This window comes from Thunnus maccoyii, chromosome 1 (assembly GCF_910596095.1).
Source record: "Thunnus maccoyii chromosome 1, fThuMac1.1, whole genome shotgun sequence".
NCBI classification, from domain to species: domain Eukaryota; kingdom Metazoa; phylum Chordata; class Actinopteri; order Scombriformes; family Scombridae; genus Thunnus; species Thunnus maccoyii.
The window spans coordinates 14,552,905-14,841,262 of NC_056533.1; the positions used below are offsets into that span (position 1 = coordinate 14,552,905).

Consider the following 288,358-nt stretch of genomic DNA (forward strand, 5'->3'; position numbering starts at 1 on the left):
AACAGTTGCTATATCAAGGAACACTTTCTGTGCTTTTCTACAGGGCTGAAGTGCTGTCCCTCAGTGTGAGGAGCAGAGACTGCAAAATAATCCTAACTGTATCCCTCAGTGAATAAGAGAGGGGTCAAGAGACTGCCAATGTAAGCTGTCATGCTGGATCTGAAATGAAATACATACATATATACATAAATACATATCAAAGATACCCCACATGACCAGGGATACAACACTTAACATGTGATTGCACTATTCTGGGTGTCTTCAGTGAGCTGAATTTACTAAACCATGTTTGATCCAGTGTCTAATTAATTCCTTAAGTTCTTGTGTTTATTGCAGGGGAGGGGAGAGAGGGTATATGGTATGTAAGGAGAGGGGATCTGACTTTGAAGTGGTGTTCTGCAAATCTCTAGAGGACAACCAAGCCCGAGGCTGGACTCAGGCTGTGGGGAGGGAAGCAACAACCACTTTTCTATTGAGAGGCCCAAAGTGAGGCTTTCAGTGGCCCTGTTTGCTACACTGAATGACCATTGTTATTTGTTAACTTGAAACAGTACATCCCATTGGAAATAGAATGTCAAAATGTCAATAGGAAAAGACTTAAAGTTTGCTTTTATTCGACTGAGAGGTAAATAACAACTAAGCCTTTGCTAGCATTGTTTGGCTCTGCACAGGAATATGGGCTCTTAAGCCTTTTTCACACATACTTCCTGGTAAATTACTGAGATAACCTTTCAGGCACTGCTAGTGATTTTCACAACACAGCTGAACCAGCACTTTTCATGAAATATTACTAAGTCTTGAGAGGGGAAATTGGTGGTACAGATTTCCCGGAATATTGATCCCTGCTCCCATTCACACATGACCCCATGCAGGAAATGTTCCTGAACATTTCAGAGATAGACTGCATGTGTGAAAGGCGCTTTAGCAACCCTGAGAAGATTCTTCAATCCTCTGTGGTATCCCCCTCCCTGTGCCTAACTAGCTAATGAACTATCAGCCATCTATCTTCATTCCACCAAGGGCCCACTCGTCCTTCCCTGCAGACAGAAGCTCCTTCTTGGCAGGTTTTGCTGAGGGGAAACCAAACCTCCTGACAGTGAAGTGAAGTCCTGCATTTTCCTGAAAGTCATTTTGAGATGATAAAGAGAATTCAGTGATCCTATTTCTGTTGTTGTAGACAGCACCAGGTATATGTGAAGCACATCTGTGATGTCATCAAAATACTAAATCCTGGATGTCTTCAGTCGTAGAAAATTGCAGACTGGTTTTGTGGACTAAATGTGTGCTCGAGATTGATCTCACATATAGTCTTGAATTAACTTTAGAGCGGCATAAACCTGTTGACTCTAGTTTTGGTTGAGTTGTTTTACTCATTCTGTTTATGCCCACCTTTCAAAATCAACAAGATACACTATTAATGACACAATGTATGTAAACAACTCTGTGAAAAAAATGACATTTAATAAGTGTATCAAAGGAAACAAATGGCATCCTAGGACATCATCAATATGGAAGCCATCCATAAACATACACTAGACAAAGGTCTTGTCTTATGGGTGGATTCAATGTTTGAAAAATATAGACCCATTTCACGTTTTCACATTAGATGTGGAGTAAATTGTACTAAATACCTGGGAGGTGGGTGTGGGGAGCCTAACTGAGTGTAAGGGGTGCACACTTTTCCCTCTGTCTTATAAGAAAAACAATGTCTCTAGCTGTAAGGCTCATGCTAATGTGCTGACATCAGCATGAAGATTAACATACCGACAGTTAGTATGTTAACAAGCATGATAACAACTAACAGCAGGTACTTTGACTTGTCATAAGAGAAAAAGATAACAAAAAACACCTGTGCTTTTTCACAGGTCATGTAGGTGTTGTAGTAAGTCATGTCAGTGTGCCAGGATGCACAATACAAGGGCCCTGGAACTACCACATGCACCTCAAATGAATGCAGCCATTATTGTCTAGTGAGAAAGGCGTATTGGATGTTACCTGCTGACTATTAACATGTAATGTTTTGCATGTTAGCAGGCTGTTAGCGTCAATATAACAGTACAGAGGCTGAATATAATTGGATCATTAGTTTTAGATTTATGTTGTCATAAACTGTGTTGGATAAGTAGTAATTCTGACCTATTTATATTGGTGCTGGATGGTTTATTCAACAAAAAGCACAAAAATGGTTGAGCAGTGGTTCAGCTAGTGCTGCCAATCAATCTAAGGGGAAAACTGCATTTAATAAGTTACTTGCAAGAATAGGCCTTCATTTGAGCGTGTCATTCTGTCAGATACTGTAGAACATGACAATCGTTTGTTTTTTTTCTCACTACACACATTTTGACAAATTGACTTAGTTGTGCTTTTTGTTACAATGCCCAATCTGACAAATATCTATTAGGTATGCAGGTCAGGTCACAATGTTGTACATTTCTGGATAATCAGCCTATTGCACACCTGTTACTTCAGAAAGAACAGTTTAGAGTTATTGCATAGTTTCTACATATAGAAAGGTGATAAAACTGATTAAATATGTTTCAAATATATTTAAAAAAAACATGTTTTCATAATTTTGTCTTCTTAGTGTCCACTTTGTTACTTAAAATATGCCTGCATGTTGTCAGTGTTGTGGCTTCCTCCAGTAGTTGTAGGATAGCATGGATCATACCATGTTAACTCAAACTCATGAAGTCCTCAAAATCTAATATTTATACCCAATCACGTATTGAGTTTAAATGACGTTTTACTAAAAACACTGTTTGAAATGATTACAAGTGTAGTTTTCTATCACCTTTTATTCAGCACAAAGACATCAGTATAACTTCTGGCTGCCCAGGTCGCTCTACACCCCCCTCCTGTCTGTCAGTGGTTTGTTCCTCACTCCAGCTGATCGGCCCAGGATCCCCCCGGTGACTCTGTCCGTCTGTGGCTGTGACAGCTCCAATGTCTCAAAGTCGACTTAAACTGTTTTAATTCTCCGCACTTTAGTGGCCGCTCGTGTCGGCAAATCGTTCCTCGTCCGGTGAAACTTTACAGGATTATCCGGCCGGGGCATTGAAGCTCTACTTGTCAAAGGCAGGAAAAATCTAAACGCAAATACGAGGCCCTCACTCCGTCCCCGGATTCACCTGCTACGCGGAGAGCCTCACACGGGAGAGCCGACATGGGGGACACGGGGAGCGAGGGCAGCAAGCCTCCGAGCAACGTTAACGTGATACCCCCGCGCTGCCCCTGCGGTTTCTGGGGGTAAGACCAAAAACAAATGTCAAACGTCTCTCCTGTAGATGCTTTCTTTCTCTGCCAACAGCTAGCCGAGTCGGTAGCCACTAGCGTTAGCAGCTCAAGCAGGGATGAGCTGCTCTCCTTGTTATTACCCCCTCCCCATTGTTTTGTAGCATTTAGCTGCGAGCTAACACCAGCTGGCCTCGGTAACCTGCTTGTAGAGGCAGGGAACAGGTAAAGGGGTGTGGGATAAAGCCGACGAGGTAATGTGACAGGTGTGAAACCACAATCAAAAATGGCTGGTTCAAGAATGCAGGTATTATGAATCAGAATCATGTTTATTGGCCAAGTATGTTTACAGATGCAAGGACTTTGACTCCGGTTTAGTGGCTCTCAGTGTACTGACACAGAATAACAACACAAGAGTCTTCAGATATATACTCAAGGAATGACTATATGCACGTGAAACCGTTTCTGTGGACTGTAAACAGGATATAAATAGTGCAAAGAGGTGAAGAGTGCAAGGAGTGATGAAATAAAGCCTGTTCAGATATACAGAAGTGAGTGAAATGTATTGCACATTTTGTATTTTAGACTAAATAAATGTATATATAATTTTTAGGCACAGTGGGTGAATGAAGCAGTTGTTCAGAGATATCACACTGAAATAATGTTCAACCATTAACTGAACTTCGAGGCACTGAAGACTTTATCAGTTATAGTTTGCTGACAGTCGGGTTACATGGTAAGATATTGGCTTTATTAGTTGCACAAAATGACAGCTCAACTGTTGGAACACATTGACACTGCATTGTTAGTACAGAATTGAGCTTAAACTGTACAGGACAGTTTTTCCCTTGGAAGGAGGAAAAATGAATGATTTGGAAGTAATCTCAAAATCTACTGATAGGATTGTGCAACAAGTACATTTTAATGTGTTATTGGGGCTTAACTTTTGCTTAACGTCTGCTTTAAGTGACTATATATGGTCCTGTACAGTATGTTTCTAGTGATAATTATTCAAAATGTCACGTGGGCTGTACATGCATCTGTCAAAACAGGAAGAACATGCAGTGACACGCAGTGGAGTCAAAAAGATATTCATAACAGATGTATCACTGCCCTCGTGTTGACATGTGTGCATTTAGTTGTCATCTAAATGAACACTTAAAGCTCAATATATTAAAAAAAAACGAAAATAAAGAAGGAAATGTAGAGATCTACAGTAGCAGTCAAAAGTTAAAAAGTAAATGGATATAAATCATAGTGCATTTAGTTTGAGATTAACTTAGATCTAGTTTACTATTTGAATTTGGTGGGCCAAATCAAATGTTGTCATCCCTCTTTAGATGGGCCTTACTGTACTATGTTGTAAATGTTGGGGGCACAGCATGGCTGATTTGTTGAAATTTATGAATGATATTGGAGGTCAAAGTTGAGGTGAACGCTCATCAGCATAGTTGTAAAAGAGTGAATGAAACTTGGAACCCAAATTGAAATATTTGTTTTTACCATTATTATTCATATAAGCTGTGAGAGCTGTTTTAATACTTCAAAGTAACACCTTCACTGTTCACATATTTAAAAAGTGATATGCTCTGTGGTGACAAGCCACCCACTGAATGGTTGGATAAGCATTAGAAAAGTGCAATCTGTCACCAGATCACAACAAATTTGATTTTATCAAATCCTTTATTGAATCTTATCAAGAATTCTTAACAAGTTTACCTCTCAACATTTGCAGATAAGTAAAAGCTAAAATAATAAGGCTACAACTCAAAGATATCTAATCACTTCTTGTTGGCTGTGAAGGCAGAAAGTCTTCGGTTTTTGTGGCAGCCTAATTAATGTTCATAACCCTTTCTCTGCAACCTGAAAATAAGATGAGCAGCGTAATATATGAAATGTTATTTACATATATGACTCATTTAGTTTAAACAGCTGAAGCCCACTGTGATTCAGGAGCTACTTACTCTAATTACTGAAGATCCTGATTCAGAACTATGAAACGGATCAGATTAAAATGTTGACATGATATAAAAGTTTAACTGGATGATTCTTAAATTGACGTGATGTGGTCAGCTGATCATTTCTTTAGAAAAAAGTTGTCACTCTGTGAAACTACAGAAACACACAGTCCTCTTGCTGTCGTACAGTGGTGTTAAAGAGTGATGTGTCTTTTCACTCAAACAATCTTCAGCTGAATACAGACACAAGCTGCAGAGAGCACATTAACCAGAGAACAGACAAACTTTTCAGTTTAGCTGTTGAGGAATTAATGTTAATTAGCTACAGCTGATCTAATGTGCTGCTGGTGATGTCTGTCATTTTAGGCAGAGATGGTCGGCTAAAAATAAGAAGCATGCTATGTTTTCTATTGCTCCTTGCAAATGAAAAAGAGTGGGGAAAGATAAAAGGTTTGATAAGAGACTCGCTAGTGTGGAAACTGACCGAAGTATTTTGCAGATAGAGATCTGGATCTAAAATGGAACCAGCTATCAGAACTAGGGCTGAACAATTAATCGAAATATTATCAAAATTGCAATAAAGCAAAGTGCATTATCCAAATCGCAGGAGCTGCAATTTTTTGATAAAGGTAAAATGTGTTACAACATACCATTATTAATGAAGCATTGTGGTGCTACAGAGATGCCCTGACTTAAAAATCATATCCTCCAGACTTAAGGGACCATGCTTGTTTGGTACAGACCCCAGCAAAAGATCACATTGTCGTCATTTGTATAGTTTTTTCAGTGAAAATGAAATGCAGAAATGACCATTTACACTAAAATTACTTACGTTGCTCATTGCAATCGCAATATGACTTTATTGCATATTGTTCAGCCCTAATCAGAACCCATCCCTAGCAGAGATGGTATTTTCTACAACCATTTAAAATTCAAAAAATGCTTTTGTCATGATGGACTGATGATCAGAGTTCAGCGAGGTTCCAGACATGTGTGCAATCGGCACCAAATATCATGGTATCTTTATGTCAGGTGAAGCCATAAAATGTTACAGTATCAAAACAAAGCACTAAGACATCCATATTTGCTCATATAGGTACATTATTCTCTGCATTGAATAGAGATTTGTGCCAATTTTTCTTTGAGCAGGTCCACAATTCCTTGGTACATTTTAGACAGGATGTCACAGTGGAGCTGCCACGGTATTGAATTTTTTTTGTTACCGCACAAATTAGCAAAGCCATTCAAACCGTCTCAGTAACCGCCATATATAAAAATAATTTAAACCTCAGATGTCAGAAAATAAATGGTTCCTAAGCACTGTATTGGCCCGAATATAAGGCGACCCCGATGATAACACGATCCCTCCTTTTCCAACAGCTGTTTTTGGAAAAGTACTTTTTGAATATAACTTGCATCATAGTATAGTTACACACTCTCACACTCTCCTTACAGGCTTTTGGAAGCAGTCAAAAATTATTTTCTCTGGCAGTTAGCCTTTATAAGACTGACTGTCTTTTTGAGCTCCTTATCATCTGTGACCGTGGTATTTGGCAGCTTGACATATTCCGTTTCTGCAGTAGAGACATCGGAAGACACTTTGGACTTGTCTTCACTCGTCATGAATTTATTTCCTCCATGGCAGAAAAACACGTTACACCAGCCTTCAGAAACTCCTGCATGTTAAACTGGACTAACCAAACACTTTTAGTGCTGACTGACTCTGACACATTTACTATACACAGACTTTAGGACAGTCGCTAGCCTAGCAACATTAAGGCTACAAATAACCCATAATACAACACTCAAAGTAGGAGTCGGTTTTACACTAGCACTTTATACATTCAAAAAGAATGGACCCCACTTTTTTAGAGGTATTTCCAGGAAAAAAAAACCTTTCTTATATTTAGACCAATACGCTAAACTTTTCTAATGCATTTATTCCTGTAGTAGTCTATTCTTTGTAGCCTCTATAGTTTCAATGTCTATCTTTATGTCTTATGTCTCTAAATGTCTTAGCATGTCATTCGTCATGTCATTCTTTATGTCAAGCCTCAGAGAATAACTAATATCTCATCACTTGAGTTGCTCAGTCAGTGGTAAAGCGGTGTGATCAGCTTGATTGTGCGGTGGGTGTGACGTGATTGCGTCACCTCAGTGACCGTGGCAGCTCTATGTCACACTGATTACTCATTTTTCTTTCACTACTGTTAATACTGTAGTATCAGTCTATCTGTCCTCAGTGTGACAAATTATTGCTGCTGAATTTTGTATTGGAACTACTTTTTACGCTATTCTTACTTAGAATTCATATGCAGTAGGGTTGAGTAATGTGATTGAATTGTCAGAGACGACATGTGACTGACATTGAAGATGATGTTTGGACATTGTGATGTGAGAGCTGACTTTTAAATCACTATTTTTTTTTAAACCTAATTAATCATAACTGCTGTCAGTCACAATATTGGCCCGAATATGAGTCAACATTTGAAACACAAGTATCTTCAGGTTTCTTTGCACTCACTTCTCATGTATCTCTTTCTTCCTGTTTGTCTCCCACATGTGTCTTTCTGCTCAAATGTGTTTGAAGAGACACATTCAGTTGGACCATGTATGGTTGTGATTGGTGCTCTGTGGCTCATTATCCATAATTGCGTCTGGCATGTAGTAAAAGATGTCAAATTAATTTTTTTTTTGTCCTTTTGTTATGTCCCCCTGAGAGTAGCAAATTTGATTTTCTGAAAGTGATCTTCAACAGGGGAGGTAAAGAAAGAAGGGAAAAGGACAGGTTTATTCCCCCCTTTTGTTCACGTTTTCTCAATACGGCATCAGATTGGTGTCTCTGGGCCTCTTAATGATAATCTTGCACAGAGCATGCTTCAATAAAATAGAATTTTAGATGAGTCCTTGTCCAGCTTCATTAAGTTGTTGACAATAGTTGACAATAGTCATGTTGTATCTCATGCGCACATTGTTCTTTCCCTAGACCGACACCTATTAACTGCTAACTAACCGGTTAATTTTTAAGAAAAGTTGTGATGTAGCTTTCGTTTGTGAGAGCTGTGGCAGTAGGCACAGCTATGTTAACAATGCTAGCCATCCTAACTAGCTGCTAGCCGCTGTGCTGATTGTCTCTTTGTATCTGCGGGGTGGTGCTCCTGTCAGTGTCAGAGCCTCTGCGTGAGACATTCAGGTCGGTAAATGTGTGTTTTTAAAACACACATTTACTGTACTCACTCTCAGTCCTGCAAGTTACCAAAATTTGGCACTGATTGAGCTAAGGTGAATAATGTGAAGTAACAAGTTCAGTACCCAAGCCTAGTATGCAAATTAACCTATAGACCGGCATGCATAACCGGTCAAAAATATTCTCTGTGGCTAACCATTGAACCATTGAATTCCAGTACATATGATAGCCTTGTATCATAAACTTTGCATAGATGTATGCAAAGTTTCAGAAATATAAGTTGAGAAAGGGATAAAAAGCAGATGGAAATCATTGCTGTTGGCTGAGGGATTTAAGAACTCTGACAAATGAAGGTGTAAATCTAGATTGCCTTAAATTGGTCCCGCCCACTCATGTATGTCTTTGTCCAGAGATATTAAAAGGATAGTTACCCCAGTAGAAATGATATAGCAAATTCTCTATAAGCTGACAAACGCTGTCACAGTATTGTTATATTTGCCGACCCTATGATAAGGTGTGTCAACTAAGGGACCAGACCTTTGATGTGCAGATGTGTGCACACTCCTCATGCTGTGTTTCTTGTTTTAAGTGAACTGTGTTGGACACATGAGAAACAAAAATTGAACACTGAATACTTAAAAATACCTTAAGAGTAAACTTTCTGTGCCAGAAAGATCCACCAAAAACCCCATCGCCTAGCCCCAAAGTTTGTTCACTGCGCTGTGTTGCCTTTGTGAAATCTTAATAAGCTAGTTGTTTTAAAACTATTCAGATCAGTGTTCTTCCCAGACATTTTTCTTTCCAGGTAGAAAAGAATCTTGCATATTTATGCCGCTAAATGCCACTTACAAAGCAATACAGTTAAAAGCTGATTCTGCCACATGGGTTGTTGACAAACTGTCTGAAGTTATTTTTCCATTTTACTGCTTATGTCAGTAGCATTTATATTTTCCTCAAAATGTGTATCAACCGTTCAAGCCTTCACTCCTTTGTGTCACTCAAACTGAATCACCAAGGTGACAGAGCCCATCTTCCTGTCTCTTCCAATCAGATATTCTCATTAGTAGCAGCAGTGGGCCAACTATGAAATTGACTGATTGTGTGCACTCTGCTCAAACTTCACTCAGCTTAACAAGCATGCAGTCATTTCTTTCCTGCATGTTTTTTCTCACCCCTTTTAGTTTCCTTAATTACTCTGTGATTTGATTACCTCTGATTTGTAAGGTTGGCAACGGGAAATAAATTGTTGTTGTTTACTCTGTATTGGCTTCCTCCCTGCCCGTGTCTCATGATGAGGTTTGTCTTCTATCCATACTTCCTGCTTCCTCCTTTTTCTTTTATACTCAAGACAATGCACCAGCGGACTGACAGACAGCCCTCAGCTTGACTGCAGCTGACCCTACATTTAGAAATGGGGACAAAGGTGTACACTGAACGCCCAAAATAAATAGAATATGACTGATAGCGGCGACCGTCACGCTCAGTGCGCAGACAGTAAGGACGAGGGCTAGAGAGGAAATGAGAGGAGCCCTCTGAGAGGAAAGCCAAAGCCATCTGTTGTGAAAGAGGTGTGCCACTGAAATCAGCAAGGCTTCACTGATTAACCCCATAACAACAGCTTTTTGGATCAAAGATCTTTATCCCTGATTTGGACAGGGAAGGTATGTTGCCAACATACAGGCTAGGGGTCTTCACATTTTTGATTGGAAAAACAACTGTTTGATTGCAGTAATGAGCTGGTTACTTCCACCAGGAGCAGTGTTTGTTAGCTGGAGTTGACAACATTGACCTTGACAATTGACCATTGACCTTGACCATTATATATTGACAGTGACTGATGGTACCATGGTCACTGCATGCTACAGACAGACAGGAAACAACAGATGTGCTGCATCTAGTTAGTCTTAAAGCTGCATGAAATATGATGAATATTAGTTCAGTATTACCTGCTTTTACCTCTGGTTGGTCAACAAACTCATGAGAACAATATCTAGTAGAGATGCTTGACTTTCCTCCTCAGCCACTAGTCCATTACATTACAGCTCTCTGTAGGTTTGCAATTAGCACACAGTCAGCTTGTGTGAGTGACTGACTCTTTAAATTATGCAGTCATTTGAATGAATGTGAACAAAATAATTGTATGATGCAGGTTCAAAATTAAAAAAAAAAAGATCAGTTTTATTTTTGATAAATCATGTGTATAAATAGTCATTTTTCTTTCCATTTAAAAATTTTGAATTTCTGTTTGTTCTGCAAGATTTACAGAGATCAAGCAAGGGATCAAAATAAAAAATCACATCTCAGTTGATACAGTCTTTGCTATACAGACTTTAAAAGTCTTATAGCATGGCAGCTTTTGATTTAACTGAATAATTTAAAACTGTAGTCTGGATCACACTCTGCATTTTGAACTTTTCTTCATATCAGAATCCCAAATGAGAAATTAAGTCGGAGTCTGAGACTTGGAGGTCATGGAGATGTGTTGTTACTCTTGCCATGTAGATGTCCACCAGCAAACGGCTCATTACACTTTTGCATCCTTCTCCACCTTTTTTTTGGGAACCCTCATACAAGCACATGACTTATTTTATTAATATGTTTTCTTTCCTCTCTGCTCTTTTCCCAGGTCGAGCAAAACTATGAATCTGTGCTCAAAATGTTTTGCAGGTAAGTTCTTGTTCTGCTGTGTGCTTGTTTGGTTTGCTGATCTTGTGTCTAACATTGACCTTTGTGAGTCGGGGGGTGAGAGACTGCCTCCGCTGCTGTAGCTGTCCTGGACAGGCCTTGAAGTGACTGAGGGTGGAAAAAGAAGTCTGAGAAAGAAAAGAGGGGTAAAGTGAGTAAAGTGTTACCGTCACCCCTAACTCTGTTACTGTACAAATTGTTATAATTTTAAGAAATTATACTAAATTTCAAACTATATTTTTGAAATTATCTGGGAAATAATTTGTATCCTATAGCTATGTCCAACTGGAAGTTTACATTTCTGTTGGTATTTGCAACCATGAGGCAGTTACTATTTTTGCTGCCTCTTTTCACCAATAAGGTGAGAGATTTTCTTTCTTAATTCAGTACTCTAAAGAAACTGTCAACCAGGGGACATGGGCAATCTCCACTATTTATATGCAAATCCTCTCACTTAATCCCCTTTTGGATCTGACTATGGGAAAACTTGTGGGTTCAAGACTTGCGGGAAGAAGTTTTGGAGGTATGGGACACAGCTTTCTCTAAATTTCTCAAGTTTTAGGGTGATTCAGTACGTGTAGCCAGTAAGTCAGTAACAGTAAGTCTCATCAGAGTATTTGGTCCCTTCTCATTTAGGCTATAGTTCATTCTCCAACAAAACCAGTGACAGAAATTTGAATAGAAAATTATGTCCATTTCCATAAGTTTTGAGCAGAATGGTGTCAGTGTGCCACAGTCACTTAAGGTAAAATCCAGTTAATTTGAACACCTGAGTTCCCTCTATGCCACACCGAGTTAACAACCGCTTGATCCTGTAAGTGCAGTCAAACACGTACGCACAGATGCTCAAAATGTTTCACCATTTGACTTCTTTTTCAAAGACATACAGAAGAAACAGCCAGACAATGATTGTGCCCCAAAAGCCTCCTCAAGCTCCAGCAACAGCCAAGCAGACATCTTCTGTAATGAATCAAACAGCAGCATCAGTCAGTCCCTCATGTCGATGTCTAACACATCAGAAGAGCCTTTGCCAGGAGAGACAGGAGTGACATCTCTACCTGCTCAAGATGGTAAGACAGCTGTAAATTGCTGAGAAATTAATTATATTGGGTTTTCTTTTCAGCTCAAATGGTGAGGCCCTCTTAATTATTTCACATCAGTGAATGACTGGCTCCTTCCTCGGTTCATAGTTCATTGAAAGATACATTTTTGCTCCCTTTTTCTTTGAACTCATGGAGTGTGGAGCACTCCCACTCTAAAAGGGGAAGATGTTTGAAGTATTGAACTTAAAGGTGATGGTAATATGGTCTGTCTGGTTTGTAATGCTTGTCCTAACTATTGAAGTAACGTACTGTATGTCTGCAAATTTAGAATGTACAAGCCTTAAATGTGCTGATCAAAACCAGAGTATTGTAGTTTTTAGTCTAGGGCATCTTTCTGTAAAGGACTGCCACTAGTTTCTGCCAACTGAGGCAGCAGCTGCAGTGCCCCTGTCCTGGCTATATTTGTCCTCATGGCACAGATAGAGGGAATGATAGGAAAGGGTATCTATTCAGAAGTGAAGGTCTTAAGAGGACACCTGCAATTGCCAGGGCATCCGTCATCGCTATACAGTGACAAGGTTATTTGTGGAGGCCGATGCAGGACACAATAAAGTGGCTACCAAATGGATGTGCGGAACATGTGAAAAAATTTCCACACTACCCTGGTGCCTCTGTTACAGCAGGAGTTATTTTAGTAATTTACACAATCACATGATTAGTGCAGATTTTTTTTTCTTTTATACAAAGCACATCATGGAACCAGCTTGTAATTTACTCACAAACTGGCAAAAAAAAGTATCAACTGAATATGTATCAACTCAACTGTTCTTTATGACTGATGCTAAAATATAACTTGTTACATGAAATGTGTTTGTTTAGGCTTGTGACGAGTCCTTTGCCTGATAGTCTGAACACAGCACTCCCAGCTGGATTTAATATGCATTACCATACATTAATATTACTAACAGTGAATAAATAAAACCACCTGAATACCTCAGGAAAGGTCAAGGGGGCATGACATATGAGTTATAATAAACAGGGTTGCACTGTAAATATTTAGAAAGTGAAATTAGTGCAATTGCATTTCTAACATTAAACTTTTTTAAGCAACTTTTAAAACATCAGGTGGATGATGTATATATTTTATTTTCCACCCACAGTAAGACGTCTCTTGGCTGGCTTCAGTCGGCATGCGAACACGCTGCCATCTGCCCTTTACAGACATCTATTATATTCGCTGTGAAAAGAAAAAAAAAAGCACATAGCATAATAAAGGATTACACACACCCAAGTCATGGTCTTTTCATCCAGCTATAGTGTGGAAAACGTTACCGGAGTATCTGAGCAACCACCAGAAGATTTCGCAACAGCTTCTGTCTTCAGGCTGTTACCATTATAAACTCTGTTTACCATTATAAACTATGCAAGACAAGGTTACCTTATGCGTGACCCAATCTGTCAGTCAGTTGCAGTTTACCATTTTTTACACAGTTGTTTGGCTTCCATATTTTCCTCTATATTTTCAAAGTGTGTATGTGCTTGATTATGTTAGAGTGGGTGAATGATTTTTTGGACTTTTTACACAGTTTACAGTTGTCTGCTCTATATTTATTGTTGAATTATTTATTGCTCTATTTTTATTTTCATCATAGCCAAGAGACATTTTATTTGGTTGCTGTTGTACACCTGTGTGATTTTTATTATTGAAATAAAATCTTCAAGTCTTGAGGTCTATCAGGGAGAATATAACTTGAACTGCAGTGTTCTCATCCTGTTTTCTCATTCTGTCCTCCTGTGTTTTCTTCTATTTTCCTTCTCATCTTCACTGTCTTTCTCTTTTTCAGAAGTATCCAGCACAGACACAGTCTTCAGTTCACTCTCCACTCCCACAAAACGCTCTTTTGACTCAGGTATGCCTCAGCTAAACCACAACAGTGTTCATCGTTGGGTTTTGCACTGTGTGCTTGTCATGTCCACCGGGCCCAGCAGCACCAACCATGTAGGATTGATCCAAATTGGCCAGGTTAATTGTTCTTGTAGGGGAAACAGCAGATGGAAGGATATTGGAGACAAACTAGAGCATGTCTGCAAGAGGGTGCAAATGTAAAGCCAATCAAGTGGTTACTAGAGTGAATGCTTGCTATGCATACATGTGTGTCTCAGAAGGATGCTCTACTTGTGTCTGTATGTGTGATAGAGATATGATGAGCTTCTGAACTATCTCTCCCTATGTTTGCTGGGAGCTTTATAGTTTAAAAAATTTCCTTAAAGATCCCCTCCAGACATATTTTAAGACATATAAATATATTCTGCTTTGAATAATTATTTATGTCTGGTAAAGTTTTTCCACCAAAATTTAGTTACCTATTTAGAAATTCTTAATATTACATCTCCTCCTTCTCCCTGATTAAAAATTCAGAATCTCTGAATATGTAAATATCTTTGTAAAAAAAATATAGACTGCTAGACACAAGATGTGTTCATTCTCTGTGTTTGTGTTTTGGATGGCTTCATGTTTCCACATTGATTTGTGTAAGTTGCATATTGCACCAGGATCGGCTTCCAAAATAGCTGTGATGTGCCAAACCCTGCTTGTAGGACGGCCCCTTTAACTTTAATTTTCAGTGACCACAAAGACACTTTCCCCCTTCAGCAGATGAATGTGAAAACAGCCTTTAAGTGTCAAACTCTGCGCATACATCGTTCTGCACAGTGAAGAACGACTGAGCTGAAAAATTGAAGGAACAAGAAAAACACATTTCTGAGTGGAGTGGTACTTTAAAGTATCGAAACAGCTGCTGTAAACAGAAGCATTACTGTCAGAATTAATTAAAAATGAGTTAAATGAGGTCGACATCTAAAATACCAGTAAACCTCTTCTAGTGTAACTGTCCCTTCATTGTGTTTTCACTGTTAGGTGATATCTAACTGATGTACTGTATGTGACACACAGCTGGCTGCAGTCACACACCTGCACACTCACACATGACTTAAGACAACAGCAGAGTAGGCAAGGCTCAGAAATGGTGAGTGAACATGTTGATCCCTTGTCTGATGCTGTGGGATCAAGTAAGCACCATGCCATAACACACACACACACACACACACACACACACAGCATCATTTAAACACTGAGGTGTGGCTGAGAAAACAATTTCTCTAAATGTGTCCCTCTGTATTTCAGTGTAAAGCCTACCTACACTAGGTCTTTTGAGCAAGCCATTACACGCCTAAATTAATTTGCAGTGCAAATGTCTTGGCTTCAGATGTCTTTTTTTTTTTTATAGAAAATCTAATTTGAGAGTTGTTGACTCACATTTAAATTTGGTATTTCAGTTTAAATTGGCAGCAGAGATTTATGAGGATAACAAAAGGCAGGTGATGAGGAAGCAGTCTTTTTTTTTCCTCAACATGCACTTGCACATGTACAGCTAACACACATACTCACAGACGTATAGGGATCGATGGGGCAAGCAAAGGGGATCTGGCTGCTCAGCTTGGCCTAGTTCTCAGAGATTTATTGAGCGCTGATCTGCATTCGGCTGGGCCAGGAAAAAGTCTGCAGGATTGATGAGAAAAGCTGAGTTGAAATTCCAGCTGACCAGTGAAACTCTCTACAGGTGCATGCTCTTCCTGTCTCAGGTGTTGGCTTGAATGTAATCTAACGTAGGGGAACTATTCATCTCTAAAATGCCTTTTATTAACACAAAGAGGTGTTTTTTTTTGTTCCAGTTTGCCATCATCAGTTCTCTCCCACTCACAGACCTCACTAAATCAGAGGTGATGTCTTTATATATTAAATGGAAGTTGTTATGGAGCCTATTATCGGAGGTATTAAGTTTTCTCTTGAAATTCTGGTAAAAGCTGCAGTCCTGGACACACGCTAGATGAATTCTTTTAGGATTATTTTGTGGGTAGGAAAGTAATAAGAAGTGGGGAAGTTTTGGCTGCAAGAATATTGGTAGATTAATTATTTAAATGCATTTCTAGCAGGTCGATTAACCTTCACTTGTTTTTATATCTGTCCGCAGCAGAAGGTCTATTTGCCTGCTGTAATTCTGTATAACTGATTTGACTGTTTCAATTTCTGCTACATGATGATCATTAAATAATATAAAAGTATTATTTTGCTTGATATCATCATTACAGGTCTTATTTATAATTAGTAGTCTTGAATATGCGAGACTTATAATACACATTTTGGATCTTACAACCTTATATTGTCTGCTTCAGGTGAGAACGGTCAGTCTGCTGAAAAGGAACATTTTAAATTGCCATTAATCACCTCATTTTCAGTAAAGAAATACCTTTTGTTGAACAGTATAGTATAAACATGGGATGTAGATGTGTAATTGCGTAGTAAAGACAGGTTCGAGCCCAATAGAAATGAAATAAAGATGTCTAGTACACACTGTTGAGCTATTAAAGGTTTTACTATTCACTTTCTTACTTTTTTGTGAAAAACCACAAAATGTTAAACTCAGAGGTGAAATCATTTTTTCCCTTTCTGTTTGTGTGTGTGTGTGTGTCTCCAGCCTCGGAGTCAGAAAGTGACGTTTCTCCCGACAAGCGAGCGAGAGTGGGCGAGCTGCCAGAGGGTGAGGAGTCGTCATCATCATCTTTGTCCGCATCATCATCCTCGTCTCGCAGTGGCTCCAAACAGCGGAGTCGCAAACGTTGCCATCGCTGCCAAACCAAACTGGAGCTGGTTCAGCAAGAGCTGGGTTCCTGTCGCTGTGGTACGAAGATACAACTGTGTTCACATAAACATATACACTATAACCCCTGAACAGACATACATAGATACATGGACCATACACACACACACAAAAGAGGATACACATGCAGCAGCGGCACTTACTATTAAAGACCACAATCATGTGTCTTTCATCTACCCTCCAGTACTAATGCCCAGAGTTAAACATTGAAAAATTTAAACCTTTAACAAAATATTCATGTCACCAGACACCAAATTTAACATTTTATAGTTTTTCTCTTTTTGGATTCAGTTTAACAGTGAAACACAAAGGTAATAAATGGCTTTTACAATAGCTAATACTGGCCTCATAAATACATGAATATATATTAGTTAACTTGTTTAAGCTTTGTTAATTTTACATCCAGTGCAGTGGAGCACATCTACTACCTGCACGTGTGTTTGTGTGTTGACGGAAATGTCGATGACCAAACTGCTTTGCTAGCCTTAGGGGACCAATACAGAAAGCCTTAATGTTTCACGTTGCACATAAAACATGAGCCAATTACCACGAACACTAATGCAGTTTAAACCAATACTTGGCTTGCTAATCAACTTGTTTGCATACATATTAAAGTACTTAAAAAGTCACAGCTCTTCACTGCTTAAAGACCATCCGCTTAAACCCACGCAGTAATTTCTAAAGTGGAAATTGACTTTTTTTTTCTCCACCATGCGCTACTTAATGCATGGGGCATCCATCCTTAATAGGCCAATGCTTACTATGAAAACATACTTTTTACAGATGGAAGGGGAATGGGTGCAATTATAGTGATTTCTGACTATTGCAGTAATTGTAGATTACTTTGCTAATGGTTCTGCAGAATGTTTCACAGTATAAGCCAAGAAGGTCTGATAATGAGTTGGAAACATGAATGCTTTTCAGATTGTAAATGGGGAAGAAAAGATAGCTCCAGCTGAGTATCTGATCCAATGTTGTCACACTCAGTAGAGTGCTGCTGGTACACAGTGCCTTTAATATTTGCCTTACTAGGTGTTAGAATGACACAGAGTAAAGGCACTGAGACTTAAAAAGCTAATTAAAGCGTATGTATCCTCCTCTGATGTGGAGATTCAACAGAAGTACTTTATTTTGTCTTTTACTTTGCAAGCAGTGGTCCTAAAATCTTTGATTTGAGAAACACTCCTATACCTTTTCCATAACCAGTAACCTGTAATAAAATTGCCTGTATGGCTGTATTTTGTGTTTTGTTCTAAATCGGAGTGGGGAACCAGTGGATTTGGACGATCTGAGCTGAACCTCTCTTAGCTGTTGGCCTACTGATCTGGCTGTACTGTAGGTTGAGCTAATTTGACATAATGTATTCACTCATAGAGTACATTATAATCACATAATGGCTGCAATCCATCTGCATCCACCTTGCCAGAGTGCTGCATGTTGTGCAGTGGCAGTGATGGTGAAAACAACAAAAATAATTAGCCTATTAATTAATGTCCTTACTACAGTAACTGGTTATATATAAAGCATTTCTGTGTGTACCTTTTAAGTGAAATAAATATTTAAGACAGGTTGCATTTAATGTCATAAAACCTTTTGAAAGTTTGAAACTTCCAGTACACATACTGATTTAATTATTTTTCCCAAAAGCGTTCTCAAATTCCTTTATTTCCTCTGAGTATATTGACGTTATAAAATTTAACCCAATCCAAATTTAGATATATATAATTAAAATGTCAGCAATGTGCTGGTGGAAATGTTTGATTTAGGGTTGCTCATGGGAGAATAACAAAATATCTTTATATTATCAATAACTTTTGGAAATGGTGTGGTAAAAGATATATCTTATATCTTATAAGAAATATATCTTAATATATTACTTATCTGTAGGTCCAATCAAGTTTGAAGACCAATGGATGAATGGAAATCTATCTTCATCTATACAGATGATTTTTAGGCAGCTAAACTCGCTTACACATGAATCTTCTTCTTTAGGGAATCATGTAGAGCAGTGGCTCCCAACCTTTTTGGCCTGTGACCCCTTAAAATAAAGCAAAGTCTACCTGGGATTCCTTGTCACATGTTGCATTGTCTACCAATGAAAAATAAGTTCCCCACAGTCCAAGGTTACATCTTCAAATGTCTAGTTTTGTCAGACCAACAGTCCAAAACCCAAAGATGCTAAGTTCATCATCATGTTGGACAAAGAAAAGCAATTAATCATCATCATCACAATAAGCTGAAACTAGCTTATTTTTTCATTTTTGCTTAAATAATGACTATTATTAAACGATTATTCAATTATCAAAATAGTTGCTGACTAATCTTCTGTCGAACAACTAATCGATTAATCGACTAACCTTGCAGCTCTAGAAAGAGGACTTATTTTGTTTTATTTGAATCGCTTTTAGAAGCTTGAGGAAGTAAAACACAGTAATCCACAAGAAATAAAACAAAAATTAGAAGAAAGCTTGACAAAGAAAAATCACAATTTTTTTCTTTATCCTATTCTGTCCTATCATCTCGTGACCCCTTTGATTAATCCAGCAACCTGGAAACCACTGATGTAGAGTGTTACTGTACAGCACATAGCAAATATTGAATGGCTCTATACCCTAGAAGTACACGTCTTTTGTACTTGTATTACACTAAGCGAATGGAAGTAGTTTGATTTCCACTGTTGCCCCATGGTTTGGGGAAATATCTAACAGCTGGTCCCTTTGAAAGGCTCCAATGTTGCACAACTTTTTCTCTTCCACTTCATTGGTGTGCACTGCAATCGCATAGGTTTTAATTGCATAGCAACCAGCTGTCAAACTGGGCTTTTAATCACTGCTCATTGAATGCCAGCAGTGTTATTATGTGTATTAATGAAAGAATTTAAGACGATGAGAGCTAACGAGCTTCTCTGAGCTTAACGAGCCTCCTACAGTGGCAGGGCCTTTTGTTGAGAGTGCTACAGTAGAGACAGAGAGTCAATGAGAAATATTGGTTGTCTTGCTTTGTTGAATGGAGTCAAAAGAGGAAGCTATCAACTAGAATGCTTTCTCTGGTAAAAAACAAAACAAAAAACAAAACAAAAGGTAGTGTAGGTAGGTGAAGGAGATCATGGTATTTAAGGTATTACAACACACACTATCTGTAACTATCTCTAACTACACCACATATAATACTCATCTTCCTTCTGAGGGGGGGGGGGTGTTTTTGAAAATAAATCAGAACCACAGTAGGCTTGTAGAAACCATGAAGCCTATTAGGCTATTTCTTGCAGCTGTTACAGTAACATTCATAAGATAATTATGAACTTATTATGAAACAATTACGAAATTTGAAGTAGATCACTGCATTCGCAGGGATGTTTTAATCCATTTTATAAAATTTAATTCATCAAGTAGGACAAAATTTTCACTCAAAGGCAACGTGATATCAAGTTCACGCATTGTCCTATCCTCATCTAGACACATAGGAGATGTGATCATATACAAAAAAACAAAAGGTTAAAAGTTAATTTTACATGCCAGAATTAAATCCCCCAACGCTCCTTTCAGTACTGTGGCTAGCGCAACTCCGTGAGACGTGACAATACACTTAATGTCGTTCTTGCAAGTCACTGTTTAATTCAGCTCTATGTGCAGCAAACTTCAATATTGAATAGAAAATAATCACAACATGCAACAGCACAGCGTGCTGCCATCATAAAAATAAATAGGCTACATTATGTGCCTACTTGTCAGACCAGTCTTTTTATGGTTTCTTGTGGAGGGGTCATCCACCGTGTGTCGCCCCAGTTTTACCCACATCTCTGCAGGTCCATTTACGTAGCATCACGTAGCCTAGATGCGGTATCATCTATGTTGTCATCTCATTGTTAAGTCCATTTCTGATTTTATTGTTGTTTGCACTATAAAACGTTGTCACGTTGCAGCCTTTAGATTTTTTTTCCCTCACTATGAGGGGGATACATTTTTGTCCCCTCCGGGGATAAAAATAACTCAGCAGAGGCAGGGATATTTAGACCAGAGGAAGGGAAATCCCCACCATCCCCCCCTGGCAAATCACACCCTGGTCTTATGTCTTTCCTTTTTACTTTTGTATAAATTGTAATGGTTTGAAAACATGTCTTCCAGTAATATGTGCATTTGTTGAACTTAGCAAATTAACCACTCCCCCTCTCTTGCACCCACATCCCCACCCCTCCTCTAGGCTACGTCTTCTGTATGCTTCATCGGCTCCCGGAGCAACATGAGTGCCTGTTTGACCACCTGGGCCGTGGTCGGCAGGAGGCCGTCCTCAAGATGGTCAAGCTCGACCGCAAGGTGGGCCGCTCTTGCCAGCGCATCGGGGAGGAGTGCTCCTGAACAACCGTTCCCACAAAAAGAATCTCGGTGTTCAGACGGTGTCTTAGCACTAACAGGGATTTGATTTTCTTTGCTTTCTTTTTTTTTTCTTATTTTGTTTTTCAGGATTTTTGCAGGTTTTTTTGGATACAAACCTGCTCTCATTTATTTTAAATTATGCTTACTTTTTTTCAATCCCACTGTTACCCATATCCAAGTTGTTTTCTGCTTCTGTTGGCTTGATCATATCCCTGCTGCTAAGACGCCTTTTGGAAAATCCAAACCCAGGAATAAGAGAACAAGAAAGAGCAAAGGAAATATATTCTCTTTTCTTCACTTTTTTGCAAGGCCCTGACTACAACAGTGTGAGTGGAGTAAAAATGGATAAATGGATGAGGAGAAGAAATACTAGGCTTTATACAAATATTTCTCCAGGAAGCCAGTTTAAGACTATATTCTTTACCTCAAAAAGAAAAAAAAATTTTAAAAAAAGAATGATGAGGAGGCGGAAGGGATGGTTACCCTTTGTGTTCACTTTTGCTTTGGCAATGTTTATAGACTGTGCTCTTTACCTCAAAATCAGACAGAGCTGCTTTCTACTCTGCGCCAAGCATGGACTTAGTGAAGCGAACCCAGCTAGCCAGCGTCAGTTGAAGTCGGTGTCTTACCCCCAGGCCGTCCACCACCTGTAATCCCGAATCTTTAGAAACACAGACACCTGGTAATCATCCACCTCAGGATATCAAAGCCCAATGTTAACCCTTCCTCCCTCCAACTTACATCCTTCTCTTTTCCGCTACAGGACACTTTTTTTGCCCCTTTGGTTTAAACATTGTTTTGAAGGTGTTTCTGCTTTACCGAGGACACCGCTGTGGACGATGAAACTGGCATACTACTGTAAGCTCAAGTTGAGAATTTGCAGTGTGAGCCAGACTCAAACACATATTGTGCTGGTGGGAACAGTGAGCTGGTTCTTGGACTGCAGCACGGATCTGTCTTTAACGTGGGCGTGTGGTTGATCAAAACTTAATATGTTGAAAATTCTCTCTGTCTTCCTCTTTTTGTCTCAGTCTTTATCTCCTTATTTTTGCCAGCCCTACCACAAGGAGGCATTTCCATTGTCTCTCAGAAACATGTGGATTATGTGTGTTGGATGTGACGAGACGGATATTAAAACGTGCTTATGATTTGTAAGTCTGAATTGTACACATTACAATACCTTTGAAAATACACAAACACTCGCTCTTTTATGTTGTGTATGTGCTCAGCTGTTCATATCGAGCACAAGCAGGTAAAAATCAAACATTGCTGTACACTTGGAGTCACTCAGAGGTTCCTGTTTGGGATGGTGATGGTTTTTATGGTTCGGGTCTTTCACAATGTCTTAGGCCTTCATTTCAGTTATCCATATTTTTAAAGGTAATTCTTGGCACTAGCTGTGAAACAAGAATTTGTGTTCTTGGGTTTTTCATTCCTCTGTCCAGTACTTAAATAGTCCTCCACACTTCACCACCCCATGTTTTGATTTCCAGATAGCGTGATGAGCTCACATGCACCCTCCTCCTGCCTTTCACTCCCCTTTTCTCATCTGTCCCCTTATTGATTGCTCTATTTTTCTTCCTTATTTCACCCTCTCTGTCTTCCCTCCTCCCTTTTTTCTTGTTGTAGATGAGGGGAAGAGGGCTGGGGTGAGCGGAGCCTTGAAAGTTAAAATCAGCAAATAATTACTTTCCAAACGTTTTCCTGGTGGACTATGGGAGACATGAACAGAAAATGCATAATGAATGAGTATTCTGTATCTTAAAGAAAACCTTATTTAACCTTTTTGCTTTTCAGATTTACTTACACTTTAGTGTAGAGCTGCATTTTTTTTGGTTGTTAAGATGGTATAAAATGGGAAGATGAACCTGGAAAATGCTATATTTTGTTTCCATTACTTAACATTTTGTTTTTCCTCCAACTTTTTCTTTTACCAAGAAAGAATAAACTGGATTAGACAAAACGTGAACATGTCTGCTGTACTTATTGATGAATGGAACGATGATAGATTGTTTGAAAGAAAGACTGTTATAGTCTTTGTTAACATAAACTGACTTGATCAGTTTTATTTCATTTTTTTCATCCACTCTGGTTTGTTGTTGCATGTTTGAGATCAACGTACATACCTATAAACACGATGTGTGGCTCAATGCATGTAGATGTGAAGTGAGGTTATGTATGCGTGTGTGAGTCAACAGTCGACGCCTTCTTGCAGCATGTTGCTGGCTCTGTGCCACGTCCTGCCATTTTTTTTATAGTGATGTAAATGTCTGTTTACTGCTCACAGAGGGCTGCTATAAAGCTACTCTCATTTACTTAACAAATCTGTTTGAGTGTGTTGATGCGTGCCTATGTGTGAGCATGTGTGTTTGCTAATGGACAATTTTAACTAAAGAGGCTTCTGATGGCAGCGATGAGTCTTGTGGGCCGGCTGCACTAATTAATGCTGTGAAAGAAGAAAACATATGTAGCCCTGATCAAAAGGCATCTTCAAATGTTGAAGTTGGCTGGCTTCCAGCACAAACGTAATCTCTCACCCTTCTCTGCCCAAACTGAGCTAAAGCTATCGAAGTAAATGTGAAGTAGTTGTAATCAAAGTTTCTCCTCTGTCAAGGTGGTTGAAACCTTGAACTACGTTGGGTAACAGACTGAATTTAGATCCTTTAAGAACTGCCCTGTGTGTTCTGTGTAATTAGTTTGCATCGTTTTTAAGTTTGACATTCAGACAGCGTTACAGGAGATCTCTAGATGTGTTATTGTTAATGTTAAAAAATACTGATTAACAGTATTTTTTTAATTGGGAAAAACAAGACTTGAAATATATTTTTTCTACTTTATCAATTTGGGTGTCTCTATGTTCTTGTATGTACAAAAGCATGCCACATGTTGACATATAGGACATCAGCATACAGTATATGACAATTCTTTAAATTCAGAGGTCACTACGTCCATATTTTCCTGCTTTGTATTCTTTTAAATTGAATCACAATAGACAGGGGTTTCATTTAATCTTTTAAGTTCCCCTGAGGCTTTTTGGAGCCTCCTTTCTTTTTGATTGCCAGAGTCTGTCCTCTCTATTGTGTATTATGTTGTCTTGATTATATCTTGACACACAGGATGAAGCACAGTGCCAGGATTGGGTGGCAACAGGGAACATGAGATCTGTATTTGCTGGAGGCTGACTAGTGTTAGGAAGGGATTTGGAGGATAAGATGTTGTGGCCAGTGGTAAGTAATCTGCTTACAACTCTATGAACAAGGTGGCTTCCCATTCTCAGTGCCTTGATTGGCTGACATCAGTTATGTACACCACATTTGTATTAGATATTGCCTTTGTCTCTTTTGCTACTCCACATCTCCACTGTTATCACTTTTTCTCTCCTCTTTCCAAATCTCAAGTTTGTGTTGCATGAGTGTAGAAAACGCTGATGCGTTAGTTCCTACTTCAAAAGGCAGGCACCAGTATGATTCAGAGGTTAGAGAAAGAATGATCTCAGATATACAGTAAATGCAAGGTTATGATGTCCAAAGTAAGTGCAGGATCATTCTCTAATGCGTCACAGGCTGTGTTCTATGCAGGTGTTACCCAATCGCACGGTAAACTTATCACTTATCAGTCTTATTAAATACAATGAGCACTTCCCTGCATGTCTGTAATTACATCTGATGCATTACAGTACATCCACTTACGCACAGATGATGCTGCTCCTTCATTTATGGTGCAAATAGATGACACGTACATGGACAGCTGACATCAGATTTCGATATATAACAAAAGATTTTTAATGGAAGTATAATGCTTCCAATTCTTAAAAAAATGCATTTAGTTGTGAATAAGAAATGTTTCCTAGATGTGAGGGTACTTTAGTATGACATTACGTGAAGTTTCAGGAAACCTTTCAAAGTTGTCTTACTCACCAAAGCAGCCATAATCAATATTTTTATAATAACAATGGATCAAGTGACAGTATTGTTTCCAGATGCAGCTGGCAGCTGTTTTCAGTAAGAAAAAAAAAAAAAATCTGATAAATCGACTGCAAGCTACCGGCCCAGAATGAATTGGCAGACAGACAAGATTAGCAACTAGCTGGTAACAGTGGAGCATTAGTCAGATATGTCCCTTGGAAGTTAGTGGAGACAAAAATGCAGAGTTAAAAGGAAAGATAATGGGCTTATCTTCATCAGATGGACACAAACATGACTCCTAATGAATGTTAAAGGTGCAGTGTGTAGGTGTAGGTGCAGTGGCATCTAGCAGAATGGACTTGGAAGAAATGGAATAAAATATTCATAAGTATGTTTTAATTAGTGTATAATCACCTGAAAATAAGAATTGTTATATTTTTGTTACCTTGGAATGAGAGCCTGCAATGTTGTACCACCATGTTTTGGACAAACCAACACTGACTCTAGAGAAGGCCTTTCACAAGTTTTGCGGCCACCGTAGGTTCTCCTACATGCTTGGAAAGGGTGGGGCGGGATATTCAGTTGGTTCACCTGGTCAACCTCACTGCCTCCTTCAATTCTGGTCTGTATCTCATGGATGTGCAAACAGGCAACTACGGTGGCCCCCAAGGAAAAGGCACATACAAATGTGAAAGCACAAAATTTGATCTAAATAAAGAAATTCTACAAATACCAACACATAAAAACACATGCAAAAAAAAAAAAAAAAAAAATGCTGCAACACCAATTGCGATTGCAACACCATAAGTGCTCCTGGCTACATAGGGGGATGTGTTTTGGTATTTGTTGCATTTCTGGATCTTTGAGTGTGTTTTTCTTAATATTTGTGCCTTCACTCTTGTGTGTGTTTTGTCCTTAGGGGCCACCGTAGGCAACTGACCAACAAAATCACCATCTCAGGCTGATAATACGTCAGCATTGTGTTTACAGCTGGTCCAAAAAAAACCAAAAACATTGCAGGTTCAATCAATAAACACTCCAAACACAAATGCACTTCATTCAGGAGTAACATATTAAGTGTGGTAAACTCTCCTTTTTTGTCTTAGCTCACCCAAAACAAAAGTGTCATCAGATGGGTCAACCACGTGCATCTGGTGTCCCATTTAATTAGTCATTCTTGACTTCTCTTTACATTCCTGTTAACTGCTAGAACTTTTCCTGGAGAAGAAATATAAACTAAGCTATCATTAAATTATGACTTTCGGATGCATTCACCAGCTTGCATTTCTGCTGATGTTGTATGTTATTATCATGCATCATGTGTGGAGATATATTATTTAATATTCTGTGAGTGTAACTCCTCACCCAGAGACGTGTGAGGCATAATCCCCTCTCATACCATAGCTAATGACTTCAGCACCATTCATTACCATCAGTACCATCTTTGACCACCACAAACTGACACTATACTGCAGGAGCCTCAGACAGGCGCACTGCTGACATTTGGTGAGGTTTAAGAGGAAATTAGCAGCGACTGCGGAAGATCCAATCCCAGCGTGGCCATTATTGTCGGTTGAACATTTTTCCCCCCATCTGACCTTTAAGGAAGAAGCTGAGTGCACACTTTGCTTCAGTTACTGGCTGACTTCAACAGAGTGAGATAAACCAGTGAAAAGGACTTTAATGAAGAATTACTGATGAATTGGGAGCTTTGTATTACAGTGAAATGGCTTGAAATGGATGACAAGAAGGGAGGTTTCAGATTTCAAAATGATGAGCTCAGTGTCACTAAGCTATATTAATCTTTGAAAAACATGCCTGCCTGAAATCACATTAAGTATTTCTAAATGTTTACTCCTTGAAGTATGTGAGTTACCTTCGGTCCTTAACATCATTTTCTGCTTTGATTTTGTATCACTTCTAACTGATGGATTTCGCAATTAAACCTTTAGTGTAGATTGATATTGTGCTACAATCATTAGCTGTTATTTACCCGAGATTATGTTGTAGTTTGAACAAACACAAAGACGGAAAGCAGAACAGTCCCCACACTCAATAACATATTCAGAGCAACTCCCAATAGTTTAATCTAATACAACCTTTTAAAAACATGTCTCAAGACTGAAGAATGAGAAGATGTACAGTCTTGATTCAATCTCGAGTTTTACATGAGACCCTGATCATGATGTAAAGCCATCTTATTGTCATGTTTTAAGTAACTAACCATCATCAACATGAGCTATTAACATTTTTACAGCGAGGATGCTTGCATTTCATATTTTAGCAGAACCCATTTTATGTTGATTTCTCATTCTACAATGATTCCTCATTTTCTTTTTTTCCCCCTTATTTATGTGTAGTCATCATTTTCCACTGTAAAGCCACCATTATTTGGCCGCCTAGCAGGTCGCCACTATTGATTTGCTGTTTCTCAATTCTCTTAACGGAAGCCAAACTGGGCAGCGCGTTTGGATCTCTCCCCTTCTGTCCAACTTTTCTCTCAGTTTTCTCTCTGTTTCTCTTTCCTCTCTCTTCTCTTCTCTTCCTCTTTGTCTTCTTCACCTTTACCTCTAAGCTGGCCCCTCTCTGCTTTCCCCTGTTTCTTACTCATTGGTGTAATGTTCTGCTCTACTTCTGTCACTGGCATGCTTGGTCTGTTTCTGAGACCCAGAGGTTAAAAAAAGTTGAATCCAGTTTGGACTGAAGAAGGAGCTTTGACAGCTGCAGCATAATAAGCAGCAAAACATCCTGCCCACTTAATGCTTCAGTGGATTTAAAAGACCACATTGGTTTTTTTGGCAGGCCAGATTCCCCCTCTTATCAGCTCTCTGTCATCTGACCAGAACATTGGTAGATTAAAGCCATAATATGTAACTATTCCACATTAAAACATCTAAAAACTAGAACTATGTTTTATATTTTGTTGAGTTGTGTACTTAGATTATCCCAAATGTTTCCAACAATCTTCAAACCCAAAGAAATCTGTAATTTTAATCAAGGTAACGGACCATTTCATTTGGTCGCCTGTCAATGGTGTCATACCCCTCTATCAAAGAGTATACACACACAAGATTCATGCATCGACATGGTGTCTACCAAAGAGTACACACTTACAACGTAATACATTGGCATTGTGGCTGCTGTGTACAAGATAATATGTAGGCGTTGTGGTTGTTTGACAGAAACTGTGATGAATGTACTTTTATTCAGTTTTAAGCCACATTTTTATGATAAACTTTTTAGATCTTGGTTGTTTTTAATTATATCTTCTAACCGGATGACGGTTATGAGATTTTAGTCATCAGACGTCTGGATCTTAAGTTATCAGAGAAACAAGCTGAACGTTAGCAGCAGCTTGGTTAGCAGCTCCACCTGGAAGTCCGGTGCTTGCCGAACATCGTCGGAGAAACACTGATTTTTTATATGAAACTGCTTTATTCAGTGTTTTTACCTGTTGTAATCACTGGGTCTGTTTCTTTTAGAGAGGAGGGGACCTCTGTGGATAATTCGGCTCCTGGTAAAAACATCCTGAACAATGAACACTGGAGTAATCTTAACCCAAAGACTCTGGTTGTTTACTAATGAAGACAACAACTCCCATGATCCCACGCTATTTCACAACATCATCACACTTTTGTTATTGTTTTGATTGAGCGACCCCTAGAGGCTGAAATTACATATCGTGTGTTTAAATGCTTCCCTGTTGTTAGTATTTATTTCAACATGACTCTTCATGTACTGAAGTGTTTGCATGCATTGCAAAGCACATTAACAGAGAATGACATCTATTCCTGTGTTATGAGTTGTAAAATGTCATTTTTCACTGATATGATTGAGGTGTGTGGTGAGACAAATGCAAAGGCATAAGTCTGTGTTAGCATAAGGCTTATACTACCACTGTATATGATAGGTCGAATACCAATCCCTTCCCATCCTGTTTTCATTTTCAGGATAACATGTAACATGACACCCATATATTTATATTGCATTATATACAGAACATTTAAGAGTACAAGCACAATGAATCATAGTTGCTTTAAGCCTTCATAATGCATTATGCGTCAGCCATTGCCGTTCTTAAAGCATTTATAAGGTTTTACAAGGTCTTGTTTCGCAATTGCTTAATCACTTAACCCAGTTTGCATGAAAGGTTATAGGGTCTTACAAACATCAGGGGGCTTTCTGTAAACATAACAGATGAAGAATGTGGTTATGACAGCTGGGTCACTATCTACTTTGCTGGAGGACTCTGACAGGGACAGGATACAGCCCACAAGCTTTTTGTTGATCCCAACATGAGAGTCCACATTCGCATCCTTGAGAGAGCATGGCAGACATTCAAAGTGGAAGTGTGACGGTGCAAGCAGAGCCACAGCCTTGTTAGAGGAACATCACAGACTGGGTAAACGCGCTTTGCATGACACAAAGACATCGCATTCTTGGATGTCTAAAAAATAACATCAGAAAATACAAAGAAGTATGAATGTCAATGAATTGAAGAACGTCTCATACTACACCTCGTTTTCTAAGTCCGTTTTACTCATGCTGGAGTTTTTACAGCCAACTGGAAATCTTACAAATCTTACAAAAATATTTTAATTATATCAACCAGACTGACTATTAAGCAAAATAAAGCAAATATAGGCAATTCATAGTAATGGGAATGTTTATACTTGTAATGCCTTATGACTGCTTAGACATCACAATGCATTGACAGTTTATATTCATGCAAAGTATATTTTGCATGCCACATTATCTAAGTCTCTGTGGTGTCATTATCTGAGTCTGTGGTGTAGACACAGACCTGTAATACTATTAGCAAAAATGGTGGATAATGTTTATATCCAACCCTATTTGGGTACAGGTGAAGGACACAGAGCAGCAACAAAGGAAAAATAGAGGCTGTCCACACACTGCAATTTGCAAGCTCCCAGGTTGTTATAAACCCAGTGTTTGGACCTTCAAGATTTTAGTCTGCCAAGATTTAGCAGGTTCTTTTCCTGTAATACTATTAATCATTTAATAAAGTTTTGCTTCCTTGAGTGATGAGTATGTAATTTTAGAATTAGTTCATGTTGACTTGCTATGATCAATACCTATATAGATCTAAATCACACATGTACTGTGTTAAAGAAGATAGAACCTCAAATTGGACTCAATTTGATAAATTAACCTTTTTCCATCTAATTAGAGAGTATTTTTTATACAAGGCTTGATTCCTGACATACTGCCCAGTATGTGTGAGCTTCCATCTGTTATTTACAGGAGGATTTGTCTGTCTGTCGGTCTGTCTGTCTGTCTGTCTGTCTGTCTGTCCGTCCATCAGGTTGGCCACTGGCTCTGATGTTAAATGGTCTGGTAAGCACCAGATGCATTATTATCACTGAACTGAGCACAGTTAGTGTGTTTAGTGGCAGTGGCTGCAAAATACCTGCAGCTTTATTTTATTATATGTCTATTTGTTGTGCACTTTTTGTCTTACTCGTCTTACTTTAATGTTTCCACCGCGGGATACTGAGAAACATTTTCTCAATTCTTCTGTATGTTTGGCGCATGTAGAGAATTGACAAATAAAAATCTTGAATCTTGAATCTTGAATCTTGTATCTTGTATCTTGTGTAGTGCATATCCTGTATTACCCTGCTAACAGGATCAGGCTAAACATCTAAAAAAATATATTTCTTTATATTTGTAGGAATGTGGGAGTATTGCATGTCTTGAAATACACTTCAATCACAAGCTTCAATCAGTGTGTCTGGGCAAAAAACACAACAAAAAAACAAACTGTATTTTACCATGTCTGTCCACGCAGTCCTTTCCAGACTGTGCTTGTGATCCATTCCCATAAATGTCAAGCATATCGACATCCAAAACTCAATGTTTCCTCAAGGCCAGAACCTTTCTCTTTTTCTTTCTTTCTTTCTTTCTTTCTTTCTTTCTTTCTTTCTTTCTTTCTTTCTTTCTTTCTGTCTTTCTCTCTTTATTTTCTTATTCTCTCTTTTTATGTGGGTGGGGTATTTTTACTTTTAAGCATATTAACATTAAATCAAAATCATTTTTTGTACTAAGATGAGGACAGTGCCAGTTATTGCTCCACTGGCATTTTATTGGCTCGTGTCAAGTCACAAGTGACAAAGCTGTGTGTTTGTGATGTGTGATCTATGAGAAACTACCCGCTGAGAGGGAAGCAAACTAAAACTAGATATCTGTGTTTGACATGCAAGACACAACAAATTGGCATTCCTAATTTTATTCCCTCTTTAGACAGAAGAAGGCCATTTAGAGCTGAATGGAAGAAGCATATAAACCCACACAGCTATGCACAAAGACACACATCTCGGTCTCTCTCTCTCCTCTGCTTTCTCTTCTGCTGTCTCCCTCCCTCTCTGTCTCTTTACCCTTGCTGACCTTTCATATTCACCATAATCTATATAACCTCATGACACACAACTCTTCTGGTCTGCTGCTGATCTAGCAACTTTATATGATAGAGAAACAGTCACTGTGTGTATCTGAATTTGTGTTAGGGTCACTTTATACTCGATATGAACTACTTCGTATGACATGTTGCCCAACCACAACATCCAAAGTGTTTAAAGTGGAGTGGGCCATCATAGAGAGAGGGAAGGGATGTGTAATATTGTTTAAATATGGCGATAATAGCACAAATTTTGTCTGACCTGGAAGACATTCAAAGTATAAAAACCTCACGGTGTAAAGTAGGTGTGAATGTTGAATTGTTGGTTTTGGAAGTTACAGAAAAGTTTCTGCACAGCCCCCTCTAATCCGGCATCACTGGCCCCTTAAGACCCTGTCCACACTACGACAGATAAATTCGAAAACCAAACCTTTTTTTTTTTTACATTTCATCCACACTTTGCTGGCATTTCTAACCATCATGCTTTTTTTGAAAACTCCCAAGTAGATGGATTTGTAAAGGCCGGTCTCCTGCTGTAGTGTGGAAGTCAGACAACATAGCTTTTGGGAAAAGATGATGAATGCTCATCAAAAATAAGAAACAGTGCATACTTCTTTACCATGTTTAAGAGCCAAGTTCCTGTCGCCTCTGACATTCTGTAATGTCTTTTTTGTGTTTCACTGAAGCTGATCATTTAATACATGTGTTGACATATTTTTTCAGCTTCCTACACAAGTATTTAAAAATGATTGAGGGTCACAAATAATAACACCCCAGTAATCACCCCAGGAATTACTCAGCCCTGCTGAGCAGGTAGCATTTATGACCCTTGATTATTGCCAAAGTACATAATAATGTGCTTCAGCAATAAGGCTGTTGTTTTCAGTGCAGATTTTACTGAGGGATATTTTGGATGCCCTTTTGCTCATTGTTTCTGATGTGGACATGGCTCAAATGATGGGGACAGAGGTGTAGACTGACAGGGGTAGAAGGGGTATATGGATCAAAGTCAGAGATAGAGGGACTGTATGTGAGAAAGACAGGAGATGATAAGAGAGGGAGACATTATGAGTAGGTTGGGATGGCCTTTATAGATACAAATGTGGATCATTTATTAGTTAGATTTAGGTAAGATTGCTCTTTGCATAGTCTTTTGACACATGCTTTGTATTAAAGATTAGACAAACATATCACAGCAAAGTTCATACATTAAGTGTTGATTCCTCAGTGGCAGTTATTAACTGTTGAACATTTTCAATTATTACTCAAGGCAAATATCAGTATCATTTAAGTAAAATTATTATTATTCCAGTGCAACCTTTTGTGCCCACAAAATGAGGTAGAAACAGAAGAACATTTTAGACACCACTGTAGCATACTGTAGGCTATATGACGAGAAAATAATGAAAGTTCTTTAGCAGAAGAATATATAAATGCAAAGAATTTATAATTCAATACTTCCTTGGAGAGAAAACTTCCAGTACCCCGGAGGCAGAAAAATATATCAGCCCATACCAGAGCCAGAGAGAAATCCCTCTGATCAACACATGAAAACTGTTCTTATTCCTCTCATCATCTGACCATTTGTTTCATCTTCATGAGTTGCTGTGATTATTTTATTGTCTTTTTTTTCAAACTCAATTGCTCCCTTACACACACACACATCCAAAAGCATGCACTCAGAAGGTCTCATCATTATCTGAATTAAATGTCAGTTGTATGTAATTGCCTTGGCAATATTGTTTGTGAACTTTCATACCAATAACTCTCATTAAATTGTAGGGTGAGGGTGGGAAGGGTCTGCAAGGAAAAGCTCCGCTCGTCTTTCAGGAAGCCTTGACAACACAATCTCTCAGACCCCTCCTACCTCGCTCCCCGATTCCATTACCCAAGCAGTGATAAAATTTCCCAATGACACCGAGCACCATCGCATCTGCAGACAGAAACATAAATTCAATGTACCAGTGCTGTATAGTGTCTAATTGCTAATTGTTGTAATATCACATTACAGGCAGCGGGTGCTAACAATTTGCAGAGGCCTGTGGTGTGTGTGTGTGGAGACAGGATTGAGTGGGGAGGAAGTGGGAAGGCAAATTTATTTATCTAGAGTGATGCATGATATTGCAAAACCCGATCCAGGTTAGGTTTCAGTGAGGCAGCAGCTGTATTTGTGTGTGTCTGTGTGTGTGTGTGTATTTGTGTGTGAGTGAATGAGGGAGGGAGACCTCTTTTTCCGAAGTAAACCATAAACGGCAGTCCAAAAATATGACCTTGCTTTAAGTAGTTTGGAACTGAAAACATGGTGAAATACCTGTAAAGAAAATATCAACTATCATCATCACATGTAAAAAATATCATGAAACCAAACAGTGTTCACAGTATGTAATCAAATTAAACTACTTCTCATAAACTCATAAACCGTTATTGAACTTGGGAAGATTCCCGAGCACACATGTGTTTTGTTGACTTCCCACACATCCACCAGTAAAAACAACTGGGAGGTCCTCTGTCTGCCCACAGCTTTCTGTTGTTGTCCACTGCAGCAGTGCCTCCCTAGTGCCCGTGGGACTGACAGCAAGAACAAAAGGTAAAGTAATTTAGACCTGTAACTTGACACGCCAGATGATTGGTTACACAGAACCATCTGAAAAGTCGTCCATGGAAACTGTTTGGAAAAGGGCAGGCACTTTCAAAAAACACTTGGCAGGTGATTGGATGAATCATCTGTCTATCATTGTCTTACCTTGTGAGGCAGCTGGATTCGAACCACTAGTGTTTCGGACACAAGCGCGTAACTTGAAGCCTGACAAGATGGATTCTCACGTGGTCTTGTGACAAGCCAATCACCAGAACAAAACGTTGGCACTGAATGTTTCTCCAAACCACAGAAACGTTGAATATATACGTTTCAACATGTGCGATACATATTTCAACATTTCTACAACCGTAGCATATTAACATTTCTGCCCCTCGAATAATGATGTTTTATGGTGTGACAATGCTGTGGTTAAGGTCTGGTTAGGTTTAGGCACAAAGACCACTTGGTTAACAGGAAAGCGGGCATCGATTTTGAGGTGGTCTCGAACTGCTCTCTGCTGATTTCCAACTTGCTGCCAAGAAACTTACTAACCAACCACTAACCCCCCCTCCTCCTAATAGGAAAATCAGCTCTTATAGATCGCATGTGAACTACGTCACTTTGGAAATGTTGATATGATACGTATTGTAGAAATGTTGAGATGATATGTTTTGTTGACATTTTGATATGATACGTTTTGTTGAAATTTTAATATACTGTGTATTACAAGTGTTGAAACGTAGATATTCAACGTCTCTGTAGTTTGCAGAAACGTACAATGCCAATGTTTTATTCTGGCGACCAGGCTGCTTGTGATGTCATGATCTCGCGAATCCAATTACCTTGCAAGAAAAACAACAGTATAGGTCGTAAATTCAACTACCTACAGTTGCCTTTGAGTGACAGATGCCATATAATGGCCGTAGCAAGTATGACCCGGAGAAGTTCAGATGATTTCCATATTCGGAGGTGGCGGGTTGGGTGGATGGCTAGATGGAATGGAAAGTGAATGGAGGTGCTGGAGACTGCTATTCACTTCTCATTTCCAATCGTGAGTGTCACATTTCCAACTGCATGTCGGGACAATTTTTTAAAAACCGTAATTACCACTGCCGAGGTGTTTACTGTTACCATGATGACGAAGTTTGCCTAACTTTAAGGAAGTAGTAACTTTAACCCACACTATATTTCAAGTGATCATTCTAACCCTAACCAAGTGTTTTTTTTTAGAATAAACCTAACCAGACCTTAACCTCACAAAACATAATTATTTCTTTTAACAGTGATTTGTAATGGTTTTGGAAAGCACTGATAGAGGCGGCAGCATATTAGAAAACGCTCCTATGCGTCATTCTGCAGTGCAGTGTACAATCGTATGAGGATGTGTTGAATTCAGAAGCTTTCAGGCAAAGAGACAAAGTATTACCTAATGGGTGCTTTCCTATAACACAGCTGTTGCAATGAATTTGATGGCCTTTTGCCATAAAGGAATTGTATGTGAAGAAGCTGATGTTGAAATAGTGGCAATAGTTTGGCATGTTGATTTCTTAATACCTAGCTATGTTACTGCTCAAGTTTGTAACTAGGTCTATTGTCATGCAAAACGCCAGGAAGCTTTGATGATGAACAACAGCAGCTGCCGATTTTTACCAGACAATTTATTTGGTTACTGCTACAAATTGAAAAAAACCTACAGCATCACAAACACTGTCTGTCTATTGTATGTTTTACTAATCAGTTATATCTCAAGCCTCTTTGCTTCCTGTCTCCAGCAGCCAATTTACAGTACAATACAGCAGCTAGAATTGATCTTGGTGTACTCCGATTCCCTCCCACAGCCAAAAAACATGCAGGTTAGGTTAATTGGTCACTTGAAATTGCCCGTAGGTGTGAAAGTGAGTGTGAATGGTTGTCTGTCTCTATACTATATATTAGCCCTGTGATTGATTGGTAACCTGTCCAGGGTGAACCCCACCTCTTGCCCAATGTCACCTGAGATTGGCTCCAGCTCCCCTGCAACCCTCTAGACGATAAGTGGTAAAGACAATGGATGGATGGATGAAATTTCTGCTCTCAACATTAGCTTTGCATTAGTTAAGGCAGAGCACTGAAGTTACGCTCCGTCAGCTGTTCAGCACCAGCTGTCTTATTCATGCTCAGTTTCACTGTGTTATTCTGTTCAGCTACCAGCTGACTAGTAACATCCAATCACATTCATGTAACTTTATAAACTATCAGTTCTCAATATTACTCTCTCAAATCCTAATGCCAACATTACTTCCTCCATCACTCCAACCTCTTCCTTATGTGATTAAAGCTTTGGTATTATTGTCTTACTAAGCTGTAATGTTCACGTATTTGTACAGCTTTCTCTGATTTTGTACCCTTAATAATCCCAGCAGAATCCTTGTTACTGCTTGGATTCTTTGAGAGCCCCCTCAAAGAGCAGAGCTTTTAATACCAAATAACTGTATAACCATTTGCTATACTAAGTGGTAAATTTCTTGTCTGACTGAACTGTATCTTTGACATCATAACCCTCACAAGTCAGAGTGTAACTTCGATCCCCCATCAGCAACCCTCTTGTTTTTCTTAAACCTGGATTTGTGACTGAAAAAGCATAGAAATATATATATATATATATATATATATATATATATATATATATATATATATATATATATATATATATATATATATATTTTCCACTCAGAGCTCAGTGTGTCTGACTAAACCCCATTTGTAATCATGATTAGTTTCCCACAACTGTTTGTACTGTTCACTCTGTGAAGTAGTGACATAAGGCCAAGGGATGATTCATTTAGATTCCAGCAAATCTTTTTGTTTTGATTGTGACGCACTTTGTCATTTGTCTTAAATGGAAACAAGCTGTACCAATAAACATATGTCTGAAGTGCTACATTTTCTGCAGTTTTCTGTAAGCCTGTTCAGAGATCTGTGTGGACTAATAACCCTTGCTGCCCATTAAGGCACCGATGGATGATGTCTGCCTGGATTTTAGAGAAAGCATGTTTTAAGTTACCTTGGAAACTAAATGGCTGCCCAAAAAGGAAAACAGGATTTCTACCTGCTGCCATGACCTGCAGCTCTCTGTATTACTGCTCTGTCCCCTCTGCCTTCCCAGGCCACACACACACACACACACACACACACACACACACACACACACACGCCTCCATGTTACTACATGAGTGTACAGTCAGCAGGGAGTGAGAGGCTGCTTTTTAACCACTAATGGAACACACCTGACAACACTCTCTGCTGCCTTTTACTTTAGATAGAGGAGTGGAGTGGACAGTCCAGTCTTCGTTAGTTTTTAATAGATCTTTCAGGTGGGAGTGAGGACAGTGGGGAAGAGAAGTTGATGTTATATGCTGTGGTTTAATGCACAGTGCTGCAGAATAGAATAGAGAACGTGTGCAGTCTGCTGCTCTCACTGTCTATATACACTCTGAAAAAACACATTAAAACATATTATAACTTTATATAATGATAATCGCATCAGTGTTGCATAATGTATTAATTTAGATGATTGTCACTGCCAGTTGCAGTACCTGGTATCTGCCATAAAACAATAATACTGGATGTTACTTTGCTTTGTTTACAGTGTTATACTGTGCACTGTGGATACATTTAACCATTAGCGATCACAACACATCGTGTGACCTTAAACACATCTCCAGCAGTAATCACGAAACAATGTTAATTAATCTAAACTGCTGAATGTGTCCTTAAACATATATTGTCTACCGCCCTCATCCTTCTCATTCCTCTACGGCTTTATTTACCCTAACAGCATTACCATAGTTTTACTGTATTTTGTCATTTTAAGCATCTTCTTCTCACAATTTCCACCACACTATGATTTGTTAAGATTTAGATTATCATATCACTTTGTGTTTTGTAACTGTGTGACTAAACACAGAACTCAAGCAGTTACATACTACCTCTTTCCAATGGGAAATATGTTATTTAATCACGTAGACACCTATGGCTCTTCATAGTGGTTGTTTAAACACTTGCTGCTATGTGCTATAGCTATGATATATAAAGCAATATTTCACTTTGGTAAAAGGTGTTAATATTTTTACTATTACTTTTGGGTACAACTTTGTCACCGGTGTTTCTTTCTTACTAATTGGGTAAGTTTCTTTTGCTTTTTCTCTTTTGGTGGATCAACCGAAATTGCTACTGCAGGTCATGAAAGTATCATTTAAATATACATGTCTTTCACTTCAATAAATGTAAATGTTTGTGAAGTACATGTAAATCAGTGCTATTTACACTGTTGTTAGTACAAAATGTCTGTATAAATAATTGCAGAGGTATCACTTAAAACACCAAATGTTTTGTCAGTAATAATAGTTTCTCATTGTTTTTTTATTTATACAGTCATTCTCTTTTGCACTGGCATGGTCCGTATGCAGGACAATACAAGTAGAAATATTCCATTTTAAAATTAAGATAAGAAACAAATATTAAAACCAACAAAACCGCAACAGAAAATTATAAAAAAAGTTAAAAAATTTTTTTTTAACCAAAAGTTAGAATCCACTGTAGAAGTCAAATGGTGCACATAACCACCTGGGGAGTCACAAAATTGCCAAGTCGAGACATGCTTTTGCCACTGAATATCTAACATTTTCTTGGTGGCATCCTGCATAGTCTCTGTGGTTACCATGAATCTACATGTTTAATGAAATTTTCCTGTCATGCTTTTATGCAGTTAAAGGGACCTAACCACTTGCAAGTATATTAACGTCGATCTAAACTTATTTTAGCTGCACACAGATGCCACAGAGCTGCAAATCATTGTCATCTTACTTGCATATTTCGTATGATCATTTGAGTCCAGGTCTCTAAGTCATTTTTAAACACAAAGCCGCCTTCAACAAAACACACTCAGCCTTTGTGGATGACTTACACTCTCCATTAAGCCACATTGTTTACAGTTCAAGTCAAACAAATGGAAGAGTTGTTTCAAAGTATCACTATATGTGGTATGTAATTCACCCAGCAGCAGGCAATAGCTGCTGGCAGAATGTGTTCATGGGCTCAACAGTGGCCGCATCATTTACAGGTCAGAGAGAGAAAGGGAGAGACTATTAAAGCAGACAGCAACTTATTCAAAGCAACACCAGCTCCCACTGGATTCATCTTTCCTTCTCTACAGTCCTAATTGGGGAAAGAGATGTCACACTGTGATTGCTATTGGAAATTGAGACTCTCAGTCGATTCTCATCACTCCCATAGCTGATCAACGACTGAATGGGAAGGTCTCATCTGACGCGTGCTTATTTATTGTAGCGCTCAATTAACACATGTGAGCTACAATCTCCTGGGTGGTTTTAGATGAGCTGTATTCATATTGTCTCTCCACCCTTCTCTCCTATCCAGCTAGTTATCCTCTTTGTTTTAGTCTAAATTTATTTTCTTTAAATAATTGCTTTACAAATAGCATTTGGTCACACACAGCAATACACTAAGTAACACTGGATCACAAAATGAGACAACAGTTCAGTTAAAGAAAACAGGTTATTAGCTTGCAAGTGAATTAATATTAAGAGAAAGCCATTGAGGCTATAGCAAAACACATGACATACACTCAACAGCTCAATCAGCTAATCAGAGTTCAAAAGGATAAAGAAAAGATAAAAAACAGTTTACTTGGAATTTTGAGGAAGATGCCAAATGTTGTAGGCAATCATCGAGTCATAATAGACTTCAAAAGTGTAAAACATGAATCATGTAGGTTCATTTTTATCACCGATCATTCCGTTCTGAAATATGTGAGTGGACAACGTGAACAGCCCGTGGAACAACCCTTGCAACAACCTTAGCAACAAAGGCTACCAATAGACGGACGTTTGTGGGCATGTGCAAACACTGTGATGTCATCATGAGGAGGAAGTAGAGGTAACATTGCAAACGAAGCATTCAGGGCAGTCTGAAGACCTGGCTTTTGACTTTCAGGGGAGCATTTTACATACATTCACCTCAAGTTTGGTAACTTTGACCATGTTTAGCATTGACATCTGATATCATAACAGTATAGAAATAACAGAAAATCACAAAAACCCTGATATAGTATCCCCTTTAAAAGTAATGTGATTATTTTTTTAGTAACAACATGTGGAAGTGATTACAAATTGAAATTCAGTAATTACATTATAGTTAATCCCACTAATTCTGCATTACTTCAAAATGTTTCGGGGGCTGGCTTGTTCACTCTGTTAACAGGAGTAAGATGAGAGGGTTGATGAAGTTTGTGTCTGTGTGTAAAAATTGTAGAGACTAGTCCGGTAGACTACCTATTAGAGGTAGGGTGAGGTGCCTAGCAAATTCACCAACAAAGAAAGAGTACACCTTCAGGTTACTCCAAAGATGTTTATTTACATGTTTTATCTTTCTATCTAGCTAGCTAACAAGTGGTAAGCCTATATACTCCAATACTTAATGAACCAGGGTAAGATCAAAAACTCATTTGGAGCTCTAGTCAACCCCTTGGATGTAATATCAACTGGACATGGTGGGATTAAAGTCCATGTCTCTAACCTGCCTCCACCGATTCCTAAAATAATCACTCATGGGATAATTGTTAGGAGATAAACCTAAATAGTAGTTAGGTTTGGGATTTAATCTTGTCCAGGCACAAAATGAAAACTGTTCCCCTCACTTGACCTCAGTTTCTCTGTATATTCCAGTGTCATTTACAGCAAGGCCCAATATTTGAATTCCTATTATTCGCTAAAAAGGAGCCATTTCAAGAAAGACATTCATGCCTAACAGACACTCTGGGCAAACTGCCAACTCTAGCTCCGACTATCTAGGAGATAACCCGCCTTTCTGTGAGGTAATTGACTGTGTGGATGACTATTGCAAGGATGCCATTGACTTGACTACCATCAATAGAGGCATTTTGTGGAAAGTATGTCTCCACTAGTAACCACACACACATGCATGCACACACACAGAGAGGGTGATGGCGACTGCACATCTAAGAAATGGGGATGCAGAGACCTAGACAGACTCTTTGTGGCAAATCATTATTTATTCATGCCCAAGTCTGATTCACACACATTTGATGTAGAAGCAGCCATGTCGCTTTGGGGGCCATGATAGCTTTCCAGGCCACGACTGAGTTGATACAGCTGGTGGTTTATCTGTGGGGTCAAAAGACGAGGACCGACATGTCTCTCTGCTGATGATTTTCTGTGTGCAATCTGCTTTGTGGACACTGCCCTTTAGCTAGCTGCTAGCTTATCTCAGGATCTGCTGGCTGGCTGATCAGGCTTTGTGCGAGCATGTGTGTATGTGTGGATGGCAGCGTTGCACTGAGTTAGATGGATGGAAGAATGCATAGCTAATCAGAATAATCAGGCTCTCTTCTCTGTCTTTCTCATGCTTTGCTTGTTACTATGCTGGATGCAAAGAGCTGACCCTTAACATGCCACAGAACAGGGATTATCCCCTTAGGGGTCGCCCTCTCTAATTTACTGCCTTTTCTCCTCCCTCTCTGCCCTGCTGACAGGCCTGTATGGGGATAGCAAGCATCAGAATGGACCCGTAATTGAAAGGGAGTGGAGAGTGTCGACTGCTTGTTTGTTGTCAGCGAACAAGGGCAGAGTGAGAGGGCATCAGAACGAAGGCAGGGGTGAAGACATGGGCAGGGAGAGAAGTGACATTTCTGCTGTCAGCATTTGGAGAAAAAGTAGAAATACCATTTAAGGAGTTGAGGCTGTTGTGGTTTCTTTAATGCCTTTTATCCAGGCAAAAACAGACATTATTTTTATGTCAGAGCAATCCTTATAAAAATCCCCCATTTTGCTCTCAACAACATTCTAGTCCTCTACTGCAAAGATTATCTGATTAGATAAGTTCAATTTACTCATTTCTTTTTGACATAAGGAATCACAATAGTTGGTACGGCAACCAGCTGCGGAGAGACATGCTGAGTTTTTTCAGTGTGCTTTCTCCTTGTCATGGTTACATGGCTAATGCAGAGTAAATGATCTAATACAAAATAGGAGAGTTCACCAATAACTGCTAGTTAGTGTTGTACAGCTGATGAATTAGAATAATTTAAGGAAAAAAGCATGGAGAACACATATGATTCTGGTACAGATTTAATGATCAAAGGATGCATTAATCCTGGAAAGTGCATAAACATAGACACACAGGCATGCACACAATCTACTGAATCCCTTGATATAGTGTTGGATCTCTTTGGTAATTCCACAACAAATTTTAGTGAGATAGTCTCTCATATAATTCAAGATTGAAAAAAAAATAACCCAAAAACTTCAGTTAGGTGGTTCAGACAGGTTGGGGCCTATTTCAGAATAGCGTTTTGTGAGCACTGCTCACATATAGATCTCAAATGGTGCCAGTGTCCTGTTTCATAAATAATCAACACTCACAAATTGCAGATATATTGTAGATTTGTGAGTCCTACAGTTCTCTTGCATGCTAATGCATGTTATGGTGTTTCTTTTGATAAGTTAAACATGTCAGGATTAACACGAGAGGACTGAATGTTGGACCATTATGAAGGGTAATGTCATGGTCATATTATGTCATGGTCCCATTGATTGGTTGCCGTCAAAAAGGCAGGTTTTTGAGAAACAACTTCTCAAACTTTCTGGCACAGTTACCGTCCTCTGCAATGTCTGTTTTTGCCTGGATAAAATATAATCTTAAACAAACCACAATATAAGCCTGTTAGAAGCAGACGCAGAGAAGGAGGAAGGAAACAAATTCAAGAAAGCTGGTGTGCTGCAGGGATAGCGAGTAACTTTCTTGCTGAGACTGTGATGGGCAATATCCCTCATACTTGAAGTGTTATGATTTTGTTTTTAAAAGCAGGAAAAAAGTGTCGCACACTCTGGCTCCATATGTATTTCTCTTATATTTTCACCCTCAGGCCTTCTTCAAGATCAACAACCATAGTAGGACACAGGCACTGGTATGTTGTATAGGCCATACCCTAGTAGCACAGCTGATGGTGATTAGATAATCATGTTCTACCATTAGGGTGAGAAAAACAATCAAAAGACCTTCAGCCGATCAAGACTTTTAACAAATAGTGACAGGACTACAGACAATCAATGCCCTTTAAATATGGTGAGAAAAAAACATAATGTTTGATATCATATATAAAGATATGTTAGATGATGTGTTAACCTAAATGAACAGAAATCAAGCTCTGAGTACTGTGTTTTTGAGAATGCACCCGAGGACTCTGGGCCTGGCTCCCTCCACCTAGCTAGAATGGAGTGACACTGTGAGTGACGATTTGTACTCTGTGGTTCAGGTAAGGCCTGCATTCTCTCTTTGGCACCAGCAAAATGTGAACAGCACACAATACCAGTCCCAACTGTTAGAGTAGCACTCAGTATATGTTATGGCCTGTAAGTAGCTGATATTGCCACAAGGCTTAGTGTTAATTTATTCCCCTAGATGCTACAACATATGACTCCCTGTGCTGTGACAGTACTGTGAAACAAAAGTGCAAGTTGGAATAAACACTTATTATAGAGTTGTGTGTAACCAAGTGGAAACTATAATGGCTTGAGGCTGAAGCCAGTGCCAAAGCACCTTAAAATGCAATGCACTAGACAGTCGAGGCATGTTTCCAGAGTATGAGAGGCAACACATCGCACTCCTTATTTGGAAGGTCCTGGCTCCAAATGGAAAAGATGGCGCCGACCGTAAGCTACACCACTGGGATTCAAACTGGCTCCAATGCGAACATCTCACCACCGTCCATCTTTATATACAGTCTATATGCAAGAGTATATGCTACACACTCAAAGATGAATTAACACTGACATTGTTACTGTGTTGTAAATAGTTTTCAATAATAACCTGCCTCCAAGAAGCTTGGAGAGATTTAACTTAGTGAACAAAGAAAACAATCAAGCGATACAGTATTTACCATTTACAATATACAGTATTTGCAACAGTACATTACTGCAAGGCCTGATGCCTAATCCATGAAATGCATTTTAATTAACATTGTTGAAACAAATAAATAAGTGGCTTTTGGTAGTTCTGGTACATGGATTAGTATAAACCCAAACATTCAAGTTTGAATTCAATGTAACAGAAATGGACCACACAATTTTGGAACCATCTGGGGGATGATACTAACAGTAACTACAGAAACTGTTCTGTGAAGAGCATAAATGGCATTTTAGTATGAAGTTATTATAGCCATCTCACACACAGTAGGATTTTAATGTTGATAGCAAAAGGCTAACATCTCTAGCTATTTTAAGATTCAGGTAGCAGGAAAAACCTGATATTTACAGTATATTAATAATTAGCCCAGGTGCCTTTTTCATCAGGAAACTCATTAAACTAAAGAAATAACTAACATTTGTACTTCAAATTGAATGGTATTTTCAATGTATGCAAAGACTTTGTGTATAATGGAGAACCCCACCAAAGACACACACAGAACCATGCACATAAACTCCATCCAAGAGGCATCTCACCACTGGACTAATGAGTCAAATGGACATGACTGGCTAAAAAGAAAAAAAACAAAACAAACAAAATTAGCCCTAATATCAGCCAACACAGCCTTAGAAGGGAATGAAATATTTGATCCCCCAGTTGTGAGTGTGGAGTAATTTGAGCTGGCAAATTACCTCCTTCTAATAAAAACTCAAATTTGGAAAGAGTCAAGGAGAGAGTAAGGAGAGAGAGAGAAACATTAGAGTTGGTCTCATACCACTGTTGCAGTAATGATAGTGTTTGCCCGTGGCCAAACACACAGAGAGAGCTGTGTCTTAACAGCAAAGAGAGGATAATAGCACAGAGAATTATTAGACAGATCTTAGCAGTCTGTGTTTGAGTCAATTCTTTAGCCTTATTACACACTGCAGGGGGTAGGAGGAGAGGGGGAGGGAGGGGAAGAGATTTAAACAAGTAATACTGCATTAAAGGCATTACAGGGTGACAGTAATTACTTATACCACTCAAACCGAGGCATTAAGACAGCAAAATACAAGCTGTGCACCCACTTCCTTCCTTTTCTTCCTTTGATTGTTTCCTGCTTTTCACCTTCTGTCTCTGTCTTTCCTTCCTTCTCACTTCTTTTCCCTAATGCTGTTTTTTCACCTTCCTCTCCTCTCCCCTTCCTTTTCCTCTCCTCACTCTCTCTTCGCCTCTCTGTCTCTTTCCTCTCTTCCTTATCAGGACAGTGGCGGCTGCCTGGGTAATGAGGATCAGTGTTGTTTTAAATATGAAATAGTGAGGGGGGCCCGGCGGGGCGGAATCAATAAGAGCCATTACCTCTCCTCTCTAATGATGCAACCACCCCCTCCTCTCCTCTCTGCTCACACCACCCCTTGTCTCAGCCCATTTCTACCCGCTATCCGATATCGGACGGGAGGAGGTTATGTATTAACGAATCCCAAGGGCAATGTGCCTTGCCGCCAATTACCCAGTGAAAAATGACCCTTCCTTGGACATATGTGTGTGTGTGTGTGTTTGCGTGCAGATGTGTGTGAATGGGCTGGGTGGAGTAGTTGACATGGACCAGCTGGTGTCACACAGTCATGGACAGCTATGCTTCCTCTATCTGTCTGTCTGCCCTACACATACACACACACACAAGCATGCACGCATGCACTCGCACTTCCTTAACTATGGCTGTTCATTGTGACCAATTATGACCTTTTTTTTTCTTTGTTTACTCAGTTTTTTGGAGTCTGTGTGGGTGCAGAGAATTATTCAGCTTAAGAGAACTGCAGGATTTCTGTTGTTACCACACACAAGGGAAAGTCTGTCTTGCTGGTGGTGATCAGTTTTGCATAATAGGCTACACCATAACTACATAACTACAGCAAAAGATGTTATATCAAAGTGAAAGAGCACACTTCACAAACATCAATTAGCCATCTGTCAATAGTTGCATTTCTATAATACTGCAACCAGTCTGTTATTAATTTCTTCTAATTATGCTACCCTTTATAGTTTTGCTCCGTCAGTCATCTTCAAAATAATTGTTCTTAGAAACTGCCAATGAGAGAGGACTCTTAGTCTGTCACATTGCCTCCAAAGAAGGCAGTGTACTGGAGGAGGAAACTGTGGACAAAATGTGAAAAAGACACAATATCAGTCTCCTGCAAATTATGTTCTCAGTGGACAATTATGCACTAGTGATTGCATCAAATGCCAACATTCAGTGCCAGTTATGGATATAATTTGCCATTTGTTTAGCTCAATGAAGTATAACAGTGTAAAGGGTCCCTAACATTCCTAACCTTAAAGGGGACATAACATTCTTTTTGTGATTTTCTGTCACTTATATGTTATAATTTCGGATGTATGTGTTAAACATGGTCAAAGTTCCAATACTTGAGGTGAACGTATATAAAAATGTTGCCTTCAAGGGGAAAGGCTCAGGCTCCAGCCTGCTCTGCATTTGAAAAGTTACCTCTACTTCCCCATTGAACTGATGTCAAATCATTCACGCATGCCCACAAATGGTGGTCTGTTCCGTTGCTTTTGTTGCTAAGGTTGTTCCATGGGTTGTCCACAATGTCCACTTGCATATTTCAGATGAGATTTGGACTCAAACATGTACAGATGTATCTGAGAAGTTTATATTTCGAGTCAAGAATGGAAAAAGAAACTAAATCCAATTACTATTGTCTGTTTACGTAGCCTCTGGAGCTGGCCTATCATAACAGAGTGGGCACATCGAGAGGGGGACAGAGGCTGAACTGAGGGGCTGCAGTATAAAGGGCCAGTATAAGATAAATAAGGTAGTTTTTTTGACTGTAAATAATGCAAATACATACAAATATATTCTCAACCATTCTTTAGTTGAAGAATGGATAAGATTTTCATACATTGGCACTGAAAGTAAAAATGTTGTCAGTGAATGTAATCTGGGGTTAGCAGAAACATCCACTGGCAACATTTTGTAAGGTGAATGACTTTACTTATCAGTCCAAACAGAAAATACACAGACTCAAGATTATGCTTTGTAACCCTTGGTCTATGAGAACAGATAGCTCCTACTGAGGGCCTTTGAAGGATATTGCTGGCAATTTTCTATATTTTCCTTATTGTCAACCAATCTCATGAGCAACAATGAATTGATCCGACTTACAAGTGTTGTATGTGTATCCAAAGCCTGACATATCTTATTCCTCTGTGCTGTAAACCACTGTTGTTGCCCAAAAACTATTTAAAAAATGTCAGTGAGTCACAATGCTGCACTGGGTGACATGTTCTTTCACCCCTGAAGAGTGATTACGGTAATTTGTTTAGAAACAGCTCCAAAGACTAATAACAGCGATTACATTTTCATCTCTCTCAGAGAGCATTACCTGTAGGGCAGACACCACTGTACATATGCAGAACAGCGGAGGTCTACGGCACAGAGGAATATGAAATGTCAGGCTTTGGATACACGCACAATATTTGTAAGTAGGATTAGTTCATTGTTGGTTTGGCTGTGCACATGACATTTGTGGACAATAAGAAAAATCTAGAAAATCATCCTTTAAGTTGCTTTCAGACAGTGAGCAGCTGCCGCTGCTGCCTCCATTGATTTCAATGTAAACACAAAAGCAGCTGTGCTGCAGAGGTCAGTGCAACGGCAAGAAGACAGAGAGCACCTGCTGCGCTCATGAACATGCATGGCTAACACAACGGTGCATTCTCTTTATTTGTGTATTTATAAAAAAAACACTCTCAGCTCTTGGACCACCTCAAACTATCTAACATCAGATGTCAGTCATAAATCTCTCTCAAGGTTTTAGAATACTCTCAACTCTTTGGTCCATTCTTCCACGTCTGCGTGTTGATGAGTTGAGTTGTCAACTTGAGATGCCTGTTATCACATCTCTGTTTAATAGAGTTACATTGCCTCTCTAACTGTCCAGCATCTCTGCCACACACACACGCACACTCATGCACACTCACACATGCACACATACTCACACACACACACAAACACACACACAATGAAATTATTGCCAGTCTCAAGTGTATCTTTTCTGTCCATTTAGCTGTTTCCATGTGGGAAGTGCTTGGTGCTGATATACAGCACTTTGAGCTCTGATTGAATTACACTGATGGGAACACCAATTACAGAGCATGGTACCAGAAAAAAAATTTAACCAAGCACCTCAGATCACATCACAGTCTGCGGTGCTCTGATGGCTTCCCAAAATAAAACAGGTCTGGGCTGGAATCATAGCACATTTACACGTAAAAAGACCAACAGGCATTTTTCATACAGTAGTGGCTGAAAACACAGGTTTGTGTTACTCTCATAGATTTATGTATTACCTACAAAAATCTTGCTTTATGTCATTTCCATATAGTCTTTATCTTTATATCATATATAGCATCTAATCCTTCCATTGTTTTGCTCCTCAGTAATAATACAAGTGTATAAGTATACATATTTAAAAACTTGCAGTACAATCGTTTCTTACTCTAGTTTACCCTTCCAAATTTATATATACAGTATATCGTTATTTTTCAAATATATTATACCATAAGTACCTAAGAACATCAATAGCGTTCCCCTATTTTTTTTTTTTACCATGCCAGAAGCATTGCTCTAGGGATGCAACATCATCATGTATCTTGACAATCATGGATTGCTATGGAATTTTGTAAAGATATTTATGGTCCCCAGAGGATAAATCCTACTGATGTTGGGAACCCTGACTTTTCCTCTGGTACATTAGTAGTTCTGAGTGAAATATCTCAACTATACTACTGGAATGCCATAAATTTTACAACAAATATTCAAGGTCCTTAGAAGATACATTCTAGTGACTTTCTCTGACTTTTCCTCTAGCACCACCAGCAGGTCAAAGTTTTCACTTATGTTGTAATATAACTTAACATCTGCTTGATGGATTGGCAAAAAAATCTTCATTGGCTGGTTACCAATAATTGCACTCACCTAATGCATCTTGTGTTTCCTCAGCTCAGATGTCTGCAAAGAAATTATATTGCCGCATAGACCTTTGATAATCAATTACAAAACCAATGCAGTTTCTTGTGAGGATTCTTTTTTCCAGGTTTACACAATTAATTAAATTATGTTGCATTTTGAAAAATTCCTGATTGGAATATCCGAGTTCAATGTTGTAATGAAAGTTGCTTAAATCTTCAAATCTTAATATTACTCTTCATGTCATGTCATGTAGAAGCCAAACATACATGCCTACATTGATGTTGCTGGTTTTCTCAGTGAAAGTTTCTTTATGTGAGCTGAATGACTCAGACTTTGTTTTGTTTTGATTATAATTAATCACAGATATGAAGGTGATATAATGAACCATTGTGTAAAAATAGTTGGATGTACTCTCCAGATGTATGTAATATGAACTTTCAGGCTGATTTGTTTGATTTTTTAACCAAAAAGGCAATGAAAGGATCTTGTTTCTCTAAAATCATACAGTTGGGCTTTGAGTAATAATTACTTATTTTACTATTTTAATCAGAAACATGAGCATGTCCATAAGTGAATAATTGATTTGTGAAATATATATGTGTGTGAAAATAGTAATACTGTGAATTTATAATAATTAAATACAATACTACACAGGTAAACTCACTGCAAGAGGAAGTGATAGTCCCAACCAGCACAAGTTATGCACAAGACAATAGAGCACTTATTGGAAATTATTATATGACATCTGCACCCGTAACACATGTATGGATGATGTACTTGTCACAGTGACTATGCAGCTCCACCAAGTTTCTGACAGGTAGGTAGTGCATCTTTGTGTGCAGAGTCAAAATAGTGAATTTGGCAGGTGTAGGATTTTGTTTCTGACTGTGTTCATTTCATTGTTGGCTCACTACACCCACTGCAATTATTGCTTTTCTCTGAGGTCTTCTGCAATTCATGGTTTCATGTATAGTGGGATGAATGTGTGTGTGTGTGTGTGTGTGTGTGTGTGTGTGTGTGTGTGTGTGTGTGTGTGTGCTTGTGTGGCTGCCACCCAAGGTTGTTCCTACAACATGTTGTCTTTTGAGATTCATTGCCTTAAGCAGCGATGATACGCTCTCAGCAAGACATGCCAAGACTGCTGGCTGTAGCCCAAGATGAGGGGCGAAAAAAGAAGGGAAGGAACAGAAAGAGACAGATACTTGAGCCAGATCCCATGATTTTGTTTACTCCAAGTAAAAGATTAATTTGAATCGAGAGTGCTAAGTAATTAGTGAGCGTCTTGATTCTGTTTAAGAATATCAGATGAAAATCTAGGATGTTTACCTCTCACTGTTGCCCAGAAATGATTGAAGGGTTACAAATGTTACCAATGTGTTATAACAATTTGTGTCTCCTCTAAAAACTTTGTTCCCAGAAATCATGATTATGATTCAGTTGCAAAAACAAAACAATTTACTTAAAAGACCTCCACTCTTTCTGGTTGTAAGGACAAGAATGAAGAACAGATTCACCTCCAAAAAATGATCAAATTAAATTTCTTTTGTTGCTGAAAGCATCAGCAACATCCCATTTTCTAGACCTTACTTAAGAAGCCTTTTAGCCTCAAATAGTTAACTCAAAGTTTTCAGGATGATGCCATCGTACAAGTAACGGTTTTACAAGTGCACTGATGCAATAGAAATTATTTGGAAATTTTTAATTCAACATATTCAAACTATCATGTGGGATTAATTAACACTGCTTGTATCAGCAGTATTAATCACTCTGTGTTGAAGGCATTCAGAGTACAGTTACACAAACCACTTTGAAGTTTAACATCAGAGGCTTTGATGGTCTGCACATGAGACAGACGGACATACTGTATTTGACCGGGGGTTGCTGGTTCTAATTCCTCACAGACAATCCAGGAAATTGAGGAGAAAAATGAATGTTCTCTAATACCTCAGCTACTAATGTGCCCCTGAGCAAAGCACACAACCTGCAGAATCAAGTGCAGACAAGACCAAACAGAAGCTTACCAAAGGCAATGATTAATGCAGAACTTAAGTTGTTGAAAAAACACAGGACGCATAACAGGTCACACAGATTTTATATTTGATGTCAGAAAAATGCAAACATAAACAAAATGGATTACAACAACATGGTAATTAGTAATATGCGACAGTAACTTTTAAATACACCCATCATCTTGAAACTGCAAAATCCACCAACTCAGTGCTACAAGCTGATTGAAGCAGACATTAACCAAACAAATATTCATCTGCAATTGATGTAAGGTTAACAAGTGGATTTGTTTCATGGTCACACTGATTTTTTTTTAATAAGCAGAGCTAATCACATAATAAATGATTTGGAAAAAATGGAAACTGGACAATTCAACGTCTATCTGTCTCTGTTAAATTCTGCCACATACAAGAGGCAATTTGTTTAACGACTTATACATAAATACATATTGCCATCACCACCATCACTGCATCATTAAATGAATAATAAACTTTATTTGAATATTTATGCAAAAGATGGGAAGTCAAACATAACCGCATTATAAAGGCAGTGAAATGGTTTACTCCTTTTCTTCAGTGACAACAGCTGTCTGATATTTTAAGCGTCTGTTTCATTCTGTGTTGCACACATGGAGCCACTGCTTTGTGATAAGCCAACATCTCTCATGCAGAAGGCAGAAATACAAGAGCCCTTTACACAGGGCAGACCCCATTACCACGCACAGTACATGCACTATACACACGCGCACTCTTATAGTGGTGATAAGCTGAAACACGCCCCCTTGTGGCCACACTGTAAAGAGAAAACCCGGCGGCCCAACTGTGGAGAAAGAGGGGGGGACAGTGTATGTGTGTGTGCGTGTTAGTGTGTGTGTGTGTGAGAGAGAGAAAGACAGAGAGAGAGAGAGAGACAATGTGTATGCGGGGTTGTTAAACAGTCAGTCTGTTTTTGCTGTCATAAATAATTGGTCCACGGGGAGGGGTGCTGGTAGTGGTGTTAAGGGCTCCTCCATTAGGCCCAAAAACTTTCGGAGCGCCTTTCATTTCTAATTGGCACCGACGATTGGTGGCACAGCAGCTGGCGAACTCCACCAAAGAGTCGACAACAGAGAAAAACACGAAAACCACTGCTGCCCCTTTGGTTCTTAAAGACATCCTGTGGCCCCCAAATGAGTAAAAAACCTATTTCAATGCAGGCGCAGAGTGAATGGGAGAGCGAGAGGGGGGTGGGGAGGAGAGGGGGGAGCAATGCTGTTCTTTTGACAACCTGTTCAGTGTGGAGCTGTGAGGCTTGGCCTGAGCGCATCTATGTGTAAGCCTCTGTCCTCCCTCCCCTCCTTCTCTCCGGCGCTCCATCCCTCTCTCTCTCTCTGTCTCTCTCTCTCCTCACAGACAGGGGCGGTCGTTCTCAGTCTGCGCACATATTCCACTTGGCCAGCATCACTTGGAGTCCACAGACACAGCGCTGATTGAACGAGCGGAGGGGAGCTCATTTTCAGAGCGCATGATTGTGTTATAGGGGCTTCACTAGACTGTCATGGTCAGAGGCAGATAGGGAGAGAGAGAGACATAGAGAAAGAGACAGTAAAGCCATTTCAACCACGCCTTTAAATAGTAAATAATCAAAAAAAGAAGAAACAGGTTCTGTTGGATTTTGCCCAACTAACCTTGCTTGAGTTTTTTTTTCAGAGGGAAAGTGTTTTATTTTCATCTTGGGGAAGAATAGACTCTGTGGAATCCAGCAGCGGTGAGATTCAGCTGCCCGCGTCTCCGTGCGTAAAATAAAAGTTTAACACACCAAGGAGATTATTTGAGAGAACTGGGAGCCCGGAAAACTCTCCATCATACTCTCCGGGAATTGTAAAGCTGATACCGGACGCCCAGTGAAGGAGGATATATAACTTTTCAACACATCTGTGGAAAGACACGGAGGCAGGTTGTTCCAGGAGAGCGGTGGAATTCTCTTCGCGGAGCCGGGAGGAGTGCGCGCAGCGCCGGGTAGCAGACTGACCCAAAGGACGGCACTTCGGAGACAAGGTAGGATAGACAGGCAGCGGGGATTACACGCCTGCACAGAGACTACATTTTTATGATTCATATTTACTTTATATCTTTTATTTGTGCGTTTTTAAGAATAAATGTGCACAATTGGGAATGTCTAAAAAGACAGACAGTGTTTAATTGTCCGCCGCTCTCAGAATCAAAGTTGATCACTTTTTGTTCTAATTACAGTTAATATTCCCCATTTGTGACACTCACATTTTGGCTCTACCCACCTGCCAGTCTTTAATTTGCATCAGTGATATCTCGTTTCATCCAGCCAATATAACGATCTGCCAGACTACATGTCAGTATGAGCAAGTCTCATGCAGCGCATCCTGACATTAACGCAGGGTATTAACTCACATGCCTGGTATAATGAAACTTTGATCACGGCCGCGCTGTATAATGCAACCTGTCAATGCAACCGACCCAGTCATTACAGAAATGTGAGGGCATGCGTCGGAAATGGAAATCCTCATTCGATGAGAGTCCATTAGCCCCCTTGAATCCAGCTGCTTTTCATCCTTTTCCTTCAGGTTTTCCACAGGTTATGGATTCACAAATACATCTTACAACAGCAACCCTGTGGTGTATTTTAAAGAGGATGCTACAGATAGCAAATAAAAAGTGTTTTTTTTTTTTTCTACTGGACCTTTCACCCTAATAATTATATTGATCTGAAGCAAAGGCGGTGTGTGTGTCTGTGTGTGGGTGTTTGAGGTGTCAAGTGCATGACCCCACTTGTTGTAGCTAATCCTCCAAGAATAGGCTACTGCAGTCTCAGTTCTCACTGGTCCTGACTCTCTGTACCCTTCACTCTCTCTACTGCCTCGGTGAGGAGAGGACAGTGGAAGTTTAGTCAGGCTAAACAGCGGGCAACTACAATCCTGTCAATCTCCAATCCTCTAACACACACGCACGCACGCACGCACACACACACACACACACACACACACACACACACACACACACACACACACAGTCCTGCTTGTAAGATTCCTATAATCCATGATTTGTGATTGAATTACCCTTTAAATTGAATGAAACGATGTAGGGTGTGCAGCGGGGGCTAAATTGTTCTGTAATATTATTTTCACGGCTTAAGAGGACATAGCCAAACAAAAAAAAAGAAAGAATAAAAACAATTGAAACACACACAAAGGCTTAAAGTACCTCTCCTTCCTTTTTGATAATAATCATTCAGCTGTCGCCTCTTATTTATCACAGGAATTTGCAGGCTGTTCCCCTCTGTGCGCCCTGTTTTCACCCCCCTCTCCTCTTCCTCATCCTCTCTCTCTCTCTCTCTCTCTTTCTCTCTCTTAGGTTATGACGGAACTGAGCTGAACATGGAGCTTTTCTGGATTTTGTTATTTTCTAGCGCTTATCCTCTTACCTGGGGCCAAGGAGTTTACGGTAAGAGCGTGATATTTACAAATGCATCGCTGTTATTACATCAATACAATTCTTTATTAGTGCAGGCTGACTGAGCTCCACTGCAGCAGCTTCATGTTAATTTGTTATATTATTAGTCTATAACCCTAATTAAGGAGTATCTCCGTGCCACATAGTGTCCGCGTTTCAGTACGCACTAATGGGAGGCAGTATAATAACTGGTGTTTAAACTACTGCGAGAATAGCTTCAGGGAGATCGACAGCAAATTAACTTGAAGGGGAGATATTACCTCTTAGAAGTCACAAGAGGCAGCTGGGAAAACCTCCAGCCAATGCATTGGAGGGGAAACCCACCTAGTGTAAATCCAACCTAATTCCATTTTTAGGCTGACATAAATCTCTTATAGTGAAAATTCACATCATGCATCACAAGAAATAGCTGGATTAGTGTGATTAAACTTAAAATTATTGTTCAAGGGGTTAGGTTAAAAACTGAATGGGGTTCATATTTGGCCACAGTCAAACTTACAGTGCCACTACAGTATGTTCCATGCTTACTGAATGAACCGCACACACAGACACACAACAGGTTTCCGCAGGACGAGGATGAGAGACCTCTAAAATGTAGCTCTTCTTTGTCGGGTTAAACAGGACAGTCACACTGTGCTTTTGAGGATAAAGCGGAGATTTGTCCCCTCTTAAGGCTGTCTCACTGTACTACAGAGGCTCAGTTTCTTCGGCTACAGGCGCCCGGCCAGATATGCGTCATGTCCCTTAGGGCAAGGCAAACACACAAGCCGATCTGTCAGCTTTGATACTTTAGATTTTGATGTTTGAAGGCATGTGGCAGCCATTGAAAACAAGGTCTGTTTAGTCATAGTAGTATAGAGTGCTGTTGTCATAAGCAATCCTGCAGTCTGCCATCACACACACAGAAAATAAAGACAATCTGTTATTTGCTGAAGCATATAGACCCATGCAGGGGTCCTTGCTAACTAATCTGGCTTATACCACTCTTTTACCTAAGACTGCTGCTGAAGTATTAATGTAAAAGATTATAACCAACTTACACGGCAATTCTCAAATTGTATAGCCAATAATATTGTATGTATTTTTTTGCGACCTTACTATACAATACACAAGCTTTATGACACCCACAGCTGCAGACAGAGCAGTGTCTATGTACTGTGACAGTGCTGGATGAGGTCACAAAGTACAGACATTTTTTTTCCACTATCTGTTTATAGGAAATGTCAAACTAGGTCTTACAATGAAAAAGGATGTATGTGAGTTTTAGTAATATCACATATACTTATCTGGGGTCATTTTTCTATATGCGGGTGAAGGCCTCACCGGTTTTGATAAAGCCAAGATTTACAGTATATCTGTTTTGAACACTGTTATGTTTGTTCTAAAATGTTTCCAAGGGACACATATTAGATATTTGGAATGCAATATTTTAAAAATATAAAATATGATACAAGAAGAGTAATTTATGAGTTGCCAGCAATCATTTTGTAGGTGTTTTTTCATTCAGTTGTCTCCTGATGTAGTGTCTTCGAATCTATTTGCGTTGTCCTGCAGAAGGCTCACATCTCTGGTTTGCCCTTCTTCATTTTTGTCCTAATTTTTTTTTTTCATAATAACTGTATGAAACAGTTTTGGGTTCTCTACAGGGTGATGCGCTGATTGTCATGAAAAATTTGTGCTTCAGTGCCTCATGGGCTCTGTCACAAATATGCAGCGGGTCGAAGCAGATGTAATGCCAGTGGTAGAGTCGGCAATTTGGAGTGATTCAGTGACAAAAAAAAGATATTTTGTTGTCTTTTTCCCCCTGGTGTTGTGGAGTATTTGTCTTATGTGCAGCCTTTCAGACTCTGCTAAGGGAGGAGAAGTCTTAAAGCTTTGTGGGAATTGTACTGGCCAGCATTCACAGGGCCCCATATTCCCGGGTGGCTTGTGTGGTGGTGGTGCTCAGCTGTGTGTACCTGTATAACAACTGTTTCGTGTAGACAAACCATTATCACTAAAAAGAGTCATTCAGAAAGAACAGATCGTTTCACAATTTGCACAATTGCAGTAAACAACACAAGGAGGGAATATCGGGAAAAGAGCCAATGAGTTTGGCACGCTCGCTCGCTGTGTATGCAGATATGCATAAAATGGTTTCTCTCACTTTGGAATTGTTTAGCACTTGCTCTAGCAGACAGATGCGACTTGCTGTCCATCGGGAGACGAACAGTGTAAGCGTGCCTGATTGATGTCAGCGCTTTGGACGGCTGTGAGGTTCATTTGTGTTTGGATGCGTGCATTTTTGTCAGCGCATGGCTGTGAGTCTGTGCGTGCAGGTGTTTGTGCTCGTGTCTGTGTGTGAGATCATGTGTTTGAGCTCGCAAACCTGGGAATTTGTGTGTTTCTGTGTGTGTATGTGTGTGTGTGTGTGTGTGAGTGGGATGTGTTTGTGCGGCAGACACACTTTTCTTCCCACTGCAACAGTTTGCTGTCTCAGCAGGGACTTGTGGATCAGTCACTGTTTCTCTTGCAGCAGTGTGGTATTGATTGTGCTTCTGTGAATTTTGATAGGTTGTCATAAAGCTTGTAACACCTGTCCATCAAATAGCAGCTGGACAGACAAGTGCACCAAGGAAATGCAGCGAGGAAAAAGAAAATCTGCACACCAAATGTTTTTCTCCCTGTGAGCTTTGCTCTACAAGTTTATTAAGATAGTTTTATAATATATCTTGTTTATTTGACAGTACATAATTAGAGTGCTCTCCTCTTCTCTGGTTTTATTTTGGATATGCTTTTTTATATGCATCTCCACACACTGATCACAAACATCCCTGCATACATATGTAGTTATTTTCAACTTTCATTTAATCTGGATATACTGTAATCCCAGGCATTACAGGCATGATGTGGCATTCAAATGCGCCAACTCTCAGCATATTTAAGGATTAGGGGAGGTTTCAGACAACTTCAAGACGGTCTCGCAGGATGTGACTCCTCATCTGAAGGATGACAGTTACAGCATCAATACAGACTTAGTGTACCAGAAATGTGTCTCTCCATCTTTGTGGTGCTGCATCACACTCTGTGAAGCAACAGAATTCACAGGGACACCAAATTATTGATTGCTTGACAAAGTCACACTAAACCATTAGCTGCCAATGTAGTTGGAATCCAGACCGCATTAGACTGCAATATGATGCTTCATTATGTGCTTGTTAACAGGACATTTAATAAACTAAAATCAATAATTTTGCGTAACGTTTTTTATTTTATTTTTTTTTAATTTGAGCAAGTCTCTTGCAGCACCAGGCGAGTTGAGGCCTTGCCACTGGCCATAGAACAAAGCACTACAAGAGATGCAGAAAGTGAAAAAGTTTAATATGCCTCAATTGCGCACAAATTTAAAATCACTTTGAAGATGTTGCCCAAGGAAGAATGAAAGGTTTGAAATACATTGCTAGTTTTTTGTTTGCAGTGTGTGTAGACGAGCCCCCAACATTTGAGCATTGTCTGAACATCAAGCTTTACTCTCTCCAGTACTTTAGCAATGGCACATGGGTTGAAAGCCAGTGACCTAGAAAGAGATCATTCCAGGTTTACTGGCCTGGCCACTCACTCCCCAGTGACTTTAACTCTTCCTCTCCCCACATCAGCACTTTTGTTTGTGTCTCTTTTATGTCTCCCGCTCCCGAGTTTATTTGGGATGCTGAATATTGCCCTTTTCTAATAAGCATCCATAATTTATTGGTGGCTCTGAGGCAGTGGAGAAGGGAAGGGGAGGGGATGGGAGATGGTGATAGGAAGAGACCGAAGCATTAAGCTAGAGATGATGATAATCTTTTTACCTCCCACAATCTGACACCTACTATCGTCCTCCTACTCTTTACCTCTGCTTTATTCTGTTCTCTCTCTCTGTCTCTCACTCTCCCTCACTTATGCACGCACACACACACACACACACACACACACACACACACACACACACACACACACACACACACACACACACACACACACACACACTCAGTGACCTCTCTGCTTCAGATTGCTCCCTCTCTGTGATCAGTAATGTCAGCAATTGTTGAGTGACCTTTCTTTCTGTATAATGTTTAATTAAAATCCTTGGAATTTAATTAATGGTGCTCAAACTGTTTTTCCAACTGTCCAAATTAAAAGGAGAAAATGAGAAATGAAGATAGATAAATAGATAGATAGATAGATAGATAGATAGATAGATAGATAGATAGATATCATCATTTCATCAGTGTTTACTACAAGTAACTATTTAAATTTAAGTGTAAACTACTTCTACTACTTGTCAGAAGGGGGAGGGAGGGTATCTGCCTGCACATTATCCAGTTTTACTCTCCTCCTTTTTGTCTCCTCTCCTTCCTTTTCTTCATGTCTGTCTCCACTCATCTCTGTCAGTCTCTCTGATCTTATTCCTTCTGCTAAAAATTTTAGTGCACATGGGGCTTTAATTATGTCCTCTTGCTCCCATTTTTCTCCCTCGCTAACTGGGTTCATTGTGTCACAGTGTAGTCTATTGTTGCCTTAATATTGAAAGGGTCATACTTTGAAGACACTTGTACTCCTTGTGTAAGCTCCTTGTTTTGATGCCTACCCAGCTCATTCTTTGCCATGCCACATTTTTGTCCTTGATCCTGTCCTCTCCTCTCCTCTCCTCTCCTCCTCTCCTCTCCTCTCCTCTCCTCTCCTCTCCTCTCCTCTCCTCTCCTCTCATCTCCTCTCATCTTTCCTATCTTTTTTTTCCTGTGTGGTTGACTGGATATTAAAGCCTGACAACATTTCTATTAACCCACAGGTCAGCAGCAGAGCCGTAGGCCTATGGCCAAAGTGATATGTTGACTGTGGTTTACACTAGCCTTGCTACCTGGGGCTAAAGGATAAGAGTGTTCAGACGACATCTCGGGAGGTCTGATTTATCACCTTGTCTCCCACCAGTTACACTCTGAGCTCAGGGTGGGCATAAGGCAGCAGGTAGAGGTGGGCAGTCTGGTATACTGGGACCCTGAGTGAGGTGAGATAGTAATATATCTCCTTAAAAAGGCATAGTCTGGCAAGTCTACATGTAATATATGTATATATATGTGTTTGCACCAAGGTGTAAGCTGTCTGCCTGCCTCTCGCATTCAATGTAGTGGGAAGGTGGCTGACCAGGTACACAAACTGGTTTAAAGGACAGTTAATTTTGCTTTTTTGTGCAGACAATAGGGAGGCAGAGATGAATAAAGACTTGAGGGTACACAGGACAGAAGGCGTTGCTCAATTTTTAAACACAGCAAGGAATATAATTTGTGATTTGAGAGGTGAAATTTCATTAAAATATAAACAGAAATCTGGTGGATGACATTGTTTATGACATTTCTTTTACTTCTTCTGTCTCCCCTTTCCTAAGAAGCTCCTTTTAGTCCACACTGTGAGCAACTTTTCGAGCGTGTATATATAATATGACAGACTACTTATGAAGATTTCACTGTATCATCTACATTCCCTGAAAATGTTTCCGTTTTTCCAAGTCAGTCTGGAAGAAATCAAAGATAGAAGTTTGATGAGTAGGAGTGAAGTCTTGACTGCAGGCTCTGCGTTGCGTCTGTGCAAAGTGCCGAGGACTTCTCTACTTTGTAGCACCAACAGAATTATTAACATTTTTGTTCACATATCATCATGTAACCCTCCTTCCATCTGTTCATTTGTATTTCTTTCTTCCTGACTTTGTAGTTCACTCACTCCCTCTCTCTTGGATGATGATGTTCCTTTTCATGTAGATCTCATCCACACAAGATCACACACGTAAGAGCCTACACACAATTTCCACACGCACACACAGATATGCACATATACAAACATCTCTCACTGCATTTACCTTTCACTGAACTCATAGATCATTACCTCACTCTCACCCACTGTCATTTCTTTACACTGGGATGTTAGTGATGTCCACGCACCACACACACACACACACACACACACACGCACACCTTTTTGGATGAGAGTGGTCCAAAATATACAGTAACAGGACGACGTGGGTGCCCTGTGGATAGGAGATACTGTCAAAGAAACTTCACTTTTCTCCTCTGTACTCCTGTCACTCTGTCAGACGTTATCAAGCACCTCTTACCGACTCAGCTTCAGGAGAGAATATACATACATGTGTCTGTGCTTGTGTCTTTGTGCACAGTTTTAGGGAAAGCAGAGCATCTTAGTATTTAAATACAGTATACTGTAGTAGAGGCTAAAATAACAAACATGTTGGAGAGTAGCTGTGTTTTGTTATCTTTGCATTAGGTTTACTGTGGGCATGATGCCTGATCCCAGTATCTTGAGAGTGAAGAAATAAGGGCTATAGTGTGTGTGTGTGTGTGTGTGTGTGTGTGTGCATATAAGCGTGCGTTAGCATGCATGGACGTGAGAAGGAGGGAACATTTGGCATCTAACTTATTCATGAAGGCGACAGGACGGTTGTGAACAGCAGTGAGAACATGCCTTACATCAGAGACCGTCTGCCTCCTCCTGCACTTCTCTCACACTGTCACTCTCTTTCTTCTTCACTTCCTTTATTTTCACCTTCCTTTTCTTTGTCTTCAGCAGTTCGTTCCTTCTTCGTTCTTTTTACCTAGCTTAATTTTGCAACTCTACTCTAACAAGTTAAACCTAAAATATAAACAATATAAACATCTTTCAAACTGCTCCGGTGGAACTTTTGCTTATAGAAAAATGAGACAATTCCAGTGAAAATAGATGCAGTTTATGTTGTTGACTTCAGCATTGCATTGCTATGTGCCACAGTGTGTTTTTTTCATCCCACCACTGGGGGATACTGAAGTTGGAACAGTCCTACAGCAGTGCCTTTAAAGATCGCCTCCACAAAGTGCCATGCATACAGGCGGGTGTTCTCGGCACCTCTTGCGTCTTTGGCTGACACCTATTGATCTGTCACCTCACAGAAAACCTGCACAAAGCCACTGACTGCCTGGGAAAACCTTATCATAAAGATTTGCTCTGACTTGAAGAGTGACGGGAAGCACACACTGCTAAAACCACACTTTTCAAGGCTGCTCCTCCCACATATGTTCTTCCTTTCCCTGTGGTATGTGCCGAAAACCTCCGAACAACAACAAAACAACCACAAGTGCTGGAGTTGGTCGTGTCCAACTAAACTTTCTGACAGCAGGAAGGGATCAACCCTGGAAATCTATCTTCTGCTCCTACACACGTCTAGCCTCAATAATTCAGCGATGCGTGCTGCTTGGAGATCTCGCCCTCTCCCTCTCTCGTTCTCACTCTCTCAAACTTACTCTCCCTCAATGTCAACCTACCCTCCCCCTCCTCCCCCTCCTCCCCTACTTTAGTAAAATTTTCCGGCACTTTAAATATTTGAAATTATAACCTGCTACCCTCACACTTTCCTGTTTTTTTCCATGCATCTCAGCTGATGTCAGTTTAGCAATTTACCTTCCACTAGCTACACATCCTGATCCCTCTCCTCCTCTTCCTTCTCATCTGTCTTTCTCAATCTACTAAACATTACATGTCAAGAAAGATGTTCCCGTCGTCTTCCTCTCTTCATCTCTCCTCTCTATGATCCTCTTTTCCTTCACAGCCACCCATATAGCTACCATCAACATGTCGAATAAAATTTGTCCATTCTCCACTTTCCATCCTCTTTCCATCCTAATACTCTCCCTTCATCCAAGCGTTAACCCTTCCCCTTTAAAAAGATACATCCCTTTAACTCTCCTCATCTTCACTTCTCCCCCCCCCCTCCTCTCCCCTCACCACCCTCCTCTTTCTTTACACCCAGTACCTCTCTCCTCCAAAGCCCTGTCATCTTCTCGCTATCATCCTGCGATTCAGTGGCAAGCATCCACCCACCTCTCCACTTACTGCATATATAGGACATAGCACACACTGTCATTGAAGGCTGCAGTCAGGCTTTGGGAAGCAGGGTGGCTGACACTAGGGAGCAAGGAGACAGCCGGGTTAGCAACAACCTCAGGAAATGAGGGCAGTGGGAAAGGTGAGGGTTTTATTTGTGGTGAAAGTAGCCAAAACAATCAGGAGACTGAAATGTAGCAATCATTTTGATTGTGAATGAAATTAAATGTTTGTTACAGTATATTATTTAAATACACGTGCAGTTTCAACCCCAGCAGGAATTTGTTATCAAAAGAAGAATAAGAATAAATTGACTGTATTTATATGCAAACAGATAGCTAAACCATGCTAGCTAGTTTGCATAGAGTCTAGATGAGTGTGCATGACACAGAAGTTCCCAACCTTTTTTTGACTGATGTACCCCACAGGCCAACAATATCAATAATGGTCTCTTTTTTTCAGGAGAATTTGGTCAAGTTCTCATTCTTATGCCAGGTTCAGACTACACAATATCAGCCTGATAATAGCCCGACCCAACAGACATAGGGTGTTGGGACCCAAAATGTGCATCGGGCATGACAGTTGATCATTTTATCCCATGTAGTGTATCAGAGCGGAAACCAACCGATGCTACATCTTGGACGCCTCACAACATCCCTACAAAAAGACTAATGTGTCAGAATTTTTATTACCTTCTCTCACGAAGTACGACAACTTCCACAATGTGTTCCATGATGTTGACCATTAGGTGCACAGAGCGCTCTCCCACACAGGACTGTAAATATGCCAAAGCGAAAGGGGAATGATGTTGTTTGTGCGGCTCATGCTGCTAAGTGCAACTGTGAAACAGAGGAGAGGTTTGTGGTGCTATGGCAACCAGACAGCCAGTATCATACACACTGCTTTGGACCCCATTGTTTGTTTACGCCCTTGTTCCTGGAAGTTGGTCCCTGGCACCTCCTTCCGATGCAAGCTACGATTGGTCAGATACCAACGTGTAGTCTGTCATGTTTCTCTGCCAAGTCATGGTCAATGAATTCATGACTCTATAATCACCTAATCTGATGCAGTGGCATCTTATCAGACAAATATTGTGTAGTCTGAACCTGACATTACATTTAACACTTGTAGTGGTAGAACTTTTCAACTATCTATTTTGACTTCTCTGCATGCTTGTTAACTAGTTTTCATGCACTCTCAACCACAGCGCATGGTGTTAACTCACTCAGTTCGGCCTATTGCAGCTGGTAATTGGTGGCAGTAAAGCGAAAGCTCTGCCTCCAGTTTGTAATCATATTTATGTGTTTATTTTCCACCTAAACACTAATATGTGGGCATACTTTTTTTTAACCATGTCATAATTTCTGTTTTTACACTTTAGCTAATTTATTACCCTCTGGGGGCTGCAAAAGCAAACCTTTGGTTGGGAATCCTTATTGTAGTTGATGAATGTCACTGCAGTACCTGGAAATATCAGGACAACACATTGTTCTAATACATTGTAAGGGAGCCTTTTCTAATCAAAATCTTGTGCGATGGAACTGATCAGATTCTTAATTCTTTGAAAATGTAAAAAAAAGGAGCTCACAAGCTCGTGGAAACTTGTTCTATGGGGAGAGATAAAAACAACTGAGAGCTGCTGTTTCCAGGTGCGTGTATGAGAATATTATTTAGAACTTAATTACTACGATGCCTGTGGCTCAGGACACGTTATACCACATAAAAATGAATTTCTCCAGACATTCTTTATTTGAGATGGAGGTGTTGTTAAGCAAGATAATGCTTCAGGTAATTTCGGGCAAATTTCACACTTTTATTCAAATTCTGTTTGCAGGGATCGCTTTGACCACCTGCTGCGTCATCCTAGATGTATTTAACCAAGGAACGTATTCCTTCATTTGTACACACTGACAAAGGCCGGATGGCTGAAAGCCTTCTGTGACAGATGAACAATTAAATCAAGTGAATGATATATTTCACCATCTTTTCACAAAACGCTCTCATTCAAAGAAATCAGTGATACACATGGTAGTATTTTGATATGTCAGCCGATATTATAAACATGTAGACACGAAACAGACAGAAGCAACAGAAGGTTTTGACAGTTCTGCAGCTGTGATGTACATATTTTACACACATTTGAGGATCTGAGGTGATTTGAAGTTACATCATTTCGTGTATGTGAAACTGAAGATGACAGTTTCTCTGAAATAGATCACCTAATTTATTTATCAGCAACATCACCTTCCCACCTCAGGCACCTTAATGCTGCTGATGCTGATGAAATGTTGGAATGTTGACATTCAATAGAAATGACTTGGATCTGGAGACGGGAGAAAAAGCACACGGCAGAGCGAAAGGCACATATTAAAAAACTGGGAGAGACACAGCGAGAGTGACATTGAAAAGGGCAGGGCCAGAGACAGAGCAGCTAAAAGAAGAAAGGCTTCCCTAGAGACAGAGAGCTAGACTGACAAGGGGCTCAGAAAATGAGAAAGAAACAGAAGGAACAAGTCAGTGTGAGAAAGCGAGAGAAAACGGAAATGAGGGTGCGACCTAAAAGTTATTTGCTTTAACCCAAACCATATTCGAAAAGTTTACTTTGCAGCATTTTTACATTTGTTTTTTTGTTTTTTTCATGTGTGTGTGTGGATCCCATTGTGCAGTTACAAGAGATGTTCAATCACACGGACTCACAAGTAGCTTGTTTTTTCTGGACAGAGGAATTGAAACCGGCCACCCAAGAAATGTTGGTGATGAAACAAATCTGGTTTCCTTTTCTACAAGTTTGGCTAAGCTGAACAGACTTATCCATATTCTTTGTTGCAATTTGCCACCAAACCTGGAAAGAATTCATGAAAAAAAACATACATACATGATAGTTCAGCTTGCATATCTATTATTTTATTATTGATTAATCTGCTGATTATTTTCTTGATTAATCCATGAATCATTTGGTCCATAAAATGGGCAAGAAGAATGTACATCACAATGTCCCACAGCTCAAAGTGACATCTCCAACACCTAAAAATATTCAATTTATCTTAGAAACCTAAGAAAACCAGCAAACATTCACCTTGAACGCGTCTTGAATTGGTGTTTTTTCTGAAATAGTTTGTTACTCCTTTTGGCCACTGTGGTTAATCAGTGTCATCTAAGTTTGAGTAGCTTTGGTCTCATCTGCCTAAACAAGCCAAGCTTAAGGATTAAATGTCCAAATACTTCAAATATTGCACACACTAACACACCACTTTGGACCTAAAAGGGCTTGCAGAGTTGGAGGAAGAGACTTCTGAGACTTAGCTGTGAGATATTCATAGGTTGCAGCATGAAAATATATCAGTGATCGGTGATGGCTTAGCTTTTATCAGACTCTAACCATCCTCATCCCCTGGTTTTTTAGCTTTCTGCACCAGGAGCTTTTCTCAATATATTCCTGTTCTCTCTTTCATTATACTCTTTCTCACCTTTTAGGACATACAAGTGCATGTGGCAGCACAGATGGGGCTGACTTGTCCCCCTAAAAACATTTCCTTCTGCTTTTTTTCTTTTCTTTGTTTTTCCACATCATGATTACTCACAACTGGTTTTCTCCCGTGCTGTATTTTTTTTTTACTTTCATGCTGTCTTTCTATTCAAAGCCTTCATCCATTTCAACTTCATTCTTCATTCCTCCTTGTTTTTTAATCTTTTTTCCTCGCCTTCTCTATTCTCTCCTGCAGCACCCTGCAATGCAAACACAACCTGTTCTGAGGGGAAGTGAATTATTGAAGCCGCTGCTGCCATTCCCTCTGTGCAGAAGTGGGCCCCAGAGGAAAGAAGGAGAGAAAAGAGGGAGGAATGAGGGTGGATGAAAGAAATGGAGAGGATGGATTTGTAAGGGCAAAGGCAGGGAGGGTTCAGGGTGCAGACAATCAGATAAACTTGTTTACACCTTGTCTACATGGAACTGTGTTTACATTGGGACAAAACAGTGAGGTGTGTGTGTTTGAGGTTCTTCCTTGTCTTCTGTCAATTATGAATTTTAGATAAGAAACATTTGCAAATAATGCTTTGGGGAATTGTGATGCTGCTCATGATACAAACTGAATACCTACTTTTGTACAGTTCCCTTGAAAAAGTGTGGCTATGGACCAGACGTCATTACACATTCAACAGTCTCTGTCTGTCTTTCTGACACTTTGGTGCCTTAATTCTCTCTGCTTTCTGCACTCTCCTCGTCTCTCTCTCTTTTTTGTCTTGCACCCATACGGTACATTTTTCTTCAGCGTATCAGACATTAGACATCTGGCAAACTGGATTGGAACTTCTTCAAGGGGCAAGCAAAGTATTTAATTAATCTTTCCCTAACCTTAACCATCTGGCTTTTTTTTTCATTTACAGCCATTATTTTATATGCTGTGCACATAGTTCAGTTTAGCCAGAATTACTGTTGACCAGCTAACATAATGACACAGCTACACCACGACCCATTGTTCTGATACGATAGAAGGTTTTAGTAATGGAAATACACATGACCAAAGTCACTAGCAGGGAGATTGGGGGCAGTTTCCTAAAATGCGATGAACTTGGTTACTCATCTTGTTTATGAAAGTAGGACCTGTGACACTTCATCAAGATTCAAGTGGCGAGTATTTCTGCTTTTAAATGTGTTCAGCATACAAAATAGCAAGCGAAAGCACCTGAGAACACAAAACAGCTTTGAGAACCTTGAAAGGCACATATTGGTATTTGATCAATTGTTTCTGTTGTAATCACATACTATATACAGTATGTTCTAACATTATTTAAGTTCATGCAACAATTTATACCTTATGTATAGTTTGAATATATTTAGTTTTGAAGAGTATTCTAGGTGGACTTAGCTTTTGGATGTTTTCCCTTCCTCCTGCAGATTTGTGAAAATTGTATTTAATTCAGTGGATCAGCAGTCAAAACGAAGATACTTTGCAGGCTAAGTGGCTGAGGAACATGGTAAAACAGCTGTAAGCTGGAAGTCTTTCTCACATGAGTAAAGCTGGTCCGTCCCTCTCGCTGGCCCACTTGAGACCTGTCCAGATACTTTACAATATGGCTACAGGGGCTTAGGGTTTATTCACAGATTATGCATAACAGATGTGTATGATCAGTGTATCCCAGTTGCCAATAGTTATGGACTATCGTTAGAGTGAACCACAGAGCGGAGGTGTGCATGCAGCTCATGCATTTACAGCAGTTGTTGCATCATCTACTCTATTTTCTCTTTGCACAGCCTGGACTTCTAAAGTGCACTTGATGTTAACACAATGACATGAGAGAAATGGATAAATCCTATGCTTGTCCAAACATAGTTCAGAAATAATGAACAGAAGCACCAGCTGAAAAAGAACACTGAACAAATGAACAAAGCTGTTGATGTGTGAGACAGTTTATGTGGAGAGTGAACGACATAAAAGTCATTTTAATGATATAGATACAGTATACATTAACATTATTATTAGGACAGTGAAATAGGTGAAGTTGTTGCTTCAGCTTGATGCTCTTTTGTGTTGAGTATTTCATTTTATTTGAGACTGCAGCTATGACATTGCATTGAATTAGACTTCTGGACTGAACATCTGAGCTGAACAAGTGGTGATGCATATTGTAAAGATGTCTATCAGATGGAAAATGAGAGTCGTCATGCTTCTTTCTACCACAATGTGTGTAAACTTGAGTGTGTTGTCTTCTCTGCATTGCCAGAATACTACAGAGGTCTGCTGTATAGTCTACTGTTTACTGTAATAATTTGGTAAGATCATGCGCTTTCAACTGTGTTTCAGCATATCAACCTATTGATTAACCAACAGGAAAATATTGTATGTACACTTTAACACTATAGGTATTTAAAAATAAAAACTTCACAAGGTCAGTTGATGTCACCTGCCTATTTTTAGCTAATTATGTTTTCTTCTACCTGATGCACTTTGATTTTATTTTATTTTTTTGTATCTATGATGAGGCATACCAAATATAGCCCCTATTATGCTTTTATTTCGACTTTTCAGAGGTAAAAAGTCTCCCCCAGAAGTCGATGCTACCGCACTTGAACTTCCATGTTCATGCTGGAGACAAGGAGAGGCTGTCCAAAGAGGCTGTTCCTGCCACAACACATTCAGAGACACTAACAGGCGTTCATGAATATTAGACAAAACACTATGTGCACCTGTATTATGTAGGAAAACATAAATAAATCATTATTTGTGGCAAAAGCTAAAAAATAATAAAAGAACTTGACTGGGATATCTGGTAAGACTGAAAGTGTAACTTTGATAATACACCTTTTTTTTTCTTTTAATCAGTTGTTTATTAAGATAATGTAAAACAAAACTGTAGATCACCAAGCACATAGAGAACGTCTCTCTGGGAACAGGAGTTAGTCAGCAGGAATGAAAAAGTATCAACTGTAGCCCCCTTTAATTCTTGCAATGAACCTTTAAAGTTTACAATTATCTGAAAAAAAGTTGGCCAGGTTCTCTTCATGACAATAGTGGGTTCAAAACCATTCTTAATAATGGTTTTCCTATGTGATTAGAAACAAATTAAGAAAAACAACAACAAAAAAACCCCAACAAAAACGCACATTTTTGCATGGTTTATGTCTGAGTTATTGAGAAACCTGACCAGACTGAGGATAGTTCACCCACAACAGATATAAATCTTGTAATTGGTAACCGGAGGGATTTCATGCACTTTCATCTTCTCTTAAGATGCCCACTTCTCTAATTGCTGCTTTTTGTTTGGCAGTGAAAGCTTTGAATCCATGGCCAAGAAAATATGTTTTTATTGGTGCCAAATTGAATTGAAAATTGTTGATGCAATATAGATGTGCTTCACCATGGTTTCAGCTCTCTGCCAGAGTGCTGATGAATGTACTTTGGCTTGGTTTTAGAGCAGATAGTATCCCGGGTTAACTTTTAGTTTTTGCTGTTGTTCTCGAGCTTTACAATTGATTTTCAAATGAAGTTTTATTGAAGCTAATGAAGGCAAGAGAATGATTGAAAACGTAGAGGAGGGGTAGAATGTGTGGATTCAATAAATCTCATTTTAAAGGGTGATTATTTCATCGGTCAAATCTTACATTTTATTAGTAAATTCTCATTTCACATATCTATCCAAGATACATAAACATACGGTAGCCCTTTCAACTGTCACCCTGCAGAAGTGTCCATGTGACGTGTTATGTTATTTGAAGGGGTGCTGTGTTTGTAGCCACTCCTTATCATGCACCTTGCCGTGCATGTGTGTGTGGGTGGGTGGGTGAACATCTTTAAGTGAAGTCAATTGAGAAAGAGAGACAAAGCATATCCGTGGGTATTTATTTTAAGGGTATTTATTTTATTACAAATCCTTTTTTTATCTACAAGTCTGTCACATTCATCTCCCCTGTTTCTTGTTTTACTTATTCAGTGTGCAGATGTCTTCCTTTATTAGTTAGTATACAACCTTGTTTATTGATAGATTATTAGTAGTCTGTGTTCCTGGCTAGATTTGTCCCTATTAAAGCCTTACCTTGCTCACCACTTACTGTAACTTATGTGTGTTTGTTCGGTGTAAATTTGTGAACTATGTGCAGTTGCATTTAGACATATTAACCTCCATATATTGTACACACACTCACATGGGCACGTGTGTTTCCCTTCTTCTCTGTGTAAATCATTTTGGCTGACCTGTCTGGAGTACAGATGCTGAGTGATCAATGTGATTGTTTCTTTAATCTTGCTTGTACAGTAAATGGGGTTAGATTTCATGTTGTAGCTGAGATGCTCACAGTAGTATCTGTATATCTGTGAACTGAGGATCAGAACACAGTTAAGTCAGTTTCTGTAACTTTTAGACAGGAAAAAAAATCACACACCCTACAAGCTGATGTGAACAATAGGTCGCAAGGCCAAGACAGGAGAATGAAAAGCCTTCATGCAAAATTTTCTTTCCTTAGCTGAACGTCCTTTGTCCATTCTAGTATACAACCTTTGTACTATGGTAAAAAGAGAGAAACCAGTCTGACACTTTGAGTGAGGTGACTTTGCTCATGAGTTGGGAATTTAACATCAGAATTTAATGACAGACTACACACTTTGCATTACTCACCAACCACAGTGGCTATCACTAATCATTATTCTTTTCTTTATTCAAATTGCTGGTTTTGCCTTCACACGCTGCTCAGAGCTGAACTGGGTCAGATGAAAAGCCGACCACTGAGGAGGTGAAAAGATGTCTTTACACAGGGGGACTGATCACAGAGCAGCCATTATCAGAAGCTGCAGGAGGTGACAAGGTCAGGAGGTGAAGCGTTGTCTTCTTGGCTGGCTGTCTTACAACCAAACACACTTCAAGAAGCATTGTAAAGGATTTTTTTCCCTTGGACACACATTTTCAAATTTGTTTCCTTTCTGACGATTCAAAACTAATGTAACTAATGTAACTAACTCAGTTAATTAATAAAAATAATTCCATTATGCAATTACTTTAACTGTGCATTTTCTTCTTTCTTTCTTTTTATTTTCCAAAAAGTGTTACACTTTTGAAATATTTGACCAAAAACATTTTGACCGTAGCTCCGTTAATGTGACTTCTGAAACTCTATAAATTAAATAAAAGTGTATCTTGACCGGAGTAAAGTTTCTATTCCTCACTGAAAAAAATTTATCTTTTTGAATCTTTTTTATTTTACACTATTACACTTTGAAAATGCTTTACAGATTCTGTCAAAAAACACAAATTAGCTATATGTTTATATTTGAGCAACAGCACAGTGTACTGAGACAAGGGTTAAAAAAAATGCATCATCTGTTATGAAATATGCAACAGACTAATAGCTCTAAAAAAGCCTAAAAATTAACTGTCTGTTACTCTCTTTTCTTCCTGGCATATGTGGCATTTGGCAGTAATATTATCAGAAGGGTGAGGAGTAGATGGTGCTGTAATCCTGCAGCTTTTTAATGACCCAGATGAAGGACTGCAAAGGTTAACACCTGATTCTCTTTCACTCTGAAGGACACTAGTGTGCTGTGTGTATATGAAGTCAGTACAGGGCATTGCCTCTTTCTATTTCTTACTTTGATTGCTATTGCTATAGGTCTTGACATCCTCACAGATAGGGCTGTACTTTAAAAAATGACTCAACCGGGGCATTGTTGCTGGTCCTCTAGAGGGGAGGAAATATTTTAAATTATGGGATGAGGTTACAAATAGGATTCAGGGAAGATGAGGCCAAGTGTGAGGTGTTGTATCTGTAAGTTAATTTTAAGTAAAGAGCTTTCAGAATGGAGGAGAGTCAATAAAATGCTCTCAAACATATGTGTGTTTATTTTTTAAATATCATCACACACACACACACACACACACACACACACACACACACACACACACACACACACACACACCAATTCTCCACAGGACTCATTCTATAAACTGAATATTGAATTACCCGAGATGCGAGTGTTTCATAGAAAGAATATATAGAGCAAGGCATCAGGCATATTGACTAAAAGGATAACACACTTATAACACACACACATACTGTACACACAGGTACACACACACACACACACATTATTGAATGAGACCAGGCGGTGCTCTATGGTCTGCTGTGGTTGTAATAGCCTCATTATTCATCGGTGTGCTCTGCTTATACACGCAGCGAAGCCAAAAGGAGTAAAACCAGAACCTATTATACACACATGCACAAGCACACAAATAAACACACATACTATACACACAAACAGCCATACACACATTTGTTATACATATCCTTTCGCACCACATATATATCACCAACATTCATCACCTACAGTACATGTTGGAAAAATATGAAGCTGTGGCCAACAGGTTAGCTTAGTTTAGCTCAAGGGAGGAAACAACTAGATTGGAGTCTTATCATCATTGTGAGGTTGCAAGGCAACCAGCAAAGACTTCAGGAACGCCCAGCTAAGACAAAACTTCTAGTAAACCCACAAATTGTAGTTTTTACACTTTTGTTTTTGTATGGATCAAACAAACAAGATACAATGTGTTTATTAGGGAGGTTCAGAGGTGCTGGTGGGCAGAATTTGTTACCTTCTGACAGCTGGCTGCTGGCTATAGCCGCATGCATTTAACATGCAGACATCTAACTCTTGGCCAAAAAACAAATTAAACACAAGTCCCAGTCCTAAAACAGACCCAAAGAGAAAGGATTGCTTGAAATCTCATCTGTTTGCAAAATTGGTCTTGTTCTGAAGGCCTTAAATTCCCACATTGACTCTCACAGACATAGAAGTACAGAACACACACACACACACACACACACACACACACACACACACACACACACACACACACACACACACACACACAACACACAAACACACACATACATCCCTCTTTTTCTAAAGAAATAATATAAGCTGTTTGAGAAAATGTAGAATTGCATCCAACATGGACTGTTGGCGAGGAGCTTTTGTTTCTCTTGGATCAGGGGAAATAATACAACCAAGGCTTTCAGGGTAAAAGTAAGCCTGAGCTTTAATTAATCCATTTGTCAGTTGAGTGATCTCTCTGTGTGAAAGTCATAAGCCTCTTGTCTCTGTGACTTTGATATTCACAAGTCTTGTTAATTGCCATGGCAACACAGGCCACTGTTACAGTGAGTTTTGATAGTACGGCTGAGGGAGACTCTAGACTGAAACAGATATCACACAGAGTAAATTGGATGTCAGGAGATTATGTTGTCTCACACAAACAAATACTTTAAATTTTGGATACTCTCAAAGTGTTTTATGTCATTAATCATCAGGTTCTTTTTCATGTTTTTCTTCCAGAACTCCTTTTGATACTTTCTACTGTGAACACATGGAATTGTTCAATTCAATATGTGCAGGTTGGGAAACCAATACTGAATAGTAAATTATCACAACAGTGAGCTTTTCCGGTCTATAAAAGGCGGGTATGTTAGAGCTGTGTTGTGTTTTAGTCTTCTGAGGCTGCTGCCAGGAGAGACACTGGTGTCTTTGCTTCCTCTGCTGAGATTTTTCCCAGCAGTTGTTGAACATCTGTGCAAAATGTTGCCTGCAAAGAAGCCATGTCTTTTTTATTATTCTGAAGGGATGACACCGAAACAAAACAGTTGTGTTATGCATCATTGAAAAAGTTTCTTTTTTTAGACTCCATTTTAACTGCACGGGAAACATTTTGACATGAAGCCGTGTCATCTACTGTCCCTGACCTGCGAAAAACATGTAAGTTACGTTAACAGTGAAAATAATTGGCCAGTTATCTAGATGAGTTAATTAAATCAGAGTACTTTGGAAAGAAGAGCAAAAAAGTATGTTGGGATCAAAGAAAATGACATAAATTGTTGGTAGGGGATGGGACATGACCCATGGTCACTTGAGCCAAGGTTATGTGCATCATATGCCCAACCATCCACCCAACAACTTCCCTCCCTTTTTGCAGCTGTGCAACACTGTTGTGACACTTTGCTGCAGAGAGCAGACAGTTTTTATTCACAAGACTACAAGAGGTCAATAGAGGACAATAAGCAGGTCTGTTGACACAAAAGAACGTGCAATTCTGCCACTTTTCTGCTGAGGATGGTCCTGTGAGAAAAGGGCTCAGAACATTGGATGAATTCAATTGCTTTTATGCAAGTTGCCTCTTTTTTTCTACCACTATTTGTGTTAGAATCACAAAACATTGACTTGTCCCATGTAAAAAGGTCTGTATTGTCACAACACTGAACTTTTGAGTTGTTCTCAAAGAAACCTGATGGTTTTGTCATTGTTGTCCTGACCTTATTCAGTGTACAGACAGTTGGAGCAAAGCAGCTCAGCTAATTAACACTCCAAATAGGACTTAATCAGATTCCAAGTGCTCTAATAAAAATGAAAGTCGTTGGGAAAAAGGCAGGCTCCGCAGGGGGATAGGGAGGGATATTTGAAGAGAAACTAGCGTGTGTGCGTGCTAGTCCATGTGTGTATATGTAAAGGATTGAATCTAAATTGCTATTTCCTCAACGAAAGTAAGGTATAGAATGTCTGTCTGGTCACACATTAAGTGAGGAAGATGCCACAGTATATGACACAGTATATCTGTTGTGACATTAAATCTGTTGGTACTCATGAGCTCAAATGAACAGGAATTTCTAATAAAAAAGGAAATATCAAATGATTTTGATGATCTGATGATTGTTTGTCAAAGGCGCTGAAGCAATACTTTGAGTGGCCATCGGGACTACTTGGAGGCATCCTGTTGGGCCGCTGCACAAATCGGCTGATGCATTGAAATAAAGTGAGAGACAGAAAGACAGACAGGGTGAGAACTGTACTGTGGTGATTGGCCCAGGCGAGTGGGCTGCCTGGCCCAATGTGCTTCTTTGGCTCCCTCACGTCTGTCTCTCTCCCACAGCCAGCTGCGTTCGGCTATTAGCTGGGTCTCACAGCTCAGCCCAACCCTTTACTGTTTCTGTGTAAGTACCTTTTAGCATCATTTTAACAGCTACCAACTGACTGCTGCTGTTGCTTTACATGAATAGCAAAGCTAAAATATGTAAAGGTGGGGCTGAAAAGCTCTTTAAAAAGTTAAAATCCTGAAAAATAAAAGCAGTCAAATGCATCTAATAAGAGAGAGGAGGAGCAGAGCAGCGGAGTGGATTCAGGTTCCAGTCAAGGTTTTACAGCTGAAGCTGTAGACAGAGGACAACAGGAATAAGGTAGTCTGAGTTAAGTTGGCAAGATAACATTGTTTAGCTCTGTTTTCTGCTATAGTTTAATCCGAGGATCTAATATACTAATTTAACTAAAAGTGTTTTGGTATGTTGTGAAACTGCGATATCGTAATGCATGTGTAATTTATGGTAACAGATGCATGGCATGCATTTTCCTTTTACATCACAATCTACTTATTGAACACTGATGTAAAAAATGTAAATGAGTAACAAAAGGAAATAGTCAAGCATACTTTGGCACAGTGCAGAGTATTACTAAATGCTGATAGATGGGCTTTCAGCTGTTGAGACATTAAGCATTATCACACTGCAACTGAATTCTACCTTGACCAATTTAAATGGCCACAAAAGGCGCACAGCTTATGGACAAGGTTGTTGTAGCTCCAAGCAGCGCTAAGAACTGCATTTTATCCAAAAAGTAATGACCATTCATTGAGAGACAATGAGTCATGAGTCAATGAGTCTATGTTTTCTAGATGAGTTGGGAAAGAAACAAGCTGGAGAATGAGCTGATTATGAGGAGGGAGAGAGAGAGAAAGTGTGAGACCCAAACTGAAACAGTGAGAGTAAGTGAGGGAATGTGGAGGTGTAATAACTCTAGGCTATGGCTCAGTGCCTGTAAGGATTCATGGAAAATATATGCTTGGGTAAGTAGATTGTGTGTGCATGTAATTATCTCTCTCTCTTTCTCTTTGTATGTGAATATTTAATCATTTCATGGCGTGTGATGCAGAGTTGGAATAAGTGTTTTTAAAATGTAAGCAGTGACAGTGGTGACTGTGCTTTATGCTGCATTGTCTAGTTTTATTTCAACTCTTCTCATATTCATTCTGCACAGTGTTTGCCATCAAAAAACACCTGAAATATCTGTATGTGCAGTATGAATGCAGTATGAATCTTTACTGAGCGGTGCAGGTCTGAGCTCTCATTAGGGTTAGCAAAGTTGGTCAACTCTCTGATTTTCTGTCAAAGTTTGCTACTATTCTTTAAAATGTTTGTTTGTGTCATTGAAATTAATAATGCATATCTCTCTTTTTTTTTTCTTTTTTTTTTTAGCAAAATGTAATGTAAACACAGCAGTTGAGCAAAATTGCCTTTTCCTTTTGGTCGTCTCCATGGTGATTTACAACAAGTTGAAGCCGGTAGAGTACAAGACTTTTCTCTACTGCTATTTCAAAATCTGCTATTAGCAACAGTAAAAAAGTCTCCCTCCTTCTGTCTTTTCTCCTTACTGTTTCTTCTCTCCTCCTTGTCTTTTCCCTCCTTATCTGCCTCTCTTCCCTTCATCTCCATCTCCATTCATCTCCCTCTTCTCTGTCTCTCTGCATCCCCATTCTGCAGCCGCACACCTCCTCATTCTGTCCATGTCTTCCTGCTCCTACTCTGCCTGTTTCACGATTCCCTCATCTCCTTCTCTATCAGCATCCTGTGTCTCTGTCTCCACAATTCCTTCCTTGCTTTTTGTACCTGTTGTACCCGGTGATGCATATTTACTGTCTTCTACGGTCTTACCTCATCTGGCATGTGCGGCATGCAGGAGTAAATCTTCTCCCTCCCTGGACTAGCATACAGCCTTGTCTACTGTCGCAGGCAACACAAACACCTATTATTTACTGTGTGATTTATTTATGAATTAAGTCTTTTAACTTTTTGCTTACATCCATTTCCCAGGGAGGGGAGGATGGCAGGGTTGATTAATTGGGAAGAGGATTGCCGTGCCCAGCTGACACACACACAAACACACACTTATTTGCATAGACACTCGTTCACACATGTATGCATGCACTGGGCTACAGTACATTTCCTTAAGGACACACAGAGACCACACAATGTGAACATAAAAACACATTCACTTGAAAGACAATGCCATTATTGCTTCAACCTTTTTTTATTCTATTCTGTGTGTATGTTTGTGTATGTCTGTATATGTGTGCACTTACAATATATAACCAAGGTTGTGTTTTTATAGGACAATTTGTCTGTAAATATCTACGCACATGTACGTACTGTATCTGCAAATCTGCACAGCAAAATGTGGCAAATATTTGTGTGCATAAAGTATGCACTAATGAGTGTGTGATATATTTTCTTGTGACAGCACACACCAGGTCAGCCCTGATAAAGGAACATCATACTGGAGGACCGGTTCAAGTGAAGTGTGGCATTTAAACTTCCCCCCTGTGCAGAATGATGTATGTGCAGCATTTGACACTACAAGGCTGTTTTCACATTCATCTGCTGAAAGTGGAAAGTTTCTCTGTGTACCTAGAAGCAGGATTTGTAACATCACAACTGGTTTGGAACCAGTTGTTTTCCAATATGCAACTCATGTGTATGTGTGATGTGGAAACTTGAAGCCTCCACTGCACACAGATTCAGGATTTTTCAATAAGGGAGAAGATGGAGACGTCATCTCAAGAATTTTTAACTAGTTAATTGAACTTTTTTTGTGAAAAAACCACATCAGACAAATTATTATTCAAAGCACAGTAATTTTATGTCTTAAAACTGTCTGGAGGTGATCCTTAATCATCCTAAACTTCTATAAATAAGTCATGTCAAGTCAAGTCAATTTTATCTGTATAGCCCTGTTTAGTTTAGCCCCAACTTGAGTGGAAGCTCACCTTCTCCTAGGGTTTCATATTTTAAACATTCATTTGATGCAGAACTTTATTAACATAAAATGCAATAGATGGGTTCTTCACTCAAGTCGCCATCCAGGAACTTGTTAGTGTGACAGTCCAGCATCAGAGCTAACACCAGAGTCGCTTGCAAAGGAGGACAAATTTAAAAAGACAGCCTTATTGTATCTGTCTTGTTTTAACTCAAATACTTTTCAGTTCTGTGTAAGCATTATACACATAAAAGGTTTTCACCTTGGAGCCCTAATACATATGCATAAATACATCAAGTGTGAGTGAAACACACAAACACACACAAAGACTTCTCAAGGGTCTGTATTCTTAAATGTATTTACTGTAGATGCAATAGTAACACACACACACACGCACGTACATGCACATGCACATGCACGCATACACACACATACAGATGCTCTGAATAGACTCTAACTCTGAGTGCAGGAGAACTCAACTTTCCTCCTTGAGGTTCCCTTTGGAATTTCATTACCTGTGCTTGGTGCTTATTGATCCTGTTATATACACTAGGCCAAGCAGCTGCTAAATTATTCAGTCTGGTTAAATAGGGCTGTTCCATTATTCAGAAGGGTGGCACAGTGTAATTAATATTGTAGAGATATGTGACAGGCTGGGTGGCATTTCACTCAGTGACAGCACACCGCTCGCTCCCTACTTTCACTTTCTCTACTCTCTCCTTGTCTTTGTCATTGTCTTTTCCTTCTTTAATCTGCTGTGTCTGTGTTCCTCCATTTTCTTTCTTTCTTTCCTCTCTCTGGCTCTTTAACTTTTTTTGTCTCTCTTTTTCTCATTCAGCATCTGTTTCCCTTCTGTTTCACAATTGCCTCTGCCTCCTCCACTCTTACTGTAGCTTCATGTGTGTAATGGTTCTGGTGAAAAGTTGGATGTGAGATTGCACCATCATCTGGGGATTTGCTCAGTGATTTGTGTTGTGTGTGTGCATGTGTGCACATAATGGAGTGTCTTGTCGCTTTATTGTGGCATATATTTTTCCTCTCTTCTCCTTCCACAATGACCCACATTGTGCTGCAGATGTTATGATGAGACAGAATACTCAGTTTGGCAGAACATTCAGAACAGTTAATCCCCCAGCACTTACAGTATATGAGAAAAGCAGAAGAAAAGCCTCATTCATACTGTATCTTATACAATGGTGTCCTTGAGTGAGATGTTGCCACATACTTGTGAGCAATAGTAACAGCTGTTAAATAAATCCCATATCCTACTCCTATCCTCAGCATGTCATTACTACTGCAATGGATTCCAGCATTATGACAGCAATAAAATAATGCGTTAACGCTGCGTTTTCAGTTGTAGAAGTGAAACACATACACATGGTTTGTACAAAAAGGCCACTTGAAGATCATCATCACAGAACATCATGACAACAACATAAACCAAGTTCTCCATTGTTTTTCTTACACTACTGCAAAATGAAACTTGTGTTACAGGCTCACACCTAAACATAATTTACTATAACTAACCAGGATCTTTTTCTTAGTGAGACTGTTGTTTGTGTGTATTGTGAAGGACTATTATTTGTGTGTGTGTAGTGACCATGCACACACGCGCGCACTGTCACTCACTTGTCTGAGTTGTATCGGGAAACCTCCTTGGCCTTGTCCTCCTCTTCTTCATGCAGCCAATTAGGAGCCATCTCCTCTTGCTCTCATCAGCGCTCCTCCTCCACTCTTGTCAAAGTTCTTTGACAAAACAGGGGAGAGAAGACTTCAAAAGACTCTGTTGTGTTGTTTTTCCCCCCCGCTTCTTTCCTTCTGAAGCCCAGAGTGAAACTACAGAGGTGTCGGGATGACAACTCAAAGGGTCTGATACTTTGTGTTTGTGTTTGTTTGTGTGTGCGTGTGAGAGTGTGTGTGTGTACGTGTGTGTGTTTGTGTGTGTGTGTGTGTGTGTGTGTGTGTGGTCTGTGTCACCGTGACATCACCCATTGGTTTATGGACTCCCATTTTGAAGCCTCGAGTTTGCATTTTGATTGTCGCCATCTTGGATTTTTGGAGCCAGAAGTGACCGTATTTGGATGACAGGGTGGACCCTAGAGCTAGCTACTAGCTTAGTTAGCACAATGCATTAACAGTCTATGGTTAAATGTGATAATGCTAATGCTAATGCTAATTTTTGCAAGCAAAAAACAGGCTTAAAACCATTAAAACAAAATGTATTTAAAACTGAACACCCGACTCCTTAGAGGGTCTTTTAATACAACCAAACACTGAACAAGAGTTTTTTAGACGACCAACATGTTACAGTTAGCTTTAACATGAACTGAAAACACACTGAAATAGCGACATCTACATATATTCTGTGAATCTGGGGTTACACTGTGGTTACGTTACCTAACCAATGTTGTCGCTGTGGTAGCGACTTCCCTGTGACGGCACCCACCTGTCGCTCAAAGCGGCCACGGCCTTAATCATGCATAACTTTAAGCCTTAATAAAATTTAAATGGGTGAGTTATATAAAAATTCACCCCCGTACAGTTGTCATGAACAGGGAAATTTGCTATAGAGACCAAAACTGTTTCATTTATTTCTGCTGTAAAGTTGGGCTTTTTATTATGGTGGTCTGTGGGGATTGACTCGCTTTTGGAGGCAGCCTCAAGTGGCCATTTGAGGAACTTTTTGGCACTTCCACATTCATTTCCACATTCATTCTTCAGCCCTGAAGGTTGCCGCTTGGTCAAAACCCACTGTATGGCTTGACCGTGTATGAAACACGAGAGGGCTTTTAATTTGAAGCAGATACAGGAAGTGGCGGCATTCGGCTGATCAATGGTGTAGCTCCCTCAAACCACAAAATTACTAAATGGACTGCTGTTAAATGTCTTGATTAAATACTATAGCTTTGTTTTGGAGTTGCAAAATTACTCACCTATGACAAATTTCATACATTTTTTAATTCTTTACTTTCCTCAGGAAGTATCCAGAGTGGGACTCAGCACGTGATTTTCCCTTCAGTGAAGCATTCTCTGTTCCCCTCTCATATTTGAGGAGTTTTAAGAACATGATGCTATGATTGTCTTTGCTAAGCTTTTGTGAGAGTACCGTTTTAGCTAATGAAATCTAATAATCAACGATCTGTTAGACTTTAGAGTATTGAGTGTTGTAACAGTGGGGTTTAGTCATATGCTTTCCATAAACAGGACAGCACATTATGTGGTTGTCAGTGAAAGAAAGCAAATATCTATTTGTCTTTTTGTCTCCCTTTGTCTCATTTTTCTCTGTCTTTCTTTTTGTCTATACCATTTGTCCTTTTAATGTCTTTCTCTGACTTCCTTATTTTCTCTCTGCCTCCCTCGTTATCGCTCTCTCTTTCCTCTCTCTCTCTTCGTCAATCTGTTATTGTCTTACTATCCACCCTCCTCAGGGGTTTTGAGTCTGACTGTTCTCAGCTGCTGGTTAATATTTAATCTGCTGTTAAATAACACATTGTTGAAGAGTCACTGTCTGCCTTTCAAATACATTTAGTCACAGAGTGTATTTGTTTTTTTTTTTACGGTTTATATTGCAAATGTGGGAAATATTGTCTTTCATCCTGTAAAAAATGCCTCAGAAAAAACATGTCAGCAGCCTTTTCAAGCCACAAGGATCCTCCAGGCACAGATTCCACAACATCGCTGGGTTCATGGAACATAGTTTTAAAAAATACACCAGAACACCACGACTGCTGCAATATTTGGTGCTGTTCTTCTTGTACTTTGTTGATAATGGACACTCTGTTCTTCAGTGTGTGCAAAGGTAAAGAGACAGACAAAGACGACTCAAAAGAGACTCAAATATTTTACTGTTGCATTAAAGTCAGCACTCCTTGTGGAGAATGTTATTTCCAGAGTTACCTTGGAGAGAAGGAATGCACGAGCACGCTGTCACATTTTGAGACTGACTGTGTGCTCAACATCGTACAGTCAATTATGAAGTGTAGATGTCCATTTTTACTTTGTGTTTCAACTGGCTGTGTTTCTTCTCTATAAGTCCTGTTTGGACGTGACACTTCTTTCTGGCAACGAATTCTGGGGCTTACCATTCATTCTTGTCAGCTAAGTTGGTATCTTATGTGTCCCCAACTGGTAAATAATCCATTTGGATCTTTATCCACCCTCAGTGTTCTTAGCTCTGTGTGAGATTGGAGTTTATCTGAAAGATATTACATCAAATGTGTCGTGGAGGACAGAAGCATAATGATATATGAGATTTGATACACCAACAGCAGACAGACAGAGACAGACAGAGTGAAATAAATGAGTGTGAGACTGTGAAACTTTCAGTACAGGTACTTTCCTCAGAGTTTTTATTCTGTTCAGGTTCTTCTCTCTGTTGCACACACTTTTTCTGTCTGAAGTAATTTTAAGGTATTCCCACCTATATCATTTTTCAAAATGTAAAAAAAATAAAGTTAAGTTTTTTCTCAGTTTTATTATGCTGCTATTTGTACAACATATGGAGACCTTGTGTAACCCAAACAAACACAGAACGATCACTGTATTTATTTAGAAATGTCTACTTCCTATTTTAGCAAAAGCAGAACATTTTAGTTTGTGGTAAAACGACATTCCAACTCCTAAGGTTGGGATTCCACAATGACCTTTATTCCACATATATACAGTATATATAAATAATAATTCCCCTCATTTACACATTTTTGCCATTACCTTTATGACCTTACCTTTCACTGTGGTTTCAATATAGCTTTTTTGCACAATCAAGTGCTATAGTGGGATGGCACTTGCGTTAACAAGCTCCAGCTAATTAAAGTCTTATTAATATGTTCAACACCAGTGGTTTTGACAAAGTTGTTATAGTTCTTTTCTTTCTAGAAAAATAAATGATGCTGGTTAGCTTGTGTAGCCCAGCAGGTGTTCTATAGGTTGCTAGGTTACAGGTAGGTGTTATGACGTAAATAAAGCAGAATCATAATTGTAGAGATGTGTGGGAGATATTTGCACTCGTTACGAAGCCTGTCATCTAGTCACAATGTGAGGTCAAAACTCAATGTTGTCTAATATTGCTTTGTCTCTCTGATATCCAAATCCAAAGATTAGGTTTGCTGCTTTTGCTCCTAACAACTAATTTTCCACAATTGGATCAAGGTTAATATTGATTATTATTATTATTATTATTATTATTATTATTATTATTATTATCATCAACAACAACAACAACAACAACAACAACAACAAAAATAATAATAATAATAATAATAATAATAATAATAATAATAATAATAACTTTGGGAGTTTGCATGTTCTCCCTGTCTGTGTGCATTTTCTCCCACAGTCCAAATCCAGTTATGTGAACTGGAAATGATCTGTAAGTGTGAATGTCAGTGTAAATGTGTTTGTCTTTGTATGTGTTAGCCCCATGATAGAAAGATGACCTGTCTAGGGTGTACCCTGCCTCTTGCCCAGTGCATGCTGGGATAAGCTTCAGCCCCCTGTGACTCTATAAAGGATAAACAGTTTAGAAAACAGAAGGATGGATAGAGAATAATGTTATTTGCACAGCTGTAGTCTCCAGTCAAAATAGCCACATGCTTATAACGATTGACGGATTTTAACATGTTTCTGTAGTAGCATATTTTAACTTTTCACAACAACAAACATTTTTATTTACAGTACATTTTAAAAAAGAGTTTCCTATCAGATTAACCTGTACACCTGCTTCTTTTTTTCATTGACCCATCTTTGGCTTTCAAGCCAAACAGCTGCATCAAGGTTATCCTCAGCCAGCTGTCCCCATCAGGTTTAGAGAGCAGTGCTCCAATTTCATCTATTTCATAGCTGATGATTCTGGGTACGACACACACACACATGCACATTTTAGTTGAAACCAAGTCATACGCCAGACCAACGGAGATTGTTTCACTGAAATGGAGATATTTAGCACTTACGAAGTCAGGCAGGGTGCATGTGTATCTGGATGTGAGGGTTCACTGCTCGATAAAAAACCCAAACCCATCTTTTCCTCTTACTCACCCAGAATGCAAATTGTGAAGCACAGCAAATTGAATTAAACGTCTCTCTAAAACTCTTTCAAATCACTTACTCCAGAAGTCCCCATTTACCATTATCCTTTAAACCTTTCCCACCCTGCCTCTCCTCCGTCCTCTTCCTTTCCCAACATTACGTAACTTTAGACATTGTTCACACTGGACATCATGAAGTGGGGTGACTACAGGGGTTATGTTTGTTGTGTATTAAACTCGACCAAGTGGTGATTTCTATAACAGTTTCGCTAATCAGACGTACCAGCTTGTATGAAGGGAAGATATTTTGTAAGCTCATGATCAACCTGAGTTTTCAAATGAGACAGATTTATAGTTTTATGAAACAGTTGTTAACATGCAGTGTATCTTATTATTTCTTTCTTTGTCCTCTTTTCCACACACACTTTCCCTAACAGTAATTATCATGGCTTGTTATTTGCCAAAATGCACCAGATGTTAGCCCCCTGTATACCTGAACAGTCTTCCACACCTCTCTTACTCTGAATGATAAACAGTTAGCAGTTTGGCAGGGAGGGAAAATAGCATTGCATTACACTCCTCTGCAAATAGCCTCATTCTCCTGAGGTAAAAAACTACATATCTATCAATTTACCTGGTAGGTATCATTAACACCAGATACAAAACTCAGGTAGCTTTTTCTGGTATGTTTTTGATATAGTTTTACAGTGTAGATAGGTTTAATTTTGATGCATTTCAGATATTGTGATTTTTATGTCCCCTGTCAATTGGTTTCTACTTGATCAGAGAAATCATATTTGTTTTTAATGGTTGCATTTGGTTCCTCTTCTGAGTGAGTGAGTGAGTGAACTGCTTAACCTTTGTTTCATATGAAGTACATTTTCTTGTCCTTCATAATTACAAACATACCTATTTGAGAAAACGTTTGTCTTAGTCTTTAGAGGACAACCACATGTCATCCAAAGTATTTTCTTAATCATATTAATAATAATGAATACAATTAATACCTTGTAACTTGAATTTAAAGTTAGAAGTTTGGTGACCAGATATATTCACTTATCTCTTGCTTGCGGTAGATAAATGAATACTGAGATGTTAAACCACTTATATACAGTGACAGATGGCAAAAATAGATGAAAAAACTTGAATAAAAGAGTGAAGAAACATAATAAATGCGAATGCTTCCAAACAGCATTAGGAGTTCCTGAATGGTTTGATGATATGGGAGGTTTTGAAGCGATGTGGTAGACACAGCTCTCCACCGCTATCATCAAAACCTCAAATGAGAGAATATGTTTTTGAAAACACGGTGTTCATCTCTCCAGTCGAGTTTCACAGACTTTTAGAATCTAGCGCACTGAAGCTGATGTGGCGGCTTGTATAGGGGCTCAACACCTTACTGGAACACTTGTTTTCTTCCCTTTGTCAACTCTTTATATCTTGTTTTCAGTCACTCTATTTTAGCCTTTAAAAAAGTAGTATTTTACTTCCCATGGGGATTTGATAGTCTATCAATATAAGACACATAGGGGATGCAGTTGCTGAAGAAGATATACCTTATCATCTTTTACTGTGTTATTTAAAAATTACTGATATGTTTCAGTGTAATATAATTTCTGTTTGTTTATTTTTTGATTGTACCTGACTTATATTTTTCTGTGGAATCTGAGAGGGCAGTATACTAAGAATGTCCTCCTATAATACTATTCATTTCCTTAATGCATTTGACAATAAAGCTTTCTTGAGCCTTGACTTAAGAATAGGAATAAAGCAGCTCAATATTATGTCCTAGCTTTTCAATAACATTGCTTAGGAACACACAGTGGAAATATATACTGTATATTGTAGAACAAAATCCCAGAAATATTACTTACCTTTGCCTCTCTATAATTTAAAATTATTAAACCATTTTGATTAAAAGCCGCTTTTATTAGCTTACCTCTGAGATCATAATAGCCGACTATTATGCTGTTTATGCTGTAGTGTTATCAGGAAGTAACAGAGACAATGGAACTACAATAATGCCATCTGTCTCTTTGTATCCATCCATCCATCCATCCTCAGACCTCTCCGTCCATCATGATAAACATGATGAAATGATGATCGTTACGGCCCAGTACTTCATCAAATCCTGATAGCAGCTGAAAAGGGCCTGTGTGAAATGAAGTGTGACACAATAATGAAGTATTATTTATCAATTAGTAAAATGGCTCCAGTGGTTCTGTGTGAGAATATCAATATACAAAGTCTGGCTGTTTTGACACTCTCAAGCAGTTCCAGTCTAGATTTAAAGTGCCTTTCTTGCTTTTCCTCTCTGTCTCTCGCTCTCTGTGGTTTCACCATTTACTCTGTAGCTCCACCTGCTCTTAATTCTCTGTCCTTTCACTTTTTCTTAATCACCCTCTCTCCATGATTTACACATCGTGCTTGTTAGGACTGTCTCATTTCTGCCTTTCTTCTTCTCCTTGCAACTTTGTCTCTACTGCAGTCTGCCTCAGCATTTCTGTGTCTGCGACCCTTTGTCCATGTCACTCTCTCCTCTCCTGTGTCAATTTCAATTTTTCAATTTCAGTCACTTTATTGGCATGACTGTTAAAACAGATGGTGTACATTATATCTTGCCTCCCTTCCACATCTCATCTTCATTCTGCTTGCGAGGATCTTTTCCTTTCCTTTCCTTTTCCCCCTCCGTACACCCGCTTGCCTCCCTCCTCACCTCCAGCTCTTACTCTGACCTTTATTCAAGCGTTTCTTCTTGCTCTCCTCTTTATCGACATCCTTTCTTAGTACCTCCTTCCTTCCTACCACTTCACCCAGACTGGCCGCTACGCATTGTCGGGTGTTCTGCTGCAGTTTCCCTGGAAGTGCACACGCACAAGAATTCTTTCTTTTGCTCATATGCACTGCCACTGTGTGTCAAGTCAAGTGTGTCTCTTGTTATTTGGTGCTGTGTGTGTGTGTGTGTTTGTGTGTGAGCATTGCACATGTTTGTGTGACTTCAAAGTGAGTTGGAGCATTATGGTTGAATAGAATAAGGTCAGGTTGACAGTCAGGCAGACAGATGATGCAGGGCACATGACCTCCACGCCACACCACCTTGTCTTCACCGCTCTTCTCTTTCCTCTGAAATACAGGGAGAAGCAAAACCTTTGCTGCAATTTTGAAGCCTCACCAGCTGTTACTGTCCTCTGCCTGTTTTTCACTTTCTCTCATTGCTGTCTCTTATTTTAACAGATGCTTGGGTTGCTTTGAGAGACCCAGAGGTTGGTGGGAATGATGTAGAAAGTGTGAAGAGCAAATCTCAAATATCACTTACACTCCTAATTTCTCTAAAAGGAGGAGTGACTTGTGAATCAGCGGCGGCTCCGTCTAATCTCTCTTCTAAATCCCCCCCTTTGTTTCTCCCATCCCCTCTTAGATGAATTCCTTTATTTTAATATTTATGACGATATTAAACACCACAGAGAGTGTCCAATGGAGTGTAACAGGACAGTAGGCATTGAAGTGGTAGAAACAGTCAAGAGATGTGCTTCAACATTTGATAGTATGGGTTCATAGTTTGCCCAGCAGGGTGCCCCATTAAGCTCAGTCTCTGAAAATCCTCCACAGGGGGTTTGTACTTTAAGGGGAGAAATTAATGTGTGTCTGTAAGACTGGTTTGATATGATCTGAGACATTTAGGCTACATTCAACAGAAAACATCTTATTTCATGGAGATTTTGTCTGGCTAAGATCCTGTGTTGCACACTTTAAGAAGATCAGAATTTAAGTTTCACATTGTGTTTTTTTTTTATTGATGTCAAAACACCCAAACTTAGAACATAATACTTGTGATGATGGTAACTTTATACCTAATTAGTTCAAGGAATCTGCGCAAAACCATGATGTGTTTACCCACCCTCGGGCAGAAAGCTACTGTTGTTTTTAGCAGCACTAAGCTCCACTTAGAGTGATGTATGAGTGTGTGTGTGTGTGTGTGTGTGTGTGTGTGTGTGTGTGTGTGTGTGTGTGTGTGTGTGTTTGTCTGTGTGCAACTTTGTCTAAACACTTTAAAATCTAATCAGGATATCAACATGTGTTGTTGTATTGTGCAGTTTAAAAATAGAAGTGATTGTTCCTTTTACTTTAGGGTGAATTACACCGACTACTCCAACAACCAGCAACAAATTTGAACATATATTTTTAAACATGTATACACAAATAAGCAAATGCTCCTAAAGGACAATCTGGTCTTTATACGACCTGAGTCATATTGTTGTAATGTTGTTCTGTGACTGTGAACACTCTAAATCCAATGGGGCCTAGGAAGTACAAACATTAACCATGAACTTTAGCAACTGTGAACAGAAGCAGAAAATCATTTTTCAAGCAAAAGGTCAAAAATTTTCAGAAAATTGTGAAAGAGAGTGTTTCCTCCCTCCACAGTTTTCATTGTTATGTTATTATTTTGCTAAGATATTACTTACATGTACCACTGGAACAACTTCGGTGTGATGATGTATAAATGTTCAAGACTTTCCCACCTCTGTGACTGTTTCCATTTCATCCCACCAGAGAGTTTGCTTCTTAAGATTGTCCTATAATAACTATTAGTCTATTTTACTGATGTGGTACTGTAAACATTTTCCCTCTGAAATGACACTACTGGGAAACAGTGGAAATCTACCAGATAAACTAAAATCCCATTAATACCCCAACAGTACTATCTGATGTTTTTTCAGGCCCAATTGGTCAGATGAAGATAAGCAGATACCAATAAAAACATTACGTGTGCAGAAGAGTTGGATTCAAAACAAACTGTTAGATGGTGTGAAATAAACTCTTCTCTTCTCTTCTCTTCTCTTCTCTTCTCTTCTCTTCTCTTCTCTTCTCTTCTCTTCTCTTCTCTTCTTCTCTTTTCTCTTCCTCTCCTCTCCTCTCCTCTCCTCTCCTCTCCTCTCCTCTCAGCATGCCTCAGTGTATATTGGATACGACAGGCTTTGTGAATGGAGCACTCACAAAGAGAATGCCAGTCTTTATTTTCTCTCCTTCTCCGTCCTTCCCTCCCTTCCTCCTCCCGCGCCTCGCTCTCCTCTCGTCTCCCCCTCTGCCCGTCTGTGCCAAAGATCTAAGCGGTTTTCATCTCTTTGTCGGAACTCTCTCTCTCGCTCTCTCTCCCCTCTTCATCTTCTAACCCTGAGAAAGCTCAAGTGCTGCAAACACAGTCCTATACAGTGGAGTATGAGTCATGTTTGACCGCGCTCTACAAACCCCTGATCACTTCACATCACTCCATTCCTCCACCACAGACACAACCCCTGCTCCTCCAACTGTGACTTGTTGTCTTTCCCGTCTTCCTTTTCACCTCTTTCTGTCTACAGTTCACAAAGCAACTGTCATTTCATTCACATATTACAGTTATTTGTTTATGTGGACACAACTGTTTCCTGACAAGAATTGTCTAATAGGTTTGCAGACTTAATTAGACTCCTACAGAGAGAGATTTGATACACTATATTTAAAGATCTCCTCCAGACATGTTTTAAGATGTACACTCTACTTGACTAATAATTTGTATCTAATATAGTTTTTCCGTAAAAAAAACTCAATTTTCTTGTTAAAATCCTTAACATGACATCAACTCCTTCTACCTCATTAAAAATTCCGACATCTCTGAATATTCACATATTTTTCATTTCAAAGGTTTATCTGCTGTACACAAGATGTCTCCTGCTTCACTGTAAGGTATATTCTCAGTGTATGATGCTTCAAGTCCACATCACACTTGTGTAAGTCGAATACTTGTCCAGGATTGGCTCCAAACTAGTTGTGATGTCACACATCATGCTCAAAAGTACACAACTTAAACTGAGATTTTTGGTGAGCTCAGAGACACTTTTCACTTTCAGCAGATTAACGCGAAAACAGCCTTCTAGTATCAAACTTTGTAGGCACATCATTCTGAACAATGAAGCTCAAACATGCAAGTGGATTCAAGGCACACTAAACAAAACACATACTGGAGTGGAAGGGGACTTTACAAACTATTAATAAACATTTCCTTCCTCACAAACTATCTCTTCTATTAATGTAATGCTGGGATTTTCACTTTCTCTGTATAGTCCTATGTTTTTTTTATATTTTGTAAAGGCAAGTGCACAAATTTCTGTGCTTGTTTTTGGACCCTTTTCAGTTTTTTTTTCCAGTTTTTCTTACAGACCAAAACTAGAACATTTTTTGGACCTACATTAGGATGAGAGGTATAATTCTCAGGAACTGAAAAGTATGAGAAAATAGACAAAATCTTGCACTGATGTTAAAAGAAACTCAGTTACTTCTTGAAGAAACTGGCTGGACAAAGTGGAGATTGTTTGAATTTCCATCTTTCCTCCTTTTCCTCTGGGGTTGTATGCTCCATGTGTGCCCATAATCTATATTGAACAATATTTCAAAGAGAAGATTCACTTTCCTTGGATATGAAGCCTGCAGTGCTACCAGGAAACTGCTGCTGCTCTTTCTCTCTCTTTTTCTCTCTTTCTTTTCCATTACAGTCCTTTTTTTCGTCTCTCCACCCCTCCTCCCCTCCAATCTACCCTCTGCTCTCCAATGATCGCCCTTTATTAGCTTCTGCTGTCATCTGACACTTTTGTTGATCACACAATCTCTTTCTCCTCTTACGGTGATTGTGGTGGAAAACACACAGTCACTCACTTACCAGCACATACACTCAATATCACAGTATGATCTCACACCATCAAACACACACGCTGCTGACATGCTGATTTCATTATCTATTTCTATTATCTATCGTCTAATTCTTTCCTTGAATATCTATTTTGTCACTGGTTCTTCTCTTTGAACTCCTGCATTAAGCTCCCCTCGAGGCAGTGATGATTAGTGTTTGTGTGTGTGTGTGTGTGTGTGTGTGTGTAATTAATTCACATGCTACTGTTGGCTTGTTGTCTCCTCCTCCACCATGGTCATTTAATCAATACCTCTCACCATGGTGTAAGAGCAGGTGATATCTGTGTTTTTCACTGTCCTGACCAGGCTACTTCCCTTTTCCCTCTTCTATCACTCGTTGACAGTCTATTTAAGAACCGCAGAGTCACTTTGCTTTTTTATGCTTTAACCGTGATTCTCAGTTTACATTTATTACATAACAATCAGGCTTTCTGCACATACGCAACATTTAAAGCAAGTTGTCCAAGGTTTGACAGACGTGTCAGTGTAGCATTATAAATACAGTATGGTTCAGTTTGTTTGATCCACTGATTGATAATTACCATGTTCTAAATGCTATTTCAGATCTTTTTCCCACCTTGCCAAAAACAATTAATTCACTAATCTTTTTAATTTTACATAAACATATAAATTCAAAGATTGTGCATAACAGCACAAAATCTGATATATTAGTTCTTTCACTCCAAAAAGTTTGTCAAACTCTATGGAAGCTAACACAGAATTATAATCAGCTTAAGTCATGACACTAAAACAAAAATATTCTTGTGTTTGAATATCTGTCTCTATTTATAGTGAGGTTATGTGACTGGACTTCAGTATTAGAATGTACTGTACATGCAAATAGAGATCAGTAATATTAGTTTTTCTGCCATTTCCTTGTTTAACCTTTGAATCCGCCTGAAGGAAAAAGGGCAAGATTATATTCAGATGTCGATGGCCCCAAAACCAGAATCACATTAGAAGACAAAAACTGGCAGCTTGCTGATGTTCGTCCAATCACAGCCTGGATTTGGAAACCTGCCACTGAATTCATGACCAGTGAAATTCATATTTGTATGGAAGACAGAGCTCTGGTTTGAAGAAGACTCTGTTTACTGTATCTATACGCCTGGTACAGGGAAACATTAAATGTAACATTTAGATGACTTAAAAAACTGGATTATAAAATGAAAACATTAGTGACTCTTTCAAGAATATGAAGAAAAAAGAGCTACTGCACTTAAAAATATATATTTATTTATTCATGGTGTGTGTGTGTGTGAGAGCAGGGAAACAACAATTTACAGTTGATTGAAAGTCCCAAAGAGGTTACTGAAGGTTAGTCCTTTCATTTATAACAGCCATTTAACGGTCAGGTCAAAAGTTAAATCAATGTCCCAGACACATTTTGATATCTAGAGCTCCAATCGAGCCAAAATGAAAAGGATGGGGTCATGACATCAACCATTTGATCTCCTTCCATCCTGTCTGCGGAGAAAAATCCTGATAAAATGCTGAGGCAATGTGAGTCACCCAGACTTTTGCTCATAAGACTGCTTTTTGTGTTGAAGTTGTGTGTGTGTGTGTGTGTGTGTGTGTGTGTGTATGTGTCTGTCTGGATCTCTGTGTGTGTGTGTGTGTGTGTGTGTGTGTGTGATTAGTCTTTCTCTGGGTCAGATGAATACTTCCACCTATTGCAGTTAATCGATGAAGTCTGTGACTTTTCCCTTGGGTACCTACTCTCTACTGCTCTTATCCTCTTTCCTTTCCTTTCCTTTCCTTTCCTCTCCTCTCCTTCTCTCCTCTCCTCTCCTCTCCTCTCCTCCCATCCTCTCTATTTGTGATGGCAGGGGAAAGGCAAAAGCATCTAAACAGTCTCTTGTGAATGAAGTGAATTGAGACAGAGCTCATCGGCATGCATGAGCAGCTCCCATAAAGTAACTACGCATATCAATCATGCTCTGCGTGACTTTCGTGTTCGACAGGATTCATGACCTTCTGTGGGATTCCTCCGGCAAAATACAGTATAACGCACAAGGAAACACACACACACACACACTCACGCAGACATCGACTCATGCATGTATGTACACTCACGTTTTAGCAGCACACACTTATTCACTCCTTCAACCACAATCACACACACATACTGCTCAGCACTCTGTCAAGCTGTCACTGTGGTTTGACACCAGCCCCACTGTCTCATCATTAGTTTTAGTGAGAGATGTCCTGTCCCCTCAACAAAAACAAACATGGCAGGCGGCGACAAATCAATTAATCAGACGAGGCATTTGCCGATAGTTATATTTCACTTACAACTGATGTGCATTGAATGTTTCAGAAAGTTTCCAATAATGCATGGACAACACTTTCAATCAGCATCCACCGGAGCATTTTTGATCGATGAATCATCAGTTAGACGGATTGCTGTCAAAACAGCAGCTCACTATGACTGATGATCATCTTTCATACTAACCGAATTGATGCCCCTCTGAGCAGGACAGAACACCGAGCCAGTTTGTGTTAATAGCTTCTTCCCATATTTTTTTTTCTCCAGTGCCTTTGGCCTGATTTAGGCAATTGATTCCTGTAATAATATGTTGTCTTTTTAGGATTCTGTTGTTTTGCTGATGATATCCTACTTACTATATACAATGTGCAAAAATTGTCACATGATATAAATATATTTTGATGTTCTGTATCTTGAAGGAGTCTTCCAAAAGTACATGGCTACCACTTAAACAACATGAAAATATGAAATATCTTGTGAAATAACCGTGTAAGCAATTTTATGTACCTCATTTCAGTGTTGTGAAAAAAGGTCAATTTTGACAAAAGTATAAATGCTCGTGCTAGTGCTACGGCATGAAGTAGACAATTTTGCTACCTCACTATAAGTAAATCAAAATGTGTGTCAACTAATTTGTAACGCTCCTTTTTTTGTTGCTAAGCAACAAAGCAGTGGATAGCCATCATCCAGAAGTGCGGTTGTGGGATGCAACACCTCTATAACTCGATAAGTTGTAAAACACCATGTTCATTTTGCTTCAGCGAATATTTGCTAAAGTTACACAAACAGGTTAAATGACAGTTAGTTGGGTTGTTAGCGAAGAAGACTGGAAGACTAGAGGAGAAAGGGGACATCTCTGTAGTGTAACAGGTTCATTCCCTCTTGTTTTGTTTTCATCATTCTTTTGTTTTGCTTTTGTCTGCTTTGCCCTGTTGAGGAACCTCTGCCCTCCTAACCTTTCCTCCCTATGGCCTGCCTGTCAGTCTCTCTTCCTCGGCTGACTACATCCATCTCACCTTTTCTCTGTCTTATGCTTTATTACCATCAACTTACATTTTCTTTCACCTTAAGAAACCCTTTCCCATTGATCTCTTTTCAATTGCCTCATCAAATCCCTGGTCACATTGATTTGTTTGTCTGTTGCTACTTCCCAATCTCATTCTTTCTGACTCTCTCTTTGCTGTTGTGTTGTTCGCGAACGATTCGTTGAAAAGAACAAATCTTTTGGGTGAATAAATTGAACTGAATCACTTCCTGAAATGATCTGTTCATTTCTCAGTCAGTTCAGTTGAGCTCTCAGTCAGTTGCGAGTGAATGTGTTTTGTTTGCAAGAATACACTCGCTCACTGAGTGAGTAATTCAAGTCACTTGTTCATAGGAGGAACGGGGTGTGTTCAAGACAGCAAATATACAGCTGATTTGGTTAGATGAATTACTTACGTTACTGTTTTGAAAAGAGGACAGCTATAAGGATACACTCATTGAATGGAGTGTGTGTATGTGTGTGTGTGTGTGTGGCTGCTAATCTGATATAATAAACAAAAAACATAAACAAAATGGGTGGTCTTAAGGTTACAATCAATATCAGGGTGATAAGTTCACATAGCCTAAAGCGGAAAAATGACCATGTTGAGACTGGCTAGTCATATACGTCCAAGTTCGAGACTCCCTTGTATTCTGAAAATATCCCATACTGTTTATGTTTTCTGTTTATTATATACAGATTAGCAGCCACACAAACACACACACACACACAAACTTCCACTGACATTTGTCAAAATCTGCAAACAATCATACCCATAAAAATGCATTTTGACCGTAAACTTGAAGTCGCTCCTAGAGTGATATATTTGATCAGTTTCCCCTACTGTCTCCCTCCAGAAACCCCCCCTGTTACTTGGTATGTTCCCCTGATCACCATGTACCTATCAATAAACATCCTACCTCCAAAGTTATCAAAGAGAGCAGTCTGGCTAAACTTTGTGAACCAAAATTTAATGTAACAGTCCCCTCTAGTGGAGGCTCTTGTTGACCTTGTGCCAATGTTACAGTTTGTTACAAACTGTTTAAATAAACCTTTAAAAATCTTGTATAATAAACAGACATTAGCCATGAACAAAAAAAAAAAAAAAAAAATTCAAAAGTCAAGTAAAGTCAAATAAATCAATGGTGGTAGAGATCAGGGTGTTTATCCAGTACTTTCAGTGTTTGTTTATAGAATTTATGGAGGTGTTGCATAGATGTGTTGCTTGCCTGAGACCGAGCTGTGACACAATATGAGAGATAGAATAGTATCATACAGTGCATAAACAAAATTGCTGTATCTGTAGTCATTAGATTTTGAATAAATTTAAAATGACCTAGGTCACATTTGACAATCCCTGAATTGTTTTAAATCCCTCCACCTTTGGTAGTTTACAAGGTGTGGTGAAACTTGCAAAATGAAGGTGTAATATGAACGGGTGGCTGAGAGTGTCTCAGATCCTCTCACTGCGAGAGAACGGTGCATGTTCAGAGTGATAGACAATTGCTGAGTTGCTCAACCCTGCCCCAGGTACCACATATTTTATTTAATAATTAGGTGTCGCGAAAATATACATGCTGTACATAATAGGCTAGGACTGTGTTATAGCAGCCTCCAGTTAGTAAACGGTATATTTACACAGCTAAAATGGCTAAAAAAAGGCTTTTCCTTCATGAACGACCGTTCTTAGTTCATTAGTTAGCAAGCTGAACTGAATGTTCGGCCGTGTTTCAGTTCAGTGTGTGGGACTACGCAGTCGGAGCTTTGGTCAAGCACTTAACGATTCGGTGAACAAATCTTTTGAACGAATCTTTTTAATTAATTGATTCTAATGATTCAGTACGCTGAAAAGAACTGCTTTGCCCATCACTACTCCATACCCCTGCTTACCACCTTCAACATTGCTTTATTCTTCCCTCCCAGTTTTCTGTCTTCTCTCTTTCAATTTAGTTTTTTCCTTCTTCATATTCATCTATCCTTTTTGTTCTCTCCTTTTCTTGCCGCCTTCTCTCCTCCTTCCTCCCTTCTTTGGTCATCCTCTCTCCCTCTCTTGCCTTTCTCTCCTTCTCCTCTCTCTCTCGCCTTTCTTTCCTCCTCTATCTCTTGCCTCTCTCTCAACCTCCCTCTCTCTAGTCGATCAGACAGTTGAGGCAGCCAAGCTGCCGGAGGCGCGAGCAGACAGAGGAGCCGCTCTGTCCGACCTCCCTCCCTCTCCGGAGAGAGGCAAACTAATGCCGACACGCCAATAAGCTGTAAGGAGACAATTATTCACCATTTATATCAGCTCTCTGTCTTCCTGAGTTAGCCCATCACACCTCTGGAACCAAGCTCAGTTACACCACATAATGTTTTTAATACTTTTATCCTTTCATGGGTTATACTTTCACTGATTGATTGGTAGAGATTTGCACAGGGGAAGCTGTAGCCTAGAGGTTATACAGTTTGCTTGTTATTGGAAGATTCTTGGCCAGAAGTGAGCTAAATGGGAAACCTGGAAGAAAGGAACGTAAATAAGGCATGAACCTCCCTCCCACAGCAACTGCTATCAATGTGCCCTTCAGCAAGGCACTTAACCTCCAACTGCTTCACTGGATCTGCTCAGTGTCCAGCAGATAAAGACTGTAATTATACTGGGCAGGTCTGTGTAAATGTAGGAATCTGAAGCAGAGCTTTTGCTGAAAAGAAACACGTATGCTCAGACAACCAGCTTTGCGGTTAAATGTAAGTTACATTCATCTTCCATATTTTGGAGAGCAGTATCTCAATGAGAACAACTTTTGCATGTGGTCTTGAGTACTCCTGAACTTTTTCCACTTTACTTTTTCTTTTCATTCCAGTCAGATCCCAGTCTGCCACAGAGACGGAGAGACACTGAGGTTAAGACAAAGGATAGAGAAGGGCATCAGAGCAAGAAGGAGTGAACTTAACAAGCAGCCTGTTTAAGTGTAGAGAGCTGCTGCAAAAGTAGTGTAGCATGCTCTATGTTGATGCGTGTGTGTGTGTGTATGCTTTGTGATATTTGAGAGTATATATGTATGTATTTGCATTTGCATGCCTGTATGTGTTTGAAGGAAAAATGATGGCGGTATGCTAAAAAAGTCTTTGGAAGACTAATGAAAAGACTGAAAGAGTGAATGATTGACTGCTCTGCTGATGAGCTCCTCAAACACAACAGTGCAGAGCATTAAATCTCATATTCAAAAAGACATTCACACACACATTTTTACAGCACACACTCTGAAGCAGATACAAACTCATTCAAATTCACACAAGAGGAATAAGTAGTAGGCATTGTGGAAGTGCTATCACAATCACTCTCTTTTCTGTCTTCTCCAAAACATCCACTTTCAGAAAATAAGAACAGTAAAAAAAACGTTGATCGCTGAGGAGACCTATTGAGTGTGAGTGTTTTCAGTTGCCAGTGACGGTAAGGTGCAGATTTGGAGTGGTGTTTTCTTAAGATCTTCAAAAATACCCACTTTTTCATTTCATATTTGGACAGCCAGTGGAAGAGATCGTTTTAAGTGATAGGGTTTTTTGTGGCATTTATGCATTTGTCTTGGTTTAGAAGAACACCCAAAAGACAATGACACAGGTTTAGAATATGGTTGCAAAAGGGACTGAATCTGAACTACAGTCCTTTCCCTTTTCTGTTTTTCCTTTACTGTTTCTTGAGAGAAAAAAGAGAAAAATCCCTATTTAGTAAAGCAGGAATGTCATTAAAATGTACAAATTTAAGTGGACTGGCACACTAGCTGTGTCCCAATACCTTAAGCAATGAACAGCTGCCACTTGTTCCATATAAGAGAACATGCAGAAACAGACTCAGAGCCTTCTTTTATGTTGAACTTGAGATCAAGCTATGGGTTGTTATGTCTGATCGAGTTGAAGTTTAAGGTGAACAGGCCGCCCACTTCCTTCCTGTCTGTTCGATGATAACAGTTGTAGAGCACAGTGAAGATTTGTTCTCCCTGTGAATCGATGCTAATCACATCATTGTGCTCCCGCGTCCCCCACGTCTCTCTCTGGGGTTTCACACTCCTCTTTGGCCTTTTCCTCCTCGCCCGCTGTTTCTCTTGCTCTGTCTCTGTCTCTCCCCTCCTCCCTCCTGTCTCCCCTCATCATCAGGGAGGTGAAGCCATCTGAGGCTATTTGCACGCAAGCCAGCCCTCCTGATGGGTCAGTGCTTAGCAGACGCAGATATTTTAGTTGTCGTCATCACAGAGACCTCCCATCATGCATCTATCATCCATTATTTCTGCAGCTGCTGTCACAGCCTGCGGTCTACAGTGTTGTAAATTAGACTTGAAGCTTGGCAATATATTGGTAAAATATCAGTATGATGATTTGAGACACAATCTCACCAGGGATTTGGGTTACAATGATGTCATAATATTGTCTTTTTCAGTGTACAGTCACATGAGCAATGAATTTCACTTCCTGCTTAACCATCACTATAGTAATGATTGTTCTTGGCTGTTTTCTTTCTGAATTCTTTCTGAAGGCACCAACAAGCATCCTCAAAATATTGTCACATTATTAATATAAAGGTGTTTGGTGTCCCAGATGAACATTTTATTTATTTAAGTTTTTATAAAGTTACCATTTGTCAGAGAAACTGGGTAAAATTGCACTGTGAGTCAAGTACACCGATGGCAAATTTAGAAAGGCATCAGAACTCTGACAGTGTCAGAAATTTAGGACATGAAATGAAACAGAATAATTTGGCGAGTATTTTGAAAAAAAAAAAAACATGTTGCCCTCCTTGCCCTGGCCATGACTGGCTTCAGATCTCCTCTTCCTCCTCTTTTGAGGTTTTACGATGCATTGAAGTGTGAGCGATGTGGCCAAATTTTAAAAGTTGTGAGCAGTGCAGACAGATGATGCAAGTCGACGACAGGTCTCCTCTTGCACCTGTTTTTCTAGCACTACTATTCACCAGGCGTCCATCGCATCATCTGACATGCTTCAAAGTTGATATTGTTGAGAATCAGTCCCTTTACACCCTGCATTAAAATGCCTCTGATATCCAGATTTTATCTAGACATGATTTAACCTGATTACATTTACACCTGGTTTTAATATGTTGCTCCAGTGTCCACATCTGATTGAGATGCTAGTCATGCATGAAGCTGTGCTATTTTAGGGACTTCTGCTTGCTTTACGAAGTGGGATAGGAAGCTGTCTTCAGCAACTGGAATCCATGAGTGTCCATGAATATCCATAGCTTTCTTGCCGCTTTCTTGCTAGTAGCTTAGCTCGCTATCTGGCTAATGGCTGTTACTTGGTTGGTTTGTAACAGTCATGTACAATTGCATATGTCTACCCACATAGTAACGCAATTGCATTTACACTTGTGTTCAATGTGGTCACAATGCGTCCCTGACCACCTCCAAAGGTGGTTTGCCCAATCGGATCACAATCTGTCCTCAATTCATCTTGGGTGCATTTATACCTGGACTTTCATGTGGTCAAGCACTATCTGATTGCAGTCCAATCACCCAGAACAAATTTTATTGCAAGGTGTTAAGGGGGCCTCTGACACAGATTGCAGTCAAGACTTCATTAGACCCATCTCGCACAGTGTGAAATGCAATGGACTTGTAAGATTCTTGACATTACTCAGTCTGTATAAGACAAAGCCTCCCAGAGTAAAGAATCAGCCTTTTGACCCTCTAATGGAAATCAGAGTTTCAGTTTTCCAATAAATGTCTGCAGCTCTTTCCAAACACTGACACACCTAACACTCCAGCATTTTTGTAAAATGCTTTGTTCATGCAGATGTAAGAGTAACGCGATATATTTATTTATCTGAGTCATCGATACTAATACTAGTGTTACAAATGCAGTCAAAAGAGAATGACCTTTTTTTTCTGCTGCAGAGATGTTATTGAATATGTAATGTGGTTTCTCTCCCTGTGTTTGTGTGTGTCTGTGTGTATACGTGTATGTCTGCATGGGTACATGCCTGTCTCTCTGTGCATGTGTGTCCATGCGTTCACTCACAGCTCCAGCCAACGCCCAGATCGTGCACTCAGGCGCAGCATGTAACGTCAAGGATGATAACATCAGCGAGAGAATCTACACCATCAAAGAAGGAGACACCCTAGTGCTTCAGTGTATCGTTAAAGGACACCCAAGACCACAGGTAAGCTCTTTCACCACCTGCTGAGCATGTGTGGTAGGTGGGTTTTGTTCAAGGACACCGGGACAAAAGTGTTTCTAGTGGTTCTGAACACAACCAGCAGCAATCAAACAGCCTACACTCTGTCATATCAGTGTTCATTTGATCAACATGGCAACTGATGAATAAAGACATTGTTAAGGTTTGGATGTGGTAGACTGATGGATGGATTTCAAGTGACTGATCAAGTTATACACACGTAGATATGATTATATACCTTTGATGATGAAATTATAGTGCAATGGTTTGTCCAAATATAACTTAATATAAGACATAAGAGCTGTGAGGTTATCTGAAAATTATAACCATCCTCCAGCCAATCAAAGTTGAGTGCTTTTTGTGAGAACAGTGTAATCAGGGAGTCTTGATCAGAGTTGCTCCCTCATGCCCGCTTCCATCTTCACAAAATTCCAGATTTGCAGATTTTCAGTGTGGGGTCTAATATATAAGCTAATATCTCCGTCTTCACGTTAGTGTTATTTTTGTAACACAGTCATAGCAAAGCCCAAGGTCTTATCAGGCTTTTGATGTTGTTATAATGCATGAACACCTTCTTAAATCTGGCAGAATTTAACTTTATTTACCTGGTGGTTCTGTTTTCACAAATGCATGTTTGGTCAAATCACGCCGACGACAGAAAAGACCGCAGGGGATGTGCACATATTCTATGATTAACATCAGTTACAAAACATGCCCTGCCCTGGCTAGCATAAATAATATGATATGTCCATGAGTCATTAGTCATGTTTATAGTGTCAATGTGCTTCTATTTGTGTTGCGTCACACAATCTCCTCTTCTCCTTGCCTTACAGTGGCACTAAAACAGTGCCCTGCTTCAGGGTTATTAAGTGGACACTGATGTCAGTTGGCTCTAGCCTGAGTCCTCTGTCTCATTAGTTACACATTCAGTATGTTTGGTTTAACAGTATACAAATTATTTTTAGGAATAAGGGCAGTAGTTCAAGATTTAGAGAATATGACTGATTAAACAGCAAGTGCCCAGGTGCCTTTTATGTTTTATTAAGTGATAAAATAAATATATACAATATTATAAATCACAGTATGAGATTCTATTCCACTTCACCACTCCACTGAATTTCCCTTTTTTTCCTTTTTAGCTAAGTTGGAAATAAGTGTAGAGGAACAAATACTATTACACAACAGTTAAACAGATTTATTGGGGCGCAGATGCAGAGTGCAGCCTGGGTAGAGATTAGAGTTAAATGGGTTAAAAAAGAGCGTTGCCTTTATTCTTTCATAAAGACACATTCTATATACATGTGAGCATATAAACACACACACACTTGCCTGAAAACACACACAAACACACACAGGCAATAGAAAAAACACTGAAACAAACACACACAGAGGGAGAGAGAGACTCAGCCAACACTGGACACATCTGGTTTCCTGGGTTGAACTCCAGCAAAATATTTTGGACCAGGGTCTGTGTGTGTGTGTGTATGTGTGTGTGTGTGTGTGTGTGTGTGTGTGTGTGTGTGTGTGTGTGTGTGTGTGTGTGTGTGTGTGTGTGTCTGTGTGTGAGATTATGGAGCTAGATGTAAAATGAACTGAGGGGACTGCAGAGGGGTTGTGTGTTTTGTGTGTATTTGTGTGGGTGTGTGAGGTGAGAAAAGCAGTGTTCCTTGCGGGTGCATGTCCACTAGCATCACATCAACATGAATAAAACAGTGCCTGTGTGTCTAGCCCTTGATTTCTTCTGTATGTGTTTATGTGTCTATCGACTATGTGTGCGTGTGTGTGTGTGTGTTTGAAGAGGCAGCCTGTTTGTGTGACTCTGTAGATGCAAACGAATCATTTGTATGTAGCTGCAATATCTGATTACGCACTGAACTGTTGACCTAACCTGCCTATACTGTCATTTCTCTCTCATTTGATCCATCCATCCCTCTCTGTCTCTATCCCTCTCCCCCGCACAAACACATGAACACGACATTTACGGCCTGTGTGCCTAAAAACAAATACAGACCAACTTTTAATAAAACTTTTATTCTCCATAGCGTTGGAATGATAATCATTACAAAAATGCACTCTGAAAAACACATACTACACAAGTTCATTCCCCTGGAGCAGTTCAAAGACGCAGGAAATTGCGTCAGTGATTGCTTGTTCTCTGGGTCGGAGGTGGTAGTGTATTTTGAATAATGATCGCATTGGTCACATTGTCAGAATGTAAAATATATATTGTATGTGCAGAAAAGCTACACTGCCTCTGGCGAAGAGGCATTGGTGTGTGAGTGTGTATGTAGATAAAAGCTAACAAACAAAGGCAGGCAGAGACAAAGAAACAGATAACTGACTACGGCAAGGAGTTGCGACTGTGAAAACATTTTCACAGCCTAATGTCCTTGCACAGAAAAAACTGAGGTAGAGAGCACATATCTTGATTAAATCACCAAAATGTCATCTTGAAGAGCAAGACATGTTTGTAAGGCTGAACTCAAAATTGGATCACAATGTAAGAAAAATATTGAACTGAGGGTGTGAGGTGCATATAAGGTGATGATATGATGATCACGAGAGTTGCACACAGAGGCGAGATTCATCGTGGAGACCTACTACTGCTAACTGCATCGGCTACTGTCAGCACAACAAACAGAATTGCAAAGACCGAAATCACGGACATACATTAACCAAAATCACTCAAACTGTTATCGTCACATACCCGCACCTGTTCATCGAGAGAGTGGATCATATAATGGACCTGGAAAACTTTATCGATCACCACTACCTACAGTGCAACATGCCAGATACCTCCATAGCCACTCCAGCCAACCCCTCAGACGACAAAACAAACCCAGCCAAAAGGAAAAAAACAGACTCTGCCACAGTCACAGACGATCTGCTCACGTCTGAAACTGAGGGCAGTGTTTTACAATCCATTAACCAAAAATTTGACCTGCTCATTACACTTCACTCCCAAATAAAAGACATGCAATCTAGCTTAGATTTTGCTCACAACCAGATTGAACACATCCAAAGAGAAAACAACTCCCTCCAAACCACGGTGGAAATCCTCACCAAACAAATGGACATTCTGACAAACGAAAATAAACACATTAAGGAAATCATGCTGGACATTCAGACACTGTAAAAGTGGACTAACAATTAATACATTTTGGGTTTATCATTCTTAATTCTGGTTCTATTTCTTTACTGTAAAGACTACATGACTATATACATAATTATACATTAACCCCCATTAGACTGCATATAACTAGAGAGAGAAGGTAATCTCAGGTAATGCTCTCTCAAATGTAATGTACATTGCATTTTATAATTATACTTCAATTCTTGTCAAAAGTGTTCTGTGTGTGTTTGTGTGTTTCGTTTCCTGAGAGTCCAGAGTGCTTACAGGCAAATTTCCATGTCAACATGGAGTATGCACGACACCCTGATATTTTCTGGCAAAACAACACATATGACAAGCCAGAAACTCTGCTCAAAACCTTCATGCACTTCCAGCTCAAAATTTCCTCAGATACTGCAAACAACAGTCACGTTTACAGACTCAGTAACCGCACCAATAAAGACTTCTGACCCATCATTGTAAAACTGGAATACTACAAATACAAAGAACTCAAAGAATAAAAAGGAAGACCAAACAAAATTTTGCATCAATGATCATTTTCCCCGAGAAATAAACAAACAGAGAAAAATCCTGTGCCCCATCATGAAAGAATACCAAATGAAAAATATAAGAGCACACATAGTGGTGGACAAACTCTAAATATATTGACAGCTGTACTGCAACTCTACAACCACACCATGATTATTCTAAGCAGTATAACATGAAAGACTCTTCAATGAATCCTCCTTCAACACCAAAAGTCCTACTAAAGAGCTCCATTAGAACCCTCCAAACCCAAGCACAGACACTTGTCAAAGCCACACGCAATTTGCTGGTGTGTCTGTGAGTTATTGTTGTATATTTTGTTTCCTTGTCTCATGTCTCTTTATCTGTCTTTGTTCTGTTTTCTGAATCTCTTTGTCTTGTACTACCCATCCAGGTACATACCATATTTACATACATATGCATGCAAACACATAACTCATATACTCACTGTGTACACACACTGCATGTCAACCCTACATATCTCATGGAGTCACTAATGTCATTCTTTTTGTCCTTTTTCTCTTTTCTATGCAACCCATAACTTCTATTTCATGGAATGTTTGTGGCATTTGCTCACAGGCAAAAAGAATAAAAATCATAAATCATCTACTCAAATTGAAAAAAGACATATGCCTAAGAAACTCACCTAAATAATTCAGAACAACATATTCTAACAGGCTCACATACAATCTAGTATATTCAGCTACCTACAATAATAAACAGAGAGGTGTCTCCGTTCTGATCCCTAAAAGAATGCACTTTACTCACAATAACTCAATATTAGACCCAGAAGGAAGATATGTTATAATTGGTGCCTCAATCAACAACAAACCATTTACAATTACAACAAACCTGTATGGCCCCAACAATGATGACCCTTCATTCTATCACACATTTTTCTCACAAATAACCAACCACACCTCTAACTCAATAACCATAATTGGAGGTGATTTCAACACTGTACTCAGTGCATCAATAGACAGATTATCACAGTCAGGCAATTCAAGAATTTCTCAGTCCTCAACAATAAATTATAAGCAATAAAAAAGTACATGGATGACCTTAGCCTTGGTGATAGCTGGAGGCTTAAAACTTAACTACAAGTAAATATTCCTACTTTTTCCCCCAACACTAGTCATTTTTACATATAGACTTTTTCCTATCTAGAAATTCTATCACTCCAAATATCCTAGGCACCAAAATCAGCTCAATCACAATTAGTGATCATTCACCTGTAACACTCACCCTGAAGAGTGAATCATCTGCTACATCCCTGGTGCTTTAATACTTCACTACTTAAATATCCTTAGTTTGACATCTTAATCAGGGAGGAGTGGGTATCCTTTTTGGAAATGAATGACTCTCCAAATACCTATAATAACACTACCATGAGAAACAGGTAAGGCGGTAATTAGTGGGAAAATTATTTCATACTTCTCTCATAAGACAAAACAAGAACAAAAACTACAAAGAAACTACAAAGAAAGAAACAAAATAAAATACATAACATAACTATTACAAACCCTCGAATTTCAATTTCAATTTTAAATAGTATACTGCCAAAAAAACTCTGAATTTCTCAGAACAGCTGAAATACAAGAAATACGAATATAATAATAAATAAAGCAAATTTCTCTCAAATCTCTCAAATGATACTTTCTGAACTTTTTATAGCAATCTATACTCCCCTGAAAATAACCCCAACCCAACAACTATTTACTGGTTTCATCTGCTATTACCACAAATATCCACAGATCAAGCAGACATTTTAGATGCTCCATTAACACTTTCTGAACTACACAATGGGCCTCATTCACCAACCATTCCTAAGAAGAAAGTTCTTCTTAAAACCCAGTTACACCGTTTTCACAAAGATTCTGACACTACCAATGTTTCATTTGGGATTTGTTCTTTGAACAGAATCTACGCACAGTCAAGAGCACACTTACGCACATTTGAGTGCTGACATGTTGAATGATGAATAATTGGTTACTGCATTTTCTTCAGTTATATAGTTATAAAATATTATGGGATTTAAATTACAATAATATTTGTATAATTTATAATATTTGTAATAATTATTTTCATTATTTGACAAAGTATTTTGGTCTTTTCAAACAACAAGAAGATGTGTGTCCTCATCAACTCCTGGGACAATAGACTTGCTGTCCAAGTTCGACAGCAATTAATTGTTCGTTTGTAAATAAAAGCTTTAAAATTAATTTAACTTTTATTGTGTGATTATTTATAGCTTACAATTAATCTCAAGAAAGAAAAATATCACTTTAAAAAATCAATTAGATTTCAGTGAATATCTTTATTTATATTATTATTTGTATTAATTTGTGTCTCAGAGATTGTCCTGATTGACCTTTGACCCATTTTTGGTGGTTTCAATTATGCAATTTTGGTCTATACTGCAAAAGCAAATGTTTAAATTTTGAATACAAACTGAACCCTTGTTGAAGAACAGAACACTTCTTCACAGAAATAATCACCTGCCTTTAGGTTTTACACACATGTGTTTACATGTTAAATGTGTCACATGTTTCAGGGTTTTACAGCTACAGCTTTTACATAAAATGTACCATCAAATTGTATTAATTCTGAAAAACCGAGATAGGAGATGGCCTAGGAGATGAAACCACTGACAGATCTGTGTACAAATGCTCATCTGATGGCACACCTGACAGTGCTGTCTCTCTAGTAATGGCCCCTATGCACTGGTCTAGCTCAGATTACTGTTTTTTTGGCCTCAGATTTGAGATCAAGCCATTTTTTTTTACTTCATCAGCTGTGTGCCCATCTCCGGATACAGTGTTCACTGAATGAGTAATAGCATCCCATGCATACTTTTTTCTGTTATGTTATATCCACTCATTTGGTGTTCACTTCCTGCAGCAGTTCCTCCACTTCAGAACTACTGAGGGTTCTTTACCTTTGGAGTCCAGTGCTCCACCCTCTTTCTTGACTCCTCTCTTCAACTTCTGTGCGTGGTTTCTGTGTGTGCAAGCGGCTCTGCAGTCTCATGCCCTTTTATGGGGATTACTGGGGCATTTACCTATGCTAATTAGGATCACCTGGCATACACTTTCAATGCATCCCAACTTTCAATGGGATTCATCATTACAAGAACATATGTGCCAACAATTATGCGGTTTAAGAACACGTAATGAACCTGACGTAGACTTTTCTGAGGACCTTTCTTAAGAACAGATTTAAGAAAAAACTTTGGAAGATATTAGTGAATGAGGCCTGGACCAGATGGATTTCCTGCTAAACTCCTTAAACACTCCTTGCAGACACTGAACCTGCTTTTCTTTAAAATGGTAGCTGAAATGAAAGACAAAGGTCAACCCCCCCAACCCCAGATGCTGCTATAAAAATCTTTAAATTAAAAAGGATCCAACTCCTCTCTCTAGTTACTGCCCCATATCGTTAGTCAACACAGACATTAAAATCATTTCCAAGGCACTAGCATCCCAGTTAGAAACAATACTTCCATCCTTAATCCATAATGACCAAACCGGCTTAATCAAGGGACTACATTCCACTAACAATATCAGAAGACTTAAATTTAATCAACATTTCACAATGCAACAAAGCAAAGACAGTTGTAGTTTCACTAGATGCAGAGAAAGCATTTGATAGAGTAAACTGGATTTTCCCTTTCACTGTTTTACAAAAGCTTGGTTTCATTCACTGGATAGAAATACTATATAATACACCCACGGCCACTGTCACCACTAATGAGATCACATCACAAAGGTTCACACTGCACATGGGCACCAGATTGCCCACTCTATCCTCATCAATCAATCAAGTTTATTTGTCACATATAATCATATAAGCTACAATCACAGTGAAATGTAATCCTGTCAGTTCTTTCAATTTGTGCATTAAAAAGAGTTTAAATAGAATAGGAGCAGTAATAAATATATGTGTATGATTGGAGGGGATGGGTGGGTGGTGCTGTCTTAGGCAATGACCTCATTTAGGATCCTAGTGGCCTGAGGGTAGAAGTTCTTCCTGAGTCTCTCAGTGCTGGCCTGATGTATCTGTTGCCACCTTCCCAACAGCAGCCAGGAGAAAGGGCCGTTGGGATCCTTAATGATTCTCCTAGCATTATTCTTGCAGTGCCTGGTGTAAATATCCTTTAGGCAAGGTAAAGCACCACCTATTTTATTTTCATCCGAAGAACCACTCTTTGCAGGGCCTTGCGGTCCTGTTTGGTGCTGTTTCCGTACCAGTTAATGATGTTCCCCACCAGGACGCTCTCAATGGTGCAGGAGTCAAAATTCCTCAGTATTAGAGGGGACACCCAGAATTTTCTCAAGCGTCTGAGGTGATGATATCTTATTCTGTCCTCAAGATCCAAAACTCACTGCAGGAAGTAATTCTCATTGACAACTTCTCACAAATCTCAGACTACACCATATACTGGTCCAAATCAACTATTCTTCCTATCTCAGTGAACTCCTGGAATCCTGCAACCCAAGATGTAAAACATTCCTTCATCTTTCATTTTCATCTTTCATCCTTTTGGTAATATTATACATCTTAACTCAGTTAACTCAGCTCAATTTTACCCCACTATTAGAAAAAATCAGCAATGATCTAATGTGATGGTCTAACCTTCCACTCTGATCTGGCTGAGAGGAAGCACTACTATCTGGCAAACAACATTATATCATTAAATGGATCCACTCTAACCCGGCTCATATATCTTGGATTCAATCAGAACAAGCATAATACAGCAACATAACAATGTCTGATTTACTCTTCATTAGCTCAAACATCACAATAGCTTCAAAAACCCACTAATTTCCTCAACTCCGACAACCTGATGGAAAACACTCGAAATTAGCAAATCACAATTGACTCCTTGCATGTACACCCCTCTCCAGCACAACCTGGACTTTCAGCTAAAAAAATCTCCCGTTCACGTCAACACATGGGAACAAAAAGGAATCACACATCTCTACCATCTATTTCAAGACAACTCATTTATGTCATGTAAAGTCCTGATCCAGAGGTATGGGTTTGGAGGGGAAAACTTTCTCCAATACCTACAAATTAAATCAGACATTAAAAAAATATAGCAAGTAATTTTTCAGTTTATATATATATATATATATATATATATATATATATATATATATATATATAAACTAAATTGTATTTATATAGCACTTTGCTTAACAAAGTTACAAAGTGCTTAACAGAAAACAGAATTAAAAAACAGCAACTGAAAACAAAAGAAAAGCAAACAGGGATCATAAAACAAAGGGGAGTAAAATGAAGTTACACAAAAATATAGACTGGCAAAAGTGTGATAATAAAACATAACAACATATCAAGCATTCATAAAAGCTTTCCGATGAAAAGAATAAAAGATAGAAGAAGAGATTTAAAAGGCACTAAAGATGTTGCCTGTCTGATCTCAATAGGCAGACTGTTCCACAGTTCAGGAGCTCAAACAACAAAGGCTCACTCACCTTTATTCACTAGCTGAGACCTGGGAATAACCAGCAGAGCCCCATCCACCAATCTAAGTTAGCACCCAGACACATAGTGGGTTAATAAGTCTTTGATGTAATTTGGAGCAAGGCCATTTCATGATTTAAAAGTGATAATATAATTTTAAAATTAATGTGGAATGTAACAGACAGCCAGTTTAAGTTGGAAATTACTGGAGTAATATGTTCATGACTCTTAGTGCCACTTAAAATCCAGACTTCAGCTCTCTGTACCAGTTGGAGTTGCTGAAGGAAGCTCTGACCACTCTAATGCCAACCACCAACTCTGATGCTGGCATAAAGTTCATTGCAGTAGTTGAGGCGGAAGAAAATAAATGCATATATGACCTTAATAACTCCAAGATTTCTAGCAGATTGCTTAATGTTTTTGGTCAGGGAACCAAGTTTACTGTGAAGCAGGCTGGTAAACTTTGTGGGACCAATGAATATGACCTTAAACTTATCATCATTGAATTTTAAAAAGTTTTTGGACAATCAACATTTAACATCACTGAGGCAGGCAAACAGATTATCAAGGCTACCGGGTTGTTGGTTTGAAGAGGGACGTATAACTGCATGTCATCTGCATAAGGGAGATACCATGGTTCTGAATGATCTGGCTGAGAGGAAGCATGTATATTGAAAACAGCAGTGGTCCAAGCTATGAGAGGATTCTATTGAAGAGGTATGAACATAGTGGATGTAGAGCAGTTCCCTTAAGACCAACCCAGGTTTCTAGATGGTACAGCAGAAAGAAGTGATTGATTGTGTCAAAGGCAGTGCTCAAATCTAAAAGCACCAGGACTGTGAAGTCATCTATATTGGCTGTTAGAAGTAGATCATTAGAAACCTTCATTGGGGCTGTCTCTGTGCTATGGTGAGCTCTAAAACCTGACTGGAAACTATCAAAAATCATTACTATTCCTAAAGGATATTAATTGAGTTGAAATGACTTTCTCAAGCACCTTAGATAAAAATGATAATTTAGAGATTGGTCTGTAATTATTGAGTAATAGGGGATCCAAATTAAGCTTTATCAGTAATAGTTGAATGATTTCATGTTTAAAACAAATGGGAAAATTACCAGAAGTTAGATAACTATTAATAATTAAAGGGGAAAAAAAAGACAAACAGAGGGCAATATCTCTACAAAAAAATTTGGTTGGGATAACATCTATACCACAGGTAAAGGATTTCATTTGAGAAATTATTTTATCTAGTGCTGAGATGTTAATGGTTTGAAACTGGGAGAGTGAAGCAAGATTGTTGTTTGTTTATTTATATATACATATGTATTGTCTGTCACAATTATATTATTGTTATTATTGTCATTATCATTATTATCATAGAATTAGTTATCATGAAATCTATTACACAGGCCATTATTGACATCAGGAGAAGCATGATGTTGTATATTAATATTATGATTATATTATTATTAATATTACTACACATGTTTATAGAATGATGATTATGATGTTGATTACTGAGATTATCATTAGGATGATTATTGTTATTATTATTGTCATTGTTGTCATTATTATTATACATATTAATAGGATGATGATGATGACAGTGTCATTTATCAGTACTATATTAAAATTTGATGGTTATTATTATTACTAATATGGATATTAATATTCATTTTGATATCACTCTAAGAATTAAGAACAATTTAGTATTTGGTGACAAGATTAATTTCAGTCTCTGAAGTTCAGTTCAGTTACTGAATTGAACTTTTTTCATTTCTACAATTCACAAGCATTTTCATGTTCAGAGCATACACAGACATACAGTTAACAATTACACTGAATCTCCTCACCCAACAACCCACTCTTTTCACCTACATGTTCTCTTTTCTTTCTGTTCTCACTTTCTTGCTGTTATTTTTTACATTTTTTAATTTATCATTATTATTTAATTTATTTTTATTAACATGCTTGCATACTAATTTATCTACTTTTTGTTATGTTTTATTCTGTTATGTTTTATTCATCCCTTCATCCCATCCATATCTGAATGATGGGACCACCTTGGACTGGGTGACTGTGGGGGCTTGGGGGCTGGATTAGTTTGGGACAGCTTGGAAATAGAGGACCTGATCCCCGCTAAGCCCCTCTCCAAATAGAAAGCTGCTACTCAGACCCAGTGAAACAGACCCCTCTTGTTGGGACAGGAGCTGTTTTAAAGGGAATCTGACCTTTAACAGGCCAGCCACCTCCTATGGGCCTGATGGCGGCCTAAAGCAGGAGAGAGCAAAGAAAGCAAGGAATAGGAGAAAGAGAAAGAGCTAAAAATTAAGAATAAAAAAAGGACAAAAACAAAAAAATAAGGAAAAAAAGGGAAAGGAAAATAAAGATAAAATAATAAATATATAAAATTCTGTCCTGACCTGACCCGCCCCAGATCCACCCTGGCGCCTCTCTGTCCTCAGAGCCTAACCAGAGATGCCCTCCCAGAGCATTTTGTTTTCTTTTTCTCTTTCTTTCGTCCTTTGGTTAATACTGTCTCCTTTTGCTCACTCTCCCCTCTATATCTTTCACACAGAAAACCCACCCACCCATATAAACACACACACACACACACACACACACACACACACACCTACCTACACACATGCGTACTACAATAAGAAAATCTAAGCCAAACATTATGCTTCTTTTTTGTTTGTTTGCTTTTTGTTGTTCTTCTTCTTGTTGCTGCTGTTCTGCTTTCTTTCCTTTTGTTTCAGTTTATTTGAGTCTGGTTCTCCCTCTTGTCTTGTGCTGTGTCATATGTGTCTTCATGTTGGTCACTTGTATTGCACTATAAATAAAATTTTTTAAAAACTGGAGGATATATTTATCTAATTTGATCAAAATTCAAGAAAACCAAGATGGACTGATCTTAAAAGGGTTCAGAGCAGATCATATTAAGGGAACATCTTCAACACGACAATCTTGTTGTAGATTTTGTAGGAATTTCATGGCTTATTATGATCATCACGTACAAGAGGAGTGCACTAAAAGTGAGACAGACATTTTCAAATTCAAATTAAATAAATCAATTTTATATATTAGAGCATGGACGTTTATTCTTATTCTACCACTTACTTTTTTTCCTGAGCTTTTATCTGCATCTCAAGGTTTTTCATCAGCAAATTGAAGTGGCTCAGGTTATGTCATGATGTCAGATGACACTTGAGCCACTTTGATTTGCTGATAAAGACAGTGGAATGTGGATGGGAGCTTCATGTTAAACAACTAGTAAGTGGACCTTGAGTGAGGATAATTTTGTAACTTTTTTTTCCTGTTATTAATTTTGCCACAGAAATAATTCCTCGACCAATGTCAACTGTGATGGATGTAAGGAAAACAACCAACACTATAATGCAAACACATTTTATTGAACAACATAATTAGTACCTCTAACCATGGTGACTGTCTGACAAAAAATGTTCGTTTCTGATCAATTCCATCTCACTTCATGTTTTTACTCATTGTATGAATTCATAATTATTAAATAGCCTGAGGTTTAGTTTCTTACATCCACAACACATCAAATATAAAAGCTAGTAAGGATTTAACACCCTGGAAATAATACCCACCACAGCAACTGACCTGTGTCAGCACATTCAGTATGTAAGTATAGGTTTAAACAACATGTAGCATTTTGTAATATGTCATGTTCTTTTTGAATGCAGCACATATCGATGGCAATATGTGCCAATTTGAAACACAAACACTATCATCAGCATCAAGTAGAAGGCAGCTGCATACACACACACACACACACACACAAGCACAGACACATATACTGATGTAGGAAGAGAGAGAGGGAGAGACAGAGATCAGATAATTACAGGATGAAACAGTGTAAGGACAATAAAAGGGAAATCGAATGATAAAAGATTATGGTGGCACCAGAAGAATGAAGAAAGATACAGCGATAAGAGATAAGAGCTAAAAAGGGTAATGCTTATTGTGATAAAGAGGAAAAAAAACGATTCAAATTTAAGATAATCATGTCTGCATGTCTGTGTAGGTTTGCGTGTACGTTCATTTATCTCAACTTGTACTACACACGCTATTACTATGCAACGTAATTACCAAAATCAACACAACACATATGTATCAGCATTATAGAGGAGAAGAGTAGAGAATTAATAAAAGGATTGTACGTCTTACAAGCTAATGTGTGCTAACAACAAGGGTCTGACTGCATGACCTTTGTCACACGTCATCCTCCATCTGTCTCCAATCTCTGTTGTCACCCTCTATTGCAGGGTGCTTCCCTATGAATATAAAAAGGCACAAATTATCTAAATCTTCCAAACACAAGTAAATAAAAATGATCCCAAATCACAAAGATCAGATAATAAGCATATGTCTTCTTAGCTTCAAAGCATAGAATAGAAACGAGGTAAACAACCAGTGTGCTGACCTCTGTCCCAGTGTGTTCTGCTGGAGTAGCACACTGCAGCACTCTGCACTGGGTCCCTTTGGGCTTACAGAGTTTCCACTGCGCTCCATTGGCAGTATTGATAATCTGATCCCTGTCACCCCAGCTCTCCTTCATCCATCCTTACAGCTTTCCATACCTCCTCTTCTTTACACACATGGATTCCCAGTTCTGTCATTGCACAAAGTTGCTGCTTCTGAGTTTGTTTTTTTGTATCATATTTTTGGTCTTTTTGAGCAAAAATGAAAGCTTTACTTCTGTTAGTGTGTGTTTTACAGCTATTTGCTTCACATTCAGAATAGAGACAAAATACCCTAACCAGAAAAGCTCAGGGGATGAAAATAATCCATGACATTGACCTAGAGGAGCTTACAGCAATTCAAGCCTCAAAAGCATATATTCATAACTTAGAATAAGGCGGTTCGTTTGTGTTTGGCAGAGTAGTGTGGTGTTTTCTTGTGCTGACCAAATGCATTGTATGTTGTATGCATTTGATTTACATCTATGCAATAATATTCAATCTGCAGTGAGGCAAAGGTTCAAGATATTTTTACAATTAGCAATGATCAGACAAATATATTGTGCACATAAAAGGTCTCATTCTAGCATCATATCCAGCAGCATATCCAAGGCAATGTTGTAAAAAAAAATATTGCCCAAAGCAGATTTGTCAGTATTTTTAAAGCACAGGAATATCAATGCAAAGTATTACTCTAGCCAAAACCTTAAGAAAGCTATGATGCTTACTGTCATACTAGCAATGATTTTGTAAGTTGTGATAGTTTTCATCTTCATTCTTTGGAGTATTTATGGATTCACCTCATGAAGACAAAAAAAAAAAAGAAATACAACAGTTGAACAGCCAACAAAGTGAACCATGTCTTCTGTTTTTCATGCCCACTGAGAAGTTTGCAGTGGCCTCTAGGTGTTGGCAGACACTGAAGACATTCAGGTCTTCTGGCTGCTTGGTTGTCTTTATTTATGGATGTATTTTGTGAATGTCCTCATAATGTTCTCTGTACTCCCTCTTCAGAGAAACAATACACTCCAAAATTTGGGCTGACAACATTTGAATATACGTATTGATACACAGCATCACTGTAGAGCAGACCAAACTGAGTCTAAAAACATTAGAGCTGTATATTTTATTAATTGGATGAGCTGTTTCATTGCATTTCAGAATCATTTATCTGCATCTGTTTTTTTAGCTTTGGGATAAAGTTGCTTCTGTCCCACATTTTGATGTATCTATTTAAGATCATAGGAATATGATGCATGAGATCTGATTGGCAGTGGATTTTTTTGTATTTTCAGTCTAGATGTATTACCAGCAAAGACTTTTATATTGTGTATTATTTTTTAATGGGGGGACCATATTGCTGGCAAAACTTTAATCTGTGCCTCCTCTGACTGAGATGATGTAGACTTTCTCATCTTTCACTCTTTCTCTCTTCACCTCTCTCAGAATGAGGATCCAATTTAGCCATGTGAGGGCAGCCCAATAAATAGCTGCTTTACCGAGAATGACTCTGATTGAGGATTTATCCAATCCTTTATCAAGACTGATTGTTTACCTTTGCCTGAGCTAGATTGGATTGAAAAGGGAGCTCTCACTCGGATCCATACAGAGGAGAGAGAAATCTAATAATTTCTCTCTGTGTCTGCCTCTCTTTGTCTATGTCTTTCTTTCTTCCTCTTTTTGTTTCAACCTTTTTCCCTCATATTGTGCCTATCTCTTTGTCAATCCTTCACGGCAAATCGTTCCCTCTTCACAAGTCTTTGTTTTCACTGCTCTTCTTTTATCCTTGTCTCATTTCTCTCCTCCTCCGAACTGGTCTTTTTTTCTTCATTCCGTCTCTTTCCAGCTCCCCTAATGTCTCCATCCCTTGCCTCTTTCTCTATTTCTTTCAGACTTTCTCTTTCCTCTGTCTTCTCTGCACTTCAGACCAACTGCAACAAACCATACATCAAATCAGTAACAGTTAGTTCACCTGATAAAGCAGCTTTGTTTGGGAAAAGTACATTGTGTGTGCATATTTTGGTGGAAAGAACAGAATAAAGGAGATGAAGAGGTATTTTTTTTCTCTCTTTACAACAAATATGACCTTAGACAATTTTAAGAAATTTGATGCATTATAAGTCAGTTTTAAGACAGTTTTAAGGCAACAGAGTGAGGAAGTGATATGTAATATTTTTTTTTCCTGTAAAGAAGAAAGAAAGCATGAAAGAAAGAACGAAAGGTACCCACAACCAAAGAAAAAACCTTAGTGTTAGAGGTCACCTAGAAGGTGCTTGTTGCATCACTGAAGTTAACTCCAGGGACAGCGGGGCTTTTAGTTAACAAAGCACTGTAGTCTCGCTCACAAAGCTTTTCTTGTTACGCATACACACACATAGGCACACACACACACACACACACACACACAGCTTCTTCAAGAACACAATAGAAGAGTAAATGGTTTTTCTGAAAGTGATTCCTACCTCCTTATTATTTATTCATGGGTCTGCTGGTCATTGCAACCTTGAGACTGGTGTGTGTGTGTGTGTGTGTGTGGGGGTGCTGAATTCTGTAAGAGAGGAAAGGTGGAGCGAACTGTAGAAGAAAAAAGTGGAGAGGCAGAGAAAAGAAAGAAGTAAGAGGGGGGAGGGGGCGATGGAAGGAGGGAGATGAGGGCTGCGGTCTGGAATATGGGTTTGGATTTCCGTCCTTGAGGGGTGAGTGGAAGGCGATCGATAGTGAGGCTGAAAGCAAGGCTGATCGGGTGGCAGCACGAGGCTACACAGGCACTCAGTGGGAACATGACTTAGACACAAACAAGGTCACTGCTTGACCCCTAACTGGACGGAGAGATGGAGAGAAAAAGGTAGAGAAGGAATATCAAGATGGGTAGAAGTTAAAGAGAAGGTGTTCACAGGATAGGTGGGGAGCAAAGGCACTGAGAGTCTGTCTTAAACTATTTTTCAACAATGAGAAATCAAACATGGCAGCAAAAATGAAAGAGAAACAATGGGGAGGATAAAAATAGAGGGAAGACATACATGATAAAGGAGATGGGACAGGAATACAGTGTGTGGCGATGGGGTAAACTGAGAAGCATCTGGTTGACATAGAAATCTGTAACATTTATAGTAAGGCATATTCCAGGAAGAGAAAAAGGCTGAATACCGGTGATGAGTACTGCACTGTGTAAAGGACATACTGACTCACTAATAAAAGAGAAAGACATGAGGATGAGCTGGCACATTCATTGTGTTCACTGTTGCATGTCTGACAACAAGAGTGTTTACCAAACTCAAGAACTGATGGAAATAAAACTATGGGGGACCCTCCAGGATTTTTTGTTTCCAATAGAAACAATTCATTTAGAGGAAACATCTGCTTCATATCTTTGGGCAATTCTGCATCTTTTGCACTCGGTGTTCAACACACAAAAAGATTTGTTTGGTGTTCATTTAACATTTCGGGGGCCATTCTGTTATTAAGCTGCATACAGATCATTTAGTATATGCAAACAAAGCAAATTGTGACACAGACTGATATAAAACTGGTGACACTTTCTATGATGTGGCTTATAGTAGAGCAAATCGCTGCTTTGTTGCACCTCAGGCTTCATGAAGAAGTGTTTGGATGAATTCAGTAGGCCAATCAACCATTTTCTACTGCAATCACTTATCCAACACTTGATGAAGGCTTATGTGCCGCATCTGCGTATCACTTTACTTCACACTTCAGTTCAAACAGAAACTAGGGGCACAACGAGACCAAACTACTTAAGATGTGTCTGTGGGAGTGTGTGTGGCTGGTCTTTGCAACTGTGTCACTAGGTGCATCTCAAGTCCCTTATTCGATCATTCCTTGCTCCTCGCTTGAACTGGAAGTTGTTCTGGTCCGCCATCATGAAGGCCGTCTCAAAGCTCTTATTTCTGCTTTGAGGAGCGAGGAAGGATCTCTGAGGAGCAAAGAGCGAGGATACATGAGAGCAGCCTTCATGGAAGACTTTTCCCAGCCGACATGCCCCTTTATTGGATATCAGTTATTGATTGGACGCTGCAGTTGATCACTGCTCTGATACATCACAACACGAGTGGAGACAGATTACAGATTAAACTAAAGTGTATCACTCCCAAGTTATATTTTATTTATTTTCTGATTCACCATCTAGTTAAAAATCTGTGTTAATTGTCGATCTGATCAACAAAAGAACCATAAACAATTTTCTTCATTTATTAAAAAGATTTTTCTTTTCATGATCTGTTATTTACCCCATTAACTTTCATTATGAATAAGTCGAGAGAAGGAGAGTCTGTCTGTCAGCAAGAAACACAGTTTAAACACAATAATGTTTTACATAATTCATTATAATTTCCTTTCAGTCTAACGTGAGGCTGAAAATTCCTGAGCTGGTTTGATATGAGTCACATGATTTCAATTTTCCCTGAAACATTTAGCCTAATAGATAATTTAGTTGTGTTGTGTTCTGACCATATTATGGGTTATTAAATTATTAATTCATGATCAGAATATCAATAAATACAGATTCAAATAATGAATAAATAATACAAACACATTCTGCTAGTAGAAATGGTTCATGTGCCTCTGAGCAGGACACAGTACACAGTATAAAAACAGATACAGGTTTTTATTCATGTGTTCAGGTGTTTGTCAAACAGGTAACAGGCTACTCTGCTCTGGCAGTGATAACTGTTCACCTTTATTAGTATTAGCACAGCGCACATGTGTGCAGACACAAACTCCATCAAAAGTCTCTACAGCTGTTAAAGCTGACTGACAGATGATCCAGCTGCGATCAGCTGCCACCATCATCAGAAAAAGGATGTTGCTTCACATGACGCTTCGGAGGAAAGGACGTCTCATTTCTCTAAAAACATGTTTCCTCATTTCTTCTCTCCTGGTATGGTTTCCTAGTGTCTCTCCATGCATCCTTGGTGGGAGAGACTAAGACCCAAGGAAAGGATGCAAGTTAGGGAAACGTGGATGTAATTTAAGGGAATTGAGACTCACCTCTTGACTACTTGAGACAGTGAGAGAGAGATAGATAGAGAGAGAGAGAGAGAGAGAGAGAGAGAGAGAGAGAGAGAGAGAGATGAGAGAAGAAAGACAAAATGAAATTAGATCTTGGAGCAAAAACAAAAAACAGTGCAATGTAATATTGCAGGTGATGAGTCTGGGGGTACAGCTCTGTACAGTACCGGGCTCCTCTATACCTTGTCTGTATGTTTGAGTGTCTCTGGTGTGTCTGCTGCTGTGGTAACACACTTCACAGCCAAGCCTCTGTCTAAGGCTAAAAATAATTGTCTATATGTCTGTGCTCACGAAATTAAATGAAAATGTGGGGAAAAAGCAGACTCTATAGTGAATAGCAGTTAGCTAGCTAGCTAGCTAGATATGTATCTCATTTCTCAGCAACCTGGCATCATGATGCCACTCAGCAATGACATCATCTGCTTTACACGCACACACACACTCACACTCACAATAAGAAAACAAGAGCTCAGATTTCTCCATCCCATGCCATGCTTGTGCTAATTAGGCATTGCTCATTACAACTAACACATCCAACATGGGCGGAGCGTGTAAGGTAGCGGCTGACACTGCTGCCGTTCGGAGTGAGTTGCTTATGTCTGCTGCTTCTGTCTATCTCTGTTTGTTCCACTCCAACTCAAGCCATCTGATGGACGAGCACAGTTTAAGCAAGTGTCTGCAAAATGTGAACTGTATACTTTTTTCACACAAGAAAAGGCGAAAGAGCTGATTTTCTCAAAATTTATCAACAATTTATTGAGCTTTAGTGTATAATTTATGTTTACAAGCAAAGTGTGCAACACCACCACCAGTCTCAATGACTTCAATAAATGCCCATTTTATACATGCTGTATATTTTTTTTCCAAGGTTCTTGACATTATCGCAAATGCTGATGATTCCTCTGCTTCCTGTAATTTCATCACAGCCTTGGTCTCACATTACAGCAGCAGAAAGAGCAGAAGGCATTCATATTGTATGACAAGGTTAGAGAGAGGGATGGCGTGTTCAATATCAATGAGTCAGTTTTATTGAACCTTTTGCTGTGTGATCTCTGCACCAAAGGGTGGAAGGTGTTTCAAACTGATATATTAAAAAAAACATACTGATGGCAACTGTTGCACAGTTTTATTCAAATACATAAGATACAGATACATTAATTGCTATGCTGTGTGTTTATTGATGTGAAATCAATGTTCATAATGACAAAAATCCAGTTACACTGTTTGCTTAAAGGCATACTATGCAGGATTTTCCTAAAAAAAACAATATATGGACTCATACAAAAATAATCCCTCTCAGTCATCACTTATGACCCACAAGTGTGTGGTGGTGTACATATCTGCAGAGACTCTGCCCTCTGCCTGTATTTTCTTATTTTCCTATTATTTTGCTGTGTTTGGGACGTTTCTGGGCATCAACCTTTGGGCAGTTGGTGTGTAGCCCCCAGCCAATAACAGCATGCAGGGTGTGAGGTTGGGACTCATAGTAGCGACCAGGTTACATCGCTGCTTCAGTGTTTCCCCCTGCCTCTCTGTCTCTCTCCTTTGCTGTGTGCTGTGTGCTGCTCCTCTGCTATCTGTGTGTTTGACCGAGGGCCGGGCTGAGCTCCACACACACACATGCAGAGCAGAGAGGCCAAAGCGGACAGGATAAGCGTGCGCTACGGCTGCATTCACACAAAATCCGGCAATGCGGCACCTTCCTGCAGGGTTGTGCGGAGGTGTGGGTGTGTTTGCTTGTGCTTTAGGACGTGCAGTGAACATTAAACAATCAGAAAATATTGTTTTATTTATCTGATTCACGGCTTTGTTCTAGCTACTGCCAAATCCTGCATAGTATGTGTTAACGTAGTCCTGTCAGTTACTGCGGCAATCGTTAATAAATGGAGATTCCGCAATGTAAGTGCCATTTAACTCACGTTATGAATAAACATCTCATATTTCTCTATACACTCCCAAATTTTTACATATTGACCCTTTTTTATGTCCTTGTTTCATCCCTGCCTTGTCCTCTCTCCTTTTACATCTATTTCTTTCTCCCCTCTTTTCTGTCTCAACATCCCTACACCTGATGCTATAAATCAGTAGAGTAGCACTCGGTGATGCTTGAAATTGTATTTACTGTACTCTCTCACTCTTTCGATTTACTTTTTTACCCTTGCCTGCTTAATTCCATCCCTTCATCTCTTTTCCTGATGACAGATAATTACAATAGACGCAGAAGTTAGTTTTAGCTTTGTACTGTATTTCATCCACACCTTGTCACTTTAAGTCATTCAATTTAGCCGTTGTTTGTAAAGCTAAATGGGGACAATTACTGCTCATTGTCTGTTCATCATTTTAAGCTACTATTACCAACCTGCTTCTCTTTTTGTCACTGTCATTTTTATTATTTCTTCCCACACTCTCTCGTAGACGATGCATCCAGTGTGCTTATGTGTGTGTTTGTGGTTGTCTGTGCCTGTGTGTGTGTGTGTGTGTGTTTGGGTCTGCATCTGTGCCAAGTAGTATTCCCCGATAACAGGATTACCATCTTAAGCCTATTCACGGTAAGTGAGCCAGTTGGATGGATAAATCACTGTATCGTCGACTCCACTGGCGCTACATCAAGAAAAGAGTAAGGAAAAATTGTAAAAGGCAGGCCTGGCAAGCTCTTGGTGAGTTACTGAAAGGGAATATTGAGGATTCAAACTTGTAACACCCCAGGAAGCAGCAGTGGCATATAGAGGCAACAGCTTTGCAAGCTAAGCATTGCTTGCCGTGATGTCAAACAAGGAGGGTTTTAAGTTTTCACAGTAGTATTTTATTCAGTGCTCATGCTTTGTGCTTATTTTGATGGTGAATTACATTGAATATGAACAGTGCCAGCGTCCAGAATATAACATGAAATCAGATGTACAACATGCATAGGGTCAGAGAGTAGTGGTGGTCAGTTCTGGGTTTGCTTCCTGACCCTGGTACTTCTGATTGGACATTTTCTGTAGAAATAAATTGTCTCCTGTGGTGCAATTATTTGCAAAGCTGCTGAATTATTGCCTCTTAATTGCTCAGGCAGAAATGTAAATGTGAGTATCTGATGGGATCGACAGGCGACCTGTCCAGTTTGCAGGCTGCATCCTAATAATTCAGGATCAGATCAAAGCAGTTTGTCTGTATTATTTTTATTATTTGTGACAGCTGCAGAGAATATTTATAACACATTAACACAGAGAACAAGATGTAAACAACAGTCCCAACTAGAGATAGAATGACAAGAAACAGAGACAGAGAGAAAGAGAAAGAGAAAGATGAGAAGAGGGGTAGGAGATGGAGGTAACTACACACCTGCACACACACGCACACACACACACACAAGAGGGAGGGAGAGCAATGTTTAGACAGACAGCTGCAGGCCACTGACCTGTCAGCATAGTTGACACACATTAGTCTTCTTGTCCCTCACCACCTTAAGAAGCACACACCTTTCTCTCCTTCTCTTCTCTTCTCTTCTCTTCTCTTCTCTTCTCTTCTCTTCTCTTCTCTTCTCTTCTCTTCTCTTCTCTTCTCTTCTCCCTTTGTCCATATGTCCATGATCCATATTCAACATGCATAAATGGTATCTACTGTCCTTCTCTCTTTCTCTGCAAGTCAAGACTTGATCTACTGATTTAAAGATAGGGTCTGATCTGACGTCAGTTTATTAGGTATTTATTAGAATGTGACTAAATCAAAAGCATATCAATGTAACACCTCTGCAATAAATCCCGCCTTTATCAAGCTCATAATGTTCAGTTTTTGTTGACAATGTGTCAGAGAGGTGGTGATTCAACTCTCATCATTTTTGAGACTGAGCATTGAAAAATGTATCTAATATTTTGTCCATAACTGAACTTTATAAGCTTCATAAAATTAGGTTTGTTGCAGGGTTGTTGTATTGGATTGCAGTGGATTTTGCAAGGTGTGTGCACCTAACAAACACGCACCGAGGTGTGTCTATATCATGGAATACAGTGCATCTACTGTGGCTGGAGAAACGTTCTGTGAGCTAATGTTAAATTAATCTTGATTTACATGCATAGACTGTATAAAAAGATGGATGTAGCAAGGCTTGACGTCACCCATTGGTTTGTTGTTGCTGCTTACGGTCGGTGCCATCTTTTCCATTTGGAGCCAGGACCTTCCAAATAAGAGTCTGGAAACATGCCCCATTACCTCAGACTGAAGCTAACTCTAACTTACCAGGAAAACTGAGCAGTGCAGACTTGTGCTAACATTAGCTAACTAACATGGCAGGTATCGTTATCAAGTAACATTAAACTTACTGAAATATTGTAACAATAATCTGACTCGAGTACGAGTCCCAGAGCCAGGGAGAGCAGCAAGTGAGCCAACTGTCAATCACAGCTGTCAATGAATGCCCACACGGCAGACATCAAAGCTACTATTTGTCTTTATATCTTATTGATGGAGCAATTATTTCCAAAAATGACCACCAGCACACTTATTAGAGGGCCCTCATTTAGCAATTGAGACCATAATGAGTCCTTGAAAAAATGTATTGACTCAATATTTCATGAGAGAAGTAGACGTTCATCCAAAACCTCTTTGCTGTAGTGGGAACTCTGCAGGAGAGGATGACAATGTGCAAAAAGTTACGTATTTCAGCTTTAAGCCTTAAATGGGAAGACTTGTGTTTCACCCAATAATATTGACTTTACTTTCTGGGTTTGAACATTGAAACTTCAAAGACAACTGAATAACATCAAATCTCAAAATATATTTTAAAATGAATGGAATAACAGATGATAGGGGGTACTACACTCTAGACTGTTTTACCAAACATGACTGTAAGACTCAACCATCTATACTTTACTGACTTCTCTCCTGTGGTAACGAGGCAGTGTGATATTATTCAAGGGACAAGTTATTACTGTTTATAGTTCTCTTAGTGCAGATAGTGCAATGCATTGGTTGGAAACAAATGTTGTGTAAAAGGGAATTACTGTGAGTGATGATCACACAACATGTGACCACTAATGGAAATTTTACAAGCCTGCTTGGTTTCTGGTCGGTATTTTTAGTGCATTCCTCAATAACCACAGTTTGAATAGGGCCTAATTGCACCATCCACTTACCCTCCCATAAAAATACAACCACAAAGTGGTCCCTAACTTCCTTCCACAATATTTTGACAAGGCTGTTCTTCTTTTCCCTGCACTGTTTCTGTTCTCCCGTTGAAACATCTGTGTCCTAAACAGCATACAGCTCCCCAGCTGAATACAGAAAGATTGAACAAAACCTGCTGCATTTCATGTTGAGCTGGATCCCAGGGGATCCCATACCTTCTCTTCACATTACACTTCTTACCAAATGTAAGAGCTAATATTACAGAAGGCACTGACTCAACAAATGCATCTTCATCTCCCCACACGCGTGTGTGTGTCTGCGTGGGGAGAAAGTCTGGGGGAATGTGTATGTTTTTTTAAATGGAAGTGCATTTAGACACAAGATCTGATGACAAGCGAGTGTTTGGCTTTGCTGTACTGTGTAAAGTAATAAAGTAAGTAAGTAAAAGAAAAACGCCCAGACAAAAAAAAGATGAGGGAGAGAAAAACATATCCAGACCAATCCATTGGGACCTGAATAGGGGAAAAAAAAGGAGCAGCGTCACACGAGTATTGAAGGAAGAGAAAAGGAGGAGGTGTGGAGGGAGAGCGAAGGAAGTCAGAGAAAGAGAGCGCAGGTGATGGTTTTAAGCTGCTGGTGTCACAGGCAGATAAAGGCTCCTCTGCCGCCTGGCTGTCATCTGCATCGCACACAATATCCCCTTTATTCGCAATATCACCTCTCTCTATTTTGCTTCATCTGCCTCCCCAGTGTAGCAAGTCCCAGTGTGATGCACTTTTTCTCTCCCCATCACACAGCTGCCAGCGATACTGTATATATCATTCCCTCTCATTCTCTTTCTTACTCACTCTCACTTGCAGGGAAAAAAAAAAAAAAAATCTCACTTACACATGCTCTCTTTTTTTTCCTCACACACATACCCGCTTCTTATTTACTGTATTCCTCACCAACTTGCACTGTTTTTCCTCTCTCCTTCCACCATTCTTGTCTCCTTACATACTTTTCTCATGCATTTTACCACAGGATCTTCTTATCTAACATTACTCTCAGCAGCATTATTGTAAGCTCATATGCTGCTTCCATCTCCACTGACTGTAATCTTTTGAGTGCAATACAGCATTCTGTTTTCATTCTATTGCCTGTTTCAAAAAAATTACACACACACGCACATACACAAACACACTGAAATACAGTATTTTTTTTTTCTCCCCCAAACCCACCTATCACATAATCTTGTCATTTGAATTCATCTAAACTTCAGTCTAATCTTAATATTCCTGAACTCTAATCCTATGAATAACTCCAGAATGCTTCCTTTCCAAAGCTAGAACAAACAAAACGTCCATAATTTGTAAAATTTTTATCCATCTTTTAATCCTTCAAGAGAAAGGATAAAAGCAGAGGATCACAGATGCACACTTCATGCTCACTTTCACTCCCTCCCTTGCTCTGACTCTCGCAAAGGTCCACACAAACACACACACACACACACACTCATGCATGCAAACTGGAGTCACTAAACCATGGAGAGACAGGGTTCGGTTCATTGCTCACCTTGGCTGGTTTGATCAATGGCAGTCTGCCTCCTCCAAATCCCTCCCACAAACAGAGCTGAATAAACAGACAGGGAGCGTTTACACAGGCCCTGATAATCCGCTAATCCATATAACCTGCTTTCTAACCAACACACACACAAGCAGGAGTGAATATGTACACCGATACTGTGTACACATCCAGGAACACAAGCAGGCAAGTGTGCATGAAAGCAGGAACACACACGTTTGCATGCACACACACCATATCGGTGACTTTTGCCCATTATCCTCTCCGACCTCCTCAACAGGACATGGTTGATAGTCTCGTTGAGGTTGATAACAGACAGAAGGGTTAATAGGGATTAATGGAATGTACACACACAGTTGCACACACGGACACACACACACACACAACACGAGTGAGAATAATGTTCCAGTTGATGAGTTTTCAGGCTTTCATGTATCTCTCAAATGTGAGTGTATGTTTGTGCATTTGATTAAGCGAGTGAAAATATCATGTAGCTGTCTGCCGAGTAGCGTTCCCACGGCTTGATGAGATAATTGAAGCGTGAAAAAGCCATATAGAGTTTGTCAAAACTCTTAATGGTCTGAGTTTTTAGCATCATGGACACCACGACTACAGCGCTCAGTGTCATTAACTTCCACTCTGTAGCGCAGAGACAGATTTTATCTCAAGGAGGAAAAATATAACTGCATTTATAATTTTAATCAGATATTCAGACAATTTAATGACCTTTCCAGTGAAATTAAGACCCGTCCTGTCTGTCTTACTCATGCACTCTCCCTTTATTTTTTTTGTCATTTAATTTGCTTTATGTAGACGTGCATTTCTACAGCTCAAGGACTCAGTGATTCAGTGCCTTGACTTATGTTTTAAAGCTACACTTTGATAAAATCCTGTTGGGCTGTCCATCATATGCTATTAATTGGATTTTTTTTTTTTTTTTTACAAACAACCCACATTTCGCTAGAACACGCATAGAGGCACAAACAACACTGAACTTTAGTTTTTTAGGCAATCAAGTTTAGAGAAGTTTGTTGTAACCTTTGCCGCAGTGATTTACAAGTGTACTTCAAGGTGTGTCAGTACACTGTGACATCACTGTTGGGTGTAGTTACAGGTGCAAAAGAGCACACGTATGACCATACCACTCAGTGATGCTAGGTGTTGAAGTATGATTTTTCAAATTTTTTGCCCATACAGTATTTTAAAATACTATCATAATCTATCTCTGTTTCTATCTCAACTTTCTTCCATTACTCTTTGACCTATTCTGTCCTTCAGTACACCTTGCTTTCACTGACAGCATCTTTGCCTCCCCTCCCCCGCTCTCTTTAGGTACGGTGGACGAAGACGGCAGGCAGCGCATCAGACAAGTTCCAGGAAACATCCATCTACAATGAGACACTGCGCATCGAGGGCATCCAGAGGGTGCAGGGGGGTCGCTACTACTGCAAGGCCGACAACGGGGTGGGGGTGGCTGCCATCAAGTCCATCCGCGTAGATGTGCAGTGTAAGTGGGCCGGGAGAAAGAGGAAAAACACTCCTTCCACTTCTAGACCACGGCTGACTATCACTACAGCTATTCCCACTGTTAGAGAAGACTGAGATGGGGAGAGATGGAAAGATTGGAGAAGGAAAGATGAAAGACAGATTGGGGGGATGATGAGATTTAAGGTGGGAATGGCTTCCAGGAGTATCTGATGACTTATGGTGGAGAGGATGAAAATCATGGTTGGTGGATTAGAGGGAGAGAGGATAGACCAAATATAATTGTATTGTGTTTGGGAAGGGTATAGATAAGAAGGTGCAACTCATTCAAAACTAATATCTCAATTCCAACGCATTATGTGTATAGAGGACTGTTGGTTCAATGTGTGGATAATGTAGTTGTCTACTCCACCAATGAGGTTAATTACAGATGAAAAGCTGTTTTGTCAGATACTCCTGGAAAAAAGTGAAGTCTGTGGGACCTATTGAGAGTTTTATAACAGTTAGTCCAGGTGGTACGGGCTCCCTAACCCACTGTTTCTCAACTAACCCATGTCCCTCTAATGAAATCTATGCTGTACCAAACAATTACACCAAAGAAAACCCACTTATGACAGGCTGGTTATCAGCTTTTTTTATCTGTATTGAGACATACTTTATGTTTCTTGCTGTTCAGCCCTTTTACATCCTCTGACTTGCCACTGCCTGCTACAATTGGTATGTAAATGACTAATCAGCTGATAATTAAGATATTACTTCTCCTTTCCAGACTTTGTTACATATCCATTTAACTGTTCCTGCAGTCCGGGGCTGTATAGTGGGTCTGTTATTATTGCTTGTAATAAGAAAAGCACAATATACTAGATTATGTTACAAAGGCCCTTTTATCTTGGATGGCAATAATTATCCAGCAGCAGTAATTTTCCAGAGTGACACTCTACAGTGAAGAGTTTTAACCTGCAACAATGTCAGCACATGGCACTGTGGTGGAGAGATAAACAACATTTTGAGAATCCACTGCAATCAAATTAAGAGCTACTTCTAATGACATTGGAGAAGGATTAACAAGACAAAAAAGTGAAGTGCACATCTGTTGTGCTCTGTAACGCCAGAACTGCTTCATCATTGTATTTGTGCTGCCACAGTAATTGATTACATAGCCTGAATATCTTGAAAAAAGAAATAGTTTTGGTGTCCTTGGTTCATGTTCCATTACCAATTCTTTTCAAAGATGCTTTCAGAATCTGTTCATGTATGCAGTCAAGGGTAGTGTTGTTTTTGTAAATTATTTATTGTGCTGCCCAACGTATGTTGTACCATTCATTCCAAAAACTCAAATGTCATCATGGGTGATATCATGAAAATATAGAAAATAGATTCATTCTACTGACAACCTGTGCAACACCTTCAGATTGGACCCACATTGCTAAACATGTGACAGTTGAGAAGCAGTGTTGTGTCGTAGGGGCCCCGTGCTGCTGCTTGTTTCACTGCCCCACTGTCCCTATGAGTCAGGGGCCAGGTCATGGCAACAGGCTGGTTCATATACAACTACATCCTGAAAACATCAATAGTATTATACAGTTTTATTTCATTCCCAGCACCCTAAAATCCTTGTCCATTCACTATATCCATTTATTGCCTACATGGTTCCTTCCTTGATTGATTCAATCATTTTAAGGGTCGATTTATAGACTAATAGAAAAAGGCAGATTTTCCAAGGGCCCTATAACACTAAACCTCCATTACTTGCCTTTACATTTGCCAAATTCCTCCCTTCCTCTACCCTGCTTTGTGCATGGTACAACACCATGGCCTTCCACCCCTCCTTTAGCATCAAATCTCTCTCCCAACCATACACACATCTACACACACACACACATAATCTCAGCATGCTTGTCCCTCTAGGATTTGTCACTTATCCACCACCCTGCCTCTTAATGGGGCTCTCCCTCCCTCCTTCTTCCTCCTCCCTTTCTGCTGATAGTGTTAGTTCTCCCCAGGCGCTAGCTTGGCCCCTGCTGGGGAGCTGGTAATTGCAGGGGGCCTGGGTAGTAAACAGGTTGTATTGTGATTGTAGTTGTGACAGGAGCTCTGTGAGGCTAACCAGCTCTGACGGCCAATGCTTGTTCAATTCCCCATCCCCCGTGCTGTGTTAGACCCGGCGGCGATCAGCCACGCTTCCTACACAGGGTGACTTTAGTGCTAGAACGATGTAACAATTAGTCCAGGCTACCAGGGAAAAAAGACAGAGAGAGAGAGAGGGAGGGATACATGAACGTGGAGGGAAGGATGGATGGGAGAGTAGAGAAAGAGGAGTCGAAAGCAGTGAGGCAGAAGTAGGGAAGGAACAAGCAGCAGAGTGATAAGGTAATGGTAAGCATCCCTGAAGATGTGGTTTTATGAGTATGGAAGACAAATTAAAAGAAAAACCAACATGAAGTGTCTTACTAACTTGTTGGCCCTCTATGAGCCTCCAGAACAGCTACAGCTTGGCTTAGACACTATAGATCTCCACTTGTTCCAAATCAGGTGTTCAATTGGGTTGATATCTGGTGACTGTGAAGGCCATAGTATATGATTCACATTTTCACATTTTATACACTATATTAAAGTTATAATCTCCAAGATCTCTGTTTGGTCTTCTTTGGCGGCACCATATGGTGATAAGCGGTAATTGCAGGTGTGTCTTTTGCACAGATAACGTCAATAAATTACTCTTATTGGCTTTTTACTCACGAAGCATTGGTTGCACTTACAGTAACGTAATGAGTGTAGTTGTCGTCAGCTCAAGTACTTCACCTGGTTCACTGTCCTCTGCTCTGCTGTGTGTGCAGCACACACACACAGAGCCCTCGCTGAAACACGAGTGGAGCGGAGAAGAGAGCATATAGCGCGACCATAAATGACAGCAATATGCAGCAGAGACTGATTATTTATGTGATTTACCTAATTTATGTGCACTCGTTGTATTTCAGCTTAGTGTGAGAGTCTCTACTGTGTTTTGCCGTCATTTATGGCTGCGCTACTTTATCTCCTCTCCTTTGCTCTGAGGAGCACTGAGGGGCGGGGCTCAGCTCACAGTGCTACACAGGAGAGACAGTTACTGTGCGTGCAATAAAAGCTTTGTGAGTAAAAAGACAATAAGAAAAAGCTTTTAAAAGATAAAGCTGCCTCACACACAAGCTTATGAAGAGCAAGTCTTTTACGTCAGCTCCGCTAATTTGAATGCATGGCGGGAAAGTCGCCACCGACACCTGGTTTGTCATAATCATAATATTGCAAATGCAAGGGCTCTCATCAGCGGACCACAGGCTCAATCACCAGGCGATAGATAGTGACTTAACAGACATTTATTTAAATGAAATCTTCAAAATTATAACTTTAAACCATTCAGTGACCCCTTGTGCCCTATATGGAAGCTAGAGCTAGACTGATAAAATGGTCAAGCAGATATATCGGCCAATATAAGTATTATACAGTATATGTCTGCCGATAAGAAGAAATTGTGTAGAATGTATAGAAATGCCAACAATATGTTTAAAGTCATTTAGCATTGGGAAGTTTATTTTTCAACTGCAAACCCAGCACATGATTTTTAAAAATAAAAACAAATTAAAGGAATTCCTATGAAAAATGTTTGTCTTGATCATATGAAAAATATTGAATTATTCAGTGAATTTAAGTATCTATTTTGGTATTGGCCTAAAAAACACACAACACAAAATTTATTCAGGTTTTTCCTTAAATTCTCATTTAATTAAGACCCCAATCCCTTACAATATGTATCTTGGTAGCTAAAAAACATCGTTCCATCAATGTCTTAAATAATTTTGTTTTCATGATTGACAGGTATCTGTCAGGCCTCAGTACTTAATCATGATTGCTGCTAGCTCAGTCAACCTCAGCTCCACCCAAGTTTCGTTCTCTTTTGAAATATGGCTTGTCCAGATTTAAACAACTGACAAGATGCCAGCTAGCAGTAAACACAAGCTCCAGGCTCCAAAAAGCCCTGTCAGAAACCAATGGGAGACATCAGAGATGATACGTCCATATTTTTATACAAAGATAGTACAGGGGAAACAGGAGAAATTCTGATTTTTATTTGGTACACAGTACAATATATGAAGCTCAAGCAGGAAAAGTGAGAAGAAAAGAAAATTAAAATGTTACCACTCATTTCCATGAACACAGCCACACAGAATGAGGGAAAATGAATACAGGTTGACCCTGATCCAATCTATTTTCTGCGCAGGTTATACTGTGGTGAACTAAAGAGTACTCAACCTTTCCAGGAAAATCTGAACAGCGTGTAAAGAAAAAAGCTGAAATATAAAAGAATAGTGATTGATTAGATTGTATTATTGAGGAAATAGTGATTGTCCGGCTCTAAAAAGGGAAGGATGGAGGGAGGAGGAAGAAGAATAAAACATATATAGGGAACGGCAGAGAGAAAAATGAAGAAAAATGGAATTTAGGAAGGGAAAAGAGAGAAAGAGGGAGAGAGAGATGCACATAATAAGGTAGATGCACTCATATGCTTTTCAATTTGGATGCATCCAACAGGCCAGTTATTGGACTGGAGGGCAGAACATGCTGTTACCTGCACAGGGTACAAACAAGAGCTTAAGCTCTCCCTCTGTTTCTCTCAATAACACATTCTCTTTCTTTTCCACGTCAGCTATTTTAAGTGAAATGACCAAACATCGCACTTTCTATTCACTCTCTACTCTTTATTTTCCCCTTCTCCTACTTCCGTCTCTCATTCCTCCTTCTTTCATGTTGTCCTCTCACCCTCCACATTTTCCCTCCGTCCTTCTTTCTTTTGCTTCCTGCCTTCCCCTCTGAACCACACACTAGTGCGTGATAAAACTCTGGTCTCTCTCTTCCCATGTGTGGCTCAACCAAACACAGCAATGTCTGACTTTGGGTTATCTACCCTGCACGCGGCTTTACCTCACCTTCATACAATCACAAGAAGGCATGCAAGTGCGCCCACCTTCACTCATTTATATGAAGCACGCACACATCATTTGCATTTACGACTTACATGCACATGTACACTGATGCATACTGTAACGCGTACACTTTCAAGCATGCATGTACATATATACTCAAGCATGTCCAAAAGCACTCACACAACAGAGGACATACACTCACTTCAAAGGGTAGTGTGAGAGAGCGAGAGGAACAGTAGGGGAGAATGAGGATGGGAGAGAGTGAATGACAGATGGAAACTGAAAAGAGAGCAGAAAATGAGTGGAGAGTTTCAAGATTGGAGAAAAGGCACATATTCAATATTCTGTTTTGAATAGCGTGCACATGAAGTAAAAGTCATTCGTATATTTCTGTAGTCGACACCCCGTCTCTCTCTCAGTCACTCATTCCCTTCCTTTTTTTCTTTTTGTCCTTTCTTCCCGCATCTGAACATTTCTTCCTTCTGTTTATTTGTGCCACAACTCGTGCACAGTGAGACCTTTCCTCCCTCATTTTCACATCCTTTACACTCTCCTCCTTTTATTTCTATACTCTGAGTCCAGCCTGTGAATCAGTTATTAATTCAGCATATATTTACTTATTAACCACAGGGCTATTTTGAATAAATCAGTTAGTACAGAATGGCTGATGCCTGCCAGCTTGTCTTCCTTTCTTTGATGAATCTTCTTGTAGAACCTTCAATCGACATATTAGAAAGTCTATGTACTTAATGAGCATATACAGGTGGAGCTGGATTCAGCATCAACCCTGTCAATCTTCCCTTTTCAATTCCACCAAAAGCGCATACAACAACCTTACTGTCAATCTTAGACTGGCATCACTAATGCGCTCAACTCAGCAACACCTCACCCACCCATCAGCCATTACTGAAAACATCCTTTTCCTTTAGACCTCCATCACACGGGGTCACCTGTATCAACCAGCTGACCACTGACCTGGCACCCTAACCACTGAGACAGTGGGACAGTGAGCAAGCGGGGTTTAACTTTAAGTAGCCTCTACTGATGGGATGGACTTGGTTCAGAAACCCGACCAGTGATACAAATATAGATCAGAAGAAATACTGTATGAGGAAAAAAAACAAAACAAAAAACCTCAGCTCAGCTTAGTTACAGTCATGTCCTCTCTGTGGATTCACTATTCTCTTCAGGACACAAGCAGGTAAGTGGAGAACTGTTAGGGGGGATACTGATGATGAAGATGATGATTATGATGATGATGATGATATTGATGCTGATTATGTTGATGATGGGAATGTTGATGGCAGTGGTGTGACAGTGAGGATGCTGATATTGATGTTGCAGTTTTCTTTTGTTGTTATATCTCTGTGAAAATGTTGTGAAAACGGACAGCAAAAACAGACCATTTCATCCACATCACAAATAATACCCCAAAACACCTCTCACTTGCCCTTAGTAGTATCTAGCCATGCAGATAGTTTCAGTTGAATGTCTAGGTTTCCTAACATCCTAAAGAATTCCTTCAGATTTATGTAGTTCCGATTAAATCTGATGTAGCTATTGTAGTGGTCACAGTGGCAATCAACAGTTCAACCAACAGTTATGTTCTTACTTCTCAGCTGGTACACCATTCTGTCAAAGTGTATCTAGGCAGCTGTCTATCATGATTTTCAGAATAGTTACAGAGTTAGAGAAATTGTTCACTGTGATAAGTAGAGAATGTAGGATTTCCATGATAACTATGGATAACACAAATCTAAGCACATACATATGTACATATACATACAGTATACCATATACATGACTGGCGATTTTCTATATTTCTCTTATTGACAACAAATCTCATATGCAGAGCCAAACCAACATTAATTGATCCTACTTGTAAGTATTATGTGTGTATCCAAAGCCTGATATATCTTATTCCTCTGTGCTGTTGACCTCTATTGTTGTCCAAAACCTTTAAAAAACACATCAGTGAGCGAGACCACTGGACTGGATGACATGTTCCTTTTAAAACACTGTAGTTTGTTTAAACAAGGCTCCAAAAACTAATAACAGTGATCACGTTTCCAGTCTCCAGAGAGTAGTTCTGTATAACGCAGATGCCACAGTGCATGCCCAGTTCCGTTTACAGTGCTACACAAGCTTGTTGTGCTACATATTGCAACCTCTTTACTTTTTACTTAAGTTCTTTGAGAAACTTACAATGTACATTGTAATAGAACATTCTGTAGGATAACAATGGAGGTCTACGGCACAGAGGAATAAGATATATAAGGCTTTGGATCTGCACCCAATACTTGTAAGTAGGATCAATTCATTGTTTGTTTGGCTCTGCACATGAGATTTATTGACAATAAGAAACACATAGAAAATTAATAGCCTCATCCTTTGAGGTGTTTTAGAACCAAATCCAGTTGAAAAAATAACCCCCCCTTTTCAGCTGATTTTACAGCTACACTCAAAGAAACTGTCTCTAACTGCCTGTGGCATTGTCAGTAATGACAGTATAAGTCAATGGACTATAAGACCATGAATCTCCGATTATACACAAGCCCTTTCACAGTTTTGGCAGTTATCGCCTTAACTGTTATCGGTGAAGGGAGTCAATAGAAGAATGTGTAATTTATTATTCCAGCACTGTGGTTTCAGAAATTGTCCCAGCGCAGTAATACAAGTGGTCTAGAATTGGTGTTTTTTAAAAATTGCATGCATGCACGAGTGCACACAAACACACAAAAACACACACACACACACACACACACACGTACTTTCACACCCATAAACAGCAGGCTAGGTGGCATTTAGTCTGTCCCTGTTGGCTAGAGTCTTCTGTCACAACTCAGGCTCTGTGCTTCAGGGTGACACTAGTCCTGGCTGGAGCATGAGGAATGGGCAATAGCACTGCTGCCACTGAGGGAACAAAGCACACACATACGCACACACACACATTCATGCTGCACACACATGCAAGCAAAGCAAGCAAACTATGGTATATGGAAACCTATAGGGGACTATATTAAAATGATAATGTAAACTTGAAAATGAAAATGTAATCCCACCATAGCATTATAATTTTCCACATATGTATGTGTTATTTGAGTAAAAACTAAAATGAAAATGCAATACTCCAATTTGCATTTTCATTTTCACATACTCATATGGACATTCTATGACCATATTAAAATGAAAATGGAAAAGCTGTTTGACATTTAATTTTCAAAGTCATGTACAGTAGATGGTGTAAAATCAAATTTGAAAATTAAAATGCAATATAAACAATGTAGTCTAATTTTCCATTTGTGCAAGCATGATTTAAAGGTACAGTGTGCAGACTTTAGTGGCATTTAGTGGAACGGACATGGCAGAAATGGAATATGATATTCATAACTATGTTTTAATTAGTGTATAATCATCTGAAAATAAAAATCATTTTGTTTTCGTTACCTTAGAATGATATATATCTACATAGGGATCCTCTTCCATGGAGCCCGCTATGTTGCACCACCATTTTCTACAGTAGCCCAGAATGGACAAACCAAACACTGGTTCTAGAGAGGGCCTTTTGCATTTTTCGTGAGTTTTATGACCATTGTCAATTTAAAAATTAAATGAATGCATGAATTAATTAAATTTTTGAACAATTTTCTAACAATTTGAAAATGAAAACGACATTTGACATTTCATTAACAAAGACTTAACCTTATTGCATTTTCATTTTAGTTTTTACTCAAATAACATACATATGTGGAAAATTATAATGCTATTGTGGAATTACATTTTCATTTTCAAGTTTACATCAAAATTTTAATATAGTCCCCTATAGGCTTCCACAGTAGTATATACAGGGAGCAAAAGGCAGAGGTGGTAACAGTTAGTTTAAAAGAAGCCATGACCTTTCAGTGGAATAGACGCTGAAACCACAGTGTGAATCACTAGACCACTGCCCTACTCTCTTAGCCACTCACCTTTGCAAACTTTATTCCATTTGCTCATCATCTCACTCACATCCCTCTCCATGTGTCTCTCCCTTCTTAACTTTTTTTGTTTATCTTGTTCTCCGTGGCACTCTATGCCCTTCTCTCTGTGTGTGTGTTACTTGTTATTACTCCTGGTTGCTCTTTCAATATATATTTCTGTTTGTGCATGCTTCTTTCATGATTTCATTAGTTTGTTTGTGCTTCTTCCATCACTCAGCCTCGTCTCCATAGGGTATGTTTCTCCTACTTTTTTCGTTAGTTTCATCCCCTGTCCACTTTTCTTATTCTCTCTCTCTCTGTCTGAAGGAGCGGTCATCGTTTCCATGCTGGGCTGTTATTGAAGAGATGCATTTTGATGTATAGTTTATATGGATGTTCATTTTTGATTTCTTTATTCTTACTGTCTTCTATGATTTGAACATGTCTGCAGCACATACAGTAGCTAGAACAAGTACATTAGAGATGTACCTGATCAGGTCAAATCTGTAATCTGGAAAAAAATGAAAATGAAATGAAAAAGAAACATGTTCTGCTGATATTCCCATACAGTCAAAATACATTTTTTATGCAACTGTGTGCAATGTGTGTTTCAGCACTATATAGTATACTTTCCACTTTCCTCTTTCTCACAGATCAAATCGTGTGCATTTGGTGCTGCTGGACAAACCTTTTCTAGTTTATCAGAGTAATTTTCAGAAAGCATTCTTTTTGGCCCCATTTACAAAAAAAGAAATAGATCCCAGAGAGTACAGCTTGTAATAGGATCTTCTCATGGCGTGTCATGTCATGGCAGCAAAGGCACAGGTGTAACTAATAACATTAATGCAGCCATTATTAGTTCCATGTGTTCGACAGATGAAAATGTCTGCCACAAGAAACGTTTATTACAGTACACAATGAAACCACAAGTCATAAAAAATGCATATCTTCACTCTTTTGTGTGAGTTAAAGTGCAGTGACACTTGCCTTAAGCAGTCCCCTGTTTTTTTCTGGCTGCTCTGCTCTGCCATGACACCATGTTCTTTTATGCCACTCGCAGAGTAACTGTGCGTATCGGCTGTGTGCGTGTACGTTTGTGTGTGTGTGACAATATCGTGACAGTAAAACTGACATAAAAATTCCTCTTATTCCAGATCATACAGGAAACAGGATAACCAAGCCAGGCCATTCTTATTATTTTTAGCTCTCAGGTGATGCTTTGGTGGCAAAAATTGTGAAACTGGTGCTTGATTTATTGATTTACATCAGATTTACGTCATTCCCTTAGCATGGTGTTTGACGTCATGTCTCCTGAAAGAAAACATTGGACTTGTCTGAAGTCCTTGTTTTGTAGAGCCTCAGACTGTGAAACGATTTTTGCCCTCTTATCAAATGCATTTGAAAAGAGAGATCACTTTTGCATTTCTGTACAACACCCCACCACCCTCAAGTCTCCAGAACCTGGAAATCCAATGTGTACACACACGCTGCTACACACAATGAGTAGGAGAGGGCTGCTGGTATGTTATCAAATTTGCAAAGATTTCTTTCTCCTCATTTTTTTCCTGGTATTAACTGCAGTATTTGAACTATACTGAGTTTTGTCGATCAAGTATAAAAATACCCAATTGTTATAATTACAATAACATTCTGCATTTAGTTAACTCAAGAAGATACATCTTGCTCATCATGAATGGATGGTTATATTGAATAGATGGAAGCTTTGTATATGCTTCATGGTTTCTCTTTCATGGACAAGGAAAAGTCATGGTGCGGCAGATTGACAGCGCTCTGACTCACTGAGTATGGAGCAGGCACCAAAGGTAGTGGAGGTGGTGGTTAACTGCCTTTTAGCATAAGGGATTGCCACCCTTTGCCACTGCAGTTTAAAGGGAAGTGGCATGGAGCTCTACAGTCATTGCCGGAAAATGACGTACCGGTACCTTTATGCTACATGTACTCTCTCACCCTCACAACAAAAACAGGTTTCTGTATATACTGTCTTTTGACATATACAATACAGATACAATATGCCAGCAAATTAGCACTCACAAATACATGTTGACAGGCACAGATACACCTTACAAGGTTTAAATACACAGACACAGTGATTGCAAGGTGACATTTTCATTTAACGCTGAATTTGGGAGGCTTATGAACAAGTCAAATTGTCACTTTAATGTTTCACTTTTCATTAATGCACACAGGTTGAGAACATGCTGTTTCCTCTTAACATGAGTTGACATACATTTGTATATGTTACACGCATACAGGAATACATGCAGGCACTCACACTCCTGAAAAAGAACACAGTTAACTTGCACACAAACACTCACACAGTACAATGCTTCAGCTTGCATACAGAACATTCATCATTGTCCTCATTGCCAGCATTCTGATATCCTTGCTGTTGCTGGGACAGAGGGGAGTACTTTAGTCAACCATAATAATTTCATTACAGTGTGTAATAAATAAGGATGGCAGTGACTCACTGGTTGGCATTGTCACCTCACAGCAATAGAGCTGTGGATTTGAACCCAGCTGGAGTTCTTGTGTCCTTCCTATGGTCATGTGGCTTCACTCCATAGTCCACAGACCTGCAAGTCAGGCGAATTCACTAAAGTGTGAATGTGTTTGTCTGTCGCAATAAACTGGTGACTTGCTTTACTTGGCTTGCACTCACTGCATGTTAAGTTAGACTCTAGCCTTTGTGCATATAGAGAATAGATGGTCTGTATAAAATAAACAAAGTTGTAGTGTCATTACATTGTTAAAATCTCATGTCCCAAAACTTGTGTCTCAAATCTTTTATCAGCATATGCATGATTTGAAATTGGTAGCATGAAGTATTGCATTTTGTATGCCGTTTTGTCCAAACTGACATAATATAGCAAAAAGATGGAGCAAAATGAAACAGACATGAAAGAGTGGAGGGATAGTGTCACAAACTGGCTCAGAGTCAGTGACAAAAAAGGGTATCCAGGCCAGGAAACAAAACCAATTTCACAAACATAAGGCAGAGAGAGAGGGATGTCACCCCTCCCCCACAAGTTCCCTCCCCAGCTTCCAGGTCCACCACATTATTTAGACAACCTAACAAATATACACATTACACCATTATTAACGTCAACTGTTAATCATTTTAAATCTTACATTTACAAAGTTAATTTTTACCCTTTTTTGATGACACTCATGTTTTCTTAGACTTACATTTGCCAAACTGTATTCCCATAACAAATATATGTGCACAAATAACAATGGAAACAAACCATCTCGGCCCAGTACTGTACTAGTGACATCCTCTACACTCCGTCACCAAGCCTCAGCAGCCTCGGATCCTTAGGAGCAAATTGCCTTTACAAAATCCCAGCTATCAAAACCTCAAAACTGGAATTGAAGATGCTGCACCAAAGTAGCAAAATAAGGTTCCTCAAACCAAAAGCACCAAAGCTTACAAGCCATCAAAATATCCTTATGTGCCAAAACAAAGAGGACCTTGCTACAGTAACAAACCAAAGCTAATCAAATCCATAAGCTATAGCACCTCCTACCAAAGCCGCTAGACTTAAAGGTGAGGTAAACGACCTCAATTTAAAACAAATCCTAGCTCCCCACTTCAGAAAACCGAATTGGGCACCAACACCAAACCATGTTCAAGAATAGGCCAGTTCCTTGAATTTACCATTTTTTAATACTAAAAATGTATTATTGTCCTCTTCATTGATTGTGGAAAGCAGATGTAAATTTCTGGTAAAAAGCAACAGTCTGTTGATGAGCAGTAGGGAAACCAGGAATATGGACTATACATTCTACTGACACAGTACAGGCCATTATTAACCCCTATAGGCAACAAATACAAATTTCCCCATAACACTTTACACACTAGTGCTGGTACCATAAGTACAACACAAGGTATGAGACAGCCACCATCAAAACCAGACCCTCCCTGACCTCGTCTATCCATCGCAAAACTATCTAACTCCACCAAACCCTAGTCTACGTGCCACTACTTATGGGGGGTTCTTATGCACTGCAAACCGCTTATTCAGATTCAGATTCAGATTCAGATTCAGATTCAGATCAACTTTATTATCCCACACAGGGGAAATTCGTTTGGTCCAATGCTCCAGACATAAAAGTGAGATAGAAACCATAGTAAAAGCAATTGAATACCCAGTAAGATCATAACATAATCATAATAAATAAAACACATTTGATCACACTGAGACAGAATAAAAACAATAGATCAAATAAGAACAATTGAAACAAATCAATCCAAAAACAGTAAAATGCAATTTGATATAAAAGTGTAAAAGTGCAAATGACCAGCTAAGAGACGTGTTAATTAAACTTGCATGTTATACAGGCTGATAGCTTGAGGAATAAGAGTTCTTGTATCTACTTGTTTTGAATTTTCTTTGTAGAACTCTCTTTCCCCGGGTCAGATTGTTGCTGTGACTGAACTTGGAGAGAAGGGGATGGGTACTATCCTGTAAGATTTTTTCTAGTTTTTGGAGGATGAGTTTGGTGTACAGGGGCTGAGGGCTGTTTCTTGGTCAATGCCTAGGATTTTTCCTGCTGTCCCGATTTGTCGTTGCAGCCTTACTTGGTCCTGTTTTCACATGCTACCAAGCACACAGATGAGACCAAAAGACAGAACACTCTGGTTTACATTAAAATGGATAGGTTTGCGTAAGACGTACATTCTGCTCAGACAGAAAATCAACTGGAAAACTAGCGACTCCTCTACAGCCAGCAACGTGCTGCCAAGACAACTGCTCTCTCCACATTTGCACCCACACTAAACATTTAGATGACAAATCTCCTATTGGGAAAAAGCCATCCAAACCTAACAGGGGATTAATGAGTTTACAACACAAATACCAACCCCTACCAAGGTGTTGTAATCCACATGGCCTAACACCTAACTGATTTAAAGTACCTCAACTAAAACAGGCAAAACAAAGTTAGATAAATAAAATCAAAACAGGGGACAAGTCTACTCTCAACCCCCACCAAAACAATTCTCTCCCTAAAACCTGAATCTAGGGAAGAAATGAATAAACTATTTCACATGTGAAACCCCTCAATATTGGCAACAAAAAGTATATTGCCAAGGCCTACACAAATGCCGTGTGGACACCTCAACATACCCAAGGTACTAAACAAGACAGGCCAACAAATAATCCTACAGAAACCCAATTTGACTCAAATTTACAAAGGATTACATTTACCAAAGAACAAGCCATCATTCGTCACACTGAGACAAGGCTTTAACCTAACCAAAAAGTTTGGACAAATCCCATTTGTCATGAAGTGGCTCAGAGTCAGTGACAAAAAATGGAATCACTCATGAATAAAGTTTCTAAAATTACATTTATTGTCAACTTAAGGTAAAATAATGTAATAATGAATAGGTTGAGGCCAAAACTACTCAGGTATAGGTAGTTTCCTGATGTTATCCAACTCTGTGTATTGGCTCCTGAACTAGTAAGTCAAACCAATTTCACAAGCAGAAGGCAGAAGAGAGGGACATCACAATAGAGACAAAGTTTTTAAAAAATGACCGTAAGATGAGTAGGTACATTTTTGTGGGATAAATATGTGTGTAGATAAATAATTATTTGTCTCTTAAGAAAAAAATTCTCAGGATGACCTCTTCAAAGTAGAAAAGGGCATAAAAGACAACGAATAGATATCAAATGTGTGTTCTATGCATGTGCTGTCCTCGTTTCAAAACACTTTTCAAAAATCCATTCATGTAGACCTTTCACTGTCTCTATATCAAAAGGTTTTGAAAAGGGTACATGAAGGTTGCTCTCAGATGTTGGGTATTTTCTCCCTTTGTGAGTGGTTCTATTTAATTAAAATATATCAGTTTAAAGTCCCTGAAGATCAAAAATTGCTCATTTGTATTTATTTGTCTTGTGGTCTACAGGTTTTTCAGTATTCACTTTTCAGTCTGGTATTTTTCCAAAATGTATTTTTTAAATGATTTCTACAGTTCAGGTTTGCCATTTTGGTGTCTCTTGGAGGTTTGATTAACTCCTTTACAGTAGTTACAGGGTGGTCTAGGTTTTGTTGACTTTCACACCAATAGCAGCCAGGACCTAAAAATACTAAAGTTAAGGAATTATGGGGGTAGGGTATGATGAAACTTGGAATTTTTTAGCCTGTAAATTCGGAATGCAATGTGTGTCCGTAGAATGAGCCAAATATTCAAAAGTTTAGAAAGACCATTCATTCCATCTCAACTGAAGTGTAACATTGTATAAAAATAAGATAGAAGATTAATAAAAATACCATGGACATGGTGGTTGTTGGCGCTCTGGTTGCTTAAAAATCCTGCACATACTGAAATACACAAATCCCTGCCTTTGACCTCATATTATTGGTTAATTTCTTAATCTATTTCCAGGTTAAAGCAGTATCAAGTGCTCACTTGAATAACTAGACTGAGCCTCCACATTGTAATTTGCACATTGTGAACTGTCAAAACATACAGTATCTGGGGCAGTCAGTACCAAGGGCTACATGCTTAAAAGTAAAAATGTTCCACTTAAGTGATGGCGGTGCTTTACAGTAGCTCAGTGAGTTTAATATGGTACTAACACTGTCAGGGCTAGGGGTCTAGTTCCCACTGGGCCGATCTGCCAAAAATGTAAACACTCATACAGCAGTTAGGTACTTTGGATTCAACTATCTACCAAACTGTATGTAGTGCAATGGTGGTATATTGAGTATGTTGTTGCAGCTCAGAATAATCCATCTTTAATTGAAATGAGAACATACAGATGTAGTCTATATCACATTCTTCCTCATCTAATTTGTGGTGGATGAATAATTAATCTATGGTTGTAGGTTGCTGATCTCAAATTGAGTCACACTGTTTATGTAGAAAAAAAATATGGAACAGTAGTGTACATGCAGAATGGATGCAAGACGGGTTTGAGATAAGATAGACTTTATTGTCCCAGTGGGAGGTTTTCCTTGTACATCACAGTGTCTGCAGTATAAAATTACAGCAAAACAACAATAAAAAAAACAACAAATACATTCATCTATCAATTTCACATGCCCACCTACATCAGAAAAATCACACACATAGTACAATATATAACAGTGATCAATGACAAGCACAGCTATGGCATATTTCAGCCTAGGTGGTGTTAAGGGCTTTGATGGACAGAGGGACAAAGGAATTGTTAGGTTTATGTCAATTATTTCCAATAAATTCACATCCTTTTACTTGTGAAAGTGTAATCCTTGCCATGGTGCAGTAACATTTTCACAATAGTTAGTTAAGTCAATTTAAGAGGTCTTCCCATGATAACAACCAAGCATTGCATTCAGTGCAAGGGGAGGTGCTTGTGTGAAGCTGAAAAATCTTTGAAGCACACATCGCACGGCTTTTGAAAACATTAGCAGATCCTACTTAATAAAGCCATGGTTACATTTAATGTAGCGATGTACTTGAACCTATACATAAACAGCACTGGCAATGGCTCTCTCTGTTTCTGGCAGAAAGCAAAGGTATTCAAGTCACGTTGTAAAGCTCAGGGCGTTCAAATGCAAGCACAAATAATTCCTGTTGCTTCGGACATACAAAGCTCCTGTTTGACTTCACTGGACACTGAAAGGACATCATCAAACAGTTTTACTTGAACTCTGAGGTTCACGGCTCAGCATATAAATTCTAAGCAGTGTATTTAAGTTAGGAACCACTTCCATTCCTGTGTCACTGCTGTCTCCATCAGAAAAAATATGGCTTGATGCTACTGTATATTGAGTACTTAACTGTTGATGATGTGAAAACATCCTTTTGCTTCTCTCAACAGGACACTGTTGTGTAGGAGGTGTAGAGTCACACAGTGTGAATATACAACACCACAAATACACACTGCCAAGGCCAAAGGATGTACTTTTTAATATTGCATGTTTCTTATGTGAATTGGTGCAATATAATGCAGACAACAACCACATAAAAGATGGTTTGTGTGTCATTTTGTTGGTTACATTTCATTTTACTGAATGGAAGTGATTATAAAACTCATTCATTATAACAAAGTGAACCATAGAGTAGCAAACATGACAAAGGAAAACAAGTGGTCTATGTGCACGTCAGCCTTTGTCTACTAAATAGCAACACAGCATATGTCTGAGAAAGCAAAGGTGCATACATATTTCTGATACCAAAATTGCACTGTAACACCCGATATGCAATGACTATCACCAGCTGTGTGTTCCAAACATTTTGGTGCAAGCAGCAGCTCAGTAATCCGAAAACTGAATGTCTCTGCTCAAAAGGTTTTTTGAATTCAGTTTTCTTATGTCTTCTTAGTTGTAACAGCTAAAAATAAACCCATGGTATAACTGTACATGAACTTAGCATGACAGTTAATAAAAAAGTTGATGTAGCAACAGCCAAGGAAGAGCTGCACAGCTTTTATTCAGTATTAAGTGGAAGAATATGCAGGGAAATAGACAGGCCTATCAGTCATGTTCTTTGCTCTCTCTGTGCATCTGAAATTTCTCATTACCACTATCTCACCTCCAGTCAAATATGTAAATTAAAATAATTTGATTCACAATATGAAGTAAAAATATACCTGTATAAAGCGCCAGCCTAGTAGACTGCAGAAGCTTAGAAACTGAGCTCTTATTGGATCTTTGTGAGGAGAATGTGATTATTATCACCTCCACTGCTACCAGATTATCATCATATCGTTGTCAGCTCCACTTCAGAACTAATATGATGGAATACTAAGGTGGATTTCATTACCAATCACATATATTCACACAGTCTCTTTTGAATGAATGGGCTTGAAGATACAGAATGTGTGTATGTTTGTGTGTGTCCCTGCGTGTTTGTGTGTGCATGTGTCGATCTATGTTTTTGAGAAAAAGGAGACAGCGTGTCCATCTGCATTTCAGAGAAAAAGTTAATTTGTACAGTATGTGTGCAAGCAGGTGTATGTGCTTGACAGTGTGTATGCTAAGCAGCAACAGGAGTATTGTCATAGGAAAATAATACATCTCCCTTTCTATCAAATCTAATTTAGTCCCACAGTGCATCCTATTTTTTTTTTTGACTGAACAGGCAAAAGATGCTCTATAGATATGGGAAAGCAGGGGATATGAAAAGGTGAGCTAGCTATTGTCCTTGTGAATACATATTTTTGATTAAGTTCATATTTCTGATATTTAAAGTGGTTTGGATAAAAGCAGCAGAGAGAGATTTTGTTCACCCACAACAATCAGCATGTATGGGGGGTTTTAAGAGCTGAAAATACATATATAAATAATGATATAATTAAATGCTTAAATAAATGAAAAAATGCATAATAGAATGGTTAAATAAATGAATACATAAATAATTATGTAATTTAATGCTTAATTGTCACCACAAATAAATAAATCACAAATTAAATGAGACATTAAATATATAAATGTGAAATTTATTTGGCTGACATGATGTTTCGTGCAAAAAATATTTGCTATTGCAATGTAGTGTGTAATTTCAAGGAGACAGAGTCACACCAAAATGATTTGTGTGTATCCTTGAGGTCTAACAAATATGTTGAATGCATTTCCTTCCTTAAAAAATATTTGCAAACTTTTTAAAATACTTTCAATTGTGCATTGTTTTCATCCATGTTTTTACCGGCTATCAGGATTGCATCCATGTGTGTCCTTATGCACATACAAAATTCAAACAAAACATGGCCCATCATTGCTTCATAATGCTACTAGTGGTCAAAAATACCATAAGGTACCTTAAAGGCTTTAAAGGTTTCCTGAAATGAAGCACTGATGTCTTTGCTTTACTTGTTCACATTACTGCTGCCCATTTTCCAAAAAAAAAAGAATAATTTAGATTTTTGAATGTATTTTGCAGGCATCCTATTCTCATTTATTTGTATTTCTTTCACTATCGTGAACTTGGAGATTTGAAACCTCAGATATGTTATCCATCCAGTATTAGTTCAAGTTATATTTTTTTCATATGGTAATTCATCATTATTGCAGGATTATCACACAACATAAATTTGACAGAAAAACAGAGATAAAGTAGATAAACTCCATTCAAAAATCTAAAACAAAGCAGCATGATTTGAAAAAACTGGCAGTAATGTAAAGCACAAATGATTTGTAGCACTGTGAATGGACTAAACATGCAGGAACACTGAAATTGTTCTTTAATGGACTAGCTGTCAAACGCCATCTGTGTAATGATCACACATACTTCTCCACCAGCCAGGTGTCCATTAATGGAGAGATTACAGTCTTCACCTGAGAATATGACTCAACTAGAGCTAAATTGCTTCGGCTGCCATGTCTACAAGTTTATATTTCTACATCACCTCCCCTATCAGCCATCTACGTAAGGCATTTAACCCCTGAAGGCTCCAGTACAGCTACTCAGCACTAATGTGGTTTCATGGCCATGTGTAGTAGGGTATTGCTGAAAAAGAGCATGCATAGTCAGCAAAGCTTGCTGTCTAAATTACAGTAAAAAAACAGGGTTTCATTTGACCCAAAATAGCCTGCAAAAGACCAGCAGTGCATTGCATTGTATCTCATACAAGGGAAAGTACCAGCAATCCGACCATTGTCTCACATTAGGCCTAATTAATTAGCACTTTGCTATGGTATAAATCCCTAATGGAAGCTCATTGACCTTGGAGTTATTTTCAGTTCTCAGAAGGCAAAGCCAGCCCTCTCCTGAGTGTGTTTATAATAAGAATATCTTCTCTATTTTGTTTAGCACTGTTCTTTCTGTGTGTGTGTGTGTGTGTGTGTGTGTGTGTGTGTGTGTGTGTGTGTGTGTGTGTGTGTGTGTGTGTGTGTGTGTGTGTTTGCATGCAGTCACACGTTAGCACTGTATCGGTAGATTGATTCTGCAATGGGTTGAGTGATGAATGGAGACTAATGGAAGATATAGTTCAGATAATACATACCATATGTAAAACACCACTGACATATTCAAATTGCAAATTGTGATTTAATCATTGTGAATGATGTGGCACAGGTGATTGTTTGGCATCACCAGCACTGTCTTTATATAGTTTTAAACTGTCTACAACAGTGTATTTAATGTTCACATTTCACAACAAAGGTATCTAATGGGTCACTAACAATCATAGTGTTATATTCCACATGAAAATAACAAATATATTTGTTTTTGTTTTACTTGGTCCTCATTTGAGCGCAGAATGTTAAATTGAATTTATTTTAATGTTATTACTGAGTGTGACATCTTTTGATCAGAAGGTTTTTTCGATACAAATGTTTTAATCAGCATTTTTCTTTGCCATACTATATGCCAGGATACCTTTCTGTTTACCAGGTTTGTTTCATTAAACATTAGCAGAATACAAATACAAATTATTACAAATTCCACAGTGTTGTGTAACATAACAATATGGCAAAATAAACCAATCACAGAAAGCATCACGTTCCCCATCATGTCATGACACGCTGAAATTTTCATTGTATATATATAGTTAACATATTGCTAATGTGCAGAATTTTGGCATAGCACTTTCGAAAATCCACCCTGATTCAGCGCTTCTTGGTAATTGTTAGCAGGTGTGTAGATTCTGAAAGTAGAAACTCATGAGTCCTGAAAAAGGAACCCATCCTTTTGTAAAAAAAAAAAAAAAAATACCTGAATACTTCAATGGTAATTTGTATCTTTGAGGTATTTGTTAAACATGTTTTTGTAATTAAAGAGGAATATATGCTAACATGTATAGACACTATTAGCAGTCCTCTGTGTTAGGTTACAGTAATTACAGTGTAGGTGAAAGAGGAGAATGTTCCTGTGATGATTTTAAGAACCTGCATATCTGTGGTTTCTCTTTGCCCTACTCATCAGTCCCCAGGTACCTTTGTAAAAACAGCCTGTAATGCATAAAGATCTGTTACTAATGGATCTTTATGCTTCAGACAGTCACCCTGGCCTAATTATTTTCTCTTTCTGCCAGACACTGTGTGTGAGCATACAGGAGAGAGAGAGAGAGAGAGAGGGAGAGGGTTTGATTGAGCGTTTAGCAGAATTCTTGCCTTTGAGCAAAAAAAGCATCTTTTACTATCTGACATGTGCATTCCCTGACAAGTGTGTTGGTGTCACGTTGATGGAGGAACATACGGCGACATCAAGGAAGTCAAAACAGCAGATAATGGCTTCTCTGTGTCCAAGAGAATACGGATCAAACCAAACAGAGAAAGGCACTTCAATGTGTCCCACAATTCTCTTGATCAAAAAAGTGGACTGAGTAACAGTCCTCTTTGCTTTTAAAACCTCAAAAGGTTGATCTTGTGTGAGAGATATTTTCTTGCTCCTTATATTACACAAGTACTGTCATGTTACTGATGGTAACATTCACATAAAATACGTATGACTGAAGCTCTTGTACTACTGTAAGTTCCTCTTGAGAGCAACATTTAGCTTAGTGCTTCTTATGTAAAATATTAAATACCGAAGATGCGTGAGAAAGGGGAAGCTTCCACTCAGACAATAAGCCATCTTCAGCATTTAGAGACATTTATACAGATGTAGCAGATGTGAGGATTCCTCAACTATGATCCTCCATCAATGCCTGCTTTAGCTTTTTAGAGTTTTTTTTATTGCTCTTCAGTAATATTCTGAAATCAGTGGTAGCACATGTTTAAAATGTGATAGGTAAGGCAATATCTCAGACATCACATTTCTATTTTTTAATAGAATTATGCATATTTGTATCATGTTCTAGTTGTAAAAACACACTAATTTGTCTGATAGCAGTGATATAATTACAGGTCAGAATTTAATCTTTTAAAGGTACTAATTGTAAATGTGGTTAACATAAAACTTGCTACTCACATAAAGCTATGCTTACAAATTATACTGATTTGCATAATGGGGCTGCTATAGGTCAAACCTTTAAAGCTACGCTGTCAATTTTCAGCCTCATTTCCATGTGGGCTGCGCTTATCTCTAAAAATGGTCTCACTTCACTCCAGCAACAAACTCTGTTTGTTTGTTAATTTTTTGTTATCATTCCTTAATAGCTCTGCATATTTTTTAATTTAGTCCATTAAGCACTTAACATGCTTTGGATTTGTACCTCACTTTCTGTACTGGACTGAGCAAACTATAAATATTAGGAAGCAGTACTTCAATTTGGATATAAAGTTTTGTATCAGTTAAGATGCATTAGTTAGCAACTTAAACCAAAGTGTTGTTGGCTTCAAAAGTGGAATTTAATTTTTAGCAGTCAATTAGTGAACTGGTCCCAAGTCTATTCACTACTTTTGAACAGCCTAAAGGAACTTTCCCTGTTTGCTCGCTTTAAAAAACCTCCCAGAGAATGTCCTCGCATTGACCTACTGTGTAATGTCTGTAACATCATCTATCTGTGGCGTCAACCCTTAAACGTCATGCTCTAACAGTGATGTTGCTTTGGATGCATTACTTAGTTCATTATGCAAGAATTATGTTCTCTCTCCTACTCTAGCTCTAGCCTCTCTGTTGTGAGAGGTCATTTGGTTTCCCTGGAGGACCATTCAGCTGGGACAATAGCAGTAAGTCACACAGGGCCTCAGGAAGGGATAGGCATGGGATAGGAAGTCCCAAGGGAGCAGCCACCCCACATGGCAGTTTGCTGACTTTTAGAGAGGTGTGGATGGTTGCAAGCTGCAATGTTTGTTATTGCGTTGGTTGTATTGATGTTGGGGAGGAGCTAATGGGTGAATTCATCCAGAGACTCTTCAGCATGAATGGTAAAAACCATATTGAAAGTAGCAAGTGGCATTAAGATTGTATCCTAAGATGTCAAATACAAAAATATTGTACTAGTGTTTAAAGAGATTTAAATATTGACATGCTGCCTTTATTGTAACTACAGTACAACCTAGGTTATATCACCCCTGTGTGTATTGAACAGTATTGATTCACCTTTGACAGGCTTGGTGTGAGCACCTTGAAAAACAACTTGTGACAGTCATGCAGACACTGTTGTAATTAGCTTGGTGCCATTTCCTCGATAAACTGACATAAAGTGTTAATAGTAACACTAGCTCCTATTAAGAATATTGAAGTGCATCAGCTCCCGGGTGAAAGTGTCATACAACATCACGTGTAGTGTTGTGACTGGTCATTGTACTGCATATGCAAATGTTCACTCTGCTATCATGCAAGTAGAGGTTCTGGCTGCCGCAAGAAAACTGATTCAAATTGCTGTTTGAAAGAGTTCTTTTAGTTTTAGAGCACTGATTGATTTTCAAAATCAATCAAACAGTTTGTCGCTGGGGTTCAAATCCCTTCCTGCCTTATGCTGAAAGCAGATTTACTGTAAGCAAATGCTCAAATTAGGCAAAAGATCTTTAATCAATAATACAGTTCAAACAGTCCAAGTATTGCTGCTTTCGTGCAGCACTTCAGATATAAACAAAATAAAATGCAATGAGGACAAATATTCCTTAAAGCCTTAGGTGATCCCTGAACTGTATGTTTATCCAGTTGCTGTTGACGTCCATCACTCTAAATCTGTGCGATGTTACTACCAAATAAGAAGTGCATTATCAATGAAGTAAGCATTTATAAACAGAAACTGCTACCATGGTTAATATGTTTATATGAATTAAGCCTATAGTAAATATAGAATTATAGAATACAATCAGAATTATATCACAGTATTAATTGGGTCATTTTAACATTTTAACACAGTCTGATCAAAGGTCCCCAATTAGTGCGCCTTGAGAAGTTTCATAGTTTGCTTGCAAATCATCTATATTTGTCAAGACAGATGGATGAGCAGATGGAAGTGATGAGCACAAACCACAATCAGCTTGCTATTACTTCCCAGACATATGCTTAATATGACATGTTACAATTACACTGTCACAATGGACCGTCATTTATCCAAATTTCAGGCACCATCTAGTTGTGTCAGTTTTGCTTAGACACAGTGGAATCCAACTAATCCAAATTTTAGATATCGGTTAAATTTCTCTAACAGCCTCTCTTAATAGCACTTAAGAATTTGTAATCACAGTCACTGAAGTCTCTCAAGGATTTTCTTGCAAATACCACAAGTATCGTCTTTAACGATCCGTGATGATAAAAGCATATCTCAATTTCCACTGTGGCAGAAACCCTGAACCAGAGTCACACATCATGTTGTAGGAAGTATTTGAAATGCGTTATGTTATTTATTTTTAAACAAAGGTCAGTCAATATACGTGATCATCTCTGTGACACGTTAAACTACATTCCATATGCTGAAATAAGCTATTCCTTTAGAGGTTTGTCTTTCCTCTAAAGTACTGCTGTGCAATTGCTGTATTTTACTCATCATATTGGTGCAGACTTATATCCTCCTATGGGGAGTTTACTCAAAAGGGGATCAACACATAAGGTATTTTTTTCTGAAATACCTTGGAGATTCATGTCAAAATATACCAGTCCATATCATAAATACATCTCCAAGGGATTACACTCTTGCAGTTAGAACAAAAGCAAGATGGTTGTTTTGTGAGTGCAGTGAATAGGTGACCTACTCTTACTGTAGTGTCAGGTGTGTGTAAGTGTGCGTCCATGTGTGTTTACATCTCTACTTGAATGTGTAAACTTATGAGGGTTTGATAGAATGAGTTTAAGTGACTGTCTGTATGCATGCATGCACACACAACACTGTGTGCTTCCCACTGCAGTCCCCCTACAGTTCCCTTACCCCAGGTTCCCAGTGGTTGAGGGTGGTGAGTCACTGATAACATGTGACATGGGTTTCCATGACAGTTTGGGGCCGCCTATGTCCCCACTCCTCCACAGTGAGGTACTACATCACGGTTAACTCCTTTAAAAGCAAGAGCTGTTTGAAGGCTTGGTTAAACATAAAGTATGTTTGACAAAGAGAAGGGTAGGGAGTGGGAAGGAAGGAGAAATGCAACACAGTAAGGAGGGAAGGTTGATATAGTGGGAAGAAGAGAGAAGAAGGCAGGTGTGGAAGGAGAGAAGAAGAGGGCTACGAAGCATGAGAGGGTGGAGAGGGGAAAGGAGAAAAGAGGAAGAACAGCAACACAGTGTAATGTAGAGCACAGCTGGTGAAACCAAACAACAAAGAAAAACAGCCAAATTCTAAAGAAAATGTGTGTGTTTGAAAAATTATGTGAGCCAATCTGATGTTGCAAGCACCACACCATAGCTTTAGATATTTTAAATGGCCAGGAGGAGTGTGGATTTTTATGGCAGTTCACAGTGTCTCATACATAATCAAGTAAGGTGAGGCTTTTATATCATTTTGCAGGGTGGATACAAGATAAGAAAACTGTGTTTTACTGATCAAAAAAGCTGACTGTCAGACATTGATAGAGAAACAGGAAGAGGAAGAGAGACATAAAAGAATGTATGAGTGGGAGATATCCTGACAGACAGAAATAACCATGTGTAAATCCAATGGTTTAGACAAAGAACAAAATACAGGAAGGTTCAGAACCTTGCAATATTTTTTCATGTGTTGATGTTTTTCATTTTTAAATCTACTTTTCTTTTTTTTAACACATGAATTATCTTTACTGAATGAAATCACCCAAAAATTAATGAAACATTTAGTAGCAAGACCATCATAGAAGACACACAGTAATCGGACAAGTGAACACACAGACACACACCAGAGTGAAGCATGTTTTGGTTATAAGGTGTCCTGCACCATAAGGGGAGATAAGACCACTCTACTTGTCCCCATCGTTTGGCCGACGTTATCTAAAATGTGTTTTTTTTTCTCCTTTGCTTTTCCATCCCTTATTTATTGACTCCCTTTTCTCTATGAAGGTTATACAATGCAGTGTAGGCTTGAAATTATCTTGACCTTACCACAGGCTCACACTGACGTTTTTCAGGGAAAATAACCATTACACTGAAATGAAGCATAAATCAAGTGGTTCACGGTGGGTTTCCTGTGGTGCTGACATTGTCAGAGAAAGACAGGCAATCGTAAAAAAAAAAAGGAACTGAAAGAATAAAATGTGTAAGAGAAGAAACATTTTACTAAGTATATGTAATGTGCTATTCAGGCTGCAACATGTAGATTTTGATGTGGAAGAGAATTTTTATTTTATATGTTCAATATATTAAAAAAATGTTGTTGGCAGTGGTGCAGAGATACTGTAATGTGACTTAAAAAGTAACATTACACGTGCAGATTTTCAGTATAAACCTTGTAAAGCAACAATAGCACCATTAGAATTACATAGATAAGATTACACACTGTATATGAGTGGTGTCTTCCTGCGCCATAATTTATCTACTATTGACGGCCTTGGTACCATTGATCTTTGTTGAAAGGTATTGAAGAGAGTAATTTTCATTTCACCACTTCCCATGTGATCAGAATGATCTTATGGTTTGCTGATGGCCTTAAAACCAATTCAAATGTGATAAAATGGCATCATGTTGCAGTAATTAAGACGTCCAGCTGTCTTTTCAATATCCTCCAGTCAATATAGCTGATCAGATATCAGTCAGTCCCTCTTCACTCAGCTGTCATCAATTTGCCGGTATTCATGGCCCCTCTGGACTAAATATAAACAATGTGTTGGAGTGGGATGAGGGCAAAATAAGCTCTAATTTCAGTATGCAAGGTTGAGAGTAGGTTTGATTCTTGCCGTATGTCATATTTGTGTAAAGCTGCAGTGGGTCCATTTCTGCTCTGGTTTGAAGTTCATTTTAGGGATATTAGCAATAAATCTTGCTCCCCTACTGGTAGCTATTCTTAGTGAGTGGATCTTCTGTCTGACAGCTAAACCGCAATGAGATGGAAATGTGGGGCCATAAACTAAACAACTGACAGTGAACCTTTAATTTCATTTCCTTTAATATTTTTTTACCGCCCTCACAGGTAGGGTGGCTGTTCAAATTAGCCAGCTCCCTCCAGCCAAAGACCCCGCTGGGTGGCATCTGTATTCATCAACGCCATAAGGCTAGACCAATTCTAATATTATTTTATGGTGATGGCATTTTTCATCCACCCAGTCTCCAATAACTTCCAACTTAGATTTTATGGCTTTGCTCCTCCTCTCTTTTTTCTCCTTTTCAGTCTGTCTCTTTATATTGTACCTCCTGCCCCCTCTCACACTCACTCACTCGCAGTCTATTGCTCCAGCTCCACCCTCACTATCTCTTTTACAATTGACTCATTCTATGGATTTTGACCCCCTTTCCTCTCCTTTCCTTTCCTTCCTTCCTTCCTTTTTTCCAACCTTCCCTCCTCCCACATCTTCAGTTTTTCATTTATGGCCGGCTGCAGCGGGCTGGGTAATGAAGGCAGTGTTATAAAGTATGGGAGGTGCCTCGGGGCAGGCTCACAGCCTGTGTATCGGCAGATAGAAAAATTGAAATAGGATGAGGATGGAGACAGGGGGGCAGAGACTGGAGGATTAGATTAGACGGCCATGAAACATAGAAAAGATTCAAGATTAGAAAAATGTAGAAAAATATTACGAGAACAAAGAAAGTCATTGCTGGTATGTGAATAGTGTCCTTATGAGACTGTCAGCCTTTGTGTAGCCTAATACCTACTGTAAGTGCAGAGGGGAAAGGAGCAAGAAAACTGTCAGATATGTCAACAGATAATACCTTATTAATGGAGCAAATAAACCAATATCGCTGTCACCTGAGGAAGACATTATTTTTTTGCATGTTTTTTATTTTTTTATTTTTATCAATTGCAAGCAGGAGTTGTGTCTTCCAGTTTGAGAAAAGATCCAGCCCGGGGAGAAGGATTTGAAATAGTGATGGGATTCAGAGTTAGCAGAGAGTAATAACATGAAATGCGATGCAGAGCTACTCACTGGCTTTTATTTATTGCAGCTTAAAGCACTTTACTTGTCTATTTTATGACATGTTATATACATACACACATACATGACTATTTATTAAATTATACAGACATCAACATATTGTCTGAATCTATTCATTTTATTGTACTGAATTTGACAATCTATTTCCTCAAACTACTGAAAACATCCCTTGACTTTTTAAATAAAAATACTTTTATTTGAAAAACAAAAAGCATAGAAAACATGTTTTTCCTCATGCTGGAGATTTATTTCTGAAAACATTTACTGAATAATATAAAGGTTTGAACTTAAGTCCAAAATGAATTAGATCAAGTGAATAATATGGCACTGTTACTACCTTGCCAAAAATCAGTTCAAAATAGGTCTGTAAAACTTTTGCAAGCTTTCCAGCCTGGAGAAATCTGTCTCTGTAGAAAAAGTAGGGAAGGACAAAAAAGCGGAAGAGACAAATAGATAAAAAATGTAAAGACAGCTGAAAAAAAAGAAAAGCAGAAAATAAACCCAGCAAAATCACAGAAATGGGGATACGGGGGGTGCACTACCACAAAGCCAAGGTGTTAAATTTTGTTAAGAGTGGGCTGGCTCAGTAACTTGTGCAGGCAGAGTTGGTAGTGGTGAGTGCCACACAAATCAGCTTTGTGAGTCAGCAATAACCAGCGCAGCCACAGGCAGGTGGGGTTATTCTCTTTCAAAGCGTTGCCTAATAAGCACCGTGAGAGTCTCACTATGGGGTAGTTTCGAAAATAATGCTTAAAGCTAACACTTGTTGGTTGTCTGAAAAGCAATATTTTGGTTTAGAGTAGATCCTTTATGGTTGAGTTTGACTTCAGGACTTAGCTTCTTCCTTTCTGCAATGTCACAGACACATCTTCTTCCCAAACTCTCTCTTTTGATATTGTGGTCTTACCGGGTTGCACAAACTAGTTAACGACGTATTGACTGAGGTGTAGCAAAATATGTGTCCGATTTGTAGATGTTTCTTTCCAAAAAAGACATGCAATACCTTTAAATGAGACTATATTGGCTACCAGACATTGACAAAGATGAAGGTGTTTCAGTAGCTTTTCATTTTATCTGAGGAGTGTCCTTGTTGTATATTGCACCAATTTATACATAGTATTTCACAAGTATTTGTCAAGTAAATTGAAATGTGCTCTGACACAAGCATCCACAGCTGAGCTCATAATATTGCATTACTGCAGACTTCCCTGTGACCTTTGACCCCATAAAGCCTTGTGAAGGTCATAAAGGCTATATGGTAAATTCCCTAATGTCCAGGGTCGATAAATGGTTAATGTGACTGCCATATAGCCAAAAGACATAACGAGACATTTATTCGAATGCCTACACACAGAGAAAGGTCCCCTAATGGTACATGTGGGGGCTGCTGGGATTAGTCAGGCCACAAATAAGTTATTGTGTTTGTCCTGAAACCAACCCAGTCTCACATCAAAATGTGTAATAGCTATGTTGGTCCACAGTGCAAAACGTTATAGTGAGATGCCTGTGTTTTGTTTTGTTTTTTTTTGCCCGTTCTTTTCTATTGGCCTGCATCCACATCATGTGACTGTCAAGTTTCTGTCAGCAAAAACAAAACAAACCAAAAAAAAAGGCTCACATTCATTTTATTCTCAGTGGGAAATGCAATATTTTAAGATAGTTTCACCATTAAAATGTGTTTTGATAATAATTCTACCAAGAAATGTGCATTTTATTTTCATAATGTCAGTTTAGTGAATGTATCTGATGTTTAGTTTGTCAGTTATTACGAAGATTTTTTCATGCTTTCTATCGTTGCTATGGTGGTTGCTATGGTGGTTGCTATGGTGGTTGCTATGGACGCTGTCATAGCTGAAACCACATAGTTGCATGTTGTTTGAATCATTGTCTTTGCGTTGTGTGGTTATCTGAGCTGTTATGTTAGTGTTATTTTATGTAACTGTTTGATTTTGTTCTTTCAATAAAAAACGTAGATTTTAGAGCCCCAGGGGTGAATTGAATTTGAAATCCAGAATTTGAAGCTTTGTGATCGGCTGACCAGAGGACCCGCCGCCCGGAAGTATTTTTCTCATTGTCATTGAATTAAAGTTTCCTTTTAATGATATCTTTAACATATCTCAACACAAAAACACTAAAGTGTCCTTGATAACTCAACAATGTGATAGGTTAATGTTCTGTAGCCCTCCACTATCAAAAAATGACAAAAAAAAAACTTAATTTCTCAGAATAGAAGGAGAAATAACTAAGATTGGTGGCCTTAACATTAACTTATCGTATTGTTGAGTTATCAAGGACACTTTCGTGTTTTGTTATTAGCTCTTGCTGAGAACTGCTGAACCTTTGACCTGTCAGTTATGAGATGGTAGTGATATCTAGTGATTCTCTCTCTCTCGGTCTTGAAGAACTAATAGAGAGGGAATGACAGCATTGGATATTGAGTTAAATTTACAGCAAAGCTTGTGGCTCAGTATTTTCACACTTGCAACTCTAACATCTCGGCTTATTATCACAACCTCAATACTTTTGGTATTCACACGCTATGTAGTATGATTTGCACAGACCTGTCATTATATTTTCCAATCGCTGTGGCATAATACCAGATTGAGTGAAATGTAAAACCAATACACAAATGTTATTACTTTGGTTAGATTTACCTCAGAATGGAGCTCCGGGAGCTGATCTTTCGCTCAGTGTTTCAAATTTGACCTCTAAAATATAATATTACTCCCAGAAACAGCACAACACAGATTTGGCATGAGATCTGGCAAATGCAGTCGTTCTGCTGTATCTAAAACCATATACATTATAAATGTGTGTGAAACACTAACTCACTAAGTGGAACATGAGATAATGCATGTAACGTATGGAAGATTAGTAAACGGATGGCATCAGAGAAGAGGATGTGGTTTCTCGACAAACCACAAGTCCACTGACTGACTACCTGAAAGTCAACAGCAGCTGAGTGTCCTTATCCTGCTAGAGTGACCCTGCACAAATTTGTAAGGTCGTCTTATGTCTCTGTGAAGCTAGAAAGAACCAAAATACAATACAATAGAACACAAGACAATATCACAAGTATGTAAAAGCAACATTAACCTTCTAGTATTAAAGACAATTACCACTTTTTGAAGGTCGGTAGCTTATGTTTCATCTGTTCATCCCTGATACAGAAGAAATCAGAAATCAGAAAAAAACTTAATTGTTCAATGGTAATTTGTCTTTCACAAGGAACACAATTTATATAATTTAGCATGTGTGTAATGCTTTATTTAGTTTTACAGTTTCTAAAACTTCCCATCCTCTACATTGGATGCCAAAAACCAAGTAAGTCACCAAAATGACCCCAGCTTCTTGCTGACACTGATGATGAAACTGGTGTAGTCTGTGTTTTCAGGCCCTTCATTATCTTGGGAATCTCCTCTCTCTTATTTATTTATTTGTTCACTGTCTCATCTTAACCAGGAGGCAATGAAAGTGAAGTTGTGTGCCAGAATACCACTTTAGTATCTGAACAGGAATCCACAGAAGTGGTCGAGAGTTGTTTTAATACAGGCTTTGTGAAGATTGCCCCTGAGTGCAGTGTTTGTCTCACAGCACAACACAATAAAACACAAGCAATTTAATAATTTTAAGAGCAGCAAAAGCCTGTATTACTGTGTGGGTGTATGTGTGTGTGTGTATATGTGTTCTCCATATGCTCTATTGCTGTGATCCACTGTGCCCTGCATGTCACAAGGCTAATTAAATATACAAGAAGCCATGGGGTTGGAAACTACATATCTTTTGTCTGGTTGTACCTTTACATCAGTGTATATATGTGTATGTGTGCGTGTGGATGAGAGAGAATTGTCTAAGTGTGTGTGTGTGCATGAGCATGACTGCTGCATGTTTCTTTCACCACCTGTAGGGAGCAGCTATACATGACTTAAACCTGGCTGGAATCAAAACAGCAGCTACAGAGTAATGTATGGATTCCTGCTGTTACACTGTGACACAGAAGTCCATATGACCACAGACGGAGTTGGAAGGGCATCCTTTATTCACTCTGCTCCCCATAGATAACTTCAGAAGGCACTTACAGGGACACGGAAGGACTTTCTTGTTTTTGCCCTCTGGGGCTGAAGCAAAGGAACTGAGATTCATGTGTTATTTTGCCCCTTAGGAGTTTGTGTGTGTGTATTTGTTGGTGAGTGCATACTTGTGTGTAGGCATATGAATGTCTGGATGTGTGTGTGCACATGATTGCATAACTGTGTATGCCTTTGTGCATGTTTTTGTGTGTGTCTCTGTGTGTGTGTGTTTTCATTTCTGTGTGTGTTATTTTAGCCTGGAGGCTGAGTGAGTGAACTATGCCTCTTTGTCCCTTAACACCCTCTTTGCTGTCACCACCACTGTGCAGCTACTGTCACACTCACGGTAAATAACCATGCCCAAATTAGTCTCTGGCCTAAAATAATAGAGTCACACCATCATGAATGTTTAATACCATTTCCCAGGCTCTTTGCTGACAAAAGCATAATTAAGGCTTGTACATAACACGCTGGCTCGACGAAAATGCACCATTTTCAGCAAATTCATGATTGTTAGTTTGGGAGAAGACTCACTGTAATTCTTCTTAACACAATCTCCTATGCTTTACTGGTAAAGGTAGCAATATACTATGTAACTTAAGATGCTACACTGCGGGGTTCTTGGCATTGTTTGTAATTATCAGGAAGGTTAAAGGATGATTGAAGCCAAAAGTGAACAGTCATGCGCTCAAGGAAGTTTTACAGGTGCTCCACAATGAAGCAAACACAACAGGGATCCTGTTTTCTTTTTTTTCTCAATATTTAACGCCAAGCAGCTTCTCACCATGGATAATTGTGCTCTCTCACTAGAGATCTTTAAATGATCTTAAAAACACAAGAACATTTTCTGCGAAGTAGCTCACCGCTTGTTTTTATGATTGTGTTAACCTTTTCCCTTTGGTTTGCTTTGAATGAAAGAGGTATAGTAATACCATATTGGTCCAAATATAAGACAGGATTTTTTTCCTGGAAATATGTCTGAAAAAAGTGAGGTCGTCTTATATTCGGGGTCTAGACTTTTAAATGTCGGAGTGTTACATTCACAACAATAGATGGTGCTAAAAATCTGTAAAACGAGCACTCCCCTCCTGACCGAAGCGAGCCACTGTCTCTCACAACTAGCCTACAGTGCCAGAAGCCTGAAAGATGGAGAGACACAGTGATCATCTCGAACAAAGTGGCTCAAAAGTAGGCAAACAACTGAGTAACAGTAATGTAACGAGTGTTTTCATCAACTCGACTACTTCACTGTCTCTCCTCTGCTCCGTGGAGCTCCATGTGTGAGTGGAGCATCAGCTCCATCCGTGGTGAAACAGAGGAGAGAAGAGCAACTCAGTGCGACCATAACTGACAGCAAAATGCAGTACAGTGTCACACTGTGCTGAAATGAAACGAGTGCACAATAAATAGGAAAATAACATGAATGAACATAGTCTCCACTGCATTTTGCTGTCATTTATGGTTGCACTGAGTCTCTCTCCTCTCCTCTGTTTCACTGCGGGCGGGGCTGAGCGCTCCACACACGGAGCTCAACGTAGATGACAGTGAACCAGGTGAAGTACTCGAGTTGACAACTACACCCGTTTCGTTACTATAAGTGCAAAAAAAGTTTTGCAAGTAAAAACGAAATAAAGGTAATTTAGTCCAAATTCTGAGTCTTTTTCCAAAAGTGAGTCTTGAAAAAGGGGGAGTCATCCTATAATCACGGTCGTCTTATATTTGGACCAATACGGTAACTTTATGCAGTACTTTACAGTACTTTATTGACAAGTGAGCACTTATTTTTTTATGGATCAGTACATCTCTCATCTCTCAGGCTAATTTGGTTTCTATATACTGCGATAATATAAACAATATATTAATATGGGGCTAATGGAAGGTACTGTTGTGTTATTTTATTGAGCTAATAAATTGGATTTTCAGAATACATTTTTCTGACCACTTGTTCGATCTGCTTCCTCCCTCTTAATTTCTTGTCCTTCGCTATGTATCTATAATCACATGTCACCTCACCTCACCTCACCACCTCTGTCTATTCATGTTTGTCTCCATCTTCTTCTGTTTCTCTTCTTTAACAACCTCCTTCTGTGTCTTCCTCTGTTTAAGGACTCTGCTGATTATGGTATCTTTAGTTTTTACACTGTAGAAGGGCCCAGTTCATGATGAGGCATATCAAGTTGTTGTCCACGTCTCCTGGAATATATATATCTCATGCCTCTGATTTTATATAAAGATAGAAATAATACAAATGTCTCACCATGTTTGTGTCATCTGTCCTCTCCTCCATCATTTCTTCCAGACTAATGTCTGAGGCGTCACTGAGGAGAGGAGGAGAGATACAGACTTGATTTGTGGGGTTAAAGAAGCAAAAAGCTGAATTTTTTGATATTATACAAAAAAACTGAGCAGAGAAAATCATCCTAAATCAATCTTTACTTCTCAACATTGCATTTTAAACACAGGCAATGTTCTCGTTATTTCCAAATGTGGGCCTCGTGCATGTTTTATGCCCTCTTTAAGGCGATGTCTATGAGCAGAATGCTGAATAATTGATGAGACACGAAGCTGGATCAAACAGCAAGTCTGCCTCTGTTTGTGCCTCTGTATGCACAGGCTTTTCTCACTCTGCATTTGGCTGTGTGGGCACATGTGTGTTTGTGATAGTGTTTCTTTGCGTGTGTGTGGTCAATTGCCCATAAGAATGTGTTCTCAATTTGTGTTAGTGTACATGTGTGTGTTCAAGAGAAAAAGAGAGACAGACAGACAGAGCTGGTGCTTTTTCTTATTTTGCAGACTGAAATATGTTTGGACTCTGTTGTCTATAGAGATAGTGATTCCGTGGACCACTGTTTTATACCTGAGAGATTCTTTTTTTTTTTTTTCTTTCTCAGCTGTCACGCATCAGTTATGATTACATCCAAATGTCCATCACTAAAGAAAAAGCTGCCTTTGTTTTCTTTGCCACAAAAGCTGGATTCATCTTCAATGAGTGACATTAATTTAATTGTTTTTATGAATTCACTTAATAGATTTAAGCTTTTGTTTCAAACATTGTGAGGATACAAACCATCCATCATATCCTTATTACCCAAAAAACATGCATATCCTCAAACAGTCCATACAGTCCTTGGGCAACTTTGGATATGTTATTACATAAAGTCAGTTACTGACAGTGGATAATGATGATATTGGGTATTGGATATTGGGCTATACAAATAAAAATTGACTTGACTTGACCAGGGTAAGCTATAGAAACAGAGCAAGCAGCAATTAGGTTTGAGGCTGAGACTTCACATCCTCAGTTTATCAACTTAATTATCCTTGTGCTCAGTGTCAGTAAAGCAACGCACTTATTACCTGCTTATTCTGTGCAGAATAGAAAATGCTCATTGTATCACATCTGTTAAGCATTAACACAGTGTGCCACTTCTTCCTTTTCTCTTCACTTCACATATGCACAGTTTATTTCCAACTTATTATATTGTAATTTGATAATGGATTCTGCAGTGGCCTTTAGTGAATTACAATGTTTTGTGTACAGTGAACAATATTCTGTTTATTGGGGATAATACACTTGGGGCCCTATTTTCCCAAAATACGGTGCAGGCGCAGATCCAAGTCTTAATTCTTGGTGTGTAGATGCAGCCAACACATTTTTGCAATTTTCCCGACCATCAGCACGGGCGCACTCTTGGCTCAATCAGATGCAATGTGGGGAAGAGACTGAATTATGCGCACGTGGAGTCGGGGCGAGCTTCAGTAATGAACAATCACATGAGCTCCTCTCATTCCCTTTAAATGCAGCAACAGTTGAAACAGAGGAGAGAGTCTGTGAGAGAGAGAAATTTATTCACCTTTGTCAAGCCCCTAAAGCTCTAAAGTACACATTCAGGACACCCCAAATATTAATATACATCAAATATGCTTACAATGGTAGAATGAAAATAAAGCTGATGTGTTCTCATGTGTGCTGCAGCTGGCATACCGGTGCTGCTGCTTATTTTGCACAAACAATTAATAAAGGATAATTAATACAATTAAATTCCACGGTTCTACTCCTCCTCTGCATATTTGAAAGTCCTCATTTATGCTTTAAGTATATAAAATATCATTAAACAAACAGATAGGCCTACGGGTTTGGAAATTTGCTGGTTAGTGTTTGAAAAGCGTGAAAGTTCTACCACTGTTTTGTCAAAATATTCATATGATGAATGAAGGTATCCACGCTGCCAGCTGGGTGTAAAGTAGGTAGGGCGGTGTTTAAACCTGTTTTAAAATGTTTTCACAAACATGTTTTTTATTTATTCACAGTATATAGGATGTTGATGTATGTCTACTCTGTTTAGGAAGGAGTGTGCATGGCACAGGACATCCAGTTGTTAGAGGCTATTTTACACACTGATTATATGCATATACGTCCATGCTCAGAACTGACTACTACACATATTTTGAGACTTTGGGTGGCTTTGGCTCAGGAGGCAGAGCGGGTTGTCCACTAATCGCAAGGCTGGCGGTTCCGCATGTCGAAATGTCCTTGGGCAAGATACTGAACCCCAAATAGCTCTCGAAGGCTGTGCCATCAGTTTTTGAGTGTTAATGATTAGAAAACTCCTCCTGATGAGCAGGTTGGCACCTTGCATGAAAGCCTGTGACATCAGCATATGAATGTGTGTGTGTGAATAGGTGAATGTGGCATGTAGTGTAAAAGCACTTTGAGTGGTTGGAAGACTAGAAAGGCACTATACAAATGTCCATTTACCTTTTACTTGACTGTAAGTGGCATAACTGAAAACTCACTGTAATGATCCTCATGATATGACAGAAAACCTGAGTTTGAACTGTTATCCAATAAAAATGTCTGGAGAGATTTGATGAAGCTCAGGACGTGGCCTTGTGCCTGCAGGAAAATAGGGCCCTTGCTGTTTTATGTTGTACAATAGATACTGAACATAGCTATCTTTACTCACAGAATCACTTTCCCTCACTCAACCACCCACACACACGTACCACACACACTACACCTTATTCACCTCCATTGCACGCTCACACTCAATTGAACCTGTCATCTTCTCTTTGGTCCCCTAATGGCCGTCTACTCCTAGAGAGCTATTAGAGTACAGGACATGTTATTGGAAATCAAAGAGGATTTGGAGTCCGGGGCATCCTCCTGCAGGGGAAAGCACCCAGCAGAGGTCAACTTGTTACAAAAACACACTCAGTCAACCCTGACCGCATGGATGAATTGCTTCTGAGCAAATCTCTGTTTTCGTCATTTCCATGGTTACTCTGGTTGTTTTGGAGAGAATTTTGAGGTATGATTGTAAAGAAGTGATGGCATGAACACTTTTCTGTGAGTCTATAAAAGATACATACATATGAAATTAAAGCAATGCCTTTATTTCTACAACATTGTCATGCAAGACTTAATCTTCTGTTGGTTACATTAAGATGTTTTGAACAGGGTATGAAACTCTTTTAAAAACAGCGGACAAACTCTTCAAAAGGTTTTGTAGTCAACATAGAAAAAAAAACTGTGTATTTGTTGCTCTCATACATTGTCTCCGCTGGCTTGATTTCATTTTCAAGTAGTCCATGTCTAGAGTTTGTAATTCTGATCACAATTTTTAATCATCTGACTCCTCAGATTACAAGCAAACAAAGTCTTTCTGCTCGTCAGTTCGCCCTGAAATTTTTTATTAAAGCAACAAACATAATTTTCAAGAGCAAACATAATTGGAATACTTGACAAAAATGCGCTTCGTCTAAACCTTTGGGGAATGCCATGAACAAGTAATTTTGAAGCACATGTTGGAGGAGTGTTTCCTGCTTCAGTTTTTAGAAAAAACTGAGATGAATTGGGACTAGAGAGTATTCTGAGCAAATAGAAATGAAATGCTTGACAGTGTTTTGTGAATGATAAAAGAATTTCATTAACAGGCAGCTGGTCTAACAGGATCTGGTTGCCTGATCAAGACTGTGGGAACCACTGAATTGTTGAATTGTCCTTCTGGAATTAATTTGTGTCAACCAGATAAGAAAGTGTGCTGGAAATTTGTTTTTTTTTCTTCTTATTTTCTTTACAAAAAAAAAAGTCAAATTAAGTGAAGTCAACTTTATTCATGAAGTGTGACTGTTGGTGTTTGTTATTACACACACGTTAAACAGCAAATATAGTGGCACACTTAAGAAATATTGTTAAAAGCTACTGTAGGTCAGATAAATAAGGTGAACACAATGATTTTTCTTTCTTTCCGTTATCAAACTACAATAATGATAATAATAAATAAAATAATAAAATAAATAATAAAATAATGTAACTAAATAAAATATTATTCAAAGACTTTGACTCACTTTGAGTTAAAGACAACACAACACAAACATTATAAATATGTCCAAATGGGATTTTGTGATTTATCCATATATAATTGTCTACGTTAAGGGCCACACTCCAAGGGAGGACTTAAATGTCTTTGTGTCAGCATCATTGTGTGGTGTCTAAGCGAAAAACAATGCCAAACCCCCACTGCAGCTTGAAATTTGGAAACGTGGCTGCACTGTACATTAAGAGCTGTGGTTAAGAAAAGCAGTGCAGTGCAATTGATCTAAGCTGTGTGCAAAGGGAGGGCTTTGGGGAAATCAAAATCTTCATTAAAGTTTCATATTGTATTTCTGTACACTTGCAGTTTCAGCTTGTGTCTCTATTTACTTAAGGGCCCAAACTGAGCAAAGTTAGACTCACCTTGGGAGCTCGGATAAAAACACATCAACATGTGAGAAAAAATGTTTAAAATATTATCGCCGTAAGATCATTTTGAACATGTAAGGCCAGCAGGGACATTTTTTTGTGTTCCAGAGGGATAAGTTTGTTCAATATTAGTTGTGTTTTCTTTTATCCACAGATTACCTGAAGTCATTGTAAAAAACTGTTCAGTATTTCAATATAAAGCCAAAACATGCCATAATACATGTGCACACTAGGCAGAATCCTCTTGGCTGTTATATTTCAGTGTTTGTGATTGAATATACAATATTTGAACCTCTGAGCAACTGAATGGTGTTTGTCCATTTATAGTTATGTGGTGTTCTTGAGAATCTACCTGTCTATATCTGTCTGTGTCAATCTGTCACTTCCACTTTCTCCACATTCAGCCACAGTGTCACGAAACAGACAGAATGACAGCAGATAGTCACACTCACTCACTCTCTGACACACATACATACACTACCGTGGCATTAGTCAACCAGGTCTCCCCCTGTGCTGCAAATGAACTGTGAAAATCATACAGAAATCCTGTGCCGGTCAGGGACAAACACACATGTATGCATGTACATATTCACACATTCAATTGTTCAAAGGTGCATGCACTCATACTTGCTCTTTTGCCAGATCTCTTTCACACACACATGCACACAAGACAGAGCCAAGACAAGGAAGGCAGATATCTTTGATAGCTGCCCAGGTTTGAAGTCCTGTTGCTGGCAAAGCTTTTTAGAGAGACTGGTGGTACCTCACTGTCTTGTTCCCTGCTGGGCTTTTGTCCCAATCAGTGGGTTGTCGTTTTATAGATGAGGGTGTCCACGGGGAGATGAAAGGAGTGGAAACAGGTGAGCACTTCACAGAGTGCGGATTTGAAACACTGAGAAAATCTCAACTAACAGATCTAGAGGAATACACAAGTACATATTTTTACTTCTACTTTTAGTTTTTTAAAATGCTGAATTATTAATCTGACACAAAGAATGACTGCTGCGCACATTCTGTTAATAAACATACAGTACTGCTGAATCACAACGCTGCATTGTGCCACCATGGTAACAGAACACTGTCTTCATCCTTTAAAATAGCAGATTTCAAAGCAAGTATGTGCAAACCAATCACATCAAATACAGTTAGAATACTTCAATAGAAAATAAAAATGAAAAGTTAAAGATATTCAGCAATTCCTTGATTATTCTTATTTTTTTGACACTAATGTGAACATATTTTGATCAAACATCTGTGGTGCTCACATGACAGTTTCAGTGTTATACCCTCTCTGACTCATGCTTCTTTTCCTTGACATTTAGGCAACATTTCTGCACACTGTATTGAGCTTTAAACCATGCAAGGTTATCACATACTGAGACTAGGTAAATCTGCCCATGACTATGAGACTCACTTTTTATTCGAAAAAAAAAAAATCTGTAGTTTCATGCCGTGGCTCGTGTGTTTGAAGCCACAAAATCACTTTAACAAGTTCAAGTTGCTTCTGTGTGTTTATGTGCCAGTCTGTCCCAGAGCTCTAACCTTCAAACCACTGAAGTGCTCTGATGCTCTGATGCTATGCTGAGGCTACACACACTTTGATGTGGGTCCAGATGTGTGTGTGTGTGCGTGTGTGTGTGTGTGTGTGTGCGTGCGTGTGCACATGTGCCTGTGTGTGTGTGTGTGTGATACAACCCTTGTGTGACAGTTGTGCCCTTTTCAACAGCACACTCAAAAATCAAACATCTTTTTCCTCACATTGTTTCTCTTAAATGTCTCAAACCAAAAATACAATAAATTCAAATACTTCCCTCCTTTCCCCCAACACATGGGCCCTTCTATACTCACATCTAAAGGTGTCAAGGAACGCAGTAGCTACACTGCCATCTCACATCCTTTCTGCAGCCTGCACCAAGCCTTCTTGATAAGTATACAGCAGGTGAAATGGTTGACACAGGAGAAAAGAAGTGAAGGAGAAGAGCAGAGAAGAGAAAAGAGGAGGCAAGGAGAGAGGTAAAAAAAATAAAGGCAGGAAGCGGCAGGAAAAGACTACCCTGGTGTTGGCTAAAATTGTTTCCATGATGTTTGAAGTCCGCAACATTCCAATTAGGCTGCAAAGAATCAGGATTACACACACACAGACAATTCGGCCCTGTAAGAGATAGAGGCAAGGAGCGAGGAGGAGGGGATCGAGAGGGAGGGATGGTGATGAGGAGTGAAAATGGCAGAGAGTTTTGGGAGAGATGGCAGAAACCAGGGGAGAGCAGCCTCCATGCTTGTGACAGCAGCTGAAATCCTATCCACTGGAGGAAAGGGAGATGACACTCCCATGAAGGAAATGCACAGGGAAACTAGGCAAGTGAGGGAAAGAGATAAAAACGACAGAAAAAAAAATATATATATATAAATACTCTGTGTGCAAGAGTCACAGCTAGAAAGGGAAATGGCAGAAACACACAGACTGTTTGGACATTTGTGCTTGTTAGAAGCTATGATCAATAGGCAACTGTTTGGACGGTTTTGGTCACTGTGGGTTGGCAATTCAGCCAACAAACAGCACTTGTTTGCCCTTATTTACAGTTGTGCCCCAGTTATCAATTCCCATCCCTGCCACACATATTACTGCCAATGTTTTGCACAAAAAGGGTGAAAGCATCAACGACAGAAAACTAAAGGTTATTTTAACTACACATACTCTGAACAATGTGTGCCTTTTATTACAGCTGCTTTATAGTTTTCTTCATGTTCCTTTTTGCGTGTTGCACAATATACAAGAATTCATGTTTTATTTTTTTCATTCGTTCCTTTTCAGACCTCGACACACCAGTGTTGACAGTGCACCAGACCATCAGCGATGTGCGTGGCAGTTACTACCAGGAGAAGACGGTGTTCCTGCGCTGCACTGTCAACTCCAACCCTCCTGCACGATTCATCTGGAAACGTGGGAACATGCTCATCGAACAGAGCAAGGACAACGGAGTGGACATCTACGAGCCGCTTTACACTCAGGTACACATTGGACACGTACACATAGGACACGTACACATCGTGCACACACACACACGCGCTGCCACGTGTGCAGTCGCTTCCTGCTTTTAGCTCCTCTCTTCAAGAAGTGCCTCACAAAGTCTCTCCCTGCTGAATTGTATCCTCCTTTATAAGGCTTCACAGATTTTACTCAAAATATTTCACTCTGATCTCTCTTGTTTTTTTTTTTAGTTTTTATTCTAATTTTGGCACTATTTCCTACCTACACTTCAGGGTCATAATTGAATTCAACAATTAATGAGCGTATATGCAGACACCTACAGTAGGTAACTATTTGTTTGATATCTGGATTGTTATTTATTGCAGAGTCATATGATTCTGTCAACAGTGACAAAGTCAAACAAGCTTTCAATCAGGTAGAAACTAGCTAGTCAGTCAGTCAGCCAATCAGTCAGTCAGTTACCCAGTCAGTTACAGTAAACAAATAACCAACAGTACCCCAGCCTGATCTCCCAGTCTGAGCACACAAACACAATTGCTCCCTTTTTTCTCCACTTATCAAAGCATCAGTCAGCCACAAAGCAGATTCCCTAGAGTTCAATTATCCAGGCAGCAGAGCTCTTCCCAAGACTGCCTATAAGACTGTTAGCCCAGCACCTACTGTAGCAGACAGTTATACAGTATCAAACAAATTCCTATTCCTGATCTGAAAAATCATCAGTGGTGTTGAAAGAGAGTGCTTCTGTGCGTCTGAGACATCGTGTGTATCTACACTAGAAGCACAGAGAAAGCTGTTGAGATAGTAAGAGATGTGTGGGTTTTATGAATTGGCAGGGAGAGGATATGTGGATTTAGTCTTTATTATAGCAATGGCGTTCAGATCAGTTTCATTTTCCTGATGGTCTCGTGCGAAATCCATTTGAAATTCAACATTCATTTTACTTCACATGCAGATCTGAGATGCTTCAGTAGATAATCAGGACATATCAGACATTCAAGCACATGCACGTGTGTGTGTGTGTGTGTGTATGCGCGTGTGCCTGTATGTGTGTTTATCTCAGTGTGTCTTTGACTCTGTTTATTGTACTGCAGCTCATCAAAGATTGAAGTGACTTTCATGCAAGATTACAACCCAGTTTAGAAAAGAGTAACATAAAAAGCTTTGAGCATTCTCATTCATATAATGTCACATGCTATGCAATAGGAATGTGGTGACATCAGGTTTATGTTTATTAAAAAAACAAACAAACAAAAAAAACCATATAAAACACAAAATAGTGTTTTATATGTATAATAATGGTAAAATACTACTTCAACATGTCATTGTGTGTGTTTTGTCCCATCTAGGGTGAGACCAAGGTGCTGAAGCTGAAAAACCTAAGACCCAAGGACTTTGCTGATTACACCTGCCAGGTGTCTGTCCGCAATGTGTGTAACATTGAAGATAAGTCGGTCACCTTCAGGCTCACAAATGCCACCAGTAAGTTGTTTTTTGTGATTGCGTTTTGAAAGGACCAACACACAGAGATGCTTGTGTGTGCACAGACACACACATGCCTTCACAAAGCCAACATCTTTCCCTCCACTATCAATTCCTTGCAATGACTTTTTTGCGTTCTCTTCCTTTGATTCTCTCATCTCATCTGACTTTTCTCTGTATGCTTGCTATGTCTTGGTGTCAGGAATGTCTTGCAGTCTGTTTCTTTTTCTCACTGTTAAAATGTCTCCCATCTTTATTTGTGCGGGAAATAGTAGTCCCCTTTCACCGTCTCCTTTTCTCACTCTCTTCACTCTTTCTCTCCCTCAGTCTTTTTGTTCCTTTCCTTGTTCTTTTCCCATGTGTTTTTCCTCTGCCCTTTGACTTTCCACTCAAATTTGCTCCTGCTCTCTCTCGTCTTGCCTGCCTCCCAGCGTGCCGTATTGTCTATCTGTCTTGTTTTTCTGTTGCTGAGAGCTCATCTCAGGGCTGTCAGCTGTAATTCAGTTGTCACACTCCTTGTTATCTCCAATTCACTCTCCACCTCTCTGTCCATCTCCACACCACCGCCCGGCAACTCTTTTACTTACGACAACATTGTCGTTGTTGACAACCCTGTCAGGTTTGTTACTGTCAGACTGATACACCACAAGGGAAAGCCCAGATGCTTCGCAGTATTTTTGGATTCTTTTTAAAGTGTGTTTCTTTTCTCTCTTTCTCTGCCTCTCTTCTTGCCTAATTTTCTAAATGCCAGTTCTTTCTTTTAAAGAATCATTGTCAGTTATAGTTCATTCGTTTCAGTTGTGGTAATTTGGATGGCTCTTGTTGTCAAATTTAATGAAACGTGCTTCCTATAATGGTACATCATGACCTGAATGAGAGTACTGCATTTGTTTTCTACATGCTCAAGAGCCGCTTGAGGACTGTTCAGGGCTTCTTGTCTTAATCCTGTCAGTCTCATGGTCAGTAGGTCTGTATAAATATGCACTGAAAATGTGTAAACAGTGAGGTTGTAATGATTGCTTTAGCTGAATAGAGGCTACAGGTCAGAGAAGCAGCCTTGTGACCAAACATAGCTGTTTTTTTTAAAAATATATATCTCACAACTGGTTTTGGAAGTAAATGATTAATGTTACCTTGACACTTATGTGCTCTTGAACAAGGCAGTAAACTCCACTTGTTAAAGACGGTTGATGTTCTGTGCAGTTCAGGTCCCATAACTCTGTGACTGTGATGCAGAAAAAGAAAGCAACAAGATAGCAACTACAGCAAAGAGTCTGATCAATACTTATATCTAGCAGTGTCATTTAAGTTTGAATTCTCAGTAGTTCAGTCAGCCAACTGACGTGATGTAGATTATAATTTAAAGAGCAGGTCTTTTTTTTGTTGAGGTTTCTATATCATGCTGTAGCTTCACATTAGAGTTCCATGTGTGTTTAAATCTGAAAATTCAATTTTTGGTTGAAGTACGCAGGTAAGTAAGTTTTAGTGTCCTTCTTAAAACTTTTCCTTGACATAAGTTTCTGCATGATGACGTTGTTACATATAAACTCACTTACTGTTGCTGCTGCTCAGTGTTTAAAAAAATGAACTCCTCCCGTCAGTAAACGGCTCCGGATCAGAGCAGAATCCGGTGTGACTCGCGGGTGTTTTTTGTCCCGAAGCTCCGGCTCTGCTCCCGGCTCTCTCCTCCAGAGCTCCCGGCACTCAGCAGCTGTCTGGTGCATTTATAAACATCTCACACACTCAGACTCAGCACTGTGACATCGCTCTTAGTATATCTGGACAAATTTCGTGCTCTAACATACAGTGAGCGAGTATGTTAGGAAGACACTGTCAGCAAACTGCGTGTGTGTGTGTTTTGGACAACCCAGAAAAACAACACAGATGGAGTCATCCTTAAAATGTATAGAATATGTACAGTATTAGTGTATGGTGCCTAGGCTTTGACCTTGTCACGTCCCACAAAGAAACACTGATCTCACCCAACAGGGAGTAAGGAGTGACAATACTAACCTGCCCCCTAGGGGAAGACAGACTGAGAGTCTACAGGTGGATGCTGGGGTGGAGGTGGGGCTTTTGAAATGCTATATGAATAGCAGCAGCAGCAAATGGCAGCAAGCAAGCATGTCAACAATGTGGCAGCAGGTATGCAGCAAAGTGTGAGCAGAGCACTGACAGCTTATATACGCCGCCATGATTATAAGGGTGCGTTGGATATACGATACAGCGAGGGGAATATGGCATGTGAGTGGAGCAATGACAGTAAAAAAATAAAGGAAAATCTCAAACGATGCAATATCTTGTTAACTGCATCAGTTTTATGTTTTTATAATCATAATGTTGCCTCAGTGTGACATCCCAGTCACACATTAAAGACTAAAGAGACCTTTTTTGCTACAAGTGCTCAAGATTTTTGATTTTATTGATTTTTGATTTCAGACTTTGTACTGAAGGAGAGGTTATCAATAGAGCAATACGACCTCTTTCAGATAAGAGATAAAGTTTCCCAATAGTCCTCTAAAGTAAGCTGAAGGTAGGGAAGATAAAAGAAAAACTCCGAGAACAAACTCTGTGATGAAGTGCGGAGAGGAAATAGAGTTAGGCATCGCTGTGAAAGAAGAAAGAGGTGGTCACAGACAGACAGCAGGAAATGAAAGACTGAGAATGAATCAGACAGAAAATGAGAGACAAGGCTTGCAGAAATGTTATGGAAAACAGAGTGACACAAATGAATCAGGCTCAGGTGAATGTACTGTAGCCCAAATTAGAGCTATGAGCACATAGGACCAGAGATGATAAATGATGGGTTATGATTAAAGAGAAATGCTTTTAATTGTGTGTGACAAAAAAAGAACTTTAAAACAAGAAAGGAGGCTAAAACATCTTTGAGCTTTGAAACCTAAAGCAGAATAAGGGTGACCAACTTTGTCATGGTTCTGTCATTTTCTTTGTCAATATATAGTATATATTATTAATAATACTCAAAGATGTAAAGCTTCCAGCAGTGATATCCCACCTGCAAGTCAGCATTAGTTGTAACTTATCTTACGTGTTGTTCAAAATCAACAGAAAACAAACTGGACTTAATGCTCCTGTTGTATGTAATAGGTGGTCTTCACTCTCATCCCCTCTGTCTTTCTCTCCTCTTCTCTTGGACTCCTGTGGCTGAGATCAATTGTATCCCCCTGGCTCAATCAACACACATTCACACATGCACACACAGACACAGATACACAACAACCACAACAATAAGTGTCCGTCTGGTGCTGGCATAAGGGTTCAGACACTTGCCAAAACAGCCAATCTGTCTGGACCTCACAGCCTCACAGAGTGACAGAAAACACACTGCTTAATGTGTGTGTGTGTGTGTGTGTGTGTACTTCTGTCTCAACTGCCTAACCTGCTCCCCTGAGCTCTGCTACCTGATGGGATAAACACACAGCCAATTGAGTAAATGATGGAGTTAGTCACATTTAGGAGGGAGTCACAATGCAATGTATTGTGTACTATGTGTAATATGTATTGTTTTTTATAGTCTTGCTCCATTGCAAGTTACTAACTGCATTAACATGTTTCTTTGAACTATACATCCATTTCACTACACTCACATTTTTCCACTAAAATGCAGCATCGGTAATAATACAGTAAAGACACCTTCCAAAAACTTTAGACACTCTTACCAAAATCTAAAACAGCTACACACTAACCACAACCTAACACACACTTGCTGTCATGGTATACTGCCATGAAACCACATACACACCTCCAGTCCAATTTTTGTCAAAAAAAACTTGTAACCCGGTAATTTTTTGGTGGATACACACTCACAGTCAGCAGCATTTAAAAATACAAATGCATGTAGAATAGAATAAGGTGACAAACAAGAACAAATTGAAGGAAAAAACAGAAATACTCTACCACTCTCTCCTCTTTGTAGACCTTCCATAGTTTCCCTATTGCATGCGTAAACCTGCAGCTGGTTTTTAAAACTTTTTCTTGCTAACATTCATCTGTAAATGCAGATAAAGGATTCAAAAAACTTAAATTTTATTCTTAATGTGATGATGTATTCAAGGTTAGCCAGTTTGTTAGTGGTGACCCTGAACACATTTCAGCCACATCACACTCTGAGACAATATACAGAGATAAAGAGACAAAGAGGGAATAACGTGATACAGGGTCATAAAATAAATAACAACACTTTTTAGACAGGTGCAAACATAATGATGTTATCTCAGAAAATCACATGTCTAGACTCAGACCCCAAAAAAAGAAAAAAAAAAACACTGAAATGATGAGAGTGACAGACAGGGAAATGCTGAAAAACAGTAAATTACAAAAGAGATAGAGAACAAAGAAAATTAAAAAAAGATACATAGATGGCAAAGAGAGAGAGAGAAATAAATAGATGGACATAGAGACAGAGATAGAGAGATTGTAAAAGAGGAAAACAAACAGTGAGTTGTTGCTTTGTATTTATCCTCTATAATATTTATCTAACGAGCGTATTTTGTTATTCCCCACTGAGCTCCCTTTTGTCCTTGTGGCGTCAGTCACTGCTTAGATTAGATTCATCCAACTAGGTCATGCCATCACCACTGATTCACCGCGCTGGGACAAGGGGATTGATTGATTTTTATATCATAATCCCAGCCTGGGATTTGAGTACGGGGCTTGTGCCCTCCACTTACTGACGACAGCGGCCAAATCCTCTTCCCCTGCCTTTCATAAAAAGAACATGGGGGCAGTGCTCCTGGGGCTTGTCACGTTATTTAAAGTGGTGAAGTACAGTGAGTAATGGAAAAAGACCAGGATGTGTAGAGGGATGGAACAAAACATTAGATTGAATTACAATGACTTCCACTATAACTGAAATTTGACTTTTGGATTTTCCCACACTTTACTTTATTAATAATATTATATTATATTAATAATTAAATTCCAGAGAATGCAGTTGCAGTGCAGTGACATAAATCTCCGAAAATAAAAAATAAAAATGTCAATAATTAACCAGTGATGTTCCTCACAAGAGATGAATTCCTGCAGGCTGTCAACACTGAGTATATTAGATGACAATTTTTCATTTTACTAAAAGATTAAAATTCAGGGCAATCATTTCTTTCACTAAGTTTATTTGAAGCTAAAATGTGTACAATAAGGTACATCATTAATCTGGCCCAAAATCTTTCTAGCAGTAGTCTCCTGCAAATGACTAATATTAAACTAAAATCACAAAATAGCCAGGTGTCTGAACAATACATTTGTATGCATAATCACTATACTACTGAATGTGTTTGCTGAAGATTTTTAAAAAAAGGAAGATATGCACAACTGGCTTTTCATAACTACCGCATTGCAAGCAGTTGTTGGATTAGTGAAACGATTTAAAGGTAATATTCATCAGAGAAAGCCAGACAGTTTCTAAGTGCTTGTACTTGTTCATTGTGGTGCACAGAGTGTCAAACTAAGTGATACTTTGGAAATGCAAAGACTTTTTTCTGCTTTTATCATAAATGAAACAAAAAGAAAACGAAAACTAATCAATGCTACAAAAAATGTCCATTCCTGAATAATATAGATAACAGGTATGCTGGATAAAATACACATAAACAAACACACACTCACGCATGCACAGTGATTTACAGCTGCTGACAAAATTCGAGCAGACCGAGTAAGCCAGTAAATCTGAACGATGGGAGAGTTGATTCAGTCCTTTATTGATTACTGTAACTCTTACTGCAGGACACTTGTACAAGTGTGTAATATACTGTATATGATTAGATCAATAGGTGGCAAATCCTATTGCGTATGAATTCCCCCTTGAAAAGTTGAGGATCAATGGGCAATCTACAATAATCCTTAGTACTGTAAAACATCTGTGGTAGGACATTGTATGGCATCTGTGCAGTCAGTTTTATGCAAGGTTATAATCCTTGTATGAAAGTGGTTCTGTGAAAGAGAGATAATCTGAAAGAGTGAAAAGAGAGCGACAGAGAAATAGACCCATACCTTCTAGCTGTAAAGCTTTGAAACTGCCAACTGTTTATCCATCACAAAACTTTGCTGAATTTATTTCTATACACAATTACAAGTAGTTATTTAACCAAGAGAATGTATGTGTTTTGGCTGTACGGTTATAGGTTAAAGGCCTCACACAGGAATTACTACACTGTTCATTTCCTGAATTTCTCAGGCATTTCTTCAGCAGTCCGTATATCCCCTCCCTGATCCCCTGACTGGACTGGATTTCAGCCACACCACTGGCAAGAATCAATTTGCTTGTAAGGCTGCTTTGATCATTTTTTGTGAAGTCATTGGAAGGAGCTGTAAGAATCTCAGAATTTCAGTTCTGTGCCCTCTGGGTTTGACCTTTCCTGTCTTAAAATATATTGCAATAATTATCCAAGGACATTTGAGTGAGCATGCAGCTTCTTTTCATCAGTGCTCTGATTCACAGAATTACACACGTTTACAACAGTTGTTTCACTGGACCACATTTTCCAAACACGTTTTTGAGTTTACTGAAAATTGGCAACATTCAGGTCACAACCTGCATCTTTAAAATCTGAATGAAGTTCAGTTTGTTTTAGCTTCAGATTAACTATGTGAACCTGTTCAAACTCACAACTAACATTGTATTTAGCTATCAAAACTATTGTATTTGTGTACCTGGACACTAAAAAGAAAATTCTAAATCAAGCAGTAGTTGCTTTCATCCTGATGTAGTAAGTTTTTAGCGACAATACTGCAATTGCTTGTCCTTTTAAATTAAAGTGGGTGATATGCACATAAACTACTATTCATGGGGCGCTCTGTTGGCCTAACAGCTGAAATACACCAGGCATGGACGTGATGCATCACTTAGGCGAGGTTTTTTACCTTCTACACAAGCTCTGTCTTTGTAGCGTGTCGTTGCATGCCAGCCATTGAGTTTTGAGTAATGGTTAAGGCGCATACCATAAAACTGAAACATCCACGGTCCAATTCCCGGCCGGGGGACCCTTGTTGCATATGATAGTCCTCTCTCTTCCCCCGTTTCCTGTCTTTCAACACTGATTCTCAAATAAAGGCAAAATGCCAAAAATCTTGGCAAATCTTAAAAAAACAACAACTAATATTCATATAAACCAAAAAGTCCTCCAAATTAAATGACAAAATACGCTGCTAGTTCATGCACTCCAGAATGACAGATAGGAGCGTTTTTTTACACCCCTACAGGCAGGACAACATCATTTGTCCGTGCCTTCCAAAACCGTTACAAATCACTGTTGAAAAATGATGAATAGAAAAGTACATGTTTTGGCTTTTATTTCAGGGTGAAATTAACATCAGATTGGTGTCTTTAATTGTCTATATTCTCAGGCCAGTTGAACATAAACTACATATTGTTGCTAAATTAACACATAGCATAGTCATTGCCAGAGTATTGGGCTGGGCCCAGTGCAGTGCCCTTGAAATACTTTGGGGTTCATCTCCTCGTCTTACTTCAGGGTATTATGTCTGTGCTGTGGCCACTATAAAGGTAATCCCACCAAGCCTCCATTTTCCGAATTACACCTGGAACATTTCCTCCTGTTGGCACAGAGGATCAAACCATTGAACAGCAACTTTCTGGTTTTTAGTCGGCCTCCTGACCTCTAGGCCAACCTGCCATCCCTTCAGGTTTTTTTGACTGACATTGTATCGGTGACAACTACTATTGGCACAAAACACAAACTAGCCTACAGCACAGATCATTATGCTGTTGCTGCCTCATACATCTCCATCTACACTATATTTGTAGGTGATTACCCCTAATAACCCCTCTGCCCTTACCTCAAGGATGAATTAAGTCTGACACAGATAACACAGCATAATAGTGAGAGAGGAAGCCACAGAGAGAAAATTCAGTGAAGAAAAAAAAATGCAGAAAGAGGGTATAATGAGAACCAGGTATAGTGACAGAGACAGGAGAAGGGAAAAAGACAGACATTAAAGATACAGCGGTAACAAACTGACAGAGAGAAAAAGGAGTGAGAGAGTGAAAAAAGTATAAGCGTGGAAGAGGGAGGCATTTGTTACCTGGTTGTAAACCGCTGTGCTGCACATAAATCCCATTACTTTAGGAAGAGCGCTGGCTGATCCCACCGTTACCATCACCCACGCATCCCCAGGAAATTGAAGCTATAATTCTCAAATCCTCAGTTCCTCCACCCCTTGCTTCATTTTTTGTGTTCCCTCTTTTTTTCCCCCTAGACTTTCTCTTCACCGTAATTTAAACCTTTCTTGTTCTTGGAATTACATATTTGTTTGTTTAGTCGTTTATTTATTAAATTATTATTTGTTGGGCAAATTAGTGCTACAGCCATTCAACAGCATGCAGAAATTTATGAAATAGAATATAAAGCATGTGGTGAGCGTTCACGTGACGGAGTGTGTAATGGAGACAAAACTAGGAGGATAATTGGATCCGAGAGTCTATGCACTTGACCTTGTGAAGAAAGACATTTTTAAGGAAACCATTCCCACAGGTGCTTCTTTTTAGTGTGCTTCCTCTTATGTGACATGGGATTTGATTGGGCAGCTTGAGAGTGTGAGACAGAGTCATGGGACACCTGAAAGTCAGTGTCCCTCGCCAGAAGTGATAAATGTCTTCTTCATCCTCTTATTCTTCTTCAAACTGAATGTAACAAGCCAAAGGTGTTTGGTACCCTCTATTTGCAGGAAGGAGGCAAAATAGGATTTCAGATTGAGAGCATAAATTAAGTAATTTGTGTGCACAAATTATTAAATAGAGAGTCTGAATTATTAAATTGAGCCCACAAAATAATTTATTTTTTTCTCCATGACACCAGATAATACAGTTTCCATTGTGAAAAATATCTTTGACAATGTACTGACTTTATTCTTGTAAGGCCATGGGGGGGATTGATTACTTTAGCATATAGATTGGGCAGAGAGCAGGGAGAGACCTTTAACAGGTCCATCACAAGGCTAAAACAAATAGACACATACTAACGTCAACCTATAGTCAATCTCCAATCTACCTGACTTGCATGGCTTTCAAATATAATACAAGAGTTCACTCCACATGAGCAGCATGTAGACTCTTTTTGATTTATCAGGTCTGAAAACGAACAATATAATAAGTTAAGACAACATCCAGTCCTGTGCCACAATTTATTCCCAATTACCTCCATACTTTATTTAATTGTAACTGTATTTAACAAACAGACAAATTACCAACCAAAACAGTTTCCATGGAGGCTAGTTTAATACTTAGAAAGCTCTTCAGGCCCACAGGGGTTTAGTCTCCCAGTGTTGTGATTTGATACAATGGGAGTGGACAGTGCTATTTATGTGCTGATTGCAGTTGTTACACCAGTGAAATTTCTTGTCAGCTTGAGAACCATCACCAGTGAAGTTAGCTAAAGAGATATCCCATTAGTGTGTGTGTTTTTGCATGCACATTTTTGTCACCCATTTAAGAGAGTACGAGCATGTCTGCGTGTGTGCACGGCTTTGTGCGCGTTCTTGTATTAGTGGAAACATGCATCTGTAAACTAGTTTGCTGAGCCTCTGTGCACCTCTTTCATTACGGCGATTGCAATCTGTTAAAAAAGAGATTAGATGAGAGGATGTACTGCGTAAAGTCTATTAGAGGAATGAATTGCTTCCTGTACTCTGTGGAGTCAGCCTCTCACTGAGGATTAACTCTCTCTCAGGTTGATAAAAGCCTGGATTCTCCTCCTCCTTGTCCTCTAGAGCCCATTTAAAGGACCCAGTTGGGAGTATACTCCTTCAAAATGCTGAAAAATAACCATTGAAACCTTAAAATGCATCCTCAGAATGTTCAACAGCTCAATATGTTTCAAGGTAAACATTTTTTTTGTTTGAAAAATGAAAATAAAACTTTGTAATAAAGGTACAAATACATGCTTTAATAAGACATAACTAATGCATGACACAAAAAGATCTTTTGAAATATTGTATTAATCTGAGGTAGGTTCACTGAGCACAAATTGTTCACCATGTTTTTCAGTAACACATAGTCACACGTGGAAGCTGCCCAGTACTGTACATCTACAGTCTGATCTGTTGGCCACTAAGCAACTTTAGTGTGAGGATTAAATGTCTTGAGTTTTCACACCACAGAAAAACCACCCAGCCAAATTTGACTGATTAAAAAAATCACCCAGTATATAAATTAGGTCTCAAAATCATGGAAAAACAAGCTGTATTCTGAGCCCTGAAATGCGCTGAAGGCATTGAAACTGTGCCCCCAATTGAACATTGTCTGAACCTCTGAACTCCCTTGAAAAAATATACAATTAAAAATAGGCCTTGTTTGTAGGTGTAAGATAAGCAACATGGATGATATTTCAAAAGCAAAGTAAGTAGGAGCCACTGTTTAATTCAGCACCTATTCTGTATGTAAATGTGCGTGTGTGTCAATGTTGCTCGCTTCTTTGAAAAGCGCTAGCGAGGGGCTGGGTGTAACGTTAGCAGCCACAGGAGTACGTCTGTAGTGATGGTGAAGGCACCGGAGTAGCATCTGCAACACAGCCCGAGACAGCAAGGGTGAGACTGGACAGAGAGGCAGAGCCACACTGGCAGCGGGACATGATGGATATATTCTCTCAATGGACCAGAGCTTTAACACCGACCCTACCCATCAATGGATGATTCCTCTAGGTTTTAAATAACTCCTTGAGCACTACTGTAGACCAAAAAAGGCCCCATTCACCATTAACAGCTAATACTATGAGATGAGTGTCTATCAGCCCGGCTCTGGCAGCCAGGAGAGAGCATAAGCAATTAAGAGAAGAGAGGAGCGCTAACAGCTAAGCTAAGGCTAACTCCTCATCGGCTATCTCTACCCAGCATTTTCCTCGCCAATGTACAGTCTCTGGTGAACTGCGACTGTGGATCATCACCCATAAAAGAATTATGGTTTAACAGTGGTATCCTGATAGCGCCATTGAGCTACCAGCCTGCTACATCCTCAGGGCACAGCTAAAGACAACAGCTCATGACTCCAGTAATACCAGCGGGGCGTAGGGGATTTTATGTTAACAAAGCTTGGTGCACGGACAATGCCATTATTGAGAGGCGCTGCTGTTAACCTATCTCATAGTTAAGTGTAGACCTTTCTATCTGCCCAGAGAGTTTACATCTACTGGTGTGACTGCAGCATACATCAGGATGCTAATGCTAAGCTCACAATGAAAGTATTGCATGCTGCCACTAGCAAACAACAGACTAAACACCCAGCCAATGCAAAGGTGCTCTAGTTCTTATATAGTGTTGGGGGGTGGGAGTCGAGGTCATGCTAGTCACCCCTCTGCGTCATGGTGCAGCAAATCCTGAAAACAGAATTGGTCAGTAGTTTAACAGTCTAACTCAACAATTCAGTACTACACAGTCTTTTCATGTTTTCAGCAATTACTTTCTAATGTGTATAATATGTTTCAGAAGACGTTTATTCAGCCTGATCACAATTGACATTTTACAGCTAATATGAAAACAACTAAATGTATAATACATTCATAACATTCATAAATCAACACTCAAAAAGTATCGCATTGAATAAAAGTGACATAATTATCTATGAAACAAAACTGACAACTTGAATTAACACTGTCACAGGCCCACTTTGAATTTTCCACCTCAAGAGTCAGTGTACAATATTATCAAGACGCCTTTATTTTCCTAGGCACCATATCAGAAGAATTGCTAATGGTAGAAGGAGGTAACTGGTCCAGATGACAGACGGCACATGTTGCTGCCGATAATTCTTAACTGAGGTTACTGTAGGTTCACCTTGTTTCCGTCTCTGAGGTTGGATTTGTTTATTTTCTTCAAGCATCTAAACCTTTTAAACAGTGTATGACTCTTTCATCTTTCTTCATCCATTGAATTGGCAAATAAAAAAAGTGTTTACCCCTGTAGCTCCTTTTTTGCTGTTTATGTGTTTTTTGGTCTGTCTTGTTTAGTTTTTGTGCCAGAAGAGGGATATTTTCTAAATAAGAAGAATATTGTATAATAAATTAATATATGCAATGATTGGGAGAAAATTGTGCAACCAGTTCAGTTGCCAAGATTTATTCTAAAACCAAAAACACCCTGGAAACATTTCCATAACAGAGAAATGTGACACAATACACAATACAGAGTTATCAGTTGCTGCATGATGTCTTACAGTGTTGTTTTAGGAATATAAAAACAAATTTCCCTTGTGTCATGGCAGCTTAATGAAAAAAATACATACATAATTCAAAGAGGCAGGTTGAGTGAGCACATTTCAAACTAAATACAGTTTTCTTCTTTTTTTGCCGCTACAACTTGGCCAAATCGTTACAGGTAGAGTTACGCACACATGCACAAATTCACACCACAGAGCTCTACAGTACAACCACAGATTAGTAACTCATGACTAGTGAACCAGTTCCAGCGGAGAAACTGGGGCCTTGCTGCTGTGCCCCAGGGTGTTTTCACTGTAGTTGATGAGAGTGGAAACCTGTCTGTTTCTCCTCACCAAAAAGAATTTTGCAGCCACTCGAGGGATTGAAACAAGTGACATTTTGGCCACAAGCTCATTTCTCACAATGTCACACTCCTGTCACCTCATTTATGCCCTGTGGCAAGATATGCAAAAACCTTTTGCATGATGTTGCAGATAGGATTGCCACCTATGTTTTAAAGGATTTTAAATGCTTCAAAAAGTCCTCACATTTACATTGAACTGTAAAATGTAGCTACACATTGGGTTGTCATGATCATTAGGCTATAGGGAAGCCAGGTCTTTGATGAGCAATAAACACAGTGCAATAGGAGACCTTAATGTAGGTTTTTAACCGAACACTTTTATTTGCTAGAACAATTAGGGCCAGAGTAACCATTGGTTGTTCAGTGGTTTCTCTGAATAACTATTGGTCATTGGTTGTTTTGCATAAGCCACAATTCCAAGCGGCTACTTGACTCACAAACCAAGAATATTGCTAGGTTCTGTTGAAAATTCATGTAACTGAGCTCAGCCAGACTTAAACTGGCAAAGTAATCAAGAGTTACGAATGTAAGTAAGGTTCCATGAATTCTGGATGACCACCAGAGGCGGTATGAAATACCTGAAGATGCATCACGTGCATGCGCAAGAGGTTGAGACATAATACCAACAAAGTCACACATGTGACTTGGGTGATGCAAGCAACCTGAAAAAGGGGCCTGGCACCCAGCAGTCATCTCCTTTTATCTTCTCGCCTAAACGCACAGGTCCTGTGTATTGTCATTATCCAGTGTCAGTGCTTCACCACCTATGCCAGTAGCCTCGTAACCTATCGGTTGGTGCTGCGATTCTATCCTCCAGAAGCCACATAGCTGGTGCTCATCCCTGCCGCGAATTTTACCAAAAAGTCCAACCACAAAGCATTGGACTTTTCCAGCTAAGTAGCCAACTCATTTCCCTGGTGGACGTGCATTGCTTACTTACCCGCTTAGCGCCTCCACTCATTGTGGGTAAATTGCTTTCATGTGCTGTATTAGTTTGTGGGTTTCATACTTAACCAACCAGTCTCACTGAGGTGTTTCCACCTGTCACGACAGCTGTGTCGATGGTTGAAGAACTGTAGCAGAGGGTGTTTTGTTTTGCTCCTTGACTACTGACTTAACGCTGTTACAGTAATTACATGCATTTACACCTACCAGGGTGTCAGAGTCTGGATTTGTAACTGAGTGTTTCTTGCTCTACTGCTACATCACTAACCTTACGGCAATATAGATGCTGGTTTAATTGGATTTGTAGCCGAGTGTTTCTCACTCTACTGATACATTGCTAGCCTCACAGTGATAAAGGTGCTGGTTTAATTGGATTTGTAGCCAATTGTTTCTTGCTCTACTGCTACATCGCTAGCCATACGCATGGCCATGACAGATGTCCATCTGGCATCAAACACCTTAGGCAGGCACTGATAGATAATGCTTGCATTAATTGCAGGTACTGGATTGATGACAAAGGGAATAACATAATATACAGACTCTTTAACACTGAACAGACCATATCAGATGAAGATACAAGCTTAGAATGGAATCTGTGCACCATATTTCATTAACAAAATGAAAAATAAAAATGTTTACACAGACAGTTAAGGCTTGTGACAACATCAGCCTAACTGACTGATATATTAGCTGTTGTTTCCTGAGTGATTACTTTTATATTTTTAGATCTTTTGCTTTATGAGTATCCAACTATGAAAATAATCTCAGCATTTCATTTTCACCTTCCATTCGGTAATTGTGTATACATTACACACTGTATGAGCCTATGAGTCATCATTGTGTGTGTGTACATGCTGGTTTTACTGTCAATGTGGGTGTGTTTCTTTTTTCCCTCCCTCTGAACCTCCTCTTAGATCATTAATATCTTTTTCTCTTTGTGCCCTTTTCCCCTTTGCTGCTTCACCTCTTTCTTTTATTCTCTCCATCCACGTCAGTTTTTGGTACCGTGTGTGTTCTCCCTCGCTCACACTGCTATACACTTTTCTGTATTTTGAAACTGTTGGGGTCCAATCAATCTCTGTCTGGCAACAGTGCTTTTTTCCCATCTGCAGTTGCATTTTGGGTCATCCTGTACTTTTCCTGTTAGGTCAGTCATAGGAAATGGACACAGTGGCTTGGGGAAGATATAGGCGATGAGAGCCGGAAAACAAGGACATGAATTACCTTTGGTTTAGTGACTAGCGTGTACTCAGAAAAGGCTGAAAATGAAAACACCCTCACATGAATGCACAATGGTTCACAGGCACACACATACATTACACACACACACACACACACACACACACACACAGACACTCAGTGAGAAACAAATACACCCAGGCACATATTTACACACATCATATTTGCAGTCAGAACAAAATTATAAACGTCTGCTGTGCTCTGATTTGGTTGGATGTTAGGTTGCCTGGGTGTCTTGGGGTTTACACACTGAAGTGGTGACCCTCCACAGACAACTGATTCTCAATCTCAACTGAAATATCCATAAGTAGTTCTGAATATTTAGGAGTTCATTGTTGCTCAAGATGCATTTATATATACCAGTGTGTTGCCGGTCTTCAAGTACCAAAATCTCCCTCCTTTTTACTTTCCATTAATGTAAATCCATTTAACTTGCCGATAAAATAGAAAACCAGTAGCTGTGGTACTTTTATAACATTTTCTAGTGAAGTACAGACTCTCATATTCAATGAGTTAGTGCGAAAAGTGTGTTTCCTTTGTAGGATTATGTATTCATGCACACACTTTTATATGCACATTTAGAGGTATTAAAACACACACAGAAACACACACGCACACACATTATCATTACACATATTCCCATTCTCACTTTTAAGTAATGTCACCACTGTGCAAAATCATGTGACCATCATGCAACCTCACTGGGAAACATCAAGACTTTATTACATGTAGATTTCAACAGCTGTAACTTCCTGTCCTGTAAAACAACTGCAAGGCATTGTGTATTCAAGAAAAACAACTGAGTTCTGTTCCATGTAAACAGAGAAAGTGATTTGCAAACCCTCTCTTCTCTCTTCTTCCCCTGCATCTCTCTCTAGCTCCTCCAATGATCCGGTTGTCAGTCAACGACACAGTGGTGGTGGATCCTGGGCAGGATGTGCTCATAACCTGTGAGGTGACCGCAGGGTTCCCCCCACCCACAGTGATGTGGTCGCGATACCCAGGCCCCCTTCCCCTCAGCGCCCAAGTTCGCGGGGCCACTCTCAACCTGAGGGCCGTCACACCGGTGGATGCAGGTTTCTACAACTGCACGGCGGTCAATAATGTGGGCAACCCTGCTCGCAAGAACGTCAATCTCGTTGTCAGGAGTAAGTAATACTTGCGAATGTTTGTTGCAACATAACAGAAGATGGGAGATTTTGAGGTTGATAGCATATAGGTGTGTGTATTTGTATCTTATTGCTGGTTTGGGTGCAAAATGCTTGGTCCAAACTTGACATAATTTATGCTGTGTTCATCTGGCAAAAAAATTAAGGTCCTCACTTAATAGCTTCGGGGCTGGACATGGTGTGTGCAATGGTTTATTTATTTATTTTGCAGTCATTTCATATGTTTTTTTCTTACTGTTCTTTTTTTCTTTCTGGAAAACAGTAGCTCAACAGAAATTTGTCACTAAAGTCATGAGATTTTTTACTATCATTATTTTGAAAAAGGAAATAAATGTGAACAATTGCTAAACATCCATTATTCTGTAATACATTAGTTGAAACATACTGTATTTTTCATTTACATCTCCTCAGTCCAAGCCTATTTCAATCAAATGCTCGAAGCATAAATTATTTTCCTCACTGAAAATGAAAAAAGACTATTTCTTGTCAGTTTTATGAGTTGACTGTCATGTGTAATTTGTGCTATTGTAGAGTGTTTTCCTGTGTGAATTTGTGTGTGTGGTGTGTGACACGCGAGCAGTTGATCCTTGATCATTACAGAGAGCTGATGTGAATCATGTCAGAATAGACGGGTTAAGTATCGCTCTTTTTCTAATTCCCCTGCCGTTAAAACAGAAACCTTCCATTCTCCCTCCCCTCCGGCTATTTTTAGCCCCTTTAATCATCTTTATTCACTCCAATTAGTTAGACTGGAGTGGAAGCAATTAGCGGCAGTCTCTTCTGTTAGTTAACACTGTAGAGAGCGTATGCTGGATGGGTTTCTCCTGTTAGCTTAATGGGCCTGAACGCATCGTCACACCAGCACAGGTGACAAGACGGCAGATGACACACACACACACACACACAAACACACACACACACACACACATATTCAGTGAGTGCAGAGAGACATTCGTAGGTACATAAGTGACACAGCTGCACATACACATGGATACACACACACGCTCCCACATCATGCACACACACACACACACACTTTCAGTTGGTGCAGAGAGACGTTTGTAGGTACATAAGCGACACAGCTGCACATACACATGGATACACACACAGCCACACACTCCCACATCATGCACACACACACACACACACACACATATTAGACTCACAGCATTGACTCCACACTAACCAGGTAAAGTTGCAGGATCATGTTAACCATATGGTCACTGCTTCATATCCATGGCTCCACCCAAGCCGCTTGTTAACAAGCTCGAAAGGAGTTTAAATCAAGCTCTCCTCTCCTCCTCGCCGCCTGTCTCTCCCCTAAGTAGGGAAACAGAGAGCTGTTTTGTATTCAACATGGAAATCTGTTGGGGAAACGCAGCCTTTGAAACTGAAAATTAAATGTGACAGTGTGAGAGTTACTCTTTGTCCTTGATTTTGTTTCCCCCCTCCTCCTTATCCCCCTGTTATTTTATTCTGTATCTGGCTCCTTTTTTTCTCTCCCTCCTTCACAATTTGCTTCTTCCTCTCTCACTCTTTCTTTCTTCTTCAATTTCCTTTTTCCTTTGGTTTCTTTTTGTCATGCTGCCTCCTCCGTATGCCTCACACACTTTGTCCCACACTCATCTGCCATTCTGTATTAACGATCTTCCCCCTCCGCAACCCACTTTTTTCTTTTTAATTGCTTTTTTACTCTCTCCTTATCCCTCACCCGCATTACTATATCAATTCATTCTTTTTTGATTTCATTCTTAAACTTATTTTCCATTTCTTTTGTCAAATTTACATTTTTATTTACTTCGACAAACTTTATTGGCGTGTCATACATAAATATTTGCTTCCAAAGTAGAATTTTAAAATCAAACAAAGGTTACACAGCAGGTAAGAGATAAATATCACTGAGATGAAGTGTCAGTATGTCAGGAGTAGAAATTATCCCCCCAAAATTGTGTTTTTCTTTACAAAATAATTTTGCTCATTTCTAAGACATGACATTTAAAATATCCTTCCCCCATTCACTGGTTTAAGACTTCACCACAGCCAACTCCTCACCCTGTGCTATCTATTTAACCCCTTCTTCTCTCTTCTTGTCCCCACTGCCACCACACACAGCGATGAGCAACCTGACCTTCCAAATTACACCAGACTCCAACAAGGACAGCGAGACCATCCAGATGGGTCGGGACCTCAAGCTGTCCTGCCACGTCGATGCCACCCCACAGGATAAAGTCAACTACACCTGGTACAAGAACGGCGCACCAGTCTTCAACTCAGACAGCCTTATCTTGCTGCGCAGTGACCCAGACATGGCACCTGGCACCAGTAGCTTGGAGATTGTGGACATGAAGTTTAGAGACTTGGCTACCTACAGCTGTGTGGCTAACTTCCCAGGCAGCAGGGTGCCAGACCTCCGTGTGGACGTCAACATCTCTCAGAACAGTGGTGAGATCTTCCTTTTCTTTTTTTTATTATTTGATATCACTGTCAGACTGAGACAAATTTCCATGACTTTCTATGCGTCTGTCAGCTGTAGTGAAATAGCAAACTCACTCTGACAGAAGAGAAAAAATCCCTTTGATGGGCCAGTACATTTATCTGTATTCAGACCACAAGCGATCACAAAGCCAAATGTGCCAAAGGACTGTAAATCAATGCATGCACTTAAATGCTGATCAGTAGCATCACTCAAAAGTGTGTATGTGGTGGGAAATATACAGATGAGTGACAAATTAAAGGAAAAACTGGTAGAGACCTGAATGCTTGATCCTACAGTGAGGGGATCTGGTGGCTCTGTTAAGCTTTGGGGGGCATTTTTCTGGCATGGTTTGGGTCCACATGTCTCCTTAGAGGGAAGGGTCACTGCAAATCAATACAAAGTTGTTCTGAGTCATCACCTTTATCCTATGATGAAACATTTCCATCCTGACGGTAGTGGTTTTTTCCAGGATGACAATGCCCCCAATCCATAGGGTACGAGGGGTCACTGAATGGTTTGATGAGTATGTAAATGATGTGAATCATATGCTATGGCCTTCGCAGTAACCGGATCTCAACCCAATCGAACACCTACGGGAGATTTTGGACTGACATGTTAGGCCATATTTAGATGGGTACAGTGAAAACACAAGTCCTCCCATTCATTTAGGGGTAGTGCGTTTAGGCTGCGGGGATTTTGGCTGCAGTGGCGCCGTAACAGCCAGTGACAAGAAAGTTGATCCAGAGTCAACTTTTGGAGAAACGCAACCTGATGTCACACTGCGGTGGCCAATCACAGCCGGTGATCAGCCTGATCAGGGCTGTACAACCCTGCCAGGAGGGAGTACAAAGACATTACCAGGAGGAGGGGAGGACATTTCTTTTCATTTGATAACATTAAAAGTAAAGTTAGACTTTGCTGTTGGCTCTCAACTCATTTTTTAAAAAATGAGAGAAAAAGAGAGAGAGATAGAGCTGAGAGCACCAGCGAGCGAGAGAGAGAGCAGCTTTGGTCAAGCAAGCTACAGAGTGAATTAAGAGAGGGAGTGGTGATAGCGAGAGCACAAACTAAGCACAAACACGCCTGCACCTCCGCTCAGCCCTGCGGCCATGCAACGATATGTCTCATTTGGTCTGAATATGGCCTTTGACAGCACTCCCCACCACCAGCATCAAAACACCAAATGAAGGAATATCTTTTGGAAGAATGGTGTTCATCCCTCCAGTAGAGACTTGTAGAGTCATTGCCAAGGCACATTGAAGCTGTTCTGGAGACACATGTTGGCCCAACACCCAACTAAGACACTTTATGTTGGTTTTTCCTTTAATTTGGCACCCGTCTGTAGATATTGATTGATTGAGTAGATGTTGATCAGATGCTATTGGATAAAGAAGCAAATATGTCTTCACCTAAAAAAGTAATATCTCCTCTCTTAATATTCCTCTTAGAGTAAATGCATACAATACACATTAGACATACAGTATTTCCCACTATTCTCCAAATGTAGTGCAAACTTGAACCAAATTTCAAGAAAATAGTCAAAAGGCAAATGAATGCGTGTTTCCATCCACCACTGTTATGCAAAATGAGGAGTTTGGCTCACCAAGATTGGAGGAAGAATCAGTCGCATTTATTCTGCAGCCCAGTGCCATTAAACCATTGGGAAACCATGTGGAAAATATGATCGAAATGTGGCATTTAATGTTTGTTTTATGAATTAATTTAAGGATTGTTAGTCACCTCATCGGTCCAGACAAATCTGATGTTTTCATCTGCCGCTTTTTATTTGTGTCTGCAGTAGAACGAAAGCTTTAAGTTTAAGCCACACATATCAAATATGTCATGATTTATTCTCAAAGTCTATTTCCATTGCACTTTGTCACATTTTCTTTTTATCGATACACCAAACTTTCCCCCTCAGCAAAGCATAATAGTTCTTTTCAGTATTTCAACTTTTTTTCTAATTGCTGGGGTTTGCACTCAGGGTTTTTATACACAAATTGAAAATATGCACTTAAACTGGGGGATGGAAATGCACTCACACACTGACAATACCGATTCCTTTTCTCCCTGTCTCTGTCTGCCCCTCATTCTCTTGTTGCTCAGGTTTTACCTAGAGAATATTTTAGAGGTGTATAAGTGTGCGTCTGCGTGTGTCTTTGTGTGTGCATGTGAATTCTCATGTGTAGTTAACCACAATGTTAGCATTAAATGCTGAGCAGCAATCTTTTTTTATGTTCCCTCATTGCATTGAAACTGTGTTATTGTCCAATAAAATTAGACTTGTAAATGTCAGTGTCTTTCATACCTTTTTATTCTCCGTCTGTCTCTGTTACCCAGTTTCTCTGTTCACACCATCTGTAATTTTTAATTCATGTCCACCTTCTGACTTTTTAACATACCCTTATTTCCCATTCCATTGTACTTCTCCTTACGAGTTTCTAAGGTTAAGGTTGCGCTTAACCTTAGGAAGATAAAGTGATACCAGATTATCTCAGAAAACTTTTATCAAGGTTTAGCTTACTTGTATTTTTTCACTTACTTGTTTTCATGTTTTGTTATCATTATTATCATGAAATGGCATTACACATATCCACAGTAGCTTTTATTGGGCAGTTACAAGCTGCAATATATATATAGATAGAAAATCAAATCAGATTTTCTGTTAGCTGATAGTATTGCAAGTTTTGTATTAAGATTGTTTTCATTTATTGCAGCAGTTTGTAACATTGTACAAAAAAAATTAACTTAACGTTTAAGTTAAATCCTTTTTTTTAATACTATTCTTCTCCATCTATCTTCCCTCCAGTCTCTCCTCCAATGCTGTCGGTTCCACCAGGAGGTCAGGTGGTCAGCGTGCGAGAGGGAGGCAGTGCTGACCTAGTGTGCTTGGTGGCAGATGGGAAACCACGTCCACCCATACTCTGGTCACGGACAGAAAAGGACCTACTAATGCCATCAGGGAAGTCCATAGTGGAGACACCTGATGGCCGTCTGAGGCTAAAGAATGTGAGTCGGGACATGATGGGGGCATACCGGTGCCAGACTGCTCCATACAATGGGCTTAACATCAAACGCCGTGAAGCACAGGTCCAACTCAACGTGCAGTGTAAGTGGTGATCAGATTATTTTCACTTGACTCAACAACATACATCACTATTGTTTAGATCAAGCAGCAGAAAGTCGGAGTTACACATTGAGAGTACCTGTACCACCTCTTGCCACTGCTGTTTGGTGTAAAGTCCAAAAAAAGTCGGTTACTTTCAAATACTATTATTTTAGTACAGTACTACTGCAATAATACAGGATAATGTCAAACTTCAATGATCCCTTGGCAACAGTAGCAGCAATCAGTCATAATAGTAGTAATGTCAGCAGTACAAAGAAAAATGCATTATAAATGAAAATAAAACAAATTGAAACATTGAAATATACAAAACAGATTTAAGATCATAGCAGGTAGAATGGTAGTAATGGTAGAAAATTAGTCATCATTTTCAGTGAAATTTTGAAAGCCCTCTGTGAAAGTCATTCAGTTTTTAAGTGAAGTTCTTTCTAATGGTACCTTAGCATAGACCTCCATAGGCTATAAATGGCCTCCAAAAGTCACTCTTTGTTCCAATGGTAATATTAAAGATCCAGCACTTTTTTGCCCCGCCCTCAATAATGTCATAATCTTCACACTTTGCTCAAAACTATGTACCCTAAAGACAGATAAGGAAATATATGGTAATGTAAAGAGTGTAAAGAGGGAGTCAAAAGAAGTAAGGACACACCTCTACCGCTTAAAGGTTGTTTTCCCTAATATCTATCCTTTCCCCTCTACCCCTCCTCTACCCCTTTGTGAGCACTACAGAGTGGTCTATCATTATAAAACTCCCAGAGGATGAACTCTGAGAAAGGAATAGGATCTGTCTTGCCAAAGTAACACATAATTTCGATACATTTTCCCTTCCCATGAGGTTACCCTCTTTTATATACTTCTGCAATGCTTGAATTGTGCCGGTACTCACTAGGCTCTTTTATACAGAGATCCCGCATTATAGCCGTAAAAAAGATCCATCATTAAGCCGCCTTTTCTTTCTTAAACTGAACCAAACGAAGCCAGCATAATGCTGCCCCCATGTGTGCTTTTACATAGCATGCCAATGTTCTGGATTCAGAGGAGTGACGTGTAAGACAAAAGTGTCACCTCCCTGTCCCGCCGTGCCGGCTGTCCTTTTTACACACACAGTCAATCCGGCTCTGTGACTACCTCTGTAGCCAGCGTACTGGCGCAGCAACTTGGACCCCCGACTCAATGTCCGTACCTTTTATACAGAACAGCGAGGTGGAATAAAGGCACAGCATTCCCGCCTTGAGCAGGCTGTGTAAAAGGGGCTATGGATACCAAGGAATGGCACTTCTGGTTTTGAGAACTGCCACCCTGAGATGTCAACTCTTGTTGCCCCCTCTTTATAATAACACCGGATGTTCTCCATTTGTGAGTGTCAGTGCTGTCATTCATGTAACATATTGTAACCAGAGGGTACATCTAATGTAATAATTCAAAAAAATCCTTACAGAGGGTAATTGGTTGAGCCATCAGTTCATTCAGAACAATTAAGGAGACCAAAATGTAAGTCTCAAAGTTATTTTGGCACTCATCCAAGCAGTTAAAACAACTTAATTAATAACAACCAGATTTATGACTGAGTTTAATCATTAACTCAGTGTTAACTTTGTGCATAAAAACATACATTATTGAATGAATGGTTAGATAGTTCAGTAAATGTATGTTAACAAAAATTCATTATTCAATTTAAACCTTTCAACACTCCCAGTGTGCCCCTGACTACAAGGTCAAGTTAAAATCGAAGTGATAACAGTGACAACAAAATATTAGAAAAATAGTAGAACACAAAAACAAGAACAGTACGTGTAAAACACTCATAAACCCCTAATGGCTCACAAACAAGAAAAAAAAAAAATACTTGCATTTATCAAGCATCTCGGTGCAGAAAATGTATCCTACTTGGACAAAAAAAATCTTAAGTTGACATACAGTGTATTTTAATGCTCCTTTTAGACTAAAAGCACTATATTGCATTTCTTGCCCTGGGACTGTACTTTTTTCAAATATTTAAATATGCAGTAAGCAGTATCACAGTTGTGAGGCACCATAGTCAGTGATAATGTAGCTGCATGCATTTGTTGCTAATTACTGTAAGCAAACCTGAGGTGACAATTTATTTAAAAGTACACTTTGAAAAAAAAATCTCTCACTAAATCCAAGGTGAAGTAAAAAGGTAGTGAAATGTTTTGCCTGCTGTGCTTAAAAGCAGGATCGACTATGCATCTGTATGACAGTATAGGGCCGTTTCCCACTCTGGTTGTGTAAGGAGATGTACTCAGTGCAAAATGAAGGAGTAAATATAAATGAATCCTCTCCTCTTCTCTCCTCTTCTCTTCTCTCCTCTTCTTTCCTCTCCTCTCCTCTCCTCTCCTCTCCTCTCTTGAAGAAGGATTTACAGGGCTTGCTAATGCAGCAGGGTGGAAGGGCAACACTGTGTGAGCTCTGCTGTCCACACTGGCCAAGTCTGATTAATGGACCAGGTGGCCACCGCACTCTGGACATAGAGAGAAACAGAGAGATGAGACAGATACATGAGCAAGACTGAGAGAAAGACAAACAGGGTTAAGAGAAAACTTAAAACAGGAATGTAGCATTAGGGATGGTGGTGAGAGGGAGGAGGGAATGGTGAGATGCTGAGAAACAATGTGTGATTGGGAGGTTTAAAAGATGGAAAGAAGAAAAATAAAGAGACCAGTTGGCATATAGAGAGGAGATATCCTTGATAAACAAGGAGATATCGCTGTCGCTACAGCCAACAAAAGTGTGGAAAAACAGTTCTATCTCACGCAGGCTCTGCCCTCCACTGGACTCTATGGGTACTACTCTCAGTGTGCCTGCTGTCCAACATCCCTTTCTTTTCAGCGAACGGAGAGTTTGCCCACTGATAGCTCCAGGTCACCACTCAGCACCATGGTATGCAGAGATGACTCAAATGCTGGCAGCCCAGCCCTGGAGAATCCCCCAGTTTTGGGGGACTCTGTCCCAGGAGGCAGGGGCGATAGGCACGCTGCCCATTATGGGCAAGCCCCTCCAGGCTTGGCTTTTGAAAGGGACAGGCTTTACTGTCTGTATGTGTCATGAAGACCATTCAAGTGGCGAGGGCGGGATCCACCATTACCTGTTATAGGGCAAAGTGGTTGGGATTCCAACACTGGTGCAAGGAAAGAAGGTTAGATCCCCTGACGCATGCAGTCAGTTCTAATGACTGCACACGTCTACTAATGCCACTAATAAAGTGTATGCAGCAGCTGTCTCTTCCTGTCACGAGCGTTTTGGCAAACAGACTGGTCTTTAGCCACCCTCTTGTAAAATGTTTCTTGCAGGAGGTCAGGAGACAATGCCCGGTGATGCGTGCCTCTACCTTAAAATGGGAACTGCCTCTGATGCTCGAAGCTCTGGTGAAGGATCCTTATGAGCCTCTTGAGTGCTACTCTCTGAAGGCATTGTCACTCAAGACAGCTTTGCTGCTTGCTCTGACCTCAGCTAAGAGAGTGTGTGAGCTAAACACCCTGTCGGTTCACCCTAGCTGTTTGCTGCTTCATGGTGACCGCAATGGAGCTACTCTCAGGCCAAATCCCTCCTTTGTTCCGAAAAACATACAGAGTTTTTTCAGGTCGAGGGTTATTCAGCTGGATGCATTTTACCCCCCTCCCCATGTGGTGGACAGGGGGGTGAAATTGCACCTGCTTTGCCCAGTTCATACATTAGCATATTATGTTGAACGCACAGCTCCCATCAGACGCACAGAGCAGCTGTTCGTGTACTACGGGGATGGTGTGGCTGGAGAAGCCCTATCCAAGAAACACTTTGATAGGTGGCTTTGTGAGTGCATCTCCCAAACCTATAGGAAGGCAGAAAGAGACCTTGTCACGGTGGTATGCGTACACTCTACATGCAGCATGGCAGTGTGGGCAGCCTTGTTTAGTGGGATGAGTGTCAAGGACATGCACAGCAGCATCGTGGTCTATGCCCTGTCCGTTCATATGTTTCTATCTCTTGGACATGTTGGGCTCCTTTTTACAGTCTGTGCTCACTGGACCGTCTGTTGCAACAGTAGACCCCTGTGAGTTATTCCATGGCCTCACCCAGTTCATTGGTATACTCTCTGGGTTGGCTGGGGCCCCTTACTTCTCTGCTATGGCAGCCTCCGCTATAAGAAGTAGGCTGTGGGTTGTAGTGACGAACCTTCAGCCAGTCATTGGGCTCCACCCACTGTACCCACAGTGTCAAGTGGAGGGCAGAGCCTGTCTAAGATAGAACGAAGGTTACAATATTGTAACCCTAGTTCTGTTAGCACAGGCGGAGCCCTCCACCTAGGGGCCCTGCCATTCCTACACCATTCGCTGAAGAGGTTGTTGGAGGTTGGACGGCAGGCACACTGCTTTATGTACTGTGGGCTCTGCACGTGTTCTGGTGGGCACGTCTTGATTGGTCAGCAACGTTTACGCAAAGTTCAGTGGGCAAGTGTGCACATGTGATTGGAGGAGAGTAGTACCCATAGAGACCAGTGGAGGGCTCCACCTGTGCTAATAGAACTAGGGTTATGATATTGTAACTTTCGATCTTTCCTCTCTTCTTCTCCCACTGCCCTTCTTTATACCCTGGTCCAATTTTACTTAATTTATTTATTTTATCAGGTTTGTTTTGCCTTCTTCTTTTTAGCACTACTGATTGATGTGAGGGAAGGATGCCATTATTTTTTATGGCAGGTATAATTAAGGGCATACGCAGATTCTTGCCAGTCTTGCCTCTCCCACTTCCTCTTTTTTTCTTTGTATCCCTTCGTTACTCATCCACTCCTCTTCTTTCCATCCAAGAGAGGTGGCTGTTCTTCCTCATTGCCATTCTCATCATCATCAATCAGCTAACTGCTGGCCATGAGAGGGGACCTCTCTCTGTCTTGTCATTCCCTTTCTGCATCCTGCATTCTCTCATTCTCTCCCCCATACTCAATCATCGACTTCTCTCACTTTCACACCACACTTTCCTTATCATTTGTCTTCCTCATTGTCTCTTTCTTTAAAAGCTGTTTCTCTCTCCCCTCATCCCACCTTACTCACCACACACCACCTCCCTCTCTGTCTCGTGTAAATTGATTTTCACTTTGTGTACTGTAAATGTTTGGCTTGGTTAGTGTTGCATTCCCGGATGGAATCCGTTTTGCATTCAATAAGACAGATAGCGATGGTGTGTTTACATGGATTATGGTCTTCTGACTATGAAACATTGCAGTGTGGTGCTGTGAGCCCTAAATGAAAAGCAAATAAATATAAAAAAAGACACTCCAGAGCATTTGAAAAATTGAATTAGAAATTGAAGTAACCCCTCGACTTTAAAATAGGAAACCTTCTGCTAAGAAAGTTATAATTGTTGAGATGAATACTTTAGGTCTGGTAAAGGATTGTAATATCTTGTCTACCAAAGTCTGCTGGGGATGGAATGATTTATAAACTGCTCACAAACCAGCTCAAGACTCAATACCTCCTCTCTAACCCCCTTCTCCCTACAGTTTGCCTGCTTTTCTTCACCCTTGCCACCTGTTTCCAAAGTCAAATAGCATAGTATGTATGCATGTGTGTGTGTGTCCATAAGCCGCAGCGGAGTATGTGACCATACACTAATCAGTTCATAGGATTACAGCATGACCCTTGACCACTCATCTATCCTTCAGCTCTATTGCGTGGTTCTAATAGGTCAATAAGTAATAATAATAATGACTAGACACCCAGCAGTAAATGACAATTTAGATTCTACAAATCAGAAAGTGGGGAGCTGTATGGATGTGGCACGGACAGGTGAAGAGTCTAGACATTAATAACAGTAAAAACATGCATCATGGAAGCTGTCAAGTTAGATGGCGGTTTCCAGCCTTTTTAGCATGCAAGAGCATACTCATGTTCCTCTGACTGGATACAAGCACAGAATGGTAAACTGTGATTCCAAGCAAGGCTTTGGTTTGGCTCTGTATAATATCTATACCCATGGCAAAAAAATAAAGTGTAAAAGCTTTACTCACAGAGAGAATAGATGCATTTTTTCAGGAGATACAGACATTTTTAGAAAGCATGGATTAAAATAATCTTGACAGAGGTAAATTGGTACTGTGTTACCGGTAACAAATCCTGCAAATTCAGTACCAAAATACGTTATTTGTAACTGTCCATTTGAACGACACATAAAAGCATTTTCCAATCTCACAACCCTATTGGCACTATCGGCAGGACAGCATCATTTTGTCTGTGCCTTACAAAACCATTACAAATCACTGATGAAAAATAAATCAGCTTTATGATCTGACAACACTATAGTTAAAGTTTGGTTAGGATCACAGGCATGACTAAAAGAACGTTGATGTAAAGTCCAATGTTTTGTTGTCCCATTGCTCCACCCCGACCACCTCCCTCTGCCATCTTTGTCTCTCTATGATATTACCCAACTTCCTTCTTTGCTCCCAATGGACAGGAGTCATATTTACTACAGCTGCTAAAGGGCTCTGTCCCTTCAACGTAAACATATGTCATTTTGGGGCATTTGCTGAAACAACTGATTCAGGGAGGATAGTCTCATTATGGATTATCGTTGTTGGGTTTTATTATGTAAAAACGTGGAGGCCACAAAACTTGGTTGTCTCCCAAAATTAAAATGGCAACACCTGTAAATTATAGGTAGTCTACACTAAATGTGCATAATTCCATTGACACTTGTTGAAACTGTAGCTCATGTTGTATCCCTGTTCATCTAAATTATAGGTATAACATAGACTAGACTATAATTACATCTGTGTCTGATAAAGTTGATTCATGAGAGTCTGTAGTCATGCTGCCTCACTTCTTGGGGACTTAACACCAGATCTCATCACCGTTATATGGCAATACCACCATTAGCATTTCATCTATTATCGACATGATTAGCCAGGGGTGAACTAGCTGACTGGTGATTTGCGGCAGAGTAATTTGGCTGTGTTGTGTCTTCGTTCACCCCGGGGCAACAGCAGCTAGTCAGTCATTAGTCAGTCATTAACCACAAAACCAAACATGGCTGCTGACAGGTTAATTACAGCTGGTTAGGATAGGTTAGCAGTAGGGATAGGATTGTGCCTGATCCCTTGTGGCAATATCATTTCTTCATGTCAGATGGTTTGTCAAAAGTGATGTTTTCTGGTTGTGTGAGGAAATTTACACTACAGAGAACAAAGAGATGACTAGGCAGAGAAAAATGTGACATGGATGATGGCGATGTATGTCCACTCAATATATGAAATATGAATCTAAACAGTAACATTGAGTTATAGTCCAAAACCTAAAATGATCTCTAAGTCATAAGCTTCAGTTTATCTCCATCTCCCCCTTTATGAGGGGAATAGATTTTAACATGGAAACCAATTAGGGGTAATGAGTTTTACATGGATTCACCCCATCACTATGCTTAATCAAAAAGAGTCCCTAATATTGTGTATGTTCAGTGTATATGAGCATGTGGGAAAAGCTATAATAATTTTTAAAGTAAAAAAGTGGATAATGTGCTGAAACTTAGAAACCTGATGTAAAAATGGTTCTTATATGTTTAGTACTGAACAAGTATTGACACCACTGAGTAGAAAACAGATTCTGGGTGTTTGGCTTAGCAATTCCACAGCAGAGTAAGAATCCTATAATGGAAATATATGATTTACTGTACTACTTTATTACACTGTTTAGCAAGACATTTTTTTAGATGAGAAGTTATTTAATTTACCTTGAAAATAAATTAAAAAAAACACATACTGTATGTATTGATTGTTACATTTTTATACTAAAACGTTTCATTTAACTGTTGCCTCCAACTGAGATGGCTTGTAATAGATGGACAAATGCTAAATAAAGTTACAGTAAAACAAACACAAAATGAAAAAAGTGGACATGTCAAGTTAAACAGTCAAGTCACTGTCTGTTGTATTTGCAGATTCTCCTATACTGGACCCGGTCTTTCAGGATGTGCGCTCCAGAAACTATCAGATGGTGACCCTGAGGTGTACGATCTTGCGGTCCAACCCGCCACGCTTGACAGACATCCGTTGGTTCCGTAATGGTGATTTAATCCGTATGCCCATGCCTGACCTGAAAGAGACGCCGGAGCTAAAGTTCAAACTGGAACCCAGCAACAACGGCTCCTATGAGTGCCGAGTCAGCAATAGTGCAGGAACGTCAACATGCACATTTAATGTTTCTGGTAAGTGGACAGAAATTAGACCATGATTTGTTCTCACTGTCTATCTATCTATATATGGATCTCACTACATTATATTCATATTAAACATGGGGCAATTATCTTCCTACGTATGATTTATCAATGACATTTTGCTCAGAAAAAAATCCTTTCTCTCTCTCTCTTTCTCCCTGTCTCACAGCACAACCCTACAATGCTGAGTTCTACTTTGACACACCCAACCCAGTCCGGATTCTGAAAGCAAATAACTATTCCTACAACCTGCAGTGGACACAGAAAGACCCTGAAGCCACAGATCGTATCATAGGCTACTGGATTAATGTCCGAAAGGTAAAGCACTTCTACACAAAAAGTACACTTGAAGACATGCATCCACAGACACAGACTCACACACACAAACTTATACACACATATTAGCTCAAAGCTCATATAGACAGTTCAGGCATAAATATTCTACTCACGCTCCCATACCTGCATACGTGTATGCGTACCCACTCGTGCTTTACTCATGCTTCAATATGTGCAGGTGATCTAGAGTATCAGGAGGTTTGAGGCTTGACAAACAGGAACTCGCTGACTTTATCAAACACTCATGAGATTGACATTGATCGGTCTGACTTAAACCAAGGTAAACTTTGGTCACCTGCCTTTGTTTGTAAGTTTGGTATCACCTTGACTGAATAGGCTCATAATTTGTGTAGACAAGAACACATATACGCACAAGTCTATATGTAGTGAAGTGTGCATGCTAAGTAAACATGGGGCTTTATGAGCTTGGGGAGTGTCAGGCGTGTACAGTCAATCAATGAAGACCTGCACTGAATGAACAATGCCACAGTCTCTTCGCTTCTCTTCTTTTTTCTCTTGAAAAGCTCATGAGCTTCAGTTCCTCACCAATTTTCACTGAAAACTCACATTTTTTAAGTGACAGATGCATTTAAAAAGAAAGTGAATACAAAATGTATGGAGAAAACACATATTAAGTCTAAAATTAAATTAAATTTTGTATGTTCATCATCTCATTTTCACTTGGATATCTCATTTTTTTATCCAATTGTCACCTGTTTCTTAATATTCCTCAGTTTTCTTCCTCTCCACTTCTCATTTTCCACTTTCCTATGATGAGATGTGAAAATGAGTGGTCAGCTCTAAAAAAAAAACGTATTAGAGGGCTGTGTCTGTGTTCACAGAACCAAGATTATATTGTGTAACCATCACTTCAGACTTTCCACATACAATTACTTCACTGTCATGGCAGGCTTTTAGCTTTGAATGCCAGACAGACAATAATGTGTTTACTTCTGATGTTTTAAGCACAAATTAACAAGACCAGTCCATCACTGCCAACAACTTTCATTTTAGCCAGAATTCAATCCTGACACTGTTAAGACAGTACATTTTTTAATGATATTTTCATGTTTTAGCTTGCTTTGATATGTCGTCGTTTCGCCACCCTTGTGAGAGGTGTTTAATTAGTCTTGCAGTCATAAACTTGTATTTAGAATAAACATGTATTGGAATAACGTCTTGAACCTTAATCCCTGTTCTGTGTGGTAGATTTTATGCAGAAAACTGCTGCAGTAAATGCTCAAGGAGATATTATGTATAATTTTCTTTAGCATGCTCATATAGCTATACCATTATAGACGTGTCCTTGAGCTGAAGTTAGGAACCTCTGCCCACTATAGGAGAGAACCTCAGGCCATCTTCTTGTTTTGTTTTAACCATCTATTCATAGATTACTGGCCTTGAGTCAGAAGACAGGAAGGATAATAGTGAATTATACACAACTGGCTGGGAGTTGGTGTGTATTAGTGTGTGTGTATGACACCGAAACAGAGGGAATGAAGGGTCTGCCAGCTTGCTTTTGTGCGGATGAATAGCTGATTCCCCCCCCTACTTTAAGACTTGGCCTGCTTACCGTATTAAGTAAGAGTCTTCATAGAGACAGAATGAGCACTGGCCTTCCTAAGATGCACATTAGATTGCATGCCCAAGCTCTCTGAAAACTAGTACAACTCTTTATTTCACACACATCTCTTTACCCGTTTCTTCCCATTTCTTCCCTTTTCTTTGCCATCTCTCAGACTGCTTTACTTCCACTTGTGCTCCTCTCTCTCTCCATTTTGTTTTATCCTGCTCTGAGGTGCTGTGTTATAAGCACAGACTTAATGGCATTTAATGTTGGATGAACCGTGGTAACTTAAATAGCGCAGCTAAATAGTTGCTGCAAGTTGTTATGCTGACAGTGTTAAAATAACAACTTGCATTAAGTGGTAGTTTAGGACTTCTTAAATCTCGTTAAACTCAAATTTAATTTCAAGGTTTTACCTGCATGTTTTTATGTGCACATTAGAGATCGACAAAAAATAGACATAAAAAAAAAGAAAAGCAGAGTGTGAGAGTGAGCACAGAAGTGAATGAAAGGGTGCGAAAGAGAGAAATAAGATGCAAATTAAAGAAAAACAGAAAATCTCACTGGCCCTCTCGACTATTAAATAGAGTACGAGAACATTTGAATGTAATACCATCTCAATTTCACAACCCATCTATTTCTGCAACACTTTCTCCAGCTCATCCTTTTAACGCCTTGACACTCTATCTTTTTAGCACATACCAAATGATGTGGGGGTCTCGGGGGAGACATCCAGACACAGAGGGGGAATACAAGAGGACTCAGATCAGTTCATGTAGAGCAGTGCTATTTACTGTACAGTACTAGTCTGAGCATATGGTCTAAGCTTTTTGCTTTTGTTCATTTGCTTTAACTTTAATTTGTTGTTGTGTCAGTGGGTATGTAAGTTTGTTTATGTTTGTAGCGCTTTGTGCCTATATGTGAATGCATTTGTATGTGCGTATGTCTATTCCTGTGTGGCAGACAGTACATGGGTTGCTCTATGACCCGTTGCCAGGCTGAGAAATCCCTGTTTACACCTCTTAATTTGGTTTCCTTCTCCCAGCAGGGGGTTTCCCTGTGTAGAAATTGACATTCCCTGTGTAGAGCTGACAGACCCTCTTTGTTTCATCAAGTTGTCATTATAAACCTCTCCCTCGCACCACAACCTCCACCCCTATGGTTTCTAAACGAGCACTTTGATTGGTGAGAAATCATTAATATGTGATAATTTTACCTTTTTGCAACAAGAGAGATTTTGTGAGCCTTTTGTGGCTCATTTCAGACACTTTCTTTTCTCTAACTGTGTTGACATTGGAAGCTCAGGTTGTCTGCCATCAGAGTCACACCTTAATAATGAATGCACTGCTCCTCTCTCAAGCATATGCGTTGAAGGGAGGATCATGCAAATGTAAATTTAGATTAAAATTTGTGTAGAAATTCTCCTCTAAAAAGCAGCTGCAGATTTGTTCACGTATACAAAAGAGGGTTGTATATAGGGAGGAGGAACTTTAAGTAACTTTTATATAAATCTCATTAACAGCAGGCAAACACTACCTTAATGAGCCACAAAAAAGTAGGCCAGTTAGCTGTACTGTATCATCTCATAAACAAAAAGATGACAGCTTCTTTAAAAGTAAAAAGAGTCCAGTGGCCAAATATAAATGAGCACAGAATCTGATCATTTTACAGACACACTAGCCATGGTTTCAGCTGCCCTTCATTTACATAAACCTGCATAAAAGTGCTAATCTGGTGATGACAATAAAGATTAGGTTCTTCAGTAATTTCTGTTACAATATTGTGCGTCTGAAATGATACAAACATTTAAACCTTACATACAAACGACATGTGCCACATTGAGTACACATTCTATATACTGTACATATACTACAGAGACAATCAGATCAGAGAATTTACTCAACCAAATATACGTATGTGTCTGTGTTCCCTCGAATACTAAATTCCTCACTGTTTCTTCAGTTTGTATTCTTCATCCTAATTGTATCCTCCCTATTTCTTTTCTCCCTTCTCCCATCTTTCAATCTTTCCACCTCATCTCTCTATCGATCGGTCTTCCGCCCGCAGCTATGGACGTGTGTGTTTTGTGTATCTCTGAAGTTGTGCAGCTAGCAGCTGTCCTGACTTCAGATCATAACTACGCCCAGTTTCTCTCAGCAAAGACACACAGTCGCACAAACACACCCGTGCAAACAAACGTCCCCATTATCATATATATGAGAAATTAAAAGTATTCATGATGAATTAGAGTCATACATTAAATCAAATACATGAATAATTTATGTACATCACCTACTCCACTATATGCAGATATACATGTATATTCATACATAAAGACATAGTGCATGCATGCACATAATAACAACTTGTTCACATACACACAGCTAATATCATAACTGCTGGATCAGTTATGAAAGAGATCCATTAATAGAAGATAATAGAAAAATTAACCTCACACTCCTTAGTGTTTGAAGAGGCTGCCTCCTCTCACGCTGTCAGTCCAAATTTCTCCTACACTCACATCACTGTGTGTCTGTGTTTTTATCTCATGGTTGCTCCCTCTCTCTCACCCTCTTTCACACATTCTTTGTCTTCTTGTCTCTTTGTTGACAGTCTGATGGAGACACAGCTGAAAACACTGTCTGGCTGAAAATCCTGAAAGTGTATGTGTAGCACAAACATACACATGGGCCCACAGTCACACACACACACACACACACACACACACACACACACACATATACACACATGTCACGAGAGGTAGATGGACTTCCATATCAGTCTATCAACCAACCACCTCTCTGCCTCTTTAAATATGTCAGTCACTCAGTCCTGTCACTCTGGCTGCCTCCCTCTGTCGGTCCTCTCTCTACATGTTGTATGTCTCTCTCACTCACCCCCCGTCACCTTCTCTGTCACTTAAGTTCTCTCTTTCTCTCACACACATACACACACACACAGGCAGACACACACATTATGTCCACTGACATAGTGAGGGAAGCAGACACAGACAGACGCAGGGACCCAGAGACTTTCACCTGCAGTGGGAGCAGCTGAATTCCTCTGAGTCACACTTCAGCACCTCATTGATCCATCGTAGGTTTCAGGCTCTGCACAGTGTATGTGTTTGTGCATGCTTTTAGTCTAGTCATTTTTTTCTGTCGTCTACCTCCCACACACTGCAAAAAGGACCAAAACAAGTGTGCGTGTGTGTGTGTCTGTGTGTGTGTGTGTACACAGACCCTGTCTGCTCAAGAAAACACATTCCACTTACTTCTAAAGCTCATATTCCTCAGCATTATTAACTCATCGCTCCCTGCTAACTCATACTCTGCATATTACATGAGCATAGCTTTCCTGCTATATTCCACATAATTATGCATATGCTGTATGAGCAGTGTGTAAATGTTTATATGGATGAATGTGAGTGTAAGTGGGTGTTAAAAGGACACAATACATTTTACTATGTGACTGCTACCATATAAAATATTATAACCGTATGATGATGTATGAGTCTATATAGTCAGCTATGGTGGCAACTGAATAAATATCCTATGCTGCAGATACACTGTAAGTTTATTATAGTATGCTGTATTTGTCAACAAGTAAAAAAACTGCTGAGCAAAGCACTATGAATTAAGGAGTGACTCAGAACCTTCAAAAATGGAGCTCCAGTTAGAAAATTAACAGCAATTAATCCAACACTGGGATACAGAACTATTACACTCTCCATTTTGCTTTCTTCCAATGGCTCTCTGCTGTATGGAAGCCCATAGGGGACGTTATTAAAATGATAATGTAAATAATAAATATTGCTTGCATAAATGGAAAATGAGGGTATATTTTTTATATTGCATTTTAATTTTCAAACTTGAATTAACATTTAAATATTATGCTTTGTACATCGGGTATGACTTTAAAAATTAAATGTCAGACAGCTTTTCCAGTTTCATTTTAATATAGTCATGGAACGCACATGCAAATCGGATTATTGCATTTTCATTTTAATTGTTACTCAGATAGCACATACATATGTGGAAAATGATAATGCTGTTGTGAAATTACATTTTCATTTTAAAATTTACATTATTATTTTCAAAAAGTACCCTATGGGCTTCCATACTGCTGTGTAATGGATGTGACGTGATATACCAGCCTTCATGCTTACCATCATAATTACAATGAGAAAAAGCATGGGCACACAGAAACTGACAGACAACACGTCCTTTATGTTTTACTCAGTTTATTTTTTCTCATAAATATCTCTTTCCTCTTTCCCCGTCTCTCCTTTCTCCTCTCAGTCACAGATTCAACAAAGTCAAATCACAAATTCACAGTGACCTCTAAACAACTTCCCACGCAAATTTTTATTTGATCAAAAGCTCAATTTTGCAGGAATACTACACATTTACCTGATAACTCAGGATTTAAAACAAGTCAACAAGTACGGGTGCAGCACCTTACTCATGAAAACTTCAACAAGACACATTGCTGTTTGTGAAATCAAAACCTTTGACCTTTCCTTGCTGCAACGGTCTCTTAAACAAAAGGTCTCTTTGCTGCCTTTACATTAAAAGAGGAAGTATCCTGTTATTTTACATCCTGCTCCTAAGTTCTTTGTTAAATCTCCTCTTTCTGAATTCCTGCCAAATACAATATTATTTTAGGTTTTTGCTGATTATTCTTACCAGAGTAATGATAGTAGATTAATTTAAAATTTCTAGGTCACTCCAAATCCAAAAAGCAAACAGAAGATCAGGGTGCAAAGGCCTTTACTGCCCTCTAATATTTTTGTGCTCAAAGCACCACTTTAAAAAAAGAGTTTTCTAGGTAAAGATGTAATGATAGCTAAGCAGATGAGAGGAAAGTAAACTAGAAGAAAAGACATGTTGTTCATTTGGAGGAAATGTGGTTTATGTTTGGGAAAACAATAATTAAGTCAACTTAGAAAGATATCTGGTGTACAAGAAGTGAGAACAACAGTATGTCCCATGACTGGCAAGATAGGGTGAAAAGTTGGATCAAGTCAAATGGAAAAGACCAGAATGGCACAGAAAAAATAAAAATTTAACAGCCATTAGTGGCATAGTGCCTGGTGAGGAGGGAAGGATTTGATTCCAAGTATGTTGCTGAGCACAAACTTGCAGGGATCGGGCTGTGGCTGCCATGTGGCACTCACACAATAATTGGAGTCATACCAAATTCTTGGCAGCCTGGGCAGGAGTCACCATGCTCTTGTCAATAGAAATGATCAGTTCAGCCTAGTTGAGTTTGAATTTTAGGTGGGGAGCGTACAACTCTGGGGAATTGCAAACCTCAGCTTGAGTGTCACAGGACAGGAGGAAAAGCAGATTTCAGTGTGGTAATGTCAGAGCATACAGTGCTGTCGCAATTATAGGGAAAGTTATGGGATGCATCAGTGCCTCTATGACTCACCAAACTGTTAACTTTGGGGTAGAGGCTCAGTGTAGAAGCAGTACAGCAAGCATGCACATCTTGGTTTTTCTTGTCATATCAGATTTCATTCATCAAAATTTAAATAGACAAGAGATTGTGATAAGATGATTGATAAGATGATGAAAAACTTCAGGATAACTGACATTGAAATAGGTAGTAAATTCAATAAATCAATCAACCTATACTGTAGATCCTATAGATTATTCTAAATCCACATCGGACAACAAAGAATCTGTCTTTCGTGTATTACAGTATGTGCTCAAACTTGTGCAATCAGCTTGCTCACCATGCAAAAGCTCTGCACTATAGACATTTACCATACACACACAAGTGTGCACCCACATCACACACATAGATACACACACCTCTGCTGCATGCATTACCTGATAATGGCATGCTGTGGGTGTACTAAGGTGTTATGGTGGAGTGGCTGACCTAATGCATTAGATTGAGCTCACTGTCAGGTCTTTAAGTAGCTGGGATCAGAGGCAGATACACAGCTAATGGATCCTTCTCTCCGTGGGTGGAATAACACAGTGATGTCGCTATTAAAAATGGTACTGACAAAAAAAAAAAAAAAAAAAAAACGTCTAACTTAACTTTAAAAAAATGAGAAGAGAACAGTTGGACTGGATTAACCTCATAACCATTTTTATTTTTCATTGTCACACGTGGACTGTGCACCCAATTCAATTTAATCAAGAATGTTTGGGATTTAATGTCAGTTGGTTATATAATGCTTTATCATCAATGAATGGACAAGGAGAGGTGAAAGAAATAGGTCTTTGATATCATTAAAGTAACATTTATTGAGTTTTGGCATCGGTTGGCAGCAGTACATTGTAGTGGATATCAACACAGCTTACATAAAACGAAAATACATGATGTACCTGGATGTACTAATATATGTACTAATATGTGCTAATATAGCCTGTGCTGACCATCAAAGCAATTAGTGAGAAGAGATTGTAACAAATTATTCTTCTGACAGGTTTGTTTTCACTAAAAGATGAGATTGAAAACGTAATGCAATCCCTGATAGATACTATCCAAATCCAAGTTGGCTGGCTATATGCCCAGAGCTGGCTTTATGCCCATACCTAATGTTACATACCATTAATGGAAACGTGAGGAAACATTCAAACATATGCAAAAGTAAAATAGTATGATGTTATGGTGACTCATAGGCTGTACATCGATAAATGGTTATTGCCACTACAAGACAAAGCACATTTCTGTGGAACTCTGATCAATGGTCGAGGACATGCTTAAATTTCACTTGAGCTGACAGTATTTTTATCAGGAAAAAAATATGAGCTGATCTTTAACCCTAAGTTTGATCTTTAGCCCTAAGTTTACTGTATACCAGTTTTATACTGTAAGAGTAATCAATATGGTCTCCAGATATTAGTTGCGCTGGAGCTTTGTGTTCTTACTGAAAGTGAATTTCCTGTCACTTGGTTGACTTCTGCTCAGTAAAAATCCTGAAATCAGAGCATTTCAATGTAAAGGGATAAAGATGAGGGTTGGGATGGTCTGATAAATCCAAAGGATGGATAGGAAAGAGACAGCAGGTGAGGAAAGGGGAAAAGATGGAAAGTATTCCTGGCAGTATTGACACCTCCTCGTGTGTCTCTTACTATATCTGCTTCTCAAGCAGATTTGTTGTATTTTATAACAATTTTTCTTGTGTACTGTGTGTCTGTATATGTACTGTTTTTTGCACACGCATGCATATTTGTGAGTATACATCTTAACATGTCCGCATCTCCTTGTACCTGTGTGTGTGTATTCACCTGAACAAATCTAGAACAAGCAGAACCTGCTGTCGAAGCAGATAGATCTCAGGGGGAAGGATCCAGAGAAGGGTGTGCTGATGTCTCACACCATATCAGACCTGAGAATCCCTCTGTCCTATGAGGTCCGACTGGCCCCCATCACCACCTACAGCACTGGGGACTACGTCAGTCGTATCATCCAGTACTCAGAACGTGAGTCTCATTTAAACCCATCAAACATCTTTTTCTGAAGTCAATATCCTTTATATCCATACAAGTACTTTACACAAAACATAGATGATAGATGCCTGTGTATCTGAGTGTTAATCAATATTACTGTAATTTTCTTACAGCCTACACCTACCCAAGACCTTCAGGTGAGACTTCTCTCTAAACGACCATCTTCTGCTCCTCCACATTTCCACTTTCCATAATCTTGAGCTTGTTGTTGTGACCTGATTGATGACAGGGTGGTGAATTTCGGAAGGCACGTTGAATTTTGATGCAGGCTAATTTAGCTTGTACGCTGCAAGCGATGTCAGCACAAGTTTGTCAAGGCAAAGTTTTCCATGACTTAGCCTTGGCCTTTATTAAATCTTGTTGCGAGGGAGGAGGGTGGCGTAACAGTAGGATGTGAGAAGCATCTGATGGCTGGAAGCAGCTCCATGACATTTTAAATGTCATGAAAGAGTGGCCATGATTGGAGGACACAAGGCTGGTTAGGTCGACGTGATTCGTCTAAGGCTTTGAAAATATTGTATGTGGGCTAAGTACGTGTTCAAAGTCTTTTTAATATTTGAAACCCGCGTGCTGAAACTACATAAACACTATGTTACATCTCATCTTACATTTGTGCCTCCTTTCCCGTTCTGTGAATCCCATCTATCTCCCTCACTCTCTTGCACTAACTCCTGCTCTCTCCCTGCCTCTCATCCTCTCTCCTATCTTGCCATCCCTCTCTCTTTCTCAGTCAATTGCATCTTGTCTATTTTCTTCATTAAGAGACATGCAGCATTTTTCTGGCAGGAGCGGCAGTTGGCTCCACCAGGATGAGGCAATTAAAACAACAGCAGATTGGAACAGACTGCGAGAACAACAGTGCAAATTGAAAGGAGCGCATGTAGTGGAGCAGGGTGTGAACAGTAATAGATTAGCTCCCTGAAACAAAGAAACACACACAAGCCATCCCCATGGGGAGCATGAGCCATATGCATCTGCAGCAGACTGTGTGTGTCCAGGAAGCTTTCACTGAATCTGTCAGCTTCGACAGTTTTAGATAGCCTTTGCTACTCACTTGCCTTGATTTTCATTTATTTAGTGAGTCTCTGATAATGGCAAAGCCCTCCAGATGGGCTGATCAAGGTGACAACAACATAGAGAGAATCCCTTCTATCAGGTTAAACAAGAAATGTCAGTATCAAGGATACTGTCCAGTTAAATCATAAGATATAACTAGAGGTCTGTATGTTTTTGTTCCTTATGTCTGTAGGAATATCAAAAGACCAAAATGTGCCTCCAAAATGTATGAATGGGAATACATAAAAAGGATCCTATACAATTATTTATCAGGAGAATGCATCTGATCATAGCTTCCCCTAAAAAGTGTTAACAGCCAGTTGAGGCAGAAGGGAAATATAGACCTGTAAATTTAAATTTCTTGCATGCACAACATACACATACACACTCCCTTCTAAACTGGACGAATGAGTCTCTGCAGTCACATTTTTAAAAGGTCGATTATTTTGGAAAATTTTGGAAAAACATGCTTTCTGCAATAATCCATTGCATTCTTAAGGCATTTTCAAACCTATGGCTTGTTTGCTGTGGGCCAAATCAGTGGATGAGTTGGTAAACTTGTTGTTTTTCCCTTGGCTCAGTTTCTACACTTTTCTGCTTTTCACTCAGAAAAAAAAATCAAGCACCCCAGGCTACGGGAGCCTTTTAGCTCAAACTTGCAGAGTATGCCTTGTAATTGGGTCAGATCAAGGTTGGACCATGTTCCCACCACAAACAAACAGCTCCAGAATTAGTTTGTGACCGGATCAGGACCACCACGTGTGCTTTGGAACTTTCTTCCTGTGTTAACGCTCTTGCTCTCGCCTCAGAAACATCTGACCAATGAGTGGACATTTTCATGTGGCTTTTAATGATGCTTTTAGGTTTGCTTGATTTTTTTGTCCTTTCTGTGTCAAAAGAAACAAAACTAAGGTTTGCCAACTTATCCAAGGATTTATACAAGAGCAAACAAACTACAGTATAGGTGTGAAAACACCCTACGTTCTCTGTATTTCTTTTTTGTTTTTGTTTTTGGTTTGCACCTGAGTACGATTGCCCAAATGAATCATACCAAGGGTAAAAACAAACCACAGTGCAATTCAACCAGACTGAACAATGCGGGTTTAAAAATTCCCTCAGACTTGACATGTTTGCAGGGTTTCTTACAGATGCTTCTTAATAAAAAATAACCAGACCTTCCATACACCTCTCATACTTTACTACACTTTTACAGCCAGCTGAAAGTGTCTCCCTGTTAGAGAGAAGACGAAGCTCCCTACACAGAAGATTCTTCTTTATTTTTTATTTTATCAATTATTTTTAGTAGTAGAAGTGTGTTTTTCTTTATTGAGTGAAATGTGTCAAGAAGGGTTCAGTAGGTCAACTGTTCTCCCTTTAATAATCGTGTTGCACTGTTTTTCTCTTATATATCCAGGCTATATACTTTGATTTGACAGAAATCTTGTGTATTCAAACAGTAAATGTTTTCATAAGTGAGTTTTTTAATGGCATGTCTTTCATTTTTTTGTTATCTTTTGTTTTTAACCTGACCTAATCATAGTTGCCTTTAAATTTTTCCGCATGTCAATCATCAGGTAATGTGTAACATGCAGAATCTACATTACAGTATATACACTGCTGCCTTCATTGTGCCTATCACTTAGTCAGTAATTGCCTGGTTGTTTGATCTTCATATTTCAAGTGCATATTGTAGAGATTATGGATGAATGTGGATGTAATGTCACCTGCCTGATATGTCACTGATCTAATGTGTTTTACTTTCTTGTTTTTCCCACACATACGCCTCAGACCACGTGTGCGGTTTTGAGGATGAGCGGATCTGTGGTTTCTCACAAGACCGGAGTGATGTCTTTGACTGGACAAGACAGAATCACCTCACCCAGAATCCCAAGCGATCTGCCAATACTGGCCCAGAGACTGACCGCAGTGGAACCAAGGAGGGTGAGGAAACGGGGGAATTATTTTAATATACAGGTTCAGTTTTGTGTATACAGTCTTGTAGTGGTGTAGTACAGAGACCAAACTGTACACTGCACCATGTGAAAATAATTGAAATTTTCATATTGCCACTTGACATTATATAGTGATATCGTGATAAAAAAAAAAATTAAAAATTAAAATAGAGTACATGTGAATTCTTTATCTGGCCATACAACCTTACATTTTGTAGATTCTGCCTTCTTTTACTTCAGTCAGTACATACTGGTATTTAACTTTTGGTCGCATTTCACAGTCTGGACATAAGAATGTTGTCTTGTTGGTTTCAGGCTACTACATGTACATTGAAGCATCGCGGCCGCGTGTTCAGGGGGACAAGGCTCGTCTGCTGTCCCCTCTTTTTAATGTGACCTCAATCAGGGGCCCCAAGGGCTCCGGCAGAGTCCCATACTGCGTCTCCTTCTACTACCACATGAAGGGCAAACACATTGGTGAGTATAGTAGAGAGGAGAATAGTTAGCTCATGAACATACATTGTCTTCTACCACTCAAGAGCATCCATAGAAACACAGTGGCACACATGGATCTACAGTAGAGAGTACGCTGACACTCGGTTCTATTGGGGTTCTTATATCTCTGGGCTTCTGTCAAAAGTTGAACTCTGCGCCTGACCCGTGCTTGTAGAGCTTGTCAGATGCAATGTTGTAAGTGTGTGTCTGTGCTTGTGTGTCAGGAGAGGTTGTTACAAAAGTTCTGTTTGTATGTTTCTACTTGAGCCTCAGAGTGTGTGTGCTAGGTGGTTGAAGGGGCCACTGGGTGTGTGATTTATGGCAGTGGCAAGACACAATCAGTCATTTGAGGGAGCTGTTCATCATAATATGCTCTGTCACACAGCTAGAATGCATACATCTTGTAGCCTACACACTGGCACACACACCTGCACACACACACACACACACACACACACGCACGCACACACACACATGCACAGACATGGGGAAAAAAACATATGGTAAGACTTGCAAAAACATGCACATGGAAGTACACATGTACACAATGTTGATTTATGTGTCATAGCCAAGCATACAGGCTTCACTGTAAAATTTGTTCCCTGTCTGACCTCCCTTCTCTCCTACGAATGTTGCAAGGTATAGAAGGGAACAATATTTGTGCATGCATGTGTGTGTGAACCCAGTTATTGCTATGTAATAATTCAATCATTTATAACTGTATGACTGAGTAACAAGGCATTTTGGTTTTAAAATGTCTTGTTGTAAGTTAAAATATAATCATTCACTTTCGCCTTGTTTTTGTCTGAATCTTCTGGCTGAATCTTTGTCCAGGGTTTGTTTCCCTTTCTCATATGCTGCCTTCACACATTCCCCCCAGTTGATTGCAGCACTGATTAGAGTGTGAAATGCATAATCAGTATTCTGTAATAAATCAAACACATTACAATGTTGAATGTAACCATCTCACCCATAGCCAAGAAGTGGCATTATTTAGTGAGACTATTGCACTGACATAGATTTGCACACGTTTGAAAGTCTACCCACATAAGCGCACAGAACCGTAACCTCCATATAAAACTGTCGGAAGACATTTTCAAGCAAATTATCTTAGACAAGCCAACAGGACACTGCCCGACCAGAAAAGACAACAGAATCCCCAAATAATCTCCTAAAACCTGCATATTTAGCTTAAGTGGAGATGCTGGATTGAACTAGAGCTAAAAGTTGTGTGTACAAGAGTTTTTCCACCCTCTAGTGGTAAAGAAAAAACACTTCTTAAGGCTTCAAAATTAAAAGACTATTACATGACCGCTGGTTACCTATTACTTTTGAAATTATTTTGATGAATATAGATTATTTAACCTTTGATATACAACCAGCAAAGTAGCTTATTTTCTTTGTTCCTTATCAATACTCTCTATCTTCTCTTACAACAGATTTCTGCATATATAATTATAAAGCACATTATGAGTAATCTTTAATATATCCTGCAGCACTGACTTGAACCCTTTACGTGTTTTCTGCAGTTTGTTGAAAGGTCTTGTACGTGTTCCCCAGCAAAGCAATGAGACAAGACAATGCAACATCAGTCACACAGCGCTTGCTTACGATTAGTACAATCTGTTACTAGTTACGCCCAGCTCTGCTACAAGCCCTCCCTCAATTTACTCTGTTGTTCTCCGAGTCTGTTCCAATCTGTTGTTGCTTTAATTGCCTTACCCTGGCAGAGCTCACACTCCTGCCACAGAGACACGGTGTGACTTGATGACGAAAAGAGACAAGATGAGGATAAGACAGAGGGGGTCAGTGAGAGGAGAGATGAGACGAAAATAGTGAGGAGAAGGGGAGGAGGAGGAGGGTCGGCCAGTGTTGAAAAAAAAAAAACGCAGAGGGTAGATGAAGAGAGTGAGAGAGAGCAAAGAGGATAGGAGAAAGAGACGAACTGAGAAAAATGAAATGTGACAAGAAAGGAAGGGTGAGCAAACAAGTATGAGGAGGCACAAAAGTGAGGTGAAAAGGCCAGAACAGAGAGCTGCAGGAGAGGCCATCATGTTGTTAATGTTCAGAGTGAGTGAGAGGATGCAAGAGGAGTTGTTTATGTTGAAGTACTGTAACTAGTGTTAATGCACTCGATTTTATAAAGCGCAAGTCAGTAAAGTTTTAAAAGGGCTGCATATGTGATATAAAGCACTTTTTAAAAATGCTATTGAAATGCTGCTCTTTCACACCCCGCATTTACTGTATGTGGTGTTTTGTAGTCCTGAAGTTATTTGGTTATAAAACAGGAGGAAAGTATATTTTAAGGATCTTGCGAAGTGAGGAAAGTTGAATGCCCTATGACTAGTTTGGATTTTAGGTTTGAAATGAGCCAGCACTGCAAACGAAGACCTCCCCCCATGTGATGAGTTCTGTTGTTCACCTTAATGCGTTTCTCTTTGGGCTAGCTGGCAGCAACAATAAACAACATTTAATTAGTTTTGTTTGGCATTGGGTTGTATTTTAGAGTGGCTCAGGTTTGCAGAGTGCCACTGGCAAGCTTACTTGAAATCACTGGATTATTTCACCTCAGAGTGACAGAAGACAAATTAGAGTTTTAGGTTATTTAAATGCTCTACTTCTTGCACAGTGTTTTGGATAACGCTATTATTTAGTAAGACGTTTAATTGAAGTTTCTTGTATGAATGTTTACAGGTTTTTGTGGAAGAGTGATGGAGTGCCAAGCTGACAGGTTCACTGGGTTAGCATGACATTTACAGACTGTATGTAGTGTTATCTTTGTTTTTAGTGATACATACTTTTTCTAGACACAAGTGTCTTCTTATAACATTTTAGATTTAGATTCTCATTTTGAGGGAAACATGATCAGCTCATTGTGTAGCAAGGTTTGATAAAAAAGGATTTAGCTAAGCCTAGATTTGTCCTTTTTCTCATGCTCCTGAATTGGTTATTTACTCAGTGCTTTATAGCATGCTTTGGTTGTTGTTTACACTGACTGTAATTCTCAGTTTTGTGTGCATAGTTTATACTGTAGCTATGGCTCAGAGGCTAAACAGCACTAGAAGCAGACAAACAGAAGACACATACCTTATTTAAACACTGAAACTTTTTAGTTAAGCAGTGTGTGTGTGTGTGTGTGTGTGACTATGCTGTCTTCCCTGCTCGTGATTCTGCAGACAAGTAGCCCTGATAGAGCTGTACCTTCTCCTCTGCCTCGCTGACACTCACCAAAAGACTCTGCTTTACCTCAGTCCAATCAATAGACTGCTTATCAGAGTCCTCTCTCTTCTTCACTCTGCCGTGCGTGCGCGAGGAGGAGAGAGAGGCGATGGGTGGTGAGTGCGGAAGGAGACAATGAGGCTCAGACATGTGGAGGTGGAACGAGAGTTATGTTTGTATCTGCATGGAACACAATCTAAGCTTTAGAGAACCATGCGCAATAATTTTGATTAAAGAAATGGTTTGACACTTTGAGTTAGATGAGAGGAGCAGTACCACATGAAACTGGAGCCAGCAGCTGGTTAGCTTAGCTCAGCATAAAGAATGGAAACACAGAGAAATGGCTGAACAGGCTCTGTCCAAAGGTTACAAAATCCAACTACAGGCACCTCTAAAGTTCACTATCTCATTTGGTCAATCCACACAAAAACTGAAGTATAAAAACAACAAGTTGTGGTTTTACACGTATAAATATTTTATGATTATTATATGTGCAGGACTTTCTCTTGTCCAGGTGCTTTGATTTCATGGAAGCACCACTGGTTGCTGGGCAACCTCACAGTGCAGAGAAGCCATCTCCAGTTTTTACGCTAAGCTAGGCTAACCGGTTGCTGGCTTCATACAGCTTCTCATTGAATGGACAGATATGTTATCGATTTTCTCATCTAATGCTCAACAACAAAGTGAATAAGCATAATGTCAAACAGTTCCTTTAAGATTTTATGGGCACTCCAACAAAGAGAAGCCTGAAATCCACTGGTTTTGACTAATCAGATCAATTTAGATCAGCAGCACACCAGCACATCTTTGCATTGATTATGTTTAGCTTCAGTCATGTTCCATTAAACCAATAAGCATGTACATTGGACACTGGGGCTGTCAAATCTATTATTTGAGGATTACTAGATGGTCATGGGCTAATTAAACATTGCACTTGCTATCAGAGATCAGAGTGATGACTGGAACGCTTGCTTTCCCCTGCCTCTTTTTCTGTATCACACACAGACACTCACGGTGTCATTTAACTTCCCTGTTTGCCCCTATAAACAGCACACTTGCACTTGTCAAACGTCTCTTAATTACTGACAGCCTGCTGCTTATTTGAAGGCTTGAGAAACATTAGCTCAAAGATCCACATACACGCATGAGAGTGATAAACATTTGTGCACATACACAGGCATAAATCTACATGCAAACTTACACTGTATGTGCACACACACACTTTATATGCAGTATTTAGCACATGGATGACATTTTGCCCCCTGCTTGCGTATTTGTTTAAGAGACTGGTGGTTGGTTAATGTTCCAATTAGGAGCTGGCTGGGGATCGTTAAGAAGATGAATGATCCTCTCACACTTTCGAGACCTGAGAGAGCGACAGAGAGAGTGAGAGAGAGAGACTATTTGGATCAGTTCTCCTTGGCTTGGATGGTGTCATTCTTTTTAGACTCAGGACAACAGAGTTTATGTTTTGTTTCCACAGACGTTATAAATGCCTTCCTTACATAAACCAAACATCACATGGCTGTAATATTAAAGTAACAAAAGTTATTAACAAAGGTCAATTAATCAACAAATCTTTCTATCAGATCTTTCTTTTCTAGCCACCTCTCGCATCTTTTTTCCACCTTCACCTCTGTCTGACTTTCTCTCTCTCTCCTTACTGCTGTGCATTTGCTCCACTGCTATGTCAGAGTGAAATAAAACTATACGCTGGACTGTATCTGTGGAGTTCAAGACATATCACCACTCATCCGTCAGGTTTCACACATTTTAATTTTCATTCACATAAAATATTTGACATTGGAGTTTCCCTCTATTGCACATACAGTATCCAATGCATGTCTTTCCACTTCCCGTATGTATAAATTAGGTGAGCCCATAGCATATGTTTTACCAATAGAAATGAGGGCAATTTGAAGTATGTGGTGCTCAAACAGAAGTCTAGCAGTGCGCACCCCTGGATTTTGTGGAGAAAATCCTTCCAGAAAGCCGCTAGATATTTTGTGATTGTGTCAGTCAGTCAGAGCAGAGCTTACTCCTTTCAAACAATCATTTTTGTTTGTGTATATGGTGTTATGGAATTTTCCATCTTTAGGGGTTACAAATTGGATTACATTGGGTCAAGCCTGGGCCTTGAGGTCACACTGTAAATCTTATGCAGGGAGGAGACATTCTCTCCTCTCCTTGAGACTCCAGCTGTCTGTGATGTTTTGGGGAAAGCAGAAACCTCTCTGATAAAGGGTAAATCAGCATTGCCATGGTCACCAAGGTCGGAGGAGGTTTTCCTAGACAACACAGATACGTGAATGCGTAGATTCTATTGACACAATCAGACATTCAAACCAGAATGTGCTGACAGTGACCTGAAGTTCCATGAAACGTGACCTGAACTGACACAGGTAAAATGCAGTTCCTTGTTTAGAGACTAGTGAACCAATTAGACTAATTTTTCATATTGTAGGCTGTTCTGCTGAGGTTAAAGACTAAGGGTCAGACCCTCAGGAGGCAGAACGGAAAGAGACAGCATCCAAGTTGCAGATGACTTTGATGTTCGCTATTTCAGTTCTCCTTGATCAAGTGCTTCAATAAACATTTTCAGCTTTAAGACATCAAAGGCTCATGTGCACTTTTCTCCACTGAGGTGCTGACCATCGCTCAAAATATCCACAACATATGGTAGTCACTTATCTTAATGTGGTTGGTAAAATGGTTTACACACATTACAATTGTTAGGCCAATTATATTATATATTATTATGTTGGTGAAAATAAGTCATTATATGTGGGTTGGTATGTTTAAGATGTTTTGCCTTTGTACACTACAATAATCTTCGCAGATTAAAATAATTCAGTCTTTGATAGTTCATTGACATTTTCTAATGTTCATGTCTGTGTATGTGTGTGTGTGTGTGTCTGCATGTGTATGCACGTTTGCATGCTTTTTCACAGGCATTCTTAATGTGCTTCTGAGAGTGAGAAGCATTGCCTCTGTGGACTCAGTGGTGTGGTCGAAGTCTGGTCATCAGGGCCCGGACTGGAAGAAAGCGTTCTTTGACATCAGCCCCAGTGGACCCTTCCAGGTAAGGGCTTGGTGATCCCTTCTCTCCCCAACATGATTAGAGAAAAATCAGCAATACAACAATGAAGACAGCTTGTAATGTTTTAGGAAAATTGGTGTGTTTAAAGAAAAACATACATACAACAGACCAGATGATGCAACTTAGGAGTTTGTGTTTCTTAGAGACAGCAGTGACCCTCTCGCTGCCCCTGCAGTCCCACACTAAGCAGCTGAGGTGTGTTGAATGCAGAAACATTACCTGACCTAAAGGTATGATTAGGTCATCTGTTGACAGCCAAAAGTGTGGTGTGCTATGAACTGGTTGCTCTATGTTAAACGAACACAATCTCTGAATTGAAATCAGCTCCTTGTGCTTGTCCCTTGAGGGTTAATTTCTACCCAGTGCCAACATCATTGTCAGGTCTGCTTCGGTTTGCCCTAAGAATAAAAAAAGAATTATATGCTTTTATTTTCACTGCACTCCTTTTTTTTTGTCTTCTCTCTCGTCTCTGAGAGATTTCCTCTGCCGCAGAGCTCCTCACTTCTGTGTCTTTCCCAAGAGGAAGGCCTCCACTGCAGCCTAGATAGAACAGGGGGATATTATATACTCTGGCGGCTTTTAGGAATCAAGGGAATTCCACAAAGAATTGGGCTTCAAACTTTTCCTGGAATCTGATAGATTTTTCACAGGAAATTCTCCACAGTGATACGTTGAAGCTCCAAAGAGAAAAAGAAAAAGTCATAGTATGTCACAGTTATGCCAGAATTAACACATAATCAAAATCTCTTATATCTTCCTTGCAGGAGAAAAAATATAAGCAGCTATTAATAAAGGTCATGGTGAAAAGGTTATGCAAAGTCTTCTAAACAAACTAGAACCTGAACTCAAGCTCTCTGTTGGCAAACATTTGCCTTGTTAGTACCCCTGCCAGAACCTGAACTGATCACAGTCTCAGTTTGCCCACTGGAATCAATATAGTATATTATTATAGTTATTATTTATCAAGCCACACAAGTTTGTGCAAAAAGTAGTACTAATGAAGGCAATGAAAAATATGCTAAATACAAATTAACCCCAAGCTTTTAAATGAGAGACTGGTGAGCTTTTTTTTCCCATTTATTAAATAAATGTGGGTGCAGCATTTTGACATTTTAGTACTGAGGGGAGTATTGATAAATGAGGGCCTTTGAGTGAACATTCAGCTCATTTTCTGCTGAATGTCAGCAGCAAGTCTATCCACACAGTAACCAGAGGATTATTCGCTTAATCAAGAATGTGCTGATCTCAGGGTGGAGAACAAGGTTTCACACTGATTTAAAAGATCCAAATAGCATGCATATGGACCTACTCACTGCCATGACCTCTAAATAGAAAATAAAAAAATAATAAGTTAGTGAGGCACAGTTTTGGTATCAGCACAGATACTTACATATTGACATTGAATGGGTATCCGCCAGATGTGACCAATACACAATAAAAAAAAATGTTGCCATATAAATACAAAAATGACAATTCACAGATTGTCATATTTGATTTGCTGCTACAGTATAATGATATTTACTTACTTAAAAACTATATCTAATTTGATACATTAACTTAAAATGTGAACTATGTCTAAAAACTCTGAGCAGGACACTAACTTGAGCTGTATAATAATTTGACTTTGTGTTAGTTCACCTGAAGTTTAAGCTTACTGTTCACATTCAGTCAATAGGGAGACATAACAGAAGACGTGCTTATGTTTGAGTACTGTCTGTTGACACATCATCGAGGTCCCTTCGGCTCTCTGGCAGCTGCGCTTGCAGTTAGCTCTTCCCTGTTGGGATGTGGCCGAGTAAACTAGATGACTCAGTCCTCCTTTCCGACTGGACGTTATGCTCCATCTCTCACTCATTTTTCCAGCATTTATTACTCACCGCGTGTCTGTGCGTGTGGATGAATGTCTAGCTCAGTAAGTTTACAACCTAACAGAGAGAAAAAGCAGTGAGGGCAAAAAAATGATGATGGTTTTATTTTGCGTGCCTCTATCCTCTTGTGTGTGTTTCTCAATCTCTTTCTATTTTTGTTATTTTCTCTATTGCCCTCTGCTTATCTTTCTCTCCGGCCCTGTGCAGGGATAGACAGAGCAGTTAGGTCGATTTTTGCCCTGGTCTGCTTCACACCTTCTTGTCTCAAGGCTTATGACTAATGGCTCTAACATCAACACACTCAGGATAGAGAGTCTTCAACTATCGAACTGTTCATACACTCGCTGACTGACACACACACATTCTCTCTCTGTATATCTATCTAACCGCAGTATTTTTACGCAAAAACACAAGCACATACATGTATAAACAACGTGTTGGATTCAAACACATGCACACAACTCTTTTTTAAACACATACACACACCAGTCTCCTAACCCCTGCAGCAATTAGCTATGACAGGTCAATTAACAGGCTTATTTATGAGCAGGGGATGCCTGCTAGTTGTGTTGTAATGATTCCAGATACTCTCTGTAAGTGCATGGGGGAAATTGAATCCATGATGAATGTGGGCTGAAGGCCTGAGCTGGGAGCTGCATTTGCTCTTCATTAACTATGCCTCTGCAACACCATGTTTCTTTCAGCATTAAAGGGAAAATTAAGTCTGAAACAGTACGCATGCTGTATGTTATAGCGCTCCTCTGTGAGGTTGAACAGTATCAGGACTTTCTGGTTTTGCATGCTAACAAATCTTTTAGACAAAAGTTTTAAACTCATGCACACACACATAAATGCATACATAATGGCTCATTTGTTTCTCTATACAGTACATGTGACTAACTTGGTGTCATCTCTCATTCTCTCTGACTCATCCTCGTTTGTTCAGTACACTTTGCAGCAGAGAAAGCAGAATAGTTGGTCACATGGCACCTTCTTTCAGATCTCATATCATTTTTTTGCTCATGCTCAGACAGACATGACAACCAAGTTCAGGTCAGTTGAATCAAGATATGATGTGTTTGCTGTAAAATAAGAAAATGGCTTTTAGTGTGACATGATGCACTCTCAGCAGTATTTACGGTATAGGGGAAAACAACATTTTAAGATACCATCTATGTACATCACAGCTTTACTTTCTGTCGTTGGATGTACTGCATACTGCCTACTAAATGAATGATTAAGTATGTCATTACCAGCAGATTGATCACACTGAAGTATACTAAAGAAAGACGTGACTGTATCACATGACCGACAGCCGTCTCACCCAGTGTTACACCGTATTTGTTGACCCATCAGATTCTGTGAACTGCCGTGTTGGAAGAAGTACTCAGATCCTTTGCTCAAGTAAAAGTAGCCTACCAATACCACAATGTAGAAATGATTAATTACAAGTAAAAATCCTGCATTTAAAGTCAAGCTAATTTTACTCAAAGTACTAAAGTAAAAGTACTAATTTTGCAGAAAATCAGGCTGTGAGTAATTTATTAAAATGCAGCCAAATGGTGCACTGCCAAAATGTTGCGAGTGGAACTCAAGTGCTAGAATTAATTGTTCCACACATCAGAGTACGTGGATTAGCAGTAATGCAGTAACAAAAATTTCACAAAGCAAACAGAAGCAGATCAGAAAATAAGGAGGCTTCATACTAAAATTTGAGCAAATATACTTATCAGACAGAAGGAAGTAGAAATAAAGGCCTCTCTCTAATATAAATCTGCTTCCAATAAAGGCCTGGTACCCTCTGCAGTTGAGGTAAATAAAGGCCCTGGCCACTATTTGAGGAAATACAGTAATTATAGGCTTGTAATATGGAACTGTTGGCCTGTTAAACAGTGTGTTAACAGCATTTATTTATATCCACACTCCAAGGCAACTTGAAGTGTTTGTGTGTTTCAGTTTATGTGTTTGTGAGTGTGTGAAACGATGGGATGGGAAACAGGGGACTGCATCACCAGCGCAGATCAAGGTCAATGAAATGGTAAAACTGGTAAAAATGTAGATGGACCATTAAAGGTCTGAAGGTATCTCCTAAGAGCTGGAAACAGAACCACATTTTGCTCACTCACAGTGCAGTTCAGAGACATATGTGCTGATAGACACACACAAACACGGTACAGATGAAAATGCATGCAGAGACACCACTCACACACACAACAAACACACAGTTTATACACACACACACTGCGCCAGGAGAGGCAGACACCAGGGACAGCCTTGTCCTTTCCACACTGTGTCTATGCAGTGTTAAAGCAGTCAGCTTAATTGGTCCAGACACCATAACCTGCTGGTAATGAATAGGAATTATACAGTACAGAAGAAGACAGCAAGGAGAACCATGTATGTGTGTTTATGAGCAAAGTAGGAGGTGTTTTAGAGACAGAGAGAGGGTGCGTGAACAAGGAGGAGAGAAACGTGATTGCATGTTTGTATCATCAATAAAGCAATTAATGCATCTTAAATATTCATTGCATCGTGACTCAGGCGAGGGTAGGTGAGGCAGGGTGGATGAATGAGAAAATATGCATGCAAGAGAAGCGTTGTCTATGTTAAGACCATTTTTCCCTTGTCTTTCTCTTCTTTGTGTGTATTTTTCATGTGTACATGCATATACTGTACTACATGTTTGTCCACTCCATCAACTGGGTGTGTGCCCTTACTTTTCACTCACATTTGTGAGTGCATACATTTGTCCAATCGATCACGAGTATTTGTGTCCTTGACCACGCATGTTTTGAAAATTTTACTACTCCGTCAATTATGTACAACCACTACAAACAATGTAGTGGTTGTCAGTCATGATCCATTGAGGTCCATGAATGTGCAGGCTATCACAAGTTCTCTTGTTCGGTAAACATGCTGATTAGAGAAATCAGCTGCTATAATTTGGTATTTAGCTCACAGTGGTGCTCACTGGTGACTGAGAGTGCTGTTATCAGCTTACCTGTGATTCACACCATGTTACTTCCTCATTATAACATATTAGAAGGCCATGGAAAGTGCAGAAACAATCATAATCTGATGTAAATAATAGGTTGCTGAGCTATTAACCTAATGTGCTAGTTTTTTACTGGACTGAGAATGACAGCTTGGACTAGCAACAGACTGAATAGACTACTGAACTGACAGCACTGAATGTCAGGCCATATGAACAGTGATGCATTCACTTACTAACATACATACTGATGGCGACTGTGGAAACAACTGTGTTAAGCATACTGGAGGCTAAGCAGGGAAAAAGAAGGATCATGTACTCAGTATGTAATTTGTTCAGATATGACTTCCACACCCAACCTGTATGATCTAATAGAAAATATTTTGTGACAGTTGTTTGTATCCTATGTTGAGAGGTTAAGCATCAGACTGATTCATAGCAGTGCTGAGCTGACTGTAGGAGTATTAATACTTTATTAATGAATTACCTCGTCATTAGGGCACCACCTCCTTTTTGGTTAGGATTTGTTAGTGCCAGGAGGGAGCACTAACCCTTGTTCAATTTAATCAATGACTCAGTCTCACGATCATAAGTTCTTGTCCCAAACAGTGACCTCTGTTTACTGCAGCTCAAAGAAACAACTAAACACTTTTTGGATAAATGAAGACATTTATTAATAGCTAAACGTCTTGAGGATTCATGATAAAGCATAGATAATATAATATAAGCATAGATAATATAAATATAACTTCTCTAAATAAATTCTTTGATTTTAACGTTATTCGACATCAACCCTTGATCACAAAGCCATGTTATGCCTTACTGTTGAGGTGTGTTGTCCTGGTAGAGGTGTCATCTTGGCAGGTCCAGCGTTGTTTGACGCAGCATCACCAGCGGTGTTGCAGTGGAAGAGCCCGTATCAGCCGTGGGCTGTGGTGCATCTCAGTGGATGCAGAGGCGTTGAATGCCGTTAAAGAATCAAGCTGTTTCAGGCTGTTCTGGCAGAGTCTTCAGGCCGGCTTCACTTCTGGGTTGCAGTCTTGCTCTCAGAGAGCAGTTTCAAGCGTTCTTCTTTTTCTTCTTCTTCTTTTCTTCTTCTTCTTTAAGGGTTTAAATTGCAGATTCAGGCTTTTGGTTGGCTTGTAGTAACTTAAGTTGAGTGTCGAATAAAGTTTAGTCTGACTACGCTCAAGTCTTCAGTGGCGTCTACTTCAAAATATAATACTGTACGTGTTTACTTCAAATTAAATTACTATACGTGGAAATACGAGACTTAATGTTACTAATAAAACAAAACCAATTAACTTGTTGCAATAAAAGGTTAAGCACGGAAATATTTGGTTGGAAAACAAATAAAAGAGAGGTCTTAAGAGCTTTCTTGAGTTCTTGGAGGCCAGCTCAAAGAGGAATCTCTTTGAGGCTGTTTTTATAAGTTAGAATAAAACGGAAGGCATTGGGGTGTGTTCTAAAGGGTTTCATGTCGAATTATTGATGAATATTCAATTTCTTTGTTCTAGGGGCTTTAGGTGTGGCTGGTGCTTTGCAGCCTGCGTCTCCTAAAGTAAAGGAATTTGGTGAAATTTTTTTTTTTTACATGCAAAAACTCACACTTCGAGTCATTGTTGCCTATTATTTCACATTAAAGCTGTAAACACATTCTTTTCATAGTGTCCAAACATTCATGATATTTCTGGTTAATAACGGTCCTGTCAGCTTGTATCATATTTGTAAAGCCATTCAAAAACAGTTCAGCAATTTACATGATTCATGATAAGTCAGTTCTTCTAATAACAAACATTAACCTTCATATTAACACTTCACGATGTCTAAGCATACAACCCTCACTAGTTCAACTTTCTCAAACTATCTACACATCTTAAACCGTTGACTGAAATAAAGTTTAATACTATAGTGAAAGGAAATAGAGTTAGGCAACACTTATGTGATTAGATTACTTCCAGAAACATATTTAATATAAGTTGACATAACTTACTTCATAATATAAAAGCATTCAACGTGACTATTGTTTAACAATAAAAGAAACTTTAAACTCAAATCCTTCAAATATTATCTTTACATTCCTTTTATTTTAGAAACTTCATTCTTTCAATCAAACTACTTGTCTAATTTAACTACTAAAATATGATTGTTTATGAGGTAAATGGATCACAAGTTAAACACTTAAAATACAGATACATGGTTATTAAACATTCATTAACTCTTCACATAAGAGAATTTAACTCTTGTCAATAGAGGAGCAGTATTGTTACCTGTTAGTATAAAAGGATGATACAATCTAAGTCTTATATCTCTTTAGTAGATAGTCATACACCTATGAAAGTTATACTGTTCTTCTTGTATTTACATGACAAATAACATGATATAAGTTACATGATGGTTAGACATTTAATTTACATGAATTTCAGGTTTGTCTCAGATTTGAAATGGGCTTCACGAAGTCCTCAGGAATGTGGATTAGTTTATGGCTTTGACGATAAGAGCCTGTCTTCCATCTATAAGGTGGGAGTTGTTTTTCTGCGATCCAAGTGGCCTTTAGGGTCATTTTATGCTTTTAGTTCGTGTCATAATTCAACTTATTGAAATGGTTTCCAGGAGGTCTTTCTGAGTCTGTTGAGCATCACTGATCGAACCCCCACTTGGAGGGTTACAAAGGTCAGTTCTGCAGGCCGAGGGTCTGCTCTTACAAACTTAGGAATCCAGGGAGTCTGTCTCTTTCCTTAAGAATCAAAGATTAGTTAACAGAATTAAAGAACGAGCGGTTGTCCTCCTACATGACTAATCAGCTGATCGTTAATTCAGGTTGATCGCCAACATACTGTACATTAGGCTTCTTTTTGACATCAGCAAGAAAATAAATTAAATATACTTTTTGTTTAATCACTCAAATTCAAATAGCATGATTTCTTGTGCTGTCATTCAATTGCAAAAACTTTTTTTAACCTTTAGAACAACTTTATCCCACATCTCAGTTCTTCCATTTGCTCTGTCTGTTTAACACACACACACACACACACACAAACCTCTGCCGTGTTACAAATAGAGTTGTTAAATAATGTAGAGTGCATGCAGCCTTGATCCCAGCACCAGCCAGAGAAGGCAAGCTGATAAACATACTTTGTTACTCTCTCTCTCTCCTTTTCACACTTTTCCTCCTTTCTTACTACTTTCTCTTACGTACCAAGCTTCCCAAGGGTCTGATGAAATGAAATGAGAAGGATGAACCCCATTTCTCTCTCTACCCTATACCTGTCTGTCTCTCTTGAGTTTTTTCTTCAGCCTGCTCTCTCTTCTCTCCTTCAGCTTTTACTGCCTTTCTTACCACCTCCAGCTGCCATGTTTTCACCCGTCTCTATCTCTCTCTCATTCTCCCCCTCTGTTTCTCTCTGTCTCTGGGGACTGCTGGTTTCGTTACAATCAATAATAATAATTGAGCTGTCTGCTATTGACAATTGGAATTACCTGACACAATTGGTGTTGTTGTGTTCTGGTGTTTGGTTTTTTTTCTACGTGTTGAATTTGCAATGGATGGCTCTATTAAGTTCATTTTGCCAATTGCTATGGCTCGCTGCATCTACAACTCTTGATAGTCATGTCTGTGAAGGGCTGTTGACCAGGGATTGAGTTTTGGCTGCTGGGAGGCTGAGGATATGGTTGGGCATTGCTGTGTTTTTACAAATGTGTGATGCAAGGACTGGCAACCTATGGCAACTATGTGCTATCCAAACAGTGTCCGTGCTATCCAGTATCCAAACAGTATCCAGTACTGCAGTGCACTACCACACACTTTTATATCATACACAGAATAATATTGCAACAAAATACAGTAAGACAAATTCCCCTCTGTATTGCACTTTCATAAATTTGTGCTAGATAAGAGATTTAAATGAGAAGCCAGAATATCCAGACTGTCAGTCTCTAGTATGGCTCTGGGTGTGCCTCAAAAATCATTGGATCCTACACTTCCCATAAAGCAACTCAGTAGTATCTTTCATTAAACCTTTCTTGTCTGGTTATTATCCATGTCGTTCAAATTCTACACCCCCAGTTTGTATGTCCAAGCATAAGTCAAGATAACCGTCATGACATCATCAGGGTTATTTTTTCAAAATTGACGAAGCTGCCTCCAAAGAAAAAGTAAACCTTATGCAACTGTTTTCGTGGGTTTAATAGTGCTTAGCATGTTGAGTAAATTGGTATTAACATGTAAAATATGAGTGCCCCTTTAAGTTTCAGTTTCAGCCTCCACATGTTCTATCACGGTCTCAGTTTGCAGTATCAGCCACTATTACTGTAATTGGCCTGGAGTTGAATACTCCAGGTATTGTAGAGTACACTAATGGCTGTGTCTGTTGCTTTGCAGTTTAATGTAGAATCTTTTTCTCTACAAGTGAAGAAACCATTAACCTAAATTCTAAAGAAAAACAAACAGTGAGTAGCCTTGCCATGTCCGTTATCTCTTATCTCAAATTGCCCTTCTGAACAAAAATCACATGGTTTTCTAATTCAGTTGAATTCCTGCAGGATTTTTGTGTTGAAGTAACTGTTATTTGGTGCCACAGAGTGCAGGAGTGACTGCATATTGATGCTTGTTTCATGTCTGCTTCATGCTGCTTGCATGTCCGTGGAGAGAACAAACTTTATAGTCCTGTGCACAGCTCACTGACTGCATACACCGAAGGCCTTTGAGGTGCTGCCACTCGTCTCTGCAGCTCCCCTCTCTTTGTGCTCCGTCCAACAAAAGTAATGATGTATTTGAGAATGTATTTGAGTATTCCCTTCCTGCCTCTCTGAAACAAGAGCTGTAGCCCAGCCAATGGCTTGCATTAATACATGGCTTTTATTGTAAACAGTGGTAGAGCCAACCGATAAGGAGGCATTAGAATTTAAATTGTTTACTGCCTGCTGGCCGTGATTACTGCATACAGTGTGTTTATATTCAAGTTGTAAATTCATGAAATGTGAACTGCCACTTTATGAGCTTCTCTGCTCTTGATTTGGGTTCATTGCTCCTCTGGGAAAAACTGAATATTTTTGTTTGAGCTGTTTTACACACTGAAAAAACAGGTTTTCACTATTGCTTGTCAAGTAGTGACAATCAGTTGTTCTTGCTTAATGTTTTTATCGTTGTATCCATTTTGCAAGAAAAACGATTGGCCTTGATACTTGTTGTTCATTGAGATCAATTTATAAAGCAGAAATTACTCATTCACACATAAAATCAATGGAGTTTCAAAAAAAGAGTTAGCATGTGGTAGATTATTTGTGTCCCTACTCGCTCCTCTGTGGATTACCCAGAGGCCATCTGTGTTCCTCACAGTGTTTTGTACCTGGGGGGCTTGTTGGAAACCAGGCCAACCCATATTTGTGTGCCTTGTACTGCACCGTCTCTCTCTCTCTCTCTCTCTCTCTCTCTCTCTCTCTCTCTCTCTCTCTCTTTCACGTCTGTGTCCTCTCTGGTATGTGGACAGTACATCAATGGGAACATTAAAGGTTACAAGGCTCGACAAAACGACACATTCGCAACTCCAACCTGACACTTTACTGTACACCGTTTGATCCTGCCGTCAAACACACAAGCTGTCTATTTCACTCAGGCTTCTTCAGATACACTCTCTGTGTCACACACTGTGCACTTTTATGGAGAAAACTGGGGATTGAGAGAATTTTTACTCATAATTTTTGAAAACGAGATTTTGTAGTCTACCTTCTCCAACAGTGTGATGTTTTTTTTTTTTTGAGTATTCAATTACTGCTAAATGTCAAAGTTAAATATCAGGCACATTTGATATAACAGCAACCTTCTGTGGCCTCATGACCCCATTTTTACATCCCACAACCTCATAACCACAGTAAGATTTGTTCAAGTTGTCATGTGAATTTTAGAAAGGCATCCTTTGGTGATCTACTTTTAAGAACACAGGTGGATTGTACAGGAATAATACAATATTGCAATCTTAACAGTATTTTTCATCTTTACCAAATTATCAATAGTCATTATCAGTCTTCCATGACCCTTTATTAAACACCCTCACCACTTCCAAAGTTGAGGAATGTGTGCACTGCTGGGATGGTTGAGTACGAGGCACTGTTGGCCCAGGAGACTCACACTTCAGCTTGATCTGTCAGCAGTGCACATTAAGTGAAAGGGCAAAGGCTTGTTTTCCTGCGCCTTTCCAGAAAAATAAACACATATAATTATGATTTTGCTACACTGAATGGCAGGATATTGCATTGCTTTGTGTAGTGCCAGTTGGTTTAATATCTTTGAGGAAATTATTATGCCCAGTGTGATTGTGTTGTTATGTGGCTTAAAGAAGATGGTTATTTGGTGCTTTTGTTCTGGGTTTTTGTGTGTCAAGGCCAGTGTTAGTCTCTGGGCTTCCTTCTCCCAATTATTTTTCTCATCGTGTCTAATTATACAACAATCTGGTGTCTTTGCTTCGACTTGTTTAATGCAGCCGTGCTTGCAGGTGTACAGAGGCAGGCATGCGTAGCTCTAATGTCAGCGCATGAGTGTTTCTGTGTATGTGTGTATGCTAAGTTGTCTGTAGGGATGCTGTATAGTGTGCTGTGCTGGTTCTATTAACAACAGAAATTTACACAACGGATAGGACCAGAGGACAAAAGTGCATAAATAAAACAAAATGTTAACCAAAGCCACACAGTAAAGAAACAGTTTCTTAACATTTATAAATTAGATGACCATGGCCTTTTGACCAATTAGCCTCCTCTGTATTACCCCTGAATTTCCCTCGCAGCTACCCTCTGCCTAACCTTTTGCACAAATGAGCCAAGCAACTATAACCATCCAGCCTGTGGTGCTGCACTTCTTTTCCCCCCACCGCCCAATCATTTCAAGGTTCCTCTAATTATTTTATTTATTCATTCAAAGAAGATCTCTCGTTCTGGGACTAAATTAGAAAGCAAGTGGAGAAGAGGTGGTACTGCTCTTATGTTTGCCTCCCCTTTACCAATATAATTGAATGGGCACTCTATTTGGAGAGGATAAACAGACAGAGAAACAGAAGAAAAAATTTTTAGGTTGTGTCTTGTCTTGTGAAGGTTGGAGGTGCTGAAGAAGAGTCATGCCTGCAGTGTGTGCTCATACACTGGTCAGTATGGTAGAATTCAAATAGGCATCAGTTGACTTAGGCTAAGAAAGGAAAAAAAAAATTCAGCAGTTCTCAAACAAAAGCCATTGTATCTGAGCCAGAAGCTGAACAAACTACATTTACAAAAATATAAATTTCCACTGACTTTCTTTATTCACATTTAACCTGGCTTTTCATGAGTACACTGCAGAGGTGAACCAGAGGAATTGCCCCACACATACACAGCAATGCCGGTCCTTGTCTATGGCAATGAATAGGTTATTGGTATCTTCCCCATGAATTTCTATTTGATACTTCAAATTGACATTGCTGTTAGGCACTAACAGGCCAGCACTTGCAGAATGGAGTGTCACAGCAGTGAGAGTTGGTTACCATGGATTTTGCCTCTTCATTCTCCGCCTTTCATTTACTCAGAACATATAAGTAATCAGATCATGCTTTTCTCTTCGATGGGTCAGAGCTGGGTTAATTGAACCCACCCCTGCTCTGATATAGTATGTACACACAAATTGACGACAGGTTTGCTCTGCCTGTTTCCTGAGTTAAATACTCTGTTAAAGACTCTGTTAATACTCTACCACAGCACATCAGTGTGAGGCCAGTCATGCATATCAGCCACCCTTCCATGCATGCACGTGCTCACTCTCTCGTTAACCTGTATGTATACAGACATGTTATATAGGCAGTTTTTCCATTCACACTGCCTTGCTCAAGTGTTTATTGAAGAATAGGGGAACCATATATGTAGAAGCCCATGAATCATTTTGTGCATGGACTGTATTTCTGTAGAAACCATTTAACAGATCAAATAGGCCATTATTACTGTAGGACTGAAAATCAGACATGATTACACAGCAAGAACTTTGGCTATCATGTTTAAAATTAAACATTATAAAGGACCAAAGTCTGTACTTGAAGCCAATAACAACTTCAGCTGTGAAACTCGCTTTTGTTGTTATTTCGGAGCAACAAAGTTTCCTTGTTTGTTTGCTTTTCTTCCCCACATATTCCAGACAGAATACACTTGGTTTTTGATTAGCTGGGTGCGATGGGCTTTTGGTGCCTTGGCACACCACAGTAATTAGACTGTCAGTCAAAACCAGATGGCTGGTGGCTAAAATGGGGAAGTCGCCTGGAAGTTTTCAGATGTGTCTCCTCTTTTGTTTTGATGATGTAGGCTCCACAAATAATTAAGGGACAATAATGTAACTTCTTAATACTTCATACTGAATGGTACTACTTGCACTTTGATTTCTGTGCTGTTTGTTTAATTAGTGTTTTAGCATATATTGTCTTTTTAAAATGCGGTGCCTGTGAATTAATTATTTGACCAGTTTGAGACCTTATGTTCAAGGTGAAGTGAAATGCGTTTTATCATCACACCTTTTTTTCATTCAGATGTAAATTAATGGGAAAAAACAACAACTTTATTACTATTTGCTGTAAGAATTTTATTTAAACAAAAATCCTCATTGGTTTAAGTGAAGTTTGTCCTACTATAGCTGTGTCTGTTTTTTTGACTCAATATAAATAGATAGTACTGTATCAGACATACTCACCTAGCATGTATCTGTCTCTCTCTGTCTCTTCCCTAAACAGATTGTGTTTGAAGGAATTCGAGGCCCGAATTTTGAGGGGGATATTGCCATTGACGACGTGTCCATCACTACAGGGAAATGCAAGCAGGAGAACACTGTAGCCAGCGCAGGTAAGACAGGTAAGATAGAATGTGACATTTTGAATGCAGAGATGATCATAAACCCCTGGAAAAACTAAAAGAAGCTTGTGTTTGCGTTTGGTTGTGTTTGTTTTCAACAGACATACCAATAAAGCATGTGCTAAGAAACTAAACGGAGCAAAATTAAACCGAGTTGAACTGAATTGATTTCTACTGAAAATAAATGAATTGAGGGGTAGCAGAGAAGGGAATTAGAGACAGAACTTTCAGAGAAAGAGAACATGACATCGTCTTTAATGTTTGAGAGGTGTGGAAATATGGCGCAGAGAAAAATATTGTCAGTGTGGAGGCTGTACGGAGACAAGTGGGAACCACAGGGCACCAGCATGTAGGCGAGTTGGAAGCCTCAGCTTCATTTGTGGTCCTTCCTCTGCCTGTACCTTTTTACTTACTCCACATTCCCCTCTATCTTTTCATCCTCTAACTTTCCCTGCTGCCTTCTCCACACCCACCTTCGTTAAATCTTGTCTCTTTTACCTCTTACCTTCTGTTCTCCATTAGTGATCTACCCTTTATTATCTGTACACCTCTGCACACTGCTCTTCATCTTTAAAAACCCTTGATATTTACCCTTGATATTTATTGAGAAAGAGAGAAATCGTGGTAAGAGAGTCTTTGTACTGATAAGGCTTTAAAGAAAAAGAGCATGGGTGAAGAAGAATGAGAAAGTACAGTATATAGCTACAGTATATCTGTAGAGTTAGAGAAAGAGAGAGGCACTTGGATCCAACAACGCTGAGGCATCACCAGGACTGTTTTCACTCCATAAACTGACCACAGTTTCTCCTTTCATGCCAACAAGATAGATAAGTCAAACCAAGCTATCTGCCTATAAAAAGCATACCAGAATACAATTTTTCTACTTATAAATATTGTTTGTGAAGGCCATTTTGCCTTAACGGTGAACCAGAAATAAAATGCAGTGAATTAAAGGGAAGAGAGAGAGAGAGAGACTCCCATAGCCTAGGGGGTGGGCTGTGGAGAAGAGACACGGGAAGAGACAGAGAAAAGGTCAAAGAAAGAGAATGACTGAAAGTATGTGTGGATGGGTGTGTCTGTGTGTGTAGAGTGAGAAAAAGAAAAAGGGACTAGAGGAAGAAAGAGAATATAAAGGTAAAACCTGCCAGCAGTTTAGCTATAGTAAGAGCATACAAAGACACAAACACACAGGCACATAAACATCATAAAATTCTCATAACAGACTTCTTTGCATTCTTTCTCTTTTTCTACAAACATGCACAACAACAGCTAGTTGGCCGTTATTTTATTATGCACTGCCATCACTGTTAGGAGAAATGGAGATCTTCTGAAACAATAACTACATAACAATCAAACATGTGAGTCACTAATACGATACTGATCTTTTAAATGTTATTCAGCCAATTTGTTTGACTTCACATTTTCTGGTATAATGGTATAATGGAATGGCTTTTACAGAAATCTCACCATTTACAGTTTTTCTTAGTTGCCTTCGTTGAATGAAAATCATGATTTTCAAAACAATGCAATTCTCAAATGATTTTCTCATAACAGTATTTATATTTTTGTTGCTTTGTCCTTTTGCAGGACAAAGCAACAAAATGATAAGGTGACTCCTCTCAGTGTTCTGAGAACTGCAACAGAAAATGAACTTAAGCAATTGAGAAAAAAAAGTGCATTTTTAGTGACTTATTTTAATATAATAAGCTAGACAGTATGCAGTGAGAAAAAAGCAACCTTGCTCACATTTTATTGTCAAGACCTACTGCAAGCGAAACATTAGAGCCCTGGAAAAAAAAACAGAAAACAGCAAAAATGAGAAAGTGAATTATTAACAACCTGCTTTTACCCCCTCAAACCTTAGTGTGAGATGCCTGCATATGAGTGTGTGTTTGGATGTGTGCAAACTCGCACATATGTGCATGTAAAGACACTGGCGGATGCAGTAAATAATGGATGAAGGTGTAAACAGGAAGAGGAAAGCTCTTGAGCTCTCTGAGTTTGCGCGTGTGCGTGTGCATGTGTGTCCTGCAGGTTTTGTGCAGGCAAAGACATACAGTGCAGACAGATGGGTAATTATCAGGCAGGCGACTGATGAAGTTTTGTCACTGTAAGAAACACAAATGCATCTATCTTGGGTACAGATTTTGCCACCATGGAGTTGATGAAATAAAATGAGAATTAGAGAAGGATTAAATTCAACTCATGTTTGCCAGGTATGAAATTGAAAAGGAATATCACTTAGAGGAAAATGTAAACTCATTGACAACATACCACCAGTTACACAATATGCACAATATCTCATACAGTGTAGGATAGATAGATGACAAATAGCTTAAAACACACATGCATGGTGAGATAGTGCTTTTGAAAGCACAAGTATAAAGCAGTACATAACATCAATTGAAGCTTTGATCAGCAAACTGTCATAAATTGTGTGGTGTGTGTATGTGTGTGTGAGTGAGAGAGAGAGAGAGAGAGAGAGAGGGAGAGAGAGATGCTTTTGAGTCAGAGTGCACTTCTCCATTGGCACTGTATTTCTGCTCCCTGCATCTCACAGGATGCGGAGGGAGAAAAGGTGAGCCTGAAAGCATCACCCAGCTGATACATCGCACCTGTGTCACACACACACACACACACACACACACACACACACACACACAAACACACACTGCATGCACATTGCACACATGCTGATACACATACATGACATGTGCATCCACCTACAAGTGGAATTATACATGTAAGACTTGTATATATAGACTCACAGGGATGGACATAAGCTCACAAATACACACATCTGACAAATGTAGTACACACATTCTTACACAAGTATGCACACACATTTACGTCAGGTTAAGTATGTGCACACACAGGGCACTGTTAAACTACAATCCTCCGCAAAAGAAGGATGATTTCTTCTGACATGTTTGGTGCAACTCCACCTACATAAATCACAGAGCTCCACCTGGCTCAGATGTGTGTGTTAGCAAGAGAAGAGGTGGTGAGAAGCGAGCTTGTATCTTTACTATGTTAATGTTTGGCTTATTTTCTCTTTTTTTCCGTTGAAGGAGTTTCCTCCCTTATTTCTCCATTGCTCTTCTTCTTTATTATTTTTTTTATATTTATGTATCATCCTCTATTTTCAGAAATGTAAACTTTCTAAATAGGTGTAGCAATAGTGCACTCTGAACTCTGAAATTGCTTAACATTTTTTATTTACACATAAGTAAGAGTAACTGATCTGAAATAGCTAGTTAGCTAGCTGAGGAAAATTGTCCAGTTACAGTTCAGTCAGTGAAGTTCACAGTCAGTGGCTAGAAATTATATGTCTGCTTTTGTCTACCTCTTCCTGAAATCAAGGATCCATTGTTTGAAAAATTAATGAGAATTCCAAGTGGTAAATCTGCCACCGTTATGTGACGTGCAAGCATGGAAGGACTGACATGCATAGCAGCAGTACCTAAAAGGGGGGGCAATTCTCACAATCTGAACATGAACATGTCAACAATAATAGAGAGATTGTTTTTCACTCTCTTATGCATGACATCTAGTCATATGCCAACCAAAAAACAGTTCTGTACACAACGGTGGACATTTACATGGACAATTACTAATTTTAAATGTCTAAATACACTCACGGGCCACTTTATTAGATACACCTCTGCAATCTAATGCAATCCAACAGCTCTGCCATAATTTCTATATTTATGAAGCTTATACATTTTCAGTTTTTGTTGACATTGTCAGAAAGGTGATAATTCTACTTTATGTTTATTATTGAGGGCGTAGTGTTTGGTGGTGGTGTACTGGAGTGCATTATATTGAATGGTGTTCCTAATATTTTGTCCACTCCATTAACATACATGAGGAGGACAAAATATTAGGAACACTTTTCAATATAATGCACTCCAGTACACCACCACCAAACACTACACCCTCAATAATAAACATAAAGTAGAATTATCACCTTTCTGACAATGTCAACAAAAACTGAAAATGTATAAGCTTCATAAATATAGAAATTATGGCAGAGCTGTTGGATTGCATTAGATTGCAGAGGTGTATCTAATAAAGTGGCCTGTGAGTGTATATTGTGAGATAAGAGGAGATTTTTCCTGTTTTTTGAATGGCCCATTGGAGTATATTAAGACTGCAGCAAAATGATGAGCTGTCGGTGAGGTGTGTTGTGTACACAATCAGGCCTATAAATGATAGGAAACAACGTTTTGATGAGGACTGATTCATGCTCACCATTGTCAAAACTTCAAAATAAAACATTAATTATTTAATATGTCTGTTTACTCACGGCTCCTTTGTAAAACTGTTTCAAGTGGAATTGCCACATCTCATTATCTAATTAACCCGATGATTTACCCGGTGAGTAGAACATTGTCATTTAGCCACATGGACTGTGATATAGCCAGGGATAGCTGTGCACTGTCTGAACACTGGCATACATGGAACCACACACATACCACACATGCACACAATAGTAATACATTATCTTTCTAACTCCATTTTAATTCCATGACAGACAGAAAGATGTATGGACCTGTATCACCGCCACACAATTACTGAAATCAACTTTTCTGAGAGACCCTGTAGAGCAAGAGAGAGAGAGAGAGAGAGAGAGAGAGAGAGAGAGAGCAGGGGTCGGATGGGATAAAGACAGAAAAAGAGGAAATGAGAGAGAGAGACAGAGAGCCAGATGTAAAATGTCATATTCCACTTCAATCTGATGCAGCAACTATACTATATACAGTATAGGTGTGTGTGTGTGTGTGTGTGTGGTCTTGTGTGCATGTCTGCCCCGTATGGATCAAAGCTTTATTATAAATATTGATTTACTGCCTGGAAGATGGCCCCTTGCTATGAAATCATATTGATCTTTTTAACACAATACCTGCTTTTTATTTATGTAACTGTCTTTGAGCAGCTTGAACTTGTAATGTGCTGAATTTGTGTAGTGCTGCATGCAAATGAATGAGAGTAATAATATATGTATGTGAGAGGAGAGAATGAGTGTGCGTTTGTTACTGTTAAGTTTTAACATAAAAGAAAATAAATAGGAAACCTTAGATGATTGCTCTGAACAATTAAACAACACCACATAAAAGATCTGTGCATAAACAGCAACACTATGCCGAAAAAAAAGAAAAACAACAATAACAATCCATCACAAATTGGCGATGATGACATCAGTAGTAACTTCTTTTTCCTCATTAAATCTCAAAGCTGTCATGACAATGTGTAGGATATCAATGGTGATTCTCTCTGTTTCTCTTCCTTGTTTAGTCATCCACCCCCTCATCCACTGCTCTATCTTTCTCCTTCCGCCTCCACTCAACAAGCATCTCTCTTTTCTCCATGTGAAATGATAAAACACAGATCTTTTTTTCAACAAGCCCCCCTCCTTCTTTCAACATTGGTAACATGGTTTGGTATTGTTCAAAAGATTATTGTTGTTGCACAGAAGAAAGCTCTAAACGCTCTGCCACACTGTGGCTTTTCACTGCACATGCCTCTGCACTCAGCCTCAGGCTTAAAGGTAGCCTCAAGCCAAAGAGATAAATATATACATGATCGGTTATCTACTTAGCCTGTGGTTAATATCAAGGTTTGCCTGTTCTTTATAAAATGCAGCTTACAAGGGACAAAACTGAATTTCAGAAGAAAGAGATTTATTTTTGATGACTCAGATGTGAAATTGTTCATTGTGAGGCCATTGGTAAAATCAAAAATGAAATGGATAACTACATTAAATGTGTGCATTATTTTTTAAATTTGAATGGAGTCCATTCAAATGTGTCTGAGCTGTTTATTTATCCTTGAATTAATTTTGAACATTGACAGTCACACAGTAGATGTAAAATGCAATGCTAGACAAGGATCAACAGTCATCCTTTTTCCTTTAGGCTCATAAGAATAAATTAAAAGTAAAATGAATAGATCTGTGATTATTACAGCGTAGAAAGCCCTCATGATTGTTCAGCATTGCTGTAATTATAGGAGTGTATTACATAACCATGTCTGGTGGAGAGTGAGTAATCTTAATGTAGACAAGGACATGTGTTCATTGGAGCTTTGCTATAAAACCATATTAAGTCGTGAATTACAGCATTTCATAAATAGCAGAAGCCGGTCAAAAGATTTTATATACATTTGAACTAATATGACATCTCTGTTCTCTTTTGTTATTGCTTCTGTAGTTTTGATCGGTGGATCACATTCGCTCCCATTGGCCAGCTGGCTGACTTTTGGCCTCTCCTGTTTCCTGTCGCTACTCTACAGATGATGAGCACTTGCCACAGCACCGCCAACTGTCTGCGCTGACAGACACTGCCCTGACTCACGCTCTTATACTTCTCTCTACCCTTCTCCCTGTCTTCTCCTCTCCTTACCTGTCTTCTTACCTGTCTGTCCCTATCCACTCGTCGTCTTTCTATCCTTCATGCATCCATTTTATCCGTCTTGCTTAGATAAAAAGTAACACAAAGTCTGTTTTCTCCCCCTTCGCTTTCTTTAAACATTTCCCTTCAGACACGCAGTGTAACCAACCAACGCTCATATTGTATTTAAAGTGAACATGATATTTCACATTCTCTCCTTTGTCACTCTATTAATCTGGTTAGATTCACTTGTCCATGTCGGCGTGTCACTTGTCACCTTTTCCTCTTCTTCATCAACCTTCTTCGTCCATGCGTGCACCCTCTCATGTATCTCCACTCCCTCGAACTACAATCCTCGATGGCCCCCTCCGCCCTATTCCCCAGACACACCAAAGTGTCGGACACTCTACCAAAGATGACAAAGGACCTGAGGGAATAAAATGAGGGAAGAGGGATTCCAGGAAGAAAGTGAAAGAGAGCGAGAAAGTGGGAAAAACCCTCTTTTTTCACAGAGACTGTCTCCCTTTCTGTCCCAACCTTTGGGACCATGGGAGCTACTGAATGACAAAGAGACAGACAGAAAAAAAACAAAAAAAACAAAAACTGATGAATGAATGAATGAATGAATAAACATATGAACTGTGAAGAAAGGACAAACAAGAAACAGAGGATAAAGAAGGGCACTCCTGGTAGCCTCTCTGCTTGCCCTCTGCTTGACACAAGAGACAAACCTCAGTCCGGATTATACGTGTACATTTATCTATATATACTAAATATAACAAAGTTTAAACTAAAACACAACTAGGACAGTGGAGGACTTTACAAAGTGAAATTAAAGAAGCACAACGTTTATACAACCTCTGCTGTTCCTTTGGGTTTTATTCTACTTATTATGTGATGTTGCAATTTGTCAGACCAACTCAATGTTTTTGATATTTTACTTTTTTTGTTTTGTTTTGTTTATGGCGTTATAAGGGTCAAGGGCAATGGGTAATAAAGTATTATATTAATATTTATGAGAGGAAGAGAAGATGATTTTTGATCCAGAAAGTGAATTGAGCATGTGGAGGGCTGTGCGAGGATGACCCAAGCCACCTGGATAGAAATCTAAACTTTTCGAACATACTTTGTGAAGACACGCACACACACACACAAACACACACACACACAAATATGCACTCAGTTTTCCTTCCCAACATTACAGCCAGCCCCTTGGCTCACCCTCTGTCTCCAAAACATGCCTCGTCTTTGAATGACGCAGAGGGAAAACCATACATAAAAGATGCACCTTTCACATGTCTGCTCCTTTGCCGTGAACTTCCCGTCACTGGACATCATGACGCAGATGTCTGGAGTTATCAACCGCAACAGAATAGCTGGACATGCCTTTAATGAGTTTGAAGAGAAAAAAGTGGTGTGGTATAGGAGGCAGGGAAGGGCCAGGGGTGAGTTCAGTTGAACATATGATCAGTGAGCACTTCTTTCTCCACAGGTTATTGAATGTCATGTATGAATTTCCCATACACTTGTGAGTGAAAGATGGAGAAAACTATCAGTATCTGGTGGGTGTGCAGTGTGGATTGCATATCATATTCTCTGTCATTGTTTAATTAACACTGAATGTCTGTAGTGTAAACAGTTTTCATAATCACATAGATATGATTGTTAGTTGAGAAATACTCATATCTATAGATCTGTATACAATAGTTTATGATTGCATTTAAGATCGCCTTTCAGTCTGCAGAAAAAAAACAACTCGTCTGAAATGCATTGAAACGGGCACTTCCCTCATCATTTATCAGTTCTGATTTATAATTATCTGTGTATTCATCATCTGTGTATCCATTAATCGCTGCTGTAGACATTTCAATCGTTCAGGGGGATAGTGTGTTAGCAGTGTGCTGCATCATGCTTCAACTTAAGAAACTCTATATTCTCCGGTCAGTCTGCTCCACCAACTGATCTGCTTCATTACATGTGCATTAATGTAGGTGTGAATCAGTCTTTTCCAGCACCTTATGTAATTCTGTCTGTCTTTGTCATGTCATGTTGATTTGATCATCGCACTTGTTTTTTGTTTTTCTTATTTCATTTTGTATTTGTATTTACCGTAAGCTGATGCTGATTGTTATGTGTCCATTATACTGTATCATTGCCAGCTTTCAGTTCCCACAAAGGTCTGTAGGGCATGTTGGACAAATCTGTGAAATGCCACAGACAGTAGTGTACAATGAGAACAAATTAAATAAGCAACATGAGAAAACTCTCAAGTTTCCAAAAATGCTTCCTGTATCTTAGCTTTATGTCTCTCATCATTCATTTACTTTAATCTGATGAGTGCACTTAACAGCAGGTTACCCTGTTCCTGAATGAAACTAAACATTATAGAAGACATTTGAGTGACATGCTCTCTTGTAAATGTAGCTTCTTTGTTCTGCAATCACATACTGTACTGTAAGCTAAACTTAAATTATTGTCAGCTTTTGATAATCTCCTCAAAATGCCCATGTAATTTTCATTCATTGTAATACCAGCAATTCCCCTAGCGTATTTGGCTGAGTGAACTGGCTAAATGTGGATTGTATATCAGCTTAGGATAGCATTTTGGAAATATCATTAATCATTAATGTGCATGGCATTTCATGTGCTAATTATCAAATCATTTCTCATACTGGCTCATGTTTCAATGGCAGTAGTAACAGGGAAGATACAACCATTGTTAACATTACATTTGGACATGTGGCAGTTGCAAATTAACAAAGAGAATACTGTGGAAATCTCAAGCTGTTGTCTATAACCTTTGTAATACCTCCCAATTTGACTCACACATGCATTGGCCGTGTATTGGCTTTCAATGGCAACTCATAAAGAAGAAGATATTTGACTACTGAACCTGAGAAATATCAACTCAAAGCATAGCATAGACATGAGCAAATACAATGGAACCCATTGCTAAGCTATTCTATTATCATTTAAACGTGCAGTGTGTATAATTTAGTGGCATCTAGCAGAACGGACTTGGAAGAAAAGGAATGTAATATTCAAAAATATGTTTTAATAATATTCACCTGAAAATGAGAATTGCTGTGTTTTCGTTGCCTTAGAATGAGCCCTTTATATCTTCAGATGGAGTGGGTCCTCCTCCATGGAACCTGTGTTGCACCACCATGTTTCTAGAGTAGCCCAGAATGGACAAACCAAACATTGACTCTAGAGTTTTAAAACGAGTTTCGCAGCCACCGTAGGTTTTTCTACACACTTGAAAGGGGAGGGTGAGGGGAGGGGTATTCAGTTGGTTGCAATCTGCAATTTCACCGTTAGATGCCACTAAATCCCACACACTGGTCCTTTAATGTTGACATTGATAAAGAAAAGTAAATTGTACTGTTTCCATCTACTTCTGTATGATAGAGAACGTTCTTTTTATTATTATTTTATTTTATTTTATTTTATTTTATTTTAAGCAAGAATCAACACAATTATTCTTTCAAGCTGGCTCACTATAATCAACGTTTATATGATTGGTTCCCATTTAGGTGAAAAGGAAAATACTGTTTCCAACAGAATGTAAATCAAGTAACTATCATTTTTTTGCTTTTAATATTTCTGGCATAAACATCACTTGTTGGTCCATTCAGTTTATTACACAAGGCAACAAATAACCTGCATAATGGTTTAGTAATTACCATTTTACAGTATTTGGTGTGTAACTGCACCTTTCCTGTAACTTGGCTTCATTGTGGTCATGTCATCCAGGACAGATACAAAGTGTAGTGTGTGTTTCAATTTAGCTTCCTTCCTGAGATCACATGCTGAAAACATATCTTATCATTCAAAGGATATTATTCATTGTTTTAGCCGAAAATAACAGAATTTTGTGCTTTATTATTTTCCAAATAACATCTATCAATAAAAGGAACATTTAAAAAAGCAAAGCAATCAAAAGCTTTTGTCAATTAATATCTGTCCTAGGTGACATACTTTAGTAGCAAACAAACAAATGCCATGTTTAACATGTCGATCATCATAGAGTGAAAAAAATCATTAAGAATACAATAATTTAGAAGAGTGAGTTATTTTACTGCAAGTAATAGAAATGTTATTAATCTTTGAGACAAAGAGAATGTTAAAGGTACAGTGCATCAAAATATAATTTGACCATATCATTGTAAACAATAATAATAGAACCAAACTACAGGGTTTTTTAAAAAAAATTTAATTATCTTAATCAAGCAGTCATAAAGACCTTATTAGTTGACTGACGTATTGATGCTACAAGCAGATGTGATGGATTGTCCAAAAGTAAAAACATCACATACTGTACATTGGGCAGGCCAAGCACCTACAGAATAAATTTATTTCAGATCCAGTTTTAAGTTGTTTTGATAAAGACAAACCAAAGATTTTTTTTTTCCACAGTAATTAGCAAATGACCTGAGAGGGACAAAATTTGTTTTCTTGCTTCAGGTATTCTGTGATTTGTGGCTAAATTCCTTGTCTTTGTATTCTTTGTAATGTGGTGGATTATTCATTTATTTAAAGAGAATCCACATTACATATTGTTCTGGTTCCCTTATAACACATACTGCAGTGCAACAAAAACACTGAACCTCTCATGGAGAGAGAGCAAACGATATTGAGATCACCAACTGTTCAATCTGCCACGGACTCTTTCAATGTGTACATCTACGTATTATCTGAAGACTAGTCTATTGCAAAATGTTATATTTAAAAGGTGTATCTATCTATACCAGTTGTGACCCTCTAATGTAAGCTCAGTCAGTGAAACACTAGTGCTCAGTGTAGAATTCCCCAAAAGTACAGTAGTAGTTTGGGATCTTTGTGTCCATTGAACATGAGCAACCGGGTCATCTCCACTTTCTGTTAGCAACATACTCATTCATCTGTTTACTGAGCCAACGTACAGCTGCACATGTACATGCACATAAAACACATACACACACTTACAAATAGATTTCTGCCATTGTGCAGGTAAATAATAATAACTGGAATGACAAACTGACTGTTAATCTTCCACCTATACTGTATGCTGTGTGTATCTATCTTGAATGGATTGGATTTGACCTGTAAGTGACCATATGGAATTACTCAGCCTCTGTCCCCTCCTTAACTAAAAAAGCTGCCAATAAACTGAGCAACTGTGTGGCAATAGATCAAGTATTCCTCCTGGCAACAGTAAATAAAGTGAGGCACATATTCTACTCATTTTCTTTTTCGGTGGAAACAGTCGGTGTCTGACTGCTGGTAACTCCTGGGTAATGCTTACTTGTAATGTTATCTAAAACATTACTGGAGCATTTCAGCCTTGGTTTTCCAAAAACACTGTGACCCTTGCCCTAGTTTCCCACACAAAGATTCAAGATAGTGTTTATATGTCATAGGAAAACGTTCCAACTTCCAGCTGTTTGATTGAGTATGTTCTGTCAAAAATCAACCTAGCTGACCCCGAGTGAGAGAGACATTAGCTTCATGTTGAACTCTATGACATTTTACTAATATACAGGATGGTATCTCTGTACTGTGTTCTGTGGCATCAAATGTTTCACAAAGCAGCTTCACAGTGATAAGCCTTAAAACCTTATGAAGACTCATCAGACTTTTGTAATTCACCATGACAAGCAGCGTCTGCATATAAGCAGGTTCTGGGAAACAGTGCATCGGTCACCGTGTAGCATACAGTACAGTACATGCTGACTGTCAGGTTTTTACGGCATACAACGGTCTATGTACCAATCCATTTTTGAACAAAAGTTGGGAATGCACCTTTTAATGGGAAGAGAAGGGAGATGGGTAGCAAACTGTGCTGGGTGTTGTACAGTATATCTCTGTCATGTACTGAAATATTTTAGAGGAAAAATATATTTGAAATATGACACTGAAAGGTATAAATAAACATAAATGAAACAAAAAGGTCTATCTATTATCATTTGTTGCTGCAGTGGCACTTAAATGAAAAGGGAATAAATTGTAAAGCAACATTTTGACATTTTTGGGAAACTGTTTATTCGCTTCCTGGTGGAGAGTTTGATTAGAAGATCGATACCACTCTCATGTCGGTACACTAAATATGGAGCTATAGCCAGCAGCTGATTATCTTAAATTAGCATAAGGATTGGAAACAAGTGAAACAACTAGCCTGGCTCTGTCCAAAAGTAACAAAATCCACCTATCACCACTTCTAAAGCTCACTAATTAACATTTTATATTTTGTTTGTTTAATCCGCACAACACACATTTAACACGTTGATCATCAAAGTGAGAATTTGCCACAACACTCATTAAGAATACAATAATTTAGAAGAGTGAGATATTTTACTGCAAGCAACAGACATGTAATTAATCTGAGTAATATTTTTGAGACAAAGAGAAAGTTAAAGGTACATCAAAATATAATTTGACCATATCATTTTAAACAATAATAATAGAACCAATACAAAAACCGAAATGTAAAAATTTAAAATTGCAGTTATACAGGGGATTTTACCGACAGCTCCCCAAAAGTGAAGCCAAAACATCTTGATCACCCCCTGGTGGCTGGCTGCAGTATACGTCATAAGTCCCGCCCCCTCCATGTTAGTGGATGGGACATGAGCCAAACTAAAAAATCAAAGTACACGTCAAACAAATTTTTCCCAAAGATGGTTTCTGTCATTTCAGGTGGTTCTTATCATGCTAATGTTTGTCCAAGTGCTCATTTTTCTGATAAATTTGTTTTTAATTAGTTATTTGACAGCTGCTCTCAAACCTCCGTCAGGTGGTGGAACAGCTGAGGGGGCATGTTCCGCAGGCCGTCATCCCATCTCCTGACTCTACTGTGCAGACTCTGGCTCCAAATGACGTAACACAAGCAAGATGGCAACTTCCGGAAAGGAGATATTTTGGCTTCATTTTTGCATAGCGGTAGGAAGTGGAGACGCATTGTTCATATTTATGTACAGTCTATGATAATTACCGAACAGATATGAGAGCGGTATCAGTCACATCCAACTCTCAGCAAGAAAGTGAATAAGTGCATTTCCCAAAATGTCGAACAATAAACATTTGCCAATATGTGCAGCTATCCTTATGTTCAAGCATGTGTGACTCACTGCAGTGCTGGCAAAGTGTTTCAAGTCAGTGCTCATACTGCCTGAGATACTGCCTGGTGCAACCTTTTTAACTAGAAAATACATCACAGCAGCAGGGGGGTAATTACACAAGTGTTACAGGTGCCTAAAGATACTAATTATTTCACGCACAGTATTACTCATTATGTATGATTAATGTACCAACATGTTTTGACTGCTTACAAATAAGCGCACAAACATAAATAATACATAGAGCACATAACAGTGTGTGTTCCATTAAATGTGTTCCAACAAAGTGGAGGAGCAACGTTGTTTTGAGCTGCTTTAGATAACTTTAATGTGTTGGACATACAGAATTCACTGGTGTTTTGACTTATGTAAAAGTATTGTTAGATAATGATACAGTATGAACCTTTTCTGAAAATGTTTTGTTTCTGTGTATTTTGTTGTGATTTGACCCTCTTATTCACAGGGGAGGTGATTGATGGCACATGTGGTGGGTGCCACACGCAGCAATTAATGAGAATTCTTAGGAATTAATAAATTACTAAACAAATTTCAGCACTTGCTCGCTAATGACTTTGCTGCCAAGGCTGCCAGCTCATGCATGCCTAATTTGTGAGATGTGTGTAAATGTGTAATGAACTCACACAAATTGCTTTCTCCCATCTTTCAGCACCATAGCCTAGGATGTCATCGCAAAGTCACACCATCAAAACAAATCCAGGCATCATTTACACTCCAAGGGCGTGTGATTATGCTCTCACCTGCACTGACATTATCACTGACTCTAAATGTGTTTTGCAATAGCTTTCTTTCTTCCCCCCATTTGTATTTTTTTTGTCTTTTTCCTTCAGCATTTTGAGATTTTTCCTCTAACACCCTTCTCCATTTCTGTTCTACAACTAAAATAGTTCAAAATATAGAAGTCAAAAATATACTGGAACTATAAATAATCTGTGTAGTTTTGACCTTTGTATAAAGCCTGTGCCTGAGTAGCTTGCTACTTCAGTCTGAAGAGCTGGAAAGAGTGATGTCATATAGTTGAGGTTTAAGCTATTTCTGCTCGAGTCGTTTGCTGTAAATTTTGACCTTTGACTTCTGGCAAGAAAGCTTCCTCCTCTCAGAATAAATGGTGAGGTCCAACTGAGAGTCTCTCTCTCTCTCCATCTTTCTCTCTCTCACACACACACACACCAGCTCTACCATCATTTTTCACACACTTGCGTACATTTATATTCAGTTTTATATTTCATTTATGCTTGATTTAATATTTCAAAATTTGATCTACTATTTCTGTTTTCATAAAAAAAATGCAATGATGGTGGGAGAATAAAATAAATAGCCTTTCAGACATGAGAGTCATGCACTCATACATAGCTCTTTTCCTCTTTCATGTGTCTCATCTCCTCTCTTTTCCCTCTCTCTCCTCTCCACTCCTCTACCTCAATTGAGCAAAGCAGAGATGTACAGATAGAAGTCTAATTAATGTGTGCTTTCTACTCTGAGCCGCCTCTTAGTGGAGTGTGGGGTGGAGGGGTTTGGGCTGAATGGTTCAGAGCTGCGCTGTTCTTCTTCATTTGTTGTCTGTGACACTGGGGAGGTGGGATTTCTTACTGAGCCTGTGACTCTAGTTGTCTCTTGTGCGAATAGGGGAGAAGGACTTTGCTGTTGCGCCTGCCTGACTCAAAGATTACCCTGGGTTCATTATTGATAGGTCCGAGCTTTGATCCTGAGAAACCTGTATGACATTTGGAATCAATGTTCAGCAGCATGCTCAAATTAGCCCAGAACTTCACCTAATCAAGGTCCTAAGTTCCTGTTGCTGTGAATAACCAATTATATACCTGTAATATCAGACCTGTAAATGGACTGTACTTGTATAGCGCCTCTCTAGTCACTACAAATCACATTCACCCATTCACACACATTCATACGCTGAATGGGTACAGGTGCTACCATGCAAGGTCCCAACCTGCCCATCAGAGGAAACTAACCATTCACAACATTCATACACTGATGGCACATCCATCAGGAGCAATTTGGGGTTAAGTATCTTGCCCAAGGACACATCGGCATGTGGAGTGGAGGAGCCGGGAATCGAACCACCGATCTTCCGATTAGTGGATGACCTGCTCTACCTCCTGAGCCACAGTAGAAACCACTCACACAAAACAGCAGGTGTCTATCTTTCCCACATTGAGAAATAGTTGCATTTAACCTTTAAAACTGAGCTTTTCTCCTGACATTTTACAGTATTTAATGAGTCTTTTGTCTTATTTTCTTTTATTGCTCTTATGGTTTTATATTATTATAACTACTGTAAATATAGCTATTGTATGCACTATAGTCTATGGTTAACAAGATGATGCATCTCAAGAGGACTAAACTACAAACAACAAGATTTGAACAAATTTCTCCTGAAGGTACTTAAACCTGCAACAAGTCACTTGGGTGCCAAGAAGACAAAGCTTGCATATTACAGTGATCAACCACTTATATGGATCAAAAAGCTTGGGACAGAATCATTCCTATACTAATGCTGTTTAAATAATTTGCTTATAGTAGTCCACTTAAAGTTTTTTTTTTACTCCCATGATACACGTATGATGTGTAGCTGCGGCTCCATTATTGCCTTGCGGTAACCCATCAGCTTCCTGCTGGTTACCTGAGGCTGGTACTGCGTACACATTGCAATCATGATGAGAAAAAGAAATCTCAATGAAAAACTTAAATCATATGACACACTGCCAAAAACAAGCCAAAGACATGCAGCCGTGAAACTGCAGCAAGATGCAGCAGCAAAACAACAAGCATACAGCTGTACTGTATTTTGAAACAGTCAATAAAATTCAGTAAATAGCGAAGCTGTCCATTTCATTACTTTGAATTCATGTAACTTGTGACATACACCTGTTGGGGTGCAACCTTCACTAAGTGTTTTGACCCTTAACCACAACACTCTCCCGTTTGTTGGGCCAGCAGTGGTGGCCAAATCACTGCCCATCTGCTCCTGGCTTCCAGCTTCCCTCCTCTCACTTGCTCCAAATCCAGCAAGAGGCTCATTCTGCCTCCTCCCCATCCTGTGAGCTGCTTGTTTCTAGCTTCTTTCGTCCAGGCCCAGAGCTGCCAACAATTGCTATGTTGATTTGCTTAGAAAGCCTCTGCAGCCAACCTCCATGGGGAACAACCATGCCCGCTGTCCCTTTTCCTTGCACTGCTGGACTAAGGGCTGGTACTTTAAGGCCTTTCTCTCATGGGCCTCTTCGCATCCCTCCTTCCATGGAACTGTCAATTCAACCAGAATTATTTTCCAGTCTTCAGTTGACCACAGTGCACCAGCTCCGGGAACTGCAGCCTCCTTTCCACGTCAACCCTCATCTCCCAGGACCTTGCAGATTGCAGCAAATTGGGCTTAGGTTTATTGGTTGAAAAAGGCCTTGCTCCCTCCTTTGTAAAGATGATGGCCCTCTTGTCCATGTTGGCTGGCCTCTTCTTGCATCTCTCCTGCTCTAATGTGTCAGGAAGAGACAGAAGCACCTTGTCATGGTGTCACCTACATTGTCCATTAGTTAGAGATGTTTTACACCCAGACAATATGTGTGCCAATGCCCCCTTTAAACCACAGAGCTTGCAGTGCAGGTTGTCTCTCAGCCCCCATGTATGCAGGTGTGATGGCGAAGGAAGGCTCTAGTCTACATAGCTCTGCCCATGAGATCTTGCACTTGGGAAAATCCTATTTTGTCCATGCGCCCTGGGACCCTAGTTCCACTGCCTGTGACATTCACTTCTCCTCCTCACAGGTCCAGACTTCTGCCTGGACCATGTCATGCCTGTTGGTTGGACTTGTGTTTGCCATCCAACTCAGGGGTTGCCAATGATGTCTCACATCTTCAGAGAACTCACTGCCTGCTCTACTGCTGCATTGGCTGCCCACTTGTGCCCATATCTGTGACAGCTGCTTGCTTTACCAGGTCATCATTGGAGTCTCTAAGGCTTAATAGAACTCTGCATTTTGCCACATTGAATTCTTCCACAACTGATGACAGGGGGAGCTGCAGTTGCCCGGATTGGATGGAGGGGCCTACTGAAGAAAAGCTTGGGGGAATTCCCGACCAATCTCCACAGTTTTCTTCCCGATGCCCTCTACAGCAGTCATGGGGAACTCATAAACTGTGAAGAGCCAAATAGGTCTGGACACAAGATTGTGCTGGTACAGCCAGGTCTTAAATTTACTGTGGAGTCCGGATTTGTCAATCTTCTTCAGCCATTCCTTGGTCTGCTTCACAGCATTGGCTTCATCTGTCAGTGATGCATTGAACCACTTTCTCAAGCACTTTGTCAGGTTGTCCTCAATGGATGGGAAGACCTCACCCTGAATTTGGAGGCTGAACTTGCTGGTAACTCTGCCCTTCTTGATCACCATACTCCTGGGTTTCCTGGCCTTAAAGGACATCCTCACCCAAGTGGCAACGTTGTCCAAGGTTCCCAATACCAATCTTGCTTGGACCTGTGTCACAGTTGTTACTGTGATATCATCCATGAAAACTCACAGTGCCAGCTGGACAATGCCCAACTTCAGTGCAGGGCCACATGTTACACCTTCTGCTGCTGATAATAGGAGGTTCATGCCCATGATAAACATTATGGGGGAGATGGTGCACCCTGTTGGAATCCCCTTCTGGAGGTCCTGTCAGTTGGTTGTGAAATGGGCTGATGTGAATCTGAGTTTGAACCCTCCAAGGTAGCTGGTGATCATGTCTCAAATAGCCACCAGGATGTAGTGCTGATTGAGTCCTTCTTGGATGAGGTTATGTGGGACTGACCCATAGGTGTTTGCAAGGTCTAACTAGACAACTGCTATGTTGCCTTTCTTCTGCTTGGCCTCTCGGATCAGTTAGCTGATCTTTGAGATGTGTTCCCTGAAAAGCCTGGATACCACCTTTCTGGATAGATGTGTTGATGTAGTGGTTTGGTGTCATGTAAGAGGTCAGCCTGTTTGTGAGCACAGAGAAGAAAATCTTGCATTCCACATTCAGGAGGGAGATTATCCTAAACTGGGCAATTGTGGAGAAACCCTCTTCCTTTGAAACAAAGCATCCCTCTGCCAATTTCCAGCTTGATGGGATTATGCCTTTTACCCAGATTTTCCTCATGATCTTCCACAACCTCCGGGGAAGTTTTGGGCATTTCTTGTATACCTTGTAAGGCATGCCACTTGGACCTGGGGCAGCTGATGCTTTGGCTTTCCAGATGATGTCTTGAATTACTTGCCATGTGGGCTCCTTCACATTCCACTCAGTTGATGGTTTTCCTGGTTTGTGCTGTATCAGCTTCCAGGATGCAGTCTACGTCATCATTGAACTGCATCCAAGCGATGTTGTTTGACCATCTAGGCCATTTGATCCTCTCTTTCCTTGATGAATGGATTGGGGTAACCAAAAGGGGGGCTGGTCTGGTTTCTGGCACTGGGGCAGCTCAAGTGCGGAGAGATCCTCAGCTCTGTGGGGTGCTTCCTGGCTAGAGTTCTCCTTCGTCTCACCGGAAACTGATTCCATGCGCTGCACTTGGGTCACCGCTGTTCCACAATTGGGCCTGCTCTGGTGTATCTTGAGCCCTCTGATGTTTTTGCAGACTTTCCCACAATGACACCTTACTGTGAATTCCTCTCCAGTCAGTGTTGGTTGCTTTAGCTTTTTCATAGTCATATTTCCTGTCCTGGCCATTGCCGGTGAATCCGTCCGTAATAAATATACAAATTTCAATTAAATAAAGAAATAGAAAAAGAAAAAAAATGGTTACAGTACCAGTCTAAAGTTTGGACACACCTTGTGTGTCCAAACTTACTTATGTACTGCACATACACTTTCAGCAGACACCAAACAAAATTAGCATTTTTTTGTAGATGTGTTTCTGGGCACTATGCAATTGGTATCCAATATTCACTCTACTTTAGCTTTTAGGGAAATATTTGGCTCTTTAGCCACTAAATGCTCATCAGTGTTCACCAGCTGTCATATTTCTGCTGTTTGGTGCTGGATAAGTAACAGTTGATTTATAGAGATTTTTTTTGCTTGAAAGGACTCTCTGCTGCGCCCTGAAATGCTATGAGAGTGGTGATGGTGAACAAACAGTTAAGATTCGGGCTGTAAAACACTGAGCTGAAAGTTGCTTTAAAGATACATAGAGATGAGGGGAACTGGAGAATTGAATCATAATACTTATGACATCTGTCACATACAAGTAGTAATGTGATCCATTGTCACTCTAAAATTATTGATTATAGCCACTTTGAAATTTAAAAGAAACACAGTTTCCACATCATATATATTCTCCTCCTTTGTGGCAGCAACAATACATAAACAACATCCTTCAGCATATTTACCCCACAATGTTGGTATCAAAAACTTTGGGGTAAGTTACAATCTAAAATAAATGCTTTGATGCTCAACATAGGTTGCAAAAATGGAGCCACCAGTGGGATTTTAAACAGATGGATGATTACAAAAATCATAAAAGGAAGTTCTCACATGTCAAGGTGTGTATACCACATACATTTACTTCCCTCTATTCTCTCTTCCTCACCTTCATCTTTTCTTTCCTCCAGAGAAAGCCAACCATCTCATGGTTGAGAGCTTGTGTTGAACACACAACTTAACGTGCACTCCTCTCAAAGGAGTGACAAACTTACTGAGAAAATGTTCTGTTATGCTTGACGAGTGGATTACATTTGTGTGATATTCAGCCACCGGAGATCTCATAGCTTTATTCTAGATGCTCTGAGTATAGAGGATGAAAAAAATTCTACATCCTTACGACTGTCCTCTTTACATTATTCATCAAACACTGCTCTTCTGTGCCTTCTTTAAATGCTTCCTCAGCGGCAGAAATCTGAAGGTAAAATGTTGAATTGTTCTGATAAATGTTTCAGAGTCTCTTGAGAACGATTTGCTATAAAGGACTCCAAATGACCTGAATATCCAACAAAGGTCACATCTTTCTTTCACACACAAGTTCTAGGACTGTCTAAAGGTTGAAGTAAGCTTTTTAAATGAATCTTCAAATCCTGCTCATAAAACTCCCCATATAAATGAATAAACAAATAAAAATGTGGATATTACCATGGACACACACAGGCAGACTATTGTAAGCATAACAAGCAGTACAGACAGCATCCCAATGTCAGTTCTACAAAAACGTAATTAACAGGTTGAGGGCTCTTCTAACGCTGAATATATGAACTCTTATGATCTTTATTCCGAACTGAAAATTTCGAAATCACCTATTTTTTAGAAATTGCAGGTATGGGGTCATGGTCAGATTGGTCCACACACTAGTTCAAAACTAAAACATGACTGATATCATCTTGGTTGTCCACCATATCTAAGGTTTAATCAGGAGAAGGGAGATTAAAATCCTCCCAATCCAAACATACAAGATAATAACTGTTGACTGTCCATTATGACCTGAATTAATGTGTGCACGCTCCCCAAAATCTTGAACATGTTCTGGTCCAACACTGCACATTTAACATGGACTAGTTTCTGTGTAGGCCGCCTTCCTTTTCTGGATGTTGAATCTAGTCATTGAGCATCTCCATGCAGGCAATGACCAGTGATATGGATTCATTCAGCTCATACAGGAAATCTGAATACTGCACATTTCATTCTACTACCATCTTCATCAATTCCCTGCCTTTACGGGGCATGATGTACCTCTGACACACACAGTCTGCAGCATCCAGCAGACCACCAGATTGGTGGCTATTCTCCATTAAAGCAGCAGTTACCTTGATCATGAAAGGCCTTCTTAAGCTGTGAGGTCAGGGAGTGGAGGTGCTTGTTCAGAGGCACTGACTTGTTTCTAGAATATTAAGAGCCCAGCCTTTGTCAAGGTGGTCATAAAAAGTCTATCAACAAGATCCAAGCAGTTTAGAAGATTCATTTTTAGGAACATTCAAAAATGTCTCTGTATGAAGTTTCTCTCAATCCTAAACATAAATTGTAAAGAACTTATTGTTGGGTTTGGAGAAGGTGATTTCAAGACAACAAATTCTGTTTTTAGTTTGACAGGTGGAGTATGTGGATGTTTTAGTGTGATAATTCTTCTGGTGTGTTCAGTCAGTCCATGTTAAGCATAATTGTGTTTGTCAGTGTTGTTGTTGAATGACATGCGGAAAAAGAGACGGGCGGTCGAGCGAGAGAGGGAGAGATAATCAGCACAATTTTATTTTAGATTAGAAAATACCAAGGCGTATGACCTGTCCTCATGAATACTGATGTTCTTTGGCATCTGGCTGGAATTAAAGTGACTCACATTGCTGTAATAATCACAGCTATCGATTGGTCTTTGCCGCATAGGCAAGGTCAAGCAGGAACTCTCAGACAAACAACAGAGACAAAAACAGGTGCCGTACAGAAAGCAGGTTTAATCACATTTGGATTTACAAGACAAAACCAATCCATTTTACATTTAGTTCAGTGTTATCCCAGGTTAATCTGGAGTGAATAGGATATAGACATTTTAAGTACAGGAGGAGGAGTGCTGCAGTCTGTGTATATGAGACATCTGAAAACTCACAAAAATCCCCACAATTTTTAAATAGGCATCACTGTGTTAAATTGGTGATAATCTATGTTTTGCAAGGTATTGCATCTTTTGTTATTAACCTGACTACACCATTCCTAAGCACTTATTTTGTTGCAACTATACCACCCACTTACACACCACAGGCTCAGAGGTCAACATCAAATGTCAACAACAGGCAAGGTAGCTGCTGTGCAATCTTGTTTTTGTCTTATAAAACACAGTACCTCTGTGTGATTTCTTTACATAAGAACAGAAGAAAAAAGGATCTTTAAAATGAGAAATGCCTTCAAGATCACAAGAAAAACATTCCATATAGCCAATGTTTTATATATATACATACAGAAAAAAAAACATTTTAATCACTTGTGATTACTGTATTATACAGTAATTATTATTACTGTTGTTACCATTGTTCACTGAAATACAAGACCATTGCTGCTGTTGACAGTAGAGTAAATGCATAGGTTTCAAGTTATTAACAATTATTGAACTCCATGCAAAATAATGGTGACTAGTCCATCATCCCATAGATACCTGAAAGCATTTCTTTGGTTTCTAATATCACATTATCTTGATATGATGTCCTGTCCTCCAGTACCAGTCTGTGTGAGTGTGTGTGTGTGTGTAAGAGCATGGGGTGAAATAGAGATAGCCAGAGGTTGGTAGGAGAGGTTGTGGAGCACATCCATCCCCAGAGGTGCCTTTATAGGCTCATTCTTCTACAAAACATTTTCTCTGTTAAATAAAGCCCTAGAAAACCAGGGCAGGCATTGAATGGCACATTCTCCAGAAATATGTATCTTCCTAAAATGTTTTTTTCACTATTCTGTTCTCTTTTATCCACTCTTCACTCTTTCTCTTGCCTGTAGCCACTCCTGACATGAGAGAATATCAGCTATTAGAAATTCATTCTCAAAAGAGATTTTCAAAACTACTACAGATTCTCTGGGATGCACTAGAAGAGTAATTTTCAAGATTTCTACTCTCAGCAGGCAGGACAATGAATGTCCTATTACTGAGAGATAAGACAAGTTCTGATTACATGCTGTCAGCTCTCTGTGAAGTGCTTTATTTGGAATGTAATGATCAGAGGCTACATTAGCAGCTTGAGATACCTACAGGAATGTTTTTTCTCTTTAGCCTAATTTTTATTTGTCCAACAATAAGCTGTTTATTAGGGAACACGATGCAGTGGCGGGAAGGATTCTATATGTTTACAAGGTTACAACTTGGTGCTGCCAGGTTACATTAGAGGGGTTTATTGGTGCCTGCTGAGTAGATACTATGCAGCAAATTAATGTTCAATGCTTTCTAAATCTTCAATTGAAAAATAATAAGCTCAAGTTCAAGTTCAAACAGCTAATATAAAAAATACACAATGTCTAACTCAGGTTCATAATCATTATATTTTAAGTACTTTTGCTCTCTGACACTGACCGATAAACTTAAAATAGAGAAATAAGTGATACAAAGTTGCAAGGCCAAGTGTTCCAAATGTTAATTGTTTGATGATGATTGATTGATTGATGTTGCGATAAATCAATTAATTTTCAGGAAGTTAATAAAGAGAGACCAAGACAGTTGTAATGTTTTCTAGGTCACAAGTTCTCACCAAGCCAGATGGATTATGCAAAGGGACTGAGTGAATTTAGAGGAAGTTCTGTATTTCTCTTTTTTCAAATTTTGTAAAGGGGAATAAATGTCGAACTCAATAGATAATTCTAATTCTGTATGTTCTGTTTATCCCAGTGACTGGTTACACATATATCATCAGTAATCTTCCAACAGACATTGTTTTTGAAATCATGATGGACATCAAACTCAAAGTCGACCATACCAATTGCTGTGTAGTTAAATATTTTAACATATTTTCCACACGTTCACATGCTTGTGCACTGACTGTGCAGTACAGGTGGCTTGAACATAAATCACACAGTGGACTGCTGAAGTCAGTGGAACTGGGACAGAGGCCAGATACAAGTACAAAATGGTGTATAGTGTTTTTCACTCCCTTAATTTATTTAGGAGTAATTCTTCCATTATAGTCATCTTATTTAGCAAGAACTTAACATAAAATATACTTCTGAAAATAGATGACTAGGGGTGAAAAAATAGTCTGTCAGAAATGTGAGCAATAGGAAGCCTACTTTATTTTTCTTTCTTTTTTTTCTTTTTTGAATGTCAATATACTTCTTATCAAACAAGAAAAAAAAATAATCTTGGATCTCTGCCCTTTACCAACAGGTACCACCATACGCTTAGTTGGCATACATTACATTCCGTTCCAGAAAAAAGACAAAAAGACAAAAAATACATAAAAATTGCATTTAAAAGACAATAAAAACAAAAAACAGAAACAAGAAAATAAATAGTTAAAGATTAAAAAGAAATTATGTATTTCATTTATTGGAAAGCCGCAGTAAATAATAATGTTTTAAAGTCTGTGTAAAGCAACCTTACAATATGTCTTCTGAGTTTGACACACCACAGAAAAGTGTGTTAAGTGCCAAATTTGACTGATTAAAAAATCGCCAAGTATTTAAAATTAGGTTTCAAAATCATGAAAAATCAAGCTGCTGGAGGCGTGTCTGCTGAAACTGCTGAAACCACGCCCCTCTCAACTGTCAACCGTCAATCGAATACCACCACTACGACCTGAAAAATGGATGCTCCGTCTAGCAATTTTCCTCTGCCTACACATCCCTGCATGTTTGAGCCACCAGAGCCAGAATCCAATTCTGAGCCAGAGGACACTGACCTACCTGAGAATCAACCTTGTTATGCTCAGTCTGCAACAGAGTGGTAATTTTTTTCTTCTATTTATAAGTTAGCAATACTGTCTAGCATAACCTAACATTAGCCAAATAAAGCTGGGCTAACAGTAAATAACATAGAAAACATATTTTGTCACTTTACCAGATAGTTTTGTCTATATAGTCACAGATCAAACTAGCAGCCATCATGCCAGGTTGTTTTTTGCATATTATATTATTAATATAGGTACAAGAACGCCTGCCATAATCAATATTAGACTACACTAAAGTAAAATTTAACATGATTGTCAGTTTCATTCAACTACACATATCTGCAGGTCTTCTCACTGTTTTACATGTGGATTGCTGAATGTCATCATAGCTACACACAAACTGAGCAACAGAATATGCTCTAATCTGTTCAGATAACTGTACAATTGTTCATAATATAGAATTTAAAACTCATATAATTGACAATCTTTAGTCACACTGCATTAAACTGTACTTGTACAGATGCACCTGTAGAATGCAAGATAATGCCCACGGAGGATCAGAATGGCTGCTGCAAGGAGATTAATGCTGTATGTAGAAAAACAAATGTATGAATGCGAAACCAGTAGAGTACTATATCTCTAGCACTAAAACACCTTATAACACATACTCCAACAGGTTCAGAGTAGATGTGGAGAGCTTCCTAAAGAGCCACAGTGCATGACTCTTCACATTATTTGTTTTATTTGAGTGTCCTTAAAGCTTTATGTTTCACTATTAATTCTTTATTTGTGTATGCTTATGGGATAGCATTGTTATGTTATCTCTACTCCTCTTTTGCTGTTACCATGTTATTTTTATTTTATTGTTGTTATTTTACTGTGCAGCACTTTGGTCAACTTTGGTCATCTCTTTGATTTGATTTGATTTGATTTGATTTGATTTGATTTGATTTGATTTGATTTGATTTAAACCTGTCCCAGATGACCCGAGGGGTCTGGATGCTTCATAACGTACAATCAGAGATGTATTTAGGCCCAAGACCATTTAATGCTTTATAGACAAGTAATAGGATTTAAAACCTATCCTTTGACAAACAGGAAGCCAGTGCAATGATGTAAGGACTGGTGTATGAGATGAGCTGCAGCTATCTGATTTTTTTACTAAGACCTATGAAGACACCATTACAATAGTCTAGTCTGCTGAAAATAAATGCATGAACTAGTTTTTCTGTATCTTGTTTAGACAGAAATCCTTTATTTCTTGCCATGTTTTTCAGTAAGTGCTTTCTTCTGATCTTCTTTGCTCCAAATTCCTTGATTGTGTCTGTCATGCTCAGTGGACATTATGGTGAGGTGACCCATTTTTTCTTGCTGCATAGTTGACTGCAGTCTACTTTTAACAAAGGAAAGTTTAGAGAAAGATCGCTCTCCACTTGCGTTGATGACGAGAATGGTAAGGAAAAGCCATAGAGCAATCCATAGTACAATTTTCTTCACCTCAAGAGTTTGAGCAGTTCAACTGCAACGAATCCTGAATCACTTCTGCCACAAAGTCCTCCTCCAAGTCCATATGATATTTTTGAAGTCCTTTTTGATGTCTTTACTTTGACAAGCAAATGCAGGTAGCCATCGAGCTGGATGAAAACTTTTGATGCTGTTTAGTACTGCGCTGCCACAAGGGCATTCACTCTTCATCACGTCTGCCCCCACATCACAGGTAGTTTTTATTCTCCTACATCGTGTTTACTGTGTTCTTTTTTTTGTTTTTTTTGTTTTTTTAAGTTCATGTCTTGTGAGGCCTGTGCATTAAGGCGCCATTGACAACAAGCAGCTTAGATAGCCATGATTTCTTCCCTCCACTCCCCAGTGGTGATATTATCTGCAGTCCCCGTTGGCTAGCTAGCTCCTATGCTAGAAACAAAGCGGGTTATGCTAACAGCAAATCCACTTGAGGCAGGCTATCCTGACCAGGAAACTTATAACTTAAGATCCAAATGTCTGATAACTAAAATCTTTGTTAAAACAAAGGTAAAACTATCAGGATCTAAAAGTGTAGCGTAAGGCTGCATTCAAACCAAATTAGGCGGTGTGGCGAAAACGCCGTTCTAATGTTTCCCATGTCTGCTTAGTGGGTAAACAGTCGATAGTTTTGATGAACAAGTTAGCCATATCAACTTTACAAGGCCATAATAGATAGATAGATAGATAGATAGATAGATAGATAGATAGATAGATAGATAGATAGATAGATACTGTGGATAGAATGTACTGTAGTCTAGAGTTGCTACAGTACGTAACTGACCTTGTGCAGATTTGTCCACTACTGATTTTTGCTTCAGACAAGATAAATATCTGTGTGAGTAATTAAGCCAGTGGTTTTATTAATGGATAATTAGTCTCATACCCACTCTCACTGAATCACCCGCTTATCTGTTCGTGTGTTTGCACACACTCTGCATAAATGTGGTCATATCCACAAACACACCCAGACACACAAATAGGCACAACGGGTACAAACTGTGTAGTCCGCATCAGCAAGGACCAGATAGAGAATATTGCACTAAGTATGTTTGCTCTCCAATGGTGTTAACAGCTAGATAACAGTTAATACAATCACCAATGTGACCGGCTTATCTTTCAGCTCTGTTATTGAAAAGTTGTTGGAAAAGTTCGACAGCTAAACTATGGCATTTGTGATTAACCAGAAAGTCTACCAATGGAAAGACAAAAAAATAGATCCAGAAAAAAAAGTATAAATCTAAATGATCAAAAAATCATTACATTTCACAAAAGCAGTATGATTCAAAATAGAAAATGCCTGGATTAAATGTAGACTCTTTATTTTCTGTCTCTCTCTTTCCCTGCGGGCTCTTTTCTCTTTCTGTCTCAGCTCTGCTTCCTTGCATGTTCTGGTCTGTCGGTCTCTTTCCCAGAGTGCTCACTTTCCCTTGGCCTCACGCTTCCTTTGTTTCTCTCCCTCTCTATCTTTCATGTCCTCCTTTCTCAGAACTTTATTAGGTGAGGTGTCCTCCGCCAAAGCCCGGTGCTGGCTAGACCTGACTTTCATTTCATAGAGAGACATTGTGGTGGCACCAGCATCCTCTTCCTCTCTATCCACTTTAGTAAAATGCCTGTCTGCTACCGCCTTCGCTGTTGAACTGCAGCAACAAAATTCCATCAATGCCTACTGTTGAGGGAGACTCCTGTGGTGAAGCTGCTGAAGGCCCTGGCGAGGAATTGGCTGTCTAACAAGACCCCAGAGTTTGGGTTTGTTGATGAAAATGCAAATATTAAAATGCAGTGTGTTACATGCTCAATTTTTAGTAAGACTTTGTGTGGCTCTTTCTGTCTAAAGACAAAGAAGGTTTTGTAGACAGAGAAATAGAAAAAAAAAAACATAGCTGTGAGTTTATGTTCTCACTATATTGCCTGCCCTCTCCCTGTGGAACTTTGAGCCAGATTGTTTGGGTTTCTGAATTGGGTGGTTTGTACAAATTTATTGAGGGAAATGGTGGGACGGTGAAAAGAGAGCTGGAGGTGATATTAAAAAGATTATTCTTACCTGAAGCATAGGGGCATGCTGTATAAAATGCGGAAGACAGCAATAAATCTTTGAATATACTCTAGATCTGAACCTGAAAAAGGTGAAACAAGATTATTTCTTTTGGATTTCCCAGTGACATTGGTCCAAATACATATGGGACTAACATGAATGCATTTATTCAATTTAGGTAACCCTTTGTTGTTACAACAGCACAACCCACAAGTATGTGTTTTATGTTTTTTTTATTATACTATAACCTGATACATACTGTATCTGACTCAAAAAAGTAGCCATTATCCTAAATGCCATGTTTTAAATGTACAGATTTAATACAGTAATTTGAAAGTTGTACAGAAATAGCATTGCAAGATACAAGAAGATAATGCAAGAAAACAAGATAAGAAACAAGAAAGAGATAATTAAAGCAGAGTTGAGCCTGAAATTTGCCTTACTGCCAACAACCAATTCACAAGGTGTATAGTAAAAATATATACAGAATGGGAAAGATAGAATGCTTATTTGCAGAATCAGATTGTTAGTTAAAGCCTGTTATGTACTGTCACACAGTAAACAAGCGGCTCTTCTGTTTGTTTTAGCACAGTATGTTGGTAGCTGCTTGTTTTAGCACAGTATGTTAGTAGGGAGTTAATGAATTGAAAGAACTGAGTTGGGCGACTTTCTTTGGCACACACACACACACACACACACACACACACACACACACACACACACACACACACACACACACACACACACAGTGGAGAGCACAGAGGACCCAGGCTGTATATTAGAGGTTCGGAGACAAAGTCATGCTTGCTGCAACTCTCAGCTGTGCAAAAGAAGAGAAAGATACACAGAGATGGAGGATGGAGAGAAGGTGAAAAAACACAACATCCGGCACTTTAATTTGCTGGCCCTCTCAAACAAAATGTGGCTTAATGAATTGGAAATTGTATCACCTATGGAGGGCGAACACAGCCACCAATACAGCGGTGGCTTGAGGTGAGCACTGCATGAAAAGCAAAGCCATCTCTGCACAGCATATAGCCTGGACCAGCATGCCATTGCTGGACTATAAATGAGGTGTGGAAGCTATTTTGAAATGTTATCGCACAAGAAAGAACAAGAAAAACATCAAGGAAGCTTGTAACTACCACAATGCACTGTAGTGTAGCTACCACAGCTGTTTTTAAAGTCATTTGGTCCAAGTCCAAGCCAGGTCTCAAGTCTTTTGGTTCAAGTCAAGTCAAGTCAATTCTATTTGTATGTCCCAGCATCACAAATCACAAATTTGCCTCAGGGGCTTTACAGTCTGTATAGCAACACAACATCCTCTGTCCTTAGACCCTCGATTCAAATAAGGAAAAACTCCCTTAAAAAAGTCCAAGTCAAGTCTCAAGTCTTTGGATGTGACTGGCAAGTCAAACAGCAAGCCTTTTGGGCACAACTGCCAAAATCAAAACAAATACTTTTTTTTTTTTTAATGGAGTTTTTCATCTCAACAAATCCCTGCTTGGTCACATTAAAACAAGGATCAGTGCTATAAAAGCTATAATGATTAGGCAGCATAGAGCACATAAAACAGATTTACTATAAAAGTATAAAAAAAATAGTTGCTGACTCAACTTATGTAATTTTAAATTATTATTATTATTATTATTATTATTATTATTATTATTATTATTATTATTATTATTATTTATTATTTTTATTATTTTAGTTCAGTTGATTGACTTCATGTTTAACATTAAACCTACTATTCAGTAGTAGCTCAGTTAAATTTTAAGGCAGTCATCACTCACATCTTCATGTTGAAACAACCTTATATATTTTTACAGTGTAATGTAGAGCTTTGTCCATCATAATTGCGGTGCTTAGAGTGTACAGCTGAACCAATGACCCAAATGGCTGACTTTAATTTTAAATGTCAGAAGGATAAAGATTTATAGAATAATTTAGAGTAACATCAAACTCTGACTCAGTTCGTACAGGCACAAGGCTTTGACATGATGGACAAAACCAGTTATAAGCCTAAATCCAAAGCACTGAAAAGTAAATCATTACTAGAGTGCACACACAGACACACCGTGCTGTATTCAACTTAACTGACAAGTTTCAACTTTAGTTTTAATTGTTAGATTGTGTTCTGGCAGTGTCCTGGCTGTGTTTACAAGATGTATGAACTGTTATGCCACTGCCATAAATATCAACGATGCAACCAGTGCAGCTGCACTGGAGCCTAGAAGCTGTCTGGGCCCCAGGTAGACAGGTGATTTTGTCCTGCTTTGCTGTTGTAGGTGGGCCCTCTCGCACATTGAGCGTTTCATGCAGTCTTTAAAGTAACCATTCAAGAATAACACTAAAATTACTTGTAATTGAGATAGCTATATACATCACATTCCCACCTTGTGTATAATACTTACCGTTTTTAGTCATAGCCTATTTTTATGTATTTTTATTTGTCCTTATTGAAATGTTCCAAAACATGTTTTATTAAAAATAAATATTATTATTCCTGACCACTATTTTAATTCAGTTGATTTCTTCTTGAAAATTATCAAGAAAGAAGGCTTGCTGGGACATGCCAATTTGTCCAATGACCTTGATCCCCGTCATTTGTGATAACTTACGTGGACGTCAATTTTTTCTCAACCTTTTAGCAAGAAGCAAGTGTTCTTCAGAAATAGGACAATAAATTACCACCATAATGTTTAGCAAGCCCATACAAAAGTGGCACTCAAAAGAGGAAGGATGAAAGAGAACAGGATGAGAATGAGTGCACTGCTAACTGCTAACTGCCGAAATTTGATTTATTAGGTTTTTTACTCATACTCAAGCTTCATCAAATGCTAGCATTGTTGATGTGCAGTTGGAGGCTAATGTTAGCTTACCATTCCCATCTAGCTCCACAAGTAAAGCTGTATCAGCCCAGCTGCAACACCCAGCCAGAAGGAGATTTCCCTTCCACCGTGGCCTCAGAGGCCAAACTCGTCCTACAAAGATTTCCCCCACAGATAGGGGACTCTATGATGGTACTGTGCCCCTGATACAAAGATCAAGAGCTATATTTTAGCAACCAGGCCATATCCATAGACACAAAGCAAGGAAACAGGGGTTTCTGATACGTATTACATCACAACTACCAAGGCAGGTATCAAACTCCCATTGCTGTGTTATTCGTGCACACTGGACTGTGCCTATTGTGAGCCTTGCTGGCGGTTTGCAGACCGAAGTGCACCTTTCTACAGTGATGCATGAAGACTGACAACACTTGTTGGAGAGGATTGACTCACATGCACACACAACTCAGATTCATGTCAGAGCATGTGTCATGTCTGAACAGTGGAAGAGAAACAGGAGAATTAATGCAAACGTGGAGCGGGATGCAAGGAATGCTGCCAAATACTGGAGAGAGATACTTGAGCATATGGTCAACTTGGCCTTTGGAGGACAAGCCAATAGTGGGAGCTTTCTCAGTATAATACAACTCTTCTGAAAGGTTCTGAAAGAACTTGTTGAGAGAGCACAAGGTTTTGTTTAATACTTGAGTCCTGCTGTTCTAAACAAGATAATTTACATAATTACAAAGTGGGTGCATTGCAACATTCAAGGAGAAATTAACAATGCTCTGTTTTTTTCTGTTGTCATGGATACCACCGAAGATATTTCCAACAGAGACCAGCTGAGTCAAGTGTATAGATATGTGACCATCCAGAGGGATGAAAACATCATTGTGAAAGATATCCTGATGAACTTTCTTGGGGTTCAAGGAAGCAGTGGGCCTGTGAGCTGCAAAAGAAAACCCTGGACAGCATAGAGAGTAACAGATTTGACCTGAGCAAATGTCAGGGGCAGGGATACAACAGTGCAGCTAACATTAGTGGGGTCTATTCAGGTGTGCAGGCCACACTCTTACCAAGGATGTGTCAATATCCACACAACCTACACTGTAAAACCGAACAGTATAAGCTTATTAAAAATGATGAGTTGTATTACCTCAAAAATTAAAAACAGCTATTACAAGGCAAAATGTTTGAGTTATTTCAACGAATTTTTAATTTTAAGTGTACAGTACTTAACCACTTTAATGATTTTGATATATTGTACTCAAATAATTTGATAGTAATCACTTAATCCGCGTGACGTCACGCACGTGCGTACGTGCCTCTTCGCCAAAGTGGAAATGTCCGCCATTACTGCTGCTACATCCCTGCAGTGCACAGGTAAGAAGTTTGCTTAAACGTTTTTTGCATGTGAGTTCTTTAGATATATTTAGAGCCTAAAGCGAAAGAAAGAGAGATTGGTAAACTTGCTGTGGGACTGCTTGTGACGATATTTTAAGCGAAACGTGCTGTGGCATGCAGCAAGTTTCTCGACCTGACCAGCTAATTGTTGCTAACTTTAACTGTTACCATGCTGGCCGCAATGAAAGCGGTCATATGGTTTTCCGTGGTTGCCTTAATATTTTATTCGTTAGTTTAGATACGTGTTTTGTGGGGTTTAATTAACGTAACTAATATTTGGCGTGTCTTAGAGTTACTTCATGCATTTGAAAAAACTATTAACCATATCTGCCTAATTAAAGAGTGAAAGGCAATTAAAACGTTGAAAACACTGAAAGTTAACATTAATTATTAGAGTACACAACAATAATAGTTATTCTAATGTTTCCCGTTGAGGCGGACCGTTTGTGATGCATTAATTTATTTGTGCAGGCTTTTTAAGTTTTCTGGTTCTTTTCTCAACCAGAAATTGGCGGCATGCGACCCCATTTTAATCGGGCAAGTTTTGGCAAGTTTCAGTAAAGGCAATGGTTTGCATTCAGTTTTTGCCCCGATGTAATGCTGGAACGTTTTACTACACGTCATGTATTTTAGTAAGGAGAGATCATTAAAAAAAATTAGTCTTGTGATTTGTGTGTGAAATAACACTCTCATGGTCAAGGTCAGGGCACAGTGTCCAGGGTTTGTGCAGTAACCTGACCTCCAAAGATTAGCAGTGTTGACGAAAACATAATAAGTAAAAAGAAAAACACCCAACATCCTTATTTGCCTGCTAAACTTAAGAGCCAGTATAGACTTTTGTTTGTTATATTTATTTGGTGATAAAAGGACCGTTCTAACCATTTGTATTTTTTTTCCTATGAATGTATGAGGATTTTTACTTAGCCAAAGTTTAAATATATTAAGTAGCCTGTTACATTTTTTGCTAAATTACACCCAGAAAAGCCTTTAGACGATCAAGGCATCAGCAAGACATAACATTACATTAGTAACCTGCTGAATGTATTTATTCTATGTTGCCCTCACCTTTTAGGATTTTGACATGGAAGACAACTTATTGTGCAAAGAAAGAGAAAATAAATAGCTTAATTTTTTGAGACCAAAAAGAACAAAGTGTTTTTCGGGTGTCCTTGGGTTTTGTATATTAAAGTCTGAAACACCATATTTCATGTAATTTCTGTAATGTAAGGTAACTGACAATTATTCAATGCTTCTCTATTACTTTGCTCTGGTTTTGTAAAAAGATTGCAGCCTATCTCACTTTTCAATCTCTTCTCTCTTCAGGTTGAAATTGAAGCAACAAAAGACTGGCTGAGATACAGATACCAGATTCTTCAATCTGGTATGTTTATAATGCTCTGCTCGTACCAGTTCTCACTCTAAATATTAGAGTTGTAAATAGAATTTTGGTTTCCAATGGCTTGGAGGTGCAAACTCTGTGCTACTCTCTTTGATAGAAAGGCACAGTTGCTTGAACATTATCGTTTACATCATAGCAATGTCTCCTCAGTCAATCAATTGCCTTGTCTCTATGACAACTGTGTCTGCACATTTCATTCAGTAAATGCATTGAAAATTCACCTAACCCGGTTACATACTCAGACGCTTGTGCAAAGTGACAATCAAGAAGGATATGTGTCATTTGTCTGTGCTGTGTGTAAATTTAAAGAACCTTTTAATGACAAAACTCTTCTCAGTCATTTAAGGATGCATTTAAAACAACACGAGATGGTGGATTGTCCATTCAAAAATTGTCAGTACCGCACTAATGTGTATTCCTCCTTTAATGCCCACAAAAGTAGGAATCATCTAGGCTGTGAATTCTCAGATTTTAAGACAGAAATTGTCTTGACAGAAACTGACGGCCAACCCATTCAGAACCAAGTTGAATCTGATGAGGCTGGTCCGTCTCAGAATTTTCTTGAGCTGGAAGCTCCAGAGTGTAATCCTCCCGACTCTGGATATGACGCTGGTGAATTGCAAACTCAACTGAGAAAAAATTTGGCTTCTTTGTTCTTGAAAATGCACAGTGTTCATGCCATGACTCCAGACAGGGTCAACAGATGGCCTGATGTTTTTCCAGTGCCCATTTTTTCCTATGAGGTAGAATTCTTACTTAGTGATGGAAATGCTACATATGACAGAACAGGGAAAACTCTAAAGTTGTCCAGGGGACAAAAGCATGACATTCTTGAGACTCTTGCTGCCAAGATGCATAGCTTCAAAGCTTACCCCAATGATAAGGAGGTTTCAATGGTAGCAGAAGCACTTGTCATTAAGCATCCTTGTCTGAAAGAGCCAGGATCTCAGACGGGATGGTATGGTTGGAAAAATAGTTTAAAGTTTAAGATGGGGAACTTCCGCACTAAGTTGAGTTGTGCAGGATTTCATGAGGTAGCTATAAATTCTGGGAAAAGGAGCCGGAACAACCCAAACAAACCATCTCCTCACACCAACATCAAAAGACCGAAGAGGGCAGAAGTGAATTTCCTTCCCAATTTCCCAAGAGGTGAAAATGCTGCAAGCCTTGAACGACTGAGACTGCAAATTGTAGATGAAGTGAAGAAGAGTGACAAGAACCTTTCTCTGATTGGAAAGTTAATGCAGACTACCTTTGCCCTTCGGCGCAATGAGATCGTCAGTGATGATCCCCCTGTTGATGAGATCCTGGAACGCTGGCCTGCACTCAAAATGGAGTCACAAGTAAGGACATTTTTTGTACTACACCTATTTGAGCAGATCTATCACATATAATTCTTTTACATGACTTTGTCTGTGAGGACATGAATAGTTTTACTCAAATGTAGATTAACATACCCTACATGGGTTGGTAGTGTCATTTTTTTATTGCTGTTTTTTATTTTTCCTTTTCAGAAAGAACACACACTATACGCTGACTTAAGTCATTTTATGTTTTTGCAGATCTGTGCTGAGTTTCACAGAATCTCAAACATCAACCTAAAGAACTGCTTCTATGCTGAGTTGGATCGACATGCCCCACGTCTTCAGCGCTTGTTCAGGAGGAAAGCTGCACGGACAGGGAAAGCAGCTGAAGTCCTCAGTCGGATCTTCCAGATGTATGACCTCCAGGTAAGTTGTTTAAGCTTCTTGGTGCTTTATAATTATGTTACAGTAGATTTTGGTTTATCTTTGGTAGAATTTTGGTAGGGCTATTTGTTTTAATATAGTGTTGTGTGGCTATGCTGTTTACCAGCCATAGTAAGGCAAGAATATGTTCTTGCTCCCAAGGAACAAGTTGATGTTCATGTCAGACGTGCTGCTGTTCTCCGTGCTCTCCCTGCATATCTGCATGATGACGACTCTGGATTTCTCAAGCAATGGGATGTAAGTCAGTATATTTATTTTGATAAAAGAGTCAAATTTCTTTGTTACTCTAATCCAGTAAATCACTGATTATACAAGTTGAAAAATTTCAGAGTTTGAATATTACCATTAAAATTATAGTCATATGAATAGAATGGACACAAATCAGAAAACAGGCATGTGTTGAATATGCTTTTCAATCATGGGTGTCTTTGAAATTACGATGTTTCCATATGCAATAAATCCTGCTTTAATTAATGTTATGTTTTTCTTGGGGGTTAAGGTTACGATCACAGTACACATTCAAAGATTTGTAGACTGGAATGAGGTATAATAAATAACTGGACTGAACATGATTAATAAATGTCTATTCATTTTATTAATCAAAAATAATGCCTCTGCCACTGTGTGAATGAATGAAAATCCACATCTTGGAGAAAACAATTCTGAGTACATGCCATTCAAATTTACCATATTGTATGGATATTGATAATTTTGATAACTTAATAACTGGTTCTAGCCCAATTTCTGTTTGCCTGAATCATTCATACTCTCCAAAATATACAATTTCATGATCTATTCCAAGCTTCAGTTTGCTTCAGTATGCTTAAATATTAAGCGGCCATTTCTCACTGTTGTCACTTGGACTGCAAACTCCAGTGTAAATTAGTCAAATCTATAGTTACATGAAAATAAACAGTACCATGGAAATTCCATAGTGCTACCTTTTTTTTGTAATGCTGAAATCCTGCCCTTGAAGCAATGGTAATATTACCAAGTTTCAGGTTTATCTTAATAAATGCCATAGTTGCTATGCCATGTGTCAACAAAATGTACACTCGCCCCTAAAAGATTAATTGCTTATTTTTTATTTTATGTTACATATGGTGAATCAAATCACATTCATAGATTGTAATTTTTTTTTTTTACTGCTATTTGTCTTCTGATAAGCCACTGATATATTTTTCAGCAATCACCCTTTAGAAATAGCTGAGGGATCTAGGGCCTAAGGTAACCCTTCTGTTGTTGTCTGCAGGTGGCGCAGTCTGAACCAGACATTGGTGACTTACCGGTTGGGCTCTTGATCAGTGCCACTTCAGATGCCATGTACCTCTGCCCAGAGAAGGTTGCGGTCGTGCTCGAGGGTAAAACAGTCATTGATTTTCCCACATTCGCTGACGCATTTGTAGTGCTTTTCGCACTGATTTATGCACTGCATCTGAATTACCCAAAAGACATGGCAAATACTTTTGACTTCACTCAGAAAGTCTTGATGGGTCTGGAGGATGGAAACATGAGACCCAGGGTCTTGAGCCTCAAAAATGAACTTTTGGCAGTGGAGTAGTTTGTTCCTGTTTTAAAACATCTTAGAGATGTGTTTTTCAAAGATTTTTATTGTTCAATTTTGAATGTGTTAATGTTCAAGAAAACTCATTCTGTACTGGTAAGATCCCATACCATGCGGTTGTCCACTATGTGGTTCTTTTGTCAGGCCATTTTGTTAGGCCCTTGCACTATTGTTCAATGTTACTGTTCCTGTTTTTGCACTGAATGGAAGCGTATAGGGCAAGATATTGATGTATAACGTGAAAGTTGTCAACCAGCAGAGATATTGCCTTAATATTCATTGTCATGTAACTCTTTTTAATATGCGGCCATTATAAGCAAACTGAAAAATTGGTGAACAGAACGGTTTATGGCAATATTTGGATAATTTTGGTATCAATTGCCTTTCCTTGTCAGGAAACGTACAAAAATGTTTTTAACTTGCCACGATTGTATATTAATATCATGATAAAAATTGGCATGTACCATTAAAGGGGTATATACATATTGTCCACTTCTATAGTTTGGGGAAAAAAGTAATTTCCCAAAGGCCCCTGCACTGTTTTTGAAGGTGTTATCGTGCTAATTTCAGTGTAAAATGTTTTTGGTTACTAAATAAAATAGTAACTTGCATTTGAATCATCTGTGTTAATGTGTTTTTAATGTTTACTCAAAATATGTTTGTATTTTTTAGTCAAATCTACTTAATAAAATTGATGTAATCAGTTTCAAAAAAAAAATTAAGTTGCTTCACATGGAATTTTGAGTTAAAATTTCAAGTGAAATATTTAAGTATAGGGAGGATTGTACAACTTTGTTGAACTTAAACAAGTTAAGTTCACATAAAGTGAAAATAGCTTTACCAAGAAATGAAACATTTTCTGGTTAAGTAACAAAAATTTTACGGTTAGCTATACTTGATTTTTATTAGTAGTCTGAAAACAAAATACTTAGTAATAATGATGTAAGTAAGAAAGTTTATGTAACTTAAAATATTGAGTATGTGTCACTAGAAATTACTTAGTAAAAACTACTTGAACAAGTATGTTTCTTTAACTTAGAAAATGGAATAATTATCACTTAAAATTTTCGATGTAATCTGTTTCAACAATTATTTTAAGTTATATTAACTTATCGGGTTTTACAGTGTATGTTAAGTTCCTACATATCAATGAGTTGAATCTGGGACAACACATGCTACACAATGTGTCACAATTAACCCATGTTAATTGTGACACATTAAGTGTGTCAAGGATATTAACACAGTGACTGTGTCAGATGTGCAATGATGTGTAAATGCTAACACATGTGTTGATGTATAATAATGTGCAAATATTAACACATTCATGTGTTCCTCAAAATTACACATTGTCATCAAAAATCTCACTTCACCTAACACAAGCATTTGTTACTCTACACAAATAATTGAATATGATGAATAAAAATGAAAATGCCACTTGGAATTATTTTGAGGAAATTATTTTAAACATCGAAAAAAGACATTTAGTCAATATTTCATGTTAAACTTATGAAAGTAAAAAGTTCTTTACAAAACCTTATATCTAGGGTTTATATAGATCTGTTTTCCATTAAAATGTATTAAAGTCAAGTGGTCTAAAATCAGACAAATCACCAAGAATCTGTACAAGTTTGAACTCATCAACTCTTTACACTGCATGAGCATAAAAGTGGTCATCAAAACAGTTGACATTCCAAACCCATACAAAAGACTGAGCAGTGCATGTGGGAGGAGATGAATTACTTCTCAAAGACTGGTTCATCTGTAGTACCTGATGTCATAACAACACTCCCTGTTCTGTATGTCTGTCCACACAAAGTCACCATGTGAGAAACACACATTGTTTCTGCAACGTCCCCCTCAAGGGTTGACCTGAGGTTATCAATCAGCTGTTCACCTTTGTCTGGGATCTGAGAATAACCGGACATGCATTTGGAACAGACATCTTGTTACCCTGTGGTTGACCAAACCTCCAACAATGCATTTGCTAAACTTGTTTTTTGTAGGTCAATCTCTTTGATATATTCTTAAAATAGAACACAACATGTGGTTGTGTTTTGAGAGGGTTGTGCTTGTCTTCAAACCTCATACACCAAAGTTTGGACAGCAGTCCAAATAAGACCATCATGCTAGGATAGTATATCATAAAATGGTATTTAGGGTTGAGGTTTCCCCCTGGATAGAGTTCTTTGAACAGTCTTTGATGGACTATAATGAGCTGTTTTAAATACACAGCAAGTCCTGTGGTTACAAACGTGCAAAAATGATACTGCATATTTCACATAGCAGTAGAAATAATTGCCAGTGTAGGCTCTCTGGATTCACCATGTCTCCAAGAAGGAAAGGTAAGGTTTGTATGAGACACCACATTTGGGGCCTGTCTAATAGCAGTCTCGGATGTCCTCAAATTGAGGATGACACTCGGTTTGTTTTTCTCATTTGAATACCCATCAAAGCTGACTGTTCTTTCATTTAAATGTTCTGGGCACAACTGTTTTTCATCATAAATGTAGTGTTGAAGTATTAGTTTTACCTATTAAGTTGCAACACACTCAAGGACATCATGCATTATGTCAACACCCACATTTTCTGTTACATGAAAGTATTCCAAAGTATTCAAACATGAATCGTTTTTAATTTCTGTCATATTTCCATCATTTAGAGCAACATGCTTCTGGTAATTGTCTCTGTTTTACCTTTCAAGTTCATCTTCAACAAACATCATTTGTGAAGTAATTTTATTAACAAGGCAAAGATGGCAGAACTTGTTGGCAGAAAATCTTTCCAAATAACCACACAATGAATGACATGCTAGGTCGTCCTGTAATGACCTGTAAAGAGGCACACTGTTCCGTACAGTAAGTGTGATTCCCCTTTCATCTCAGTCTCTATACCATGACATGCCAGAAATCTAATGTCTCTAAGTATCTTCCCAAAACCATTTCAATCATGGAGAGCCTATAAAAATAAAAGTGATTAAGACAAAGAAGTTAAAACAGGCTCAATTTATTGATGAAAATACAATATAGTCTTTGGTGTTTAGACCCCGGCAGAAAATATTTATAATCTTAGGCGATCCCATGGCTTATGCGTTCTATATGAGTGTAGGAATCCCTGGACTCTAGACACCGGTGGTGGTAGAGAAGAATATATATCCTGCTGCTGGGATGTCTTCCTGCATGATATTTTAAGGTCCGAGGAACTGACTGGAATAGAGCCATGTATTCTTCATGAAGTGGTGAAGGGGTGGAGGTGGGTCGCAAAACACAGTGCTGAAATGACAGCTGAATGACAGCAGAGCGAGAGAACAAGTTTGACAGCAAGCTGATGATTGGTTAAACAGCAGCCGTGTCAACTTGTGATTGGCTGGAAAAGGATTTTGGGAAATCAGTGCTTGTGACTTAGAGAGCATGCTCAAGGAGATGGTCTTCCTGATTGAATTTTTGCTAAGCTTCATTTCAATCATGGAGAGAGAATAAGAATAAAAGAGATAAAGATAAAGAAGTTGAAACAGGTTGAATTTATTAGTGAAAATACAATATAGTCTTTGGCACTTAGACCCCCGGCAGAAAGTATTTATAATCTTAGAGACCCCAAAGAGGTCTACCATACCTGATACAAATACAGCACCTAATGACAAAAGACTAGAGAAATGTTAGATTTGACAATAAGTGAGCTAAAATAATCACATTAATTAGCCATATAAGAGAAATCTCAAGCAGAAATAGGGAACAGGAAAGTATGAGGTCGGCAGCAATACACAGAACAAAGTAATCTAAGGCTAGCGATGGTGCAGAAGAAATCAGTTAGCAATGATTAGGAACTGGCCAGTAACGATGCAGTGGATATGGCCAGAAAATGCAGGGAAATGGTCATTATATGATGTAAGGTAGAAGAGCTGACGACTGCTATAATGAGAAAAGGCCAGTGGAGATGCAGGGGATATGTCCAGTAGAATGCAGGGAAATGATGATTATATGATGCAGAGAAGAAGGGCCGATGCCAGGCTATAATAAAAAGAAAAAGTCAGTGACGATGCAGGGGATATGGCCAGTAGAAATGCAGGGAAAGTGATGATATAATGATGCAGAGAACGAGAATAGCAATAACCACCACCAGTTATATGCATGACTTACTTGATGATCAGGGTTTAAGAGGTCTTTGAGTGGCTAGGACTGAGGCACAATCTGGATGAATGTAGGATGAATATGCAGAGGAAGACTAGTGGCGCAGTTGAAGTTGAAGGGAAGCTGAAGAAATTCCTTGCCTTTAAGCAGAAATTACCGAGATTACATTTTAGGAAAACCTTTTCTAAGTGATGGCTAAACCAAAGTTTTGACATTTTTCGAAGAAATTTAATCATAGCACTAAACGGATAAAAAGGGGAGTTAAGGCAAGCAACAATAACAGAGCAAGCACCCCTTGCCTTAGAATGTTTGAGAAATAAGCTATAATGGCTAGAATGGAAGGTCAGGAGTAAAGGCAGGATTTAAAGCATTTGAAGAGGAAGTAAATTTGCCAATTCTTAAAAGCCCATAGAAACCTAACAAAAACATGCTTTGAAGAAGTTTATCAAAATAAGGAGAAATTAAGCCATCCTGAAGAACAGATATTAATTTATGCAAAACAGAAAGTGTAATGGGGCGTCTATGATCAGGAATAAAAGGGGAGCATTAGGAGATTCTTTTCAATAGCAATTTTATTGTTGGACTAGAGAAAAGGCTATGAAAAGAGAGATCAAAACATTGAATATTAAACTGGATTCCAGCAATCAGGCTACGAATGTACTGTGGCTTGAAATAACGCACATCCATAGAATAACAAATAAAAGAATGAAGGTTACGATATTGTAACCCTGGTTCTATAAGTACAGGTGGAGCCCTTTACTGGACTCTATGGCATGCACACGGTTGTCCACTGAAATTTGCATCAAGACACGCCTACCGATTCCATGTGTCTCACACAGGTGCACCACAGCTGACCTGAGCCAGTCCTGCCAGCACAGACCTTGAAAAGAAGCTTGTCATGTCCAAGAAATAGAACCTTATGAATGGACAAGGCGTAGGCAATACTTTTGGTACGATTTGGACACATGACACGTGAATGTTATTAGCTTTGAATAAACAAGCAAACTGCGAGCTACTCAGCTCCGTGTCTGAGTACAGCAGGGACTGTTTGATACAAACACTCACATCACAATGGAGCGGGCTTCTGGGCTCTGACTCGACTCCACACTTGGCCAGTGTACTGCTGAGGGCTGAAGTTGTTTGGACACGTGACGCATTTAATAAATTTTAAATAAACAAGCAAACAGCAAGCTGCTCAGCTCTGTGTCTGAGTGCAGCGGGCACTGTTTGATACAAACACTGTCACATCATAGCAGGGTGGGGCTTCTGGGTTCTGACTTGCTGAGTGGGACAAAGGCATGCACCCTGCTCAATTAAACTGCCTGAGAGAGAAGAACAAGCATACATAGGAGAAAAAATCAGAGGCGCGTGCAGTAAAACTAGCCAATAGGAGCACAGACACATTTGATTGGCAGCAGAATCAACTAATGGAAAGCCATAAACTGCTTCCATAGTTCAACCTCATTTTAATCTCACTGGTGAAGTTTCTGTCTGGATTAAAATCATTTAATTCATTAAATCTCTATCATTTTAATTGATACATTTGTCAGTTAATACATATATATGATTCTCAAGAAATAATAAGCAATCTGCCCATTCCGAACAGGCATGTTTTGAACGGGCACTGCACTAGTTCAAATATAAATTATTCAAGGAAGGACACCCATAGGATTTGGGCTGGCATCTGGACAAAGACTGAAAAATAAAATGGGATAAAGAATCAGCAATTACATTGAAATGACCAGGCACATGGTGGGCAGTAATAACAAAGTTATGCATCACAGATAGCCAAGTGATGCATCTCACTAAGGGCATAATATCACTTGCCAAGGGGTACCATTTATTTATGATACCGACCACAGCTTCAATATTGCATAAAACCGCTATCCGTTTGCCATAAATGACCCCAAACATGGCAGGCAACTGCAACAGGGTAGATCTCATGCAGTTCAGAAGACAAATTGAGTTCAGAAAATGAACAAGGCCAGTAACTTGCAAACCACTGGCCTTGATAGAATCCCCCAAAACCCACGGATGGAGCAGCATCTGTGAAAAACCTGATTGAATTAGAGGAGTGGCACCATATTATCGTAATAGAATGATACACCATTCCATGATTCAGCCACTACAGCCAGAATTTTAAATCAGAAAGACAGCCTTCGTCCAATGATATTTGGTCATGCAAATTTGGCACAGAAGAGGCCAGATCAAGTAGCCTTCAAATAAAGGAGCAACCTTGGTGGATGATGTGCATTGCAAAATTTAAATGCTCCGAGAGAAAACAACTGTTGCTTTGTGATTTTTTTCAGGTGAAGTGAATGACTGAGTGATTTGATGAATGGGCAATAGGCACTAAACAAGAGTTTGTTCAGAGTTTGTGTCATGTGTAATGGAACTGAACAAGAGTTTCAACTTAGACAGCAATGAATCGGAGCTGTCGCTTGGTGGGTCAATTAAAAGAAAATCATCAAGCAGATGAAGCAAAGATGGAATTATTACGTTATTTAACAAGATCCAACAAACAGGAAGTTAAATATGCATGGACTACTCCCAAACGTCTGACTGCAAAATAAAACTTTGAATTCCACTTTATACTGAAAAGATGCCACTGAGATGGGTGAATGGGGACAATTTTGAAAGTATCTGTTATGTCTGCTTTTGATAGCCATGCACCTTGACCTGCTAGTTTTATTAACTTGATAGTGACCAAAATGAGGAGCAGATAAAATAAAAATCAACCTTTTCTTTCCTGGGTATTTTCTAGTTACACACTTACGGGACTAGTATGGAACACTTTGAATGGAGAGGAATCAAAACACAGCTGTGAATGAATCACATTAAATACGCAATAACATCAATTTTACCTGTCCTTCAGCTCTGCTGCTCATGTCCTCAGTCACTCGCGTTGTCAGTAACATTAGTTCAAAAAGAGATTGTCTCTGCATGAGGCGCAGGGATAAACCAACCAACAGCAAATACACAACCTGATTGGACAATAATGTAACACATTTGTGTGTGTTGAAGAGGATGCAGCATGCAACACATTATTTGCAGAAATTTACACAAGATGTGTTATTTTGCTATCCACACATTAATTAATAAACAACACATCTTTAGTAAGTGTGCAAGATCATAGAGATGGAACCGTTTGCCAAATATGTACACTGTGCTGCACACAACCTAAATCTGACACTGAATGACTGTAAAACATATAGCAGATATGTGCCAATTTTATGGTTCTGTTGAGGTTCTTTTTTTCAGCCAAAGTATTAAGTCATGGTCACTCCTTTCTGGTATCGTTTCATCTTAACTCTCAGAGCATGGTAACATTACCCTGAAATGTCTCTGCCCCAGAAACCTCAAGGTATGATGCCCTGGCTGCCCTTAGATACCGGTATGTAGATGTCATGAAAGCTCTAACTACAATCATCCTTGTCAGCGAAAAGAGGGAGGAATGGGATGAAGCTACAGTCCTAAAAAAACAAATGTAAAAATTCTGCTTTATTTTTCTAGTCGTACAACAAAGAAAAATAGCGTCTATGTTTGACAACAACACACTGTTCCAACAACAAATTGTATCCACCCTGGCCAACTGAATAGTGCACAGGATGATGCACTTTACAAGGACACACAGCACCTCATTGACCACTACAGCAGGGATTTATCCCTGAGTTCCCCAACCAACTCCTTGCAGTCAGAGCCTGCTTTAAGTCTAAAATAGCAAAAGAGCCAACTGTGAAAGATCTGGCCATGATGCTCATTGTGGACCACAGCTCAATGGCAGCAACATTTAGTGATGTTTGCACAGCATTGCTGTTATACCTCACCGTACCTGTCACTGTTGCAACTGCAGAGCGCTCACTTTCCAAGCCCAAATTGATAAAGTCTTTTTTAAGGAACAGCATGGGACAAGAAAGACTCAGTGGATTAGCTGTACTCTCAATAGAGAACAGCAGATCCAGGGATTTGAACTTTAGCAGTTGCTAAGCACAAGGCCCATAGGGTGAACTTCTAATGGGTGAGGACAGGTTTCTCTGTTATGGAGTGGGATAATGGAATTAAAGGTATAGCAATGTAATTGTTACTTCTCATATGCTGAAAAATGTGCACCTATCTGTGTCTGGGCAAGCTGTTATATTAGAGTTGATAAAATTGGTGTTTTTGGCTGCTGTCCTTGGTGCTGATCAAAGGCAGGTTTATAGAACGGTAATTGTACGGCAATTGTCTGCTTTGCAGTTGTCTGAAGTGACTGTGTGTGCGCATGAGCGTGCACTTGTGTTTGGGGCAGGCCCAAGAAAAAATATTTGCACCAGGGCCAATCCGAATTATGTTATGCTGCTGCGTTATGCACAGGTGGTTTGTTAGTCATTTTAAATGTCTTTCCATCAGCTAAGATCATTAAGCTGTAGGATCTTACAAAAAACATTTTTTTAGATATTTTTTATCACAAATTCCTCCCACAGTAAGTGGTCGCACCCTTCATCATCTTTCTTAAAACAGAGTAGATGGCATGAAAAATTCATCATTTATATAGCCAAATTAGTGCAGTAGACAAGTGAAATCACATCAATAATGCTCTTAAATATTTTACAAAAATGAAAAGGACCTTTTTTTTAACAACTAAAAGCAGGAATTAGCAGATAGTCTACATAAATGATTTGTGCATCAGAATATTTTCACGGATTCAGGGAGGAAAATAAGTGATATACTTGACAGGAGGGGAAACTATTGAGCTACTCATTTATGTGTATAAATAGACAAATTATTTTTACAATGAAAGGCTTCTCTCTTTATTCTGGTGCCAGCAACTGTAACTGAAAGTGTGCGTTAGGTTAGGGTTGGAGAGGTTGTGCATATCTCCGTTATGTTATTAATTATTTATGACAATTTGGTAGTGCAGCATTTTTCAATATTTATGGGTCACCAAGTTAAGTCTCCTCAACTTTTTACCTCCATGTCTCAAGTTGACTTGCTTTCAAGTCTCCAGCTCTGGTAGCTACACACACGTTTGCATCCATTGTGAAACTGTTTAGTTAGTCGGTACATGTTTTGGTCAGAAAATGTATATATATATATATATATATATATATACATATTTGCTATACACACCATGCTGTCTTCATTTGTTCTAAAAACACATCTGGCACGGTGTATTGTACAACAGGATTTATTTAGAATTTTTGGCCTGGAGCCCAAATAAAGAAAAAAAAAATTTCCTCCTGTGCCCTGCAGTCATACAGCTTCTCTATGGCATTGACAGGCATCAGGCCCCATTTTGGCTCATGATCCAGCAGCAATATCCAGTGGTTCTGTATTTACTCTACACTTATTGCTTTGTTCAGTCTTTTCAGGAAAAAGGTCAAGGCAGCAGTAATCAATCAACCTGTCAATCAATCCATATATTTGTCTGGTATCAAAGGCTTGTCCACAACCTAAAAGAGTCAGAGGAGACTGTGATTGAGATCTGTAGAATAAACCTGCTGGTTGTGGTAGTTCAAAGACAATGCTGAGATTTTTTAGAAAAGAAGAAGTCCAAAGTCCATGCAGTTTTAAAATTCATTCTAGTCTGGAGATGTAGAATTTCTCTAAAGCAACATTAGTTCAGCTTCTCTGAAAACTCTCCACCCCCATACAAATTAATTTACATTAAAGTCAGGCTCCAGTGTTCAGCAGGTTTACATTGTTTTAAAATTAATATATTTCAATTCAGTGTTGGTTTTATAACTGAACCAGTATGTATCTTTACTTCTTTTTTGTTGTCCTGTTGGAAGAGGATGTTGGTGAGGGATATAGTATGGAGATCAACAGCAACAGATTGGTTATCAGTATCACTCCCTAACCCTAGGGAGTATTTCTACCATTAATACTCCCTACAATTAGCCTTTCAATTACAATGAACCTCTAATTACAAAGGACTAAGCAATGATATTGTATTTCACTGTAGCCTGAACTGTATCCACATTCAAACACACAGACGCTCTCAGTTAACATCCAAAGCAAGTTGGGAGTAAATAAGCTATCCCTTCACAAGTACTGTTCTATCTTCACTGTGATGTCTCAAGAGTGACAGCATTTTACACACTGTTGAAGATGGAAAGCAAAAGAAAAAAAATGGGTTAAAAATATTGATAAAAAATCATTGGAGCAGGATACAGTGCTCACTGGACATTACAAATGACAACAATGTAGTAGTGCAGTCTGTTACCCATCACAGGGAATTAACCCGTATACCAGATACAGTTTTGTTATTTAGATAAAAAACATTGCAAGCATAGGTTTGAGAGCATGATGAAGCCCTGGATTTTGACTTATAGGGAGCATTTCTACACTTTGACCACATTTAACATAGATATTCAATATCATAAAAATATATAAATAACAGGAAACAAAAAGCATGATATGTCCCCTTTTAAAAAAAACAACCAAAATTTTACAGTCTTACACTATATCATGTACAGGAGGTGAAACTGTGGGATTTGCCACTAAAGAAAACTTTAACTTCCACAAATTAATATGTTTGACTTTAATATTGAAAACTGAACCAACTGAAAAGTATTCACCATCTTTGCAGCTCTACACAGCTACTGCATTAGCTCATTGTTTTGTACCGTATGGTTGAGTCTTACTGCTCTCACCATCCTCCCCTGATATTAAAACCACAGGTGGACATTTGCATCAAATCTCTCAAAAATCTGTGCGCCACCTGCCCAGCATGAAAACAGCAGAGAGCCAGAGTGAAGTAGTAACTGGTGAAGCAATTTGAGAATGTACCAAGCTAAAGGCAAATATATTTTTGTCAGGAGTTCATGCATTAAACCACTGCTATAGTGCAAGTGAATATTTACATTTGCTGGGTGGAAAGAAACATAACTCCACTTGGATTCTGATGTTGCTCTGTGTCTGCAGTTGTTTGCCACATAGCCATTACCACTGAACCACCAGCAGTGTTTTGAGCTTTGTTTCTGTGAATTTCTTTTGGAATTGTTCTGCCTCCTGATGTTGCTTAATGCAGTTTTAAACACATAAGGCCATGGGAGCTATATCTTTTCATAACATATAACTGTGAATATAAGATTAAGGTTTAAATTCCATCATGAAGCTTGTTTGGTATTCTACCACTGAGGCGAATATTTAGCAGGTCATTTGTGTGTACATTTCATTTGGGAGTGCCTGCTTACATGTTCGTGTGCTGCTGTTTCCTGATGGCCCAGACCCGGAGCTCCTCTAACCTCCTAGCCATAAAATTATTTATTAATGTTAATATCAAGCAGAGAGAAGACAGGGCCAATTAATACTGAGAAACAAAGGTGGCCGGTGGGAGAATAAGGGAGAATTGAGACTAAGGTGTGTGTTTGTGTATGTGAAGGGAAAAGCAGTTAAATGAGGAAGGGAGAAGAAAGGCGTGAGGGATGGGAGACTGGGAGGAAGAGCAAAGGAGGAGTGGGGAGAATAGAAGGAGAGAGAGATGAAGAAGCACAAAACAAAGCAAAGCGGAGGGACAAAACAAAAGAGGTGATAAAAACTTAAGTGAGGGAGTAGAAAGAAAGATGGGGGAGGAAAACAAATGGAGAAAGAGGTTGACAGGACAAAACATTTACTTTATTCAATATGTATTTGATTATATATATATATATCTATGTTACAACTTCTCTTATTTTAAACAGGTATTTTACATTTTATAAATATCAATTTGAGACTAAATTAATATTTAAAGTTTAGATATGATATATTTTCAGTCACAACAAATTAATTGAATAAAAAGTAAGTAATACATCTCTGTCTGAACCAAGTGTCTGCTGAAAACCCTTTTCAAAACTCACCTGGTACTCTGTAGTTCAGTTTGTTGATTTGGGCAAAACAACTCAAGAGTTTCTTTTAGCTTGTACAGTAATGTTTCCACTTCCTTGATATCATCCCAAAACTTCCACTTGTATTTATCAGCACATTCACTTACAGCCAGTTATTTCACTATATCTCTGTGTCGGTCAAGCTTTTCGTGATAAAAAAAAATGACGCATGGCATTCACAAACACATCATCAGTTTGACATGCTGTGGCTAATTTACTATCTCTTGCTGTTAATGGTACAATAACGAAGTTGGTTGATGTTAAAATAAAATGTTTGAGCAATGATCACAAATTGGCTAATACCTTATGCCAGAAATTTAAATAAGTAATATCAACTGATTGATGTTAGTTATATACAGAAATTATTTTTTTTTTTATTCTGTGATGTTTGAAACCTTTATTTTAAATACTAACCATTTCAAATCCACTGCTGTTCTATGTCAGTGCTGGGGTGCTCAGCTGTGTTTTTGTTTTCAAAAGAAATTCTCTTGAGTACGAAGTGAGACTGAAAAGGTGACTAGAAGAACACTTAATGGGAATACTGTGATGGAAAAGTCTTTATTTTTTAATTCAGAGCTGACAAGCACTACAGCTCTATTTGGGATGCAAGTTGAAAGTGTTCTGTTATTTACTGTCTGTACGGTTGTTTCAGTCAGACATCACGCCAAAAGATAACAAAAGTGGTCCTTGGCTTGAGATTACTCTAAAAATCAAGTGATGTCTCCATGCATTTCAGTTTGACTGGGTTCTGTACTACTCTAATATCAAAAGCTTCTGAATATTACAAGAGAAAAACACTGTCTGTTTATTTTTCAGTGGGCCCATCCACTCTAGCCCATAGGATAGGTTTGTAAAATTACATTCATTTGTTAAAAGACTCACATTCCTCAAGCAACTCTCTTTCCAGCTCTTGAAAACACATTTGTAATTCTTTCCTTCCTCTCACAAAGTCCTTTATTAGTGGACCAAATAGCATTTGGTGGGTGAACACTGATTTGTATTCCTTCAGCTCTAATTAAATTTGTTCTGGTAATACAAAAGAGAAAGCCCATCAGCAAATAAGAGCAAAACAAACAAGAGGAGTGCATGCATTAAACAAGAGGAACAAACCTGCTTTGGGGCTGATTGTGTTCAGATGTGCTTGATAAAAACAATTTGGCATGCTGAAAATGAGTAAATGAAGAGCTTTGATTGAAGTTTGCTGTATGTCTTTTTTCAACCACTTGCTGTCGTGTTAATTCAATGTGAGGATGGAAATATAGATAATGTTGCAAATGAGCAGGATGACTACAGATTGCTTTTAGAGTGATGGGACAAATTGAAGTTGCGGGGTTCTAATCAGCAGTGACTCTTTACTCAGATTACCATCCAATTCCTTATTAGTAAAAACCACACTCAACAATCATTACACTATCGCAAAACAAATCTATGTGGAGAAGGTAGGAGGGAGTTTTTTATCCAGAATTATCCCATTTACAGACAACATATGCTGTGGTTAATGTAAAATGAATCTCAGCTTTATGACACTGCTGTCTCAGTCATCAACTGGCTGGGTCTTTTCTCCATTATATTCTTTCATCAAATATCCTACTTCGTTTATGATGTTCTCTTGCCTTCTTGCCTTTTCATGTTTACTGAAAAAGAGCTGTGAAACTGTGTAATACAAAAATAAAAAGTACATTACAAAATTGTCTGACTGTTTACAGGGTAAGTAAGAGTAAGGTAAGTATTTGAAGTAAGTTTTACAATTTATGTATTTTCTACATATGTAATACAGACATATGTTCATTACAGACAGTTAACAGGAGCAAAACAACAGCTCACTTGTTCAGAGTAAACTATGGAAAGTCAGAAAGGACAATCTTAGTACAGTGTGGCACATGTAGCACAGAACTAGAGGATAACAAATACATTTTTAGTAAGAATATAGCTAAACTCAGCTAAACCTGTCTTCTAGAAATTATACAAATGTGTTCTTACATGATTGCTCCTTAGAGTTTTTCAGTGAGGGAAGTGCAACATTTTTTTACCTTAAAATAACTATGGGGAGGTGGTAACGATGGATGGTGGGTTTATAAAGCACAGGATTCTGACACTGGAAACTGGGATTCACATTCCAAACCACATGCAGCAATTGGCTAGGTTTAGGCAACAAAAGGACTTCAGTTAAGGTCAGAGAAAGATCTTGGTTTTAGTTAAATAATATATGATGACATTGTGTCTCATTCTTCAAATCACTGTTGAGGTTTTTTTTATGCTAAGAAGACCACAATCTTTCTGAATGCCAAAACATAGCCAATAAAGTTGAATCATGCTTTAGTTACTACAAGCAGATATTGTATTACAAGAGCAAATATTGTAGGAAAACATGAAATAAGTGAATGTTTCGTAAACACGTTCATTTTGCACCTTGGCAGATATGATAATTAAATATTTCCCTATTATGTTGATATATATAAAACAACATTATCCAGGCCACATTATGTGTCTCCTAAAACACATTTCAGTTACAAATTAGTAGTATATTAATATAATTTATAGGTGACACGATTGTATTAGCAGGTGTTACAAGTTGGGGTGGGCCTTAGTAACTTCAAACTTCACCAATTTCATAAGCAGCAGTTTTCTAAAAACAAATAAACCCTGACACCCTGAAAACAGATCAGACCACCTTCATTTGTACTGACACATGGTCATAACAGTCAGGTCTGCAGACAGAAATAATACCAAAATTGAACTGCATGGCCTACATTGACACATCCTCTGCTTCACCATAGGTTTGTTCTGTGCTACAAAATTATACCAAGCAGGCATGGGCAGGAAAAAATTGGCAATCTTCCAGTATTTGCACCTACACCGCTCTACTGCCAACATGAAAATACAGCCCATTATCTAATTTATTGCCCTTATTTTGTCAATTACCTTCAGCCCCCTATTAATAGGCTTAGCTACTCAGCCACAGCTAATGGAGACTTCATCAGAGCTCATGCTGACAAATCTGAACTCAAGACAACCTGTGAGTGCCTCTACTAGACCAATGCACGGTGGGATTCATTTGATCTCGCTCTGCATCTCACTGGTAGACATGAGGAGAAGAAAGTGGTCTCTATTAGGATCAAACAGAAAATGAAGAAACTCAGCCTTATACCATGCACTGTCAGTAAGTCTACAGAGAGGTATAGGGGGACAAAAAAGAGAGAAAAGTGTCTTTGTGTGTGCATGTGGGAGTATGTGTACAAGCATATGTTTACTCTTTGCAGATGAAAATTGTTTGATTCTTTTAACATTGTTTTACTGCTGTAAAGTGTATTGAGACACCTTGGTGCGATTTGGCTTTATGAAAACCATTGTACATATGTGGGTTAAATGACATTGCCATATTTGTATGAAATATATGTACAGTATATGTGCATGTGTGAACATGTGCATATACAGTTTGCATGTGCAGTTTCCCTCAGCTTCTAGTAAGCATTTTAGCGTTGTTCGGTTCTTTGTTTTGGTTTTACGGCCCACAACTTAACTATTTTGGTTCACTCTTCCCACTTTTAGATATCTTAAAACATATCTCAATGGGATCTTACATTCAGTAAGTGGACAAGATGAGGAGTTTACACTTACAACCAGATAAACACACTTATGCATACTCGTGGAGCAGAGATAATGTTGAGGGTGTAACACGATGCTTTTATCATATATCTTAAAACATGTCTGGATGGGATCTTTACCTGCCCAGCACCAAATGGCAGATGATGTTAGCAACTAGCTGGTAAACACTGTGGTGCATTTAGCAGCTAAAGAGCAAGATATATCCTTCAGGAGACTGAATATTGGACTTAAATTCGTCAAGTGGCCAGAAACAAATGAATGCTAATGTTGCTCTGTGTTTGCTGGATGTGCATAAGCAACTGTTTGCTAACATGTTTGCCCACATCCAAATGATAATATGTCAAATGTTGTGTTGCATGTTTTAAGTTGTTTTTTTCCTGTTTTTTTTTTTTTTAAACTAATTGGAATCACACTAACATGGATGCGGTAATGAAACACATTCATTCATTTGTTTGCAAAAAATGTAAAGTGTGTGAATGTTATGTGGACACTAATGTAGTACATTACAACTGTAACAACTTTAGTACCATTCATACAAACAGAGAACAAGTGCCCACAGGTACCAGTTTGAACTGCACATTAATGGTCTTAATGTCAGACCCTTAACATCATCTCTGCTCCACGAGTGTGTTTAAGTGTGTTTGTCTGGTTGTAAGTTTAAACTTCTTACCTTGTCCACTCACTGAACACAAGCATTTCAGCTTCTCTGACAAAAGTGACACAATTGAACTTGGTTTTACTGCTGACAAATATTCCATTTGCACTTCCCTCTTTGCTTTCATCTAGACTCTTCTCTTCGCTCTGTGTCTCTTCTCATCCCCAGTCCCTCCCTCAGTTATGACTATCCTTCCTTCCTTTATTTTCCTTTTCTTGGCTCCCTTCTCTTCTTCCCTCTCCCCTTCATCTGGTTCTAGCCACACTACACAAGCTAATCAGTGTCTAATCTCACTTTTAATTCTCTTCCTATTAACCTCTTGCTATCATTTGTTTTACCATTACCCCTCCACACACACACACATGCCTAAATTGCCTTCTGAGCTAAATTGCGGTTTATTTCCACATCATGACAAAGATATGCTGAGTTAATTACAGGGCGCAAATGAACGTCACAGCAACGGGAGGAGGCGAGGGTAGGGGATGAAATAATATTGCATGTATAGATACACAGGCTCTGTCGGAAAGCTCATGTTGCCAATTAATATCCTAATGTTGTTTTTCTAGCCTGTCTTTACAGATGATAGCAGTATTGAAGCCAATTCATTGGAAGGTCTGTCAGACATATTATTATGTCTTTTTTTTCCTCCTTCTTTTATTAATTATTTTATTAAATCAAGTTCACTGTATATACTCTGGTCAATTAGCCATCTCATCTGACCACCATTTTCAGTTTTCTAATCTATATTATTTACTTTTCATCACAACAAAAGATGAAAGATGTTTTACATTAATTAATGTTACAATTCATTTAGCAAACGCTTTTATCCGAAGCGACGTACATCTGAGAGTAGATACAACACAAGCAAGGATCAAGCAAGGATCTAGTCGGGAGAGAACAACACATTAATTATCATCAATCTATAATTACTATGGTCTGTAAATCATTAATCCTTAAAACGCTGCACAAATGTCGCTGTCCTGGTTCTAAATAAGAGTCAACAAAAACCCCCTAACCTCACTTGTGCTTGACAGTGCTTTGCACTCTGCGCCATCTTAATTAACAAAAACAGGGCCTGGGTCTACAGTATGCTGAAGCCTTGAGTTTTAAAGGTATTGTGTGTATGGCCATGTTGAGGCACTAAAATTTGCATATAACACTTTTTGTTGAAAGGGTTTACTAAATATTGTGTCATCGGGATATGTGCCTATCCACATAACTTTTAGAACTTGAATGCTTTGATTTCAAAAAGTAATTGTGCTTGTTATAAAAAATGTGAGGGTCTCCTGCAGACGAGTAAGATAAAAATGACTGTGTTGGCTTGAATTACAGTATCTTACTCATCAGTGTTATTTAGAATGAAATACAGAAAGAGTTAGCAGACCGTGTTCTGAAAAGATCCTTAGTGATTTGATGAATGTAGGTTTATCATGACAGAGAATTTCCTTTAACTTTGCAGAGATCTGTGTTTATTGTAACTAATAAAGAATTGTGCAGGTTGAAAGTGTGACTTGTCTATTGTAGCTGAAACATCCTGCTAATTATATACAGATGAGGACAGGCTTAATATGCTCACCACTACATGTAATAAATATTTTCACAGTTGTCAACATACATGCAGAGTTTATGTAACAAACTGGAAAGATGTGAGTATTGTGTTGTGTCAATTGACTGACTGACTGTGATTGATTTGTAGCTCCATGCAGCTTTTCAGGTCCTCTGCTCATAACATAAAGTGAAGTTTTTTGAATGACCACCTATCTGAATAACAGTTTTGCATACCTGTATTTCTAAAGAATGTTTTAGAAAGTCACTTGTTTACTGATTTGGAGTCAAAAAAGAAGAACCTTGGCATGATTGAATTCAGAAGAGTTATATTAGGTTGTTGACAACACAAAAATACAGTTTGAATCGTCTAGACTATAAAAATCCCACCTGAAAGTCAAATGTTTTACTGTATTGGAAAGAATAATTTGATACATATCACTCACAGCATTTCTTTTTACTTAAGTATGATTTTGAATCTAGAACTTTAACTTGTAAAGGATTTCCACAGCTGAGCAGTTTTTGTAGCAGTTTATTATATCTCACACTGCATGTCAGAGAGTTTCACATGTTTATGTCTATTTTTACATCAGTCATGTTTTGTAGAAAGAAATGAATGAAATACAAGTTCTGTAGTAATTTTACAGATAAGAGACATATAACAGCAAAAAAAATAAGTAAATAAATAAATAAAATAGAAAGAAAAAACCTCTGCCACAATAAAATAGTATTAACTAATACAGATCCTGTGAAAAATGATTGACTGGTATCACTTCTCAGTATCACAGGACTGAGAAAAATGTCCCATTGCGTAAATTTGTGTTGCCTCAATTTCTCCAACCCAGCTGACAAACTGCTTCACT

At 39.1% G+C, this 288,358-nt stretch overlaps 3 protein-coding genes across 5 annotated transcripts; all 3 read left to right on the plus strand.

Annotated features, from left to right (window-relative positions):
• The first annotated feature begins 2,833 nt into the window (after positions 1–2,833).
• Positions 2,834–23,164, plus strand: LOC121898485 (AN1-type zinc finger protein 3-like). The gene is made up of 6 exons (XM_042413596.1): positions 2,834–3,246; positions 11,003–11,043; positions 11,943–12,131; positions 13,949–14,014; positions 16,640–16,843; positions 21,023–23,164. The coding sequence occupies exons 1-6, from the start codon at positions 3,164–3,166 to the stop codon at positions 21,175–21,177; spliced, it is 738 nt and encodes a 245-aa protein (XP_042269530.1). The 5' UTR covers positions 2,834–3,163; the 3' UTR covers positions 21,178–23,164.
• A 29,218-nt stretch (positions 23,165–52,382) lies between these two features.
• On the plus strand, positions 52,383–241,171 carry LOC121893956 (MAM domain-containing glycosylphosphatidylinositol anchor protein 1). The gene is made up of 18 exons (XM_042406220.1): positions 52,383–53,098; positions 54,428–54,517; positions 99,793–99,932; positions 126,610–126,784; positions 168,150–168,346; positions 169,673–169,805; positions 185,396–185,665; positions 187,799–188,128; positions 190,972–191,271; positions 199,219–199,485; positions 199,664–199,812; positions 208,665–208,845; positions 208,986–209,009; positions 211,717–211,869; positions 212,196–212,357; positions 218,546–218,676; positions 232,287–232,395; positions 238,617–241,171. The coding sequence occupies exons 2-18, from the start codon at positions 54,451–54,453 to the stop codon at positions 238,700–238,702; spliced, it is 2,874 nt and encodes a 957-aa protein (XP_042262154.1). The 5' UTR covers positions 52,383–53,098; positions 54,428–54,450; the 3' UTR covers positions 238,703–241,171.
• Positions 241,172–264,760: 23,589 nt separating this feature from the next.
• On the plus strand, positions 264,761–270,180 carry LOC121898030. Of its 3 annotated transcripts, XM_042413089.1 has the most exons (6): positions 264,761–264,986; positions 266,331–266,388; positions 267,645–267,749; positions 267,969–268,136; positions 268,296–268,391; positions 269,407–270,180. In XM_042413089.1, exons 3-6 carry the CDS (start codon positions 267,648–267,650, stop codon positions 269,713–269,715), a joined length of 675 nt encoding a protein of 224 aa, XP_042269023.1. In that variant the 5' UTR covers positions 264,761–264,986; positions 266,331–266,388; positions 267,645–267,647; the 3' UTR covers positions 269,716–270,180. The 3 variants fall into 3 exon arrangements, with proteins under 3 accessions (XP_042269023.1, XP_042268953.1, XP_042268873.1); XM_042413019.1 differs by lacking the exon at positions 264,761–264,986 and having other exon boundaries at positions 265,402–266,388; XM_042412939.1 differs by lacking the exons at positions 264,761–264,986; positions 266,331–266,388 and having other exon boundaries at positions 267,086–267,749.
• The last annotated feature ends 18,178 nt before the right edge of the window (positions 270,181–288,358 follow it).

Excerpts from the sequence above, each read along its gene's own strand:
- LOC121898030 (XM_042412939.1), top strand. The coding sequence starts at position 267,087 with ATGACTCCAGACAGGGTCAACAGATGGCCTGATGTTTTTCCAGTGCCC. Across the intron at positions 267,750-267,968 it reads CACTCAAAATGGAGTCACAA|ATCTGTGCTGAGTTTCACAG; the intron begins GTAAGGACATTT and ends ATGTTTTTGCAG. Across the intron at positions 268,137-268,295 it reads TCCAGATGTATGACCTCCAG|GAACAAGTTGATGTTCATGT; the intron begins GTAAGTTGTTTA and ends CTTGCTCCCAAG.
- LOC121893956 (XM_042406220.1), top strand. The coding sequence starts at position 54,451 with ATGGAGCTTTTCTGGATTTTGTTATTTTCTAGCGCTTATCCTCTTACC. Across the intron at positions 199,486-199,663 it reads ATGCACATTTAATGTTTCTG|CACAACCCTACAATGCTGAG; the intron begins GTAAGTGGACAG and ends CCTGTCTCACAG. Across the intron at positions 199,813-208,664 it reads ACTGGATTAATGTCCGAAAG|AACAAGCAGAACCTGCTGTC; the intron begins GTAAAGCACTTC and ends GAACAAATCTAG.
- LOC121898485 (XM_042413596.1), top strand. The coding sequence starts at position 3,164 with ATGGGGGACACGGGGAGCGAGGGCAGCAAGCCTCCGAGCAACGTTAAC. Across the intron at positions 14,015-16,639 it reads AAAACGCTCTTTTGACTCAG|CCTCGGAGTCAGAAAGTGAC; the intron begins GTATGCCTCAGC and ends GTGTGTCTCCAG. Across the intron at positions 16,844-21,022 it reads GCTGGGTTCCTGTCGCTGTG|GCTACGTCTTCTGTATGCTT; the intron begins GTACGAAGATAC and ends CCCCTCCTCTAG.